Consider the following 288,358-nt stretch of genomic DNA (forward strand, 5'->3'; position numbering starts at 1 on the left):
CATCAGTTAGCAATCAAGAAAGCGCCTCATAGGCCAATCTGATGGAAGCAATTCCTTGGCTGAGATTTCTGCTTTCCAGATATGTATACGTTGGGTCAAGCTGAAGAATGCTAACAGTGACTGCCCTCCATCACCCACTCATTCCCGCCATCACCCACTCATTCCCACCATAACACACTAATTCCCACCATCACCCACTCATTCCCGCCGTCACCCGCTCAGACCCGCTGTCATGCACTCAGACCCGCTATCACCTATTCACCTTTAACCCTTGATTCCACATAGCTCGTTAATGGAGGTGTGTTTCTTCCCTTTACTTCTCCTACCTCTTCTATTCCATGGGTTTCATCCCATATTCTGAAGGTCCCTTTCCCATCCCAAATTCCACATGTCATCAGGCCTTTGTTACAGTGCTCCTATTGACCAGACAGCATTGCTGCCCAGCTGCCTGGAAATCCACGAGTGGTCTCCTTGGCCCACCCCCACCAGCTTCCAGATGGCACCGCTCTTCCAGACAGCAAATCTAATATGTGGAAAGCAGGAGCAGGCCACAGTACTCTTGGCCTACAGAGGAGAGGACCTCCAGGGTGAACCTCATTATATAGCCATATGACAGACCTCTCCCTTGACATATGGGTTGGGAATTGGGATGGCTGTCGCCTCACTTAATTTCTAAATTGCTACAGGGCAAAAGAGCATTTCTTTGGACCAGGTGAAACCTCACAGTGGCTAGCACAGTGCTTTTCTCCTATTAAGTATGCATTGCAGAGGTAGCGATAGACGTTAGAAATTAGGGACTAAGAAGAGAAGGCATTGTCTTGGTTGGTTGTCTAGAATCATTGCCATCAAATAATGGGCATAGTAGAAATGTGGCCCTCTGTGCTCAGGAGGCACTATTTTGACATGTGCAATAAATGTAAAGAAAGACACAAACATAATGAGTGTGTATACACAGGGGGATCTCAACGACTTTTTATCTAAATGACTTCACGCTCTTTTCTTTTCATGTACAATATGAACCAAATTGTCACAGGAAAAAAAAGTGTTCATCTGTCTTTGTTACTTGCATTTTATTTTTATACTAATGAGACAGTGATTTTCTAGAATTAAAAATGAGACACGGACTTCCCAGAAGCAATTTCTAATCTCACAATTTTCAAATTAATTTAAGTGCAATCAAGTATCTTGTGTACTTATTTTTCAACTGGAAAAAAATGATGAGCACATTTCCACATTACCTGGCAAGATCCAAACAAAACATCAACAACAAAACCACGGAACACAATAGCACAAGCAGATCAGAGTCTTTGACTTTAGGAAGACTAAGAAACTGGATGCTCGCTGAGCTATCCCCGTGCTAACAGCCCCAGCCACAGCATCGCGATTCTCTAGCTGTTGCAGACTCGACATTGCCTGCTGGTTTCCTTTCTTCAGTCGTTATAGTTTATCTGTATGCCTTTCTTATCAAGCTGTCAGTAATGGTGGGAAAGATGCCGGCCATGTCCCCTCTTTCCATCCCAGGCCCGCTCTGTATGATCACAGCTCCACTTCACCCCAGTCCCTACATTTACCCTGCATCTGCCTGGCCCCCAGCTCCTCAGGCAAGAACTTCCAGTCTCTAAACTCACACCAGGAGTCCTGGTCCTGGTGGAGCTGGGGGTGCTACAGTGAGAAAAGCAATGAGCACGTCACTAACTGCTAACGGAAGCATGTTTTGTTTCCATGGGAAATCACAGGCAAGGTATAAATGCGACAGATAAAGGTTTGGCTTATGAAGCGCTATCCTTGCTGGGGACTGCTTCGTCAAAGTGGGGACAAACACTTTTGAGATCCCAGAGTTGTAACCTGTAAGAAATACAATGATGATGAGCACAAACAAAGAAACCAACTCACCGCTAAGTCCAGAGTTGGGAGATGTAGCAGTTGGGAGTCCTGGAGAAAGATCCATCAGCAATATCTCCCCTCCTCTTTTTCCACTCTACCCAGCAAAATGTGCACTGCCTTGAGAGTGTGTACCTTCTCCCTTCTTCTTTAGTAAGTGAAGCTCAGCTGAAAGGCAAGGACATGATTAATGGGCTGTGAGTTAAGTGCAAAATTTCACATTTCCTTACACAGGTCAAGCCACACGCCCCGGACTTCTTCCGTCATATATGGGGTCAGAGTGTGGAATGGTGAGGAGCCATCTTCAGGCAAAGGGCACGGCCTTCAAAATTTCAGACATGGAGTGGAGAGGTGCACCAGCCCAGCACAACTGAGACGTGTGACATCCTGGGTGTCGAGAGACAATGCAAGGAGAATATAGATTTCTACTTTCTTTAAGCCATTGTATTTTAGATCTGCCGTTAAAACAAACTAGATTATAACTTAACACTCAATTATTGAAAAAAAATAAAAGTGAAGATTTCCAGAGAGTAGAAAGTTTTCCCCGTATATGATTTATCAATGATAAATGGATTTATGTTTTTAAGTCAGTGTTCTTGATTGAAGCAACACAAGAAAGATGGGTAGCCCTGTGGAGAAATGAATGAGTTGTTTGTTAAGATCCCACAAGAGCATATCTACAGAGACAACAGGCATATGCAAAGGTACTCACCCTCATTATCGGACCAAAGTATTCCACCCCAAAGCTTCCAGAAAGTCTAGATTTAAAACCATTGACACACAAATTGTTGGTGGCAATGCATAGCCCCTGAAAATTTTCTGTGCTGCTTGCTACTGGGAAAGAAGAATGTCCCAGTGGTGTTTTCAAATCTCTACTGGCAGGCACTGACATTTGCATATTTTGTAGGCCATGGTGGTGCATGCCTTTAACCCCCAGCACTCGGGAAGCAGAGGCAGGTGAATCTCTGTGAGTTTGAGGCCAGCCTGGTCTACAGACAAGTTCCAGCACAAGCTCCAAGGCATCAGAGAAACCCTGTCTTGAAAAACCATAAAAAAAGGAGAAGGAGGAGGAGGAAGAGGAGGAGGAGGAGGAGGAGGAGGAGGAGGAGGAGGAGGAGGAGGAGGAGGAGAAGGAGAAGAAGAAGAAGAAGAAGAAGAAGAAGAAGAAGAAGAAGAAGAAGAAGAAGAAGAAGAAGAGAAAAAAAGAAATGTGCATACTTTGAGTCTCAAAGCATAAATTACTTTTGTTGCGGTGATAAAATATTATGGACCAAAGACAACTTTTGAAAGAAAGATTAATTGGAAGAATGGCAACAACCAACCAAGGCAGGAACCTGAGGGATCACATTTTTAATAACCCACAAAAAGTAGAGAATGCCCCACCAGAAGTGGGATGAATCTATACAATCTCAAAGCCCACTCCCATTGACATTCTTTCCCCAGGTTCTAGCTCCTAAAAATTCCATCTCATTTCCCAAAAAGTACCAGTGTTCAAATATGTGAACTGACAGGGATCATTTTGCATCTAACTCAGCACAGTCCACTGCAGTCCCCACAGGCCCATAGCCATGTCATGATGAAAAATACATTTAGTCCAACTTCAAAAGTCCCAAGCTTTAGCAGTCTCAACACTGTGCAAACCCAAAACCTAAAGTCTCTTTTCAGTCTCAAGGCATGACATTCTGAAAAAAAAAATCTGGGAAACTATTGTTATCTAAAACAGCTTAGGTGAGCATCTAAAACCTAATGAAGAACTAACAAAGCTAGCCACGGGGCATAGAGGGAATTCCTTACCTTCACACCAAGCAGCCTTCCCAGCTGTAATCTAGATTCTAGTGAATTCTGACCCCTAGCTTCCTTACGGCTTGATCCCTTTATGACATCAACACAATGAAGACATTCAACATTTACACATACTTTCTCCTAATCTAGTTTAACCAAGTGAAGCAGAAGCAAAGACTAATTGACAAGTTGTCATAAGACTTCACAACACATTCTTCAGAATGCTCTGTTTCCACTGCTGTAACAAAGTCCCGAGGAAGTATTTACTTTGGCTCAGGTTTCAAGGATTTGGTGCCTGGTCACTCTGCTCCATTGTTTGCAGACGGGTGGGGAAGCAGAGCCTCATGGTAGAGCCTGGCTAGGAGACCAGGGCCACCTCCGTCCTAGCAGCTGGAAAGCAGAGGTTCTGTGAAACAGGAAGACGCCAAGGACAAGGAGAAGGTCTCTAGGACGTGCCTTCAAGAACCCACCTCTTTCAAGTTCATCCCAACCCCTCAATGTCTATGCATCTCATCTTGATAGCCTATCAGATGACAAACTTATCCGTGCATTAATCCGTTAGTGAAGTCGGAGCCCTGTGATCCATTCGTTTTCACAGTGCCCCATTTCTGAAGATTGCTCCATTGCAAAGGAAGCTTTCAGTATATGAACCTTGGGTGGGTGGCAATTTGAGTTGCAAAACGTAAGGGAACACAACATAAGGAGTTTCAGAAAATGAATGCAGAGAAAATGGGTTTCCAGTGTCCGGGTGCATGGCTGGGGCTTGGGCTGCGGCTGTGATGAATTCAGGGATGCGACTCTTTGAGAAAAGAGGCTCTGGGACAGGAAGGTGCAGGCTGGAAGCCTCACAAAGCTAGGTCATTTTAAATCATCTGGCCCTGCACCAGCAAGAAACCTTGCCTAGAAAATGACGCTCAGGAGATAGACGGCTCTGCATTCTGATCAGGGCGCTACAATTTACTATTTGCATGACCACAGGCAAATGACATTAGCCTTTCTGAGCCCCTATCTGCTGAATGGGAGGGGAGGGTGGCTGTTTTTATCTTGCAGCAATTTCGTGAGGAGTAAATGAGGCAAAAGAGTATCTGGCATCCAGATAGTAGTCAGTAAATTTAAGCAGTAATCATTTCTATAATTACTACTAATTTTATTATTGTCACTATTATATGCACAGCTTTGCAGGAATGTTGCCATTAAGCTTTGTGATTCATTCTAATTCGCTTCCTGTGATATAGGCAACGCCTATGGACTGCTAAATCTGCAGAAGAGATTTCGCCTTCAGAGTTATTGACTGGGGCTTCAGTGTTCTCCTAACACTTTTAATAAATTACCTTGCAGCGGTCCTGATGGCACTTGGGTGATACGTGTCCATTAGAGGCAAATATATGTGAAAGCAAACAGCAAAACGCTATTTGGCCAGACTATATCCCTGAACTTCCTCTTTCTGTGTGACTGTGTGTGGCACGGACCAACCGAGAAGGAAAACAGTGACAAGTGAACAGATACCTCAAAAAGCAAGCAACTAGTTCAAAACAAAGACCCTGGAAAACTCAGTGTTCTAGTTTATGCAAGGAGGCTCAGCATGGCGCCGCTCAACTTTACAATTTCTTACCGCTGAGCCACTTTTTTCATGCCCCTAATTCTAGTTTTACTTGCTTTTAAAAGGCAATATTTAGCGTTTTATATAAACACGCCTCTGAAGTATAAAAACGTCGTTTCTAGACAGGGGCTTTATACAGAAATACCTAGGGTAACACTATCAAAGGTCATCAGCCACAGAAATGCTCTGGTTTGCTCATAATTGGGATTTAATCCTACCCCTTAAAGGTATATGCCCCCTCTTTTCTTTTTTTTTTATTACAGCCTGGATTTGTATACTATTTTGAATGCTCACATTTCTACAGTCATTTGCAGAGCACAGAAAACATATTACATAACAAGTCAGTCAAGCTAAATTATAGGTAGTTCTTTTCAATCAGGCCACTGCGGTTCTGTGTTGCACACTTCAGCTCCCTGTCTCCCACTGCTCAAATGTTGCCATGGTGACCAATTTTTGTCATGTACATTCCCAGGTCCCATGTGGCCCCCTTATTCATAGCTCTTTGCCATTGCTACAGCGACCGCTGGCTGTTATCTCATTTTCTAATCTCCCCTTAGCAACACGTATCACCTTTAAAGTTACCTGGGTGAGTTCTCGAAACCTGAATATCGATGCCATGCTGCATAAGCAAGCAAATAATTGCGTGGTAAATAAAATGATGATGGTAATAGCAGAGCACCAAGGCTACTTGCGCCATCCTTAAGCAGGTGCTGTTCTGCCAGTTTGCTTCCTGTACAATATCTGCGTCACTGTCGGGCGGCTGGAGAAATCGAGTGTTTTGAGACAAATGGAACAACAAGATGGCAAAACCCGAGAGCCGTGTTGGATCAGCCACGTTGCCATCTATCCGACTGTGGAATAGCAACTAAAAACCACAGCCGCTCAGATCCTGGAAGGAGAAGCTGAGCCATGTAAAGACGGTCTCGTTTATCCATATGCCTCAAAACACAATGTCATATGGGTAAAGTAAATGTCACCTTGTTTTCCTCTTTAAATATTGTGGGGTGAATGTATTTGGAATAAAAACACAACCTCCAAAAAAAAAAAAAAGAAATCACAAGAAACCAGATCAAAGATGTAAATAGAACAAAATATGCACAAGAGATCTCATCCAAGATCAAAGACGTGAAGGCAATTGCCACAAGAAGTGCAGAACTCACCAGAACAGAATGTCTTCAGTGTGGAAAGAATGCTACCCAAAAAATAAGAAGAAGAAAAGGAGGGTGGCAAGGATTCTGGGAAATCAAACCCTCCACAAAGCCAGTAAAATGTCTTTATTTTCTCCTTTGCACTAAGCAAAAATGTCTATGCCATTCCGTAGACATGACCAAATGTGGGGCCAGGTTCACCAGGACTAAAGGACAGAAACACACCAGAACAGCGCGTCTTCTTCGGCTTTGCCTTTCTCACCAGAATTAACCCTGAAGTCATTCATCTTTGACAGTGTTTCTCTGTAGTTCAGTGTAGTTGCAGAGAGTTGACCAAAGTGTGAAATAATTAAGGTTGCGTTTAAGAGAGGAGCTTTGCTTATTAAAATGAAGTAATTAATTTAATGCATAGGGGAAAAAAAGAAAGGAGGCTGTAGGGGGAGTTCCCTTTGTTAAATATTTATCACTTGAGTCCGGAGTGGATATCACTCAGAGAAGCCGGCGAGAGATAGGGCACTGTCTGAAGAGAATAATAAGAGCACTCTACTAAATAGGGAGGGCTGATTTTTTTTTTTGGCGGGGGGTGGGGGAGATAGTTCTTGGTCCTCTTAGACATTGTCTTTTATACTGCCTTGTTGACTGTGCTCGGTTTGAAGTAATTCAGTCTTTATTTCCGAAGCGCCCTGTCTCGAGCCCTAAGGGACCGTCATCTCATCTGAGAGAGTGAAGTCAGCTCTTCGCTCTCCTCTCTGTGGTAAGGAGGTTCGAGAGAGGAGAGAGAGGGACAGAGAACACCACAGACAGAAACATTTGAAAGCGGGGATCAGAAACACAGGTTCACATCTGTAGAAAGGAGAGACTTGGGAATGGAAGGTCCCACAATTCCATTCAGCCTCCTAAGAGTAGGCAACTTAGACTCCATGATAAAGTTTGATCAAATGGTAGCATAAAAATGAATTTTATTAAATTGATTCTTGAGAGAGAGAGAGAGAGAGAGAGAGAGAGAGAGAGAGAGAGAGAGAGAGAGAACAGCCTTTTGGGACATCTAAATAATGTTTTCCTACTAGTATTTAAGCTTTAATATGTTTGTTCACATATTACCCTATGTTACTTTTAGAACAGAGATATTTTAATTTCAAATACTTAAGAATGGCACAAACTGAGGGCAATCTGTTTCTAGGAAGCCAATGCACCCAGCAAATATACATCTGTTCATTTTGAAGCTATTCCCTATATTTTGGTTTTGTCATATGCTGGAGCCACATTTCCATACTATTGTAGAACCTCATTATTGACTGGCTTTTGGTTTGACCCAGGGTCCCTACACATTTAATAGAATTCCTGGACTGATTTTACCTGAAAGTCAAATGCAGACGCATGGATTCAAAGACACAGGATTCCTTACTGGGATGTTTCTGCTACAGTGTGAAATCAATGGAGGACCACTGCTGCATCTGGAGGAAAATGCCAGGCAAGAGGGGGAAGGATGACGGAGGACATGGGTGACAAGCCTAGATAGAACACTGACAGCTCTGAGGGATTCTGGGGCTTTTTAGTCCTTAGCTCTAATTTCCATGGGATTTGTCGGGAGTAAAGAAATCGCCTCCCAGTACGTCATTCAGCTGATCGCTGGAAGAATACGTGCGGACCGATGAAGAGCTGAGTCCACTTCCATCAACTTCTGGGGAAAAGAAGAAGAAAGAAAAGGAAGTGGAGAGGAGGGGAGGGAGGGGAGGAAAACGGGGTTAGGATCAGCAAACAACGGCCATGGTCCTGCCCTGAAGCGAAGAGTTGACCACTCATGCGGCCTGCTGCACCTTCAAGGCCCCCTTTCTTTTGTGACAAGCTGGCACATACTGGGGCTAGTTAAATGGAATTTTGTTTCTTTGGCTGAAATATTAAAATAGTACTTTCCAACCACAGGCAATGTTCCCTCCCCAACCAGGGAACAACAACGGGGAGGAGGGAGTGGGGGGGGGCGGTTGCCCCTGGCAGCTAGCCTGTAAATTGCAGGGATGACACTCACACCCTGAAAAACACAAATTCCCACTCCCACCTCCAGGAAAGAATTCCTACCCCCAATGGAAAGATGGCCAAAGTAAAGAAGCTACCAAGATTCTAAAGTGCCCCAAATTCTCTCTACTCAACCTATAGTCTTTATGGGAACATTTTAACCCAAAGACGTTTACTCAAAAATAATCAGATCACATGATCCGTATTTTCATGATAACAATGCTTAGGACACACCTCCCAGTCACGTACTAACCTCTCCCCCCCGAAGTTTTAGTTCTCAGTTTCCCTTGGGTACCGATAATTTGGTAGACAAGCTTAAGCCCAAACCTTTCGTGGGAATAAAATAATTCTTCACAGTACTGTCTCTCACTTTTATAAGCTCTTTGGGGTCTGGTGCCCAGAAATGACTTGGCCCTTCTACAGACTACACTCCTCCACTTTCATGGTGTGGGGACTTTCCAAAAACAAACTATAAATAGCTTTCACTTGGGAAATCATTTGATTTTCACAAATCACAGCCTTTACAAGGAAGAAAAGTCATTTTTTTTCAACCGTGTTCTACTGGGGCGCAGAGGTAGTTAGACAGCTGTTCTTCTCGGAAGCCTTGAATGGATTTTGTTTGTTTGTTTGTTTTACATAAGAGACTTGCAATACAGGGCTGTTCCACACAAAAAAACAATGTCCTCTTTCCCAGCCTTTTCGACTCAGGTACTTGAAAATTCACAGAACTCTGCATGGATTATAGTTGATGAGGATCCTGCTGAGTTTGCACACTATTTTAGAGAATGCAATGTGTTCTTTTGGATGTTTCAAAGTTCATTGAAAGAAATAAAGGGGACCCCTATCATGTCCTCAGTCGGAGACCAGCCTTGGACCACACTTCCTGGTAAAATCCATTGAGCAATGTTGTAAAGTCACTTAGTAAGGTGCAGTGTATTAGTTACTAGTTATTTATCTCCAAGAGTTTAAAATTTAAAAGGCCAGGCATGTCTTTCCTTGAAAATTCCCTTTGTCTGTTATTAAACTACTTTGAAATTTTAGGATAGCTTTTCTATGTAAGATTCTCTAGCCCAAGATTCTCATGTAAATATTTAAAAATATGTACTACATATCTGTTGCCTAATTTGCATGAAATACAATTTGCTTTACTGTCCTTTAAACATGGAAGTATGTCCTATAAGTATAAACACACATACACACACCAGAAAGCTCTTTATCCTTCTCTGCAGAGTTCCCAAATGTCCAAAACTAAGTATTATCTAGGTTTCAAGAAAGAATAAGTTTTGCGTAGCCTAATCAAGACTTCTCTGGAAGGGGCCTGAGGATTTATATTTTAAGATAATGTCCAGGGATTCACATAATCTGATCATCTGAGATGCTTTGAGAGAATAAGCACATGGCAGAAGAACGGAGCAGACATTTTAAACTATTAATTCATTGGGCACTCACCTCTCAAAAACCCTACATATTCTGAAGACCCAGAGAAGCACGCGGCAGAGTCTGCCCAGCGAGTGTTGGCAGCTTCACTTGCACACTTGAAGCAGATACTGTTACCTTACCTGTCAAACTCCATCACACCTTGTCCAGCAAGGGCCGGAGCCTGTGTTTATGGCGTCTGCCACCATTGGCTCCTTTGTAATCTTACGCAGGTGCATCTTCAGGTTCTTGCCCCAGGTCACTGTCTTATCTTTTCTGTTATCTCAGTGTCCCTCCTGCTGCTGACTTTCCTGCAAGAGTCTTTTCTCTCTTTATCTGTGTGTCCGAGTTTCCCTTCCTGAGACTTCTAACATTCCAAGGAGAGCCATCAAAGTGGATGACTGGATCCTACCTGCTAAGCCCAGTTTATCTGTGAGTGATTCTTTGAAACTGATCTAATCTTTGCAGGTATTTGTATGCTCCCCAATCCCCTGACCAGTGTGGACTCCACCCAGGTTTACATTTTGGCTTAGAAGGTCCTGCTTGAGTAGTCACTGACTCCCACCTGTCGCAGGGCTTGAGCGACATCCTTTCAACCTTGGAAGACCCAGATGGCATCTTGTTTTTTTCTATAACTTAGAAAACAAACCCCATGCTTCATCGTACCTATTGCTTCTTTAAAAAAAGAACAAAAACAAAAACAAAAACAGAATCCATGCAATAAAGTGTTTAAACAGAAACAGAAAAGGCAGTGTATAACTAACCTGTTTCTTGCCTATTACTCTCTATTGTAGCTTTCCCCGAGTGAAAAATTGGACTTCACAGTTCAGACCTGTAAAATCTATGCCACTGGGCTAAAGCCATAGAGAAAGAAGCTGTAACTTTGGCCAACTGTTATCAATCATGTATGTTTAATCTCTGTACTTTTTGAGAATTATGATGTCATAAACCACATTTGCAGTTGAGAGGGGTTTTTTTGTATGTGTGTGTTTTTCCTAGGAATCCATGTACTCACCTGATTTTATTCACCAGGAGAATTGTTTTTCCTTACAGAAAATAATGTAATCAAAGTGGGAAAAGGAAACAATTGCCTTTGTTTTGCCTGGCGATTCACATCCTTTCAGATGTGAACCAAGTGAAATCTATCTGGGGCACCCCAGGAAATTCCCAAATGGCCAGTGTAGCTCCCATTAGTCTGTTGAAAGAGGTTAAACTGCCCAAAGCCATAATTTCAAGTCTTAATTGAATGCTAGCAATTCAACCATGAGCCGAATCTCTGAAGAATGGTAGACTCCGCTGTCGCCGTTGCACAATGGGAATGCGTGGGTTGGTGCCATCTGCAGCCCAGGGGTACAAGGACAAAAAGACATTTGAGGAAGAGGGAATTTCTTACAGATATGATATAATGGGAAGATCTGAGAGCCATCCATCATGGTGCTGACACGCATCACAGCCAACAACAGCCAAACGCCACAAGATGTCACGGACCGCCTGCAGCGTGTCAGACCTTCTGGCATAAGCACTTTTGTGTATCCGGCCACTTTGTCTTTGTTACCCACTCTGCGACCCTGTATGGTGAAGCGCCCCAACCCCAACATTTGCTTATGCCAGCTTTATTATCATCCCCACTAACAGGCACCCAGGACGCATTCATCCGGTAACATGGAGAGGCAACCGGAGCTGGATGAAGATCCCAAACCACCAGATGTTGCTGGGGCTCATAAGTCGGGTTAACTGACACAACTGCTCGGAGAGGCCAGAACAATACGGGGCCCCTCCAGGGCACTTGGCAGCTCAGAAACTCTTATGGAGACAGCTGCTAGGGGAGACAGAGAACCAAGACCTTCATCCACTACCCTTTGGTTTTCTTTCCTTCAAGAAAGATAGAAAGAGACATACAGACTGACAGACAGACAGAGACAGACAGACTGACAGAGAAACATGCAGAGATAGAGAAAGAGAAAAGGGAACAAAGAGAGACAGAAAGAGATGTGACAGAGAAAGATTGGTTAATATGAGCAAGAAAAAAAGATACACTGGGTTTTTAACATCACTGTGCAATACTAACCTGCCATTTATATCCAAGTGTGTTCCCATTGATTTCAAAGTACCACCTGGCTTATTGTACACACAGACTCAGGGAACATTAGCAAAAGTTATAGTTGGACTTGCATTATATTTTGTTGCTTTAACCCTACATGCTATTTGTTTCTTTACTCATCTGTCAAAATCACAAGACCTTCATGCTCAGCCCCCATGAGCACTGACTCTTCTTTGGCCCTTAGGGGACTCAGCAAAACGTTAATCACTTATTAGACTTCTGATACCTCTTAAGTTTGTCTTTGTTCAATATTTTTAAAGGCCTTATAGGAAAACTGAAGACAATTTAGAGACAGCCAAGGATAGATATTGTTGACTTAGACAATATTAGAGAAACATAACAATATTGTAAAAACAAAGAGTTGGCCTTTTGTGGAGTTGAAGACACAAATAGCCTAGGGTTTTTTATGTTTTCAGAACAATTTTCCAGGTTACTATACCAAATGTCATGCCAATACTTCATGTCCCAGGCTTCTTTGTAACTGTAGAACAAACAGCCCACTAAAAGGAGCAGCTGGGTATGTTAATTACACACTTATAAGAATCCAGAAAAATCTATGAAGAAGATACACTTCTCCATAGAAAAGACTGAGTGATAAAAACTTAAATTCCTTCTGACTAAATACATTATAGTGTTTGGAAATCACACAAAAATGCCAGCTATGTCTTGAAGCTAACTCTTTGAGATTATCTGGAGAAGGTCATATTATCTGGGCACTAAGCTATTTTTAAGTCATTCCATCATCTCCTGTATTTGACCCTGTTAGTTGTTTCTTGCTGCATAGGTCTTAAATGATCTTCTTTCTTCTAGCATTTTGTGGATCTTAAACCCACACGTAACATGAAGTGTTTATATCACCAGAAAGTAAGTGTGTCCTTTCCTGAGTGCTATTCTGTTTGAGCTGTTTGCAACACTCTTAATATTTGTTTAATCTTGAAAATAGCCTCTATTTGGAGCACTGGCTTCACATTTATCTTGTCTGCAAAGGGCAGAGATGATGGAACTGCAGTCCTTTCTCTTTTTGATGACAAGTTCACAGTTGGCTCTCACAAACGGTGGGCCAACATGTGAATTGGGAAAGAAAGCATGACAAAGCATAGACTCTATGATCATTTGTAATGATTAAGAACAAGTCTGATGTTAAGCTCCTTTAAAAAAACATCTCTACCCCCAATTCATTTTTTAAATAGACTTATTTATTTTACATCCCAGCAGCAGTTTCTGCTCCCTCTTTTCCTCCCAGTCCCTTTCCCCACCCTCCCCTCTGTCCCCTGCCAGTCCACTCCTCCTCCATTTCTCTTTAGGGAATGGCAGGTCTCCCATGAGCATCAACAAAACAATCTAATACCATAATTCTTAAATTCTAAATCCAACAAGATATATTAACTTACAAATAACAAGAATTGGTTCAGTGTGCCTTTCCGATAAGCAAGTTGATGTCTTAGAATTAAATTATAATTTAATTAGCTAGAGAAAAGACTAGGGAGAGGTTTTGTTGAAAATATTAATTTGTGTTTATTAGTACAAATCTATTCCTTTTTAATCCAACACTTGAAGATACATACCTTAAATTACATAAGTTTAGGGGAGCATTTTATTTTTCTTGTGTGTGTATGTGTGTGTGTGATACATGTGAGTGTACAGATGTTTCTGTGTGTGTACATGTATGTGCCTTTGCATAGAGGCCAGAGGTTGTTGTCCAGTGATTTCCTCAATTGTTCTCCACCTCAATTTTTGAGGCACTGTCTCTCATTGAACCTGGAGCTCATTGATTAAAGCCAAACTGGCAGCCAGTGGTCTTTAGAGATTCTCCTGTCTCCCCTTCCCTAACAGTGGGATTATAAGCATTTGGCAACCTATGCCTGGCTGCTGGGAAATCCAAACTCGGGTTCTCATGTTTGCATGCTTGCATAGCAAGTACTTTACCAAATACATTTCCCAGCCTTAAAGTATTAACTCAACACAGAAACGTGTGATGAGAAAACTTACCTAACACATACATAAGCAGTGAGGACACACGGAAGAATATATTCCAGCCAAGCATGAACCATCTCATCCTAAAAGCCTTCTCTAGTATCCCACCCCAGAGGCAGCAATGACACTCCCATGTGTTCCAGTACACAATTTATTCATTTGTTTGACTGGTCCTCACCCACACTGGAGTTTGCCTTTAGAAGGACAGAGATTTTGCTGCCTTAGACCCGGTTGCATTTTTCACCCTCGGCACAGGACATGACACCCAAAATGTGAGTGTGTGTATTTGTGTGTGTGTGTGTAAATGTATGAATATAAATGACTGCACCTATTCTTTTGCAGATGGAAGAAACATCACAAGAAAGCTCTCTACACTTATAAAAGTTAATAGCTTATAATATCAATTATAGTGACAACTATTTCATTCAAGTTCAATGCTTCACACCAAGTGTCTTAGAATTCTTTGCATGAATTGTGACTTTTGGCAGACTGCTTTCAGGAAATACTTTTCCATAGGGCAGCTCAAAGACAAATGTGAAAGAAGGTTATAGCTAAAGATTCTTAAAATCTTATGATTAAAATATCTGAAATATTTAAGGGATCATTCCACAACTGAAGAAACAAAGGCTGATAAAAATCAGTTTAACGAACCCCAGGATAAGCACGCTGTATTTATCATGGCTTTTTTGACTCTCATACCAAGTTTCCTGGCTCATAAGGATATGTTATTTATGCAGACATTACATTTGCCAATGACAGCCAAGTGCAGGGATGAATGGCAAGATCTCCTTGATTGGAGACAGTGGGGTTCTAGATGCCATTTAAAAGTCCCAGTGATGCTGTCATCTCAGCACGGTTTATAACGAAGTCACAACAACCTGAAACTTGGATATGACAAGCAACTCTGATGCTAGTGGGTTTCAAAGGCCCAGGCAGAACCTGTTGTCAAAAGCAGAAATCGGTTCCACAATGAGGGGCTTTGGCGGCTGCGATGTCTTTCCTCTGCAATGGTGTAGGATTACGCTTTGGACAAACTAAAGAAAGTAGATGATTTCATAGCCTTACGATCTCCTTCGCTCGCCGACTGTCTACATTATCCCCCTTCAGCTGCACTTACTTATGATGGCTACAGCCCTCCGGCTTCGACGTGTAAACAACTGACTCAGAGAACTGGCGGGAGACCAGGTTCATACAGTCTCACACCCACAGACGATGTGCTTAGGAACTGTGCGCGTCGTGGCTCTAGCGTTCTGTCTTTGAGGGAATTCCAAAAATGTGCCTTTCAATCTCCAGCTCACGCCTCCCTTTAACAAGACTACGTCTTTGAAGCTTTTGGGGGGGGGGGGTACAATTCCATGAGTTAACCATCAAAAAATGCTAAATGGGGCTAGAGAGATGGCTCAGTGGTTAAGAGCACTGGCTGCTCTTCCAGAGGATAGAAGTTCGAATCCCAGCACCCACATTCCAGCCCACGGTCATCTGTAACTCTAGTTTCAGGGAATTAAATGTCCTTTTGTGACTTCCGTGGTCATGCACCAGGCACGTACATGGTACACAGATACACACACACAGGGAAGATACCCATTCACATTCATTAAATAAACAAATAGTTTTTAAATATTATATATGTATATAAATGTTTTGCACATATATATTAAAAGTGCGGAGTGAAAAGCCTTCTTTCTCGTAGTTTTTCCTGAGTTCATTGCCCAGTTTCGTGGGGAAGGAAGTTAATCCCAGGTTCTATTTTCTGTTCTGTCTTGCTTTTGGAAGTTTCTAAAAGGGAGTCTGCAAAGCAAGGCTTATCTCCGGCATGAGATATCAAATCAGGACACTGGACCCTCCCTGGGCCACCACTTGTTGACACGGAAATTTTAAATGTCTCCTTTCCTTCTAGACCACAAAGAGCATCTCCACTGTTGTGGTTGCTCAGCCCCCTTCCACCTGTAAGCTTCCAGCTTTGGAGTGAAGACAGGGCCAACCCAGTTCCTGTCTCTCTCCTCTGCTCTCATTTGAGTTACGTGTATCCTAGAGTTCTAGGTTTTAGCTTTTGGTCCTAACCTAACCCCTCCTACCTCCACCCTAATTCTAATGTCTCATCTTCAATATTCCACTCTTCTCAGGCAGCTCTGATGTCTCCATCTGGAATTCCCGTGATACACTGCTGTAGCCTTCCACAGTTTATTACCTGGTTGCCCCATTGCTTCCTTAGTCTGTTAAACGTATACTTCCTTAAACTGCTGCTTGTCAGTGTGGATTCTGCTGCTCTCACTCCCCCACCCACTCTCAGCCCTGAGGACAGAGGGTGATCTCTGGAGCCATTGTCACATTGGAAGGGGATGCTGCTGGTTCCCAGCTGGTGAAAGTCCTGGCCATCTTTCCTGCACACCAGGCACCAGGCAGCTCCCACAGCAGCTATCCTAGCTCCAAATGCCAGTGGCATCCAGGCTAAAACTCTGTCCTATCCAACTAGCGCAGAAGCTTCCCCGTTCATGTCCTCTGCTCTATTCAGCAGAGACTTTGGCCATGCTGCCTATATTTTCTGTTTCATTCTTTTCTCCTATGCCAGACGCTCCACTGAGTCTGTGACTTGGAAAATTCTGTGCATCGATTATCTTCTTCAGACAGCGTTCTGCCATAGTACAGGCATCTGCTTGATTGAGAGATTGCACTTAGCAGATCCCTCTGCCTCCTGTGCTTCCCAATTGAAGTGTTGACTTCAAGTTCCTCACATCAAAACCTTCCAGTGGCACTTTTCTGGGTTCGTCGACACCTTATGAACACCTTTTAAATCCCCTACCTGAATTTTCATTCCAGCCAGATTGGTCCACTCAATAGTCTACAATTTGTCCTACATATGATTGCCATATTATATACTGCCATTATATTAGTAGTCCCACCAGACAGCAAAGGATTTGGCTACCACCAACAAAGGTGGGTTGATCTCCATGAAGCTCTCTCTCTCCTTGATATCTCAGAATACATATCTAAAGATGTTGGAGTCAAGCTATCTGGAATCGTTCTTAACTCTGCCACTTCCTCCCTTGGGCAAGTCATTTTATTTCTCCACCTGGAACATGATCTTATGATAAAGCTTCCCTCCCTGGGTTGCTGTGTAACTGAGAACCATCCCAGTACAAAGCAAGCAAGATAATTAGGCTGCTATTACCAAGAAGAGTGGAAAATTGTTTCCTTTATACACTTGTATTTGAAGGCCATATACTGATATTCAATGTTCATAAAACTGGGACTCGAAATGATTGATGTATGTATGCCCTACTGTTTGAATTGATTGTATGTATGTATGTATGTATGTATGTATGTATGTATTCACTTTGGAGGTCCTAGAGTATGAATTCAGGACCTCATGAATGCTAGACAAGTGGTCCCCACATCTTCAGTCATTTATTTAATTTTATTTGAGACAGGGTCTTTTCTACATTGCCCAAGCTAGCTTCAACTTGTAATCCTCCTGCCTCGAAAGTACCAGAGATTACAAGCATAGGCCACCATGCCCAAATATTAAATGAATAACTTCTGCATGTATCATCAGCTATTTGTTGTTTATGCATATTAATTTTTCTTCTTCTTGAGGGACTCCACAGGTTCTGGAAACCTGAAACTCCCTACCAGCTACATCCCTCCCGCATACTCCATCTCTTCCCCTACCCCTTTGCCCAGGGTTATCAAGTTTCTGCAATTCTGTATTCAACTCGGTGGCTGTTAATTACAATTTGACTGTGGTCTACTTGGGGAAAACTCCAGAAAGCAATTAAGAGTGAGGCAAAAGCAGAAGTAAAAGACAGGCTTTCTCCTTTTTATCTTTTCTCCGAGTTTTCCCAGAGTTTCACTGTAGCTCCCCATGGGTGAGTTGGGAGCTGCAGCAATTCATAAGTAATTTATTTTGAGGCGGGAGGGGGAGGGACAGGGATGCCCATGGCTCCCAATCTCCACTTTCTCTCTCTGCAGTCCCTTTCCCTTTTTCTGCTGACTGATCGCTCTCACTGAGTGATGACAGGAGCAGAAAAGACCAAGTAGATAGGGCAATCTATGGATCTACTTGACTTTATTGCCTGTTGTATAAGCTCCAGATAACCATTTTATTTTGTAACTAAAATTCTTTGCTTCTGCAGTCTCCTCTGAGAGGTATCAACCGCTCCCCAACTCCTCTCCCAGCCACCACCCTCTTAACTAGTAGAACAAGTGAGGATCTGCCTGTAATTACTGCTTAATTCATTTGCATGTGGATGTTCTCATTAGAATGTCATTAGCATGGGGAGGGAGTCTGGTTGCCGGAGCAACCAGGAGTGGGGCAGGTGCAGTTCAGCCTCTACTGGAGTCTCTGCTCTCTTTGGTCAAATTCCACCTGCCTTCCTGGCTGCTCTTACTCCAGTGTCTGCCAGCAGAAAAGCATTCCATGGTGGCTTTTCTTTATAGTGGCTCAGTCTCCAGAATTTCTTGGTAACCTGTGTGGCTCAGCCTGATTTTCCTAATGTTTCCTTTTGTTTTAACTCTCCATGTTTGGGGACACAAGCTTCTAGTCTGTGCCATCCAGAATGGTAGCCACTTACCACATCCAGCTACTGAACACTTCAAATAGGATTAGCCTGCATTGAGATGTGTTTTACGGGTGATGTAGGCAAATGATTTCAAAGACTTCATGGAAAACGAAGATTGTAAAGCATCTTGTTAGAAATTTTCGTCGCTGTAAGACTGTGTTGAAATGCTATTGTCTCAGGCATATCGAGCTAAATAAAGTATATTCCTAAATCTACGGTTGTCATTCATTTGTAGAATACTTTCCTACCATGAAGCAGGCCTTGCGTATAATTTTCAACTCACATAGACACATGCATACATTTAGACAGACACATATAAATGCACACATATACACACACATTAATACATATATAAACACAATACATACATAAATATATAGACATACATACACATACATATATACGTGCATAATACGTGCACACATACATAAATACATATACATATATCTTCACAAATATTTACCTATATACAGACATAAGTACATATGCATATACATACATAGGTACAAACATATATAAAAATCATCTAGTGTATTTTTCTAGTTAGATATGATTACTTAGCCATTATATCTAGGGGTTCCATGTATATTCCACCAGCTGCACAGCCTTAGACAATGGTTATCTCCCCCAAATCTCTAATCAGTGCTAACTATTTCCTTCTTTGTGACAATTCCAGTATTCTTCTAGGATTGCCCAGCAAGTTGCAATTTCAGCCATCACTTCATAAATACTTATAGAGGTTAAGAAATTCCGTTTTTCCATCAACACAGTAATTCCTTGCTGTGGACATGTTGGTAGGTGGCCCTCCAGGTCCTGCCAGGGGGCCACCGTGTAGAAGAAGGACAGATACAGAATAACTCTAACTCTGTGACAAGCGCTTCTTCTATTGACAGGAAACCCACTTCCTCAGGAAGCTTTTTACTGATCAGAGTTCTGCCCTCAGAGCAAAAGAGCAAAGGATAGTGTCTGCTCCTCCCCACTGACTCACTGAAGAGGGATCTCAGGGTCTGCTCAGTTCAGCATCTTTTCGTTAAAAAAAAAGAGTCCATTTCCTCCTGAAGACGTGCCCTCGAGGCTCAGTGTCACTGGTGCCTTCCCTCAGAGTTTTGTCATTTGTCAATGTCCCTGTAAAAATGTGGCCTCCAGTAGGGAACACCTACTCCAGATGAAATAGAGTGCAGTCTGCAGAAAACAAGGTGACTACTCTTTTCCTTCGGGGGAAAAGTAGAATTTGATAGATTTAATCTAAATCTACGTTCATTTTGCAATCTTCTCTACCCAATTCTCGGCACATGAGATATTCAATACAATAGACCTAACATCTTGCAGGACAGTGGTGGCCCATGCCTTTAATCCCTGCACTCAGGAGGCAGAGGCAGGCAGATCTCTGAGTTCAAGGGCAGCCTGGCCTACAGAGGGAGTCCAGGACAGTCAGAGAAAAACCTTGTCTCAAAAACCAAAACTAACCACCACCACCACCAAAAAAGACATTCATATGTCGAGGTAGAGTTATAACTCCTTTATTATAGACTTACATAATTGATGAGTAAAAGTTAAAGCCAGCACCTTCTCCTTTCTGTGGAACTGCAGCTCAGGCTTTTATTTCATTGTGCCAGTGGAGCAAAGTTTCAAATCCAGGTCTTGCTACATGGTTGACCAACGAACAAAACGAATAATGGTATGTCAAGCTGTTTACCAAAGACAGAAGAAAGTTGTTTTCCATGGCAGCTTCCTCAGAGGGAACACTTCTGCATTGCTGGTGGGAGTGCAAGCTGGTACAACACCTTTGGATGTCAGTGTGGCGATTTCTCAGAAAATTAGGAAACAATCTTCCTCAAAACTCAGCAGTATCACTTTTGGGTATATATTCAAAGGATGCTCAATCATGCCACAAGGACATGTGCTCAACTATGATCATAGCAGCTTTGTTTGTATAGCCAGAACCTGGAAACAATGTAAATGCCCCTCAACCAAAGAATGGATAAGGAAAATGAGGTACATTTACAAAACGGAGTACTACACAGCAGAAAACAATAACAACATCTTGAATTTTGTAGGAAAATGCATGGAGATAGAAAACATTATTTTGAGTGAGGTAATCCAGACACAGAAAGACAATTTTCACATGTACTCACTCATAGGTGATTTTTAAACATAAAGCAAAGAAAACCAGCTACAAACCACAATCCCGGAGAACTTAGACAACAATGAGGACACTAAGAGAGACTTACATAGATCTAATCTACATGGGAAGTAGGAAGTAGAAAAAGACAAGATCTCCTGAGTAAATTGGGAGCATGAGGACCTTGGGGGAGGGTTGGAGGGGGAGGGGACAGACAGGGAGGGGAGCAGAGAAAAATGTAGAGCTCAATAAAAATCAATACAAAAAAAACTTTTGAGGGCTGAAGAGATGGCTCAGAGGTTAAAAACATTGGCTGTTCTTCCAGAGGTCCTGAGTTCAATTCCCAGCAACCACGTGGTGGCTCAGAACCATCTGTAATGAGATCTGATGCCCTCTTCTGGCATCCAATCATACATGCAGACAGAAAACTTTTGAGAAAACTTTTGAGAAAAAAAGAAATGTACTGAACTAGACATAGCCATATTGTCCATTAAGATATGATCTTACTTTATCTCTTTAGATTTAAGACACACTATAGAGTTACATAATTTAAAAATTTTTGTAGAAATAATACCAGTTAACTACTCCACTCTTGGTGTCTGTAGCGCCAGAAATCGACTCTGAACCCTGACCTGACTTGAACCATGGAGAACAGTTTTGGTGCCTGATATCCCCCCACCCCCTTCTTCCTTACTTGTTCCCAAACGGTCCTGTCACGACCTGTGGGACTCTGATGGCCACTCATCTCCTTGCCTGATTGTTTCTGTAGTCTACACCTTATCCTTTTTAAAAAGGAGGATGCCATTCACCCCTTGCCAATGGTTTACTATTACTCTTTTGTCCTCAGGTGAGGTGAGGAGGGCCAGCGCTGATTTCATGGCCACACCTGGAAGTTGTTTGGTTTTTCTGAAAGGGATGGGCTGTGTTGAAGCGCACCACCGTAGCATGGAGCCTCTTCTGGATCCTGACTGGTGAGTACTTAAATTTTCAACCTTTTTCCTCCCTTTCCTTTGAATAAAAAAGTCTAGTTTGAAAATCTGTCTGTTCATCTCAGTGAAAACAGAAAAAAAATCCCACTTTTTGACATGGCTCTTTTGTTGTTAATATTTTGTGCTTTCTTAGTTGTAGAGAAAACACTTTCCTCATCAATTTTAAGTGTTTAAATTATTTATTATTTATGTGTGTGTGTGTGTGTGTGTATGGCTGTACATACATGTGCACAGCATACTTGTAAAGGTCAGAGGACAACTTAAGTTGGTTCTCTCCTTCCAACACAGAGGTCATCAGGCTTGATGGCAAGCACCCCTCCCCCACTGGGCCATCTTGAAGGCCCCCTCATGAATTTTCTGAGATAAAAAGTGTATTCAACTTTATACACACGAGAGAGTGAGAACAAATTAAAAGAAGGAAGGAGGGGAGAGAGAGAGGAGAGAGAGAGGAAGGATAAATAGGTGTGTGTGTGTGTGTGTGTGTGTGTGTGTGTGTGTGTGTGTGTGAAGAAACAAGAGTCCAGGTGTTTCTTTTGTTTTCTATACCTGAGTTGTTGATTTGGGAATGTTTTGTTCCCTCTTCTAGTCTGTGCTTCTAACTTACTAAATATATAAAAAGAAAATTTATGTAAAAAGAAAATTTATACAAGCCATCATCAGATTCACTTAAAAGTCAATCATTGAATTTCCATTTCAGCGCCCATGTTTTCAGTTTTGCAGTTTCTGCAGAAGTGTGCAATATTTTGACATTAGCAAATTTTGTTAAGTTGGCTAAAATACTATAAAAATTATCATTGCATGCAACTCCTCACTCCATGGTTGTGTTATTATTGAGCAGTATATATCGGTGTGGGCCGCAATAACTGATGAGAGATGCGCAATCATGGCTCACTGTCCTGCCTCGAAATCTCTTGTGCAGACATGCTTCAGGTCTCGGAGGCAAAGCTCCAAGCTGGTGCCTTAAAGAAGCGGTAAACCGTCACTGCCGATGTTGCCAAAGGTAAGTGATTATGGATAGGTGGGCGAATGCCGTAAGGTACTGCAAACTGTGAGCTTCGCGGTCCACATCTCCAAATGTTCCATCCATGCTTAGGTTGTATCTGTTCGTGTAATGAGAAGGCAAACTATGAAAGAGTAATTTGACTATTCATTCAAAATTATCATATCAATCATTTAGATATTTGAAAGGAAAGTTTTAAGTGCCTGAATTATGGCAATAATTACCTCATTTTTCCTTCTACTCTGTGTGTGAACGGATAATCTGATAGACTATTTTATTCTTTTTAAAAAGAGAGTCGTTTAAATTCGGGACCCTCCCAGCATAATCTCTGAAAACCTTCAGTCATGTTGCATCTGGCTTCCTTTGATAAATATTATCCTCTCATTTTTGTAGTAATTTCTCCAAAACAAAGAACATCTTTTTCTAAAGTTATTTGTCAGTATAATGCAAATTAAGAGCAGAAGCATAATATTGTAGAATATCTCTGAACAGCGTTGCAGCAACAACCCCGAGTTGAATGGGATCTCGTCAGCTTACTAACTCAGTTAGAATGATAAACATGAAAGAAGCCGGGGACTGATGGCAATTCTATTCATGCCTCAGATTTACAATAACCTCAAATTATTTTGCATGATTTGTTTTTCCACCAATAATTTAGCTTAATTTATCACTATACAAGCTCTGAATAGGTTATCAAAGTATTAAAATTTATAATTCTTTTCATGAAACCTGTGATTCTGAGGTTTTACTTTTGTTTTTTAACCCAGTGAAAGATTTTGTTGTAACCTGCAAGTGTATTTTCTAACCCAAAGATGGCAATGGATTGACTGATTAAAAATGCGTCCATCTGTTGGTTGATGTGTTGCTTTGCTATTTGGAAGATGCAAAACTAAGGGGGCTGGGTTTTTCTTTTCTATGAAGACCCTCTAACTGTGACATGAGTTATGAAATCTTCTGCTTACATTCACACACGCGGTAAAGGTTAATATTATAACTAGCATTCACACACAGAGTGCTTTCTGTATTTCTTTAGTAGGTTTGAGGTTTTATAGACAAGAACTTTTGGAAAACAGACTCTCCTATAAGATGCAAAGTAAAAAACCATCTATTCTCCTTAGAAAACACTTGTAGAATTCTTCCTCTAAAGAGCTTGCCCACAAAGCATCAAGTTGCCTACAAACCGTTTGCTTTTTCCTTCATGCGCAGTAGATGATTATTTTGAAATGACTGGTGGTGAATATTTTCTCTCAAGGGCAAAGTGTAGAACGTGCTAGGACTCAGATTGTGTTATTTTTGAGTCTGAGGAACCATTGGATGCTGTGTTGGAGGCTGGGGCATAAGGAGATTGTCTAATGCCAAACAATTCAGAACTGAAGGCTTCTAGTATGATATTCCTTTTGTTGTTTGGTATGTTTCCACAGCTCCCCCACATTAAACTGCTTGAGGCCCATGCTCTGCTTTGTTACGTTACAGGCAGAACACTCCTTCTGCCCATTGAGATTTGCATCAGCTATACTTAGAGGGAGCCATTTTACAGACACCTGAGTTTAACATGAGTGCCAGGTATGGGAAAGAAATTGAGATTATACCCTGCAGGTAGATCGATATACATGTGCACACACACACACACACACTGCAGTAGCTAAAAGTCAATATTTACCTCTCTAGGTATAAAGGTTGGTGAAGGCTGGAGAAATGGCTCAGGAGTTAGGAGCATGTGCTGTTCATCCCGATTACAGCTTGGCTTGCAGCACCCAGAGCAGGGAGCTCATCACAGCCTGTTACTCCAGCTTCCTCCCGAGATGCAGTGTCCTCTGACCTCTGTGGTCATCTGCGCACATGTGCACATGCCTCCACAGACACACATGCATTTGCTCATGGGAAGAAGCATCCCCACAAATCAACAGCACATTTGTCCTTAATCAAGTCTAACACCTGTGCCAACGTGAAGACAAGAAAATGCTTGCACACTGGCATAGAACTGAGAGTTACTATAGCCATTATATATGAATGGAGGTCTCTTAGAAACCAAAACAAAAGCCAATGAACCAACCAAACAAACAAAATCCTATCCGTGATCCTACGTATGGGTATTTATCCCCGAGTTATTAAATCAGCTTGTTAAAAGATGTGTCTGCAATTCTATTAGCAACAGACAAGGCATATCAACATAGTTATGTATCCAGATAAAATGATGTGTGCATGCTGTGTGTGTGTGTGTGTGTGTAGAGGAATACTATTAAGTCTTTTAAAACTACATAACTTCTGTCATTTGCATCAATATGGATAGGATCTAAGCAAAGCTGACTCACAGGAACAGAAAGGCGAACATTGGTTCGAGAGGCTAGGAGTGTGATGTGTCTGTACAAGAGTACAAGGCACAAAATCTTAGAAAGGAAGAGTGAGTATTGGGAGGGATCTAGTGCATTCTTGTGAACATATAGTCAGTGTAGGGTGTTGAACATTTCTAAATTGCTGAGAAGGTAAATACCATGCCTGTAATCTCAGGGCTGTGTGGTAGAAAGAGGAGAATCCCCAAAACTTGCTGTCCACCGGTCTAGCTCCGGGGTCAGGAAAAGACCCTGCCTCCAAGGAACAAGGCTGAGAAGGACAGAGGAGGACAGTCAGCGTTCTCCTCCACCCTTCAGATAGACAATGGCATGGTCACCTACCATGTACAGGAACATACATCACATGTGTGTATCATACAAGTCCTCACATTCTCAAATACTAAGGAAACAAGCGATTTACCACAGTTGTCTGGGACCTCATCCATTCAAGGCACTGCAATCTTAAGAGAAAGCTCTTATGTGTGTCAGCCACTCTGTGGTGGCTGGATACAAATACAAGGTGTGTCACTCCTGAGATCATCCTGAGGTCGCCCATAGTTATGAGCTCAATTTAACAAGCGAAGGCATGGACGTTCTCACTCAGGCATCCACTTTCCTCAGAATGTGAAACCCACGAGGAGAGCTACGTCATGTGTTTCAGGATGAGGGCAGGGCGCAGCCTGGCTCAGCTGAGCCTCAGCTTAGCTCAGTGTTAGTCTTGCAATGACTCCTCTGCTTTAGCCGAAAGCACGTGATTCAAACGGGGGGAACAAAACCGCCGAGATTAAATCTGTACATGCATGTACTATGCTACACTCAAGAAGAAGCAAGTTTTGCATGTTGTCTAATTACTGCAGCACTTGAGAAAGGTCAGGCATGGGGAAGCAAGAGGGTAAAAACTAAAAAGCACTCCCTTCCCTAGGCTTCATTGTAACCACCAATTTGAATCTTCTAAGCTGTTAAACTTTTTAGCCAGCCAGCTGTAACCGGCTAAGATGTCCGTGTGCGTTGGAAGTTTAAGCTCTTTCTTCTGTTTGCTGGGGTAAAACAAACAGTGAGAAGAAGAAACAAATGTCTGCGGTTTGAGGGGACAGTGGTCAAGCTCCCCGAATGGCAAGTTTGCTGCAGAGACGAGGGGAAATGAGAAAGTGTGTTTACAGAAGTGGGCACATTTGTCCAAGCTGGCACGACACGCGGCCATTCGTTTGGTGTAGCAGACAGAAAGCCACCGTGTGAAAGTTTACATCTATTTCCCAAACGACTTAGTGAATAGACTCAAAAGGCAGTGCAATGTGAATCCTGTGCAATCTAGAGCTTCCCACAGATGGGAGAAACTATATTCTCTATACCTGTAACAATCAAAAAAAGGAATATCCAACATACACACAGTAGGGAACTCTACATATACACAGTAGGGACTTGTCTCCCAGAGTAGGAACCCCACCCCCAACACACACAGTAAGGACACACACACACCTCCTGAAACTTATTTTTTATGGTTATTTCCCACGATATATTACTAAATGGACATGGGAAAATGTATGTTTCTCATAATGAAGAAAGAGTCAAAGAGAAAAATCAGCATGGTAGAATGGAAAGAAAAAAAATCAATACTCATACTGAGATATGAGGCCATTTCTTTACAGGTGCTGATTCTCAAAGAGTTGATTTTTTTCCCCCTCTAACAATTAACCATCCGTCTCCCTCCTACATGAAAACTGTGTTTATTCTGGCTCAGACTGCTACAGATGTTACATGGAAGGTATATTCTTTGTAGCTGATGAAGCCCCCGCTGCTGACAACTGTATTTCAGGGTTGATGGGAACTCAGTGCCTGTGTGTACACACATGGGTATAAGGTTTGTACAAATATTCTCTGGGTTCACTTGGCATTGGAATACACCAAACCAAAGCAAACTGAAATTGGAACAACCATTCTTTTCCTGAGAAGGTGCTCTCCTAAAAGCCTGCTTCTCCCCAGAACTGACTGTAAATTATTGGGGGGGGGGTTCCCAGAGCTTTGAGATATTCATTCTGAGCACTACTCAGTTTGCTCCCTCCAGTTTTGGAGGGATTTTTGAAAAGTAATCAACTGTCAAAAAAAAGTTGAACCCTGAGTGATAGTCAATTTCAATTATACATGCGTGTTATATCAGAACATGAAGAGCAAAGCACTACAGAATAATAAACAGGTAAATTATCCTTGGAGAGTCTGTGCAGTGGGTCTTCAATTTTAAAAATTTAAAGCTTTTGCTGTCTGCCGGTCTTCTATCATGTATATGAGCACATATGGTTTTCCAGAATCTATTGCACTTTTTTCCTATTTTTATACTGTTGTTTTTTTTTTTTTTAAAAAGCACTATTTTTGAAGAACAACTATGCTGAGGAAAAAAAAAGTCCCCAAATTATTGTGACTTGGTAATTATTAGCTTTGCACTCAACAAGTTTTAGAGCCGCGGTGGAGCAAACATTTGCCAAACATTCCCCATGGATTTGCCCAGCATCTGTGTTAACATCCCAAGCAAGCTCCGGGTTGTAAAGTTGTTTGCTCAGGCTTATTGGTTACACTGTTGCTTCTGAGTCATGGCTGCCTGCCTTTTGCCTGGTCCGATGAGAGACCCAGTTGTGATGAGAGACAGTTAATATTCCTAGACACACAGTAACACAGAGGATTCTTACTAGAGACAAACGATAATATTCAAATAGCTATCTCTCACAGCTGTATCCTTTTACTTCCTGATCTGGGGTAAAAGCAAAACAAAATAGGAAAAACAAAAACCTTGAATACAGCTAGTGGAAACAGTTGGTTTTATTATATTATTGGGTCAAATTATAATTATTTTAGGATATATACCTTCATGTTACCTTGAATTCGAAGCAAATATAATTCATATCCAAGTAGGTAAAAATCCACTTATTGTTAGAAAAATGTTAGGATTTCTGGTAATTTTATGGTAAATTTAGGATTTTGGAGAAAATCCTGAGCTTCAGTTGACTGGAAATATGAGGTCAAGTTTATAAGACCACAATTCAGCTAGGTGAGGTGACCATACATGTAATCTCAGCACTCAGGAGACAGAGGCAAGAGGATGGACCACCAGTTGGAAGTCAGCCTGGTTTTACATAGTGAGCTTCAGGCAAACCAGGGCTACATGGTGTGATCCTGCAAACAGAATGAACTCTAATGGGAATGGCATTGAACTAAAAAGAAAAGTAATTTGAATAAAGTCAGTGTCTCAATTCAGGCTAGCAACCTAGCCACCCAAGTCCAACTGACTGGAGTTTTCATTTCCGAAGCTGTAAGACTGACGTCATCTGCCATCCAAATAGAGACATCTCAGTAATGTGGCGTCTTGTCACCACATGCAACCTCCTCCCAGTATTAAGACATCGAATCTCAGAGGATGAAATCCGTACAAAATCAAAAGCAGAACCATCCTCAGGCAATTCCAGCTATCCAAACCAAACGCTCTGGAGTAAGTGTAGAAAGAGACATTACCAGTACTTACAGGCCAGCTAAGTAGCAGAGAGTCCAAGGAAAAGAGAGGCACCTCTATCACCCAAACTAGGAGAGAAGCTAGGGCTCGTCTCCAGCATGGAGCTCTGCTAAGGGACACAAGGGAGTTTTATCCTTTGCCTCCACCGGCCCTGGAATGCTTGGCTTTCCAGGGAGATTTTACATTACATTGTGGCTGGGCTGCAGATGTTGGGGGCTGGTATACATGCTTGAATTTTCTGGTGTGTTTGAGAAAGTTGTTTCTGTAGGCGCTTTGCACCAAAGCCCCCCCACCAGTCATCTACCCACACACACACCCCCTCCCTCAACCCCTGGCCTTGGAAGAATCGCTCGTGTTCCCTCCCCCACCCCCTTCCCTTTCCATCTAAATATGGTGCCGGGCCTCAGGAGGCCTTGGCACACAAAGCTTCTATCCGTGTCTGTCACTTGACTGACAGCAGAAAGGTTGGACAGCTGTGTGTAGGTGGGCACGGCAAAGACAGAGCTGAGCAGATTAAAGCGAGAGAAGGCAAGCAGGGGAAGCTTCTAAATCGCGGGCCTTTCCAAAGCTCCAGAGCCGAACCTCTGTGATCATTAACCACATGGAGGACATATGGGAGAGAATTTTAAAGCTGGCCCATCTTAAGTCAGGTCTTTCGAATAAGAAGAACTCCGGTCTAGAAATAGATAGCTGTCAAACGCACAAACGCATCCTGTAAAGAGAGGTGGAAAGAGCATCACTAAAGAAAGCTGTATGTGGGAAAACACAATGCAGGCCCAATTTTCTTATCCCCTCGGCTCTTTCTACCTGGGCTGTAAGGTCTGGAGTAACGTAACCAATGGGGGGTGGGGGGGCGGGAGGGCGGGGAGGAGGGAGACAGCTTACAGCTAGACGCTTACCAATGCATTTTCAGTTGCAAAAATCCGAGTGAAAACCGTAGGCGATTCGGGTGAGATCCTAATGAGACATCCAGAGGAAATGAGGCCCGCTTTCCTGAGCTGCAGTAAACTGACCATTTAGTCGGATGGACCTGATTAATTCCTGCCAGTGTACAATTGCCTCTGATAGGTGTCTCCCATAATATAAATAGGCAGATGCAGATGGCAGTCATCAGACCTTGCTCTTAAGGGGAACGTACTTCAGAATCTTACTCTCAACTGTGTGTGCTTGTTCAAGTCCTTGTAATTTAGAGCTCCAAGAGATGACAGTGACAGACACTGGGAGTAGTTACTTGTCTACTACTCCACCTACTAACTATAAACACAGCAGTGAGGATTAAGTCGCATGCAGTAAACTCTACATCCATTAGAACAGATAAATCCTCTCTGCAGAGCAAAGATTAATCCCACACAGGTCAAACAGCCTTCAATAAACTTAGAGGCAGCTAAGGGGTTGCTTTCTAAACTTATTAATCATAAAGTTCACAAGGATACCATTCTTCAAATTTTCAAGCTTAATTTTTCACATCTTCATCGTCTAGAAAGAGGAGAGCCTGGGGTGAATGCCTATGAGGAGTTAAATACAAAGAAGAAAGAACAAGGGGCTGGAGAGATGGCTCAGTGGTTAAGAGCACTGACTGCTCTTCCAGAGGATCCTGGGTTCAATTCCCAGCACCCACATGGCAGCTCACAACTGTCTGAAGATCCAGTTGCAGGGGATCTGACACCTTCACACCAATGCACATAAAATAAAGTTAAATAGACCATAACAATATTTTTTAAAAAACAGAAGAAAGAACAAAACTTGATATATTTCAAATGTCAGTTAGAGTCCACTGGTCCATTTCTAGCTGTTTCTTTTTACTCCTTACTTCAGATCCATTGCCTGAATTAAGCCAGTTTATTTATGCAGACATACACATCATCATGTGGGATTCTAGGTACCTATGGGCAAAAGGGTTCCTGGGAGCAGTTTAAAGTGGTCGAACACGTGCTTGTCACAAAGCTTCTGAGTTAGACTTCTAGGAACTCTCCATTGCTTTTAAACATGTGTCAAGCAAGCCTCTAAACAATGCCAGTTCCAAGCACTCCAATGCTGATAATTTGCATTTCTGTATTACCTCCAGAGGAGAAACGATTTGGTCTGGCTTTAAAAGGCCTTCATTAGTTTTCCATTGGAGTTTAAGTGGTATATAATTCAGAAAAACAAGGAGCCCTACGCCATGCTTCTTGGAGTCGTAGCTACATATCTTTAGTGATGTTTGACAAGATGGTCCAGAAGCCCCATCTTTTTGTTTGTTTGTTTATTCCTGGCTGTCCTGGGGAACTCACTTTGTAAACCAGAGATCACCTGCCTCTTCCGAGAAGCACAATCATTGTAGGGAAAAAGCCAGCATACACGGTTGGGCTGAAGAAATAAAGACAGAAAGAAATACAGCCCTGAAAGCAGCATTTCCTCCAGAACTAAACTCATTCCAGGAGCTAAAGAAACCTTCAAAGTCTTTATCTGATGCGTAACAAAACAGAGAGCCTGGCCTTTTCAACATTTTTGGAACAGCCAGAGATTGCGGGGAAAGTGGGAAATAAATGTTCGGTACATGCTTTAAGCTGGTGGGGGAGGGGAAGTTAGGTCTCTAAACTTAAATCCTCATCATGCAGAAACATGGTCATGTTCAATACTACTTTCTTCTAGAATTTCTTTGCCATTGGGCACCATTTTTCCAAAAAAAGGAAAGGGGAGAATGGGGAGGGACCGCAGTGGTAAGCTTATGAACTTATGTATTCCAAGCAGATAATTATTTCTCTCTTAAAGTGGTTTTTGTAAATTGTACAAACTCCATTTCCTCACACACACGACTGTTAGTTTATTATCAAAAAATAATGACGATCTCCAATTAGTAATTCTGCCCCGGCGATTATAGTATTAAAATAGGGGAGTTGGAGAGACGGTTCAGCAGTTAAGGGCATCAGCTGCTTATCCAGAGGTCCTGAGTTCAGTTCCCAACAACCCCATGGTGACTCACAGCCATCTATAACAGGATCTGATCCCTTCTACTGTGTGATACCCTCTTCCATGATTCGGGCATTCATGCAAATAGAGCACTCATAAACATAAAATACACACATAAATATGTTCCAAAAGACTGTCAATAACTGTGCCACGCAGGTTGGCTTTCACAATTTGCATGAAAATGAGGGAACCTGTATCATAGATATTGTATGGAAAGATGCAGAGTAAAGATTGTTTTACACTCCATTAGGGCATGTTAAAAAAAAATACAGTAACTCTTATGTTAAGCTGGAATTTACCATGCAGTCCAAGACAGATACAAAATGTCTGATCTGAATTCTGACCCCCCCTAGCCCCACCTCCCCTACACCTCTACCTCACCCATCCCTGGTATCTGAAAATTGGGTGAAAGGCTCTCTAGATCTGGGGCAGGGTTGTCCAGAGGGTTCCTGTCTGTGCCCTTGCTCTCTTGCACCATCTTTTGGGGCGGCAGGAGGAGAGTCTTGTGACCATTTCTCTGGTCTCTCACATGACAACATGAGAGGTGACATGACATCACAAGCCATAGAAGGAGCCTGTGACACCTTCCATACAAGGTGTTTGGTACCCTGGAATTGCTACCTCAGAACTCACAAGAGATCTGCTGGTCTCTGCCTGTGGAGTGCTGGAATTAAAAGTGTGCGCCACATCCCGTGAGGTATTCCATTTTCCAGGCAAGTGACCTGGGTAATAGTTGCAACTGTAGCACTTTCCTATGTCTGTGGGACTCTCCTGGCTTCCTATAAACAGGAGCGCACCTGAAAACCCCTCGGTCTTAGAGTATACATTACACTGGCCAGCACAAGAGAAAACTTGGTTGGAAGGAAGTGGGGAGAATCCAAACATTTAGCCTCTGGGATACTCTAGCCAGCCCTTGCCTATTTGGTGCTCCAAAAGGTCTCTTGCTGTGGCTACTCTCTCCCCTTCCTGATCCACCCAAATCTGGGCTCTGCCGCCATCTTTCTCAGGTGTAAAGGGTTGATAAGAGGCCTGCTTCTCATTTGCATAAAACACCATGCCACAGCCTGGACTTCAAAGAATGAAATCTCTAACTGGGACCCCCCAGGAAGCCCACCAAATGTGGTATTTGGGAACACAAAGGTTTTCCTGGAGAAGGTGGGAGCTATCAGTGACCTTTAAGCACCCTTTCTTCTTGTTTTACTAGGTTGTTTTCGCATCTATTGTGTTTGGAGAAACAATCCTGGCCTCAAATCCTGGTGAATCATCCAGGAATCTGAGAGAGAAGGTCAGCTGTCATCAGTCAACAGTGAGGGAAGGGAAGAAACTCAAAATCATTTTCCACCCTTTCCCATTCCAGGAATTTGTCAACTCAGGCCCCTCGTTCTCACATAGCATCCGGAAGGTGGAACATTCAAGTTTTTGTTTGTTTGTTTGTTTGTTTTGTTGTTGTTGTTGTTTTTCAAGACAGGGTTTCTCTGTAGCTTTGGAGTCTGTCCTGGAACTAGCTCTTGTAGACCAGGCTGGTCTAGAACTCAGAGAGCTCCGCCTGCCTCTGCCTCCTGAGTGTTGGGATTAAAGGCGTGCGCCACTGCCCTGCACATTTAAGTTCTTAATGGTTTCTCAATGTCATCATTTCTACAGTTATTATTTTATCCATATACAGACTGTTGTGGAGGCAGAACAGGCGCCTCATGGGTTAAGCACACCTGCTGCACTTCCATAGAACCAGAGTTTGGTTCCCAACCTCCCCCAATTCCCAGGCCCTCACAGGTCAAGTGGCTTACAACCACCTGTAATTCCAATATCAGGGCATCTGAAGCCCTTTCTGAACTCTGCAGGTACCTTCAAATATATGGTCCACACATACACACATTTTTAATGTTAAAAAACAAAATATTTTTTTAAAACCTTGCCTTAATTCAACTCAGCATTTTCAGTTTAATTTGTAGCTCAAGACTTAGTGGTAGGCAACATACCAAAGGGACAAAAGCTTACCTAAATTATCCTTTTCAGTATGCTTATTAGCACATATATTTTGACATGTATCTTAGCAGTCCCAAACTATACCTGAATTCTTATGAGTGGGGTCCTTTCCCTTAAATAAATCCAGTAATTTAATTTTATATATATTTTATGTATGTATGTATGTATGTAACGAGACATGATCTTACCGTATAGTCCTGGGTAGAATTCACTATGTAGACCAGGCTACCCTGGAACTCACAAGAGATCTGCTTGTCTCTGCCTCTGGAGTGCTGGGACTAAAGGTGTATGTCATACCCCATGAGGTATTTTATGTGAGAGGCGAGTGATTTGGGTGGTAGCTGCAACCATAGCATTTTCTTGTGTTGATGTGACTCTCCTGGCTTGCTATAAATAGGCACACTTAAAGCCCCAGGGTGTTAGAGTGTACACCGACTACTGGGCAGTTCTGAATTGGTGGCCAACAGGGCCGATACTAAGCTTTCATCTCTGCACTATTTTAAGAAAGAATCGTATTTGTCAGGTTACGTTGTCCCAATGGACAGGAGAGCTGTCCCTTCAGCGGTCACTAACAATGAGGGCGGCCCAGCGGTTTCACCAGTGCGCTTTCCCCCAGTTAGCTATAGTTTCTGGGTTCTCCTAGCAGCTGGGTTGCTGTGGATTCCTACAAAAAAAAGTAAGAAAGGGAATTGGGGAAAGAGAGAACTGTGTCCTTGCTTAAGATGGCTTGCTTTTTCAGGCATCTGCAGAGGGAAGAGACCGTTAATATGCAGTGAGCACATAGGGTGGGATGCGTGTTCTGGAAATGTTATTGCTTTCAGCGAGACAGGCAGGTAGTTTTCTATTTCAACTATAGATAATATATAGTACTCGCTCTCCTGCCGAGACACAACCAGCATCTATTGTTTAAAAATGTTTTCTAAGAATTTGAGTTGCTCTTTTCCTTTTTGAATCTGTCTGCCAAATGGCAAGAACCTATTTATTTGTTTATTTATTTCTGTAAGACCCAGAAAGACACATGAAAGAATCGAGATTTTCTTAGGGGAATTTAGCGCGGTTATTTTAATAATTCATACACACATATATTCCCGTGTGCATAGTTTCCCCGCCCCCGCTTCACTGATGTGAAATCAGTAGTTACAACAACGGAAAGCCACTTCCCCGTTGGGTGAAATTCCAATAGGTTTTTCGCTGCAGAGGCCAAATGCCAGGAGCCTTATGCCCTGTCCCTTGGGGCCACCAGCTCAGTTACTGCCCATTGCCTCTCCAAGCGCTCTCACCTTCTGTAAAAGTAAAAGTTGTAATTACCCGGGTCTGAGTTTGCAAGCACAGGTCTTGAGTCCTGGAAGGTTCTCCACGACAATAACCAGGAAGTTCCTGAAGCCACGCTTGATTTGCTCTCGGCTCCACACCTTGCCATGCCCTTAGGATTTTTACTTCAGACTTCCATTTGAGGGACAAGCTACTCAAGCAATCCGTCGAATGTCGAGTGCGAAATTTCTCCACGAAACGTCTTTCGAGTCCATCTTTCGTGGTCTAGGCGGAGGGAGATGCGACAGGACTTCCCACACCGTAGTGTGGCAGGACCTGGGCAAGTGGATAAATAAATTACTAGCCGAATTTGGACCAGCTGTCTGGCCGGCTCGGCGTCTTTGTCCGTTCTGCCTTGCTCCGGGCCCGCGCGCTCCTGCATCTGGCCGGCAGGTGGCGCGGTTGGTTCACGTAGAGCTTCTGTCCCCGCGGTTTGCAAGGTTCCTCCACCTCCTGGCATCACTTTTGGGCTGAGACCCAGACTTGCAGGAGGAAAACCCGGCCCGGAAGGGAGCCAAAGGAGGGGCGGCTTGAGGGGAGCAAGGGAGGCGCGCCTTTTGGAATCCCAACCCTCAAAACGCCTGGGGACCAGCCACCCAGTTGCATCCGGGGCTCGTCACCAGGTAGCTCGCTGAGCTGCTGTCTCCGGTTGGCGCTCAAGTGGCTTCTCCCGTGGACTGAGCATCTGAGGACCGACCGCGGTCGGAGGGTGCCTGCGTCCCTAAGAGGTTGACGGTTGGCACCCAGGACAACCCGGGGTTGTGGGGCAAGTTTCTGCGTGAAGGGCCTTTCCCCTTAGTCTCCTGGGAGACTGTCCCCATTGCACCGGGAGACGTCGGAGCTCAGCCGTGGTGACTGCTCAGGCAGCTTGCGACCCTCCTCAGTCTGCCCGTCTGTGCAGCAGGTGTCCGCACTCTTACACCCTTCCCGTCTACACCTAGGTGTCCCAGAATGGCTAGACCTGGTTCCAGGGACTCTCCTGGAAACTGCACAGTGGGTTACTGGGCCGTCGCGGGGTGATTTTAGTCTGCATAGTCCGGTTCTGGGCTTGGTCTATGTGAACACCCGAATCCGGACAGGAGGCACTTTCCGACGACAGAAAGACTGGGGACAGTGGCTGCGCCTTGCTGCTGGAGAAACACTGGAGACGACTAGGCTTCTTTGGCTGGGTAACTAAGAAAGAAACGAGTAAATGGGCTACGAAAGACCCCCTACCCCAAAGCGTTTCCCAGGGAGGAGCACCGTAAAGACACAAAACCGGGGATTGAGGCAGAGGGTAACTGTGGCGGCGTGCGACAGAGAGCGCCCGAACTGAGCTGGGGCGGGCGGGACGGCGACCCGACGACCTCAGCAAGAGACAAGAGCCGAGGTGCAGGTCAACTTCAGACTTATTTCATCTCAACGGGAGGCTTTTCAACCCCTCACACCGCCTAACTAGTGGGGGAAGGCTACCAACATTTTCTGGCCTTCCCCACCGTCAGCTCAGTCTCTCGAAGTTCCCTCTGTCGTCCAGGGGCTCGAGCCCCGAGGCGTCGGAGGACAAGGCCCACGGACTCCCACCAGGGCAGAGACCCTCCGCTGCTGCGGTTCCAGCCTCCGGAGACCTTGCGCCCTGCGGAGGCTGGAGGGGGCGGGACCCGGGGCGGGCTCTGCGCGGTGGGGGCGGGGCCGAGGCGCCTTCTTTGCACTACCATTGGTCGCCGGCTCCGGACTGGCGGGCGTACGTCACAGCCCGGGCCCACCCTCTTGGCAATGTCTTCAGACTGCTGCACTCCTAACTTAAGCATTTATTCCACTGGGATAGAAGCGGCAGGAGCAGCGTTGGCATCGGCGAACCATGGCTGGGATTTTCTATTTCGTCCTCTTTTCGTTTCTCTTTGGGATTTCCGACGCTGTCACCGGTTCTAGGGTATACCCCGCGAATGAAGGTAAGAGCCCGGCATCCTTTCTGAGGTCGGGCACCCGGAGCGGGTGATTAGCTGATGAATGGTCTTCGGGAGCTCTGAGCCAGTTAGCATGGGGGGCTTGGGGGGGGGGGGGAGAAGAGCGCGGCGTGAGCCTTGCGTCCCCACTCCGGAGAAAGGTGTAGGTCAGAGGGGATCTCGAAGGGGAAACGGAGGACGGTCAGGCAACCTGAACTGAGTGGGTGACTGATGTAAGCTGCCGCTCTACCCAAGTTTGTAGCGAAAGGCCAAAGTTTATCTGCATTCGCCTGCAGGGCCGGCTCCAGGACCCCCGAGGGGATACACGGGGCTAACACCAGGATTTGAAAACAAAACAAAACAAAAAAAACCCGAGTGCGGCGAGTCCTCCCTATCAGCAGCCCAGGCTTGGAGGGGAAACGCAGTTGTGGAGCGCAGTGAAGGCTTAGCGCTCCCGGTCTCTTGTCCAAGCCTTGCGAGCCCGGGATTCTGCAAAGTTTTCCCAGCGCTGCGCTTCCCGGGACCCGGCTGCCTGGTCTCTGCAGCGCAGTGGTGGTGGCGCCGCTTGTCGGGCGCCGGTGACCTGATTTCCAGCACTGGGCCTCAGACACCTTTTTCTCCACCGGGCCGCTCACCCTGGATGTTGCAATCTCAGGCCTACCTCTCCCCTACCCCTGATCCTTAGATCATCCTGTAAATCTAGGGGACCAGCCAGCGAGTTAAACACGGCCCACTTTAAGCTTCTCTCTCTGGAATGGTGCACTGGACAAGTCTAGAAAGGACATGCACGACCGACGGGACCCTTTTGGGTGCTGTTTTCTGTTTGTCTATTGGGGAGTGCTGGAGGGATTGTTAGTCTCTTTTTCTGTCCGAGGTGAGAGAGAGGTAGTGACCATTAGTTTCTGATGGGCACAGAGGGAGGAGAGGACTCTCTCTGTCTCTGTCTGTCTGTCTCTCTCCTCTCTCTCTCTCTCTCTCTCTCTCTCTCTCTCTCTCTCTCTCTCTCTCTCTCTCGTGTGTGTGTGTGTGTGTGTGTGTGTGCAAATGTGTACCTGGCGCGGATGCCTGCATAGACCTGGACGTTTTGTGCCGGGTACCGCGAGTGCACCAGTGTGTGAACGTGGGCTCCGGCCTATGTTCGTGCCCAAATCTGTGTACATTAGCTGTACGTCCGCCTCATCGATTCTTCCCACTCCCTACAAACATCTATCCATCTATCCATCCACCCATCTATCCATCCTCCGTCTCCCCAGGCATCTGTCCATCTTTCTATTCCTGTGCAATCCACTATCATTTTTTCTGTTCCGAAGGAGGGAGCCAAAAACCAACTTAGGCTTGGCTACTAGTCAGAGGGTACCCGGAGCTCTCCCGGCGGAGGCTTGGAGACTGTCATACACCTGCCCACAGACACTGCTTGGGCGGAGGAGGGGGCGGTGGGGGTAGGAGGGTCATCTTTCCCGTCTCCATCCCCCTCCTTGGTTTGTGGCTTCGCATTAGCAACTCGGCAGCGGCCGCTCAGTCCCTGGGGCTTTTCATCTGAGCGGAACCGCGTTCGTTCCTCGTGTTCTTCTGGCCACTTACTTCACACACTTGTTAAGTGTCCCCTGACACTCTAGCCTCAGACGGAAGGATAGTTAGGGTTAGGGTTCATTTTCCCTTTATCCCCCCCCCCCTTTGTTTTTCCTTTGGGAAGCAAGACTGGCCACCCTAGACAAAACGTGCTAGATGGAACCGTAGGCTATGTTGAAAAGAAGTAGAGGAGAGCTGCACCCCCTTGCCCCTCCTTCCCTTAAAAATTAATTCATTTTGTTGCTTTTTATTCCCGTCACGTTTTCTTTTCTCCCTTTTACCCTCCCTTTCTACTCCCTCCCTTTTTTTGTAAATTGGGTCTTATTGTTCCCTTTGTGTCCCTAATCCACCTTACATAAATCCAAGTGGATATAGCGGCCTTTTCTCTAGGGATCGGGAACAGAGGAGGGAGCACAACTCCAGCCCGGAGCGACCCGGGAAAGGCTCTACATGTTAAAATAATTAATAGACACCAGGAATACAGGACCTTTCGGAGAGCTAGGGCGAAGGAGCTGGTTCGAACTTCCTAGATTTGAGGGGTAAAATGAGGGGAGGTGGGCAGAATTCCACGTCCTAGGGGTGAGACTGAGAGTTGGGGTACTGGGCCGCAAGGACATAGGCCTCTCATTCCCACCCCTCCCCCAGCCTGAGGAGCCAGCCTCCCTGATCAAATTAATAACCCAAGGGTCCCTTTTAGACGGGCCTTTCGACCCCAGGCCTGAAGAGCTTGGTGGGAAAGGCAACGTGGATAGGTCTTGAATTCATTGCCTCTTTTTCAATGTCGTCGGCACCCAGAGCCTTATCCCACCCCGAGAAGGGTATCACAGCTCTGGAGGCGTCTTCTCCCTTCCCCCTAGCTTGGAGGCCCGCTTTTAGGTGTAGCGCAAGCATACTAAATCCATTAGGCAGAACTCCATACCTAAAATTCAAACCAGCCATTTCCTGGGGGCGGAGGGCTCCTCTCGATTGTCCTCCAAAGGACCTAGGAAAAAAGAGGACATTTCCACACGTTTGCATTTGAACCCCACCCGCCCGGCATTCCCTCTTTCTGGAACTTTGATATTTAAAAAAGCAGCGGATGCTATATCTAGGGCCTATTGAGTTGATGGGGGAGGGGGATTGGGAGAGAGTGGGGAGGAGAGCCTTTTCCATGACCCTTTGGGTCCTCTGATAGCATTCACTTGTGGGTCTGTCACCACCGCTGGTGAGTTATGTGGTCATCTGAGGCTTGCAAAAACAAATACATCTAGCAGATAGCAGACAAAGATGTATGCAGAACCTGCTCTCTGGTGTTGCTGTCCTACATTGATAGATTTATTTTGTTTGAATTGTGCTTGAGATGCCCTATTCATCCTTTCTAGAAAAAAAAATGAATCAGTCGGGTCCTGGGATGGAATTTTAAATGCTAAGCAAGTTAAATAAATAAGAACCTGCAGATTTGAAGAGAGGAGAAGACCACTGAGGAGTGATTATTTACATAAGTGAGACCGAGTTTGAGTTTTGATCAGCTTGGATATGTGCACCCTCAACACATATGGAAACGCTCAGGCAAATGGTTTTTGTATTATTGGCTTTTTTTGCAATTGGAAATTAATCTATTTTCCTTTGTGTTTTTTTATGCTTTTTTTTTCTTACAGTTACCTTATTGGATTCCAGATCTGTTCAGGGAGAGCTTGGGTGGATAGCAAGCCCTCTGGAAGGAGGGGTAAGTTCTGAGGCCCTCTCTGGTCAAGAGGGGGAAAAGGAGTGATTAGCCACTTTCTGAGAGGCTAATGGCTTGATTCTGGGTGATTGTGGTGAGGGGGTCAGATTTCCGCTGTGGCCTATGAAGTGAATTACGCTTTGTTGGAGAAATCCAATACTCCCTTCGGATAGCTCTGTCATGGAAGAGCTAGAAACCAAAAGGGCAGAAAGGGGCTTCAAAATTAGGAGATTGGTGGAGGTATAGCCTTCGATGCCTATTTAAAACTGAAATACCAACAAGAAATACGATCTGGGGACCAAATTAGAATTTATGCCTATTACTCTGGTGGTCATGGAGTCCTGGCGGGGTTAATTTTAGAGCAATTGTTCCGCTTCCAGATGAAGAGGGAGAGTAAGAAAGACAGCAGAAAGAAAACATCTCCAATTCAACCCACCCAAGCAGTGGGGAGGCTGGTTTCCTTACCTTATGGTCATAACCTTAAGTCCGCTGCTGGTTGAGGAAGCTTGAGCCAGAGGCCTTGTAAATCCAAGAGGCCTTCCAGGCTTTTGGGCATTAAATCGGAAAAGCTTAAGCATTTGGAATCTGGCTCACTGCAACCCGGAGATTCTTGATTATAAAATACAAGAGTGCATTCCTCCTTTTAGTTCGGGAGGGTGCAGAACTCCTTGTGACCATCTCCAGAATAAGATTTACTGGCTTCAGCAGCCACATCCTCCCATCCCCCTGAGTAGCAAATGAATCCGTTATGGGAACAAGTCTGACTGGGGCCAAACTGAAATAGCTTTACATCCTTTAGAACTTAAGCAAGCCACCCGGCCCTGACGTGCATGATAGTTTATGAGTCAATTGATCAAAAACAACGAGAAGCAAAGATTAGAAGTCTTTGCAAGGCATACGTTTTGATCCCAGCCAGGACCCGAGAGTTGAATAAAGAACTGGCAAACAAAGAACCAAGAGGATTCATAGATACTATCAAACAATATGTATTTCAAAACTAAGAGTGGGCAATTAAATGGTCATTCATAGGAAAAGCAGAATCAAAGCAGGCCCTATACATAAAATGGAGACAACTTGCTTTCCCGTTTTTCTTTCTGAATTTGACTGTCTGCTGTAGACTTAGTCTTTGATGAAAAATTCCATTCTGTCTCCCAAACTATGAAAAAAAAAATCTAGGAGAGAAAGTGATTGGCAGGCCTCTGGTAGTGTAGACAGGCTATAGTCAGTGCTGATTGCAGGCAATGGCCCTCATCCTCTGAATGGGAAGAAAGGTATAACTTTATCTTGCTGGGATTCAGACTCAGTGTTACTCCTAGACTCTGCGCTGGTCATTGGTCAGGGGAAGTTTTCCTGGGCTTCCCCTGGAGTTTCACAGCCTGGATTCTAGTGTGTATGGCAACTGCTTGCCAACAAAACCGAGGATGAACAAGGGTCTGTGTTTGCTAAAATGTGTAAGGAGCCTCTTTTCTCTTTCTCCCTGCCCCAAGCGTGGAGAGAGATCACAGCTAAGGTCTTTTGGAGCCTAACTGGTCTCACTAAATACACACTTGGCCTATATAAAACCAAGGAGTGATACATTTGAAAGTCTAGTCTATGTTCTGTCTGCTTTCTAGGAAACTTTCATTGCAATTTAGTATGCAGACATCTTGTTTCTCCGCGTCCTCTGTAGGATTTCTGAAAGAGTACTTGCTCACGTATTTTAGACTCTGACTTCTTTTAGATGTTTTGAAGTTTGTTTTTTTTTTTTAAAAAAAAAATGCACAACCCAGAACTTTCTGTGGACTTGAGTAGGTAGCTTTTTCTCCATTATTATGAGCTGAATAACATTTCAGCTGTTATCATAAGAGGTCAGACATGAAATTTTGCTAACGTACATCAAAATTAGCCATTCTGCAGGAACAAGAGAGGGAAATTGTGAGGAAGAAAGGCAAAATGTCTTGTGTTTTCTTTCATGTGCAGAATATAGGTTTAGCTACCTGTAGACATGTGTATATGTTTGTGACATGAAAGCATATTGGGCAAAAAGAAAGATCAGCCAAGAGCAAAGAGAGGGGCACCAGGAGTTGAAAAGGAGCAAGGGATAGTGATACATATGTATATGCATGTCAGAATAAAACCCTTTATTTTATACACTAACTAAAAACTTAACTTACAAGTCATCCGAAGACATGGCTGCCATTGAGAAAACTGTCGAAGTTTTAAGTCCAATTGAATAGTTTTGTCGTTTAGAATGAAAGTAAAGTCTGGGTATCCATTAATGGATGTCTTGGGAAAGTCCTTCCAAGCTGAGGGTAAAAACATGGCGTTCCCTTGCTTGCTCAGGACTCTCCTTGTCCACAGAGTGTTTTCCCATCTCTGTTGGAAACAGGAGTGTTGTCTAATAATGGCATTTACTTGCAACATATTATTTTAAAAACAAAAGAAACCCGACTTCCCAGTACCACCATCACCTCTCAAAGTAACAGGGATGGAGTCAGAGATGCCTCCCTGTCCCAGAGGAGGAACAGGTGACAGGTGAGGGCTGGCTCCGACTGGCAGCCGGGCTCTCCTTTCTTTCTGATTGCTCCCATTTAAAGGGGTGTGCTGAGCTGCTGATGCTGGTGATTACGAAACAGGCAACTAAGAGAGGATTCAGGTCTGCCATGGGGCAGGGATCAGTGTCTTCCAGAGAGGATTCAGGTCTGCTATGGGGCAGGGATCAGTGTCTTCCAATACTGCAGTTCAGGATAGACATTCCCCTGACCTGAATTACCCTCTGGGGGCTCTAAAGAGACCATTGCTTTCATTTATATTAATAAACAGGCTTTTCCAGTTTATCTTTGTTATGAGATGAGGAACTTACTGAGTAGGTGTTTTTGCTGGAGAATCTAATTTTTAGATTTACATGAATTTCCCTCAAATAAGTAAATGCTTGCTTATAGATTAAAAATTAATTGCCACAGAGTACTTAGGTCTTCAGTTCCAACTTTTACAGTGGGAATAGAGGAATCGGATCCATAATTTTGTGCATTATGGCCCTTCATGAAGCAGCATTTCCGTCCGCTAATAATTTTCAGTGCAAGGTGGGAACCTGTTGAAAGAACAGTTAAGATTCTGTGGATCTCCTCAGACTGAGTGAACGTGCTGTTGCAAAATACAAAGTTTTCAAAACTCTCTTTTCCCCTCTAACTATATTCCTGTTAGGTACTTAAGCTGACTTATGCCAGATCTAGATCAATCCTGCATTTTAAATGTTAATGAAGAATTGTAGACTGTCTAGCAGTCGAGAAGGAGCCAGGGGTCAGGTGTGACCCAAACTGTCTTTCCCATTTTAGGATTAGCTTTTAAAACTGCAGGAGGGGCGAGATTATCACTCTACTCAAAATGAATCTTTCTGGATGGCAACTGGCCACCAGTAAGATCCATGTGTTAGGAAGCAGAGGGCAAAGCAAACAGCCTGGTCCCCCTTTAAATTTTTTTTCTTGTTTGGGCCTTCAGTCATAAATATCTCTTACTATTTTAATTTTGCCTGACTGTGACTAACTGGAAGTGAAGCCCTCGTTCATTCATTCTTGCTTCCTTGTGTGTCTCTGTTTTAAAAATAAGGACATGTACACACACATTGTAACTCAATGCCGGCTCTCAATAGTTTTCTATTTCTGTGATAGTGTGTCTCTGAGAGTCAGCCAGGAAACATACTGTCTCCTAAGGCTGCTGAAACAAGGTAGGATATTCTTTTTTTCCTTTAAAGACTAGGCATGATGAGAGAGAGAGAGAGAGAGAGAGAGAGAGAGAGAGAGAGAGAGAGAGAGAGAGAACCATTTTTTTTTTTTTAAAAAAAAGTGTTAGAAAGCAAAGTTCTGACAGGAACACGGCTAATTAACTGCAGTCTTCCTTTGGCAAGCTCAAGGCTGCCTGCCCTTAATTTGCAGGTTTCTGTTTAGTGGTTGAAACAAATACACATGCCGGTTTGTTTCATTCAGGAGTAAATGTGAGCCGTTGCCACCTGAAGTCGTAGCTCTTGTAATAGGTGACTTTGAGGTTGCTGGACCACCACGAGAACTGCTGAGAACACACAAGCGCTATGTCTACTCTTGCCTTTTGATTTTAGGTGGAAAAGGGAAACCGTGTGTGGGGATGGGGGGAGGTTGCAGCAAGGTGGAGGGATTTTTCCCGCAAGAAAATAGCAAGAGAGCCCGTAATAGCCCATAAGATCCTTTTTTCTGGGGGGGGGGGGTACTGTTACATCGTCATTTTCTTCATGATTGGAAGGAGAGCTGTGATAGACTGGATGAGCCGTTGTCTGATGAAACTTTCTCACTGATACGTTTTCTTTGGATCTTTGCAGTGGGAAGAAGTGAGCATTATGGATGAGAAAAACACGCCCATCCGAACCTACCAGGTGTGCAATGTGATGGAAGCCAGCCAGAATAACTGGCTGCGAACTGATTGGATCACCCGAGAAGGGGCGCAGAGGGTGTACATTGAGATTAAGTTCACTCTGAGGGACTGCAACAGTCTTCCGGGCGTCATGGGGACTTGCAAGGAGACGTTTAACCTGTACTACTACGAGTCAGACAACGACAAGGAGCGCTTCATCCGAGAGAGCCAGTTTGGCAAGATTGATACCATCGCAGCTGATGAGAGCTTCACGCAGGTGGACATTGGTGACCGAATCATGAAGCTCAACACTGAGATCCGGGATGTAGGGCCACTGAGCAAGAAGGGCTTTTACCTGGCCTTTCAGGATGTGGGGGCTTGCATTGCCCTGGTCTCTGTCCGTGTGTTCTACAAGAAGTGTCCACTGACTGTTCGAAACCTAGCGCAGTTTCCTGATACCATCACGGGGGCTGATACCTCCTCCCTGGTGGAAGTTCGAGGCTCCTGTGTCAACAACTCCGAAGAGAAGGATGTGCCAAAAATGTACTGCGGGGCAGATGGCGAATGGCTGGTACCCATTGGCAACTGTCTGTGCAATGCTGGGCATGAGGAGCAGAATGGTGAATGCCAAGGTAAGAACAGCCATACTGTACTTTTCATTAGGGCTTAGCGCACGTAATTAAATCAGAGATGAGACTGAATGGAGTAAAGCCAGTAATTAGCAGCCCCCGTGGGATGTGCTGGGACAGAGGGATCTAATGAATCAGTGCTGCAGCTCCAGGTGGCAAGGCTAAGACATTTCTAATACTGAGAAAACAGAGGATGCTGCTGTAGTCAGCAGAAGGCCAGGCACATTTTGCTAACAGGCCCTTAGATCCCAGCCGGCTTGAGGCCCCTTCTGAAATGTAAATGAATGAGCTGAAGAACCGGGCTTGACTGAGCCTTGCTTAAAGAGGGCAGACACACTTTTGAGCCTTAGTTTGCTGACTTGGTTGGTAAAAGTGATAGAGTGTGTACTAGCAGGAAGGAGTTAAACGGGAGAGGGACATTGACTCACCCTGTGCCCTCCCACTGGCTACTATAGATAGAGAGTCCTTTCATTCCTTCCTGCCCCATGGACCCTTGGAGAAGTCCAACAAGTGAAGAAGGAGATGCTTCAAGTGCCTCTGTTCCACCTAACACCCCTTGAAGGGTTCCTAAGCAAAATTAATCTTGACAAAAGACCTCTTCATTTCTTTGAGGAGATCATAATACAGTTAGAAAGAGTCTCTTTATTTGATCTGTGGTCAGGGGCAATAAGAGTAAATTGCAATCCGTTCTGGTTATTGGGCTTTTGAAAAAGGATATTTTTATTGCGATTAATTTTTATCATATCACTAAGGTGATTTTTTTTTTTTTAAACCTGTCTCACCGAAGTTCAGAGTCTGCGTTCCGTTCTTGACTTCCTCTGTCTGTCAGAGCAGTCTGGCTTCCCAGCGACTTTGCAGTGGAGTTGAGGATGAGAAGAGCCCACATTTACAGGGCTTTCTTATACCGTGTGTGGATTAAGGTGTCAAAACAAGCCAGTCATCCCAAGTCTTCTGTTTTGCTTGGCACCAACTGTTAATGGTCATCCACAGTCTGCTGCTGCCCTCTCTGTCAGGGCCATTGCTACACGGTGGGCAGTGTCACTGTGTCTCCGGGTTGCAGCTATAGGACAGATCAGAGGAGCCTTTTCTACCAGTCACAGCGTCAGGTTCATCTGACTTGGTGATTAAAGAGCCCGAAGTAAATGACTGCCAAACAATTTGTCTGGCATCTCAAGCATCCTAATGACAGGGTGGGATCAAGTGTAAGGCATTCCACTTGCCAGATCAGGAGTCTGTGGTCGTCACCTCCAGAAAAGTACATTGCTGGCCATTCCGGTGTCCTCGGGTTATATGCGTCCCCTTTCTGGGGTTTTTATACTTTCCCCCAGGGGCCTTCACTGCTTTGCCATAGTTTTATTTCTAGGAGTGGCTGTCCATGGATGTCAGTAAAACAAGATAAAGATGGGTTAGCTTATTTTTCGAGCTAAAGCGTTGACTTGAAATTTTGCAAATTAAGAGTGGAAAGTTTTCTGAAAAGATGAGCCTCATGCTGTTTGGTTTGCTTTGGACTTGGGAACTACGTGGTAAGCTGACTGAGTAGAAACTCTGAAGGGTATCCTGGTACCATTTGCATGAGGAAAGAAGTGTGTGCTGTATTCCAGGGGAACGAACGACAGCCATAGCGGACAGCCAATGCACAGGACAGTGATACAGTATGGCTTTCTAGAAAAGATGCTTCTGCCCTTTTGAGTTTGGTAAAATAGGACTTTGCATCTTGCAGAGGTCCGTGTGTGTGGTTGTTACTGTATTCTCCCTCTATCCCCTGCTAGCGTGTTCCCTCTGCTAGTCTTTTCTCATCTCTGTGTGCCTGAAGCTATTGACCTTCAGTTGTCATAGATTCTGATAGCTCATACATTGCTCTGCCTGCTACGCCTTGACACCTTCACGGTCCAAATTGGGGGGGGGGGGAGAGAAAAAAAGATGGGATAAAGAGAATGGAAAGGCAATTGAACGTTTTCGTGGTTTGTTTTATGGAACTGGTGGCTTCGTCACGTGATTCCTCGAAGGGGAGGAGCTAGACTTTGGTCCTGTCCTTCTCTGTGCAAACTGTACAAAGGCAGTTTTAAATTTAATGAAAAGGGGTGGTTGTTTGTTTGTTTGTTTGTTTTGGAGTGTGGGTGTGTGGGTGTGTTGTGACAAAGCCAGAGAAGGACTTACTGTCACCACCCCCATCTATTGAGACGTCTTGAGGAACTGGAAGCCAAGGCCAGCCAATCCTAGATATCCTCCTGTCTCCACCCACCGCAGGGCTTGGTTAACAGGCCTGTGTTGCTGCACCTGGCTTTCCTGTGTGAATCCTGAGGATTTCTCAATAGCTCCTGTTTTGGGTCACTTGAGAACTGGGTCTCAGACAAATCAGAGGCTGGCTTCAGATTTACTATGTAACCAAGAATGGCATTGAACTCAGATCATCTTGCCTCCACTTCCCAAATGTTTAGACTTTTGTGCGTGTAGCACCACCCAGCAGCTGAGTTATTTTTGAGAACGTGTTTTCATACAAGCCGGGGAGAGGGGCTGTGTGTGTTAAATTTGATTTTTATGTTTGTTTTGTTTTTTTTGTTTCCACTAAGTGGGTAACTCCCAAGGAGATTCTTCAAGCACAAAACTCTGTTTCTTTGTTTGTTTGTTTTGTTTCTGACAAGCAAGAGTCTCTGGTAAATTTAGGAACTTAGGAAAAGCTTGAACAAGGGATTTCTTAAATTCCAAACTTGAGTGCGAACTCTAAAGAATGGCTGTAAAAACTCCCAGGAGAAAGTTGACCTTACTAAACCCACCGCACACAAGATAGGGCAGGGAGCACCTCAGTGTGATGGTTGGCCATGCGACCTTGGGCGCATTTCCTAAACCCTCCAAATCTTGTTCATCTGCAGGACGGGGTGGGAGTGGTAGGGGCTATGGTGAGCTCACCAGCTTGCCAAAGGGTTGCATGCATGCAGTAAGAGGCACCTTGCAGACCACAAACACTACATTGGTCTTCCTGTTTAATGTCTTTATCACTTGCTCTTCCCAAGGTCAGAGCTTTTGACTTGGCTTGGAAGAATTAAAGATCTGTCTCTTGGCCACTGTCTGCAGTCAAAGCTAAGGATGGAAGGCTCCTTATCTCCTCAATTACACTCCCTTTTCACAGCTTATATTGACAATCTTCTGTGAAGAGTGTCCCTCACCTCTTCCCCCCACTCCCTCCCCCCATCTCTATAGCAAAGAACTTTTCTCTGAATGAAAGACCAGTGGTTTGGGGGTGGAACAAGAAGGGAAATGTAAAGAGAGCTTAAGGAGATGCATAAAGGAGACTGAGGCAGCTCTTCACTGCTGTGGCAGCAGGGTTCTCCTCATTGTCTTTTCAATGAGTCCACTGTAGCAGGACAAATAGGAGGACAGGTGAAAGGTCACCTACTTCCTCATCCATCTTCCTTGAGGTCTGAGAGGTCAGAGCGAAGATTGATTAAGATTTTAAATGTTTGACAAAGGCTCCTTGGGTGAAAATGGCCAGGGTGGGTGGGGGCCTGGGGTGGACTGTTGTCTTGAGTGTAACCCTGGTCATCCTCTAGAGTCCCCAAGGGACCTTGGTGACAGTGCTACACTTCCTCTTGCGGTTCTTAGAGCCAGCAGTCTATGCTGACGTGAGAGGATGCAGCCTGCCTGGAAGATGTCAAGAGTCCTGCTAGCTTTAGGCTGGCCAGTGCAGCTCTGAACCACACTAGCACATTCTAAAGCGATTTGGTTTGGTTTCACTAGGACAATGAAGAGTGTCAGCCTCAAGGAGACTGACTGTGACCCAATCAACCCAGGCTGAGGGATTCGATGTATAGGATAACGAAAGTCGCCCAGTTGGTTTCCCAGGGTTAGAACTGCAAAGAAAAATCAAAATATAATGTGGTCTCTGTTTCAGTGTCTGAGTGTATACATGTATACACGTACCTGATGGTTAGGGTGCAGTTCCCATTCGCTCAGACAACTGAGCAGAGTAAAAGACTTAAAATGTTTTCAGAATCTTAATTTAAAGCTGAAAATGAAAAGAGGGACCCAGATTTTCTCTTCAGGGGGTGCTAATAAACAGTGTTTTCAAAAAGTACGTGTAAAAAGAATCCTTGGTAAAAACGAAAGATTCTTTTAAAGGCAACGAGTCATAGCAGTGATAATTAAGTCAGGAAGGAATTAGGCAGAAATCAACAATACCTTTGTTTTACCGGTCTGGGACTATATATAGCTCAGGATAGAGCAATTGCGCAGGGCACAGGAGACCCTGGGTTTCAACCCTAGCGATAAAAGCAAACCAACACGCTAACAAACCAGTATGCAAACCAATGTGAAAACCAACCATAAACTGAAGGATTGTCTGAGAACTATACTAAATCATATCACACCTCTGTTCGTGTCAGCCTAAGGTCTTTGAAGACACCGTCCCTGTCAAACTCTTTCACGAATGATAGAGAAAGGACATGGTGGCTATGAAATTGAAATACTACAGATTTATCCTCTGCAAAGGAGAGCTATATCAAAAAAGAAAGATGACTGTGTTTGTCTGATATGTGATGGGACTGTCACAGAAAGAAGCGGCGGGGGGGGGGGGGGACACAGAAGGGTTTCAAATAGAGCTCAGAGAGCCGCCCCTCCGTACCCTTTCATTTTTGAAATTTTTCTTTTTACCTTTGAATCGTGTGTGTAAGAATCAATTGCCTGACTCTCGGAGCTGCTTTTATCTGCAGCTCTGAAGCATGTCTGATCACTCGCAGACCTAATTCTTTATCTCAGAGGAGCAAGGTTTAATTATTGTCCCTTCGATACTCTTTAAAAAAATGTGTGTGTGTGTGTGTGTGTGTCCCCGCTTCTTTGTGTGACCAGGCTTCTTTTGTGAGCAGGCGGTTGTGTGCTGCTCTCTATTTTGGGTTCAGCAAAGCGTCACCTGGGAATTATCGCAGTCAGGGATTTTTGAACTACGTTATTTGAGATTTGATGACTTATTTTATTCTAACTGAGCTTCCTTCTGCCTCTCAAAGGTGAATTAAGACGTCATTATTTTTATTAATACTTGAGCTGTGAGGGAAAGGGATGATTAAGTGGTTCTGGGGTTGCCAGTGTGCAGAGCAAAGGTGGCCCCGGTGACAACTCTCCGCTCTCACATCCCTGAACCTCGCCACTTACTTTTTTCTCTCTTTTGCTTTTAGCTGATGAATTTAATGTGAGCAAAGAATTGCACGCCTGTCAGAAAAGTTCCCAGTGCAGGGTCGGGGAAAGTAAAACCGAGAAGGCTTTCACCCTCCACACACACAGAGGCACTTAGGTCTCAGACTCACTCCAGCTCTGTGGGTTACCGTCTTCACTCTCTGGCAGGCCCCTTTATTTGTGCATTGAACAAATAGCAGCATCCCTTCCACTGTCCTCTTGTTTATTATAAAATGTGACAATCAGCTGGGTGTGGTGGCGCGGGCCTTTAATCCCAGCACCCTGAGTTCAAGATCAGCCTATTCTAGCCAGGGCTACACAGAGAAGCCCTGTCTTGAAAAAGCAGAAAAACAAAAAAACAAAAACCAAAAAACAGAAACAAACCAAAAAGAAAAAGTGACTATCATAAATATTATTTCATGTTAGGAATGTAACTTTCTTCCATTATGTTAAATAAGATATTCATACTACAGTCTAGAGTCTCAGATACTACTTTGTGAGACAAGGTGGCTAACCCTAGCTGGCTTGGGACTCTATGTAGACCAGGCTAGCCCCAAACTCATAAAAATCTGTGTGCCTCTTGCCTCCTGAGTACTGGTTCTAAGTATGTGCGCCACCATGCCATGCTAATATTCTTAGGCTGACACTTTAACTTGTAAGTTATTCTTGCAGGTTTCATTTACAAACAGTTGTGAACTGGGTTTTATTAGTTTTCTGGTTTCCACTTGAACAGGGAAACTGAGAAAACCTCCTTGAGGGATCGTAAGTGGATGATGGGGCTCAGTCTATCCAAGCCACTGCCATGGTGACGACCAATGGCATACAGGACGTCTCATTAAATGTTCATTGACCGGATGAATAAGTAAACAAATGAGTAAGGAATTCTGGCCCATGTCATATTCAATAATTTATCTGGGGGAATTACATTTCATGGAGTCATCACCATATGCCAAAATCTTGCCATGTGAATTAATGCATCAGTAAGTTCCTAGTATATGTGTTATTATCTCAGTAACACCCTCTTTCTTTTCTAAAAATGAGACACATTTTCCATTTGCTTACAGTTGAGGCTATCTTTGATGCCACCCACGGCCTTAACCGCCGTACTAACCACTCTGCACCATTTGCCCCCCACCCCCCGCCATTATTTTCACACAAGTCTATCCATTGCCCAAGTGGTTGTCATCAGCCTTAATTGGGTTGATTTGGTGCTCAGCACAAAGGGCCTCCATCACAGATACTCTGCATACCTAGAGGCTCATCATAATTAAATACAGGCACGCAAAGATGGGTGGAGCGCTGGTCTAAGACTTTGGAAGCTTCATGAATTCCCTGTGCTAGGCCGTCCTGGATGAGGTTGATCTTCAGCACCTCCTGTAAGGCAGTGTCAATATCTACCACACATTCAGTGCCTTCCCCAGCCGTGCAGAGGGTGACGGATGACCCTGAGCCACCACCTCTGTGAGGCTCTGCAGTGGCGTGGGGGAAAGTTAGGTCTTAACTCTTTATTATTAATATCTCACGAGAACATTGCACGCAGCTCATGAAGTTAATGGACCAATCATAATAAAGTAATTCAGAACTACTTCTAGAGTTGGAGAGTTGGGTAGAATTTTTCATTTTTGCCACTTAACCAGAGATGTGATAAATTCAACTTCTCTACCCTCAAGGTCGCATGTGTAAATTAGTGATTCTCAACCATATGCCACTTAGTATGATACATACATGGGAGCATTATGTATGTAGGGCTTAGCACCAATCATTGCATGGAAATGCTTTTTAAAAATACATTGTGGTTTTTATTCATGTGTGTGTGTGTGTGTGTGTGTGTGTGTGTGTGTGTGCATATGCATGCACTATGTGTACGGGTGCCCAAGGAAGCCAGAAGAGTGCTTGACTCTCTTAGAGGTAGAGTTACAGGTGGCCATGAACTGTTCAACATGGGTGCAGGGAACCTGAACTCATGTTCCCTGAAAGAACAAGAAGTGCTCTTAACTACTAATGTCTCCAATGTGTGGAAACCTTTACTTTTATTTTTCTGGTGCCAGGGTTGATATGGTGACAGTATGCTGCGCTTGGCCAGCTTCTGGCCAACAATAGCATGCCTGTAGGTCTCAACATAGAGATTTGTTTGTTTGTTTGTTTTTGAAAGGTTAGTGGCTACTTGTTCAGGAAAGGCATAGATCTTAGAGGCTACTATTACTGTGATAAGACACCATGCCCAAAGCAACTTGGGGAAGAAAGCGTTCATCGTTGAAAAAAGTCAGGGCAGGAATGCAAGCAGGGCAAAAACTTGGATGCAGAGGCCATGGAGGATGCTGCTTACTGGCTTGCTCCCATGGTTTGCTCAGCCTGTTTTCTTATAGAGCCCACGACCACCAGTCCAGGGATGATACCACCCACAATGAATGGGCTGGGACCTCTCCCATTGATCACTAATTAAGAAAATTCCTTACAGCCAGATCTTAGGGAGTTATTCTCAGCTGAGGCTCCCTCCTCTCTGATGACTCTAGCTGGGTCAAGTTTACGTAAAATTAGACAGCAAGTAGAGCAGTAAAAGTTTTACTTTTTAATATTTAATGTATATGAATTGTTTTGTATGTATATGTATGTGCACCATGAGAATACTTGGTGCCTGAGGAGGCACCTAACTTCAGTTAGGCAGTTGTGAGTCGTGTGTTTTGGTGCTAGGAATCGAATTTGGATCCTCTGGAAGAAAATTGCTGTTCTTACCCCCGAGCCACCTCTCTGGCTCCAAGACACGTCTTACCTCCATCGATCACACCCTCTGTTTTTCAAAATCACTGCCTCAGAACAGTGATTTTGAAATGTGATCCAGATGGACTCCTCTGTGAGACCCTTTCATGTGGTCTGCAAGGTCAAAACTTTGATTCTAGGATATTGTTTGCCCTGCCACCCACCCTCTCAGAAATGCTGTGGAGTTTTCCAGAAGCTGTCTGACATCATAATCTCATTGAATTAGTTACAGAGCCAAATATAAAAACCCAGGTGTCCAGTACTAAGCCAGGCCTTTAAGGAGATGCAGAAGAGAACAACAGATTAGAACATGTATGCCCTTTCTCAGTAATCTTTTTCTTTGAGACACACAGATTTCCCTGGTTTGGTTTTGTTTTCGTTACAACATGTATGCTGTTTGTGTTAACCTGAAATGGGCTTATTGCTTTTTTTTTTTTTTTTTTTTTTTTTTACTTCTGAGACAGGGGCTCAGTATGCAGCCTTGGCTGTCCTTGAACTCACAAAGCAAGCCTTGAATTTATGAGCCTTCTTCCCTTGCCTTTCGAGGGCTGAGATTAGATGCACCTACCACCAAGTGCCGCTTGTTATTTTTCAATGACCAAAATTATAACAAGAGACTGGGACTTTGAGAAGGTACTTGCTGCTGGGCCTGATGCCCTAAGTTCAATTCCCAGGACACAGGGGCTGGAAGGAGAGAACTGGCTCTCCCAGAATTGTCCTCCGACCCCCACAAGGCATGGCCACCCCTGCGTCCATATAAATAAGCAAATTTAATCGAAAACACGCTTCCCAAATTTCTGTTGTAGAAACCGGACAGCTGTAACTCATCAGTTGAAGTGTCTTGGCATCCTTGATAGCTTTGGAGAGAGAGGATTTCAAGGCCAAGAAGTTGGAGAAGCAGTGCCAGAGTTCATCAGTCTTTTATGGTTTGGGCAGTCAGAACTCCTGGAGGGCCCTTCTGTCGCCTGGTGGGCCACTGAGGCACATTACTAGTTAAAATGGAGTTGGGAAGGTCTGGGGGAGAGAATCTTTTCCATAATCTGCGAGATTGTGATAGTTTGGGAGAGTAGCGGTTCAGTCAACCTTGTATTTGCTTCTGCAACATCAGACGGCAATTTGTAGCCGTTGGTTTCCTAAAGACTGGTTGTCTGTGACCAATAATAGGGCTCAGTGTTCTCCTTAGGCTGACTGGGCAGGAATATGCCTGAAGAAGCCCCAGAGAGCCTGGATCTTTCCCCCTCGGACTTTCACGCCCCTCTAGGCTTGTCCTTTTGACAGCAGGTCCCTCTGAACTGGCTGGGAAAGGAAGGCAGGTGAGGTCATTTGGTTCTGTGGTCTGGAGGGTAATTAATAGGCCCATAACTAAACGGACATCCTATGAATATTCAGGTTCTATTTTGCCTTCCTGGGAAACAGGCATGTTGGAATGGCTTTCAACTCCCCTCAGAGACACCCAGCTTTTTCGGGGTGAAAGCGGGTTGTCAGCTGTCTGCCGGCCCTTGCCTTTCCAGGCTGCACATTACCCCATTTGCATATTCTGTACGTGCCTTCATGCAAAACAGCACACCCATTTCCCCCTTCCACAAAGGCAGCTAGGGCTTCCCTTTGGAAACGGCAGCCAGAATCCCCGTCTGTTTATGCAGAGCCCAATGAGTTCGACACCATGCAAATTAATTCGGCTTCCATTTGATTTGAATGCTTCCAGAGCTTGGGGGTTGGAGGCCAGAGTGGACTGTTTGCGCTGGGCACTTTTTGTAGAAAACCCTTCCCCCAGCCCCCAGTGTGACTGGTTGTCACTCTCCAGCCCCCCCTGCCACATGCCAAACAACCCAAGCCCCCGCTGCTCATTTCATTTTGACCTCTGGAAAAGGACCCCCGGCTCTGGTGACTTCTTACACTTGTGACAGCTCCCGTTGGAATCTTGCTGTTCTTTCTGAGGTGGGAGGAGATGGCGTTATTCAGATTATTCGAGGAATGTTTAGAAGGGTTCCTACAAAGCGCTTCAAAACTCTCGGAAGGGAAAGATAAAACTTCTTGACAAGAGTTGTCAGGTCTCAGGAAGTTCCAAAAATAAGTTTTGGGTCACTCACCGCTGGGCTCATTCAGCAAACAGATATTGAAAGTGTCTCAGGGACAGAAGGCGCAGGGTTCTTTCATCTGTACTTTGCCTTTCTTTTTAATTTTTTTTTTGAGACAGGGTTTCTCATTGTAACAGCCCTGGCTGTCCTGGAACTCACTGTGTAAACCAGGCTGGTCTGGAACTCACAGAGATCCACCTGCCTCTGCTTCCCAAGTGCTGGAATTAAAGGCGTGCACCACCACCTCCAGGCTGCAGTTGGCATTTATATATCGATGAGCGAACACACCAGTCCTCATGTCTAGAGACAATTTGACTCCCTTATTTCCCTGATGCTATTCTTCTGCAGAAGTATAATCATGGTGCTGTATATTCTATGCACTCTCGGTTGAACGGTGCCTTTGCATTTCACTCCCCTCCTTATTTACCCCAAATTTTCCAAGGGGCCCAAGTTTTACCTTATTCCTTGCTAAAACAGGAACAACCACCTGCTTGTTTTACCCTATAATCATCACACATGATTATAAACTAGAAGAGGATTTTTCATGAAGTGATTTCTGAAGTTCAATGAGTCTTGAGTTCAGTTCATTTCACAGGACTGGAAACCAGGCCCAGACAGATTTGGTAGCCTCATTAAAGTGGAGGCAAGGTCAGAAAATAAGATCTGAATACTGGAAAGAGCTTTGGGCGGGGATGCTCCTCCGTGGTCTGACAGAGTTGGATAATGCGGGGCAAAGTCCATTTGGGGTGGATTATTAAAATGAAAGCCCAGCAATGTGCTGTGCACTTGGTGTGCTCTCCTGTGTCAGGACTGGCTGAGAAAGTTCAGCTTCTGGTCTGGCAAGCATGGATTGCAACAGGCCGTCCTTTCTCAAAGGTGATCCTCCTAACCTCTCCATAATAAGTTACAGAGCTCAAATTGTCCATGATCCTTAAAATACCATTTGATGCCAGTTGATTGATAACGATCATTTCCCGCGCAAGTGCAGATATTTCCCACACCAGTACAAAGCCATGGTACAGTTTCCTAATTACCCTGATAATCCTGTTTGCTTGTATTTTTTAAACTATGAAGTGCTGGGTAATTATTCAATTCTTAATAGAAGGCAAATGGCAGTGTAAACAATAATTAGGATGTTAGACAGACTAATGCGCTTCAAAGCAAATTGGATTTTTTTTCCATAGTGTTCAGCATGAAGTCCCATAAAGCTAACAATTTAGAATCCAGACAAAATAGGTTCTGTTCTGTTCATATTTTATGGTGGTATCTCTTCATGGCTTGTTTCTGTGAATAGCAGTTTGCCCCAATGAGGCTGGCTGTGCCCAGGCCGATCTCACAATTGCTTCCCTGCTGTTTGACATTTGGCTACTTTTGCCCAGGGCTCCAGCTTGGGCTTTTGTCTGCCTGGGATCCAAGGGTCAGAGGTTAACAGAATACTGATTTTCTCCCATAATACCATGGCAGGTAAATATGGCCCAGCCTCATGATTCGGGAAGTCCCGGCCAGCTAGGAATGCTTTTCTCTGAAGCCTTTGTCCCTCAGAGCGTTTGTGATTTAAGATGCCCAGTTTCCCACTGTTGCTTCCTTAGCAGACCCCTCTGTTCTCCCTTAATTCCCATTCACAGCAAAACCCTTGAAGAATTTAACTTTTACAACTTTAATAATGCACTACTACTTTATAGTCTTTAGACAGTTATGTGTTGTGGTCTTTTCTGTACTGGGATTCAATAGTCATGTGTTTAACCAAAGCAGGAGACAAATATTTTAATAATGTGTTAATTTTCCAATCTTTTTTTTTTTTTTTTGTCTAGCCTTCTCAATGTGTGACCACTTACAGGTGCAGTTAACATAAACAATTGGTTTTATTTTGCTTCCTGTCTCCCTCCTCTAGGGAGATAGTCAACGGTTTATCATTATCAGTGCTACTAATGTTTTACATCACCATAATCTTATCCACCCCAATTTTTCTCCCCAAGATGAATGAAATTTACTGTTACATCCTCTTTGGCTCTGCTGCATAGGAGTCTTGATAAGTTTAAAATGTTTCAAACTTTCGACTTTTTGTTATTGTTGTTGTTACTATCTTTTCTTTTTCTTTCTTCCCCTCCCCCCCTTCTAAGAAGTTGCCTTTTCTGTTTGGCCAACCTCTTGCACACTGCACTGTGAACTTGAGACTTGGATTCATTTGTTTTCAGTTTGAGTGTTTGAAAAAGACATCCCCAGTTTGAAAAACAGTTTCCTTTTGAAGTGTCCATCCTGGCAGTGACTGAAGCAGCCTCGGGCAAATTAGCATGTTAAAAGAATGGATCAATGTTGGCTCAGGCTCCTCCACCCTTCTTGCTCCCTTCCAAGGGAGAAGAGTTTTGGAGAACCCTAGGAGGCCCTTGACAGATGTGCCAAGAGGACCATCGATAGCCAAGTGGGGGGTGGGGGTGGGGGGGGAGCATTGACAGCTTGATCTAGTGCCCAGCCCACGTTCCGCTGGCCATTTGAAAATGAATGCAAGAGGAATTGACAGCTTCAGAAAGCTCTTGCAGTTTATGTAATTACAGAGAGGATAAGAAGGAAAGTGTTGGGAGAGAGACCAGATCAATAGCTGGCACTCACCTTCATCACTCCGTTTTGTTACGTTTAGTCTGGGCTTTGTGCAGAATATTTTACAGGTTGGTTTTCCTTAAGGGGTGTGTGTAAGCCTGTGCATTAAAAATGTAGATAGCCCAGCCAGCAGCCCCTGGGATTGGAGAGCAGGCTGGAAGTTACTTTTAACAGAACAGTCCTTTTAAAATCTGGAGGTGCTGATTAACTATTGGGAGGAATTGAGAGCACATTGCTCTGTGTTCTTTTGCAAGCTGCCAGCAAAGAAGTCAGGTTCTAAAATCCAGTGGTTCTCAACCTTCCTACCGCTCAAGACAGTTCCTTATGATGTTTGCTCCCAACCATAAAATTATTTCATTGCTACTTCATAACTGTCATTTTCCTACTGTTTTGAATTGTAATGTAGATATCTGATACGCATTCGAGCCCCGAAAGGATCAAGACCCACAGGCTATGAACCATTGTTTTAAACCCTTTTTGAAAATTGAACTGTCTTTGCTTGTATCCTAGAGTATAAAAATTAGCATTATTGCAGTAGTATACTAAAATGATGTGAGGGCCTGAGGCATTTTCAGACAGAAGGAGCTCAGGGAAGCAACAAGGTGGACATTGTCTTCTCCTAAAGGCAGGAATAGCGTTTTAAGTGGCTTGAATGGAAGAGGATGGTCAATGAGCGAAACTCCCCATAGGACAAACACAGTGACTGTGCTAACTGAAACAAGCCTAAGGTCCTAATTTATTGTCTTTATAAAGAATTCTAAGACCCATTTTGATAAAATTTTGTTGCTATAACTACTTTGGTAGTTTTTAAGTGGTCGCCATATATAGTGAGATTTGTGTAACCAGACTTTGGCATTTGGATGAAAACTGTAACGTGTGTTAGAGAGCTTGGTTTTCCTGCCTCCTGGAGAGACAAAGGTCATATTTTACCTTCTAAGAATTGGAAGTTGTGGGTGCTGGAGAGCTGGCTCAGAGGTTAAGAGCATCGATTGTCCTTCCAGGGAAGCTGAGCTTCTCTTCCCAGAATCCATGTGGTGTCTTACAACTGTCTGTAACTTCGGTTCCAGGGGACCCACTGCCCTCTTCAGTCTCCTCAGCCACCAGACACATGTGTGGTGCATAGACATACATGCTGGCAAAACACCCATGTGCATAGAAAGAATATCATGTTTAGAAAGATACGCTGGAGAGCCCCTCTGCTCCGAAAAGGATTAATGGTGTCTGCTGCAGATAATGAAGGAGGAACACAAGCCCACTGAGTTTTTCCAGTATTTTCAATTTTATCTTCTAGCTGGTTATCATCGATCTACAGGAAAGCTATCGATTTTTGTAAGTTTATCTTACATCCAATCTCTTTATTGAACTCATGTGAATACTAATAGGTTCTCGGTTAATACCCCAGGGTTTTCTAGAGACCAGATCATTTTTATTGCAGGTGACTATATTTATATTTCCTCCCCATCCCCCCCCCAGAATTAGACCTTATTTTTATCTTAAAATGTTGGTCAGAATTGCTGGACTATTAATCAACAATTATAAGGACCAAGAACATTTTTATTTTATGCTTAGGCTTGATGGGCATACTTAAACTATCAAATTATATTTCTATTTCTAGTTTTTTGTTTTTGTTTGCTTCTATGTGTTTTCTTGAGACAGAGCTGTATTCTATAACCCAAACTAGCCTAGAACTTACTATGTAGTTCAGGCTAGCCAAAACCTCACAGCAATTCTCACCCCCCCCCCCCCTTTCCCAATGTTGGAGTCTCAATCATGGGCTCTTTTCATTCTCGGCTTCATTTTTGCAGTGTTTAAACGCATCATTGAATGAATGAATCAATGTTAAATTTTCTTTGCTTATTTTTCGTTTAATTGTTCTCATAAGATTTACCTCATCAGTAATTCTGTTTTCTGATAATATGTCCCAAATGATATATTTGTAGGGGGGCAACAGTGCTTTGAGGGGGTCAGTAAATTTTGAAGATTTGCTCATTCAAAATGGTAATGGGGGGGTGGAGGGGCCACATCTTTGGAATAAAAACGACCTGAAGTGTAATCTCATCTTGGCCACCCAGTGCCTGTACTGGTTAGGGTTTGTATAGGTGCCATGAAACACCATGACCAAAAAGCAAGCTGGGGAGGAAAGGGTTTGTCTGACTTCCACTTCCACATTGTCGTCCATCCTTGAAGGAAGTCAGGACAGGAACTCAAGTAGGACAGGAACCTAGAGGCAGGAGCTGATACAGAGGCCCTTTCCCATAAATCACTAATTAAGAAAATGATCTCCAGGCTTCTCCCATAGCTCAATCTTAAAGGGCATTTTCTGAATCGAGACTCCCTCCCTTTTGATGACTATAGTTTGTGTCAAGTCGACAAATCTAGAGAGCACCAGACTATTAACTGCTTATTTAACTTTAGTGCTTTGCCCCACCCCCAAACAGTGGGACTGACAGCGCCTCCCCTGTGGGCGCACTGCCCTAAATACCACAACCCAGGAAATGAGATCTTAGTATTCAGCAAATGTAGACATCTTTATTGTTTTTTTTTTTCTTAATTTTTCAATAAATATCCACACCGGGGTTAGTCAACACATGACTCTTGCCTTTCCTCTTTGTAGATGTGTGACTTTTTCTTACATTTTCTCAGCATGTTAGGATACTAGAGTCAACTCAGGAACTTAAGATAGATTCCACTTTAAAGTTAACACCATTACAGGACATTATCATGCACGCAAACTTTTCCTGCAGGGTCAAAAGATTCTAGTGCTAGCCTTCGTTCAAAAGTGGGCCTGGGATTTAGACTCTTTGCTAGATGTTTGTAAAAACACAAGAGCAACGGAACTAACCCTGGGACCTACCATGATCTTGGGAGTCATACAAGTGGATTCTCTAGCCCAACACAGTAGTCTTTTGCTAGCGCTCTGCTTTGACCATTCTCGGCCTCTGTTTCCCTTTGAGAAAAAGCAAAAGTGCCTCTTCTCATGCATCCTCTCCTCATGGATGCCTCTCGTTACCTGAACAGATCTTTAACGTTGTAAATGGAAGATAATGGGACTCTTAAACCCAGGGGTGGATCATAGGCATGGTTGAACTAGTAGGAGCCAGAAATGTGTTGATAGGAATGTACTTGGAAAAATATTTAATATCCCCACAGTGGACACGACATGGGTACAGCCCCTCTGAACTTGGGAGAACATGGAGTGACACGAAGTGACTATAGACACCCCTGGTGCTCCTTCAAGCGGTAGTTTTGACAAAATAATTTGTGGATTTTGAAGACTTGAAGGTTTGTCTTTTCACTTAACTAAACAAATTATTCTGTAGGCCTCAGTGAGTGGAAAGACCCCAGAATATAGAGTTCTCTTCAACATAAAGAAGGATTGAGGATTCATTGAATCTAGGACTTCGCATGATAGGGGAGTCATCTACCATTGGAGTATATCTCCATCCCATTTTAACCATTTATTTCTAGTCATGGCCTAGTTACTAAGTTACCCAGAATGACCTTAGACTCACTCTGCTGTCTAGGTAAGCTTTGGCTGTGTGATCAGGTCCCCACTGTGCCACCACCGCCTGGCCAGTATTTCTAGTTATCCAATAGAGCAGCTCAACCTCAGCGCACTGGCTAGATGACCCCGGACAACAAACAGTTTCTATGAGTCAAAGGCTTGAGGTCCCTGTTTCTCAGCACTGATGTATGTGGCAGGATCCACTTCATTAAGCCCCGCTGAGGATTATAGATCTGCTCTGTGGACATCTAGCAGTCACTGAGAGCTAAGGGTGTCACTCCCTAGTTACTAGTCACGATAATAACAGGCCAACACCTCCCCTCACAGTTCCAAGTTCCCAGGAATGCATATTCATCTCAGGTCTACCCTGGGGGACCCAAAGTCTAGAGGATCCTTTGTAAATCTAAGATTCTAAGATGAGACTTTGAGGCATCTGGTTTGAAATATTTCGTGTTTCTCAGAGCAGGTAACTTGGTTCAGGTTCTCACTCACAGAGAAGGAAGACTCTCTTCTACAGACACCAGCAAGCAAGCTGTTAACAGAAAACATCTTTGGAAGAAATTACTACGCTGTGATCTTCCAGTCACTTTAACTTCCAAAACACCCTTAGGTGACAGGTACTCTTTGTATCCCCATGATAAAAAGCAGAGGAACAGAAAGGTCCCGAGGCCAGGAAGATTCTTCTAGAGGGTTTACAGAAAGGGCCAGCCCAATCACTGTGCTCTAAGCTCTCCAGCTGCCCACCATGCTCCCTCTGGGTAACAGCTGCTATTATCTCTTCCTCCCCTCCATCCATCTCTGTATGTGTGTGTATGTGAGGTGTGTGTTGGATGCACATGTAGGTGCATGCCCCTGTGTGTACAGTGACCAGAGGAGGGTGTTGAGTGTCTGGCTTCCAAGTTCTGCCTTATTGCTCTGAAACAGAGTCTCTCACTGAACCTAGAGCTAGGCCAGAGGCCAGCAAACCCCAATCGTCTTCTTCTTACCTTAGCGTCTCATAGCACCGGGGTTACCGGTGTGTGTGTCCGCACCCAGCTTTTTATGTGGATCCTTGAATCCAAATACAGTTCCATATGTTTACACAGCCAGCCACTAAGACATTTCTCCTAACCCCAGGGGAAATTATTCTTATCTTGACATTGTATCACAACATAAAGGTTTCTGTTGAACTCATTGGGAATTTATGTACATGGATCTGAAAGGGGTACATTGTCTCAGCTCGAGGAAGGATGGCCTACAGAAATGAGTATCTTTCTTTCTCCTTCATCATTGATTGCGAACTCTGAGCATAACCCAAGTAAAAACCCTTTCCTCCCCCAAGTTGTTTTTAATCAGAATGTTTTATTATAGCAATAACAAACCAACTAGGATGTGTTTCCGCATACTGTGTCTCTCCACATTCCTGGGCTTCAGCGGTTTTCATACCCTTCTTCACGCCTACACCAGCCGTCAGGTTCCCATGCCTTACCTTGCACTGTCCCTTTAAGAAAGTTAATGGTCAAAGTGTCCCAACTTTGTGATGAGTGAAATAAGCTTAACTTTCTGAGTCTGTCCGAGGATAAGTTGTGAAGAAGGGTTTTCAGGAAATTAAATGAAGACTTGAACAGTGGTTGATTGCAACGATAAACATTTGTTAAGCTTCTGCCCCTGTCCAGGCAGGGGGAGGAGGAAATGCGTGTGTGGGCCTTCAAGTGTAAGACATCAGTGGCAAACAAGAGCTTGGTGGGGAGCAGTATATGTACACAACTATGGAAAGTGTGTGTGTGTGTGTGTGTGTGTGTGTGTATCAGAGTGTGTATGTATAAAGAGTGGGTGTATACACATGCGGAGTGGGTGTGCATGCATGATTCGTAGGCTGTGTGTGTTGGAGAAGATCCCACAGATGAACACAGTGACCAGTTGCCTTTTGGGACTGAATGGGAGTTTTGGTAATTTCTCTATCGAAGGCTGGCAGCAGGAAATGCTATCAAAAGTTATTGTTAAATGATGGTGGTTTGGCAGGCTCAGTTGATTTGAATGTGCCAATGTAATATTTTGTCTGGAGGCAAATCTACCATAATCAAACTTACAGTTTAAAATGAGTGACTGAGCCAGAGTAGAAGAATACACAGCAAGTGCTTGATAGTCGTTCATTTGTAGACGGACAGCAGTCTTCTGTATATAGATGGATAGCAGATAAAACATCTAATTACATGCTCTAAACATCCTGCAGAAATATGCTCGAGAAAGCCTTTAAGTCAGCCAGGTGGAGTTTACCGTAGGGAGAGGCTTGGGCAAAACAGAGAGTCCCCGTGGGCAAGGCATCACGCAGAAGAGCTAATAGCAAGAGACAGAGATGATAATGCCAGATCCGCCACTCACTATATCCATCAGAAGCAAACTCGGAAAGTTGAGGCAGTCAGCTGGAGTTCGGCTGGGATTTCTTTCCATGGATGACCTCCCTATAGATGAACTTCCAGTTCTTCTTTCCCACTGTAGGCATTTTTATATTATGGGATAACAGTAGTGACTTTTGAAATGGGTCATTTTATAGCTGTTCTCAATGCACGGTGGCTCTCTGTCTTTGTCTCTGTCTGCATCTCTCTCCTTCCCTCCTCTCGCTGTGACAAGGTCCCCTGCAGCCTTTTCCCCTCATGTTGGACTCCTAGATAGTCAAAGATTATATTGACCTTCACATCCTCCTGCCTTTATCTCCTAAAAGCTGGGAACACAGACACGTATCACACGTAGTTTCTGGGTATTTAACCCAGTACTTTGTACATGTTAGGTAAGTGTGGTGGTTTGACTTAAATAACCTCCCTAACCTCAGGCATTTGGTCCCCAGTTGGTGGCACTGTTTGGAGGTGTGGTCTTGTTGAAGGAAGTGCATTAACTATATATAGTTAATATATGTTCCTTATGACTTTAAAGACTCAGGCCTTGCCGCATGGTGCACGCCTTTAATCCCAGCACTTGGGAGGCAGAGGCAAGTGGATTTCTGTGAGTTCAAGGCCAGCCTGGTCTACAAGAGCTTGTTTCCAGGACAGGCTACAAAGCTATAGAGAAACTCTGTCTCAGAAATTTTTAAAAAAAGAAGACGACGACTCAGGCCTTTTCTAGTTTGCTCTTTTTTTGCTTTTTGGCTCCTCAGTTTCCTGGTTGAATAAATCACTTCTTTCTTTTAGGAGTAGACTAGGTCATGGTGTTGTGTCACAGCAATAGAAAGGTAACTTAGACATTCTATGTGTCTTGTAGAAATTGTTCCATCTCTTGTGTTCCTTATGTGGGAAATGAAAAAGTATGTATGTATGTACATGTGTATGTATGTGCAGCCTTACATACTTCACATACACATGTATTATTACACGTACTTAAGTCATTGAAAAGAATGTCTTAGTGTTCATCTATCAATCAATGATCTAACTCTTTCACTGATTAATGGTTAACTAGACTATAACAGGTTTAATTATACTCCCGTTTTATTGTGTTAGCATAGCATGGAAAACTTGCCTGTCTAAATATGGCTTAAAGCCATGTTCAAGGGAGCATATGAATCACGCGGTGATTGAAAACAAATCACAAATTCCTGTGGTTTGTTAAAACGTCAAACACAGACAAGTGTAAAAATGGCAAAGTCATCAGCACTCTTAGCAGGGTGAGGACCGAGAATGTCTCTTGGTTTCTGGGCTTGCACATTTTGCGTACATGCATGCTCACACATAGCACATGTGTACTATAAATATTTTCATATGGTAATGATCATAAAGTCTTTCCACGTCAAGAAACGTAACTGTTAAGTAGTATTTTGTGTCAGTTTTCTGTAATTTGGGCATACTTAAGACTGATCTCTCCCACTCCCTTTTTTTGTATTTTTTAACTTTAAAATTTTTTTAGTGTGTGTGTGTGATGTTTCTCCATGTGTACATGTGTGTACATGTGTGTGTGTGGAGGCCAAGGATTTATGCTGGATGTCTTCCTCAGTCTTCAACACCCTATTTTTTTTATTGATTTTTATTGAGCTCTACATTTTTCTCTGCTCTCCTCCCTGCCTCTCCCCTCTCCTTCAACCCTCTCCCATGGTCCACATGTTCCCAATTTACTCAGGAGATCTTGTCTTTTTCTACTTCCCATGTAGATTAGATCCATGCATGTCTCTCTTAGGCTCCTCATTGTTGTCTAGGTTCTCTGGGATTGTGGTTTGTAGGCTGGTTTTCTTTGCTTTATGTTTAAAACTCACTTATGTGATAATTGTCTTTATGGGTCTGGGTTACCTCCCTCAATATGATGTTATCTAGCTCCATCCATTTGTCTGAAAATTTTAAGATGCCTTTATTTTTTTTCTCTGCTGTATAGTACTCCACTGTGTAAATGTACCACATATTCCTTATCCATTCTTCAGTCGAGGGGTATTTAGGTTGTTTCCAGGTTCTGGCTATAACAAACAATGCTGCTATGAACACAGTTGAGCACTTGTCCTTGTGGCACGATTGAGCATCCTTTGGATATATACCCAAAAGTGGTATTGCTGGGTCTTGAGGAAGGTTGTTTCCTAATTTTCTGAGAAATCGCCAAACTGATATCTTGGCCATTCTTACAGGTGAGAGATGGAATCTCAGAGTTGTTTTGATTTGCATTTCTCTGAGACTAAGGATATTGAGCATTTCCTTAAGTGGTCTTTTCAGCATTTTAGATTCCTCTGTTAAGAGTCCTTCTTAGGTCTGTACTCCATTTTTTTTATTGGATTATTTGTTCTTTAGATGATCAATTTCTGGAGTTCTTTGTATATTTTGGAGATCAACCTTCTGTCTGATGTGGGGTTGGTGAAGATCTTTTCCCCTTCTGTAGGCTGTCATTTTGTCTTGTTGACCGTGTCCTTTGCTTTACAGAAGCTTTTCAGTTTCAGGAGGTCCCATTTATTGTTTCTCCCAGTGTCTGCACCCCTCTATTTTGAGGTAGTGTCTCTTACTGAGCCTGGAGCTCACTGATTGAGCAAAGAGTAGTCATCCAATCAGCTTCCAGCATTCTCTTATCCCCACTTCTCAATGCCTGTTTTTTTCATGGGTGCTGGGGATGTGAACTCTGATCTCAGCATGCTCGTCGAGCAAGACTTTACCAACTGAGCCGTCGCCCTAGTCCCACCAGCCTTATTTTTATCTAGCTACCAAGTTTTTTTTTTCACTTTGAGGCTTTTAGCCACATTGCCTTGAGCAAAACCTTGAGTTAAGTTTTACTATTTTCACATACTCTAAAACATTCTATTTAAACATGCTTATTGTAAAGGCTTCCATCTAGGCAAAAAAAGATAATTCCATTTCGAGGTGCATGCTGATCTTGGCTTGAGACAAATGGGATGCAAAATGGCGTAAATACTGGGTCATTGTATGTTAATTTGCATGCGCTGCTTATTAATGAAGGGAACTCCAGAGTGATGTGGGTTTTTTCTTACTCATTAGCGCTTGTTTATGAGAAAAGCTCTTCTAAGACAACGTTCTCAAGCCTCTTCCCGTCAAAGACTTTATTCCTTTTCTAAAAATAAAAAAAAAAAAAAATCAATTAATTTCTTAGCTTGTTTAAAGCAAATGTAGGAGTCCTCGTCTTCCTGTGACAGTTGTTGGCAGGTACCTTTTAATATAATGGATTATACATGTTTTAAGATGCCTGGTGAAAATCGTTGCCTCTGCCTCTTTGGAGCTCTTCCGGAAGCCAAGATGCTCGGGAAGTACAGAAAAGTCCTCCTTTCTCAAAGCCATTGTTCTCCAGAGATGAAGCTGGATGTTTTTATAAAATCGTTTGGGTGCTGTCGCCTCACAGTTCTACAAAATGCCCTCAAGGGTTTCACCAGCTAGAAAGGAAAATGACTTAATGGCTTTAGTATGAACTTAAAAATACCCACACCGTAGAAAATAGGACTTCCGCTCCCTCTAGGCTTGGTTGTCTCTCCTTCGTGAGTGAGTTCAGCGTGTTTGCTTACGTTGTTATCAGCTGTTTTTGTGACCTCAGAATTCACCGCCCGGAAGCTGGGTCATCCGTGTGTCCATACGATTGCACGCACCGGTCCCAGCTCCCCACAGAAGGCTAGAGTCAGGCAAGTCTTGCATCTCCCCTTGCTTCATGTCCTTTGAGCTTCTCACAAGTTATTTTCCAGTTGTGAAAACCAAATGAAGAGAAACACGTTGCTTTCTCCCACCATCCTTGACTCTTGAGACCTGAGGCTCTCATCTGGAAGCCCTTGCCTTTTAGAGATCAAGAGAGCTTTGCCTTCACAGGCATTTCCTCCTACTGGCAACTTTTATTTATCCTCTGCATTCTAGCCCCTCTTAGTCATGATAGAAGCGCATATTGTGTTTTGTTTTTAACTACCAAACTCATTAACAAGTTTTGTCAGTGAAGTGACTAGTGTTGTTCATCAATCGCAGAGAAAGAAGCACACCCCAACACACAGAGTAAATCTGAAGTCCCATTTGATGGTGCCATGGGTGGAAGGCTCCGGTCCCCTGTTGTTAGAGCCTCGGTATGATTGGGTGGTGACGTGTCTTTTCCTCCGATGGCCCTAAAGACAGTGGCCTCAGCATCACCCATCATGAGCCATGAATTCATTTCATTACTGTGGATTGCACTTCTGTTTTGCTTGGGATAAGCCGGGGCCTGTACCTGCAAGTGGAGTCCCAGCTTCCCACACACTGATAATGCAACCCCTCTGTCTCTTTGTGAGTCAACATTCCAGTTCCCCACTGGGTCCGGAACTTCTAACTGTAACCTTGAAATCCACCATTAGAAAGCTCTCAGCCCCACAGTTGCTCTGAAGCACAGGAAATGAGCACGTGGCTCGCCTGTCCATCCCCTGGCTGAAAGTCTCATGAGTCTCAAGAAGACCCACAGGGTGGTGGTGACGTGGACCTGTCATCCCAACAAAGAGGCAGAGGCAGGCAGATCCCTGAGTTCTAGGCTAGCCTGGGCAGACTACAGAGTGAGTTCCAGGATGGCAAGGGCTACCCAGAGAATTACCTTGTCTGAAAACAAAACAAGAGCTCCAAAAAAAAAAAAAAAAAAAAAACCCCAAATAACAAGAACAACAAAAGAGTTTGAAGACCCAAAGCAAGCTTTCCAACATTTGCATTCTTCCCTCCGTGTCTTTAGGTGTTGCCCTCCCAATTCCAAATCTCCATCTGCTGTCAGGAAGGTTTCTGAATAGCCAGCCCACCAAAGGGGAGGACTAAGCCATGGGGAACATGTAGGCAGATATTAGAAGGGAGTCTTAGCAAAGGGACACTTTAGTCAGGGCCCTTTTCTGCATAGAGCATGGGACAACTGTCCTGCGCCCTTATCCCTCAGACGTCATTGTCATTCGGTAGTTACCCACCTTCTCAGAAGAGTCAATAAAGAACCTTGCTTGCTGTATTCTCAGCTCTGAATTCTCAGCCCTGGAAGAATGAGCAGAAGCCCCAAAGCTCTTGTTGCACACTGGTGGCATGTAAATTCAACCATTATAAAGGTCACATCAATACAGAAAGAAAAAAGGCTGATCAAAACTGGCATGTTTGATCATTTAAATAGCATCGACCGGATTATTCAAATTGCATATTGATCTGTTACTTCCTTCCCTCCACCCATTTTCCCCCCTTAAGAAAGTCTCTCTTTGTAGACTAGAAACTAGACTTTCAACTCACTGGCTCAAGCTGTCTTTGAACTTAATATCCTCCTACCTCAGTGCTTGGATTACTGGCGTGCTCCAGGATGCTAGGTTTGTTCCTGTTGCTTTAGTCAGATGGTATAGTTGAAAAGATAACTAGTTAGCACTGTGTTTGTTTTTATTTATGTATAGAAATGAGGAACCACAAGGAGCAGCCCCTAGATGGAGAGAAGAAAGCTGTGGTCTTATAGAAACGTACAACAGCTTATTAAGTAAAGCTGGAGGTGTTAGGATAGGAAGTGCTTGCTATCCAGTTTTCACTGTTTAAATGCCATGCCTCCCTTCACACATGGGCACACACACGCACCTCCCTTCCTGAACACACTCAATACACATGCACAACACACACACACATCTCCCTGTGCTCATGCACATGCACCTCCTTGTACATATACAAACCTCCTTATTTGAACACACACAAAATGCACACACACCTCCTTGCACTCACGCGTCTCTTTCCATAAACACACTTAGCATACCTACCCATCCCCATCCCACATGCCCACACACCCATGCACGCACGCAGAGGCGAGAATGAAAGCGTTAATTATCCGGTCACTTCTGCACAGAAAGCTCCATAGCGTAGCACAGGGCCGTGCCAAGGAAGGGCTGCCTCGGCATCTCTTCTCTCCTTCGATGTTCTCAGATTCCCAGGCTGTACCTGTCTTCCTCCCATCCAGTGTTAAATGCCTTTCCGCCTACCAGGGCTGCAGAGTGCCACTCCCTTCTCCCTCAAGTATCTTTTGATTGCATTCCTTAATGTCACCTAAACTTCCCTAATAACATTTTATCTCACTTTTCAAAGCCCACAGTGTTACTTATAGAGTAAGTGTTCTCCATCTATTAGCTGTTGGAGTTCAGGCAAGTCAGTGAATTTCCCTGTGCCTCCCTTACTCACGTAGGAATAGGACAGACTCCATCAGAAGAGTGTGCAGAACAGGTGGGGCACCAGCAGCCTGTGCCTGAGACAGACACCATTCAGTACATACCAGCTCGTCCTGGTCTCCCACCACTGCTGGCCTGTTGCGGCTCTGTGCCTTAACTTGAGCAGAGAAATTAGGCCACCACTTTCGTCTCTCTTTCGCCTTCAGCTGGACATCCGGTGAACAGCCTGTGCTGTAGGTGACAGTTCCCACTCAGAGTCCACCCTCTTCTCGAGCTGTCTGATTCTTATTTTTCTTTGCCTCTACTTAAGTGATTAAAACTACGGTACACAGAGTTCTGTGCCATCCTGGTACTCCCCCGTGATCGCTGACGTGAAGGGATCTCAGTATGGTTTTGTTTATTTGTAGGCGTCTGATTGCTTTTTATAACATACTCAAGAGCCGGGCACATCGTGTGCGCGTGTTACCATCTTGCTACGATACTGAATGTGTAATAAATTTACGGAGTAATTGAGGCTGAATTTTCTGGGGGTTTATTTACCAGATCAAAGACTGACTTTGACATTCAGCGTTTATTTTATCTGCCAAATGAAAACTTTCAGGTTTAGTCGATTGCCAAGAAAGGAAAATCATCTAAATTATATGGATTCCGGCCAGTTGCTCTTTCTTTTAGGGCATGACAGAGATGGCTCTTGGTTTTCATCTTCCTTCAGCAACTCCAACTGATCATAATCATCAGAATAAAACTCTAGTAATTAATCCAGGCTCCCCACGCTGCGATTTATTCCAGAGAAGTGACATTACCCAGAATATACTGCTTACCTTTATTGAATGTCATTGATAAATAATTCAATTGATTTTCGCACTTTTTATGTTCTGATATGAAATATACTTTTTGTCATGTCACTAGATTGGAATTCTTTGACAATACATTAACATGCCAAAAATAATATTGCACGAAAGAATAATGTCGAAATAAATTACAGGTAGGGCTGTATCCCTAAGGAGATTTTCATTTGTGTCTCAGGACAGAAGACTTACGACCCGGCTCACACGCGTCTGCTTCATCCCCGTGTGTTTGAGGCTCTTAGTTCAATCCAGTAAATCACTCATTTTGTGCTTGCTGCATACCCGTTCTCTGTCAACTTTCCAGACAACACAGTTATACAAAGGAGTCTATGTACAGGATTTTTTTCCTTTAAAAAAATGCCAAGACTTTTCTTGCAAATAAATCTTTAAGAAGGATAGTTTGAAGCATATGGTTATAATGCTGGTGCTGCTTTCTTATAACTTGTTTGGAACTGTCTTCAAATTATCTGCAGCTTGTCTTTTTCTCTTTTTTCTTTTTTGCCAGGTGGTAATGGTTCATGCCTGGTCTTCCAGCACTCAGAGGCGGGTGACCTCTGAGCTCGAGGCCAACCTGGTCTATAGAATGAGTTCAGTGCAGCTAGGGCTACAGAGAGAGAGAGAGAGAGAGAGAGAGAGAGAGAGAGAGAGAGAGAGAGAGAGAGAGAGAGAGAGAGAGAGCCTGCCTTGGGTATCTACAGCTTTTCATTTTATAGGTTTTAAATAAATTATTTTATTTATCTAATTTAATTAAGTAATTTTTTGAGACAGGGTCTCATTATGTAGCCCTGGTTGACCTGGATCTCGTCTGTTGACTAGGTTGGCTTCAATCTCATAGAGCTCTATCTGCCTCTGCCTCTCAAGTGCTGGAACTAAAGGTGTGTGCCACCATGCCTGGCCTATTTTATTTTTGATTATACTTAAGTATGTGTTCGTATTTGTATCTTCAGTGCTTGAGAGTTATATAGAAGGTTGTAAACCACCAGATGTTGGTGCTGGGAACTGAACTCGGATTCTCTGCAAGCCCAGCACATGGTGTAACCTGAACCATTTCTGTGACCCCAGCTTTCTTTTGAAAATGATTCAGTCCAGAGAGATTTTGTCCTCAAAGGAGATGGATTCAACCTTTGGAAATTAAATAATTCCTAGATCACACTATTGATAAATGAGATTATTCATGTTCTATAATGTCTATTTTTTTTTCGTAAAAACTCACTGTCTTTGGCCTTTCACATGATTCTTTTTTTAAAGGTTTATTTTTGATTTACATGTATGTGTGCCTACTTGTTTGCATACCACAGGCAGGCAGGTTCCCTCAGAGACCAGGCAAGTGTATCACAGTCCCTGGAACTGGAGTTACAGGTGGCTGTAAGGCACGATGTGGGTGCTGGGAACTGCGAGCAGGAAAGAACCACCTGTGCACCATCCGCACCATCTCTCCGACTCTGTCTTAATCATGATTCTTAACTTGCCTTAGGTGTGGTTTCAGAAGTACCTCGATGCAGTGGGAAGATCCTATAGACCCGAAAAGGTGCATGAAAGTCATGTCCTATGCCTAGAAATCTGGAGCTTTCCTGAACGGCTGTTGAAATCAGTTAATGAATGGTTCATGACCTGCAAGCACACATGTTCATGAGTTCACTGATGCTCTCAAAGGTCCATAGCAGAAATGGTGCTATGTCTCCCTCTTTCCTGGCATTTATTTAAGTCATTTGTGCTGAAATTTTTCTGTACTTCTCTGATACAAGCTTCCCTGTATTCTACCTCTAGAATCTCACTCTGGTAGCGCCCCAACTATGTAACCCAGGCTGGCTGCAAACTTCCAATAATCCTGCGTTGGCCTTCTGAGTGTTGGCAGTGTAAGTGTGAACCATCACCACCCTTGCCAATAAGCGGTGCTGTTTACTTGCTTCCTTATTTATTTTTCTTTAAAAATTTATTCTTCAGTGCTGGGGAATCAAACCCTGAGGCTTGGGTGTTCTGGGCAAGTGGGTTCTCTGCCGCTGAGCTAACCTGGAAATTGATGAGCCTGTGTGTGAAGCTCTGCTAGAGTTGGCTGCCTAGGGTCTCAGAAGCCCTAGTTGGGATGTGCTCCTCTCTCCACATGCCTCCAGTCTATTTCAGAGAAAATTATTTTGTCATCCAAAACTCAAGTTCCCTAGAGGCCTCTGATCCTCTGTGAGATTTTTCCACATCTCTGATCCACAAGCTACTTGCTATATGCCCTTGGGCAAGTTTCTCCTAACTCAAAGCCCAGTCAAACACTGAGCAGAGTAGGCCCTCTGCCAATGCCTTATAGCGCTAAAGGTATGGTAAGATCCTTGTGTAAATTGTGCGGTAAGATGTACAGATATCAGAATTCTCTGTAGACTGCCCTTATCTGCACAGACTCCCAAGGGGAAGAATATTTGATAGAATGCAGATAAATGCCTAAGGTAACAGGGGAACTGGAGTTGCCTGCCCCACCCTGGACTCTGTCCGGAAGGACTTTGAAGAACAAGGAGAACAACTTTGGTCTCTTTCCCGTAGTCAACTTATCAGATATTCCGTGGTTGCTTTCTCTGTCTTCAAGCCACCAAGAGCCATTGATCCTAGGAGATTCTTTCTGTACCATAGTCAGCAGTGGTAGATTTTTTTTTTTTTAAACTCAACCAAAGAGAATGCACCACTGATATGAGGATTTGTGATGTTTACCAGTATCTTTGTTCTGGTACTTTGGGCATGCCAAGGAAAGATAAGGGAACACTCAGAGCAAAGTTGACTTGAGAGTTAAATTTAAAGGATGTTTGACTTTATTTAAACAAAAGGAGAAAATAACAAACCAGTGTTTGAAGAGAAGAAAGGTTTGCGTGATTGATGCTTTATTGCCTTGTAGATGACTCCTCAGGCCAGTGGGTGTGAGGGTGATGTTTGCTGAGACTTGGAGTCTGAAACCGTGGTATAAAGTCAGTGTGTACTTGCTACCTTCTACCTTCTTTGTGTGAAAAGCACAAGCTAAGTTAGTAGAAGGTGAGTAGTAGGCACTGCCTTTTTTTTTTTTTTTTTTTTTTTTTTTTTTTTTTTACAATGAGTGGGGTTCCAGAAAAAAGTTTGAGCATTAGAGCCAGTTCAGATGCTTGTTACAAATACGTGTGGTTTGTTTGTCTGGTGCAGGGAGTTGAACCTAGGATTCTTGCATGCCACTCATGGGTCTTTCATTGAGTTATCCCTAGCACCTGCCCTCCTAGAAATATATACTTTTAAGGTCACTCATCAAAAGAGTTTTTAAAGTTTGAAGTTCATGTTTGAGTTGGTTTTTTTTTTTTGTTGTTGTTGTTCATATGTCTGTTTTTGTTATTATTTTCTGTGTATGGGTCTTTTGTCTGCATTCATCCAGAACCTGTGGAGGCCAGACAAGGGCATCACATCCCCTAGTAGTTATGAGCACCCATGTGGGTGATGGAAATTGAACCCAGGTCTGCTTGCTGGGAAAGTAGCTAATGTTCTTTTGTTTGCTTTTTTCTAATGTCTTGAAATTTCTTATGATTTATTTAACTTTATGTACGTTGGTGTGACCGTGTCAGATCCCCTGGAATTGGCTCTTCAGACCGTTGTGAGCTGCCATGTGGGTGCTGGGAACTGAACCCAGGTCCTCAGGAAGGGCAGCCAGTGCTCTTACCTGCTGAGCCATCTCTCCAGCCCTGTAGCTAATGTTCTTAATTGACGAGACATTTCTCCAGCCCCAGTGATCTTAATTTTTAACCAGCTTGCAGTTTGTTCTGATGAATTCAGGCTAGAGAATAGCATTTGGAAACTATTGCTGAACTCTTATTGCCCCCCACCTCTCAGGCTCACTCTGGGTGTCAGAGCTGACCGAGATTTGTGAGCCTTGCTGCTGTGTAGATCTGAGACAGATAGGTGCCTGGTGTTCCTTTTAACCTGGTATTAACTGAAAGGTCTGTGGATCCAAGGGCCATAGAAAACGAACAGCATTTACATCCTCATCCCCACTAGCAATCTCTGCCAGGGTAGAATTTGCCAGTCTCGAGTGTGTTTACATTAGGTGTTCTGTCTGGTCAGGAAGAAGGTTAGGTATAGTTGAGGCTTTCTTATAAATGTACTCTTGGTGTGCATGAGATCCTGAGTCCACACTCCAGTCCTGGAAGAAAGGAGGAGGGGCAGTAACTGACAGTGCACACCTTAATAAAGGATCGATCTTTGCTGGGGAGGGAGACGTACAGGCTACTTACCTCTTTTCTACTTCCGATTTCTTGAGGAGCAGATTACTGAAAGTATATTTATTACACAGATAAGAAAGGCTGCTTGGGTTGATTATAGCTATAAAGTGAAACCATCAGGTAAATGTGGAGCTACTGGAGGAACAGGAGGTAGGGACCGCTGAGATTTTCTGATTGCGTTAGCACCTTTGCTGGGGCAATGACAACCTCCATAGAGCTGTTTGATTCTTTGTCACAGGTGAGGAAATCACACACACACAACCTCAGGCACTGAGCCAGAGCAGAGCAAAAGTGGCCTGTCTGTCATTCCCTGCAGCATGTGTAATTTCCCCTGAGGAGGAAGACTTCCCCCCAGGAGCTTCTAGAGTCAGCAAGGTCTTCCATGTAGGATGCAAACTTACTTAGAGCTAGGCTGGGCATGGATTAGCTATGAAGACTAAGAGAAGCCATCAGCATGTTTAGGAGCCAAGGCAGACAACTTAGCCAAACCAAAACCATTCTGGACAGTCAGATTGCCCACCATTTAATAACTGCTGGTGAGCTTTTGTACAAATCTGTTGTGTACTCCAGCCATTCTCTTAGGCACCCTAATGGCTCGATGGCCTGACACCTAGGTGACAGAGATTGGATTGCCTGCTACAGTTGAATCTCTGTTTTACCCAGGCTGGACAGAACAGATGAGAACCTCCTGCCAAGGTGCCTGCTTAAATATGAATTTCACTCACTCAGGTGTGAGCCACAGGGCATGCCACAAAGAAACTGGGAAAATGTGATCTCACCCACTGGCTCTTCTCCTCTCGTGCCCTTCTGGTATAGTTATGCTGGATCTTACCCTGTGGTCCCCACCTCCCCCAGGAGACCCAAGTCTACCTATCTACATAGGAGTAACCATGGCCCTGCTAAAGGTTGCCCTGACATTTTGTAAGTGAAGGAGAAAAAAAAAAACCCCTTTCTAACCTCTATTATCCAAATCTTCCCCTTGAGGTTATTTGTTTTGTTTTGTTTTAATAGAGTAATCCAAAGGATGGAAGCATGTTATTTGAACTCAGGTTGATTTCCTTGTCAAGGGTCAGGCCTCCTGTTACATCCTTACTCTATATGGTAAAACTCTACAAACTGGAATCCACTCGGTGTGCCCTGCTCTGGCGTGTCTAGAGGCTGTGTTGACTTTAGGAGTCACAGGTGGATGAAGCCCAGAGGTTCGGCACTTCTGTCCCTAGACACACCTTTGAGTTTTTGCTTTGAAGAATTTCCTCCTCAGTCACCGGTGCACATCTGTGCCCTTCATTGTTACCCACAGAGGGAGGGAGGGTAGTTATTGCCACTGCCTCCATTCCCTCATTCACACATCACCAAAAGGCCAGGGCGGTGACAGAAAAGCCGAGGCAGAGGATGCCATCCATGCTTATGAGAGGCTGTAACAGATTTTGAAACAGGACATAAGGGAGAGGGCGTTTGTGGAGATGTGGAGTTGCAGGCTAAACACTCGTCCCTGCTTTGTTAGCTGTGACAGGCCCATATTTTAAGTGCCAAGGTCATTTAGGGGCTCCTGTACAGTGGAATAGGCAGTTGGTTTTGTTGTTATTGTCGTTCAGGTGGTGGCTTGCTCTTGATTTCTCTTCTGTGCTCCTACCTATTGGTTCCAAGTCTCAAAAATCAGTAATTATACACTAAGAGCTCAAGGCAACTAGCCCCAGAGAAGCAGGGTCCTTCCGCACTGGTCAAAGCTCAGACACACCGGCAGTAAAAGTGGTTGTAGATTAGAGATGATAAGAGCACCCCAATGCCCTTCACATACATCTATGAAGAGAACAGGTAACGGTGTGAAACCCGCCCTAAGTTAGAAGGCAAGCGTGCCTGTTTGGACAGGAAGTAGCTCTGTATATTTGCTCTAGGAGGGCCTGTGTCCCAAGTGCTGTGACATACCCTGCAGAAATGCTCCCATCACCTGGGGTCTGAGACCTGGGTACCATGGACTGACCTCTTTGGGAGCTCAAGTGTAAGGTTTCAAATGTCGATAATGTGCTTAGAAAGCAGCGCTGGGCCTGGGCCCTGCAAGGGTTGTAGGTCTGTAGGAGGTCATTTTGACTTGATTTTCTTCTGGAAGTTCACACAGGAACACCAGGGTGGTTCCCTGAGCAGGGACTAGCAGCTGATTGCTTGCCCTTAAACCGACTAGGAATTTGCTAATTAATTGGTGCCTACCCAGCAAGTTAAAGTGGCCAGTGGGCAGATCTTCAGTGGATAAACCTAAATACTAAACACCCCATTTGTTAGGCTTGCTGTGGATTCTCTTGCCAGGGAGCTCTGCTGCTCCCCTGGTAAAGGAAAGTTGCCAACAAAATATGTACTTTACCCCTGATGTCAACTGAGAAGTCTCAGCCGTCCTTGAGTACAGCCAACATTGTTGTTCCATGACCGCTTGTCTGCAAAGAAAACCAAATGGAGGTCTTTGTACCAACAGCGTTCTGTTGGCTCTGATAGCTATAAAGATTAAAACTGACATCTATATGTCTGATATAGGTAGGTAGACAGAATTTTTAGCCCATTTAAAGTGGCATATTTTTTAAAAAAGTTTTTACATACATCAGGGAACAAGCATGACAGTCTTTGAAAGCTAGCCCTATATTGGAAGGTGACTGTGTCCTGTGTGTCTAGCGGATGGACTTGCTTGACTTCTCTTCCCTTGTTGAGTCAGCCTTGAATTAGAATACCCTTTGGTTTTCTACTTGCATTTAGAATGACTATGAAACTCTTGCCTGAGTGAATGCTAAAACTTTGGCAGAAAGTTAAAAGATACAAAAGTTCTTTGGAAATAGATATTGCGTCGGTGTGCCAACTCTTCCCTCAAGAAGGCAGACAGGGCTTTCTCAAGCAGAAACAGGCCTAAATGTTTTGAAGGATGAAAAAAAAGTCAATCAGAGGTATATGCGGCTTGGATAATCTATTATATCTTGCAGAACTATAAACCCACAGGTATAAAGAGCTTTTCTGACTAGAGTATAGAGTTCTGCACATAGCAGGGCTTTTCCACTTTCAGTGCTGCCTATGGGTAGACAAGACTCTTCCCACAATGATTCTCATTTTGCCTTGTGTTTTTTGAGGGTTTTGCCGCAATTAGGCCCTCTGATTCTTTTCTGAACTCAATGGTCATGGGGTACAGTGGGCTGATCCTGCACCTCTCATAATGACCCATTGTAGCCTGTTCTTAAACTAACTATCTTTAGCTGCTCCTAGCTATTAATTTCCTGAGTACTTAAAGTGGGGGAGGGGGGAGGCAGACGGACAGACAGACGGAACAGGACTCAAAGCATCACACTCCATAAATTTAATACTGTTTGGGGTGGTTTTCTTTTCTTTTCTTTCTTTTTTTTTTTGAGGGCTGGAATGTTATTGTTTTAGAGCTCTGACTGCCCCACACAGCTCACTATGTTGACTAAGTTGGCCTTGAACTCACAGAGATCCTCCTGCCATTGCTTCCCAAGGACTAGAATTAAAACCATGGGGCACCACATCTGCTGTATGTACACTTTTGACATATTACATGAGTACGTAAAAGTCAAAAATGTAAGTGACTTAAAAGTAACAACAACCCAAATAATTCTATGTGCCCTCAGCACAGTGGAGAGTTGGAATCTGGGTGTCTGGTTTGGGGATTCAGGAAAGCACTGCAAACCACATGGGCTGCTATAATTCTTCCTTTTAGCTGAAGCAGAAAACAGATCGGCCAGTGGAGTTACAGAACAGACTTTCTTCCCCGTGTTCCTAATTTCCCGGATCGTACACACACAAACCCTGTGGCCCTCAGTTAGCAGTTTCCCGGAAGTTCTGACTCAGAATGAATCTTAGCGTTGCAAGTCCCACCTGTGTGATGGGTGATTGCGCACCCGTGAACCCCGCAGCTCCACGTCCCCTCCACATCCCGAGGGTATTGATGCTCATCGGCCCTAGAATTTGTTTTGCTGCTTGCCACACGCAAATGTTTCGCGTTACGGGATGTTGACTGCCGCCTCTTCTGGAATGGGTGACGCTGAACAGGACCGTCGATGAAAGTAACAGCGCGCTCCTCGCAAAGTTTTCGCTTCCTGTTCCCAGGCGTGAGTCAGTCTCTCCTGGGCTTCATGTTTATGCAGAGCCTTGCTAACAAACACCAGCTGATTGCGGCCTGCACAGACATGTTCAAAAAGGAACGAGCTGCAGAGGAAGAGGATCAGGCCTCGTAGCAGATAAGTTTTGAGAGAGAGACTATTAGGATCATGTCTAATCAGTCTGTGTGCAACAGTTCCCTCTTCATAACGTCTGGAAGTCCGCTCACCATGGGCACCATGGTTTATTACCTACCCCTCCCAGTCGATTTCCTTTATATATTTACTATTTTGAGGTTTAGTTAACACAACACTTGGAACAATTCTGCGTTCTGAGTTGGATTTTTCTCTTATCGTGAGTGTAGAGTCAGATTTTCTGGTATGAGGAAAGTGTCTACATTCAAATACCATTTCGATTGTTTTGGAAGCCTTCACACGAAGAGAAAAGGTTGGTGTGTGTCTGGATGTCCATGATGTGGCACTAGAAGGTTCTGCAGCATTGGGGCTGGTGTTTATATCCTGTGCCGTGTTCTAAGGCTAGTGGGGGCATTCCCAAAAAGCTGCTAAAAGCCAGTGGTTATGAACTCCCACATCACTTACAATTTTGATTTTAAGCCCAGACTTCCTGTGTGAGGTCCTCTCCTGAGCTGGAGTGAGAGTCCCTGTTGTGGGAGCTCCTTCTGCTCCTTCAGCCAATAGCCGCTGAGAGACCACGCCCTAGCAGAAGGAGCTCCGCAACAACTCCCTACCCACAAAGCCTTGGCTATGCTAATTAGGACTGGCTGTGGTAATTGCCGCCCCCTCTGCCCAGATCCAACCAAGCCTTGAACCTGGTATTCTCCATAGTATCAGTGTGCATGTTCGGTGAGGGAAGGGTAGTTACCCCTCTATGGTGGCGGTTTTTCAGGAGGGCACAGTTCCTCCAGGAGAGGAAGCCATCTATCTGCTCAGTGCCCCACCAGCATGCCCCCTCTGCAGCCCTCCTCAGGACCCTCCCCGTAGGGTCCCTCCCTCTCCCTTCTTCCCTGAGGGACATGACATTTTCCGGAGCCTTCATTGCTTAGCAGTTTTTCAAATCATTTTTCCCACTGATGCCAAACAGTGTAATATATGTTAATTATAGATATTTAGGAAGTATTGAGTGTTGCTGCGAAGGAAATCACATGCAACCCTACTTTCAGAAAGAACCACTATATATATATATATATATATATATATATATATATATATATTACTATGTTATATATATTGCTAGAGGTAATTTCTTTCTTTTTGAAGTGGGGGTGTTGTGGCATGCGGACAGATTATTCTGTTAGGGACACATGCTCTTAATTGTTCTGAGCCTCCAAATACTAATTTGCTTTTTTATCTGCTTGTATCAGAGGGCGTAGTGGATAGAGGCATCAGTATCATTATTTCTGTGGGCATTTGGAAAATATTTAAATTCTGAGATGTAGGCTATTTGGTGATGGACCCGGAACTCAAAAGGGCAGGGAAGTCATAGCAATGAGGGGGCATGGAGAACCAGGGCTGCACTATTACCTCCCGCCTTTAGTAACCTACCTGAAACTCAGTTTCTCCATTCGGGGGGAAATGGGAGAACTCCTACTCTCTTGGGGATTTTGGTGAGTTATTAGCTGAGGGCTGTTTAGAAAATGCTTGCAAGCAAGCTGTGTAGGAATAGATAATACCCCGATGGAGAAGGTGAAAAGTGTGTCCAGACGGGGCTGGGCCTCCTGCCTTATTTAAAAGGATCCAGGATAGACTGGCAAGGGTAGCTAGGAGTTCCATGTGGGTGAGCAGAGAAAAAGTTGAAGTGGTTGGTGGGATTTTTTTTATCCTTTCTGTCTGGTTAATATATACTGTGTTATCCAGCCTGGAACTAGGATTGTTTGTGCAGGAGACTTTCTGCTACAGAGGCAGATTATTTTTTTGAATCTGGTTGCCCTTTCTTCTCTCTATCTGTGTATTTTTAACTCTGCAAGTACATTCTTCTGTAAAGCTAATATGTTTGCTCTCTTACCTGAGAGACTCTTATCAGAGCTTTACTGTGGATTACCTGCCTCCTATCAGGAATCTCCAAGTTTACAAAGGAGGGAACTGGGCATAGCTGTGTTTTAAACAACAGATAAGGTTCACCTGCTATAGGTGCAGGGAGGGGAAGTGGGAACACTTGGGAGTGTCTAGGCCTGGGAAAGATATATAAACATCTTTAGTACTTGAAAGAAAGTCTTTGTCTCTGCTGGACTCTTCAGGAATTGGGGAAATACAAGGGAGGTGCCTGCAGGGCATTATCAGGACACTAGGGCCTGATCACTTGAGTCTGAGCTGTACTGTTGGCCAGTGAGGGTTAAGGTCCCAAATCGTTTTGCATCTGCTTCCTCTTCAAAACTGGAAGTAATAGTAATATCAGTGTTACGTCAGAGAAAGTGTGGGATCGATATAAGCCACTAGTAGCATGGAGACAGATTCTTGCCAACTTCTGTGATAAGTCCTTTAAAGGATTTGAGAAGATATCGCAAGAGGTCATGGATAGCTCACCTCAAGTGCTGCCAATTCTGAATACAGGTGCATCTCCGTTGCTGAGGGTGGGTATTGTAAGAGGACCACTTAAGTGTTGGTCCCTGGCTGCTCAGCCCCAAAATAAACACACAAAACTATATTACTTAAAACACTGCTTGGCCTCTTAGCTTCTATCGGCTAGCTCTTACATTTTAATTTAACCCGTTTCTAGAAATCTGTGTATCACCACGTGGCTGTGGCTTGCTGGATAAAGTTCCGTCTGGCTCCAGCAGGGCTCAATGGCTTCTCTCTGCCTCTGCCGTTCTTTCTCACAGTAGTCAGTTTTCCTCACCTAGCTCTGTTTCCCTGTAGCTCTGTTATAGGCCCAAAGCAGTTCCTTCATTAATCAATGATGTTCACAACATACAGAGGGGAATGCCATATCAGGTGGGAGCCTTTACACCCAGCTGTAGAGATGAGAATGAGCTCTTAGGTTATGGCATCTCCTGCGGGACTAAATTATTGTCCTAAATCAGGAAATTATGACATTCTGTGAAGTATGTGTCTGTCTTTTAGCTACCCCTAACCGTGGTCCCAATCTTATATCTCCTCTTGTCCCTCACTCGTACTGCTTTCTAGTGACAGGCTGGCAGGTAGATCTATGCCCGCAGATGTTAGTGAGAGGAATGGGCAGGTGGGCACATGTTTGTGTCTGTTAACCACAGGGACACGCCACTCGAAGGAAGAAGAACAGGAGTGGAAAGGTGTGGGAAATTTGGACGTAATTAGCTTGCACATTGTGTTTTCTTCTCTCATGCCATTCTAAAGACACAGACCCTCTTTCTCGGGACTTTTAAGCATGTGCAGGATTGTTTTTTTCTTGGTCATCGGCTCTATTAGGTTCTGAGCTCGTAGGAGCGAGGAAGGAACTCTGGAGGCTTGCATGTAGCATGCACTGCGTCTGCCCCAGAACAATTCACGTGCTGAGCTTGCTACACCTTTGCCATGTACAATCAGGCATTTGGTTAACTCACACCTACCTGCCTCAGTTTCCTTAATTTAAGCTGGATGTGATACTTTTTTTCTTACTCATAGAGTTGCTAGTAATTGCCATCATGTATGCAAAGAGCTACGCCATAAAAATAACCCTTCTCTAAACATTAGTAATACGTATTTTTGGAATGTGCTAAACCTTAATCGGACTCCCATTTTGACTAGTTAACTACTTGGAATCTTTGCTGAACCTGTTTTCTTACCTAGACAAAGCCACGGGAAAAGGCTGGGTCTAATTCCAAGTTGCAAAAGGAGACCTACCACTGTGGAGACATAGCCCCAGCCCCTCAGGGGATCCAACTGATGCTTGGATTTTTTTTTCCTCATCCATGCTCTCTTTTCTTAATAACTTAGTAACTGGAAGACACATTCATTCTATATGGAAAAAGAAACAGGATCACGAAAGAGGAACCAGACACCCAGGGCCTAGTTTGAGTACATTGTAGCCAGTCTTTTTCTTTCTATTTTTCCTTGCATGAGCGAACCCCACTTCACTGATGAGGGTTGCATCTCACGTTCCGCTGCTCTGGAATGGCAGCACCTTTGCTCATTTCAGGTGTGTCTGTCCACTGAGCCTGTCTGTCTGTCTCTGCCGATGGAACACCGGAGTGGTGTGGCCAGGGGCCGGCTGCCGGAACTAACGAATTTAAATGAAAGACTTTCTTTCCTTCCTCATCTTATCTAACTGGAAAGCAATTAAGGAAGCATATGACAGCTCATTTTCCTCCTCATCTCTAATATGCAGATCCACGAGTCATAAAATGAACCTTTTAAATAGATTGTGTACCTTGCCCATTGAGCCCAGTGCAGGTTTTCATTCCCCATGAGATGAGAGTTATCTGTCTATGTGTTACTTTCATTGGTTAATAAAGAAACTGCCTTGGCCCTTTAATAGGACAGAAAATTAGGTAGGCGGAGTAGACAGAACAGAATTCTGGGAGAGAGAAGGCAGATGCTTCAGGCATTCACCATAGTCAGTCGCCATGCCGCTCCTCTCCAAGACAGACGCAGGTTAAGATCTCTCCTGGTAAGCCACACCTCGTGGTGCTACACAGATTACTAAATATGGGTTAAAGCAAGATGTGAGAATTAACTAATAAGAGGCTAAAACTAATGGGCCAGGCAGTGTTTAAATGAATACAGTTTGTGTGTTGTTATTTCAGGTGTAAAGCTAGCCGGGTGGTGGGACACAGCCAGCTGCTCCATCTACATTGTAACAATGGGATTTTAATATCTTTGAATATATTATACACATTCATATGTGTATAATGAATACATTATCCATAAACACGTAACTACATTATACCTGAAAATATCTTACTAGGCAAGGTAAAGGCCCAAGAGGTCGTGGCCGAGCCCCGAGAGCTCCAGTAACTAGTGGTCATTACTGTTCACTCTGTCCCGGGCATTTCTGTTACGCGTGGGAGGCTTACCCACAGTGCCGAGGTTTCTGAATTCACCACAGGATTTAATTAAAAATATTTTCACATGGGGCGGTGGTGGCACACACCTTTAATCCCAGCAGTCGGGAGGCAGAGGCAGGTGGATCTCTGTGAGTTCGAGCCCAGCCTGGTTCCAAAGCTACAGAGAAACCCTATCTTGAAAAACCAAAAATAAAAAAATTAAAAAAATTTTACTATGAGGATTATATTTGTGCAGTTTGTTTCATTTTATGCCCATCTTAAATATGATTTAGCACAGACCAGGAACACGATTAGATGGTTAAACTTAGGCGAATGGAACAGAGTGAACGAGGTGGATTCCTGGGTACACTAGTTGGATCAAAGAACCTGATTGACATTGGCCATCTTGAAAGTCTCTGACCCTTGCCTGCCTTTTTATCTCCTTGATGGTGTGAAGCTAGCCTGTCTTCACACTCCATGCTAGTTCTTCAGTGAATACAGTGGCAGTCTGCAGCGTTGGGTCTAAAATTCTTAGGAGATATGTCAGGAGGGTGGTGTGGTGGACAATGGCCATGTGAGAGAGACTGAGGGTTGGGGACACACTAAATGGACACTTGTTTCCTCCTGCCTCTGTGTTTCTCATCTAGCAAGATTTCTTAGCTGTTTTTCCCCCCTCCATTGCCTTAGAAATAGAGCTTGCAAGACCCTGAGACTCCTGAGCTTCTAACCAATGTTCCCCACGGTCTATGGGCATGCTGACCTCTGAATCCGTTCTGTATTCTCAGAATGGTTGTATCTTAACCATCTTGACTTCAGTATCTCGAGAGCCTGCATCTAACCTCATACCCTTCTTTTGGAAACCGGCTCTTAGAAACAGGGCTTGCAAGACTCTGAGGCTCCTGAGCTTTTTTTTTTTTTTTTGGTTTTTCGAGACAGGGTTTCTCTGTAGCTTTGGAGCCTGTCCTGGAACTAGCTCTTGTAGACCAGGCTGGCCTCGAACTCACAGAGATCCGCCTGCCTCTGCCTCCCGAGTGCTGGGATTAAAGGCGTGCGCCACCGCCGCCCGGCGCTCCTGAGCTTTTATGCAGTGTTCCCCCATGGTCTGTGAACACGCTGACCTCTAATGTCTCAAGAGCTTCCATCCAATCTTTTGAAAGCAGGTTCTGCTTCCCCTCTCCCAATCTGAGTTATATTATTCTTACAGTCTCTGACATTTGGTCTGGAAACCCTGAGACAAACCTGGGCCTACTTTTTAATAGCTTGTAACATCCTAACAGAAGAGATGTTCATAGGTCTTGGGTATCCCTTTCTCCCTGTCCTTAACACGAGCCTACGTTTGGAGTGAAGTTGACCGCTGGAAGTCACAGCCATAGGTAGGACAGCTCAGAATAGGGAAAGAGTTTGTATAAAATCTCTCTTGGCTAATGTTCCATGCACCGAGCATTGTTGTGCCTGAAATAATAAGTATTTCATAATCTCTCTCTGTCTTTTTAAGTAGCTTAACACAGTTTAAAAGAAAAACCATCAAAGGGTGGGATATAATAAAATAGGAGCCATAGGAAATTTCAAATGAATGCAGATGCTATTGAAGTTAATAAAATGCAAATATATTTTAAAGAGGCATTAAATGTGCCATGGTATACTTCTCAGAGAATGCATACTAAAAGTAGAGCTGTCAAGGGGGTTCATCAGAATGTTATCATGTCATTATAAAACATGAATTTTCAGGATGATTGATGGCTTTCTTTCATTTGTTCAGAACCATCAACTTATAGGGGGAAAAAGTCAGAGACTGCCCGAACTTTCAGAAATAAGCTTTGAGAAGCACAGGCTCAAAATTCTAGGGCTTCAAGGCTGAGGCAGGAGGATCATGAGTTTAAGGCTAGCTTGGACTATGCAGTGAGAAGTTGTCTTGGGGGGTGGGAATGGGTGAAAGAGAACAATTGGAACCCAACGGCTTCCTAAATAAGAAGACAGAGGGGGGTGAGACTCCCTATTCTCTAGGCCTCTCTGCTGGGTGCTGAGGAACAAAGGAAGTGGGTGGGGGTTCAGTACGTAGAGGCAGAAACGGTGCATAGACAAGCATAAATTTGAATTCTGACTCCTGAGTGCTGTGAGGTTTGATGGGTGAGGTGGTGCCTGCCTTTAGGCTTTGGAAAGGAGTTGAAACTTTAGTCATTTGCTGTTGTGAATGTGTGAAGATGACTCCAAATGAGCACAAATGGTGCCTAGTCTGCTTCTACTGAAGCTGTAGGGCATTAAGGGACAAATGGGGGTCGAATGCCAAATGGGAGCCTAGCTTCCTCTTTGAGTTGTGTGGCATAGAATGGGGGAGGGGAACAATAGGGACTGTGGCATAATCATCCATGATCGTTTTATTTATTACCCAGATGATTATTTAAAATCTTTAGATTTACCTAATGACCCATCAAGAGGAAGTGGGAAGAATATAGACTCTAGATTAAGGGGAAGGATTTTAGTTCCAGAGACCTGTTTGGGACCCTGCAGACTGTAGCAGAGGCAGACGGCTTTTGTTTATTTGGGATCTGCTATGACAGTATTCAGACCTGTATTTGAGTGTTTATTTTGGTTCTTCTAGAATAGGCTATGCATTGATCTTTACCACTCCACTTCCTTAATCCTGGGAGGGGCTCCCTCCCTGAGGTCAGCACTGATAGCATTGACACTGGAGCCCGATTGGAGTCCTCCTAGGTAGGAGGGTTTCTTTACAGCTAGAAAGAGAAAGGGGAAGGAAGAAAGGAAGACCTGAGAGCAGAAGGGAGAGCATGGGGTTTCATGATTCTGTCCCAGGTCCCCTCTTCTCCATCCCAACCTCTCTCCCCTTTCCTTGATTCCCGTGTTGGAATAACCTTCCGTTTTCCACTTCAAAGCAAATTGAGACTCTGTTGTCTCTGACCCCTTCCCAGAAAGTTCAGCGGGGGAAACTTGGCTTCTTCTGTGGCCACAGGAGTGTGGTATTCTCGCCTTTTAAATGATCATGATTGGGTTAATTAAAAAAAATTAAAATTACTTTGCGAGGCACCCTGGGTGTTGGACTGGACTTCCTACTGCTTGAAGCATGGAGCTACTTTGGCAGTGAGAGTTTGCCAAGTGGATTGTGTGTGGGAGGGTGTGACTAACCCAGCCCGAACCTTATCTCTAATCCTGTCTTCCAGGGCTCCCAAGCCAGCCTGGTATAGGGCTTTCCTCACTAACTCCGTGCTCTCCAAGATAATATGCCCCCCCCTCTCTCTCTCTCTCTCTCTCTCTCTCTCTCTCTCTCCCTCCCTCCCTCCCTCCCTCCCTCCCTCCCTCCCTCCTCTCTCTCTCTCTCTCTCTCTCTCTCTCTCTCTCTCTCTCTCTCTCTCTCTCTCTCTCTCTCTTCAGATCTAAGTAGTGTAACTTTTCAAAATGCTTCTGTTCTCCAAAAAGGGTCTCATTTCTTGGTGGGCGACCCGAGCCGCAGGCTCCTTACAACCCCTAGGTGATAAGTACTCCAGCCAGAGGCCATAGAAAGCCCTTTTCCTGGCCCCTCCCAGCCTGCAGGGATTACCAGCAATCCTTTTTCTGCCTGCCTGGGGTGGGATTGTCCCGGCTTCCCTTTTGGCAACATCCAACTGAGCCAGTGCTGTCGGGAGGCCATTTGAAGGGATATGCAAGTCACAAAGGCAATGGGACCGAGAAAAAGAACCCGAGAAAATCTCTGTGAAGCTTGTAGCTGGAGGGTGGGTAGAATTGCCTTTTATGTCCAGGTGCTAGGGGTGGCCGTCAACGCGTAGACGCTAAACACAGTGGGGGGGGGGGGGGGGGGGGGGGCACATCATTCATTGTAGTCAGTGAGCACGGGATAGTGCTGGTGAGAAGCTCCAGTTACAGAAGTCATTGGAAACACTAGCACTCAAACAGAGGATAGGCGGACTTGCTGCTGCTGCCGCCGCTATTGTTGGCCTTGGAGTGTCTTCTGCAGAGGAACATGCAACACCAGTTTCCAAAAGAATGTGATTTTTCGAATTACAGTTGTGAAGAACAGTACGGAGTGGCCCTCTCTGGGCATTAGTGGCACCACCTGGAATCTTGGTACTTGGGAAGTTCAGGCAGGAAGATCACAAGTTCTGGGCAAGCCTGGGCTACACAGCTGGAAAGAAAGAAGAAGAAGAAAGCAATGAAAAGAAGTAGGAGGGGAGGAAGTGGTCTGTAGAGGAGACTTCATTCCTACTTTCATCTAGCTTCGGGCATCTGGAAAAGGGTCTCGTTTCCTGTAAGTTTGAGATGAAGACTGAAGTCCCCAAATCCAGGACAATCAAGAAGAAGAGAAGGCCGGCAGAAGCAAATCTAAAGCGGACAACTTCATTCTCACAGTCAGGTCAGGTGGCCTGTCAGTGAGGGGACAAGAAAGGAATACCTCACCAGTAGCTACCTGATGCCATTCCCCAAACTTCTTTCAGCTCTGACACCCTGGCGGGTTTCATCAGCTGCATTTAATTCTCTGGGTTGAATCATACCCAGGAAGCTGGCCCCTTGTGGGCCCTGGGAGTCACGATAATGTCATGAAGCTGCTATCAAGGTGTGGCCCTCCTTAAGTGGTCAGGACCAGGCCTGATTCCAACCTCCTAAAGGCTACAGTAGAGGAGGCGTCTTGAGCCTAATTAGCCGTGGAAGTGATGGTCCCTCGCAGGTGGATCTAGACGTGACTCATGGCGGGAGACAGAGCCAAGGGGAAATAGAAATCTCTCCTGTGTCACTTGATTGGAATCTCAGGCCTACTTAAGGGAGCATTTTCTGAGGGTGAGGACGAACAAGGTTAGTCTCCTATGTCACCGATATGGAACTTGACTCCTGCCCCCATCTCCTCCACCCAAGTCTCTTGGCTACCTCAGGGGCCTCTTAGCAGACCCTCTGTTCTATCCCAGTAATAGTTCGGGAGGCCCTCATTCCAATAGCCAGTGGGAACCTTTCCTTTTCCAGGGTACATGTAAGGCAAGCACTCTGCCCCTGCCCCCACATCCGTAGCTCCAGATCCCATTGCCATTGTGAGGATGGCACCAGAGACTGCTCTGTACATCTGTCTGTCTTCTTGGGTTCTGGGCTTGGCATTTCTCTCAAAGCTCTGAACAGCAAGCCTTCCCTTTCTCCTCTGGCTTACACACTTAGTCCTCACTCCTTGCCTGCTTCCCCATGTACTCTTCCTCCCTCCTGCCCCTTTCTTAACTGACTTCCCAGCTCCACCCCCTCCCCATGCTAAATTCTATGTTTGCCTCCCTAGACTGTGTGCCCGGGAAAGCCCAGACCTTGTCTGTCATCCTCTCCCCATGCCGATCCTGGCACAGATATATTTAACCCTTCATGGCACCCATTGGGTGTGGAAGTTCTCATCCATAATCCCAACAGTCAGGAGAATTGTTGCAAATGTGAGAGCAATCTATTAGAGACTCTTGTACAGTTAGTTCTAGACCAGCCTCAGTCATATTGCGAGTGCAATCTCAAAACACCCCTATATGGGAGGTGGGAAGGCTAAACTTTTAAAAATTAAAAGTGCTTGAGCCTTGGAGATCCCAAAAGTTGAAGTTGAGTTTGAAGGGGGAGTTTATTGGTAAAACCACACTACTCAGTGGGGGAAGGAAGACTGGAATGCGAAGTAGCTAGCTTCTGAGTCAAGCTTACCACATCCTAGATTGGTTCAGAGCCACTGAGTTTACCTGTGGCAAGGGTATGGTTGCACCCACCTGTAATCCCAGCACAGAGACAGGTCCATGGAATTCAGGCCAACCAGATCTACACAGTGAGACTCGCTATATACAAACATACAAACTAAGTTAGTAAATGCTGAGGCTGAGATGGAGCATCAACAGCCTTTCCATTTTCTGTGTCCCATTTCCAGATTTCGTGATCGCTTCTGTTCCTACCTTTCATTCTCTTTTTTTGTTCTTCCCTTCCTTTTTCCTGTTCCTTAGCTGCCTCCCTCCTTTCCTCCTTCCCTCCCTTCCTTTTCCTGTCACTTTTCTTAGCTTTCTCCTTCCCTCCTTCTCTCTCTCCCTCCTTCCCTCCTTTCCTATTTTAGTGGGGGGGAAACAGATGTCAAAGCCTCTGTGTTCTTTACGTGGATGGACTCGGGTTTTATGAAAGACACCTCCCTATCCTTCTTCCTTCATGACCCCACATTTTGGGAACACCTTAGCATCATGCAATGTTTGTTAGCATTGGGTTGTCATCACAGTTCTTTGTTATGGGGACTATTAGTTGAGAATGAACAAATCTATAGGATCTGTGACTTGCTATTTCCCATACATTCCTGTTGGTGATTTATTATTTACATCTGGAAGTGATCGTCTGACCTCACTGATAATCCTCCTCAACAAAAGATAACCATGTTTTAAGTCATCAGTGTAAGTCAGATGTACTTGAAAGGGACAAAGAATTCACCTGCAAGCACTTTTGGCATCTTGCCCTTTCCCATGAATTCAATCTGATGACACAGGAGGCTGGGCTGCCAGGGGCTGCCACAGCTCTTGCTGCAGAACCTCCCAGGGCTCCCGAAGATGGGATCAGATCCACTTTGCCAGCCTGGTAAGGAGCAGCTAGAGATCAACTAACCCTTCCTTCTTTGCAAGAGGGGATTTGAATGTAAATCTCCTTGCAGCTCCTCTGGGGATGTGGACAGTCAAGAGCCCACAGGTCAATCTTGGGTAGGCTGCTAAGTCTCCTTGGCTAATAGATGAGCTCTCTGTTGCCAGACTTTTTGACTAGCAGCTTAGACTGACTTCTTGGGACAATATTCACCTCCAGCTAATGAGTTCTTAATGCACAAGATTGTGTGTGCGCGCGCACACACACACACACACACACACACACACACACACACACAGCTTTCAGGGGTATGACGAGGTGCTTGGAAGTGAGAGTCGTGGTTTGGCATTATCTGTGTATTAGCAAGAGCATCGGTGCCATCCCAGGTGTTTGGGCTGCTCGTCTTTGCAGCGACCCCTTGTTCTGCTCTGCATCAAACTGAAAGCAGACACGCCAGCGTCTCCATAAATTCACATGGTCTAGACGAGGTCTCTTCAGGGAAGTCCTGGAGGGGTTTTTATTTTCTTCTCCTCGGCAGGCATCAAGCAAGGCCGGAATAGCCCAGCACATATAACATTAAATGCTGGCAGATAGTTTTATAAAAGCTTTAATCCGATAACATGTAATACCAAAACCAGATGTTTAGCATGATCGTATCTGTTTAACATAAATCATGTTTTAAAACATCACAGAGACTCCGAACTTTAAAATTCTCTTTCAGAAGATTCACAGCACATGAAATGTTTGAAGCCCATGAAGGTGACAGTGAACCCAGGCGTCCACAGAGACCAGGAAGACACTGCTAAATATCAGCTGTGGGGAAATTGAATTCTTTTAAAAACCTCATTTTCCCCCCTTCCCCCTGAAATCCTCAGGCTCTATCAACATAACAAAAAGAAAGAAGCTCAGCCAGCAGTTATGACTCCAGTCATTTCAGAGGCATAAATCATGGCTGGTGACAACTCAGGCTATAAAGTCGTTTGGGTGACAATGACTAGCTATGCTGCCTGAGTTAATCAAATAATTATTTAACAGGTGTTTCTCTTGCTCCGGCCCCAGCTTTACAACATATTTCATTCCTTCCCTGTCTCTTTTGCAGCCTCTAGTTTTAAGTAAACAGAGAAATTAAGCAAGCGAGGATTCAGTAGAAAGTTAGGACCAGAAGCGAAGCCCTTTGCTGCCTCATGGTTCTTGTGCGAATCACCAGCTTGGCAGATGCCTTCAGTGCCCAGCCCACTGGTTTCCTTGACAATCAATAACTACCGTTTTAGCTTCTGCAGATGGAGCTAGCTTCCTGGAGAAGAAGCCTTCTCTCCAGCTGATTGATACACAAGGTCTTGCACTGTGTCAGATGGCTTTTCCCTTCTGTTACTTCTACAGGCTATCTCCCGGGCAAGGAGTAGAGGAAGAATGCCCCCTGAAAATCCGAAGTCCCCTCTACTACACATCACCCTTCAGATGTGAGAGGGAACTGTGATCTGCTCCCTGCATGGTGACAGCTTCCATAGTCCCAGCCTCTTATCTCTCAGATTAGGCTCAGTAAAGTCACACTCACGATTGTTAATGCGGTCTTTACACAGTCCTTATGGAAAGGATGAGTGAGTGCTTGTTGAAATATATGTTGTGAAAAAAATGTTGTGGATGGATATAGTTCTGTAGCTGCACTGGCTTGCGCATCTTATAAGAGGATGCAGTTCTTACACAATAACGCTAGTGCACACCAATCTTGGTATTAAATTCAGGTTGGAGGAGAGTGGTTAGTGACCTAGGGAGGAGCAGCTGCCGTGATCTGTGCCTTGTCACCAGCAGGTCTTTAATGAGCAAGGAGTCTTTATGCACCCCAAATAGCAATGGGGGAAGAATACAATAGAAACTGATCACAAAGGTCCACGCTTTGTAAAATGTCATGGGGGATCAAGGTTGCTGTTAGTGGATCCTGATTGGCCTGTCTGGCTATGACAGATGCGCCCTCGGTAAGGATGGATAGTTTAGATGGCAGCTTTTATTTAAGTCTTTCCAAAGTATCACGAGTTATTTTGAGTGATTTTGCATTTCAACTAAAGGTAAATGCTTGTTTAACAGTTTAGCATTTTTGCATTTAGGTCATCCTAAAATATTTGACTTTCTTCATATTTATTAACTTTTTGCAGTAGTGAATCTAGGACCGTGGGCACGTGAGACCAGTGCTCTGCCACCTAGTATATCCTAACCCTTCAATTTTCTCTTTCTTTTTTAAGGGTTACTTATATAATATTTATGAACATTTTGGCTCGGTGTATTTATATGTACCACATGCGTGCCGGGTGTCTGCCGAGACCAAGAGATGTTGGATCTCCTAGAATTAGAGTTGAGATGGTTGTGAGCCACCATGCGGGGCCTGGGAACTGAACCCAGGTCCTTTGCAAGAGCTGCAAATACTCTTAACTGCTGAGTCATTTCTCCAGCCCCAGCGTTGGCTTTTTTCTCTGCAGTGTTCTTTTAAATTTTAGTCCTTGCATAACACGAAACTTCAGTATACTGGGCAAACAAATGCTTCCATCTTTTCTTGACCTTGAATTTTTTTTATCGACATATTCATTCAAGTTCTGTTCATAAATCAATTGAGAAAATTTAGTTATTAGTTCCTTAATCTCATGTGAAAGTCATCATAAAAGGGGAGAAATACACAAAATTTGAAGAATTGTAGGCTTTAGGGAACTACTAGCATGATTATTGCTTTTCCAGTGGTATTCACATACCTGATTTGTATCTCCTCCTCCTCCTCCTCCTCCTCCTCCTCCTCCTCTTCCTCCTCCTCCTCCTCCTCCTCCTCCTCTTCCTCCTCTTCCTCCTCTTCCTCCTCCTCCTCCTCCTCCTCCTCTTCCTCCTCTTCCTCCTCCTCCTCCTCCTCTTCCTCCTCCTTCTTCTTCCTTCTTTTTTTTTGAGACAGAGTATGTCCTGAAACTGTAGTTCAGGCTGACCTGGAACTCTCAGAGATCCACCTGTCTCCACCCCTTGAGTGCTGGGATTAAAGGTGTGCACCACCTCTGCCCAGCCTGTATTTTTTTATATAACAAAATGTCAGTGCCCTAAGCAAGAAAATAAGCACAAGATTAGAGTAGGAGGGAAGGATCTTTATTTAGCAGAAAACATGTTTTAAAATTAGAATGAAAAGAACTCATTGTGACTATAGGTTGCTGCTGTTAGCTTCTGTTTTAAGATTGATTCCATTGTATCAGTTTGAAATAATTTTTCCATTTGTTTCTCTTTTTTTGTTTCGGTTTTAATTTTTTGTTTGTTTTTTTGAGACAGGGTTTCTCTGTAGTTTTCAGGCCTGTCCTGGGACTAGCTCTTGGAGATCAGGCTGGCCTCGAACTCACAGAGATCCACCTGCCTCTGCTCTGCCTCCTGAGTGCTGGGATTAAAGGCGTGCGCCACCACCGCCTGGCTGTCCGTTTGTTTCTATACCCATCCCAATTGTACATGACAGATTGCTCAGTTCTTAAAATGTTAAAATCCCCATCACTCGGGTACAAAGCCAGGCATGGATTCAAATCCGGGGTGGAAGGGGGGGGGAGTGGAGACAGGTAGATCTTTAGTGTGGGAAAGGGTTTCTTTCTGTCCCCTTTGCACGGATAGCACGTTAGATTGCACAGTTTAGATCCCCCACAATAAAATGAGACAATGTTACCATGTACATGAGTCATAAAAGACAGAAGCCATGATAGCCTGGGTGTGCTTGCTAGTTTGGTTCCGGTTTTTTGCAGAAAGAATTGCCTTGCTCAGCTTCTCCTTTGTGTGACATCAAGATTCTTTTTAATTTCTTTTCTAACACCAAGCCCACTGGCCGACTTAACCTGACCTATTAGTTCCAGTGTGAGAGAGACTACTAGAAAAACCAAGATGTGACTGAGCAGTGGCGGCACGCACCTTTAATCCCAGCACTCGGATGGCAGAGACAGGCGGATCTCTACAGGAGCTAGTTCCAGGACAGGCACCAAAGCTACAGAGAAATCTTGTCTTGAAAAAACAAAAACAAAAAAACCAAAAACAAAAAAAACAACAAAAAAAAAAACCTGGGTGTATTAAGTTTTTTCCAAAAACCACCATAGTGTTCTTCACTCTGCTCCCTTTGCTGGTGTGCAGTAACTTTTAGAGGTCTTTTAAAATGAGCACCTTCATCTGATTTTGCTTCTGTATTTACTGTACCTCACGTGAAAACAAACCACATCTGACCTTTTGGAACTACCCACCTATTTATGGGATTACACTGCCTTCTGTTCATGAAAGAGCAAGGCAGTTTTCAGCATAGTTTCTTTCTGCCACTGTCCCCTCTTGTCTGTCTTCCTGAAAGCTAAGCTGTAAAAAGAGGAAGCCATGCCAGGAAATAGGGAACCCGGATGGGTCTGGGCTTGTAGGAAGAGAGCGAGCGTACCACTGGGGGAAAGAAGAACCCACAAGAACCCGGCCCAGGGACATACCTAATTAGACATTTTTTTAAAATAAAAATTGCCTGCTACTTATTTTGCAGTTAGGTAAGTTATAGTTGCTATGAGCTTAATTCAATCTCGGTTGTTTTAATTTTTTTTATAAGGGTGGATTAAAATTATAATGGAAAAAACTTGTACTCAGTTCTAAAAAAAGAAAAAAACCTAAACTATTAGGAAAAAATTCAGTAAGGCTTATCCCTCTTTTTGCCCCATCTGGGAGGTATCTGAGTGAGCACGTCCCACACCACCTCATTCCTTTGGACATTGTCTTATCCAATCTCCATACGATGTTGGCAGGTGAGAATCAAAATGTCCATGTAGTTACAGTGTTTGTTTAAACTAACACATCCAATAAAGACTAGTGAAGCACACACATAGCAACTGCTTTTTCTAAAAGGCATTACTTTACTTGAGGTCCACCCTGGGGACAAGAAGCAAGATGGAAGCCCTCTCGCCTGCTGTCTCTCTGTCAGCCTGACTCCTGTGCTTCCACCACAGAGACTGGTCTTTGTCCCCGAGCCTTTGTTCTTAATCTGTCCTCCTGAGTCACCTTGGGTTCCAGGAATCCTGTGTTCTCAGATGTGGGAGGTTATCAATGAGGGAGGGCCGCACCCTGGAGCAGAAGTAGTTGTCTCCTAAGACTTGGCGACCTCCTCACCCACCCAGAATTGAGGGGGTGACACTGGCTGGGCCTGCCTGGTTATGCCTCTTACCCCACCTCTCTACTCTTTCTCTAAACCCAACATTCCTGTCAATATCTGGAGTGGACTTCACTGGGCCCCCTTTCCTGTTCCTCTTCCTATGTGATCACCTTGACCAGGTCTCCTTCTGGTTTTTTGTTTCGTTTTCTCATTATCCCTTGCCTCTGGGCACAAGGAGGCCAGCAACCAAGCCAAACATGTTGTTAGGGCTGTTGGAGCCTGGACATTAGTTTCTCAAACTCTAGCACTGGTGGGGCTATTTATTTATTTATTTATTTATTTATTTATTTATTTATTATGTATAGAATATTCTGTCTATATAGATGCCTGCAGGCCAGAAGAGGGCACTAGACCTCATTACAGATGGTTGTGAGCCACCATGTGGTTGCTGGGAATTGAACTCAGGACCTTTGGAAGAGCAGGCAATGCTCTTAACCGCTGAGCCATCTCTCCAGCCCAATTATAGTACATTTTAAAGCACAGCAGAAGTGGTAGAATCGTGGAGTGAGAGCATTTCTGTTGCCCATGTCATCCTTCACTACATTCTATCCGTTGATTTTTTTACAAAACATCTCAGTCCCAAAGAGCCTTTTTAAAGAAGGGATGGCCAGTCATCCCTTGGTGAAATCAAGATGTTTTGTGTCTCTGTCACCTCTCTGAGGGTTGGTGTGAAACTGCAGGGCCCAGATGATCTTTGAAACTCATGAGCTCGAGTCCTAGGGACTAGGGGCATTCACCCTGGTGCCTGGTCCTCTTTGAGCATTTGTCTATAAAGATGTTCTACTCTCAGTTCTGTCTTCTAAGCATTATAGGCAAGTTATTTGTGTGCAGAACAAAGTAAGCTTTATTATGAATTGTCTCTTCGGACATTACAAAATGGTCACATCGTGGGCATGCCTCTTCCTTCCCATCCGCAAAGCCTATTACTTGTCTTTTTCTTTTTTTTTTTTTTTTTTTTTTTTGGTTTTTCGAGACAGGGTTTCTCTGTGGCTTTGGAGCCTGTCCTGGAACTAGCTCTTGTAGACCAGGCTGGTCTCGAACTCACAGAGATCCGCCTGCCTCTGCCTCCCGAGTGCTGGGATTAAAGGCGTACGCCACCACCGCCCGGCCTATTACTTGTCTTTTTGAATTAAAAAAAAAATATTTGTTCCTGTAGTGTTTCTATATGGGGATAGGTGGGGGATGAAGTGTTTTGAACTTATATTTGCAATGAACTGTGCATTGACTTTTTAGTTAAATGACGAGTCTGGGGCTAAGAGGACTAACCATACAGGTGCCCACGTGAAAAGCCTAGTGTAACTGTGTGTGCACCTGTAACCCTAGTGGTATAGGGAGCAGGGATGGCAGGACCTCTGGGGGCTCGCTGCCTGCTAGCCCAGCTCCAACCTCAGTGAGAGAGCCTGTCTCAAAAGAAGAAGGCTGAGTGGTAGAGCTTGCGGGGCTCCTGAAGCCTGCCCCTGCTTTACAAGCACTGAGCACACACACAAATCACACTCCCACACAGACACACTGAGAGATGGATCTGTTCATCACTGGACAGTTCTCAGGGTGGCGTTTTCGTTAGCCTCAAATTTTTAAAGAAATGAGCTTTCTTCGGCCCCATCAGACAGTCATAAACACGGAGCCTGGCATTTGGGCTTTCATGAAATCCCTCTGCCATTTGGAGAAAGGAGAGCGAGTGGAAAACAGTAAGCTGAGGTTATAATTTACTGAGCCTTAGCATTCTAAGAACTTGGCCTCAGATGGTCTTCAGTTTCAGTTCTTGGACCACTAATGTCACTGGATCTTAGGAATCCACAGCAAAACCCAGGAGAATAACTCAAATCTTGCCAGGCTCTTTCTTAGCCCCTTCTCTCTGCCTGTCTGACTTGGAATTGAAATGGGCTCATCTCCACAGGCACAAGACAGAGAACATGTTTGTCCTTGAGAGTAACTGGTTGTACTGCTATGTTCTTAGTCACTCAAAAACCAAACACCAGTTTCATCATCGTTATCATTATAACTGCAAAGTTTCTGCACCCCATAAGCCTCTCTGCAAATGCAATAGTCCAAATCAGACCAAATCAAACCGAACTAGAAAAAGCCCAGGTTTAATGGATACCAACTCTCCTGGATGGCTTTCCAGCCCCCTCCCCCGCCCCCAGAGGAGATGGGAAAGAATGGAAAACCACGTGTTTGTTTTCTTGGGAGGGGGCTGTTTTAAATACACTGTGGGTGTGGTCTTGAGCATTCCTTGGGATGGGGTCATCTTTTGGTGGCTTCTGAGGGACTGAGGGACAGAGTCTAGACTGAAGCAACTCCCAGGGGAAGGCTTGGGGTGGAATCGCCACCTAAACATTCCAGACTCTTTGGATATATGGGTGCCAGAGGCTAGGGTGATGCTTCGATCTGAAGAATAGCTACAATTAAAAAATATTCAATGTGTATAAGTGTTTGGGCAGCATGTATGCCTGTGTACAGTGTGCATATTTGATGCTCACAGGGGCCAGAAGAGGACACTGGGTCCCTTGAATCTGAAATTAGGGATGGTTGTGATCTGACATGTGGGTGCCAAGAAATGAGCCCAGGTCCTGTTTGTTTCTGTGTAAGGATATGTGCATGCAAGTCTGATGCCTACTACAGCTGGAAGCATCAACCCTCCTGGAGATGGAGTTAAACGCAGTTGTAAACTGTCCTAAGTTGGTGATAGGTCTTGAACTCTGCAAAAATTTGAACTCACATCCTCTGCAAAAACAATGCATTCCTCTCTTAACAGCTGAGCTGTCTTTCCTGCCCATCATTCTCATTATCATCACCATCATTATTATTTAAACAGGATTATTCTAAGGATGTAATTCACTACTACAGAAGGTTAACCTTGAACTGCTTCCTCCTGGGGTGTTCAGAGATCTTCTGGTGTGTTACCGCACCTAGATTCCAGGTCTTTTATGATGTAGATGAGACATTTCAGTTCCGGGATGTTCATGAAAAGAAAGATGTGAATTTAGAAGCACCCTAGCTGCAGAAGTTTCTTCAAACTTCGAGCTTAGAAGACAGTGATCAGAAAACAGGGTAGCAATGTCCCCCGCCCAGGCCAGGCTGCATCATTTAATCAAGGAGAGAAAAATCAATTTAGAAGTGGTTTTACAACAACACGGAGTATATAACAGTAATCAGTGTTTCCAGTAAGATAAGCTGATAGGGAGTTTTCTATTTTGTAGTGACTGTTAGCACTGTTAGCGAGTGCTCTTTATTCAGACAAAGAGCAGAAAGGGCTGTATATTCCAGCCCTTTCTAGCATGCTCCAAAAAGGGATGAGCGTGGGCAAAGCATTCATTTTAGAGTGTCTATCTCCATCATTGGCTGACAGTAGAGCCCCCTGAGCCCAATCCAGCCTGCTACCAGTTTTTATGTGACCTAAAAGCTAGTAATGTTTTTATGGATGGCATTTGCAATTGATTCGGTAATAGAAAAAACACTTTCCTTGAAGACCAATTAAGAGAAATGTTATGTCTCCAATAAAGAATTCTGTTCTCATTAGTAAATATCTAATACAAAAAAGTAATTAACTATTACAGTGATTTCAAATCGAACGACTAACTGTTTTCTATTTTGTTACGTAGTTCTTCTAAGTTACTTACTATTTGGGTTTATAGAAGAGTTTGCTGACTCCGGTGGAAGACGATCTTTAAGGTCTTCTTAATGGTTCACTTTCATTTATTCTCTATCTAGCAACGTGATTTGAATAATATGTATTTGGCAGCATTTGGCCCTCTTCACTGACGAGCCCCGAACCAGAGCTTCCTTCCTGTAATGGCTGTCAGTCTTCATCACCCTGTAGCTTCTAGAAGTAGCGGAAGATGCTAGCAACATTAGATCATGCCGCTTAGATGAGAGAGCCAACCTCATTTGTGTTTAATCCTTAAATGTTTTCTTTTTGCCTCAGTTTCCCCACCTGTACTGCTAATGTTTGCAGCTTTCCCAGATGTTACTCGGGCTTGCATATTTTCATAAAATCTTAGGATCCACAATTTTTTATCATACAGGCTATTTTCCCCTCGTTTATGCTTACATTATGATATGTGAACAGTTCATTAAAAGAGTGATTTATTACACAGGTCAGTGAATGACGCTGGTGTTTAAACTTGTAAATACACAAAATATGCTGTGTCTTGTGTGTAGTGGGCAGCAAGTGCACACCTATCAAACAAAAAGGGAGAAGTGGAGGGCTTTGGGCCAAGAGCCCAATACTCCATGGGGACCAGTTTGCATAAATGGCTCATTTTCCTTAAGGGATTCCTATTGGAATCTCATCTCTGACCTCCTAGGGTTTCTATTTGAAGGACCAATCTGTTACATGGGAAGGTAACTTTTAACCCCCATTAGTTTGGAGTGTGACCAAATTAGGTTTTGCACACAGATTAGCTACCTGAAAGCTAAACTTGAGGACATTGATCATGCTCTTTGAGTTAGTTCTTCTGGGTGTGTTAATAAAGATCCTGGGTTCAGCTGATATAGCCCCATAACTTACAGTGCCTACTTCTGCTAGTGTCTTTGTGTGTGTGTGTGCACACGCGCAAGCCTGCAAGGCTTAATGCTACCATTTCCAGAGCAGTATTTATTGTTTGCTTATTTATTTATTTATTCATTCATTTTTTTTTTGAAACAGGGTTTCTCTGTAGCTTTGAAGCCTGTCCTGGAAACTAGCTCTTGTAGACCAGGCTGGCCTTGAAGTCACAGAGATCCTCCTGTCTCTGCCTCCTGAGTGCTGGAATTAAAAGCGTGCACCATCAATGCCTGGCCCAGAGAAATATTTATTATAAAAAAGAAATATAATGGAAAGCTGAAGAGCAAGTTTAAGGTGGTTAGTGGTCACACTGGAAAACAATCATATGTACATACATGTTTTCTGTATGTATATGTGCATTTGCAAGTGTGCCTGGAGACCAGAGGTCTATACTGACTGTGGGCATTATTTTTTGAAGCAGGTCTCTTTGAATCTGGAGCTGTCTGATTTGGCTACACTGGCTGGCCAGGGAGCTCCAGTATGGCCTGGGATTTACAAGTGCATGGCAAGCCTAATTTTCTTGTTGTTGTTGGGGATCCCCCCTTCAGACCCTCTTGCTGATGCAGCAAGCACTTTACTCATGGAGTGGTCTCCACAGGCCCTGAAAAATATCGTAAAAGGTGAAATGCAAGGTAACGACATTATTTATTCAAACTATTGGTGCATCCAATAGACAATGAAGGTGAAATTAAGAAGATGTGGGGGGCGGGGCTTGAGGTCCTGAGTGTATTTCACTCCTCTAGCTGGCCTCTGTAGACCAACCACATCCTCCAGTTCCCAGTAGGAAAGTGGCAGCCATGGAGGATCTTAGACCAGACAGTGGATCACAAATGACAGTATGGCTGTCAAAGGCAGCAGGGAGACAGGAACTGGGGCAGCGCAAGTTGAGTGACAGACACCTCCGCACAATCAGAATTTTGCAGAAGGCCCACCCTAAGGGCCGTGAGCTCTGGAGGTAGATGCTTGCATGACTTTGAAGATTATTCACAATCCTGGATTGCTGCAGCTGCTGAGCGCAGTTAGCGTTTCAAGCACATGGGTTATGATGGCAGTTAAATTAAATACTCTGCATAAATAAAATAAACGCTCAATGGATGCTTGACATTTGTCACCCAGATAGCCTTTTCTAGTTATTTACAAATTAGTTTAAGATGAACTGTGAGGACAACCAGGTACTGGGAATCTTTTTATAACTCCAGAAGAAAAGTGGCCAGGTTTTTTTTTTTTTTTTTTTTTTTCCTCTCTCTTTGGGTTGAACTCAGACTTCCAACTCAAGATCACCTGGTCCTCAGCCTTTCTCTCACATGCTCTCTCTGTGCAGGGTCTTTTTCAAAGAGTGGCTCCAGCCAGCTCGCTTCATCTATGATTAAAACAAAACAAAACAAAACAAAATTAACAATGATTTTAAAACTCAAATTTGTATTAGCTGTTTGTTCTGTTAGAGACAGGGTCTCAATTGTAAAGACCAGGCAGTTAGAAGTCATGGCTACCTTCCTATTTTGTATTCCTGTGGGCTGTGAGGTGTGGACTACTAAAAGCTACCTATTCTGCTGTCTTTAGCGAAGACTCTTACAGTGAACCTTGTTATGGTTGTAGGTAAACTGATGCAGGAAATCTCTTCTTTTCCTCCCCTTCTATCTCCCTTATTCCTTATCCTCCATCTCTCCCTTCCCCCCTCTATCTGCCTTTATTTCATGTTAGCATAAAGAAAAGACTAAGGCGAAGCTCAGGGGGTTTGGGTGGCAAGTTGGCTTTGCTGTTGTGGGTTATCTTTCCATGGGGGACCCTGTTCATTCAGAACCCCTTCACTGGGACAAATGCAGGCGAAAGATTCTCCTTGAGGAAACATTGGATTGCCTTATGAAGTCTTTTGCCTTCAAAAATATGGTTCTCAATCAGCCAAGAGAGAATGATTGGAAATAAGCGTATGTCAATGTGCATTGTACCATATGTGTCTTTCACAGGAATTATATTGAGAATAAAAGTAATAGCGGGCTTTTTAAGATGCTTAAGTATGCTGGTGAATAGATGTAGGATGCACTTCCGCATCTGTGGGCTACACTCTGAAAGGCTGAGCCACACAGAGCAAAGAAATGGACCAAACCATCAATTTAATAGGTCACTTTGAATGTAGGCAGCAAAATGGCTGCGTGTGTGAAAAGCCACTACTATATTTTGAAAGAGCCTTTCTAAGAATCCTGAAATATTAATAACATGGTCTTAATGCAGTTAAGGGTGGCAAGGGCTGCCGAGAATAGTACAATGACAATTATGTTTTTTTTTTTGGCTTGTGCTTGTAAAAGCAAGAAGTTAAGAGTGGAAATAGTCAATGTGTTGAAAAGTGGCTTTCAATTTTCTAAATTGGTATAGAGCTTTGTATTTCCCAAATAAATTCACATATATTTATCCTTAGTAAGGTGTTAATGTGAGCTTTGAAGAAAAGAGAAAAACTACACAAACTCAGAAATGCACCCCCTTTCCAACTCACTGAAATGCACCCCACCTCCCCATTCACTGAAAGGCTGGTGCAATCAATGCTAAGCTTTAACAAGTGAGAAGAAACACCTTCCAGTAGGATTGTTGTGAGTTCCCGATAAATTTTGCAACTAGAATTTATCTAATTAAAATGCCACGCCCTTCCCGCCCCCTCTCAGCTCTGAATGTGGTGTGTTCATATCCTACTGATTGGTCACTGACTAATTTCTATCAATTATCACCTTCTCCTTTCACTGTGCAACTTTAGATTTTAGATAAAAATGAAAGTGTGCATGAATTAGCTGGGAATGTACAGTATATATTCAAAGATGTTAAATTCGGTTGTGTCTTGTTGGTAGTTATACCACGAGTTGCCTCCAGTTGCTTGTGTCTTCTGCGACTCACTGAGTGACTGGGGACTCAGGGAGTTTGTGTCCATATTTAGCGTCTCTTCTTGTTTGATGTGGGACCATGCAGTTTTTTGATTTTCTGTTTCTTCCCAACGTCTGGGTTGCAGTTTTTTATGAAAACCCTCTGGCCATCTTAAACATGACCAAAAGCACCTTGCAAGCTGAACCTTATCTAATTATGGGATGCCTATGAACTTAGGAGACACATAAATCACAGTCACCGAAGCACTTTGTTGGTCTAAGGTGCTTCGGTCCAGTGGAAGACGGAAAGCAAATAAGGGAGAGGTTGATCTGGGAGCACTGTTATTGTCGGTGTTCCACACGCCATAAAGTTTTAGCTCATTGAGGGAAACTCCATAAACAAGTTTAGCTAATAAGAATGAAGTAAGTGTGTGTGCGCGCCTTCCTGAGCACCCACCGGAGGCCCTCTCCACTTGTCATTGTGGATGATGATGAAGAAAATGCTAGCAGGCCAGGCCAGAGGGTGAGGGGTGGGCTTTAATGGATGCTGTGTAGATGGAGGCTTCATGGATCAATGGAGCAGCTCTCTGTGGCCGCGGGTCTCTACAATACTATTGCCACAGAAAACCCAGCATGTGTGGATGCTCATACATCTGTGCCTTTCAGAGAGGTCCCTGAGTGGCCACTGTGGCTGATCTCGTGTATTTTAGGCTAGTGAAAGGCATGCAAGGGGATCCCTCATCCAGATGGGGCTTTGACAGTATTGACACGATCCGAGAACATGATAGATGAAGCCAGCATTGAGAAAATCATGCTGGGAAAATTGTGGGTAGCTCATTTTCTTTTCCATCCTCAGACGGTCTGGAATAACTTAATTATCATTGTCCTTATCTGTGACCTTAATACCTGATGGCTCTGGTCTGTTTATTTTAGGTTGAGATAGGCTTGGGGAGTAATCATGAAGAGTGGGGAGGAAAAGGAGGGGAAGGGAGCAAAGCCCTATTAATTAATTTTTATGATGAGGTTTTGCAGCATTATTGAATTTTTCCACATTACTGAAAGTGGTCCTCAGCGTCCGTGGGATGTTTGTAAAGATGAGATCATGGAAAGCGAGTCAGGTGCGTTGAAGGACTGTAGGAACCTGTGTTCTCTGTCCTCACCTCTTGCGGGGTGCTCATGGCAGGGAGAGGGTGTGGGCTAAAATTGGAGGCAGGGAAATACAGGAGGGCCTCTCATGCTTGAGAAGAAACACCACTTATTAACCTTTTTTTGGTTTTTCAAGACAGGGTTTCTCTGTGTGGCTTTGGGGCCTGTCCTGTCCTCTTATAGACCAGGCTAACCTCGAACTCACAGAGATCTGCCTGCTTCTGCCTCCCCAGTGCTGGGATTAAAGGCATGCGCCACCACCACCTGACTTATTAGCTGGTTTTTAAGTAAGCTGCTTATCTTATACCAGTCCAAAGTCTATCTTCAAGTTATCTTCTTTGTGTTGTCCTGAAAGCAAATGGCTCATGCCTTACAAGCTCTTGTCTTTTATGAAGGCCTTTGTTGGGTTTTCAATTTGATTCTCTGTAACCATAATTAGAAAATAGCCACCAACCAATTGTTTTGTTTTGTTTGGTAGTATTTTAACACATACATTTCCATCTGGTTGATTGAATAAAGGACACCTCCCAACACAAACACACACACACACACACACACACACTTTCAAATTCCAAAGTAAGTGACTGAAAATCCAGGTTCTGGGGAGCTGTACATGTAGCGGTCAAAGATGGTCCCTGAAACTTCACCAGGTCTAAGGTCTTAAAAGGACAATTACCTGGTGGAAGCTGGATTCTTCCTTTCAAAGGTGCCTCTAGTGCTTTGTAAGGGGGGTACAGTATGATTGATCAGGATAATGCCTCTAATGGCTGCTGCCTTCCAGAGAGAGACGCCAGTAAACTTTCATTGTACTGCACTTGATCACACTAGTTTTTAAAGCAGTTCCTTTAGAGGCTCCTTGACACATAACCAGAATTGCCAGTGAGCCTTAAAGAAAAGCTGTGATGCTGGGTGTGTGGCCGAGTTGCTAGAATGCTTACCCAGTAAGCAGAAAGCTCTGGGTTTGATCCCCGGCACTCTAGAGGGAGAGGCAGAAGAAGAAGACATTTAAGGCCACTCTCAGCTACCTAGAAAGCTTGGCTGGGGTTTACATGAGACCCTGTCAGTTCATATTTTGGGTTGTTTTGCTCTGCATTTCAAGCCGGGTAATCCCTGAGATGAACAACACCCCCCTCACCGCGCGCGCGCGCGCGCGCGCACACACACACACACACACACACACACACCTTTTCTGCCATCCAGGGAATGCTTGCCCATTTTGCTTTGATGTTCCTGCAGTGGTTCATGTTTGTTTGTTTTTTTTCTTTTTCCTCCTTCCCCGTAGCTTGCAAAATTGGATATTACAAAGCTCTCTCCACGGATGCCACCTGTGCCAAGTGTCCACCCCACAGCTACTCCGTCTGGGAAGGAGCCACCTCGTGCACCTGTGACCGAGGCTTCTTTAGAGCCGACAACGATGCTGCGTCTATGCCCTGCACCCGTAAGTGCTTTGCTTGTCTCCTGTCTCCTGCGATGCCAGCAGCTTTCATTACCACCTAGCAGGGTGCTGCCAGGACTTCTCCCAGGATAACCTTGCAGGGGGCAAATTAGATAGCAAGCGCGTATCCTCTTCCTATCATAGCAGGAAGCATGCTTAGGAAAAGAAAGGCTTTTTTTTTTTTTTTTGCCTTCACAATGCACAGCTGCCAACAGACTACTTTGTGGAGCAAAGATTGAGTGTTCAGGTTGTCTGACAGTGTAATTACAGCGGGGAATGGAATTTATAAATGGCTTTGCCATTGCGTCGAGGGCTGGGGGAGACTTGACAACCACAGGAGGAAGAGGTAGTGGACCAGGATTTGGGAACGTGTTTCAGTCCTGTACGAGGTTGTTCGGAGTGCTCTGAGGTCATTGCTTAGGTTTTCATTTTACCTCTTCCTGCTTTCGTCGCGGTTCTGTGTTCCTAACACTTAGGCCAGGGCCCTAATAAATGCTGATTTCGTATGAGGCATTTAATAAATGCTGGGCTAATGAATAGATGGTGTTGGCAAGCCGGGTGTGAAGCTGGACAGGGAAATCTCTTCTCACACTTTATTTGGACAATGTTCCCAAGGTGTTGCCACAGACCTTGCCATGGCTGTGACCTTGAGCAAGGTAGAAATGATAGGGAACTCCCTCCCCCGATATTTCCGTCATATTTTGCACTAGTACTGTCTTTCAGCGCACAGCCTGGTAATGTGGCGTACAGGACTTGCAGTTTAAAGTTTGTTTCTCAACAAACAAACTTTTTTTAAAGTTTGGTTTACTGGCAGAGTGGCTGCTTAACCTCTGATGTCTTAATTTTCCCCTCTGTCGAATGGCACTAGCCATAGCACGTGTTCTATATCTTCATTCAGAAAAGCTAACATTTAAAGATTTGGGGGATGCGTGTGTTATTTGCATATACACAGAGTTACTGTCTGGAATGAGTCCCAAGTCTAAATACGAAACTCATTTATATTCATACGTGTTATCCTCATAGCTTGATGGTAACTTCACACGCACTGTGTCTCTGTTTTCATGGAAGTCTTTCACATGAGGTCAGCTGTGGAATTTGTCCCCTTATCACGTCACTCTGCCCCAAAAGCATCGGGTTCTAGAGCACTTTGGAATTTGTGGGTTAGAAATGCTCCCTCTCTACCTCCTTCAGGACTGTTGTTATTAGACATTCTCATTGGTTGTGTGTAAAACAATTCTACTCTTAGGGTTATACTACTATTATTATGACTGTTATGATTTTGATCTTTTTAACTGCTGTAAATTACAGATGGACCAGCACGGGCTGGCATCACTGAATATAGATGCCACTCCTGGCTTTTGATCCGCCGAAACTTCAGGAAGCTTATTCTGTAGCATGATCGGGAACCACCCTTTGTAGGAGAAAAAAGAGAGGTTTTAGGTCCACCCCTCTCAATGGACTTTTATGACATGAGGACTCTCTCTATTTCTGGAAAAAGACATCATGACTGTAGACAGATGCTTGTTTCCTGCCCACCAGTTCCCAAATAACCAACTCAGAGACTTATATTAATTATAAATGTTTCGATGGTGGCTCAGGTTTCTTACTAGCAAGTTCTACATATAACTTAACCCATTTCTAATTATCTGTATGTTGCCACATGCCCCGTGGCTTACTGGCAATGCTCTGGCATCTTACTCCTCTGAAGGCTGCTGGTGTCTCCCCAACTCTGCCTTCTTTCTCCCTGTCTCTTTGCTTGGATTTCCAACCTCACACTATAATTTGCCCTGCCATAGGCCAAAGAAACTTCTTTACTAACCAATGATAATAAAACATATTTACAGTATACAGAGGGGCATCCCACATCATATGACCACAACAGCTCTTATAAAGGAAAACATTTAATTTTGGAGTGGAGGCTCCCTTACAGGTTCAGAGGTTTAGTCCATTACTATCATGGTGGGAAGCAAGGCAGCAGGCAGGCAGACATGGTGCTGGAGAAGGAGCTGAGAGTTCTACATCTTGACTCACAGGCAACAAACAGGAAGTGATCTGTCTCACTGGCCATGGCTTGAACATATATGAGAGCTCAAAGCCAGGCTCCACGTGACGTACTTCCTCCAACAAGGCCACATCTCCCTGTGGCCTCCCTTTAAGGAGCGTTTTCTTTCAAAACACCACAAGGGCCGACTGTTGGAGTGATGGAAGCACTAGACCTAGGTGATGTGCCCAGCACGTCCAACTTTCTCACATACATTGTAGAGACAGCTAATTAAGGTAGGTCTTCCTGGTTCTAAACCAGGTAGCTGCTAGCACCGATACGCCCCTGACCAGCACAGAGATGGAGCTGCACATACTGAAAACTTATAGTATGACCCCCTGGAAGGTTCTAGTACCTGGTCTCCCAGATCCAGCTTTAAACTTCCAGGATTAAGGAATGCAAAGGGAAACTTTACAGCTTCCATAACAGCTAGGATGTTTCTTTTACCACACTCTCTCTTTTTAATGCCTTCCTAGCTAAGTTCTTTCCCTGTCTGGTTCCCCCTTCCCCACAACACACACTCTTTTCTTATTTTAACCTGATCGAATCCTGAGTTTTTTAGTATTTTTCTTCTATGTTAAGCTCTTAAGAATGAGTTCCCTGCCCCCCATCTCCGCTCACTACCAAACAACAAGTCTTAAGTGCTGGGAACTGTGGGCACAAGAGCAAGTTGAAAAGGAAGTATTTCGGGCTGATGTTTACATAATGGCCCTTTATTCGTATGAGGGACCCCACCTACTCGCCACACAGAGACTCTTGCTTTCTGGGTAAGGTTTGCCTGGGCTGTGAATGTCAGGAAACAGCATGGGTGTTTTTTCTTCTCCTGATTCTGATGTGTTATCTAGCTTTCTAGAAGCCATGTGCCAATGTAGTGACTGCCACTTGGTGCTTGGGAGTGTAGCCCACTTCCAGAGATTGCCATGTGTGTGCTGGGTTGGGCTATTTGCCATAGGCATCACACCTATGTGAAATTTTATATTCTGGGAGGAATAAATTGTCAGCTTTATTCTGAAGAAGCCAATGAAAAACAAACTGGTTTTTAAACTCATGCATTGAAACCCAAATTTTAAAAGTTTGATATGACTTCCCTGCTTTTCTCCCCCCCCCCCCCCCCGAGTTGGTGTTCTCCAAGATTAAGGAGCAAGGGTCGCGAGCATTTTGAGTTGTGAGGAAAGGTCGCGAGGGGTTCCTTTCTCCCACCTTGAATTCCTCCTTTCTCCCACCTTGAATTCCTCCCTCTCCTCTGTGCTCTGAGGTCTCCTGCTTGGTACTTGTGGCCATCACTGTATCCTGCTGATGCTCCCAGGGCTTCTATGACATGCTCACAGACTTCGCAGCCAGTTAGAGCTTCCTCACAGCAAGTTTGTGACTAAGAGTGTTTAATGTCTCCAAGTCCCTTCTCTGTGAAGTAGATTCTCACTATCTACGCCTATGGCTGCTTTTAAAAGTAATTAAGACAATATTTGTGAAAGCCTGACACATGGTGGGAACCTGAGAAGTCTTTGTCCTTTTTTTTAAATCTTTCTTTGGTTACGTAAGTCCTTGGCCAACCCCATCACAGGAGGGGGCACTCCCCTTCACAAATGTCAGTGATTTGTGCCCTGACAACACAATTAAATTATTCAGTGGCTACCCTGAACCCCAGGTATGTCTGAAGACTCTGACTTTAATCCTGTTGCACAGCGAAGATGAATGTCACATCTCTACAGAGTTAATAGTTTTTAAAGCTTTATTTATAATGTAAACCTTGGGAGCCCTCCTTAGAGAAAGGGACCCTTGGAGGGGGTCTGTATTATTAGTTGAGACATTCTGTTGAAAGTGGAGTGGCAGCTTATTGTTTGATCTGCAGTCAGTAGGAGCATGGAAAGTTGTAAGCATTAAGCTTTCCATTCAGTTGCTTATTTGTGTCTTCCACATTGATAGAGCCGAGCAGCCACACGGGGCTGCTCCAGTCACTGTTAGATACCAGCATGAACATAGATGTTTCTCACTTTGCAGAAGGTTCCAGTCTACAGCCATTAGGTAGATGGTTCCGTAGAGGAAACAGTGGGAGTTTCTCAAAGAAGCCCTTGTTCAGATAACCCACAGAACCAATCCTCCCCATTCCTAGCTTTATCGGGATTCTCTTGACGAGATGTGGGGATGGAAGGGAACATAAACATCAGGGGACCCTTTCAAATGAATTCCAGCCCCTAATCAGTTCTTCCCAGTTGGTTAAGCCAGGTGACAAACCCAATTCCCCTGTGCTGACAGCCATGATAATCAGGCACCTTCTTTGTTCATTATGCTGTCTTTAACCCCAGCATTCTTATGCAGCCCCGCATTTAGTGATCGCTCACTGTGACTGCACACTAATGAAGAAATAAAACACACTCTCCGAGACGCATTCTTCTAGCCAAAGTGAGACTGCTCCAGTGGCTTGTAAAATCAGGTTTTTGTTCACCTGGGGGACAATTAGACCAGGTAAAGACAAGTCGCACCAACTAATTCAGAAGAAGACACCTAGAAGTTTGTACTGTCACCGCCACTGGGAAAAATGTGGAAAATTAATAATAATACACTTTGGTTTTGGAGGACTTTTGAGGGAACCTCTGGTTACCCTAAAGTGAGTAGATATGGCTCCAACAGACTGAGATGTAACAATCTGAATAATTAAGAAGTGTCTCATACCTGTTTCAAAGAAGGGAGCCTAGTGTTAAATGCTGATACTAGTATTTATTATTATTATTATTATTATTATTATTATTATTATTATTATTTCTCTTCTTTTCCCACTTCTGGGGATTGAACCCTGCCTGGGCCATGCATATGCTAAACATGAGCTCTCCAGTTGAGCCAGCCAGCCAGCTCTTTTTAGAAATAGAATTTTCTTAAATTATGTGGACTAGCCTCAGACTCATGATCCCTTTACTTGATACCCCCATCTTCAATAATTCAAGATCATAGGTGAATTGCCGCCATACCCAGCCATAGCAGTGTCTACTCTACACATCACGTGCAAGACATGAGAGCCATGTAGGCATTGGTGGGGCAGGTGTCAGGCCTGGAATTCTGCATTTCTGACAAGTTCACAGGTAACCCCACGGGACAGGTGGGTGCATCAGTGATTCCTGGGGTCTGAGTTCTCTGTCTGAAGGGCAGGAGCTCAGGGATTCTCTTTAATGTGTGTGGCTCTCATTTCAGCTTGTGGGACCTGGAAGGGCGCTTCAAGGATCCAGAACATTTGCCCTGAATGGAAATCAATTCGTTCATTTGTCTTTTTCTGAAAAAAACACCCAACCCAGCTGGAGGCCGTACAACCACTAGAGGCCTCACTCTATGCATGGTTTTGGCTTTGGCTTTTGTGGTCCTTTCAGATTCCCTGGAAATTGATGTCAGAGAGTGGAAATGTTAAATATTTCTCGCGCATTCCCTCACAGGTCCGCCCCATCAGAGGAGAAGGCACTGTGGTTTGCAGGTAATATTGTCTGTAGACAGAGACCCAAGAAAGCAGTGGACCTCAGGATTGAATTTAAGTTCATGCCCTCCCCAGCAGGATATATAATTTTTTTTGAGGCCCAGTGTCTTATAGCCCAGGCTGGCATTGAACTCTTCCTCTGTTGCCTGAGGATGACCTTGAATTCTTTCTTGATCCTCTACCTCCCACTTGCTGAGATGATAGCATGCCACACTCTGGAATGGCTATTTATTATTATTATTCTTATTAATAAAAGGCACATCTTATAACTAAGCTACCTAGTAACCTCTTCTCCCCTTGAATTTCCCTTTCCCTTCTGGAATGTAGTCTGGCTTTCTTCAATGCTGGGAAGGGCTGGGAAGGATCCCATGCAAGAACAGGAAGTCCTTTATGACCTTAGTGCTTAGCTGGTGTTCAGAGATTATAGTGAGGCGCTGAGCCAATATTATGTTTAAGGTAACTCTGCAACTTCTGATACACTTCAAAATATGTGAGCAACTACCTTACAGAGGGAGTCGTTAGTTTTGGGTATACACCCCCCCCCCCAATAAGCCCAACAACTGTTATTTTGCTACTTTGCCTAGCCCTGTTTGAAGAGTCCATTTCTGTGGCCTTTGGTTGAAAATTCATTCTTGTGCTTCTGTGTGTGCCACTTGTTTGGTAAAATTTATCAGTGTCGGAGATCATGGGCATTCTGCAGATGAGAGACTAGACTTTGCATTGCCAACCTGAATGGCCTCTCTGTTTGCATCTCCGAGTAAATGGCCTTCAGTATCTCCATCAGCTGTCCAAACAGACTGATTGACTTATACTTCGTGTCTTAAATATTCCCAGCACCGCAGCTTTTAAGACAATTTACACTGGAAAAAAAGCTTAAGGCTACATGAGCAGAAATTTACCTAGATCTAGGCTGAAGGGTCCTGATTTGAGAAAGCTTTCTGAAGGTTGAGGGTATCAAGAACTTGAACCGACCAAGTGAGCTCCAAGCAAGGGATGAATGGTACCGGCTTGTCTTCCTGCTCGCCTCCTCTAATTGAATTTAGCGTGCTGCTGTATTTCCTCGAGAAAGTTTTAGAAACCACCATTTCAGTTCTATTACTCAAAGCCCTCCCGTCTAATGCTGGCTGGCAGTTATCAACATAATGAAGCATAATGAAATGATGAGCAGTCTTCAGTGGAAACCCAGCGTCGGTCCCACTGGTGCCGTGTGACTGTGTTGTTAAAATCTGAATGCAAATTAAAATAACATCGTCCTTACTCGCTTCCAAGGTCAGAAGGAAACCTTTTTTTCCCTTCTTTTTTTTTTTTTCTTTCTGAAAAGTGGCCTATTTTGGAGAATGTTATCAATTTTCAAACAAGCTCTTGAAGGTGCCCCCAGATGCTCAGTTCAATTATTCCCCCACCCCGAAAGATTTATATATTTAGCAGTCTGGCTTAGGGATTTGGGGAGGTGTGTCTAAAGTAAGGCTTTGATGTCTAAACCGTAGAATAAAAGTCACCCTTCAGTTTCAAGTTTAGTACATCTTGTGTCCCCCTTCCCCCCCATCTGTATTTCTTTTTACTTTGGAGCTGCAAATAGCTAATATTGTAATGATGGGGAGCGGCCACTGTGTGAAAGTGGCCCAACTGTTAATGGCAGTTTCAGGAGGCCCATTGGGTAATCTTTAACTTTTTCTGTCCTCTGTGCATCAATCCCTTTTGTATGAAAACTCTTGAATTTTAAGATTTCCAGGGGGAATTTCTTCATCTCATATATCAGACTCATAGTATAATGATATAAGTTGTTGATCAGATGGATATCCAATTGAAACACTGCTCGCCGTGACGGTTGTGGTTTAGTTCAGAATGTATCCTCCCACTGCTTTTCCTCGCTCTGGCAATCTGGGCAAATGTGGCAAAGCAACATTGTGATGATCGATACAACTGTCCTCCTGTTCCATCTGTAGGCCACTTGCTCTAAAGCCCAAGGTCCCGGTTTCTTCCCCAGTAGCTGCCTCTTGGCGCTGTGAAGACGGAGCAAGTGAAGGGTTCTTCCATGAAGACAATTAGGGTTGAGGTAGTTGAGAGGGAGGCACGGGGAAGATGGCTCAGTGGCTAAGGCACTTGCCACTCGAGCTCTGAGGACCTGCGTTCTTTCTTCGAACCATATTTAAAAAGCCAGGGGTATGCCAGGCTGTGGTGGCGCATGCCTTGAATCCCAGCACTCGGGAGTCAGAGGCAGGCAGATCTCTGTGAGTTCGAGGCCAGCCTGTTCTACAGCGCTAGTTTCAGGGCAGGCTCCAAAACCACAGAGAAACCTTGTCTCAAAAAACCAAAAAAGAAAAAAAGCCAGAGGTCATGGCAGTGCATTTTGGAGGAGCTTAAAGGCTTATCTCTGCTCTTCACTGGCCAAGCTATCCAGCCTAGCCTCATCCGCGAGCCTTAGGCCACCCTCCAAATCAGGGCGCCTAACCGTCAAGGAGCTCTGCCTGAGGTTGACCTGACCTCGCACAAGGACTGAATGTTAGGTACTAGACAGGCTTCGGGCTGACTGTGCGCTGACTAGTTATTTGAAGACTTTGAAAGTGTCAGGCTATTCCATAAGATCGCTTACCACCGTATCACCGTATCGCCTCTTCCTCTCTGACCTCCTTTTCCATTGCGCAGGAACAAACACCATACTGCACACTCCAGGAGGAAATGCCTAGGTGGGAGGAGCGTTAATCTTTGCTCCCGCGAAAGGCTCGGATAATCTGCCGTTGCCATTTAGCCAGGTTATTACAGTTTTTCTACCGCCATGAATAATTAAGAGTGGCTTGCCGTCAAGCAAGCCTCATCATTTCTGGATGGCATCCCTGACACTCCCCACTGAAGCCATACAGCGGTTACGCACAGCATGCTTCTTTGAAACGGGGTCAATTATGCATTTTTCTGAGCTCCCCTGGGGTGTGAACCAAGGATCTTCTTTGCTACCAGCAGTGTGATTTTTCTCTTTTCCTGTACGGCTCCGCCTGCTACCTAGGGCCCAGGAAAGATGAGCTGAGGACAGAGCTCCATCTAGGAGATGGAACTGCTCTGCTTGCCCCCTCCTGTGATCTTCCACGAGGGAAGGAGCTTTTACCAGAAACTCCTAAGTACCCTGTGGTGTAGAGGTAGACAGCACACAGAGGGCAGAACAGTGAAGCCTAGAGCCCTGTCAGAAAAGTAATGCCAGCTAGCCATCTGCTTGAAGGGCACTGGACTTGGAGAAGTTGAACTCTGGGGTAAGCTGAGAGAATTAGAAGTGTTCCGATTTGTTCAAAAAAGGAATTCATAGCTAAGTGTCATTGTTTTCTGTCTCTTTGAGGTACTGAGGGGATCGATTTGCTTTGGGGTATGAATCTCTGATAAAGCTAGAACCAGCTTGCTCTGTTAATTTGGTTGAATTGCTTAGCTTGCCTGCCTCCCTCCCTTCCTCCTTCCTTCTTTTGTTCTCTCTCTCTCTGTGTGTGTGTGTGTGTGTGTGTGTGAGAGAGAGAGAGAGAGAGAGAGAGAGAGAGAGAGAGAGGAGGTCAAAGGTCAGCATGGGTATCTTCTGTCACTCTCCATGTTACTCTTTGCCACAAGGTGTCACTAAACCCAGAGTTCAGCATTCTGACTGGGCTGGATGACCAACGAGCCACTAGGTGACCCAATTTTTTCTACCTATAGCACTGTGTTACAGACAGGTATCACCACACCAGTCTTTTGTGTGGATGCTGAGGCTCCGAACTCAGGTCTCCGAAATCAGCACATTGTCACCTGAGCCATCTCCCCAGCCTGCTTAGCTTCTGTTCATACCGATTTTTGGTTATCCAATTGTCCTGATGCCTTTCTTAAAAAATTTTATTTGGGTGTTAGATTTAAGATAAAGTATGGAAAGATATTGCAAGAAACATACACCCATGCACAGCTCTGCTAATTCCTGAAGGAAATGGCAGTCAGACTTTCCTTGGTCCTGTCTATTTCCAGCACTCGTGTATACCTGAGAGTCTACAAAGTGCTTAACTATATACTCTAGTCATCTCATATAACAAAACAAAATATTTAGCCAATATTCCTGGAGAGGAGAGGGGCCAAATAGAAACAAGAGAAAGGCCTTGGCGGAATCCCAGCGTTGCCCTCTCTGAGAAGCTGAAACTGCTTCATGACAGCAACAAGTGATGGATGTGTCCAAGTGGTTTAGTCTTGAAATCGTGGACAGCTCTGCCTTGGCGTTTGTATTGTTCAAGCACATAAACCGCTGTGATAAAAGGTTCTGCCCCATTCATAAATCTCTGAAGCGGTATCCCTGGATAACAGTCTTTATGTAAACTAACCCAGCTGCCAGGGTCAAGAGAAAGCCATTAGTGGTGGCCACATATACAGCTATCATGGGGAAAAGTAGAGGCTTCATTTCAAAGTCCAAACCTTTACACCCCCCAACTGTTTATTCTGCCTTACAACCTGTCTTTCAGCCTGAGAGAGATTAACAACAAAAGCTTATCTGAAGGGTTGAAGGGCTTTCCAGCTAAGACAGTGAAGTATTATTGACAGCCCAAAGTTCCACATGCTCCTTGCAGCCTTAAGAGATGGAACTGGAGCCCCAAGGTGCCTCTTCCTCAGAAGATAATGTCTTGGAACTGGTCGCCTTGGCGTTTCATCGGGTGACAGTTGTGCTCAAAGAAATTGATCATGTTAGGAGTTACATTTTCTACCCAGGCTCCTGGGAAGTTCCTTGCTACTTCCAGAATTAATTTCATGGCTCAAGCCTTGAATTTTAAGATGGTAATTAGGAATCAGTTAAGTATTAAAAATCTGTCATGAGTCTGGATGCCGTGGTGCCCACAGGAGCCCTGGTACTGTGACATTCCTGTCAACTGACGGACTCCTTGTTATGGTTACAAGCTAGAACTTCCTTTTCTAATATTTTAATATAAAGTTGCCCCTAATTTATTTATTTATTTTCCTGTCAGCCTTTGTGATACCAGGCTATGGCAATGTTGTGCCTGACAAGGCCCTTGCACTATCCAGATAAAGGAGCCCCCCACTTACTTGGCAGTTTTGTATTAGACTGTTAAATACACCAGTGTGCAGTGTATAATGGGACTATAAAGAATAAACCGTGGACTGTGGAGAAAGCTGAGTAGGTAAAATACTTGTCTGTAGGTTCAATTCCCCAACCCCCCCCTTTTTTTCCTGGTTTATTGTTTTGTTTTGTTTTCATTCCAATATGGCGGCATGCTCTTGTAATCCCAGCCCTGTGGCTCAGTGGCCAGCCAAGCTAACCTTCTTGCTTAAATCCAGGCAAAAGAAAGGATCTTATCTAAAATTCAGAGTGGACAGCAGGAGAGGAAATGCTCCACGGTTTGCTCTGGCTTCCACATGCGCCAACATGCACGCCCCTCCACATACGTGAATATACCCCCAAATAGTAATAAACTGAGAACTAAGAATGGAAACTAATATTCTCACAGGAAGGAAATAAAAAGGTTATGTGATGGGTGCCTCGGGGTCTGTAATCCCTTTGATTCCAGTTGTCAGAAGAAATTGAATTTTCGGGTTTGCGTGGAACTTTGCACCACGTCTGTATGTGCCCTTTAAACTTGCATCCAAATGGAATCATCATAGCTGAAGTGTTAATATCTTCCTTAAGAATTAAGTCTGTTTCCAGTTCATAGGGGTTGGGTGGAGTGCACTAGATGTTGTATTGTGGCCTCTGCTTCCCATGGAATGAATTCACATGACGGTTGTACCTTACCCTGGACACGTTAAGGACCAGGTTCATGATGAACTGGTGGGTTTACATCATGTGTATATTTGTGTATATACAGGACGCATGCATGGTAGTGTCGTGCCAGAGTAGACCAGAAAGGAACTGGAGTCACAGGCAGTTGGGAGCCACCTGATGTGTGCTGGAAACTAAACCCAGGTCTTCCGCATGAGAAGTACCCACTCTTAACCTCTGAGTCATCTCCATTGTATCTGCTGCCCTTCCCCAGAGGAGAGGACACACACTTAGCAAAGGAGGAAGAAAATCTCTTTTGTGATATAACATGGTATTTTATGATACAACAGGATATGCTGTGATAACCCTTTGTATCTGCTATAATTTGGCTATAATTTCTTCGGGGCCTCTTACTGTCAAACCCTCATCAACTGGATGTGAGCTGACATTCCACAGGAAAACAGTAATTACCCGTGGTAACACCTCTCGCTAGTACCTGCTAGGTGATGTGAAAAGCATTTCACACCGCCGAAGGAAGTGATGTTCATTTAACTTCTCCACAGTGACGAGAAGTGCGGTGCCCATCTTCGGCAGAGCAGTGGGAAGTCATATTTCAGGCATTTCGTTCCATCCTCAGACAACGCATGGGGTGCGACTTCGACTTTAGAAACTGGTGTTGTTCTTGACCTCCTAGTTTGGAGCTTCCTATATTGACTTGTGTTGAGCTTAATGTCTAGAGAATTATGAGGGTACCCGTATTTACTATGCCATGGCAGAATCCTGACAAAAACAATGTATGGAAGTGGGGGGAAGATTTACTGTGGCTCATGGTTAAGGGGGTACAGGTCCATCAGGGTTGCAAGTCACAGGATTGGATCTTGGGGGTTGCAGCAGGAATAGGAGTTACATTGTTGCAGATGCCTGGAAGCAGGGGGCACAGTCAGGCTACAACTCAAAGCCTTTGCTCTGATGTCCTTTGTCCAGCAAGACTTTACCCATTTAAATGTTCCCCACACCTTCCCAAGTCACCAGCTGAAGACTTAAGTGTGCAAGTGTGTAAGTCTGTGGTGGTTCCACAGCACCAGAGACCCTCTTCTTCCTGGGAAGAAGCATCTAATTCAACAGTTCTCAACCTGTGGATCTTGACCCCTTGCGGTTGCCTAAGGCCACCGGAAAACATGGATATTTACAACACGATTTATAGATAGCAGTAGCAAAATTATAGCTATGACGTAGCAACCAAAATAATTTTATATATGATTGGGGGGGATCACCGCAACATGAGGAGCTGCATTATGAAGGTTAAAAGCCACTGCTAATTCCTCTAGGAATGATTGAGAAGCTATGGCCAATGACAACCTGTCTCGTTTTGCCAAGTTTTCTTGGGTACAGCTATACCCGATGGTGGAGATACTTGCTGTGGCTGCCGGGTGGTTGTCGCCAAGAGCATATGGCCCATAAAGGCTAAAATATTTACAACGCGGCTCTGCAATAAAACGTTCTCACAAAGAAAGAATGCTGACCCTGCTCGATTCATAAATTAAAGGTTCCTGCGTTTGCCTTTTGTTTCTGGTACTGTAGTTATTATCTGTGCCACTAAATTAAATCAAAAACAAGAAGGGCGTTCGAAATGTAAAACCTTGCAAAGAGTCTCACACGCCCGCCCCGTTCTTGGGGTGCAGAGACAGAATGTCGAGCCTGTCTGTGAATGCCATGGGGAGATTTGCAAACTCGATTCAAAATGAAACTGAGCAGTGTCTCTTCCCTTACGAGCACTTCAGCATTTGATTATTTCATATTTAAAAATGGCTTAATTTGGTGATAAAAATAAAGTTAGTTGGGGGGAGGGGAGCTCTATTAAAATTCTATTAAAGGCAAATGTGAGGCTTCCTTTAGAAACGTTAGAATCCATTTCTTCCAGAGAGATTTTCACTAGCTTGATAAATTATCACAGGAGAACAAAGCAGAAGAGAAAGTGGAGCCTTCAGCTCTGACTTGACAAAGCTTTAATTGACAGACCCCATTTTAAACTCCCAGGCGCTGTGGTTAGTCATGGAGTCCGTAGGAACAGGTCAGAGAGGAGTGGGTGCTTGCCCTGTAAATCCAATGCACACATACTTCATGTTTAGATTCCCTTAGCTGGTTTCCTCTACAAACCCTCTTCCTAGCAAGGCATCGACCACAGGTGCATTACCAAGGTGTTTTTTCCCCCCTCTCCTTTCCACCCAGCAGATGACAGAATGAGACACTCAAATATTTGTTAAATAAACAAGCACTCCACAGCCCCTCCAGCATTGGTAACCATTGATACTGGATACACAGCCTTCCCCAGCTTTCCCAGCCTGGTTAGTCTGTGGGAATGAGTTAATGCGAATGAACCTTCCGGGAGAAACTGAGCGGTGCATCCTTAACTTAAGGAAGCCCGTTTTCATCTGTGTGTTACAAGTTACACTCAAGGACTTTGCTGTCCATCCATCTACTCGCTCATCAAACATTGATTGAGCTTTCTCTGAACTAGATATTAGGAAATAATGGTAGACAGGGAAAATAATGAGAACATTCATCCCCTGGAGGATGACTTAGACAGAGGTGATAGATGGGGACAGATGTTCAGTGGCTCTGTCTGGTTAGTAAGAAACTGCCAGGCGTCGTAAGCGAACAGAGCCACGGAAACAAGGAACTGAAGCAGGCATGGTACCCCTCTTGCTGCCAGCCCTGTATTCAGACTAATAGTGATAGGTGTTCGAAGACGCTTTGCTCCTCACAGTGATCCTTGGTGATCAATGTGTGCCCAGTAAGAGTGGTACAGGCGAAAGGAGTAGGAAATTTGATCGCGTTCTGCAATAGCTTTTATTGATATAAAAGTCATGTAGTCCTCACTGTGTATACATCTGGGATTGGCTCTAGGACCTTCAGGGAAATTCAAGGATGATTTCCTTACATCTAACATGATATGAACAACACCATTTTCCCAGGTACTTTAAATATTCATCGGGGCACTTTTAACTAATACAGTATAATGCTGTCTACTGCTGTCTGCATAGTTACACGTACTGTATTCTTTTGGAATAATGAAAAACAAACAAGACAGCTAGCAGGCTGCTTAAGTTCACGAGAACACACTCTTTCTTGAATACTTACAACCGGTTGGTTGGACCTCTGAAAGTGGACTGCGTGGGTCTAGCGAGCCCTACTGCACTTAAATTGGAGACTTCACTTGCAGATGGGCTTAATCTCTGACTGGGAAGGAGGGGTGGTCACTGCTAGATACTCAGGTACAAAACTTATGAGAGAATGGGGCGTGATTATATACGGCCTGTTTATCGGCTGAGAGTTCATGTTTCCCAACACGCCTGGTTTCTCTGAGCCGTCCCTGCAAAGAGTCAGAGCGCTGATGATACATCTAACCAGAGACCTAGGTGATGATACATCTAACCAGAGACCTAGGTGATGATACATCTAACCAGAGACCTAGGTGGTGTTACATCTAACCAGAGACCTAGGTGATGTTACATCTAACCAGAGACCTAGGTGATGTTACATCTAACCAGAGACCTAGGTGATGATACATCTAACCAGAGACCTAGGTGATGATACATCTAACCAGAGACCTAGGTGTGTTACATCTAACCAGAGACCTAGGTGATGATACATCTAACCAGAGACCTAGGTGATGATACATCTAACCAGAGACCTAGGTGATGTTACATCTAACCAGAGACCTAGGTGATGATACATCTAACCAGAGACCTAGGTGATGATACATCTAACCAGAGACCTAGGTGTGTTACATCTAACCAGAGACCTAGGTGATGATACATCTAACCAGAGACCTAGGTGATGATACATCTAACCAGAGACCTAGGTGATGATACATCTAACCAGAGACCTAGGTGATGATACATCTAACCAGAGACCTAGGTGATGATACATCTAACCAGAGACCTAGGTGATGATACATCTAACCAGAGACCTAGGTGATGATACATCTAACCAGAGACCTAGGTGATGATACATCTAACCAGAGACCTAGGTGATGATACATCTAACCAGAGACCTAGGTGATGATACATCTAACCAGAGACCTAGGTGTGTTACATCTAACCAGAGACCTAGGTGGTGTTACATCTAACCAGAGACCTAGGTGGTGTTACATCTAACCAGAGACCTAGGTGTGTTACATCTAACCAGAGACCTAGGTGGTGATACATCTAACCAGAGACCTAGGTGATGTTACATCTAACCAGAGACCTAGGTGGTGATACATCTAACCAGAGACCTAGGTGTGTTACATCTAACCAGAGACCTAGGTGATGATACATCTAACCAGAGACCTAGGTGGTGTTACATCTAACCAGAGACCTAGGTGTGTTACATCTAACCAGAGACCTAGGTGGTGATACATCTAACCAGAGACCTAGGTGATGTTACATCTAACCAGAGACCTAGGTGGTGATACATCTAACCAGAGACCTAAGTGGTGTTACATCTAACCAGAGACCTAGGTGGTGTTACATCTAACCAGAGACCTAGGTGATGTTACATCTAACCAGAGACCTAGGTGATGTTACATCTAACCAGAGACCTAGATCGGCTTTGGCTGTCTTCAGGTCCACCAATTTTCTTTTCTTCATTGTCTTGAGAAGAGAATTTTTTCCCCTGAGGAAGCCGTGGCCCTTCGCTAGACAGGAGGAACACACCCATTACATGTTTTTCATCTTTTAATTGGCCAGAGTTATTAAAAGAAACCCCAAGGCCACAGACGAGACACAGCCATCATTACGATTTCAGCTGGTAAAGCACGCGTGCTCTTGCGGTTCCTCCGTGGACCAGTGCGCTAATCATACCGGGCAGGGATTTCCATGTTTCGCTTCCCCCTTTATCACGTGACCATCATTGTCCAAGTTGTGCCCTGCTACAGTGTTCTCATCATGTTCTAAGACAGCAAAACATGACGCACAGGCCGTGTGGTTCTTTAGACCGTTCCTGGAGGCGACATTGAGTTTAAACCTTGTTCTTACTCCTGCAGCATTTACCAAGGAGGCTGTTGGGGACCAGAGCCTGTTTTCATACACACCCCCCCTGAAGTCTTGCTGCATCTTGTATGGCTTTCCACACGGCAGTGCCACAGCTCCGGCTCCAGTGACCATTTAGTTTTCTGCTCCATTTCTTCACTGTTTAGACACCGCCGTGCCCCGTCCTCCATACTAATTGCTGACTTTTGCCTCTGCAGTGCTTGGCTTCATTGTGTCTCATTTTCCCATGTGAAAGTGGACGGGGAGCCTCGGGAAGGAGGTTAATGGATTTCAGAGTCACTCTTGGTCAGCCCTGGAAGCCACAGGAAAGTAAGAAACAGTGGCTGACCCGCTTCATAAACCAGACTCTAGCCAGCTCCACCTGCAGCCTGATGAGGGCTTTTACCGTGGTGACCACAAGTCACAGACTTTGAAGAGTAGAAAATGCACGCTCCTACTTCAAGCCAACGTTCTGCCCAGTGGAGCAGAGCTAACCTCACATTCTAGGGTACGGTACACTGAGACTTCAGTAAGCTCTGTTATGAATGATATTGTGTAGCCTGCACTATTACCTGTCTTCCTTCTGCATCTCAGTCCCCCCATCATTAGTATTTAGTATTGAAAATTAATACCATATTTGGCTCTTAAAAGTCTTATTTTTGCCAGGCATGGTAGCATACATATGCCTTTATTTAATCTCAGCACTTGGGAGGCAGAGGCATGAGAATCTTTGGGTTCGAGGCCAGCCTGGTCTACAAAACAAGTTCCAGGATAGCCAAAGACACATAGAGAAAGTCTGATATTTCAGTAACTCCGTCCATTCTGAAGCCATATGCTCATCCTCAGTCTCGTCTATCTGCTGTGTCAGGAGCATACATTCAGTCTTGAAACCTAAATAAGAGGACCTTTCTAATTTTGTTTCTGGGGAGTGTATGAAGTAGGCTTAGCTTTAACACAGCTTTTACAATAGTTTTGTTAAGGTTCCTCCGCCTTAAGATTTGAAAGTTGGGGGAGTGGATCTTACAGCTGAGAGAGGCCTCAGGTAATTAGTCTCGGGGGATGCAGTGAGAAGCTGCTTAGATTTTTTGAAATAACATCCTCAATTAAGCTGTAAGAGAGAGAAGGAAGGGAGATTTCCCACACAGAACACTTCCACCAAATCCACCGGCCCCATTCATCACCACAAGTCAAGTGACAAATATTGAATGTGACTCTATGCCCATAGGCAACCTGCCTCACTTCTGTCTCCATCACCGCTTTGGACCAGACTCAGGGTTCCATTGTAGCTGATGGGGAAAAGCATCAAATCCATGCAGGCCTCCAGTAAATATTCCTTCCCGAGACAAGAGCAGAATTACCTTCAATGCAGTTATTTACCCCCCCCCCAAACATGTGTGTATATACACATAAATACATACATGTGTATACACATGTACGTGTGGAGAAAGAATGGGTGTTCCATGAAAACTCAGTTTGGCTCTTTGCCTTGCTTCTGTTATTGTTTTGCTTTTTGTTTGTTTGCTTGCTTTCGTTTGGTTATTTTACGATAAAGACTGCTTTTAAATGTTTGAAACCGAGTTAGACCAAGAAAGCCCCTCCTGATGGGGGTCGCATACCTTTAATCCCAGCACTTGGGATGCAGAAGCAAGTGGATATCTGTAAATTCGAGGCTAGCCTGGTCTGCAGAGTGAGTTCCAGGACAGCCAGGGTTGTTAATAGAGAGAAAGCAAAAGTCACTCTTTCAGCTCTCAGTTTCAGACTTCTGCTTGGCAGCAGTTAGGACATAGCCTCTTGGCTAAGGGTTGATAGTCTTATCTTCTATTGTTTTCTACCCATGAGGCTTTGCCAACCAGTCCATCTAGGATGGCAGTCATCACCGTCCGTTCACATTTCAGAAACTTTTTGATGTCAGTGGGAATGGATGTGATTTTAGATAGCCGGCTGCAGCTCTACTCTATGGAGGAGTGAGAAGCAGGGATGTGGTGGACATGGACAGCCCGGGACTAGCTCTGAGATCTCTTCCCCATCTTTGCGGTCCTGTTAGACCAGTTCCTGCTAATGACCCACCAGTGGTTACACTTTCACTTGAATCTGCGCCTGCAGACTCCGATCTCTGTAGCTCGATCGTTTAATTTGCTATTGGTGATGTGTTCCACTGAGCAATCAGAACACATCTTCAAAAGCCGACTAATTTTTCCAGTCCCCCACAGCCCCGGGAATTGGAATCCCATTTGTGGAGCCGAATTTCAGAAGGTAAGATGGGGACCAGATAACGTATGCTGCCTCCCTGCCAACTGAGAGCAGGCTTGGGCTTCGAGCCCGCTCGCTGTGGAGTGGTTTCATGTCTCTAAGTGGCATGTTTATTTGCACTGGAAGTAGGATGACATCAACACGCACAACTTCTAGTGCATTGTTCTTTTGAAGGTTTCTTTTGGTTAGCTCTCTTTGCCTTTTGCTCGCTTTGCCAAGTGGACCTTACTTCGGCAGAGAGAATAATAGAAACTCTGAAGGAGTCCAACAGGGTCTCAGTTCTTGGGGTGACGGTCTGTTTCTCTCTCCTCAGGCCCACCATCTGCTCCCCTCAACTTGATTTCCAATGTCAACGAGACGTCGGTGAACTTGGAATGGAGCAGTCCTCAGAACACAGGGGGCCGTCAAGACATTTCTTACAATGTGGTCTGCAAGAAGTGTGGAGCCGGTGACCCCAGCAAGTGCCGGCCCTGTGGGAGCGGAGTGCACTACACGCCACAGCAGAACGGCCTCAAGACGACTAGAGTCTCCATCACTGACCTCTTAGCGCACACCAATTACACCTTTGAGATCTGGGCAGTGAACGGAGTATCTAAGTACAACCCCAGCCCGGACCAGTCAGTGTCTGTCACTGTGACAACCAACCAAGCAGGTAGGAATACTTCCTATTAAGTCGTGGGTGCGATAATCACAAATTGTATCACTGTGCTGAAAATCGAAACAAAGCCTGTTATAAACCCAGAAGTTGTGTTAAAATAAAGAAGATTTGGAGGAGGACAGTTATCAGTTTAGCAAATACTGTATTGCTTCAGACAGCAGCTGCATACTGTGCCTTATGCTGGGCAGCAGAAATAAAATGAAGAATCAGACAGCACAATTGAAAGACAATGACACATTAGTAAACCAAGTCACGTGGGTGCATTTCATACTTGATTTACTTCTTTTGTTTTTTAAGACTTAAGCATTTATGTGTTAGTGTATGTGCATGTGTGTATGCAGACAGAGGAGCCTCTGAACATGAAAGCACCAAGAGGCCAGAAGAGCCTACTGTCCTCCAATACACTCCGGCATTTCCTTTGAGGCAGAGTCTGCTCTAAACTCAGGGCTTGTGTTTTCTAGACCATGCTGGAAGCCAGCAAACCCTGGTAATCTTTTTGTCTCTGTCTCATTCTAGTAATGCTAAAAGTGTATGCTAGATGTCTGATTTGTTGCATGCTTACTGGTATCTGAACTCTGGTCCTCGTGATTGTTTAGCAAGCACTCTTAAATACAGTCACCTCTTCCCAGCACTCTCTGTGTTTGCTACTTAAGCCCCAAATCCATAATCTGTAGATGGGCAGCATTTACAGGTTATATGAGGTCCTAAAATTGATTTTTAGTAATGTGGGGTGTTATCCCGGTGTCTGTTGAATTATCCAACAAAAGCATTGGCAGCTGTAGTTTGGATCTTGTTCTTAAATGTAAAAGACTGTAAATAACACACAGGGCTTCATATTAGAACCAACTGTGTAAGCCTTACTTCTGTAGTTAACAAAACTTGCCTTAAGAAGCATGCTGGTCCTGTGTGGTAGACATACCTACATAATCCCAGGATTTAGGAAATTGAGGAAGATGGGTAGTTCAGGGTCAGCCTGGGCTATCTATGGCCTTTGTCAAACTCCAAAGAGGATGCATGCTAATTCTGTAGACCTTTGCCTAATTGGATCTGAGTGATCTGAGCCCCAGGAGGTAGCTAGCCCACCCCATTTCTTCTATAGCATACATCAATTAGAGCTGACTAGAAAACACTGTTCCTGAAGTGTTTGCATTCATTGCAACTCTGTCCCAATCTGAATATTTAGACAAACGTGAGTGTCAGGGTCCACATGTGGAGACCAGAGATCAGCTTCAGGAATGGGGCTCTTTTTCGGCCTTGGAAACCAAGCAGGGCATTTAGGTCAGGCTTTCCTGTAGGCAGTTTTACCTGGTGAGCTACCTTACTGGCCAGGTTCCCTGTTATTTTTGAAGAATTCCAGAGGAAAAGGGGGAAACTGGCTTATTTTGTAAGATTTTTATGGTGGAAAGAACGACCAGAAAAATATTGTAATTGCCCTCAGTCCTGTTGTCGCGTATTTCACTTTTCGGTATTTCAGGAGGTGACCTCCATCGTTAAGTAAAACATGCACATTAATTGATCCAGTAATGAAAGATATAATTCAAAGCCATTTTTTTTTTTACATTTTACTCCAAATTTCCTAGAATATATTATTTTTTTTTTTAAAAAAAGTACTGGGAAAGATTTTTTTACCATGAAAAGTCTTAAACTGTTCAAGAATCAACAGTCTCTTTACTTATAGTTATGATCCATGAATGTGAACTGGCAGGCTTTTATCTTTTTTTATATGTATGTTCACATGTATGCAGATGCATGTGTCTAGTTGTACATTCATGTGTGTACAAATGTATGGTAGAGATTAGAGGACAACTTTGTCACCCTAAGGTACAATCTCATTTGATTTACTATTATTGTTGTTGTTGTTGTTGTTGTTGTTGTTGTTATTATTATTATTATTATTATTATTATTATTATTATTATTAGTGAGGCAGGGTATCTCACTGGCCTGGAACTGGCCGTATATGTTATGTTTGTTGTCCGGTGAGTACAAAGGATCCACTCATCTCCACCTCCCCCATTATAAGAATCTGCCACCAAGCTTGCCTGTTCTTTTCTAGGCTTGCACTTTACTGACTGAGCTATGACCCCAGCCCCTGGACTTTGCCTTTTAAGTTTGTACTTTTAGATCATCTATGATGTTTGACATTTCATTTTTCTAGAAAGACTAGAATGATGTTAGAGTTTTAGAAGTATCACCAGAGTAATAGCAAGGAATGTTTGTGGTGTGTGTGTGTGTGTGTGTGCGAGTGTGCGCGTGCGTGTACACACACGTGCATGTTTAATACAGTGGACATATCACAGCCCCTTGCTGTACAACATTGGTACCTTTGTATAACAAGCAGCCAACCTGTGCAGAGTGCTCTCCACACTTAGAAGAATCTGGTTATGACCGGTCAGTCTTTCAATTCACTCCTTCCTGATCCTCACCCACCCACAGTGCTGGGGATTGGATCCAGGCCTTGTGCACACTAACAACCCCTCTTCCACAGGGCCACACCCTCAGTCCCTCTCTTTCATTTCACCTTTTCCATGATCCTCACACAAACACGAGCATTGTGTTCTTAACCAATTTACCACCAGGACTGGACCTTTCAAGGCCACATCTGTGCAGGGTCAAGTTTGAAGTCATTCTCTGGCAGAGAGGGCAGCCCTGGGGAGATGGGCTGAGGATAGTGTCTACCTCCACAGGGTTTAGGGAGAGACTTCCATGATTCTTCATCTACTTAAGGGCTCCAGCCAAAACATTATGTCAGCCCTTGCTATGCCAAAAGGCCCAAGAGCACAGGGAAGACATTCTGAAAATCTTCCACACGAGTAACACGTGCAACAACTTTATTAGAAAGGAAGGAAAGAGTCAAAACTCTTGTGAAAAATGTTGTTGTAATTATTTTAGATCTAGCAGAAAAGTGGACAGGTAATTCCTCTGGAACAATGAGGTGTCTTTTTTCCCTGTCATGTTGAGCAATCCTGCAGGGAGGCTTGCTTAATAGGACAAAATTCCATCTCTTTATTTTAATTTTCATGGAGGTGGAAGCTGGGAAGCTGTTCAAAATTAAAAATAAATCTTTCAATAAGGAGACCTCCTATGAGGTCGACCAGAAAGTGGTTTTGCTCAGTAGAGAATTACGTGTGTGTGCAGGGCTGCCTCTGAGTTCCACCACACTTTGAAATTCCCTGATTCACACTCACTGGGTAGTTTGTCTCTGCTTAACAAACCCTTTCTTCATAATGGTGAGAACTAATAATGGAGGCGGAATGCCTGGGTGAAGGCAGCAGTCCTCAGCTCTGTCAAATCTCCCCTAAGCATATTTACATATGCACAATTATATTCTAATTGCATTTGGTTCCATCATTCCATTAAATTAGATTCCTTAAGGACCTTTATAGGTAATGATGGCTTATTCTATAAGGAATATGGGGAATTAACAGATATTAGCAGTTAGTACCCAGAGTCCTCACAATCGTTCTGTACCTTTGTTGTGTTTTCATGGTTTGTTGTTGTTGTTGTTTTGTGTTGTTTTCCTCATAAGTAACATGATTTTTTTTTTTAAAGGAAGTACTAGATAACAAGGAGAAACTCTTAATTTAGACAGTCACCTTTCCTTAAGATTATTAGGAAATCAGTAGTATTCATGGATTCAGCTGGGCCTATTCCCATTGTGAAAAAAAAAGGTGAGAGGTTTGGATTTCGAGGGGCTTTGATGGAAGGCAGTGTGAGTGGGCTGTGTCCTCCCAAGAATGTGTGAACCATTTGAACCCAGATTGAGTAACAGCCTTTCCTCCCCTCCCAACACCCCCCCCCCTTCAAAAACAATTGACACAAAGGACAAAGGAAAGGGGTGTCTGGCACCTGATTATTGATAAGTTGATTGATGGGTGCCAGCTTTGTGACTGAGGCAAAGGGCTTAATGGAGTGACACCGGTCATCACCCAGTAGGCTGGCTGAGGGCTGATGGGTCCTGCAGGAAGGAAGCCCTGTTGAGGCTGAAGGGTGAGCCTTCTGCATGTGGTGTGAATGTTCTGCTGGGGTACCCGCGCTCTCCAAATGCTGAAGGAGATGTCTGGCTTGTTGAAGGTGGTGGGGGTGAGGTGGAGGTGGGGGGGGGATCACATTAAATAAAGCCGGCGCGGGGAAGCTTCTCCCAGACTTCCTGTTCTTCGGGGCAGGCAAAGGGAGTAAACTGAGGCTTTTGTCTTCCATCCTGTGGCCGCTGTTCTGCCTTTTGTTTGGGAAATTGTCTTGGTGTTTATGAAAAGTGGATATGCAAACCGCTGAGTGATTTGTTTTCTTGAAGGCTCTCTCTCAGTTTACTTTGACTTAAGTGGACCATCTCAGGCAAATGAATACAGGGTGTGTTCCTAAGAGAGAAATGCTGTGTAAATGAAGCAAGGTTTTCTGCCTAAGGAGCGGAATTGTGAGTTTTCCTTAGAATGCTGTGGGAGCGGCCAGCGTTAATGTTGTTGTTATTTACTGTGCTTTCCCAGACCTCCTCAGGCTCGGTTTGTCAGCTCCGAGACTACTGAAAAGGAAAGGTACTTGTTTGCCTTAAGTCATTATGAATCTGACCCTTGTGAGGAGTTTTCTCTACTAACACTGAATTGCATCCACTGACTGCAGTATCATTTTTTTAAAGAGTATCTTGTTTGTTTGTTTTATTGATTGATTGATTGATTGATTTTTCTAGGTAGGGTTTCTCTGTGTAGCCCTGGGCTGTCCTGGAACTTAGACCAGGCTGCCCTTGAACTCACAGGCCTGTCTCTGCCTCCCAAGTGCTGGGATTAAAGGTGTGTGCCACTACCGCCTAGCTATTTGTTTGTTTAAGTATGACATATCACCACATATATGTGGGTGAGTGTGCACGTGATGGCACATGTGTGGAGGTCCTTCCATCATGATATGGATGGCTATAACCCCTTTTACCTGCTAAGCCATCTCACCAGCCCCAATGTACATTTTGGGTTTTTATTTGCTTGTAACAGGGTGGGAAAGATCTGGCCACCCCTTTTCTGCCAGCAATGGCATCTCAAGGACAAACATATATACTACTCAGTCCAGAAACATTCAGATATTCTGTAGATTGTGTGATTATCTAAACCTGCCGGTCTCGGCCCTTTCTATGGGCTCCTATTAATTTGAATGTAGTTGAAAGCCAAGACTTTGGGGTCTGGACTCTCAAGGATAGCATTCAGAAGTGGGAGTTGAGAGCGATTCCAAGGTGGGAAGCAATTCTGAAGGGTTTCAAGCATAATTATCATCATAATTTTGCCACCGCGGTGTGAGTTTACAGTAATGTCCATCTCCTAAGGATTCATTGCCAGGTGGCATTGTTGTGCCCTGTAGTAGTAGTGCATGGACCAGGGACCCTGTTTCCCTGGTGGAACTGCTGTGGGCTGAGGATATAATTTAGTCTGTGCTGTTCTCAGGCAGTTTTGAGCCTGCAGGTGTCTCTCTGAAGACCTTGCTCAGGGTCTCCGCCGTCACATAACCGGTAGTGCTTGTTAGACTGGCATTGTTCTTTAGGATTGCACGGTTAAGGGAACTGCTAGAAGAACGCCACACCACCGTCCTACCGAATGTAGCAGTAGGTATTCAACATGCTTGTTGACCTAACTTTTATTTACAGTAAAAACAAGTGGGTTAACTCTGTCTAGCACTAATACAGTCAATAAACTCAAAATAATGGGAAAAGAAAAGAAAATAATTAAGTACAAGAGGCACACTGTCTGTTATTACTCAACTGGTAAGTTCCCATTCTCTCTTTCTCTGCCATCTTTTAATTAGACACATTATGTTATTTGAGTGGGATAATGGTGAACAGTGGGAATTCTCATCCCCACTGGGTATAATTGCTACCTGTCTTCTAGATAGCAGAAGGAAGCTTCAGGGGAGTGGTGGGAGAAGGAAAAGACTCTTGGGGCAATTGAGTGAGGTGATGTGCCCCAGGCACACAGGAGCCAGGCTTTCTGAGGTCTGAAGCCAAGATGGGCTTTGTGTGTTTAAGGGATGGAAGCAGGGCTCAGTAAAATTAAAAAACCAAAAAAAAAAAAACCCAAAACAAAACAGAGTTTGGGACCGGAATGGTTGTTCTTAGTTTTGCTGTGTCACATTGTGACAAGGTTAAAGGGAATACTATTGTCAGACAAGGAGACCATTGCAGTAGTGTGCTCAAGGCAAAAAAAGGAGCAGGAGAATTTGGCTTACTACAAAAGGTGCCGAAAGGCAAGGTCATAGCTCAGTATGAATATGGCCACTGCTCAAGTGTGAGAGGCAGAGGCCATGCTGGAGTCAGCCAGAAGGAGGCTGTGAGATCAAAGGACCAGCAGAAGGTACATTCCCATTGCTTTTAAGAATTATGGTGAAATTCAATGTTCAAATGAAGTGGCTCAGGACCAAGGTTTTCTTTAAGTTTGCAAAAGAAGAAAAAACAAATTAGTGATACTTGAAAAGCACAGATGTTAGCTGTTTCCAGTATCCTACTTCCCCTACCCTCGAACAACCTGTAAAGAATGACATTCGTATTTCTAAAGGGTCAAAGACAATCAAAAGATGAGGAATAGTTAGCTGTCATTCAGACTTGTAGGATTCAGATTCTGGCATCTATGAATAAAGTTTTATTGGAACACAAAGCCAGTCATTTTTTTTTCACATGTTGTGTAGGAGGGCTTTCTGACTGCTGAAGCATGGCTGGGTAGCTGGCAGAGCGAATGGCCGGCAGCGAAAATGCAATTAGCTCTCCGGCTTTACATTTATTTTTTTTGCACTGGTCTATGCTCTCGCATACTACATCAAGAAAGGGGAGTAGTCAGAACGGAGGGTAAGATGTTGAAATGGCCATGCCACTGTGGGAAACTGTGCTTCAGGGGAAGGATGTGGTGGCTTAGCACTCCAGTTAATCCATATGAAACAGTTTGCATTTGGCAAGACATGCTATTTGTAAGATGTTTTGATTGTGTTAAAAAAAATTAACCAAAGTAATTACGATTTCAAACATGCCTTTGCTTCCTTCCACCGCAAATCTTTCCCCTGCTGATAATCAGATTGAAATGTGTAGGAATGTGCTTCTCACAATGTTGGTGTGCATGGATTCTCTTCAACTTTTAAAATTGTTTTAAATATTTTTATTTTATTATTGTGTGTGCACGTGCATGCATGATATGTATGTGTGGGTCTCTCTCGTCATGTTGATGTGCACGGGTTCTCTTCAGCTTTTGAAATTATTTAAATTTTGTTGTTGTTGTTATTATTATTATTATTATTATTATTATTATTTGTGTGTGTATGTGTGGGCATATATGCCATGGTCAAAGGACAACTTTGTGGCGTCAGTGTTTTCTTCTAGCTGTATATGAGTTCCAGGTATCGAATCCCAGTCTTGGCCAGCAAGTGTCTTTCCTCTCTGAGCCATTGTGAGGGTTCCTGGTTCTCCTTAAAGTCTACATCCTTACCACTGCCTCATAGATAATCACACATTCTGGTTGTTAGGGTTATCCTCTCACTGAGATGATTTCCTGTTTGCTTTGATCTCCAGGAAATCGTGTTGTTTTTCCTTTACCCCTGCAAAAGTTGAGTGGAAAACAAACAACAGAATTAGCGAGATCTCCCAAGGAACTCCGGTGGTGAAGAAATCCCACTGAGTCCATGCTGTCTGCGCATCCTGCATCCTTCCTTGTTGCAGCTTAATGTTAGGAGTGCAAAAATGGTGACTACTTGAGAGACCTTTGCTTGCTTGGATAATTATAAGCTTGACCAAGCATACAATGGGCTTCAGAGAAGCCAGGTTGTGGTTTTCTCATTAACAGCTCTGCTGCAACCACAGACCCCTGGTTTAGTTCATAGTCCTTATGAAATGTGTTTTTGAAAAACACACAGTGCAATTTTTTTTTTTAAAGAAAAAATTTCTTGGTTCAAACTTAATACCAAAAACAATTTTATTTCCATAGACTATTGTTGCCTCCACTGTAATTAAGAAGCCCACACATTAATTTGTTATTATAATTCTAAAATCAAGTACATGAGCAATTATATAAAATATAGCTTTTTTGTTTGGGAAACCAGGATTTCTGGACTCGTATTCATAGTTGGTATCATAAGGCCTGGTGAGAGGAAAAAAAAAGAAAGCCTTCCAAGGGAATCTACTAAATTATCTAACTTCAAGGTTGACTAAGCGTCATGGACAAACGGTACCCCTACAGCGGCCAGTGGTAATTACTGTGTATAAGTGAAGGTTCTCACTGTTTAGAGAGGTAAAGATTTCATTCTTGGAAAATGGACGTTGGAAGTCTGCAGGGATTCATTGGAACCCTTGCCCATGTCTCTCCAAGATGAGTCATGGTATGGCTATTCAGGAAAACATTGTATGTGGTCTTCAGGTAGACCAGAAGATATTGTCTTAGGTTTGTAATTTGTTCAGAGAAGAAAGCCTTAGGGTCAGAACATCTCTTTCTTTTTCTTTTCGTTTGATTAGTCTTTCCATGGTGTCCACCTGGCTCTGATGCCCTCAATATATGAACCTTCTTTCTCCTTCTTGACTTGTGCCCAAAGTACAGCGACAGATTCCTCAGATGTACAGTACTGGCAAAAGAAAGAGAGTGCCACACATTTGTGGGCTTGCCTCATGAACGAGGTGGCTTTCATGGAGAAATGTCAGTGACACTTGCTCCGGCGTGTTGTTGTCTTGAAAGACACAATCTCTGTGTGCCCCAATCCAGGTCTGGTCACCCCGCCCTCAGTAAACCAACTAAAGAGACAAAGTAATAGTGCTAAGGAGAAAAAGGCAATTGATTCAACGTCTCTCTTTGAGAAGAGGGACAAAGAGTTCCAGCCAACTCCTCAGGGTTCTGAAGTTTCAACAGGGGGTCAATAAGCACCTCTAAGCAAGGGCAGTAAAGGTGGGGCCCCGCCCACCACTGACCCGCCATTGTTTGGCCTTCAGTCTCAAACTGGTCTGCTAAATTGTCAGGTCTGTGGGAAGTCTCTTTCCAGTTCACACTCTGGCTGGAGAATCTTTGTGTGGGTGTGGGGTGAGGGTGGGGGGTCCCATTTCTTTGAAACTAGTGAAATGGGGAGATCCCCTTAACTAAAGAGGAACATCTTCCTTTCCACTGAGAATCCGGATAAGCAGCCTGCAAACTGGTACTGTATAGACACAGAGCAGGCAAACCATTTCAACATAAAATCCTTTATCTGATGGATTAATTGCTAAGGCTTGCACTATAGTTCTCTACTGAGCCATCTTTTGCATTTTGTTATAGTGAAGCACAGGGGCCACTTACTAAACCATAACCTCTCAAAATATGTCATGGGGAAAGCTACAGTGCCTTGACACGGTTGTGCTATTTTGCTATCTCTCTCGAGTGGAAGATTTGAGTCAGAAAGAAAAGGAAGTGTGTAACAACTGTTTTTGTTCCACAATTCCCAAACGATACCATAGATGGAGAAATTTTTCTCGGGCAGTTTGAGGCACACTTTCAAAAAAACACCTTTTTGGATGAGAGCCGCAGAATTGATGTTTTCAAGAAGATCTCACAGGAATCTTTGGTCTGTGGCATATGCAACTGGCACTCGGGGATCTCAACTGAGAGCTAAATAAGGATTTGCCACCAGCAGGCTCCCAGTATGCACCACGCCTGTGTAAGACCCATCCAATAGAACAGACACTGTAAAGGGACAGCTCTCTGAGGCTCCTTGGAGAGTTTGTGTTTATCTAGATAACATACTGCAAGCAGTAAATCTGCAGCCTTCTGTTGGAATCAACTTTTTTTTTTTTTTAGTGTGGGAGGGGGCGGTGATTCCGTATTTGGGGCATAATAAAGTAAGGTAGTTGGAAATGCGGCTTCATTCTCCTTCCCTTACCAAAGCTAAGGGCTTAGAAATAAGCCAGGCTCTCAAGCCTGCTAGTAGCAGAAGGCTTACTCAGGCAGTCTCTGACCTCACTATCGTAGCCAAGGACTATTTTTGAGTTCTGAAAATTACTGATCCCCCAGGTGTTGCTGGTGTAGAATGCAGTCCGTGATTGTGCTGGAGCCCAGTGAACCCACCATGAGCTTATAGGGTTCTCAGGAGAACCAGGTTGGAGAGGGCTCCCTAAGAAGCGTTCTTCCAATGCTGGGTAAGGGTGGGGGTGCCGCTCCATCCACTCATTTCTTCGCAGGTGAAATGGACAGTTAGTTATCACTGTAGAATATGGCGAGTTCCTGATGCTTCATTTTTCACCAAAAACTGGGAGAACAGCAACAGAACCCTAGGCAGCGGATGTTAGGAGAAGGATGGCTTCTGGTTAGCAGAAAGAATGACGAAGAATTTTAAATTGAAACTTACTCCACCACAGAAAAATCAACTGAGTAAGAGCCCAAGACAATGCAGTTAGGAAGTCTTCACAGGATAGAAAAATTTGGAGAAGTGTAGAAGGAAGCGGCGGGGCTGCATCCCGCCACCCGGCCGCCAGCTAGCTTTACACCCGAAATAATTACACGGAAACTGTATTCTTTTAAAACACTGCCTGGCCCATAGTTTCAGCCTCTTATTGGCTAATTCTCACATCTTCCTTTAACCCATATTTAGTAATCCGTGTAGCACCACGAGGTGTGGCTTACCAGTAGAGATCTTAACCTGCGTCCATCTCAGAGAGGAGAATCATGGCAACTCACTATGGAGACTGCCTGAAGCGTCTCCCCAACTCTGCTTCCTTGTTCCCACAATTCTGTTCTGTCTACTCTGCCTACCTAATTTTCTGTCTCTTAAAGGGCCAAGGCAGTATCTTTATTAATAATGAAAGTAACACATAGACACTCCTACATCAGAGAAGTCCCTGAAATATTAGTGCTAATTTCTCAAAGTCTACCTGAACTGGAGTTCCTCTTTGCACAGTGTAATTTTCTCTTCCCCCTCTGACTCAGAACCCACACAAAATAACCCCCACAGCACACTGGAGCTGGGCCTTATGTGTTTCCTAGTGACCGAGCTGGGGGAGGATCTCTAGGTGAGACGTTGTTCTAAGGCCATTCTTCCAGCACTGAGGGATTCACTCCTGGGTGGAACTGGGGCTAGGAAACTTCATACTTCAGCAAATTGTGTTTCAAGAGAGGCTCCTGAGAGGTGTTGTGACCTTATTTTTTTTTAAAGTCCCAAACAGTTATGACTTTCCTAATGCATTCTTTGTTATATTTTATGACTACAGAAGTCATCTTGAATACTTAAGCACTGATCTAGTTGAAGACATCTATTGGCCTTAATAACATTTTAAATTTTAATGGCTCAGTTGTTTCCGCTCTGAGCTTATACTGCATGTAGGAGTTTAAACTATCTGGCACACATAATTCTGTTTCTGGCTGATACCCCAAAAATTAAAAAAAAATTCTGTGGTTGCCAATTCCCAAGCTTAAAATCCCCTCTCATAAATGACTCTTCTGTTGCTAACCTGTAATAGATCCTCTTAAGAGACTTGTCCAAAAGATAAAGTTTCAGATGTGAGGATCACTAAAAGATCATTTCATAGCCATGTTTTTTGAGAGCATCGCATATGGTGGCCATACAGAGGAACCATTTTCAAAAGGAGCTGTTTATAATCTAAACCAAAGGCTTCTGTCTTGGTCTCAGCCTACGGTGCCTTCACTGTTCCCTGTCTACCCCAGCAGGAGAGACAGTTGCATGTAAAGTGGAGGCCCCGTTCACAGCTTTTGCTGCATAAGTATTTGATCCCTTGCGTTTAGAACCTCCCTATAATTCCATAGTGCAGAATCAATGCGGGATTAAGATTAGACATCTCGCCGGGCAATCTCGTGGTGCACCCTTGGCAGGCAGAGGCAGGCAGATCTCTGTGAGTTCGAGGTCAATCTGGTCTACAAAGTGAGTTTCAGGACAGCCAGGACTACACAGAGAAACCCTGTCTGGAAAAACTAAAAATAAAATAAAATTAAATAAAAAGATTTGACATCTCAGAATGTTCATCAAGAGAATGAACCTGGTGTTCATTCTGTTGTTCTCCTTGTCCTCATTTCCACTTGTGACATTCCACTTTATTATCCAGAATCATCATTTTTTTCAACCCCATGGTTCTGTAAGCCAAGTGACATTTGGGACTGGAGAGCTTCCACATAGCAGAGAACATATCGATTTGGCAAGAAAAGACTCATCAGCATCTTTGCTAAGACAGTAGGGTGCTGTAATACTCTTTGTCCTATAATTTTCTGTTTTACTTTATTCTTCTCCAAATAGTGCTATCTGAAATTTGTGTCTTCAGACAATGTACTTCAACTGCAATGAGACAGATTTGTGTAAAAAAAAAATAGTTTAGAAGTTTAGGTAAAAGGACTCAAATTCTCAGTTTACAATAACCCTGACTTTTGTGAGTAGCCTGTGTGATCTCTTAACATGACCATTAGAAAGTAGGTTCCCCATGCCAGATATATACATCATGTATATATGATATAGATATATATGGGAATTGGATGGCCTCGAAGATGACTAATGGGACTCTGGACCTTTCTGCCTTTGGGTCACCTTTTTGAATGTGGATGACATCTTAAGTGATCCAAAGTGTGACCATTTGGCAGGCATGAGTGACTATGTTAATAGGATTGGTCTCAGTCCAGGTCTTTGCCGACAGGTGTTCACATCATAACTGACGCTAATTGACTTCCTAGTGTTTCTACTTGGAAGACAGTGGGCCATCTCTGAGACAGCTATAATGAAGTACATTCAGTCTCCCTTTAAAGTCAAAAGAATGAAAGTCCTGACTAGGCACCCCCCAGTATCTTGTAAACATTGCATCTGTCTCTCAAGGGCCCCATTAACCCAAGAGATAGGAAATAGGAATCTAATTTTCAAAATTTCCCTGGAACTCAGAATGGCTGATGCCTCTTGTCTTTGAGTTTCTCTTTTCGGTTTTCCTGTAAAGGTTGCATACCATTTATGAAAACTGGTACTTTGTTTATGGTTGATAACCAGCTATTTTATTTTTAACAATAGCTACAAGTGATGCTTGTTGATAAAGAATATAAGGTTGTATTCCTGCCTCTACAAAATGAAAACAGATATGAACAAAAGAGTATAAGGCCTCCTTATCAGCAGATTTCAAAGTATGACCTGGGTGTAGTGGTGTATACAGTAGGAGTCCCAGCACTGAGGAGCGGGAAGCAGGAATGTCAGGAATTCACAGTCATTTCTCTCAGAGCAAGCTCGAGGCTAGCCTGGTCTACAAGAGGCTTTATCTCAAACAAAAAACAAATAAATAGAATATCAAACCGATTCTCCTGTTACAAGTACTTGAATCCAGAATGAAACATCATTAGCAGCTTTTGTTCAGGCATTGGCCTAAGAATATTACTATTAACAAGACTGTCCCTGGAGGTTTTCTGATTTATCTATATCTACTATCTTCTTCTTCTTCTTCTTCTTCTTCTTCTTCTTCTTCTTCTTCTTCTTCTTCTTCTTCTTCTTCTTCTTCTTCTTCTTCCTCTTCCTCTTCCTCTTCCTCCTCCTTCTCCTCCTTCTCCTCCTTCTTTTTCAAAGATAACTCTAATATCCCTATAGCAAATGGCAAAACCACAACTCTTTCTGAATTATTTATCACACCTTAAAAAAAATGAGAAAGACAACAGTAGCCTATCTATTTATTGAAACTGATAGGCTCTTTTGGCAAATGTTAGATACCGTACCTCTATGGAAAGGTTTACAGAGGTGAGAAATAGAGAGTAATGCACAGGAATGAGTGAGCAGGACTCTCTTGGTCAGTTTCTGGAGCAGGCTTTCAAGTTTTCTGTATGTATAAATGTGGAAATTTGAGTGTGGGAAGCGGGAGACAGGAGCGAAGATTTACTGGGTACATCTATCATGTTGGCGTTTAGAGGTTCGGTGATTAAAACCTGTTTAATTGAGGACCAGTCGAGACCGCTCAGGATGTCAGAAAGCTAAATGTTGCGGCATTGTCAGGACGATTAGCAGCTGTCTGGGAAACAAAGCAAACCCACAGCCCAAGGCCTAGCTTTTCATTTTGCAGCCCTAGGAGGCACAGAGCTCCCTCTCCTGTGGGCTGACAGCTGAAGGGATAGCTCCTTGGTGAGTAGCAGCTGATTCTTCCCTCGCTTGGCTGCTCAGTACAAGAAGTTTTCCTTACGTATTCCAAATAAATTTTATTGGAGAGCATCGTGGGTCACAGATTACCTGGCTTTGATAAGAGGGTCTCTATCCAAATCATAAACAGAACAGTTGAAATTCTCAGTAATTTTTTAATCTATGGAAGCTCAACATCAACGTCCATCTCACTCAAAGCATCTAGACGAGGGGAAATGATGCTGTTTGACTGTGGCCAGATTTACTGTGTCCTTATCTTAATACCGTTGTCTTGCTCAGGCCAATTCCTATAAATGAGCCCCAAGGGAGAAGGCCTGTCTTCCTCTTGCCTCAAGCTGGCATTCTGACTTAGCGGGAAGTCCATGCATGGAGTCCTGTGGTATTTCTGTTGGCAAGTGTTGCTCTATACCCGTCAGAATGCACCAAGAGATCGCTTAAGAAACATACAGAAAGTAAAAACATCAGCAGACATGCTCAGTGCATGCATAAGGATCCTGGAGCAGAGCAAAGTGCAGGCGACCTCCCAAGCGTGTTTCCCTGTGAACTGTCATGGGCGATCCTAGGGCCAGCCCCATGGTGGGACTTTAAAATAGAGTCTTGTTAAAAGGGAAATGATAATGCCATTTTCTTCATCACCAAGAGCAGGGATCCAGGTACAGTTTGGACCACATCATGTTATTATAGCCACTGAAGCTCTACTCTGCAAAAATCTGCCTCTTTCTTGACACATTTGATTTTTTTCCCAACCCTGGGAAGTTTACTAAGGATTTTGGATGAGTCTTTCCATCAATGATGGCAGTAATTCACTATTTGTACACTTTGAAAACCTGAATATTTGTTTTATAATCTCTTTGTCATGAAAACTATATACATAAATATAGAAAAGCAGGCAGTACTCTTAACATATAGCCATTGAATTGTTTCAAAGCAAACACCTGTTTGACCATCACCTGGACCAAGCACGGAACAATAGAACATTGTAAATCTTTCAAAAGCTTCCCGTGTTCCTCTTACCCCTCTTAACTCCAGATGCTATTATTTCTATATTTTATTTGATTTTCCATTGTATTGTGATTTTATTTGTTTTACTTTTATCTCAGTTTTTTTGTGTGTTTGTTCTCTGTGAGGGGATTGAGCATCAGAAACTTTGGGATTTGAGTGTGAGCAGAGGCCATATCTGATGACTTTGGGGGATTCGGGCACCCTGCATAGGGAGTCCTGTATCTGATGCGCAGTGACGCTGGGAAGACTGACTTCATGGTGGTTGCTGCTGTTACTATGGAAGGGAAAGTTAGCGAAAGCTAAGTGTACAGTTTCTGTCCTGTGAATGGGCATGGTAGGACAGGCCTTTACCCACAGCATTCGGGAGGCAGGGGCAGGTGGATCCCCAAGTTTGAGGTCAGCCTGGTCTGCAGAGAGAGAGAATTCCAGGACAACCAGATCGACCTTCAAGACCTGACCCCAGAAACCCACTTTTGACAGGTTGGCCTCAGTAACAAAGTTTCTATATCTTTCTCAAATTGTACCACCATTGGGGAGCAAATGTTCCCCATGAGTGGGTGGAGGGCATTTTTTCCCCATTCAAACCCTAATGGAAAGGAAATGCAAAGCTTTCCATAGCTTGGTGGGTGTTAGTGCGTGGCTTTGAAATTCACCAGTTACAGCGTTATCCTGAGGCAAGTTAAACTCTGTGTGCTATATTCTCCTCCTCTATAAGATAGGATAATAGCAGTGCCTGTTTCGTGAGGTTGGTATGAATTAATTCATACCAGACATTTAGACTAAAGCTGGGCCCGTCACTGTTGCCTTATGTGGGTTCATTGTGTGTGTCACTGCAGACGTGGTGTGGAGGGAGGATCCTCTGCTTTTAGTCAAGTGGCCTTGGGTTTTAACCCGTTTTATAGCTTCGGTTAAATTCTTTCATTTCTCCTTGCTGGAGTTCCTGAATCTGAAATACAAGAGCGATATACTATAACTACTTTAAGGGGTAGTTAAGGGTAGAAAGATGAGTGTGTGTGTGTGTGTGTGTGTGTGTGTGTGTGTGTGTGTGTGTGTGACAGTGTGTGTATGTGTGTATATGTGTATGTGTGTGTGTATATGTGTGTATGTGTATTTGTGTATGTGTGTATGTGTGTGTATGTGTGTGTATGTGTGTATATGTGTGTGTATGTGTGTGTGTGTGTATGTGTGTGTGTATGTGTATATGTGTGTGTGTGTATGTGTATTTGTGTATGTGTGTGTATGTGTGTGTGTATATGTGTATGTGTGTGTATATGTGTGTGTGTATGTGTATTTGTGTATGTGTGTGTATGTGTGTGTGTATATGTGTATGTGTGTGTGTGTGTGTGTATGTGTATTTGTGTATGTGTGTGTATGTGTATGTGTGTATGTGTGTGTATGTGTGTGTATGTGTATGTGTATGTGTATGTGTATATGTGTGTGTATGTGTGTGTATGTGTGTGTATGTGTGTGTGTATGTGTGTGTGTGTGTGTGTGTGTGTGTGTGTGTGTGTGTGTAAGTGGCCTGCAGCGAAGGCAGACAGCACCCTTTCACTTACATCTCTGCCCGGCTCTTACCCACATGGGCCCAGCACTTCAGCTGTGTAAGCTGTTAATTGTGCTATGGAGACTAAATTACTTCTTTTCTAAAGAGAAAAGCGCATCTAAGGCTGCTGTGTTTCCCATTTCACATGAATAGAAGCTCAGCCGAATCCCTTGGCCCAGTATTTTGTCATTTTGCTGAGCTCACTGGAAGAAGCCACATGGCTGTGACTTGGGCCCCTGCAGAGCCTCACAGCCTCTGGCCCTGCCTCACCTCAGGGTAGCATGCTCCAGGTCCTCACAAATGATTGGGGATCTGCCATCATCCATAGCCAGGAACTAGAGGGAACCTGGACACCATTCTGGCAGCTTCAGACCACAGATCAATCTTCTATTGGCCACAGTATACCACACTTCATTTGAGTTCATTGTTATGAAAATGCCTTTTGGGCTAAATGACCCCACTTCACTCCAGTGGGCACCTGCTCGAACCCTCAGTGTCCACAAGTGGGTTATTGCAATAAAACCTAATTTCTTACTGAAGTCACATTCAGTTGGGATGATGGGGGGAGAGTTGGCATGGGGCCTCCAGGATAGGCCGGGGTTGGCATCAGCCCCCCAGCTGGCAGATTACAGATGAGAGAGAATGGAAAGTCACAAGGGAGATATTCATGAGTGAGTCTAGAAAATAAGTAATTACTTCAGCCAAATTCCATAGCCTCAGACTCGGTCATATGATCATGCTTGGATACAAAGAAGTCTAGGAATGCGGTTTCGGCTGAGCAGCTCCATCTTTGAAACAGCTCTTTGGGTAAAGGGAACTCACATCTCTGGTCAGTAACTGAAGGGAGTGCCTCTCTACACTTCCCACTGCGGCACACAAGCACTGTATGTGAAAGTTAAGAGCATCACGTCCCGTGACTTAGAACTTTATCCGTGGCTCTCTGTAAAGAGTCGGTTGGAAATAATTTGCTGCCCACCTCTTGGGGCTAGGAAGTCTTGATTCCACAGTAAGCCGAAAATACTGTCCGAATGCTCGCAACGTCTGATGACTTCCATCGAAGTATTATAGTGTTCTAAAAGTCAGATTTCTCACAGTCCTTGGAAGCCGTGGCTCAGTCGTGTTCTTCAGTCAACATTCGCGTGCGGCGCTTGCGCTCGAGTGTTTGTTGAAAATACGTGCTGCCCTAGAAATATCACTGTCTGGAAAACAGGCAGCCTTCCAATACTGCAAAGTTTAAAATTGATCCATATGGATCCATCCATATTTAAATCTAAATAAATGTCATTTCATTCAGACTCACCTGAAGATTTTGACTGAAATTTTAGCTGTATTTTTTTTTTTGTCAAAATGATACAGCTTTTGTTTTTTCTGTACCTTTTGCGTAGTTGTCGTTAATTTTTTTTTAAATTTTGGATGGTTGTTGTGGTCTTTTGTTTTTGAGATAAGAACTCACGCTATAACTCAGTCTAATCTGATCTGAAACTATTAAGCTCAGGATGGCCTTGAACTCCGGGGCAGTCTTCCTGCCTCGACTCTCCCCACCATCCTTTCCCACTCCCCCATGCCTCCAGACTACATATGAGTACCCCCAAGCCCAGCTGCTTAGTTTCAAAACTATAATGTTCTCACGTGCAGTAGGAACTTGACAAGTTCAAAGCTTTGGGGAGCAGGGTAGGGCTCTTACACAGTGGATCCTGAGGTGACTGACTTTTCTAATGATTTTACTGGGGAGCAAAGCAGCAAAGGTAATCCAACTGATTGAATACAATAAACATCACACGTGTGGGAAGCTTTTGGTATTATTAAACACTATAAAAATACTAGTACGAAAAAACCGAGTCTATAGGAACTGCTTGGTGGTGAGTTCCTGAAGCCATAGATATTGCCAAGCCCATGGCAAGAAATGCTTTTCTCTCCTTGAACGTGGGAGAAAGCAATTAATATTAGCTCTAGAGTCCTTAGCATCTCTGAGATGCAAACCCCTTAATCACAAGGATATCATTAGTGCTCGGGAGCATTTAATTTTGATGCTTGACAGCATTTTAAAATGCACAAACCTTTGATGAGGAGCAAATCAGAGCCGTGGTGTGGAATTAAAAAAGAGAAGAATGAACAAAAACCACCTTAAGCTCTAAGTAATTAAAGATAAATATGCTGTTTGAATAAAGCAGGGATATTTATAAACTGTGGGTTTATCTTTCCTATCAGGAAAAGACCCTTTGGGTAAACATCGTCTATTTAAAGCTGGATTCTAGGGTGGGAGAAAGGTAGCCTTGCTGTGGCCAAGCTGCCTCCCTTCCAAACAATGGCCAGTGTAGCATCACATCCACCCATTCAGGCCTCCAGACTTTGAGGGGCTGTTTTCATTCTTTGTTACCCACATGCAGGAGACTTTTTATTGTGTCTGTTTGTTTCCTGCCCTATCCACCACCACCACCATCCTGCCCCAAAATCTAATTTGAATGAAAAGCAATTGGGTCGTTTTAGCGTTTTCCCATATAGCTTTTCATTTGTAGCCCACGATGCTGACCGGACTCAAGAAAACAATGCTACAGCCCAGGAGTTGAGCCCATCTTTCCCTGTGTCTATTCTCCTTGTCTCCTTTTCTCTTCCCCATCCCATTTGGGTGTCACCAGCACCAAACTGCAGCAGTAAAATGAGTTGTAGGTGTTTAGTGGCAAGTCATTGAGGAAGCGGATAAAAGAAAATTGCGGTAGTCACATCAGTGGGAAGCAAGGAGAACCGCTGGGCTTTGAACCAAAGAAAGTTAAATTTTACCATGTTCTTAAAGGGAACCACCTCTGTGTGACATCAAGGCACCACCTTTAAATTCCTCCTCCTGGTGAAAGGCGCCACTGTTAGAGTCACGATGAAACCCTCTAACCTGTGCAGTTTCTGTTTATCCAAAACACACACACGGAGATAAAGCCACATGTGCCCTCTGAGTGCTTTGTGCTCTACACGCAAACCGTTGCATTCACAGGCATAGCAAATGGAGAGTCTAAATTCTCCTTTTCTCGGAGATGTGTGGAATTTTGGATGCAGAATAATGTACGTGTGTGTGTGTGTGTGTGTGTGTGTGTGTGTGTGTGTGTGTGTGTGTGTGTGTGTGATCATCTTGGTTTTCTATTAGGAAGTTCAATTCATTCAATTTCCAAACTTGGGTGAATTTTTCCCTTTTCTTGAGGGTTTTGCTCTAATTTACAGCAATTTTACTTTTTTCCATCAGTGCGTGGAAAGATAGTCGGTTCCAACTGTTCAATCTTGGCTCTCCTAGTCTGACTGCAGAGGCCTCTTGATCCCTCTTATGCCTCAGCAGCCTGGTAGATGTGTGTGTGTGTGTGTGTGTGTATATATATATATATATAGTGATGACTTCCGCTCCAGCTGCCTGTCTGTAGTGGTCCATGTAGCCTTACATAACAAAGCAAATTGCTGGAGACCTTCTGGATTTTGGGAGGTGACCTGAGAATGTCATCTGTGTCCTGACAATTAAGTCAAGAAAAGTATTTGCACACATCCCAGAGGTACAGATGAGAAACGCTGAACAAATTGTCAACACCTTTGTCAGCCTGCAGAGTGGTCCTCTCAAAATGTCTGGAGCAGGGTGTAATGACGCCTGGCTTTTCCGGTAGCTTACATTCGAATGACATTTTACAGCCCGAGTGTTTGAAAAGTGTTCGGAACCGTCACGGGGCCCTCCACAACAGAGGTCCCGTTCGTAATTAGAATTGTCATTTGCCTCCAATTGTCAATGTCTTGGTTAAACTAAATACAGAACTGAAGTCACAGGAGGACATAAGAGGGAGGACCAGACGGAGCGTTTGAAGGGCGACTCATGAGTAGCCCTTAATATTCAGGACTCGCTTCACTGTCCATAGATAACGTGGATCAGTTTTAACATTTGGTTCATGATTATCCGTTCAAATGTATTGACCACCCACGGCACGTGCTAGCCTTCCTGAATCACGAGGACGGAGTGACAGCCAAGCAAGGCCCACGCCTAAAGCAAGCGTCCCAGCATCTTCAGCTTGCTTCAGGAAGCATAGAGCCAAGAACAGGCCAGGGACTTGCCCAAGATGGAAACTAACACATTTTAGAATACACAATTTTGCTTTGTTTTTCTCAAAGATTTTTTTTTTCAAATCAGTAAAGCCTCTTAACCATTTATGTAAAAAAAAAAATATGCCTTAAGTGATGTGGATTGAAATGATTTTTTTTTTCCATCTTTTCCTTATTTTTCCTGCCTTGGAGGTCTTCCTCCACGAACTCGGAGGCTAAGGGTTGCTTGTTTGCTTGCAGCAGACCCACTCTTTAAACCTCCTCCCAACACAGGTCCATCTCTCTCAAGAGAGGAGAGATCTCTGATAGAAGAGAAGAACAGATGAGAGATGCGAAAATAACCCTCAGGCTAAAGATCTCTACGCTCTCTCTCTTCTATATCCCTCTATCCCTCTATCTCACCTCTCCCTCTCCCTCTCTCTCTCTCTCTCTCTCTCTCTCTCTCTCTCTCTTTTTCTTTTTTCTCTTTCTGAAAAAGGGTTTCATGCGGCCTAAGCTGGTTCCTGAATTTATTTACGAAGCAGCAAAGTTTCACCTGAATTTCTAATTCTCCTGCATCCCCCTCTCCAATGCTAGGATTATAGGTGCGCTCCACCATTCCCAAAGTAAAATGCCAGAAAAAAAACTTCAGAGCCCTCAGAAAGTTCTTCTCTCATGGAAGAACACTGTCTCCAAAGGTGATGGGAAGGAGATCCACCAATCAAATCAAACCTACAGGCAACTGTCAGTTCTTTTTCTATATGATCTTCTTATATTGACTAACATTCCTATAATGATTAGATTTACCATGTTTTGAGCTAAATGTTGTCTTGTTTTGTTTTCAGTTCCAGTTGGGGCCTTAGTATTATTTATGTAGTCACCTTGTTTTGTTGACAGGGTGATAGAGCCTTGGCGTGTTAGAACACAAGATCTACGACATTTCTGGAGGGGCCAGGCAGGCTGGCACATGCCTTTAATTCCAGCACTCTCTGAATTTGAAGCCAACCTGGTCTACAGATTAAGTTTCAGGACAGCCAGTGCTACACAGAGAAACTGTCTTGAAAACCAAAAATAAATAAAATAAAATAAAAACCCACGAATAAAGAAAAGAAAAAATTGCATTTCTAGATAGACTGGGGATAGACATTGTGGGTGGATACCAGAGGTGGCATTGAAGGTCGTCCTAGGGTAGGATCATTGGGTTGCTACAAAAGAAGGAATTGCTCTGTGTGTAAAGTTGGTTTTTTTTTTTTTCTCAACATCCTCTGAGTAATTCTGAGTATGCCAAGGTCAGGATCTCAAGTCGGTGACTGAGTAGCCTCAATGTTTTTTTTAATGCTGGCGAATCTCACATTGTAAGGAAGCTTGGGAAGGCAATTATGCCTAGTGAAGACTGATAACGTGGTTTCACTAACATTTGATATTTTTATGGTTATCTGTCATTAATTGGAAGTAATAATAGTGTTTAGCTTGTTAATGGGAAGTTTTCTTCCGAGATAACAGTTTTAAGTAAATAGTGTGTGTATTTAAGAAGATCGCTTATTCATGATACAGCTCGGAGCGGGTGGTCAGCCACTGGGTGGTTCGAGAAGACCAACGCTTGGGAACCACGGGGCTAAGAGGAGGACTGGGGCATTCCATTGCCAAATAGCTCATCTAGGGAACGAGCTGCAGGCAGGCACACGTGGCAAGCTGATGGCTTCCAGATGTAGAGTTTTGAGGCTGCGTTGGAAATAGGGTAGATAAAGGGAAGGGGTGAGCCCGTATGCGGCTTATGAAGTGGAGGGCATCCAAGCTGCCTCTTGTCCAGAGTGGCAGTGTGGCAGAGCTGACATTTTCTCAGGCCTCCGTCCTTCCCTAGGGAAGGGCAAAGGAAGCTCTTCCGAGAGGACGTGGTGTGGAGGCCTGACCTAGGTGTCTTTCCCAGAGTCACAGATTGCCTTTGTCACCGTGCCCATTCCAACACCCCTCTCGAGAACAGCTGGTCAAGAATGAAGTCAGATATGGCAGTCCAATCACGGGGTACATTTTGTGAATTAGAGATGTTTAGCCCGTGCTTCTGTAGGATGACACCAGAGGCATGCATCAACTCTGAGCTCCTCTGACCGCCTTCATTCCGTCATTTTCATCTTCTTCCGTACCCATTGCGTGTCTCATCCACTTCTCTCCTGCGTTTTATGACACCTCAGACAAGATCCACTCTGTCCATTTTATTTCACGTCGGCACACATCCATTTTCCAAGTAGGTGTGCATTAAGGATTAGCAAACAGGGTCATATTGTGTTGTCGATTCCCTGCTCGAGAGTTCCAAACACCCGAGCTGAGCTCCGATTCCCTCTGAATGGCTCTAGGAAGGCTGCTGCTCAACACGAACTGAAATGGATTCATTTCCCCGTGGCACGATGTCCTGACGACCTAGCCAGAGAGAAACCGCTTGCGTTCAGCGGCGGCACTCTCTGAGGGCAGGCAGGCAATTGTTGCCCAAGGAGTCTGTCGATTTTTCAGAATCTAACTCGAGACTGTTTCGGAGAGAAAGTTCATTTGATAATTTTCTGATTTGTTCCTCTCCTGCCTTTTCCTCTAATGGCTTCGCTTTTCGATTTCATTTCCCAGTCTTGAACATTGGACTTTAAAGAGGCCCCCTTTATGGAGTGTATGCTAAAGTGCTCTGTTAGGCACTCACAGTCAGGCAGCCTTCTCAGCCCGGTTACCTCTCTACCTCTGTAGAGGATATAAAAGTTCTATGCCAGCCTATGCCAGTCAGTAAAGAAAAAAGCGTGGTGTGTGTGTGTGTGTGTGTGTGTGTGTGTGGTGTGTGTGTGTGAATACAACTAACGAGCACATTTCCGTTTCTCATTTTCCTCAGATGTTCCGCGGCTTCCATATGTCTGTTGCATGCGGCTTTGTTCAACCAGTTGGGTATTACTAACCTTGGCCTTGCCTTTGATGGAGACCATGTGTCTGAACTGTATCTTTCACTGGTGTTTATGCCTGAGTTCCAATCTGGGGTAGCGGAGAGAGAGAAAGAGGGGCGAGGAAGAGAGAGAGGAGCATTGGGAGGGGTGTCTGAAGCTATGTCTCCATCTTCCAGCATCTCTGACAGAGATGTCAGGCTGTCGGTATCTGTATAGGAGACAACCTTTGCTAGATTGGCTCTGTCATGGAGACTTGCTTTTTATGACTGGCCTGTCCTCTTCACTCCGCCACTAGGATGCGCATCCCGTGTGGTCAGCTGGTTCTGACGCTTTCCATATTCTGGTTCCGGTGCTAATTTGTTTTACTTACTATTTCCTGCGTTGAGAATTGCCAGTCCCGTGGGTACTGGGGGTGGGTGGGCGAGTGGGAGAGGATAACACTCATTTGTTGGAAGCCCATTTTCACATATTCCCACAGTATGGGGAGTGACTATGCTTTCAATTTAACAGTCCCCCTAATCTCTGGTCCTTCAGGCCAGCTTTGTGAGATAAGATGAAGGATTTCATGAAAGTTTCCTCTTCTCTCTGGGGATTGGACGTTGGCACCGGTCCACGTCTGTCACAGCAGAGCTGCTAACAGCTGGCTGGAGATGACAGAACCGCAGAGGAGAGATGCAAGCATTGGGCAGCCTGATTTCATACATCTCAAGTATGCATACACATACCCCCCCTGCCCCCCCCCCCCCGCTTCAAGAACATAACCAAAAAGACTGCTTTCATGTCTTTCTCAGTGGAAAGGAAGGTTTGCCTCTCAGCAGGCACAGGGACAATTTCAACTCTTATCCAATGGTTGCATAATGTCATTTATGTCCAGAGAGACTATTGTGGTTTTGTTTGTGTTCTTCATTATTTCCATGGCCGTGTTCAGACGGAAAAGTCTTGCTGTAATTAAGCAGTACCTTTATTTATATTGGAAAGTGGATAAATCCTTTGCCTTCCAGCCTTCCCCACAGTAGCTGTGGAAGGATGCGGAGGCTCCCCTGCTTGTCACTAAGATGCATCAGTACTTGGGTAGACCTTGAAGGCAAGTTGGTCTGGAGGCAACTACGGCTTGAAAAAAAAAAAAAATAAAGAAACAAACACCTCAGGCAGCATGCCCCGTACCCACAGGCCAATAGAAAGAGTGTTTTTAGGTACCAGGGAAATGGCCCTGTGGACTTTGCTTCACGTGTGTGTGTGTGTGTGTGTGTGTGTGTGTGTGTGTGTGCGTGCGTGTGCTCCATGGGCACGTGCAGAGGCCACTGGACCTATGAAAGGATACCCAGTGTCCTCCTCTATCACTTATTCTCCATTCACCTCCACAGTTCCAAGGTCACAGATTAGTGCCAATTACACCCAGCTTTTTTTGTGCGAGCTGGGGATTCAAACTCACTCAGGTCCTCATGATTGCTGAGCAAGTGCTACACCCAATGAGCCATGTCCTAGGTTCTCCTCATAGATGGTCTTTTAAATAAAAATCGTATGCAAAGCAAAGTCTGGAGAGGATGGTAATGGAAAATGCTGAGCTGGTCTGGAGAAAGGCAACGTGGCCAGGAGGAAGATGATGCCGTTGAACTTGCTGAAGTAAATGAAGCTGTTGAGTGATGGTTCTTAAGATGCGGTTCTTTCTAAAGGAAGATCCTTTCTTTTTTTCCCCTCTCTCTCTCCCCCTGGTAGCACCATCATCCATTGCTTTGGTCCAGGCTAAAGAAGTCACAAGATACAGTGTGGCTCTGGCTTGGTTGGAACCAGATCGGCCAAATGGAGTAATCTTAGAATACGAAGTCAAGTATTACGAAAAGGTATTTCTTCCCTTTACTCCTTCCCTCACTTCCTCCTTCAACCTCTTTTTCTCCTTCCTTCTTTCCATTCCTTTCCCTCCCTTCCTCAAGTACTAAACATTTCTACATCATGAGACAGCAATCAATACCAAAATCAAATGCATCTTGACTCCCAACAAAATCTGATTATGAAATGTAATATTTGGCTTGTTACCTTGGAAAATACACATTATGTTCTAATATAATTACATTTTCTTTCTAATAAAAGAAATCGAGACCTAATCTATATACCGTCTATTATGGAGAATGACTCATAGCTGCTAAAATAATGATATGTTTAAGCAGATCACTGCTGTTCAAAATGAAGGTGTGGGTTTTGATGACTTTTAAAAGAAAATTGGGTGAGGAAAATTATGTTCTTTAGCCCCTTATAGAAAGACATTAATTTTGTAAGTAAATTGTCTCTGAAAGGACAGAGTTCTAAAGAGACCTATTTGCATCCAAGCTTGTTCTGAAAATGAACAATCTTTCTGTTTTGTAAGGTTAATTTGTTATGTATAGTTATGTATTCTGTCTGCACGTACGCCTGCAGGCCAGAAGAGGGTGCCAGATCTCATTAGAGATGGTTGTAAGCTACCATGTGGCTGCTGGGAATTGAACTAAGGACCTCTGAAAGAGCAGCCAGTGCTCTTAACCACTGAGCCATCTCTCTAGTCCCTTGTTTTTATTTTTGAAGACAAGGTTTTTTTCTGTGCAGCTCTAGCTGTCCTGGAACCCACTCTGTAGACCAGGCTGGCCTTGAACTCAGAGATCCTCCTGCCTCTGCCTCCCAAGTGCTGGGATTAAAGACATTGCTTATGGACTTCCTTAGTAGAAGCAGAAAGATGGCTGAATTGTTTAATTAATATAAGATTACAATACTTTTGCCACTTTCCAGACAGAAACGAACCTTGTTAAAGGGAGGCAGTATATCAAGTAGAAGGAATAAAAGTGGGTATATTGGTTTCTGATGCACAGTTGTGTCTTGGTCCACACTGAGGAGGGCTGGGAGGATATACACGAGGGATGAGACTCTGAAATGAAGATCAGGATGCTGATTTCAGGTTTTTTATAATCTTAGGGTATAGTGAAATCATCAACCATCATTTGATATTCTTTACAAAATCAGATTGTTTCATCCTCAATATCCCCAAGAATTAGAAATAAAAATAATGACCAACGTCAGCAATGACCTGGAACTCTGTCCTTTTCTTGAGTCTGTAAGAAATGACACCACAAGCCTGCAGAGCATTTCAGAGAGCATGGGGCTTGGAGAACGCACCCAGTATCGGGTCACTCGCTTCCGCCTCCTACCTAGAGTCAGAGGACACATCTTGCCACCTCACCAACTTTGCTTTCCTGCAATGTTGTAGGATCAGAATGAACGAAGCTATCGCATAGTTCGGACGGCTGCCAGGAACACGGATATCAAAGGCCTGAACCCTCTGACTTCCTATGTGTTCCACGTGCGAGCCAGGACTGCCGCTGGCTATGGAGACTTCAGTGAGCCCTTGGAGGTCACTACCAATACAGGTAAAGAGACCACCCAGACACCACCTGTCCCCAGAGGCTTTTACTTATAGGTTGAGCCCTACCTACTCTGCCGAGATTTAAAGAGCTGTGCATAATTTTTGGCTAGGTAAGCATTTGACTGCTTTGGACATTTGCATGAAACAAGATAACCAGTGTCTACTTATTAGAAAGGCTCACGCCGTTTAGAGAACATTTTTCGCAGTGGCGCCTTATCTGTCTTCCCGAGCCTTCTATTCAACCATGAATAATGGGTAGACTAACCTGACTAATTGAGGGTTCTGTAGCCACCCCACATTAAGAAAAGTTTTCTTCCTGAGAAGATTAAAGAACGCACCAAAATTACCCATTTTTTCCCTACTTATTTCTAGGAATCTGTTTAAATCGTGTCATTAGGGTACATGCATGTTTTTACGTCCTTTGTACACCATTAGGGTCTTGCTCCCTGGAGAGCTTGGAATGGCTAACTGAACAAAGGTTTTCTAGATGAGCGATGCCTCCTCCTTAATTTTCGAACCCAAGCTGAGCCTACTTGATAAGAAGATGGTGGGACTGAATTTTCAGCATCTGTTACAGATGCTGAAGTTATTAAACAAGGATGAAGAAGACAGATGAGAAAGTTGAGATGACTCTAAAGGACACATATCCTTGATGTTATGCAGAAAAGCTTAAAGGAAAGGAGGAGGCTTTGAGCCCACCTTTAATAGGTTGGATTTTAATAGCTGTGTACAGAAGTAGACTGTTCGGAATCATTTGTCCCTTCTAAACTTTCCAAATGTCTCTTCACCAAGGAATGTATTTTTGTTTTTCATTATGTAAGACTTTTGACAAAGAGGATATGAAGGCATCAAAGCACGTATTTTTAGGTTCATCAAAGAACGCTTTAAAAGTATGTGTGTAGGGGTGTTTGCTTAGGAGATGCTGTTGCATTGATAGCTTCAGAAAGCTGAATATGCTAACAAGTTTCATCTCTTAGGACACCCCCCCCCCATGTGACCTTCATGTAATTGTTATTCCAGTGCCTTCCCGGATCATTGGAGACGGCGCCAACTCCACTGTCCTGCTGGTCTCCGTCTCTGGCAGTGTGGTGCTTGTGGTCATTCTCATCGCGGCATTTGTCATCAGTCGTAGGTAAGCACAGGAGATTTCCTGCTCAGTTTTCTGCAGGAGACTTTTGCCCTCGCCACACAAAGCCACAGGCTTTTGCATGCCAGGGGTTCTCTGCACTCTGGCCATTTCACATTCCTCCAGGATTTTATGGCAGGAATTGGGTGGCAGCCCTTCTTTCCGTTGAGAGTCCTGGGAAATTTCAGCCGGCTGCAGGAAGCCAGTGAGCGATGTCTAGTGCATTAAGCTGTGAGTTGTTACATTTCTCCCTCTGGCACGCCTGGACTCTGCTCCCAAATGTTGAGCGCAGCCATTTGGCAGCTGGATTTCTTTTCTTGTATGAGATAGCTGTGGTTATTGCCTGCCTCTAAGGGATAGTGGCAAGAAACTTGGATAGACACCGTAGGAGCCAAACAACACAGTAGGTGCTTTGGCATATTATTGGTTAACAAGAATGGTAAGGAGTAAGAGCACTGTGCTACCTCGTCCCTCAGAAAATGCCATAAGCATCTTCAACTTCCGGTTGGGCAGAGTGTTTATGCCCTGTGCACTGAAGGAATACCTTGATGCTTGCAAGGGAGGGAGCCTGTGATGGCTTGGTTGTGTGGTCTTTGGAGCAATCTTCCTTCTCTCACTCTGTCCAGTGGTTCACACTGATAAGTTGCGTCATGGGGTACAGCTGCTCATCATCAACCGTGCCCCACATTCAAGCTTTCCCCACCGCGTACCACATCCCCAGTTTCCCAAGGTGGGACTGTTGTTTTAAGTATGACCTTCTTCAATATGAAGCTCTTCATGTGAACGAGGATGAAAGGGACATAAAGAGACAGGGCTTGCCTAGCGTCATCTCACTGCGATGATTGTGGTTAGAGCTCTGCTTGGTCCCCCAGCTGCCACGCTTGGCTCTCAGACCACTGGCGCTCCTGTTGTCCCATCCGCCTATTGATGATCTCACCCATGTCAAACCAGTGTCTTTGACTGTGGCCATCACATTTGCTAGCCCCAACGCCTCTGCCATGCACACTGATATTCATTGATGTTAGGGTGATGGAGGGATGTGAGAGTTCACCCGAGAGACCCACTAGTCACACGCGTTTCCTAATACCGTGACCACACTCTCGCTTTCCAGAGTGGCCCGTATACCGAGATCCATTTGTTCACTCCAATAATAACACCTTATGGAATAATGTGCTGCTCTGTATGGTGTCTCTGTGTTTATCATTGATGCCATTCTTTTTGACAAAGTCTGTAAGTCGCTGTGTTTGTCTAGAGCGGTGAGTTAAGTCTCCAAGAAGTAAATATTTGAAAGGCAATCAAGACTTTTTCTTATTTGCTGCCATGAGAGTCTGTTTGTGTACATGTGTCATATATGATACATTCTAAGATGCCTAGGAGGTGATTATTCCTACTCCTCCAATCACATGGAAGAACAGCGGAGATTACGTGAACATTTGTTTGAATTAGTGCATATTTCAGTGTTTCAACTAAAAGCACAGGGAGTACAGAAATGAGGGGAAATGAAAGAATAGCATGTGTGACCTTTCTACCTTGGGAACAGTAGCTAGAGATCTGGCGACTGTGTGATGTTTAGCTGCGCATGGGCGTTCCCAACACTTGACATGTGCACTGACTGGGGTCATTCTGCAGTTGGAGTAGAGCTTTTCTGTGGATGTCCTTCCTTCCCTCCCTCCCTCCCTCCCTCCCTCCCTCCCTCCCTCCCACCCTCCCTCCTTCCCTCCCTCCCTCCCTTCTCTTTCATATCTTTTGTTTTAAGTGTCACCAAACACAGCAGTCAGACTAAACAATTAGAGATAAGTCACTCCCTTTGGATGTTCCGCTTCAAAGATCAGCTTTGATGAGAAGAAAGAAAACCCACGGCACTCTAATGCAGGGAGACAGAATTATTAAAAGTGGGGGCTGTGGGACACAGCAGCCTCAAGTCTAAGGACTTAATTCCCTTTGTGATTTTATTGATCACTGTCTTACATAAGAGAAGTATGGCAATGGAATGCATGGGACTTCCAATTATGAGGCCACACCCCTCCTTAGAGAATTGAGTCTGTCGGGTCACCCAGTGATGATTTCTGCCCCCTCTTCCCCCATTAAAAAATAATGTCACTTCCCAAGGCTGATAAACACTGCTTGGTGATTGGTCCTCAATGGATCACTTTTTAGAAAATGAAATGTCAGCCCCTTGCCCTCATATTGATTCTTCCTCAGTGCTGGCCGTAAAGCTGTCAGGGGAAGTGCTGGCTGGAGCCAGGTAGTTGACAGGCCCGAGGTGGAGAATGCTCACTCAGCCGATTCTCTTCCGCACGCAGGTCGTCTGCTCTGTTATCTGGGACAGCTACATGTGTTAAACTAGGACAACAACAGGTGAGCAGAGAGGAGACAGGGACCGCAGACCAAAGAGTCAGGCCCGGGGTTTTAGCTAGAGTACAAATGACAGGGAGAAAGTCACACCCCAAAATAGTCTCGGCCAGCAATGTGAGAAAGTCCCAGACTGAGCATCTGAGCCCATGCAGGTCCTTTGCCTGTCACTCTCTGCCGCTTGCGTCCTAAAGCCACAGAACACTGATGTCAGAAAAAAAATCATTCTAGAAACTGGGCATGGTGTCCGTCACTGGGGAAGCTGAGGCAAGAGGTGTGAGCTAGCTTGTGTCCATAGTGAAGTAGAGGTGTGAGCTAGACTGTGTCCTTAGTGAAGTAGCGGTGTGAGCTAGCCCGTGTCCATAGTGAAGTAGAGGTGTGAGCTAGCCCGTGTCCTTAGTGAAGTAGAGGCCCTGTGCGCTGAGCGGAATCGCACAGGCGCTGTGTTGTTGGTGTGTGAGTGTGAGGTCTCTATCTCTAAAGATGTAGACGGAAAAGGACTCACGGAGGGAGACAAAGACCTGAGAGCTTCTGATGTCACCAAGAGAAAACCTGTTTCTTGCTAATTTGTTATTCAAGGAGAAACTGCCTTGGGCTCACAATTGGCATATCGCTAGACTTTAAAATAGTGGTAGTGTTTATTTATTTTATTGTATCCACTTAATTTATGCTGATAAGTCTGAACTTGAGGTAAGTAGGATCAGCTCCAGCTTCTATCAGAAGGGTGTTTTCTTCCTTCCTTCTTCCCTTCCGCCATCCTTACTTCCCTCCTTCCCCTTTTCCTTCCTCCCTCCTGCCTTTCTCTCTTTGCCAACTTGAATGTGTAAGCATTTAGAAATTTCTGTCAATGAGTGAAATTACTGCATTTATAGATTTTATTTAAGTATTCAACATGTGGTCAACATTAAACGCTGTTCTTCCGGGCAAAGGATATTGACTGAGATATATTTTTACAACCCACATAATGTCAAGTAAATAAATTAATTTTTTAATTTTCTTTTTATTTATTTATTTTTGAGGCAGGGTTTCTCTGTAGCTTTGGATCCTGTCCTGGAGCTAGCTCTTGTAGACCAGGCTGGTCTTGAACTCACAGAGATCCATCTGCCTCTGCCTCCCAAGTGCTGGGATTAAAGACATGCACCACCACTGCCCAGCAAATAAATTAATTGACTTTTATTTTAATTTTAAATTTTATTTTAATTTTTATTTAGCGTGTAAGTTTATGTGTGTAAAGGTCAGAGGACAAGTTGCAGAAGTCTGTTGTCTTCTCCCATGTAGGTTCTGGAGATCAAACTCAGGTGATCGGGCTTGGCAGCAGATGCCTTTACCCATTACCCTGGCTGGACAGCCTCTAACTTACACTTTATGGCATTGGAGATCTGTGCTTGGGTTGTCATTTCGGGAGAGTATCTGTTTTCCGGAGCACCTGACCGTCTTGCTTTGCTATAAATGTGACACCAGAATACTGTCCTGAGAACTTTATCCCAAGTTATACACGTGCATTTTCTGAAAACCAAAGCACCAATGTTTGTGTTTTTAATGGTCCCTAGTTTAACCACTTTCTTTACTGCTTTTTAAGCTTCTCTTTCAAATGACCGTTCATAGTTGTATCATTAAATGCAATTTGAAACCCAGGACCTCCCAGAGTAATGATGGGCTCTGTATTACATTTCTCTGACAACCTCTTCCCCTGAGATAACAACGATTTTCTCAGTTCACCTTCGAAATCACCCACACTGAATGAATTCAGATTGTTTTAGACTTCTTTTTTCTCTGACATTTATTTATTCTTTAGTATGTGTGTATGTATTTATGTATGTATGTGTGTATGTATGTATGTATGTATGTGCACATGTATGCCACAGCACTTATGAGCAGGTCAAAGGATAACTTGCAAGAATTATCTTATTCTCCTACCACAAAAGTATCAAGGATCAAACTCAGATCCCCAGGCTTGGTAGCAAGCGCCCTTACCCACTGAGTCATCGTGCTGGCCCTCAATAATATTTTATTGTTCAAATGTGTGAAACAATATTAAGAGAGTGACTAAAATATGCGACAAGTTCTTGGCTGCAAAGACTCTTTGGTTAAGACACAGCATGACTTGATGACCAAATGCTTGTTCTTCTCAGGATGCCCTAATATTCACGGCCAGTGCTACTGGGTTTCCGTTCCTGTGAGCATTATAAAATGGCCCTTTAACCAGATTACAAAGAACCAAATCGATTTTAAAGAAAACAATTTAGCATCGGCTGAAAGATGTTTGGTCTGTTTATCAGGTTCTGTGAATCAACCTGTGATCTTTGAATACATGACATTGAGTGCACGAACCAAGTTCAGAGTGAGTTTGTCTTCTACCCAAGGTTAACATGGTCCACTTTGAGAGCTATACATGTGTCTGCCTTTCCTTGAGCCTACATGCACTTCTCCAGAATGTTATGCTCCCACAGAAATGAATACACTTCAGTGTTTGCCCAAATAGGCTGCGATGACGTCATGTATAGTCCCACAATTCGCAGGCAAATGATTCCCCGAGGAACATTTCTAAGCAACGTGCAAGCAATCCCACTGGTTCAATTCCAGCTCTATCAAAATGCTGCTGGGGAGGGGCCATCAAGCATCTCTTGATGTGGGAACAGTGGCAGCCTGAGGATGGGGAAGAAGGATGCTGGCTAGGAGTCTCTGGCAAGGGTCTCTACAGGAGCCGTGCTCCTCATTGCTGCTTCATCTCTAATCTGCACTTGAGTGAATAAATTACCTACCTTTTACTAATTAACTTTGGAACAGTGAACCACATCCATCAAACCTGTCCACTTGATGGGGAAAGTTAGTATTTTGATAAAAGCGAGGTTTATGGGAGGCCCCTGCCACACTCCTGTCCTCTTATTTATTTTATTGAGTACCCAGGGTACATCGGCGGGGCCGGTTCCTGCTGTTCCCTCTGGGGATGGTTAATGCCCTTATTAGCCAGTCCCCGGGACTGCAGGGAGGATTGCATTCACTCAAAGCTTCACCTGCAGCGTGGGGCCCTTTGCCAGGACGCCTTCCGTGGCAAGGTTCCATGTTTCCTTCTGGACCATTCTAAGAAACCACTCTTCTACTTCCCCCTTGCTAATCGCCTTTTCCACATCTTTGTAATTAGAAAATCTCTCACAAAGCCTTGCTTCTGCCATTCAGGTGATCTGTCTGGGATGTCAATTTAGACTTAGCCCCTCAGGAGGGCTCACCAAAAGTAAGCTTCAATGGTCTTTCTTTCCTGGGCTAATAATGAGCCACATTGTCCTACTCTGAGCCAAGGGGAAAGGGTCAGAGGTGACTGAGGTAGGACAGAACTTAGGCATTTTTGTTTTCAAGGTATTATTAGAGCGTTAATAGGCTGCAATTAGCCTTTGAACAGTAATCCTCGTGTTTCTTTCTCAATATCCCCTGTACCCTTGTAGGGTCCTCTACTCCAAATGACACACCACGTTAGAAAGATCTTTAAATGCGCACCTTCGCGCTCATTTAATGGCAAGTCTGAGGAAGGAATGGGAGGGCCCGCCTTATCACTAATGACCTCTGCCATTTTGTATTTCCTCTGGCTTTGTCCACTTTTAATGAATGTGCTTGATGTGAACACAGTCATGCTTCACGGTTGTTTGAGGCCACCGGTTTCTGTCATAGGTGTCCATTTTTTTTAAGCCAACTCTTTAATTTCAAATGGATGCCTAGAGCTCGAGGGTATGACTCAATGGCAGAATGTGTTTCTAGCATGCACTAGATTCCGTGTTGGGCCTCCAGAAGGTAAATAAAGGAGGGCCTGTACTTACTAAAGCTTTCTTCTGTGTATTTTCCCCCCTTAATTTTGCTATTGGAGTTCTAAAATGATCTAAAAGTTGGTCAGATAAGGCCTTTAGAGCTCTGATAAGATAGCCTATCGGACCCCAGGGACTTAATCCTGGTGATTTCTTGACTCAAAATATTGTTTTTGTAGTCTCTACCCTAAAGGCCTTCTGCCAGTTTTAAAAGGGGGACAAAGGACAGGGGAGGGGGCAGGATAGAAGGTGCTCCATGTTCCACAGAAAGTTCTTCCTGTTCAGCTTGTTGAATCTATTTGTTACGCTTTTTGATGAAGCCGTAGCTTTCTAAGAGCAGTTGGATGTGGTTTGTGGATTTACGGATACAGTACGCACCATTAGGGCTGGAGAGAGAGCTCCGTCAGTCAGTCAGCTGCTTACTTTGTAAGCACAAGGACCCTCGTTCAACACCTAGAACCCAAGTAGCACCAAATGAAAGCCAGCATGGCACTATGTATGCTGGTAATCCAGTTTGAGTTGGCAGGGACAAGGTAGACAGGTAGTAAGCCCCAGACCATAGAAAGAGACTTTATCTCAAAAAGTAGATAGTGATGAAGAACAATACCTAAGGTTGTAGTCTGCCATCAACACGAATTTGTGCATGCACATGCACACGCACACACACACACACACACACACACAATCAATCAATCAATCACTACCTTTAAATGTACTATTAAGTCTAGTCATTTATCTTGTAACTTCATCTCCTCTAGGAGAGGCACTGTGCAGGTCTGGGCTAGACCATGGCACCTATCAAATCCTGCACTTGCCAAGAGGGAATGTGAGTGATTTACTCGATGCCCCTGGTTCTGAGTCCCCCTCTGTACCAGGTCCTGATCTGTACAATGGAGCTGAACATGTGGTTTCCACCTGATTCCTTTCATAGGCTTGTTGTGAACAAGCAATTAAGTAATAGACCCTTTGAAGGCCCTTTGGAAAGCTAAGTGCAAAGGAAAACACAGGCTGTTATTTGGTACCGAAATATGCACTTTGCAGTTAGCGGCGGTAACTAGGGTCTCTGTTTTGTTAAGCTGGCTTGTGCTTTGCAAACAGTTAGGGGAGGAGATAATGTATGTAATGAGACGACTTTGAAAACTTAAATGCAATGTAAGAGCACAAGGTATCATTATTTGCGAGGGAATTATCCACGTAGAGGAACATCTGTGGGCTCCGAGGGTCTGATTGCTGAGCTGGTGCCTGCGGAGCTGACAAATGAGAGGCTGTGGGAGGAAACTTTGCGCATGTGCCCAGGGCTCTGCTGCCGGAGGTGGGCTGTCTGCCCGCTTGCCCTGCTTAGCGCCTTTAGTTTCTCTGTATTTTCTCTTCTGTGGGGTTAGCCTGCCTTTCTGCCTGTTGGAACACAAACACGGTGGCTTTAGTGAGCCTTACCTCGCCTTTGAAACTCAAAGCAAGGATGAATTTCGTTGGAAGTTTTACATTATGACAGTCATACATCAACACGTTTTATTTCCAAAGTGAAGAGATCTGTAATAATTAAATGAGTTGGTTTTCTAATTATTTTATTTTAAGTGATATAACATTCTCATTCAACATAATATATATTTAAAGGCCAGGAATGTAGTTCAGTGTAGAATGCTGGCCCAGGATGTGCAAGGCCATGGGTTCCATTCCCAGAACCACACACACAGCCACAAAATTACATATACATATATTTGTGTGTATGTATTTGTTTATATATTTAAGATGTTTTAGTTTTCAAGTCTTGAGTTGATATTCCAGTTTGTATAAGTAATTCATATTTTCCTGACTCAAGTTTTATATGTATTAAAGATTTATATTTCCTAAAGCTTTATAAAAACAAAAACAGTAACAAATCTTAACTCCAACAGGACATGGGCAGACAGTATGCAAACTCTGAGACCAGGTACCTCCTATTAGAAGAGAATTATACAAACATAGTGGTCTACAAAATCTATTGAAATGTAGTTAGGTACAAAGCAAACATTTGCTTCCTAGAATGTCATTTGTATCTTGGGTATATTAGTATGCTATAGAGTGTATCCCCTCCTCCTAATCCCCAGATGTGGACCTAACCTAGGGCCTTGCTCTTGGTAAGAGCTTTACCTCTGAGCTAAATCCCCCAACCACTGAAACTTAATGTGATAATGAGGTGTTACGATATTATCATGATTATAGCAACAGGATGTGTTGTTGATTACCTATCACACACTAAACATTACTGCCATTTCACTGACGAGACTTAATTAAGAATAATATGTATGCAGGGCCAGCAAGGTGGCTCGGAATGAAAAGGCATCTTGAGTTCTATCCCTAAAACCCACAAGCCACGGGAAGGTGGAATAAAGGAACCAGCTCTCCAATATCCTTGGACACCTATGCTCGCAGGTTCCCCCACCTGTGTGTGTTCATGTTCGCACATACACACAGAGGTCATAGATAGATAGATAGATAGATAGATAGATAGATAGATAGATAGATAGATAGATGGATGGGTTATATAGAAAAAGTAGCCAAACAGCTATTCTGGGCTCTGGTGGCTTAAGCTTGTAACTCCGACTCAACATGAGGCAACATTATTCTCGTATTTTGCCTCTTCCAGGCCTCTGTTTTTCTATGTATGAAGTGTGCACTGCCTATCCACCCGACTTTTGTCGTGGTCTGGAAGAATTTGCTTACAGCTTTTTTGTTGCAAGTTTCATTTTGGAAATGATTTTCTTTTTTTTTAAATTTTTAATAGACGGAGTAAGTACAGCAAAGCGAAACAAGAAGCAGACGAAGAGAAACATTTGAATCAAGGTATAGAATTGGTTCCAAAAGTAATATCATTTTTTTAGAGCATGCTTTGTGTCGTCTAATTTAGAAATGTTGGTTAATGTGTCTATTAATATTTGTGTAATGTATGCCTTATCCAAATAACATTCTTCAGGGATGTCAAAGTGTAATTGATGATTCTAGACTATGCCAAGTGAGGTTAAAGGCAGGAAGTTCTTTAGTGTCTGCTTATTGTATCCACTGCTCTGCAAAAGTGTTCGTCTAGCTGGCTCATTTTTGTAGCTGGGCAGCAAGAAGTAATGGATAGTTATTTTTTTATTTTTTTGTTTGTTTGTTTGTTTTTTTGAGACAGGGTTTCTCTTGTAGCCTTGGCTGTCCTGGAACTAGCTCTGTAGACCAGGCTGGCCTTGAATTTACAGAGATCCACCTGCTGGGATTAAAGGTGTGCACCACCATCAATGACCACGCTAGGTCATTATTTTCATAACCCAAAAATTTGGGTGTGGGAATGATAAAAGAATAAGATGTTATGTAATGGTAGTGATGTGATGCTGGGATGACAGCCATCAAAAATGTGTTAGTGGACTCTAGATGTTGCTGTTACAGATGGGCTCAAAGGAGTCAGTTCAAAGAAATTGATTTAAGTAGTTGAAAACACTTAAAAGAAGCCCGATGACCCAGCATTATTTTTTGAGATGACAAGATAGTGCCATGGGAAAACAACCCCAACCTATTCAGTTATTTGTAAAGACCAAGGAAGAGAAAAGGAGAAAGATGGACAAGTTAGGAATGTCACGGAGATTTGGTCAGCTGGCATCGCACATAAAGTCCCCAGTGCAAAGGTAGGTAGAAAACTGTTGGTAATGCATGTCACCAGCTGCCTCTGAGCTCACATCTCAACTTGTTTGCGAGAGCAACAGGTGGGTGCTTATATTCAGAGAAGTCACACATTCGGCTAGAAGATAGCATTATCTCCCGCTGAACCTCCTCTCCCAAACGGAATGCAAATAGAGGTCCATTTAGAGTCCTTGCTCTTAAGTCAGCCAGTGACCTGTATTCCTCCTGTGTACACTAATCTAGTTTTCATGTTAGCCTGTTCAGTTTTGGTCATGTATTTATTTGGTCTAGATATGGGGGAGAAGTGACACCCTATAGACAGGGCCTGTGGAACTGGAGAGCACCTATTGTCTTCAGTAAAGGACAGTACTTGAAACGAGGGGTAAGACTTTAGTGTTAGGACAATTGGAGCTAGGAGCAAGAAAGGATTCAGCCAACTCATTCCGAATTTCCTGATGAGAGATTCGCTTTTCCTCCAGGGATGAGTTGTTTTTAAACTCTTAGCCTTGAAGTGTGAGTCCATTCCAGGAAGTCAGTAGAACTGCATGCATGCAGTGTCTTAAGCAGCTAGCAAATTCTTTGTTTACCCACTAATGGAAACCAGAGCAAGAATTTAAACATTTTCATATGTCAACGGCCATATAGCTAACCCAACCATTCCAGTCTGAAGGGCTGGTTGTTTTGTTTTTGTTTTTAAATAGACCTCGCCCATTTATGTTTATTCGTGTTTCCTGGGATCTGTCCAGTCACCTTATCCCTTCTTCATTCTGTAGGTGTTAGAACTTACGTGGATCCCTTTACATATGAAGACCCCAACCAGGCAGTTCGAGAATTTGCCAAAGAAATCGATGCATCCTGCATTAAAATCGAAAAAGTCATAGGAGTTGGTAAGTATCTGAGTGTCTCGCCAATAAGTCAGCTTCCTTTGTGAATGTTAAATAGTTATGTAAATTACGCAATTACATTCACATGTATGAGTGAGTGTATTGCGCGTCCGTCTATATATGTAAATATTATGCACTGAGATTTCCTCACTCAGAATATGAACGTGATGGTCTGTAAGGAACTCTGGTACAAATCTGTACTTATTTTCATGAAAATGAGCATGGGCATAAACTAAGTGAACATGTAAGATCTATAGTCAGATTAGTTGGACCCAGAATGTTCTAAGTCTCACTAGGTGAAGGACTTTAGTAAGGTTTACCTTAAGCTTGAGTTTCCTATTATAAAATGCAGTCTCTAAGAATAGTGCCTACTGCAAGACTGTGTGTGTGTGTGTGTGTGGTGGGGGGTTTACTAAATAAAATAATCATTGGGGTTCACTAGCTAAGTACCTGATACAATGAAGGTTTTTTTTCTTCCATCTCGAATGCGTTTCTTTCTGGCGCATCTGGGATTCTTCTCCCACAGGTGAATTTGGAGAAGTCTGCAGTGGGCGTCTCAAGGTGCCGGGCAAGAGAGAGATCTGTGTGGCTATCAAGACCCTGAAAGCTGGGTATACTGACAAGCAAAGGAGGGACTTCCTGAGCGAGGCCAGCATCATGGGCCAGTTTGACCACCCAAACATAATCCACCTGGAAGGCGTTGTCACCAAATGTACGTGGGTCATCCCCCTCTACAAAGCTAAGTCGAGAGTTAAAGGGAAATTAAACACACATTTTCTTTCTAGGGAAATGACAGATGGCACAGGCCCACTGATTACTAATAGGAGGAAATCGGTGCAGTGCAGGACCAGTCATTAATCTTTCAGTCAGCTCTAAATGGCTCTGTGACTGCAGCTGATGCCCCGTCTCCAAGGCAGCTTGCGTGAGATTTGGGGGAAATTAATGCCGCAGAGTTTTGGATACGTTGTGCCATCTTTTAAGTCTTCGCTAGACCAAACTGATCATCGCAGGGTAGGCACAAGCAGATGGTAAACGAAATGAATTTTATATAAAGCAAAACAAAAGCTCGCCACACACACCTTGTATTGGAAGCTTGGGTTCCAGTTGCAGGGAGCGAAACTCGGGAATCTTTATTTTTTCGGGGGCGGGGGGATTCGCTCGTCTGCTCGGCCTGATTGATGGCTGTGGCCGTTCAGCGCCTCTTCACAGTAACACCTGGTTGGACCCGCCCTAGTTTAGCCCATTAGCGTTCATTGAGCTTGGGAACCACGCTTCAGTTCAAGTTCGACACAGCTCAACAGATGCGTTTTGTGAAGCAGGCCCTGTGTACATCTGCACGGCTGGCTAGGACTGGCTTATAAAGTCTCGCGCGCGGAGAGAGCACCGAAGCAGCGTGTGTTTAAGATGGCTCTGCTCCAGGAGCCCCGGTACCTAGCTCCAGTTTGTACAAGTCAAGGTTCTTGTAAGCCTGGGGCTCTGTCTGTGAGGCCAAGGTGTCTCTTCGTTGATTTAAGATGCCTGCGAAAAGCTTGTCAATCAACAAGTGGCAAGGATCCGGATAGCTGCTTCAGTGAGTGAGAAACCGGTAGGGGGTTAGAGTGGGCTACCTTGGAAAATGGAAACATTTACAGTAAGCCACAAAATACAGTCTTTGGGAGGGAGAACCAGAAGGTTACTTTGGTTTTTTTTTTTTTTTTTTAAATGAAAGCAAGCACCTCAAATCATCTTGGGGAGCAAGATGATGGTTTAGGAGCTTGTAAACTTGCTTGCTGCCAACCCTGTGGCCTGAGTTCCATCTCAGGAAGCCACATGGCTGGAGGAGAGAGCTTGACTCCTGAAGATTGCCCTCTGACCTTAGGAGAAATTCTCCATGACCCCGCCCCACCCCATGACCCTAAACAAATAAATGTAATTAAATGTTTTCTACTAGTTTTTAAGCATAGTTTCCTGGGACTCCTCTGAAGAAGTTTGAATGGGCAGGAGTGAGGGTTAGGGAAGAACCATCTAAGTTTTCATTTCTAAAGGACTAGGTGAAGGTGATATACCCGTAGCACGTGTGCAGGACCCATGTTGAGAATAACTGACCTGAAGATGAAGCGTTTGCTCGCACCCCTATGAGAATTCTGCTGGTGGCAGCTTCGGTGGGTTGGTCAGTCTTCTGTTTTGCTCTCCTCGAACATAAAAACGGAGATAAAGAAAACTTGCCTTGCACGTTTATTTGGGGAGAAAATAAAATATTTTAGAGTGGTTTGCACAGTGGCAAATGAAACACACACACCTCTTTTAAGTGTTCACGGGTGCTCTCATGGCTGAAGGAGCACATCGTCTCTCACATTGAGAATCCTTCAAAAAAGGAAATTTGATCCTGAGGACGTATAATTTTCTTCCTCAGGTGAAGGCTGTAATTAGCATAGAATAGTTCTATTTGCTTTTTAAGATTGGTTTTACAGACAGGATATTTTTTCTGTTGCCTGTGGCCTTCGAAGCTGCCCAAGCCCCTCGCTACTTTAATTAAAAGATAACATTCCCGTTAAATACTTCTGCAGGTCCCTTCTCTAGAAAGGGGCCTCTGTTCAACTCGGGTGTTTTTCCTGCCGCAGACAGTGATTTTCATAGCACCTCTGCCGAAGAGAGAAGAAACAGGGGATCTTTGTGTTAAAGTCCCACCGCGCCTTTAAAAACCCGCAGCTATTACAGCTGTAACTGTTACAAACGGCTGGGTTCATTTGCATAATGCATTTGTCGCTGAATTAGAATGATTTAAAAATTTCCACCAGAGAAGTTGTTGGGGTCCCCTTCCTTTCTGCTATCTCTCCCTCCCACATCCCTGTCTGTTGTAGGGAAGCAGCCATCTCCATCCCTGAGCCCACCCCGGCTCAATTTAGAAGCCCTTCCGTGGAGGAAGGTATTCTCTTAAAGGTTCTGACGAATGGACACTTTTAATAAACGGACAGGAGAATACTGGAGTTTGAGAAAGTAGTGAGAAGGGTCGAACTAGGTGAGAGGGCCTAATCAGAATGGGCTTTCATAACCAACTAGTTCCCAGAGAAACTATCTAGATTGAGGGGATCATAAATTCTCCCCCACTCCGCTCTCTCGGATCTTGTCCGAGAACTCCAGGGAACTAGGGAAATGGAATTAGGTGTTAATAGTTGGCTGGGACAGCCGACTTTTCCTCGTTAGCTGACAAAGTATCTTTTGATTGAGCAGGATGATTAATACATAGGTGATTTTGTTGTGTCCAAGGACTTGCAGAGGGCAAATTTCCACTGCAAAGCCCTCACCTCCTTCACACGACCTGAGAAAGTCGCTCCTGAGGACCCTTTCCAGCAAGACCAGAAGCATTCTTAGGGACCATTCCTTACTGGAAATCTGAATGTGGTCATTCTCTAGTTTAAAGTACTTGCCTCTGAAATATGCCTTAGACATGACAGTAAACACACATGCACGTGTACACGCATGCACACACACATACAAAGCCAACGGAGTAAATTGGACTTCATTGAAATTAAAACCTTTGAAAGTTTTGCCTCGGAAGTGAGACCATCCGGTGCTCGCCCCTCCCGCCCCAAACACTGCGTCTTTTGAGTTGAGTATATACCGGTATAGAATAAGGAGGCTTTTTTTTTTTGGTAGTGAGATATCCCAGCCTATTTTCTGACTAATGCGCTAAAGTTTAGCCAGCAAGAACAATAAAAGTAAATATTTTCATCAGAGGGGATCTTTTGCTCTGTAATGCTCCACATGTTCTCTTAGTGGAAAAAAAATAACAGGGTTACTGCATTTGCTGACACTCTGCCCCCCACACCCCTGCCAGCAGAGGACCCCTTACAAAGAAGGAATTTCAGACCTGATTCATTGCCTGTGACTAAGAAAGTAAGGAAAAATTACTTCCTAAGGTCCCCGGGAGAAATAAAGCAGGACAAAAAGGTTGGCCCTCTGAGTCCCCATAGACCTTCCAACAATTTTCACCCAATACTCTGAATTCGATCTCCTGTCTCAGATGAAATTATTTGGAGATTTTATTTGTTTATAATTAATTTATTTTTATTAAGAATTTTATACAATACATTTTGACTATATTTGTTTTCCTCCTCCAACTCCTTCCAGATCCTCTCTACCTCCCTACCCAGTCACCTTCATGTTCATTCTTTCTCTAGGAAGAAACCAAAAAGCTTGAGAATCAAAACTAACTTTGAAAAAAGGACTTGTTTATTTGTTAAGATAACTTGTTAAAGGAAGCAAAAACATGGGATGAGAAAGGACAGAGCCAAGGACGGGAGCAAGAGAAGGGGGCAGAGTTCTAGATGGTGTGTTTCAGGTTGAACGTTTGAATAATGAAGTATTCAATGTTACCACATCCCTACAAAACTTAATTTTTCTAAATAAAGAAGAAGCTTTCTCTGTCCATAGACTTCAGCATGAGACAAGCTGCCCTTCTAGGGATAAAATCAATGAATTATTCTAAAGACTCTCTTGCTCTCTCTCTCTCTCTCTCTCTCTCTCTCTCTCTCTCTCTCTCTCTCTCTCTCTCTCTCCCACACACACACACACACACACATATTCCAACATGCCTGCCCATTTATCCTTTTCATCTGTTGTTTAAGAGAGCAATTATCCATCCATGTGATCCCTGGGTACCAGAGGCCACTTTTGTTAAGGACCCTGTCAACAAGCCATCCGAAGGGTTAACCTTCCAGATGGAATCTAAGCCTACTTGTCCTTTGAATATTTCATCCCTCGCTTCCCACAGCTGAGGCATAAGCTTGGCTTGTTCTAATTAAATTAGATCGCACAAGACAGGTGTCTTGGCAGTAAAATTTTTGCACAGCCCATTTTTATCTCATTAACTGCGTGGCTCATCAAGGGCTTTTGTTTTTCTTTTGGAAACTCTAGGTAAACCAGTCATGATCATAACGGAGTACATGGAGAACGGCTCCCTGGATGCGTTTCTCAGGGTACGTATCTACTTTCCACTGAACCCAGGAATACTAGTCTCCTGCAACTCACAGATCCCCTGTGTACATTCCGTTTGCTTGCATTGGTGGGATTTTTCAGTAGGGTTCAGGAAGGGAAGAAATGGAATATGATGTGATTCTTAAGGCTATTGAATAATCCATGGGCAGTGAGGGTAGTCTTTGATTTATTCTCACACCGTGGAGCTCTTTGAGCCATAGATTCATTAAACTTGGACAATTTCCATCTATCACGGGAAGTCAACCCAGCTCGGCTCGTGAATTAGTGACTTTGTTCAGAAAGGCCCGGAAATAATGCCGAGTTTCATTGCGTGCCGGATACAGATATTCAAAGAGAATGCAGTAATAAATGCTTGGTGATAATTGATTTGGCCTGATGCTAATGGGGTTGTTCCCTCTCTCTCTTCCTATGCAGAAGAACGACGGCCGATTTACAGTCATTCAGCTGGTGGGCATGCTCCGTGGCATTGGGTCTGGAATGAAGTATTTATCTGATATGAGCTACGTGCATCGAGACCTGGCTGCCAGGAACATCCTAGTAAACAGCAACTTGGTCTGCAAGGTGTCTGATTTTGGCATGTCCAGGGTGCTGGAGGATGATCCCGAAGCGGCCTATACTACCAGGGTAAGCACCATTTGCCACCTCTGGCATGGCATCTGTGCAGATGATCTCCCTTCCTTACCATTGCGATGTTGTTGGAAGTCTTTCCAATTACTGTTTTCTTCTTCAAGTTTGCTTATCCTTTAGGCCTCTCCGTATTTCTGTATGCATTTTTAAACCTCCTTTAAAACAGGAGGCCATCTGAAGCCCACTCTAGTACAAAGCTATTTTGTAGAGCCCCAAGTTACGAGCAAAATGAATTCTCTTTCTCCTAAATCTTCTTGGGCGCAAAGTGTTTATGAACAACGAGAGGGTGTCTTTAAAACTGAGCCAAATCAGAAACCACTATCAAGGGCAATTTACTCAACAAATGATAAATTATTATGAAAATCAGCAGGTTGAATGACTTACTGTGTATGTATGCATATATATACCGTATGCCAAATATATATCCCTGTAATGCTAAAGTTTATATTTTTCTTGCTTTTTTTTTCTTCTGTACTCCTTTTCCTGCCTGAACTTTGCTACTTGGTTCTTTTCTGCTCTTCAGAAGTTTCTTGCCTCTAGATAAGCCATAGCAATATTTCTACTTGTTGACTAATGAATTTGGGAATGGATGTACAGAATTTATAGAGCATGTCCCAATATCGAATAGCTTTCAGTTTAGTATCAATAGAAAATCAGGGATTAGGACCCATGAGGCATGCTCAGGGTAGGGTCAGGATGTGTGCTACCTAAGCCTCACGATCAGAAGCTAACATTCTGCAGGAATAAGCGCACAGTCCTCAAATACTTCCGACATTCATGCAGATCCTCTTCTGGCTTCCGATAACATCTTTGGTGAGCTCAGGAGATCTGCTATTGTTGTCTTCAATCTTGGAAGAGAAGAAAAGTTATAGAGGCTTCTAGAAGGATATATGTACATAGATGGATCCCTCAGCAAAATGTTTAAGGAAAGCATTCGTGTCCATCTCTAGATAAGGTGTACGAACGCAGTATATGGGGTTTGCACAGTGACCCACACAGCAGGAAAGCGATGCAGGCAAATTTATTATCTGATGAGGAAGCCCTAATAAAGCCGAGACAGTCTTAAATAATGGTTGCTGCAGCCACATGTGGATCTATGTCCAAGTTCCTTCCTCCAGGTAGAACCTCAGGAAGTTTGAAACTCAACTAAAAGTGTATATATATATTTGGAAAACGTCTTATCTTTTTCTGGTTTGTTAATTTGATTTTTTTTTCATTTTAACTAATTTAATTAAATAATAGTCTTCCCTTCGTGGAGAAAAAATACTGACTTTTTTGAAGGTCCTACTGCCTTTTCTATGTATTGAGTGTGTTTGTCACGCTACAGAAGACTAGGGAGGGAGTGTGGTAGGTAGAAATGCCCAAACTTGGTTTCCTTTGTTCATTGTTTCTGATGCAGTGTTAAGCACTCCCTTTACAAGGGTGAAGGGGAGAATGCAGGAAGAAGGCAAACCAAACGTAAGCCGCATATCCTTTGATAGGCTCCAAATAACATATGTATTTATGTAAAACCTGAGATTTCCTTTCTATAATATTGCCCTAAGCAACGCTCAGAGAATAATTAGACAGATCACTCGTTCACTTCCCTGTGGTTAACGAACACACATGAGAATTGCCTCGACCTGGAAGACTTGACTCAAACAAGTCTGTTATTCCCGAGAGCACCTCCGGAACGCTGTTGTTTCGCTTGTTTGAGTCGCTGCACTCAGAAACAAAAGTGGCTGGCACATCGCTGGGAAAGTTAGGAAATAACCCATAGCTGGTATCTTCGCAGGGTGGCAAGATTCCTATCCGGTGGACTGCACCAGAAGCAATTGCCTATCGTAAATTCACGTCAGCCAGTGACGTATGGAGCTACGGAATCGTTATGTGGGAAGTGATGTCGTATGGAGAGAGACCATACTGGGATATGTCCAATCAAGATGTAAGTTTTACCCTGAGATTCAGGAAGTTCTATATTACCATGTTATTAAGTAAGCATTGGGTTTGAAATGATATCATTAAAGTCAACATTCTTAATATAAATAAACATACCTTGTGACCTCGTTCCACATTTTAACCAACAGTAACTTGATTTCAAGACCAAAATTAAATTGTTTCCATGGCTTAGTGGAGGGGAAGAAAGAGATCCGTGGATTTGTAGATAAACAAAGCAAAGAGTGTGAGGAAACACGTTTCACATGTGGTAAAATTGACACAAAAGTTTTGTTGAGAGAAAAATCTAGAGAATATTTTAAAGCTGGCAGAGTTGTAATTAGACTGTGGCCCTCAAGGACTCTTAAATAAAGCTTCGCTAAGTGACCCTCTGTAAATTATGCACGTCCCTTTAAATGTACCATCTGGACTAGTTCGTAAGGGAGTATCTACGATGCATGCAATTTCAGAGACACATTCAATAATGACACTAATAAGATTCCAGGCTAATAGAATTTAATTACAGACATCTCCAGTGAGAAAGGAAAAAATAAATGCAAAACACAGAGAGCCCCAGATCAGGGATTTTCTAGAACATGTTTTAGTTAATTCCAGAAAAATTGGGGGGATTGGAAGTGAAGTGTCCCCTGCACCCGTATCTTCCCAACTTTTCTAATACTTACTCATGGTAGGACACTATAGAAGAGTGTTTACAATATAGTGCTTGGTCAATCAATTACAATGATACTTTGGGAGTGTCATGCTCTGAGCTAGCTGAGCACTTTAAATTCCATTTTGGAAAGCTTTCCTTGTAAATCTTGATTTTGATGTGAGATGCTGCCTGCCCCTGATGCCTCAACTACCTAACTCAACAGGAAACCAGAAATCCCTGACAGATATACCCAAATAGAACGCAGCTTCCTAAGAACGCAAGAGTGGTTGGAGCAATGGGGAAGCCATGTGTTCACATCTAAATGCGTCTGTGGGTTGGGGGTGGGGCGTGGTTTTCCTCAGTGTGTCTAATCCGTTTAAAGAAGAATTGCGCCATTCATAAGAGAAGAGCCACAGTGGACGGGATGAGAGACAACAGCTAGCATGAGTGATAACCAATTGCAAGATGAACAGGGTTGGAGGTGAGGGCCGTATAGTCCATTGTTGGAAGGGATGAACGCTTTTAGATTTCTTCAAGTATTCTCTTTGAGCAATGTTTGGTTTCAGTCCCTCAGAGAGACAGAGGTACCCTTCTCAATGAGCAGGGCATGCATGCACTCACACACTGAGCAATTTGACATTAAGCTTCCTTGATAAACAAGAGAGTCCCAGGTAAATGAGCGTCTACTAAAGAGAACAATATTCCTGCCCTACCTATTCTCACACTTAATTGTTTTGACAGTTTCTGTATTTCTGAAAAGCAATTTGACTGGTCTATGCTTTTTATTTGGGTGATTTTGAAGCCATTTCTTGCTCACAAATAATATTGTTATATCATTCATATGTGTTTGTCTATCTGGATTTCGGGCCAGTAGGAATCATCAGGAAATGTAAGTGATGTCATTGGGCGCATGGCAAATGGAGTGGCGATGCTGGGGAAAATATACCAAAATTAGTAATATTTTTTAAAAAGTTTTTTTTTTTGCTCCCAAAAGACTCAGTAGAGAGCCGAAGAACTTGCTTTATTAACCTAAGAGCTGTCTTTCTAGCTGGTCAGGGTAGCGAGCCTTCGAGAGTATTCATCACTGAGTTCTCTAGACAGCGGCCCAGTGCTGTTTGCCTTCTCATCAATGGAGAAGGCTTTCATCAACTCCAAAGTCAATATCATGTACTTGGAAAGATAAAAGAAATAAAAGGTTCAGACTGACCTAATATGCTTGGCAAAATTAAATGCAATGAAGGCACACAAGACAGCGTCCTCTACCTTAGAAGAAACAGATAATTCTGATGCAAGGAGATATAGAAAATCGCTTGGGAGGTGCTTTTCCATCAAAGGATGCCTGCTCGATTAAAGCAGTGTTCTGGGTAAGAAGACAGCAGTTAAATTTGTGCCGAGAATCTAGGTCTACTCGAATTGACTATTTCCGGCTGCGGGCCAGTTTCTCAGCAGTCAGTAGTAGCCCCTTGTGGGATAAACCCAACGTGGGTACGAGATGGCTGTGGCACTTTGTCTTTCTGGCAGGAGTCATTTGGATAGAGGCAAAGAAAAACCAACAAATAAAAGGCTCAAAATACCAAACAAATAAAAGTGCTTCCAATATGTAGGAAACAGTATTAAGTAGTTCTGATCTTTAAATTTGTCAGGATTCACATCACAATGGGAAGGGATTTAGAGGAAGGCCAAAGAGACTGAGCCAAATGTGGTGGCTGAGGCAGGAGAATGGAGAGTGGGAGGCTAGCCAACTGAACTATATTGTTAGATCCTGTCCCTAAAAACGGGGGGTGGGGGACAAAAGAGAGAGTCGTGTGTGGTCTGGGCTGGCGCATTAGAAGGGTCACACTAACACGAACTTGTGTGATTGCTGTGTCTAATTCAGCAGGCAGACAAACCACTCCAGATAATCTTGAGCAATATGAAAATAGGCAACAACCATTGAAACTTTCTTTTATATATAAGGATTCCCCCCACTTAAAATATGAAATGTATTAGCTGGGCGGCGGTAGCACACACCTTCATCCCAGCACTGAAACAGAAGCAGGCAGATCTCAGAGTTCAAAGTTAGTCTGGTCTACATGGTGACCCCCCCAAGAAAGTCAGGGCTACACAGAGACCCTGCCTCAAAAAAGAAAAAACCCAAAGAGCATTAATTAATTAATTAATTATTTAATTTTTCAGAAGAATTGCCTTACTAGCACTTTGAATAGAGTTAAGTCAGCCTCAGACTGTGGCCATGACAGAGACTGAGATGACATCTAAGGGTGTCGCGGTCTCCTAAGGGAAAATGGCTAGCGATCTGGAAGTGGGCACTGATGCTGATAGAGTAGCTACTAAATGAGGGTACACAGTGATGCCTGGGGAATTCCAGTTTGGAATGACTTCCTAAAGAATGCCTGCAGTGGCCCCGGGTGGATCTCCCTGGGGTGTGTAGGTGTGCTGGTGCTGAAGAGCAGAGTACAGGCAGAACTCTGAGATGCCAGGGGGGCTGTTGCCAAAGCCCTGACGCCACGCTGTGATCTAATCGGGCTCAAACTACTTTGGAATATCAATGCGTCTTTAGTTCAAGTCTCAGATTGGCATCACGTTCCGTTGAACAGCTGGCTTTTCTCTCCCCCGTCGCCAGCAATACCTGGCGTTGGCTTCTGTGAAGGAGTTGGAGCTTCGCCCATGCTTAAGCCTCTGGCAGCTTACCACACCATCCTGTTGTCTTCTCTAGGTGATTAAAGCCATCGAGGAAGGCTACCGGCTGCCCCCACCAATGGACTGCCCCATTGCCCTCCATCAGTTAATGCTGGACTGCTGGCAGAAAGAGAGGAGCGACAGGCCTAAATTCGGGCAGATTGTCAACATGCTGGACAAACTCATCCGCAATCCCAACAGCTTGAAGAGGACCGGGCCAGAGAGCTCCAGGTTTGCCGTGCTTACTAATAGTGATGTATGAGGGACTCCATTCTATGTGGCAGGCGAGTCGGGTGTGTCCTAATTCCTGCCTTCGCTAATTCAGAAGCCACTTCCAAGCTCTGCAGCCTGGATTGCGCCTTCCTCAGTCACTTTGAGTCTGAAGAGCCCGTGGGTCCATGAAAAATATGAAGGTCCCAAGGCCATTGTTCACCAGCAGGTTTCCTTGAGAGAAAAAGTTTTCCTGTCAACGGGTTCAGTAGTAGACGCCAGACTCATCCGCTTTAGATAGAAACGCTTATTGGTTAGACTGTTGAGTCAAAGACTCGGGCCTGCCTGCATCAGGTGAGGCACGCAGTCGGCTCCAAATCTGAGCTCCTTAAAGATGTCTCTTTTCTTGTGACCCTGACTTAAAAATAGAGCATCCCTTCCATGCTAGTGTGTCCTAGGCCTTTCAGCTTTTCAGACTTTTGAAGTGCTCTTCAAAGCAGTCCTAAGGTCCTGGAAGGGAAGGAATATATTTGCTATCCCAATACTGGACAAAGGGACCCTGGAGCAGATAAGAGGAAACCTTCTAGTCTCGGGGCTTCTAAATGCCTCCCCCTGGCCACATTGGACAAAAAGGGGGATCATCAAACTCTTAAAATAACACTATACATGGGTAAAATTCACTTCTTATTTGAGCAGGGACCGTGTATAACTTTACTAACTGAAGAAAGACATTTACTGCCATGTGAGGTTTCCCCCCTATTCTTGGGTTCAAATGACTCCCAAGCCTCCTTTTGAGATCTAGTCAGTTTCTTCAAATCCCAGGGTGAATTTTCTCTACCTGGTTAATTTTCAACTGTGTTCTGATTGGAGGGGAGAGATGCTTGTTTAATGCCATTCTTTAGTGTTTGGGACTTCTCTTAGCATTTAGTAGCCCTTGATAGCTCTCCAGCCACTAATATGGGGTAATGCCTGTTTCGCATCAAAGCCTAGAGCAGACTGAGTTACAGTATAGAGTTCTCAGTTCTGAACTTTTTCTTGATAATAGTACTTAAATAATACTTGCCACTATTGCCAATGATAGAATATGGTACACAATTTAGCACAAAATTAGGCAAATGTGGTATTCTACAACGAGAATGAAGACTGCAGAGCAAGTCTGGCAATGACCTTGGGAACCAACTGACCCCGAGTGACCATCTTTGCACCCTGGGGTTGGTTCATCAGATCTTGTCTGCCCTGTCGTGAGCTTAGCCCAAAAATACAAGTAAATGCAAACAATAATAAACACAAAACATTAGTATGTTACTAACGTGGTAATGTTATTAACGCAAAATTGGGAGGATTCGATCTTCATTATTTTTACTGTAAACAAATGCTGCATTTTACTAGAAAGAATTAGACAACTGAAATAACAGACAAAGGGAAGGTCAGAAAGGCAAGTGTTTGAACACAAAGCTGAGTTCAGAAAAGGAGTTTTCTGCTAAAATATTTATGTGAAAGAGAAATAATGCAAATCAAATAATTTTGGTAAAAATGAAAAAAACTTTCAAGGAATGGATTAATTCTGTATAAAGAAGTCTAGGCATTACAATAACTTCCTTTTTTATAATAAGATTTCTTTTCTTGTCCCAATCGAGGACATTATACCAACTTAAATGTTGGTGCACAATCACCGTTTCAGGCTAAAATGCTAAACTCAGACACAGACTTTGTAGGATTTTGAGGTGAAAGAGAAGTGGAAGAAAGCTGTGTTTCTATGTAGGAAATTACAGTAGAGGGGTTATGAAATGCCCCTCCAAAGGGCTAGCCTGTGGTCTTTAAGTATTCTGGAGATAACTGTAAGTCTCCTAAAATCTTGCATGGATTAGAGGTCCCTTGTGCATCTCTATCGGGAGGAAAGGCAGAATGCCTGCAACCAGTCAGTCTTGACTATTGATCTAATAGTAAACACCTGACTTGCGAATGAATAAATTAATAACTAAATAAGAAGAGCTTTGACATTATTGGAATGACTATTGACAGAGGAATCTGAGGAGCACACGCCCCGATCCTAAGAGCAATCAAAGCGCCGTTCTTTCTGCTGGCCTTGGCACACGTGCTCGTCAGGCACGGGTTGATGAGAAGAGCACATTAACTCCAGCTGTCCCGGGATGGTGGGAAGGCACTGCGCATGTCTCCAGACCTCGCTGAGAGCATGCCGGATCTGAACTCTTCTGCTTCCATCAAGCCTGGCAGCTTGCAAGCTCCCAGTTTTCCTCCCTCGTGCGTCACTGTTTCCACAGCTCCTGAACTAAAGTCTGTGGTATTTGGCCCTGAGGGAAAGTGGATTCTTTTCCAAAGACTGCACAGGTTTAAATCCCAAGGGCTCCCGCATCCTCTACCGAGTTAGGATGGTCAGAGATCTGCTATGAAATTCAATGTCCAGCGCAGTCCACCTAAGATGAATGCCAAAGGGGAAAAAAAAAAAAAGAGAAAAAAAGCGCACGTTAATTTCAAATGACAGTTGTCCCATTTACACCTCTTTGTTTTGGCCCTGTGTTTCCCTGGTCTGCCGTATGCAATCTCACCTCTTTCCGTTTATATCTTCTCGTTCCACTTTCAGACCCAACACAGCGTTGCTGGATCCCAGCTCCCCTGAATTCTCGGCTGTAGTATCAGTGGGCGACTGGCTGCAAGCCATCAAAATGGACCGGTATAAGGATAACTTCACAGCCGCGGGGTACACCACGCTAGAAGCTGTGGTTCACATGAACCAGGAGTAAGTACTCAGCGATGTAACACCAAAGGGTAAATCTAGATTTCATAGTATTTTCCTGTTTCGCCTTGAGTTTCATAATCATTCCCTACTCATCCAAAAAAAAAAAAAAAAAAAAAAATTGAAAGCTGGAATGCCTCTCATTTTGATAGAATATAATTTTACACGACCCCAATTGTACCTGCATTGTTATATTGGATTGCTTAATGGAACATTCGTACACCTTTCTTGTACTGTATTGATTGTGGCTGATTCAAATGTGTGTCTGCATGAAGCCTTGAAAAAGAGGGTCCCGGCACCCCTGTGACTTTTTTTTTTCCCTCTGTCTTTGCCCCACCTGCAGCGACCTGGCAAGAATTGGCATCACCACCCTCACACACCAGAATAAGATTTTAAGCAGCGTCCAGGCGATGAGAACCCAAATGCAGCAGATACACGGCAGGATGGTCCCTGTCTGAGCCAGTACTGAATAGACTCAGAACTCTTGAAATTAGTTTACCTCATCCATGCACTTTAATTGAAGAACTGCACTTTTTTTACTTCGTCTTCGCCCTCTGAAATTAAAGGAAAAAAAAATTACCTGCAGCGTTGCTTGGTGTATGAGATTGTTGAAACCGTGGGCTTACGTGGATGGCCTAGATCATCAGATTTAAACCTGGAGCCAGTAATTTCTCAGAAGTACTCTTGTCCGTCGCTGGTGTATAAAATACATGTACTTATATAGATAAAACTCTGCCTCCGAGTTCGACGCCCTTCTACCCCCCCCCCCCCCCCCGGTCAGATGCTGAGTTTTCGAAGTCACCTTAATCCTTTCTGTTTGGAATTTCAACCGAAGGATTTTGTCTGTGGCGTCAGCCTTTGTCATCACTCCTCGCTGGGGCCCAGGAGCGTTGCGGAAGGACTCAAAGGTGGCCATCGGGGCTTGGTTCATACCACAGAATAAAATCCAGGTGAAAGCCTCGTGACCCACCCGTGTTGCCTCTTCAGTGCCCAGGACACTTGGTGGATTTCTATGACATGGGGGGCTAGAAAGAAAAGAAAGGAAAGTGGATTTTTTTTTTTAAAATGCAAACTCCCAAGCCCTGTTACCCCTAACTGGACAAATGAGGTCTCCTCGGGCCTGAGGCTGTGCCATATAACGTCTTCTTTGGGAATGCTACAAACCTTCTGGATAGTGGGCTGTGACAATCCTGAATGGGGAATTTTCATATTCCCCCCTGCTTTGAAGAGGCAACTCCCAGGTTTACAAGGTAAGTTAAAAGAATGAGCATTGGCTCTCTAGTAAAAATCTCTCTCCTTCTCTCTCTCTCTAACTTGATTCCATTTGAAACACTGGAAAGCCTGCCTGTCAGGCGCTGGGTTGTGAGAGATTTCAGTTCTCTTTTGATAAATGAAGATACTGAAGCCAATGTGGCTGCCCTGTTGTTAGGGATGGTAATAAGGAAGTCACAGCTGTTCCCGCCTCTCTCACCACTGACATTTTGGTGAATCCCCTTGAGCAGCTAAGTCAGTGGTATGGGGGTTACTGGGTAGGACAGAAAAATGCTTCCTTATTTAAGTGGCTCCTACCAGATGTCAGCAAGGCTCCTGACACTACATCTAATATCCAGACATTGACAAACTTGCTTGGCCTCTCAGTGAATGGCAGCAAACTGCAAGGGAACTGTTCATGAGGGAAACCCAGCCCCTCTATGTTAAGTTCTAGAGCTTTCTTCATGAGAGCAGTATATTATGTGGCTAGATTGTTCATTCATAGATGCAAAAGGCCTAACTTTGTGCTAGGCGTTTTAACTATTCCAGTTTTATCACTTTTTACTGAGAATTTGGCCGAGTTTAATAACCTTTCCCCCGCCCCCATTTCATTTTTTGCTCCTGAAAGCCATTTCTCAAGGCCTAGAGTAAGGAATGCTGAATTTGGTGCTGTCAAATGCTGACAGTTTGGTAAAGACTTGACTTACAACGTTAGTTGTTAAAACCTTTTCTCTTCCTAAGGAATATGATTTTTTTAAAGTACTCCAGCAATTTTTGCTTTATTATTGTTTTTTGCTAAAGTCTGGGCTTTCTTGATTTTCCTGCTTAAAGTTGACAAATGTGGGTAGGGTTCTACTTTTTTTTTTTTTTTTTTCTCTTTGACTTGCTTTGTTTTACAAATAGAATTTTGTTGAAGAAAAGCTCTGGAAATCTGGGAGCAGTGTTGATTTTGTTTGTTGCTGGGTTTTTTTTTTTTTTTTTGGTATTTCGAGACAGGGTTTCTCTATAGCTTTGGAGCCTGTCCTGGAACTAGCTCTTGTAGCCCAGGTTGGCCTCGAACTCACAGAGATCCGCCTGCCTCTGCCTCCCGAGTGCTGGGATTAAAGGCGTGCGCCACCGCCGCCCGGCTGTTGCTGCTTTTATTATGTGCGTGCATGCATGTGTGTGGCCTGTGTCTGGAGCTTAGAGGACAACACACACAAGTCGGTTCTCTGTATGTGGGTATGAAGGATCGAGCTGAGGTCAGCAGGCTTGGCAACAGGCGCTCTTATTCACCGAGCCATCTCACTGGTCCACGTGCATTGTTCTTGATCTCCACCATCCTAGTCCAATACGAAAACAAGCATGTTGGCATTCTGCATGAAGTGAAAACAGAATAGTACCTTACAGCCAGTACTGAATGATTAAAAGGTTTCCTTTCTTTAAAAAGTCACCAACTGGAAGCTTGACATGCTTCTCTAAACATGGAATGTGTTCAAAGCATAACTTCACTAAGGTACCCTAACAAGTGAACAATATTTGTAGTGTTGAAGTCCTTGTTATTCCTTAGCAGGGATCTCTGTCTATGAAATAATATGGAAGGTTACATCATTCAAAAGCCGCCTTCTGAGTCGTAGTTTGTGTTAGAGACAGGGCCAGTGGAACAGCCAAAAAGGGATGTTCCAAGTGTCTGCAATAATACCCCAGGAGCAGTAAAAGTGTTTACTGCCTCCAGAAGTCTTAGCATGAGAGCCATGAGAACAATAAGAGAGCCGTACTGTTTCCCAGGGTGCTGTGCCAGACTCTGGCATCCCGACAGCTATGGAGTCTAAAGCCAACCGAAACGGTGACACTGGAAACTCGCCCTGCTTTGCTTCCTAACTCAGTTCCTCCACCTGTGAATTAGAGAGATAATGATACCTTGGTAATAACAGCTTTCCCGACATGGTGGTGTGCCTTTAGCAGAGAGAGAAAGAGAGCTCCCCAGGGGAGGAGGTGCTTTCTCATCCAGGTGACCTGCATTCACTAAACGGTTCTGGTCAGGTGCAGAGGACCAGCGTAGTAATGCCCTTCACTTTGCTTTATAGGAGGCTGGGATGAAATATGGATCAGCACGGACGGCGACACCTGTAGAGATATTTACATGCCCTGTAACTGACTCCAAAGAGAAGCAGTTTTGTGTATTGAGCACATTGTGTTCTATTTGGTGTCTTAAAACCCTTCATAGCCGGGTGGTGGTGGCGCACGCCTTTAACCCCAGCACTCAGGAGGCAGAGGCAGGTGGATCTCTGAGTTCGAGGCCAGCCTGGTCTACAAGAGCTAGTTCCCGGACAGGCTCTAGAAACTACAGGGAAACCCTGTCTCGAAAAACCAAAAAAAAAAAAAAAAAAAAAAACAAAAAAAAACTAAACAAACAAACAAAAAAAAAAACCCTTCATATGCTACATGCCTTCCATTCTAAAATTCCCTTTAATGAAGGAACTGCCTGGGCACTTGCTCTGGGCACTTGCTCTGATGTTAGCTAGATGTCAGCTTTCACAGTCCCCTCTCACCTTGGCTAGCCTCTTCACCTGAGCAGGTCCCCACAGTGTCTGCTCTGTATTGTGAATATAATTACATAACAGGTCGATGTATTGCCACAATAAGTAAAGAAGTGGGTTAGTGGACAGACGGTGACAGACGTAGCAGAAGAGTCTTCCCAGCAGAACTGTGCCCGTGCATGGAGATTTAAAGTCAAGTTTATATTCTCATTGTCCTTCATATGAGTATATGTGGACCTGATACAATCTGTGTATGGTCAGATTCCAAAACCTATGTTTGATAGGCTTATTGCTTCCTGGAAAGGAGGGGTTAGAAAAAAATGCCAGTTCCTGTTTCTTTCTTTTAATTTTCACCTTGTCATTGTTTATGAGACAGGGTCTCACCACATAGGCTGCCCTGGCCTGGATCTTCCTAACAGACCAGGTTAGCCTCAGATTCATAGAGATCACCTGCCTCTGCCTCCTGAATGCTGGGATTAAAAGTTTGTGCGACTATGTCCAGCTTGCTTATTCTCTCTCTCTCTCTCTCTCTCTCTCTCTCTCTCTCTCTCTCTCTCTCTCTCTCTCTCTCTCTAACATTTTTCTCTCTCTCTCAAAATAATAGTTTGAATAGACTCATGTGGTTGTGCATGCCTCTAATGCAAGCACTCAGGTGGATCTAAGTTCAAGGCCAGCCAGGGTTACATAGTGAGACCCTGTTTCAAATAATAACAGCATTAGAGTTTGGATAATTATAAACAGTTTGTGTATTGGCAAGTGAGTTGTTCCTATTAGCCCATGTACATATTAATGTACATATTAATGATACCCAGCACGCACTGAGCCTTGTCATTTTCTGTGAATCCAAAATACTGTGTGTTCTGCTTCAGTTTGATATAAGTTGGTTGACTGCTGGCTGGTAACTCTTGCTGACATTTTTGTCACTTTTCTCTACAGGGAATAGATTATGCTATCTCAGCCTCACAGCCCTTCCTGTTGATTACAAAGGCCTTGGAAAAGAAAAAAAAAGAACACACCCTCCTTGGTTCTTCTGAACGTTTTTTTTCCTCCTTTGGCGTCTCTTCTGCCCGTGTTGAGGCAAAGACTCTTGATGAAACAAACACCTGTAGCTGGAAAACGGAAGAAATGATTCAAGTCCCCTTCGCCCAGGAAAGCAGCAACACCAAGCTTTGGCATCTGTTCTCCAGCTGTGTGGAGGAGTGCGCTGTCTCAAGGCATCAGCCCTGCAGAGCCCTTCCAAACCCCTTGTGGTTTTATTTATACGTATTTCCATAATTCATTCCTGTACGTCACTGCTGCGTCGGAGTGGCAGCGAGTGACCAAATGTTACAGGTTTTGCTATGGACGCCAGGTCAGGCGCCACCGCGCAGAACAAAGCCAGTCCCGTAAGCTGCCTACGGTATGCATTGCTGAAGTGACATTTTACCCAGGGTGTGCCATTGCAGTGATATAAATATATTTTTTTCCTAGACTAAAATATGACCTGAATATCTCTTTTGATGTGTGTACATAGGTGCGTGTGTGCGTGCGTGCGTGTGCATGTGTATGTGTATGTGTGTGTATGTGTGCGTGTGTGTGTGTGTGTGTGTCCGCGCGTGTGTAACCTCATGCTTCGAACTGCCTGTAAATGTTGTGGAATGCTACACCTGGAGAGTTCTGGTTTATCACCAGTTCAAAGATAAAAGAGTCACACGATATACACGGCCTGGAGACCACGGCCGTCCCCTTGGGAAGACAGCTTGCAAATGTTACATGGTCTGTATCTGTAAGAGTAACGTAGCTGTCACACTCGCCATAAGAAGCAATTCTATAGCTTTGGACAAATGTGTTTTCACCTCCGCAATGGAATGATTGTTGGATAGAAACCCACCCAAGGTGACAAGCCCGTCACCCAAATCACAGATTCTGATGGGACTCGTCTGACTCTCCAGTTCCACAATGGAGAGAGAAGGGGATGGAATCCATGGATCGACCCCAGATGGAGTACAAGTCGCCTTTGTTTCCCTGCAAAAATGAACTTGATGAATGCGAACAAATATATGCAATTCATATACTTTTGGAGATGAACTTAACGATGTGTGTCAGCCTTGAAATCATGTGTCTGGAGTAATACTTTGTGTCCCGGTGTCACAGGAAAATACATACATGCCAGTGGCTCTTGAGGTTAGTGTAGTTGGGATGACATGGCCTCTAGCAATTCCGGATTCCCCAATTACATGTAGAAAGTTCTTCGGTAATTCATATGCAGCTAACTCCTTTTGCCCTCGAAAGTACATCAGTCTTCTAGAATCTGAGTTTTGGTGTATATAGAAGACTCAATATCAACAGGATATGGATACCAAACTCCAGCCAGCATACTGCCATTTTATCTAACCTGAGTGGCTGCCTTGCTTATTCTGAGCTGTGGTTGCCAAAACTGTGGCCATTTATATAAGCTATAACATCAAAATCAGGGAAAAACGGGGGAAAAAAAAGATTCTGAACCATATATTGTTGAATAAGTAGAGAAAAATCACCAATAAATATTTATTGCATTCTGACAGGGTGTGTGGCATTGTATTCTCATAACTATGCCAGAGTGACAAAGTCAATTCGCCCCTTTTGGGGGGACCTTAATATATTTTTAAAGGGATGTGCCTATGCATTGATGCCTGAAAAATATGTGTAAAAATAAAAAATGAGGTAGAATCTCTGAGTGGATCATCTTTCCCAGAGGTCGGGTGGAAGGAGAATTTCCGGGTCTATGTCCAGCCCAGGAACCAGCCCTGGTCTGCTGAGCTGGAAGGCTAAAGTCTATTCGGATCTACTAAGCAGCTTCACGCTGCTCCCTGCACCAAATCAAGTCATTTCACCACGTGTCTGCAGGCTCCCATTATTTTGGCAATCTTATAAACGAACTGTACTTGTGTATCTGAAAGAGTGGAAGAAAGGTTGTGTTCACAACACAACTGATGTGTGCTCTGAGACCTCTCGTATTCATCTGTGAAGGGTCCGTGTATTAATCCATTCACTCCTATAGCCTCAATTACTTGTCTGAAGACACAAATTTCGACCAGTAAAGGAAAGTTCTAGAAGCAATATTTTCACTCCTTTAGCATTGTCCAAGTAACATCAGGTATAGATACATGCTGAAGAGTGCATTTATTTTGTATTACTCCAAGTTTGTTGGAATATGCAAGGACTGTGGTTATAATTAGAATGTATAAGGCATATTATAATTTAGTTCATTCATCCTGAAAAGGAAGTTAACTGAACATCTTCTTGGTTCATACATGTTCCAAATTTTGAGCAACCTTTTGAGTTAGCCATAGATTTTTCTATTTTGTTTCCATTTGTCAAGGTATTTTTCTTCCCTTCATGAACTTTAGGTACACATAACTTATGTCATTTATTTATGGTCTTTTATACCTAGTTTGTAAAGTTGTAAAATAGCAAACTAAATGCAAAGAGTTTGCATTTGAAAGTAATAAAGTAGTTGCCGTATACAAACCCAAAATCTGGTTGTCTTTATTATTTTATTTGTTACTGTATTTAGTGTTGGGGATGTATCCTAGGAATGAGCTAGACCCATCCTTTCTTTACTTTGAGACAGTCTTACTAAGTTGGCCAGCCAGGTCTGACATTCACCTCATAGCCCAGGCTGACCTCAAACTTGAAATCCTCAGACTGCCCACTCCCAAGTAGCTGGGATTACAACCTTATACCATACCGTTCTGCTTTTATTGGGTTTGGCTGTATCTTTTCATTATTTTTCATTTGAATGATATTTCTAAATTATTGTTTCTCATTGGGTTAAGCACAAAATCTTAACTCCTAATTGAACAAACTTATTTGGAGGATTTAAAGTATTTGATTATTTAATAAAACATCTTTGTTGTTGTTGTTTGAGAAAGTGTCTCACCATGTGTGTAACCCAGACTGGCCTCAAAGTCTCAGCTTCCTGAGTACAGGATAACAGGCATGTGCTGCCGTGACCAATGTACTAATTACTATTTGAAGGGTCCGTGTTTCTTAAGAACAGTGTGATAATTTGATACATGTCTACGATGTGTGAAAAAGTGCTTTATATCCTTGCCATTGAAATCCATGCATCAAAATATCTGATTTTGGGATCCTATATTCTGTTTTAAGGCTGTAGACTTTGGAGCCCAGGTAAAGCCCCTGCCTAGGAACTACACAGATCTGCCACAGTGCGCAGGACCTACAGGGGCTGTTCTGGAGCGCCAACTTCATCAGGCCTCCACTTTGTTACAGATCCAAGGTGCCAAGCAGCCGTTCTTGTGCTGGGCTTTTAACCCAAGATCCATGCATCCTGGCTCACCAAGGCTCAAGACAGGCCCCCCTCCCCCAACTACGTAATTGCTACTTTTTGCATGTTTTGTAAATGTTTTAATAGAGGAGCTTCATAAATGTCCTCAGACTCTAAGGTGGTTTGGAGACACCGATTCAAGCTAGTGCAGGTAAATGCTATCTTTGTGACAGTATTTCATTAAAAAAATATCAGTTGGTAAAAGTGCCTGTTCACTGAAAACCAGGCTCAAAGCCTTAGGGTCTATATAGGAAGGGCTGATTCCAAAGAGCAGGGGCCATGTAGCATATTATATAGCCTGATGCAAAGGATCCCCATGGCAGTCCTTCCAAGCACTGAGTGAAGGACCCGTCCAGTCCCTTCTTGCTGATGCCATGCTTGATATGTAAGTGAAGATAACCACAAAAGGGGAAGTGACCATGGATGATCATGTTCAGAGATCCATAGCGGATCCTGAAGGACAACTCATTTGCTTTCTGCTTTCTCATCAGCCAGAACTCAACCACATGTTCCAAATGCAAGTGCTGGGACATTGGGAAGTCTACCCCTCCCCCGCCCCCTTCCCCCTCCCCCTGCCCCCTCCCCCTCCCCCAAGACAAGGTCTCACTGTGTAACAGCCTTGACTTGGAGCTCTCTTTGTAGACCAGGCTGGCCTGGAATTCACAGAGATACACCTACCTCTTCCTCCAGAGTGCTGGGATTAGCGGCATGCACCACCAGTTCACAGCTGGGAAATCTACATTTCTCTTTTTTCTTGTTTTTATTGCACTATACATTTTTCTCCCTTCCTCCCCTGTCCCCTTCTACCCTCTCCCATGACTCCCAAAGCTCCCAATTTACTCAAGAGATCTTGTCCTTTTCTCTTTCCTATGTAGATCCATGTATGTCTCTCTTAGGGTCTGCTTTGCTATCTAGGTTCTCTGGTTTTGTAGGTTGTAGGCTGGTTTTTCTTTGCCTTATGTCTGAAAGCCACTTATGAGTGAGTCATATTATATTTGTCTTTCTGGGTCTGGGTTACCTCACTCAATATGTTTTTTTTTCTAGATCCATCCATTTGCCTGCAGATTTCAAGATGTCATTTTTTTAAACCACTGAGTACTATTCCATTGTGTAAATATACCACATTTTCTTTATCCATTCTTTGGTTGAGGGGCATCTAGGTTGTTTCCAGGTTGCTATGACAAATAATGCTGCTATGTACATAGTTGAGCACATGTCCTTGTGGTATGACTGAGCATCCTTTGGTTATATCAAAAGTGGTATTGCCTATGCACAAAACGAAAGTCCAAATGGATCAAAAACCTCAAGGGAAAACCAACCACACTGAACCTCATATAAGAAAGTACACTTGAATACATTGGCACAGATTACTTCCTAAATATAACCCCATCAGCACAGACACTGAGAAGCTGGAACTTGAGGAATGGAACAGTCTGCCATAGCCCAGAAGGGTGATGTATCTGGAAGCCCTTGGGGGAAACATCCTTTAGGAGTTAGCACATAAGCTTCACCTTTACCCAAAGAAACTTGTAAAGTTTATTTCTCAAAGATTCAGGGAAGCTGAGGCCAGCTCAGCTTGGCTAGACCGTTCACATTCTCCTCCTTGCTTGTCATGTGTTGCTGGATGCTGTGGAATAATCCTTTTCTACACTATGAATGGGCTAATAAAAGCTGATTGGCCAATAGCCGAGCAAATCATATAGGCAGGGTGATCAAACTGAGGATACAAGGAGAATGAAGGGTGGAGTCAGAGAGAGTCGCCAGGAGCTGCAGAGAAAGCAGGGCATGCCAAAGGACAGGTAAAGCCACGTGGCAGAATGTAGGTTAATAGAAATGGGTTAATTTAAAAGGTGAGAGTTAGTTAGTAATAAGCCTGAGCTATTGACCAAGCATTTATAATTAGTTAATATAAGCCTCTGTGTGGTAATTTGGGAAGTGGCTCCGGGGATGGGGAAACTCCACCTACAACTGGGTCTCCTGCAGAATAGATGTCTATAAGTCTCCAGCCACAACCCTCTTCACAAAGTGCCTGCCTTGTAGCCTTGTATGGTCTTAACCATTCCAACTCCCTAGGAGGAAGGAGGAGGGAGGGTAGGGAGTTCACAATTAAACCCTAGTTTCTGGCAAAAGATTTGAAGAGTATTCTCTTAAAAATAAGATACAACTAGAGTATGAAAAATCATACCAACCTGGATCCTGCACTTTCTGATGGGTAAGGCCTTAAAGCCTTATTCTACGACCCCAGAAACATTGATTCGGAGCACATTATTCAGGCTTTCGTTTATTTGAGTATTTCGGAGCACAAACTACTTGTCAGATGTGGTACTCGGCTCTGTGTCTATAATTCTCACCTTAGTCCCCCAAAGTAAAACAAGTGAAGAAGGGATTTTTTTTTTTTTACCTCCATTGACAAGTGTGAATACTAGATGTGATGGTTAGATTAATTAGTCCAAGGCCACCTTGCTGATAAGTATTTACTGGAAAATTAGACACAAGCAAAGAGCCTCTAAAACACTGGTTCTTAACCTGTGGGTCGCAACCCGTTGGGTGTGTGTCAAAAGACCCGTTCACAAGGGTCACTTTAGACCATGGGAAAACACAGTTATTTACATTACGATTCATAAAAGTTGCAAAATTATAGTTGGGGGTCACCACAGCAGGAGGAACTGCATTAAAGGGGCACCGAGAACCACTGCTCTAAAACTTTCACATTGGCATTTCACCACCCTGACATAGTATATGAAGGACCTACGTTGCTCCACCCAGTCTCTTTACTCTGACGGATGAATACGTTCCGGTGTGCACACAAGAGTCATAAACCCCCACTGCTAGCAGAGTGTGCTCCATCCACTGCACTGTTCCGGCTATTCTGGCTATTCTGCTGTTCTGTCTGTTGTCAGGTAGGCTATTTTGAATGGATTTGTCATTCTCCCTCTCCCCCTCCCACTCCCCTCCCCTCCCTCTCTCTCTCCCCCCCTCTCTCTGCTTTCATTGGACAAATGATAATTTGAGTATAATATTTACCTAACAGAGTGTTTTGTAAGAATTTATCTCTGTATTCTACTTTTTGCTAAAAGTATAATCTAGCAGAGCTAAGATAATATCATCTGATACGGAGTCAGGGTAGGGTGGGAAAAGGTGGCGATTTCCTTTAATTACCATTTTTGTGTTCTGAGCATAAAAGCCACAGGCAACACATCTCAAATACCATTCTTCACTTTGATGGCCTGTGACACAGGCAGGCTAGTCATTATCCAAACAGAAACACGAGATGGGTCCCATGACAACAGGAAAATTAACTGAGGCATAAAGTGGAACATCATCTAATAAAAGATTTTATATGAACACCCTCTCTCAGCCACTTTCTAGTTTTGTGACCTTAAATAGATCCCTTCACCTCCCTGATAGTCACTTTCCCTATCTTTAAATGAGAGCGAACTTCCCTGGTATTGCCCATTTGGTGTGAAAGATCAGAAGTCGATGAAAAAAAAAAAAGATCAGTTCCATGGAAAACTGCTGTGCCAAACCGATGTCTACACAGGCCAGTCAGATGCCATGGATGCCAAACAGATGTCTTCACAAGCCAATCAGATGCCACGGATGCCAGACAGATGTCTTCACAAGCCAATCAGATGCCATGGATGCCAGACAGCTTAGCAGAGATGCAGGTAAGCACGCAAGCAGGCGCTGAGTGGAAATGTTGGGTTGCTCAGATGCTCAGGGGTATTATAGAGGGTGGTGTGTGTGTCTGTGTGGGTTGGAATGCATAGGATTCTGGGACCCAATAAGAACAAGAGAATTAGACAACAATGCGGGCACTAAGAGAGACTTACATAGATCTAATCTACATGGGAAGTAGGAGGTAGAAAAAGACAAGATCTCCTGAGAAAATTAGGAGTTTGGGGACCTTGGGGGAGGATTGAAGAGGAGAGTGGAGAGGGAGGGAGGGGAGCCGAGAAAAATGTAGAGCTCAATAAATATCAAAAAAAAAAAAAAAAAAAAAAGAAAGAAAGAATGGGTGTGATGTATCCTACAACCCTCCTTGGATTTATTTGATTAACAAACCCATTGGTTTATTAAAGGTTCTGAGAAGTGGGTGGTGGTGGCACACGCCTTTAATCCCAGCACTCGGGAGACAGAGGCTGGCAGGTCTCTGTGAGTTCAAGGCCAGCCTGATCATCAGAAAGATCTTCCAGGACAGCAAGGACTGCGTAGTGAGACTCTAGCTCAAAACAAAACAAAAACAAACAAACCAAACAAAAATAACAACAACCATCAAAAGGCCTCTCTTAAACCAGTTTTGACATCTTAATCTGGAATTTTGAAACTTGAAGCTTTTTAATGTCTCTGGAAAGTGAGGCTATTTTCAAACATTTTTTTTTTTGGATATCTGTTCTCTGGAGTCTCATATACAAAAACAGAGAAGCAAGCAGAGGTGTAAGGACTTAAAAACACTGTAGATCTGAGCTCTCTAGTGTCAGCGCAAGAGCATGCTGGCTGAATTGCTGTCCCCTAGGTTCCCTTGCCACACCTCAAGGCATGTCCAAGTTTTGCTTCCAGTTTGCAGCTGATTGAAAATTGCCCTTTCTACCTTGGTGGTCAAGCAAGCAACTATAATGCCGGTAGGGTACAGAGCATGTGAGATTCCTGGTGAGGCTCAGAGAGATCGCGATGCCGCAGGATGGGATGGCTGAAGATTGAATCTCAGGGTTCACTGCGATGTTGTAAACCATGAAAATTTACCCTGTGCCCCAAAGTCAAGACTTGGACTAAGACGTGTGCGTTCCTTCAGGCAACCGAATGGATTTTGGCAATGGAAAAACTGCACCACCCACTTAAATCAACAACCCAATTAAGACCCATTGCTGAGTTGAGGGGCTGAGCCCTCAGTTATTTTACCCTTTCCCTCTGGAGGAAGTGCCCTGAGCCACTGCCGGCTCCCAGTTGAATAGGTAATGGGCCACCGACATATCTGGTTTCTGGCAATCACCCTGGATATGTTTTTTTTTTTTTTTTTTGTTTACAGTGCTTGCTGGAGAAAAGTTGATGAATACTTGGGAGAAAATAGAATTAGGACCTACGAACACAGCTGAAATCAACTTAGCAGAAGACAGACCCGGCTTTGTGTCGAGCTGGGAAAGATAGGCATGCGAGAAAGTGGCTTGAACATAGACCCAGAGAAACTATCTATTACACACATAATATGTAAGAGGCAATTATTGCCTCCTGCACTAATCTGCAGGGCCTCCCTACCTAGTAATCAGATTGACATATTCTAATGAGACCCATGTTGTTTGTAATCAGACCAGCATTGCTTATTCATACCTCTATCCCATAAGATGCACTTTGAAATGGCTCGGATTGCACCAGATGCTACAAGAAATGACTTTCCATTTCATTCTATTACCGGCATTTTTCCTTCTCCCAATTAGCATAATTTAAAATCAGCCAGAGGCAAATGTGAGGGGCTGAAAAGTTGCAAAGAAGTTTAAGAAATCCTTGATAGGAAGAGTCAAGAAGCCATTCTTGAGCTACATTTTCGTGAAGCAGCATGAGCAGGCGAACGTGGCAATTGGTAGTTTTCTTCTTGTTCCAGTTGCTTGGGATTCACCTCCGTGACTTATTGAAATATTAGAGCCTCTGTCAGGAGGCTAATTACCCTGTAGGTTTTCTTGCTTTTGCATTATCTCGTGAATGACATAATAGAACTGCTACGTCATTTACCATTCTGTTAAGGTTTAATTGAGTTCATCCTCTCTCTCTCTCCCTCTCTCTCTAAATGGTGAGGAGATTATAGAATCAAAGCAATTTCTCAGGGACTGAAGGGATGGCTCCTCAGCTAAGAGCCCTTGCTGCTCTTGCAGAGGCTCGGAATTGGGCTCCCAGCACCCATATCAGGTGACTCAGCTGTAATTTCAGCTCTGGGATCTGATGCTCTTTTAACCTCTGTAGGCACCTGCAGCTACGTGGCATTCTCTCTCTCTCTCTCTCTCTCTCTCTCTCTCTCTCTCTCTCCCTCCCTCCATCCCTCCCTCTCTCTCTTTCTCTCTTTCTCTCTCTCTCTCTCTCTCTCTCTCTCTCACACACACACACACACACACATGTTAAAATAGATCTTTGAAAAATGAATTCTCACTTGTAAGAATAAGAAAACACTTGCAAAATGCCTCTTTATAAGTCGGGTTCCAGTTGTTTATAAAATTTTTGAACTTGCAACCTGAAATACTGTAATAACGTGTTGCTCCCTGACACAGAACACTGTGAGACTGATCCAGATGGACAGCTAGCATGGGGAGACTAATTTTCCAATGATTTACTGCCCCAGAACTTTGAATATGAACTCTTTTTTTGATCGTGTCTTGAGTTCCTGTGAGTAACATATCCAACATTCATGGCCCCTTGGGTCACTTTCATCTTTAAGGCTTTTAGTATCATAAATTAATTATATATAATAACAGGTTTCATTGTGACATTTTTATACATTATTTTGATTGTATCCCCTCACAGTTAATCTCTCATCCCCTCATTCTCTCTAACGAGACCCCCTGCTTTTATAAATTTTCTTCTTCTGACCCAGTAAGCTTACTTGAGTTGCTTACAGGAGCCCGGTTGAGGGATCAGTTGCAGAAGAAGCACCAGCAGTTATACAACTGAAGGACATATCTCTCCCTCTCCAAATCTGTGCTTGTTAGTTTTATATCCACTTGGCCCAGGCTAAAGTTATCCCAGAAGAGGAAAACTCAATTGAGAAAATGCCTCAATCAGATGATGCACACAGGCAAGTGTATGGGTGGGGGGACAAATTTTTGTTATTACTGCTTGATGTAGGGGTGTTGAGGTGTTGAGGCCACTGCAGGTGGTACCACCCTTAGGTTGGTGGTCCTGGGTTGTATAAGAAAACAGGTTAAGTGAGCCAGGGGGAGCATGCCAGGAACCATGACTCCTCTGTTTACTTCCTGACCGACTCCAGGTTCCTGCCTTGAGTCCCTACCCAATGCCTCTCCAATGATAGATTATGATCCGGTCATATATCCCAAACCCTTTCCCCTCCACGTTGCTTTCTTCCTGTCCCAAGTGTTCCTTTCTTCCTTTTTTGGCACATGCTTGTTAAACACTGACCAGCTCTCTGGCTGAGCTCTGCCTGAAGTCTGGCTTCCTTTCCCTTCCATATTAAAAGTGAGTTACTTCGCGTTGATTTTCTGTTACTGTGAGCTCAAAGCACATTGACTAGGGGCTTCTCTTTACTAACAAGAGTTACAAATCACAGAGCCTTGTCCAAGGTTAAGAAGTACCCAACGCACTAGCGTGCTTTAGCTCACACAGCCGTTTACCTCTGCATAGAAGAAATGTTTGTAATTCCTAGCTCATAAAGAAACTAAGCCTTGGGATGCCAATGGCACTTAGCTAAGCATCATAGAGACTTTCTTATAGTTCTCAAAATTCTCAGTGCTTTAAATGCTCAGGCCTCCTTCCTTTCCCAGGCTCTTACATTTCTTCTTGGCCATGCCCACTCATGTCATTGGCCATGCCCACTCATGTCATTGGCCATGTCCCCACTCATTCACAGGATACTGAGTCTTTATTTAATGCAGCGTTTCCATCATCATCTTAGTCCGAACTAGGTGGCCACCCAAGCCATACTATACTAACTTGTTTTTAGCAATGCAGATTACATAATTGATTTTCTTGCCATTGCCTCCCCACCACTACCACCACCATTAGACACCAAGATCAACAGAAGAAGGACTTTTACCCTTTTCTTGTCTGTATCTTTATTAAGCTCACGGCTGACCGATGGCAGCTGCTCAGTCAATGCTGATTAAGTCGCCGCAATGAATGAAGGAACTCTTGGGATTTGTTTTTCATTGCAGTTTGTTCTTTGACAATTTCATACATAGACGCAATGCATTCTAACTGTTCTCCATTCCACCCTCTGTGATCTCCCCCCCCCCCCACCTTCCTAAAACTCCCTTTCTCAAATTCACGTCTTTTTGTTTTGTTTTGTGACACACTGGGTCTAATCAGGGCAATCAGTGAGACCATGGGTTTGAGACTGCCCATCAGAGGTTGGTGGAGTACACAACTAAGTGGTACCCAACTAAGGACAGTCAGTTGTCGCTGTCAGAGCTGTTCCCTTCTCCCAGAATTTATTGTACTCAGTAATCCAGCAAGGCAGAGAGGGGTTCCCTGAGCTCCGCCTCAATTCGTGGTGTCCAGTCTGGTTAAGCACATAGTCTTATGAGTACAAATCATCACGAAACTATCAAAATTCCTTGTCTTCCTTCATTCTCTCCACATCATCAACAGCATCATCACCATCTCCAAAGTCACCAGGTAGCCAGCCGATGGAAGAATATGTTGAGAGTGATATGTTGAAGATCTACATACTGAATATAATATATTGAAGATTACTGACTTTCATGCCCAATAGATTGTCTGTGAGCTCTGGTTGCATGATTTACTGGCTATGTCATCTCAAGACTAATTGTTTCATTTCCTCATATATAAACTGGAGATCAGTTTTAACATACAAGCTTGCCTCTGGAAACTCAATAGTTGGTAATTGGCCAACAATATAGTGTAAGAATTTTAAGATGCCCCTTTATATCTTTATCAGGCACACTGTCCTCTGCGGACACCGTCCACCCGAAAACTTCCCACCCTGGCCTCTAAAGAACGGTCACCATGGATCTGATCTTCATTTACTTAGTTTGGATGTTACAAATTACTTCAGTTGCATCCTACCAATCCTAACAATGGTAAAAAATAAACAGCAAAAGCTGCAGTGTTTACTATGAACCACAGGAGATTGAGGTCAGCGAGACGTCTTAAACAGAATCCCTGGCTTGTGTTTGGAGGTTTTTGGCTGGGGGGACTGGATTATTATTTCTTTCTGATCCTTTTCATATTTTCATTTAGACCTTGTGCATGCACGGTCAGTGCATGGGTGTTTGTGTGGATGCATGCAGATGCATGTGGAACTGTGTATCCACATGTGTGCATCCCATGTGCTCAAAGGAAAGAAGGGGAAGGGGAGAGTGAGCTTCTGCATACAGGTGGTCAGAACATGAAACCAAAACAAAAGTAGTGGATTCTTTGTTGTACTTTTGCATTTCCTGCTAGCAGGGGGAGAAAAGCTGAAAGGAAGGGAAAGGGGGTAGATCTCAGGGACTTGGACTAAGCCACCCTTGTTATACACAAGGTATTAAGACAAAATAAGAGATTTTGGAAACACCTTTTGATGCCTGTGCATGCCATGTTCAGGTCAGCATATCCATCTATACCTGATGGTCGATGATTTTGTCCTGAATGAAAGATTAATCTCTGTCAATCACCCAAGAGGTGGGAGGTTCCAGGGTTAGACCTTACATGACTTTTGTGTTATTGGATAGAAGGATATATATATATATATATATATATATATATATATATATATCCCCAGGTAAAGACATGGAGTCGTTCTGAAGATATAAATTATGGCACAGGGCTGCTCAGGTTGCTTTAGCAGTGAGTTTGTGGCCATTGCTCAGCAGAAAGCTTGGATATGGGCAGGGCAGTGACCTTGCAGGCAGAGTTCTGTTCACAAGAAGGGTACGAGTTGTAAAATTACTATTGGAGCCTGTAAACACCAGCTAAGTTGGGGCTAGACCACATCTTCCCTAATCCTGCCCCAGTTTCAATGTAGGACATTGGGTTGAGCAGAAAGCTGGAGTTTCGGGGGGCCTGGACATGAAATCTAGCTACCTGGATAAGCAGCTGGGGTGGGTATTATCTCTAGTTCAGGAGAGACAGAGAGATTTGCTTTGGACCACCTGGGAGGCTGGGAAACTTGGTGCGGGAACTGGTTGGCAGCAGTTGGCTAGAGATAGTGAAGACATGAGGAAAAAATGTGACATCACTTTGTAGCCAAAGCAGAAGCTGACTCATGAACTGCATATAGGCTTGTTAGTTTGTTTTTTACAGAATTAATTTTCTTTGTTTTCCCCATATAAAAACCCTACATGGTGGCCACAGCTGGAGCCTGGATCATCTACTCAAAGACTCTGATGTTTGAGTTTTCTGTCTTCTTTCCTTTTAAATTGAAATTATTTTAGGTTAGTTTTTGCATGTATTATTTATTTATTTTATTCATGGGTGAGTTTATGCCATGGTACACCAGGAAGTCAGGAGGCCACTTGTGGAAATGTGTCCTCTCCTTCTGTTCTGTGGGTCCTGGGAATTGAACTCAGATCATCAGGCTTGGCAGGAAGTACCTGTATCTGTGAGTCATCTCCCTGACCCTGGTGTGGGCTTTCCTAAGGTGCTCAATGAATTCCTGCTTGGGAGACTTGGTGAACACTGTCTCTTTCCAGAGATTGTGGGTCTTCCACAGGTACTTGTAGGTCTTAGAGATGGTATCAAAGACGGCCTTGGCACATTTACCCAGGGTGCCAGTGTAGCCCCTGACTGGCTTCTTGCTCAGAGGAGCAGAGACAATGCCAATGCCTCTGAGGTCAGAGATGAGGAGAAAGAGCACAAAACTACAGTGACCTGTCAGCTTATCTACCCTGTTTCCTCCGTAGTGGCTTTGCACAGAGATTATGGGAAGCTAGGCTGCTTGACAGCCCCTCAGATGGCAGTGGCTACCTCCTAACAGCAGGTAGCATCCTGTACTAGTGTGTTTCTCTGTTTCTATGACAAAACACTAACCAAAAGCAACCTGGGAGAAGCAAGGGTTTATGTTAATACAGTCCATCATCAAGATATGCTAAGGCAGGAACTCAAGGCAGGAGCCTAGAGGTAAGAACTAAAGCAGTGACTATAGAGAATAGGGCTTACTGGCTTGCCCCCTCTCTACTCTTTCTTTCTTTCTTTCTTTTTCTTTCTTTCTTCCTTCCTTTCTTTCTTTCTTTCTTTCTTTCTTTCTCTCTCTCTCTCTCTCTCTCTCTCTCTCTTTCCTTCCTTCCTTCCTTTCTTTTCTCCCTTTTTTCTTTTTTCTTTCTTTGTCTTCCTCTCTCTGTCTCTGTCTGTCTGTCTCTGTCTCTGTCTCTTTCTCTCTTATACAGCCTAGGATCACCTGCCCATGGGTGACACCACCCATAGTGGACTAGGTCCTTCCACGAGTTGGAATTCCCTCCTACACTAGCCCACAGGCAAATCAGATAGAGGCATCTCTACAACTGAGTTCCCTTCTTCACAGATAATTCTGGATTCTAGCTTGGGTCTAGTTGACAGAAAAACTAACCAGCACACACCAAGACCAGCATGACCATTGTCTCCAATGATGATAAATGCTTTCAGCTTGATTGGATGAGTACCCAATTCTATTATGCACTGACACAGTCTTTAAAATCTCTCCCATAAGGGATGTTCCCAGGAAATCCTCATATCCTCATAGACCTTGATGGGTGGAGAGAATAGGTGGATTTCCTTCAGGGACTTGTCTGTCTGTTGGTCTCTCTCTCTCTCTCTCTCTCTCTCTCTCTCTCTCTCTCTCTCTCTCTCTCTCATCTGTATGTCTGTCTGTCTATTTATTGACAAGATCTCTCTGTACTCCCAGCTATCCTGGAATTCACTATGTAGACCAGAATGGCCTTGAACTCACAGAGCTCTACCTGCCTCTGTTTCTCAGAGTATTGGAATCAAAGGCGTGTACCACTCTGCCCAGACAGGTACTTGATCTTCATGACCTGAACCATGTGGCCCAATTTGGTGACAGGGGCCCACTTCTTATTCTCATCTTTACCTCCACAAGTACAGTGGCCTCTTCCCTGTCCAAGATCATGACTCTGGAGACCAGTGCTAAATTGTCAGAAGTCTCCTTAGCTTTCCAAATTTGGGTCCCCAGGTCCTCGAGGTCCTCCAGGCCCTCTCTCTGCTCAATGTCATTTTCTAGTTGGTGAATGTAAGTTTCTTATCCTACTGTTATCTTATGTTCACTTGTGTGTTCATGTACATGTGTATGTGTGTTGTACATGCGTGTAGATCTCCATGTGTGTTGCTCATGTGTGAAAGAGGAGTATATGGGCATGACAAAACATATGTCTAAAGGTCAAAGGGCAATTTCTCAATTCTCAACAACCAGGAGAGAGTATTATCACTTCTTTTTCCCCACTGCAGAAAATAGGAATCGGATGGGGTCCTCTCTGGCCCAAGCTGTAATTACTTGTGGGATGATGACAGTGAGGCCTGTCTGGAATCTGTCAGTTCCAAACAGAATGGAGGCTTCTCACCCAGGATTCCTCTGCCCAAACACAGACCAGGAGAAGGATGGATCTTCTCCTTCATTTCCTATACCTTTTCCAGAAAGTGGACCTGGGGATGTATATTTGAGCAGGGAGTTCCATATACATTGTCATTCTTGCTATCTGTCCAGATGCCTGGATGGAGGAGAGACGTGTGCTTTTGTGAGAGCCAACATTTCACATCTTAGAATTTTTAATTTTCCCCTAAGTGTAGACCAGAATGATAGAACACCTACGTAGTGTAATGGGCCCTTTGATTCATACCCTTGGGAAAAAAAACAAAAATAAACAAAAATAAGAGAATATACAGTTTAGAAGACAGCCTGAACTTAGCTAACAGAGTTTGGTGAGCAAGATACTGTCACGTAGTTTGTATTCCAACAGCCAGGACTTGGCCTTTACTGTCTATAGCTCCTTCCTTCTTTACTGTGTGTGTGTGTGTGTCTCTGTGTGTGTGTGTCTGTGTGTGTCTGTGCGTGCGCACGTGCGTGTTCTCAGGTGTAAGAGTTGTATGTACGGGCATGATAGGATACGTGTACGTGTTCAGAGGTCAGAGGACAGCGTCAGGTGTCTGCTCTCATTTTTGTCTTTGGTGGAGGCAATCCGTTTGTTTTACTCTACTGCATGTGGTAGACCAGTTGGCTGAGCTTCTGGGGTTCTTCTGTCTGCTCCCTGTCTCACCTTAGGAGACTGGGAATTACAGGCCCCTTACACGTGCCCAACTTTAAGTGTGCTCTGGGGATTTGAGTTCTCATTCTCACGCATGCACGACAAGTACTTTAGCTAGTGAGCCAACTCCTTAGCCCTGTATCACCTTCAACTCAGAAATTCTATATGTTCTGTAAATTCCCAGGTCTGAGTTCCTAAATACAGGAATGCATAGACAAGGACAGAGAATAGAAACAGGAGGTCACACATGGTCCTGTGCAACAGATGCATGTTGGAGCTGCTGGAGCAGTGGCCACAATGTGTTAAGTCTTCCATGGCAGTTGGTAAATAGCCACTGTCCTACAGCATCCTCAGTGGGCCTTGAGCCGGTTGCACTATCCACTCCCCAGCTGCAGCTGCTAAGTTAAGGCATTTCATAGAGGATTTTTAGTTTCGTTCGTTTGTTTAAGGTTTAAAGAAGTTTTGCCATATTTACAGTAACTATAATCCTGAATAGACATAAGAGAGGGAACAAGGTGAGAGAGGAAGCAAGTGAGCAAATGTGAGGGGAGAGAAATCGGGGCAGGGAAGCAATCAGTATGTACCTGTCACAGGAAAGAAATAAGAAAAACTTAAGCCACACTATGTATGGGCAGTCTCTCTTCCTGCATCCCCGTGTCTTCTCTTTTCTGTCTCTCCCCCTTTCTTCCTCTTGTCCTTCAAGAATTAAAGGCAGGAAATTTCTGTTTTCAGATTTCCTTGTCAATCAGTTATTTTCAACAAAATAGAGTAATATATATATATATATATATATATATATATATATATATATAAATACTGGTCATTAAAAATTACATTTCCCCCCTAGACAAAGAACTCTAGGAAACCAGCAATACTGAGAATGGGAAAAATTATCTTCCTCAGGGAAGAGTTCCTCAGTTAGCTATCCAAAATCAAGTGGTCAGTCCTAAAATCATATACATAATAGTAACATATAGATTGAGCAGATTATTTGAAAAAAGAAAGGCCAGAGATTATGAATTTGAGAGGGCAGGGTGAGGCATGGGAGGGTAAGATAGACTATATTTTAATCAAAAAAGTTAAAATTTAAAAAGAAAATTTAAAGAAGAAAAAAAAATACATTTCCAGGGCCGGGGAGATGACCCAGTAGTAAAAATGGTTGCCAAACCTCTCAACATAAGTTCAACATGGAGAAGCAGCGTGGTGAAAGGAGACATGTGAGCCCTGGAAGTGGTCCTCTGACCTCCTCACCTATGCCCTGGAAGTGGTCCTCTGACCTCCTCACCTATGCCCTGGAAGTGGTCCTCTGACCTCCTCACCTATGCCCTGGAAGAAGTGGTCCTCTGACCTCCTCACCTATGCCCCAACATGCGCACACCCATGATAAACTAATTAAATAAAATACAAAGGCTGGGCAAAATGTCAGTCATCTGTAACCCCAGCATTCTCTGGGGCATATAGAAAAAGGAAACAGGGGAATTGTTCAGAAACTTGAAGGTCAGTTAACTTAGAGCACACACAGTAGTATCACAGAGCCTCCATGTTTTCCCAAAGCTGTCCTCGGACATCCATGAACTCTGCGATATGGAGCTCTCCCCTCCCCCACAACATCCATGAACACTGCAGTATGCAAGCTCTTCCCTCCCCCACAGCATACAATAAAATTATCGAAACAGACAAAAAGTATCTCTCTCAGTGTTTGTGGAGTGGAAACACACAGAAAGGAAGTGTTTCTAGTGTTAGTATAAGAACTCACAGATTCATCTGTTAGCCTCATTATAGAACATTTGTTCTGTGTTCCTTTGGGTAGGGGATGGGGGTAACCACCAATCTCTTCGCTGATCTATAGACCATGTTCCTTGCCAAGGTAGTCCAGTAACCCCCTGTGGTGGTTTGAGTGAGAATAGCTCCCACATGTTCATGTATTTGAGTGCTTGGTTCCACCTCCCCCTTCCCTGTTAGTGGAACTGTTTGGGAAGGATTAGGAGGTGTGGCCTTAGGAAGTGTATCACTGGGGGTGAACTTGGTGGTTCCAAAAGTCCATGCCAGGCGCACTCTCTCTCTCTCTCTCTCTCTCTCTCTCTCTCTCTCTCTCTCTCTCTCTCTCTCTCTCCCTCCCTGCTGTGTGTGAATCAGGATGTTAAACTTTCAAACACTACTCTGGTGCCATGTCTGTCTACTTCCTGCCATGATGATCATGGACTCACCAATCCCCTAAAACTGTAAGTGAACTCCAATTAAATATGCTTTCTTTTTATAAGAGTTGCATTGGTCACGATGTCTCTTCACAGCAATAGAACAATAATTAAGACATTCCCCACTCAATTTAAGGCCCATAGGAGCTTATGAATTTCTAAACATTTTAAATGATTTACCCAGTGACCCTTTAAGCCCTTCTGGGCCTGGCATTCCTAGCCCTCCCGCCTCACATGAGTATTTTAGGAGGCCCTGAAGTTGAATGAGATGCTGTATGTTCAGATGTGTGTCCGTATGTGTGTGTGCCACTGTGTTTGTTTCCCTTTTCTTTCAAGCCTCCTTGTCTATGAAGGTGCCCCCAAATGATGAGCTTGGGGCTGCTCTTCTCTGATTGATGCCCCTAACTTTCAGCCAGCTTCCCAAACATCTCTGAGACACTATTGCTATTCTTGACAGTTGCGCAGCTGATTACTCTGAAGCCCACTTATCTTCCTCAGCTGATTGGAGATGTAGCTGATGTGCTTTTTTTAAATTAGTTTGTGGAGTGGGTGGAGCTGGAGGGAAGTCAGTTCGGTCCTGCTCAAATCTAATCAATGCTAGTTAGCTAAATGACTTTCGTTTATTTAGTTGATTGACCTCAGGCTTCTTCAGAAGTTATTTGCTCTTATTTTCAATTTTGATGATTTGAAAAATGACATAATTGCAAAAGTCACTTCTGTGTTTCTTAATATGTTTGCAGGAAATGACTTCAGTTTTCCATTGATGTGTAACTCACGAAGCACACAAGACGACTCAATAGTGTTTGTTATAATCCTATTTTTTTTCTTTTGACTTTTTCATTTCTTTAGCTGCACAGGCAAGTATGTTGAGAATGAAAAGATTGCCCAAACTTTTGTAGAAATATTTACCGTGTGCTCTATTTTGTTTCCCTTTGCTTTGGGTCCTTGTGATTGGGTCGTTTGCAAATCCTTTTCCTGGTTAAATTTTCCTCATTGAAGTAATGAATAGCAAAATGGTGCTTTCCATTTATTTGAAGTAGAACGATTGTGGCCGCCTGCCTGGGCATCCAGCTAATGCTTACAGAACCATTTCAAATCCCAAACAGCCACCAACCAAATTCCGTTTCTGTCAAAATAATAAAAATAAATGATTCCAGGCAGAAACTCCGCTGGTAAACGTTTTCATCAGAATCAAGTGTGGTGGCTATTAAAATTTATCCAAATTAAATGTTTATTTCAGAAACAAATGCCTTCTTTGTAAAATATTTGCCAGCAAAGATACCAGTCGCCCTGAGGGGCCAGCTGACTTATGTGAAGGATCTATGATTCATGAGAGCCTAATTAAATAGAGAAAAATTGAGTCAACCTTTCCTTAACAGGAAATGTTGAGTCTACAGATTTAAGGTAGAAATGAAGATCTTTTCTGAAACTTTATCTCCAAATGCCTTCTCTTTCCTTCTCTCGCCTCTCTCCTCTCTCTCCTCTCTCTCCTCTCTCTCTCTCTCTCTCTCTCTCTCTCTCTCTCTCTCTCTCTCTCTCTCTCTCTCTCTCTGTCTCTCTCTGTCTGTGTCTCTCTCTGTGTCTCTCTCTGTCTCTCTCTCTGTCTCTCTCTCTGTCTCTCTGTCTGTGTCTCTCTCTGTGTCTCTCTCTGTCTCTCTCTCTGTCTCTCTGTCTGTGTCTCTCTCTGTATCTCTCTCTGTCTCTCTCTCTGTCTCTGTCTCTCTCTCTCTCTTTCTCCCTCTCTCTCCCTCCCGAGTGCTAAAGGCATGTGCCACCACCACCTGGCTCACTCTTTGCCATTTTAAACAATGCTGCAGTTGACTCATGGGTAGCTCAGGCTGAAGGTTCTTAATCAGATGTGTCAAGCTATCTTTAACTAAGTTTCCAAACTGGACTCAGGCTTGCTTTGGTGGAGCATCTGAAGAAGGCAATGAGGAGGGAAAGCATTGAAATTATATGAAGGTCTAACCCCTGGCTTCACCTGGATTTTAACGTTAGAAAAGGATATATCAACAGTTGCCATGTAAAAGTGGCGTTGGGTTTCAACCTGTGGGTCACTCAAAGGACTTCCCCACAGGGGTCTCATGTCAGATATCCACACTGCGGTTCATAACAATAGCAAAATTACAGTTACAAAGTCGCAACGAAATAATTTTATGGTTGGGATCACCATAACATGAGGAGCTGAATTAAAGGGCTGCAGCATTAGAAAGGTTGATAACCACTGCTCTAGTGAACACACAGCATTGGCTTCTTCCTCGTATCCCTGATGCTTCACTGGGGTTCTGCTTATCTAGGATTGACTGGCTTAGCTCTGCAGTGGGGATCCAGGTATGTATGGCATATCTCTTCCTTTTCCTGGCCATGTGCTATATGAGACCTTCTCACAGCAATGTCAGGAGAGCAATGGACCAGGATGAGCATTGCATGCACAGGCTCAGCTCCTGCACATATCCTATAATCTGATGTCCTATTGGCTACCACAAACCAGTGGTATATACAAATGGGGGTAAAAGCTCTCTAAAAGCGCGAACCAACAATAAAAATAACAATGCAGAAACCGCTGGCAATAAATGCTGTGTTTTTGCCAGCCAATCCCCAAAGCAGCAGGGCTTTCTTGTGGAAAGAGGCGATGATCCTATGTGCTTTTCTATCAGGCAGCCTTTCCTGCTAATGACAGTTATGCACGTTTTCACAGCACACACAGTTGCTACACTCGTGAGCAGGGAATTTGTAGAAACTACTAACTTCTCACCATCTTCCTTCTCTTTTTTGGGTTCAATCATTAATCCTCCTGTCTTAGTATCCAAAGTGCTGTGGTTATGGGTGTGAGTCCTGAAGCCTCATGTTTCTGTTTCTTCTTAAACACCCATGAGACTTCATTTCCCAGCATTCCTTATTGGTAATTGAGACCATGAGATGAGTTCGAGCCAATGGAATTTGATCAGAAATAATGTTGTGTTACTTCTTAGACTATCTGAGAAAATCTGGGCCTGGTGGTACAGGCCTGAAATTTCAGCTACTGGAGATTCAGAGGCAGGAGGATTATTAGTTAAAGGCACATCTAGGCTACAGAGTGAGTTTCAGGGTAGTTTGAGCAACTTAGTATGAACCTGTATCAACATTTAAAAAGCAAACAAGTAAAAAGCAAGTTGGCATCCCTTCATGATAAAGGTCTTGGAGATCAGGGATACAAGGAACATGCCTAAACATAATTAAAGCAATATACATCAAGCCAACAGCCAATATCAAACTAAATGGAGAGAAACTCCCAGCGATCCCACTGAAATCAGGAACAAGACAGGTTGTCTACTCTCTCCATATCTATTCAATATAGTTCTTGAGGTTCTAACTAGAGCAATAAGATAGCAAAAGGAGATCAAGGGGATACAAATCAGAAAAGAAGAAGTCAAATTTTCACTATTTGCTGGTGATATGATAGTTTACATAAGTGACCCCAAAAATTCTACCAAGGAACTTCTACAACTCATAAACACTTTCAGTAATGTAGCAGGATACAAGATTAACTCAAAAAAATCAGTACCACTCCTTTACACAGATGATAAATGGGCCAAGAAAAAAAATCAGAGAAACATCACCCTTCACAATAGCCACAAATAGCATAAAATATCTCAGAGTAACTCTAAGCAAACAAGTAGAAGACTTGTATGCCAAGAACTTTAAATCTTTGAAGAAAGAAATTGAAGAAGACACCAGAAAGTGGAAAGATCTCCCATGCTCTTTGGTAGTCAGAATTAACATAGAAAATGGCAATCTTACCAAAAGCAATATACAGATTTAATGCAATGCCCATCAAAATCCCAGAAAAATTCTTCACAGACCTTGAAAGAATGGTACTCAACTTCATATGGAAAAGTAAAAAACCCAGGATAGCCAAAACAATCCTGTACAATAAAAGAACTTCTGGAGACATCACAATCCCTGACTTCAAACTCTACTTTAGATCTACGTTATTGAAAATAACCTGGTATTGGCATAAAAACAGGCAAAAGGGCCAATGGAAACAAATTGAAGATCTGGATATTAATCCACACACCTTTGAACACCTGATTTTTGACAAAGAAGCAAGAGATATCAAATGAAAAAAAGAAAGCATTTTTAACAAATGGTGCTGGCATAACTTGATATCAATATGTAGAAGAATGAAAATAGATCCATATCTATCACCATGCACAAAAATCAAGTCCAAATGGATCAAAGACCTCAACATAATGCCAGCCACACTGAACCTCATAGAAGAGAAAATGGGAAGTAAACTTGAACATATTGGCATAGGAGACCACTTCCTAAATATAACCCCAGTAGCACAGACACTGGGAAAAACAATTAATAAATGGGACCTTCTGAAACTGAAAAGCTTTTGTAAAGCAAAGGACATGGTCAACAAGACAAAACAGCAGCCTACAGAATGGGAAAATATCTTCACCAACCCCACATCAGAGGGCTGATCTCCAAAATATACAAAGAACTCAGGAAATTGGTCATTAAAAGAACAAATAATCCAATAAAAAATGGAGTACAGATCTAAGCAAAGAACTCTCAACAGAGGAATCTAAAATGGTTGAAAGACACTTAAGAAAATGTTCAACATCATTAGTCATCAGAGAAATACAATTCAAAATAACTTTGAGATTCCATCATAAACCTGTAAGAATGGTGAAGAGCAAAACCACTGATGACAACTTATGCTGGAGAGGTTGTGGGGTAAAGGGAACACTCCTCCATTGCTGGTAGAAGTGCAAGCTGGTATAGCCCCTTTGGATATCAGTATGGCGATTTCTCAGAAAATTAGGAAACAACCTTCCTCAGGACCCAGCAATACCACTTGGGCATATATGCAAAGGATGCTCAATCGTGCCACAAGGACAAGTGCTCAACTATGTTCATAGCAGCATTGTTTGTAATAGCCAGGACCTGGAAACAACCTAAATGCCCCTCGACCAAAGAATGGATAAGGAAAATGTGGTACATTTACACAATGGAGTACTACACAGCAGAAAAAAATAATGACATCTTGAAATTTGCAGGCAAAGGGATGGAGCTAGAAAACATCATTTGAGTGAGGTAACCCAGATTCAGAAAGACACATATCATATGTACTCACTCATAAATGGTTTTTAAATATAAAGCAAAGAAAACCAGCCTACAAATCACAATCCCAGAGAACCTAGACAACAATGAGGACCCTAAGAGAGATTTACAAAATCTAATATACATGGAAGTAGAAAAAGACAGTAAGTCCTGAGTAAATTGGGAGCATGGGGATCATGGAAGAGGGTAGAAGCGGAGGGGAGAGAAAGAGAGAGGAACAGATAAAAATGTAGAGCTCAGTAAAATCAATAATAATAATAGTAATAGTAATAATAATAATAAGAAGAAGAAGCAGGTTGGCATTGTAACTCTGGTAGAACACTTGCCGACCATTCGTGGAGCCCTAGGTTCAATCCCCAAAACTTCATAAAGATGAAAGAGGGTCCAATAAAAGCCTGCAGTGCTTTGTTCTCTATACTATTTTCTTTTCCAAGGCTTGATGTAGACAAAAATGTCACCTTGGAAGTTTTATAGGAATGATGGCAGGGCCGTGGCAGAGAGGCACAGTGCGTTCCTGAGCTCCCACCTGGAGAGGAACACAGTGATGAACACCTTATATAAGCAAGAAACACACGTGTTATTGAGCCCGTGTGCACACCTATTTCTTCATCTGCAAGATGCTACAGTGGTTCTGAAATGTATACACAGTGCGTGGCATTCTTCCTTCTAAACGGTCCTGCTGAAGTTCCCTTCTCTTGATGACACGCTGGGTTTGGCAGCTCGCCTTCAAACACACAATGTCCTTGTGCTTCACTTAATGATGGGGTGATGCCGACAGAGGTGTCATCAGGTGATTTCATCATTGCACAAAAACACAGTGCATTATATTCAGACAGAGTAAGAGGAGTATGACATCACTAGGAGAATGCATTCATTCGGGACGCCATTCTCTGTGCCGCCTGTCCCTGATGGGCACCCTCTCATTCAGTGCACAATTATACGGGAGAAGTGCCAGTGTGTGGCCTATGAGATTAGGTCTTGAAATGACATTGCCGTGTCTTGCTCTTGTTCTTGGTTGTCGGCTCTGGGTGGACTACACTGTCATTTTGCAAAGACACTCAGACTACATCATGGAGGTGTTCATAGAGTGTGGAAATGAAGTCTCCTGCTACCAGCCGAATTAGTGTATCCTGCTGAAAAAAAAGCCTCTAATCCCAGTCAAGACTTCAGCTGGTTATAGCCCTCAGTGACATACCGATTGCCACTGCAGGAGCCGCGTACCGGGAAAATCCAGCATCTCTCCAGGTCCTGAGCTCCCACATCTGTGTCACTCTTGGAATCTAGGTTGAGCAAAAGGGGCCTGAGGACACCAGAGAGATGGAGAGACGTGAATGTCAAAGTTCAAAGGACAAGCAAAGACTTGCTGCAAGGGGAGGGGTGCTAGAAGAGTGAGCTGGAAGGGCAGAGCTAATACTCAGACAGAGCAGCACCCAAACCCATGGTCACAGAAATGATACTGTTATGCACGGTTATGGGGGTCTCAGCTGCTAAGACCAGGAAGACCAACGACTAAGATGAAATGGAGGGAAGGTTGTTAGACGCAATAGGCTAACATGCTAACCAAGAGTTAAAATAATGACAAGATACATTTTGACAGAGTTTAGGATCTAGTATTTTCAATGGTTGGGGAGGCTTGACTGGACCACACAACAGAAGGGTGGGGGGGGGGGATAATGGAGGCTGTTGCCTGAGGCAAATGCTTCCAGGGTATGGCTACGGAAGGAACGAGAAATCTTGTGGAGATGGCAAGTGAAGCAAGGGCGATGATGGTTCATATTCAGGCTCCAGGATGTGTGGGGATCATAGCAAAGCTGTGGGGGCTGATGGGAATTTATGCTGTCCGATCATGGCTAGCTAGCGGTCAAGGTGTCTTGTTTCAGACATACCTGGAGAAAATAGTGACGCTCAAGAGTTTGGCTAAGACTGAATTCTAGATGGGCAAGTGGAAGGGCTGGGGATGATAGGAGTGTGGAGCGAAATTGGGAGACTATAAGGCCACATTAGGAGTTTACAGAGCCGTGCAAGGATAAACGCCCATGAAACAATGGGAATCTAGATGTCCTCAAACGGTATGGAAGTGGCTGAGGTAAGCACAGGACATCATGATCTCAAGAGTGACAGGTCATAGGAAGTCATCTACAGCCTCTTTTTTGGGGTTGCCCTAGGACAGCCTGGAGGTAGGGTTAGGAGATGATGGTACAAGGTGGGATGGGCACAAAATGCATCATGGCCTCCTTGAAGTTCAGTGTGGCTTCCGTCATAGGGCGTTTGGAGGCAAGGGGTGATGTCACTGCTCAAGTTTTAGAGGGGCCTCTACTGTGGAAATCTATAGTAATTGCTATTTAAAAAGTAACAGCTTCCTGTTCTATTGATAGGTTCCAGTACCACGTATCCTCAGGGTTCCAAAAGCAGGATAATTTGGTTCAAGACTCAGCCTTTTAGGTTTAACCCCCTCCACTCTTCCTTTGCTTACCTCAAATAACTTTCAAAAGGCTAAAGTCGTTTTCCTGAAGGGCTTCACATATATTAAAGGATGAGTGAGTAGATTCAGGCCTTTGATGGCACCGGAAGCCAGAAGGAGAGCAAGTTCTCTTTTACCTCTGCAAAACGGGTGCTGAAAGGACTGTGGGAATCTGAGCACCACAGTGGAAACTGAGGCAGGGCATTCTCAGCCCTACTGAAGGGCTCTAAGGTTTGGTGAAGAACATACTTCTGAGGATGCACAAACTCGCCATAGGGCCTTGAAGACTAAACTAAGACTTGTAAAGCGTGAAACATAAAGTGGTACAGCAGAACAAACACAACGAAATCATCAGACCCTGGGAAGTCTTGGAAACACACACACACACACACGCACGCACTCGCGTGCACAGGGGAGTGGGCAGAGATTGGTGTTCTGACCTGGAAGGTTAAGCAGTAGGAAAAGGAGCCCTACATATCCCTGATTTACACCGCTTTGACTTCTTTGCTCTGCCCCTGATACCCACTGCCTTTCCTTCCTCATCTAGCCCAGAGTAAAACGGAGCATACAGAACACCACCCTATCACTGTGGCTTGATTTATGCGTTTCACTGTTAGTCCGCTTGGCACTTGCTGTATACCTGCGCTGTTACATGTGTTCAGTCTTTGACCCAGCTCACAAACTTGGAATGGTCGTGTGCCCAGTGTCTGGGGATGTGTATATAGTGGGGGGAGGGCAAGGGGTAGGTAGGGTTAGCTCCTTAGGAACCTTTGTCCAGAGACTGAGAGGCCTTGGGAATGGAGGGAGATGAGGAGCAGAATGAACTTGACCGAGACACAGGGATTTTTTTCTCTTTCAGTTTTGGTTTAGGTCATACTATTTAATTGGTCGCTGGTGGATTAGCAAGCCTGGAGCCTTTGAGCTCCCCCAGGCAAGCCCAGAGGATGGATATCCCAGCGGAAGAAGAACCAGAGTTGGTCCTCCTTCCTCCTTGGGTTCTATCTGAGTCCTCAGCAGACTGAACCGGGGCCACCCTCTGTCTTTCCTCTCTGTGCTGATTCAAATGCCAGACTCCTCTAGAGTACTGTCACAGACACACCCTGAAATTATGTCTTACCAGCCATCTGCTGTCCTTATTATCCTGGCAAGTTGACACATAAAATTAATCATCGCAAACAGTGCTTTTAGTATCTGTGTGATCTTTCTGAATCTGTAAGACACTGTGGCCCAAAGAGTAAGTGCAGCTTGTCCTGGCTTTCATAACACATGTGACAACCCTAACAGGACTACTTTATACTGCTTTCCTTCCCTCCCCCTCAAGATGATTTCAGAGATAATTATGAAGTAATAGTAACCACTGCCTCCTTGATTCTTTCTCTTTCAAAAAGAACATAGAAACAGCACACTTCAACATCATATCATTATTAAAATTCAGTTAGGAATTTAAGATAGGGACTCAGATGTGCACTTAACGGATCAACTCAAAGCTCGCACTATGCCTTGTTGTTTATAAATATCTGATACCAGAGTCCCAAGGACAAGACAGAAGAACAGAGCTAAAGGAGTAGGGTTTGCCTTTCATTTCTTCAATCAGCTTGTTCTTATTTCTAATCTACTGTTTACATATGCAGGATTCCGGGGCTGACCCTGTAAGCATACACTGTATGCGAAGGAACTGGACTGACTGAAGAACGTTCCTTACTCCTCAAAGCATATTCTGTAGCCGTACCAGTTTGGAGGCCAACAGCAGACAGGAGAGTTTTCTGAATAACACCTATGTAGGAGATTATGTATATTAAAGGACAGACAATAGAATGTGATCATTTGAAGCTAATATTAAATTTACAATTTTTGTTGATTTTGCTGTGATTAGAAATTGAATAAGTGCAGCAGTTGTTAAGAACTTAGGGATAGGGGGCTGGAGTGATGGCTCAGTGGTTAAGAGCACTGACTGCCCTTCTGAAGGAGCCTAGTTGTGCAGGGTTCAATTCCCAGCACCCACGATAATAATTCATAGCTCTCTGTAACTCCAGTTCAGACATTCTCATACATGCAAGCAAAAACACCAGTGCACAGAAGAAGTGCCTGAATGGAGATTATAGTGATGCCCATAATGGTGAGAGAGGCAAGTGTGTTCCAGAAGCCTGACAGGCAGCTGATGCACTCAGAGGTTTGCCAGAAAGATTTGCCGGTAGAGAAGCTTTGCCGGTAGAGAAGCTTTGCCGATGTGCACTTAGGCCCTAGGCCAGCAGGCGTGGATGAGAAACAGCACTCCCAGAAGGCTGAAGGGGCCTCTGCCTTCTGAGAGCATACAGCCTAAGCAGGGCAGCAGTCAAAAAAAAGCAAACCGAGCATGAGTATCGGCTTGAATAGTTTGCATAATTTGGTAAACGCTATATTAGATGTACAGGTACAGGACATCTTGAGAGATGGGACACTGTGGCAGAAACTATTTAAAAATGTGTGTGTGTGTGTGTGTGTGTGTGAGTGTGAGCACGTGTGTGCTGTGCCACACATGTGGAAGTCCAACAACTTCAATTGTGAGTCCTTGCCTTCTACTATATTCGAAGCAGGCGCTCTAACTTACCATTGTGTGTACTGGGCTAGCTGGACGTTTCCAGGGATCTTCCTGTCTCCACCCTGCATGCATCTTGTAGTAAGAGCCTGGGATTATCTATGTGTGCTGTGCTGTGCTCTGCATGGTTTCAGGTATGTGTGTGTTTGTGTGCATGTGTGTGTGCACATGTGTGTGTGCGTGTGCGTGTGTATGTAGTTCTTCATGTGCACAGCACACTTTTCCACTGACCTGTTCCACCAGCCCTTTAAACCATTCTTCAGAGAGGAATAGAATTTGCTATTCTATTCTAGTACGGAACGTGTTCCATTGTGGATTTAAGTATAAATATTCGAGGTAGAGGCTATTACCAAAAGACCTTGCAAATTAAACAATATCATGAAAGTTTAGATTATTTAATGATTTTTTTTAAATTTATGAGTGCCTGTGTATATTTATGTGTACCATATGCAGGCCGAGTGCTCATAGCGGGAGTTTGATTCCCTAGAACTTTCATTTACAGATAATTGTGAGCTCCTAAGTTGCCAGCTACCTGGGAACCAAGTCCGGGTCAGTGCTCTTAACTCCTGAGTCATCTCTCTAGCAACAAAGTTTCTCTTTTGAAAATCTTTTGTGGGGTGAATCTGGTTCTCATGTTGCTGAATTATAGTAATTTTACAAAATTTTCTCCTCACTGTTGTCCTATGGGGTAGACACCCCATCTTTCTCAACATGTAAAGGAGGCGCTGAAGCTTTGTGTTACCGCCGGAACTACTACAAAGTTCATGAACTGCAAAGTGTCAGGGATGGGTTTGAGGGCAAGCTGTCATGATTTGAAGTAGCTCACCGGCCGTGGTTCTCAACCTGGGGGTCGCGATCCCTTGATGTGGAATGCCCCTTTCACAGGGGTCGCCTAAGAGCATCAGAAAACACAGACATTTATATGACTATTTATAATGGTAGCAAAATTACAGTTATGAAGTAGTAACAAAAATAATTTTACAGTTGGGGGTCACCGCAACATGAGGCACAAAACCATAAAGGGTGGCAGCACTAGGAAGGTTGAGAATCAACTGCCCTTGTGAGTTCACGTTCTGAAGTTGCCAGCTAAAAGCACTTTGGGGAAGTAATTGGCTCATGAGGGCTGTGACTTGGGTGGATTCATCTGTCAATGGGGTCCTAATTGATGGCATTATTGGGCAGTGATGGAGACTTGGAGGTGGGGATATTTGGAGGAAGCAGGTCGCTTTGTCCTTTCTCCTTTTCTCTCACGATCTGCTTCCCAGTTGCCGGCCACTGCCTCCCAATTGCGAACTTTGCTCTGCAGTAGGCTCCCCACCAGGGTGGTCTGCCTCACTGCAGACCCAGAAACATGACCGCAGACAGACACCTGTGAAGCCAGGAGCCTATCTGCTTCCTTGAAACAATGTCTCAGCTAGTTGCCACCCAATGGAAAACAGGCCCATTGTCTGACCAGAAGTTAGGACTGAATCTTTCAATCGTCTTCTGATGAACCCAGATTTTTAAGCTCTAGTCAGTATGAACCGGCTCCTCTCACTTCCAAACTGCATGTAAGACCCCCATAGCTGTGCTGTGAAAAGTCATTCTGCAGGGGCTTGCCTGAGCCATGCTTCAGAGGACAGGAATTATTATTACCAGCAAACATCTCAAGAAAATTCAGGTCAAGGGATAAACTGTCCTACAACCACTTACTGACAATATGCCCTTCGCTAAGTCATTCATACTTTATTTTTTTTAAATGCACCTATGCATGTGTGTGTGTGTGTGTGTAAGTATATTACAGCATGCTTGTGGTGATCAGAAAAGAACTGGCAGAAGCTGGTTTGTCCTTGCACTGTAAGGGTCCTGGGGCTCAAACTCTGGTCATCTGACATGGCAGCAAGCATCCGTATCTTCTGAGTCATCTCATAGGCCTCTTGCCTACCCTTCCTGATCTCTTCTTCTTCATCCATCTCATGGTGTTACTACTATGTAAGCCTCAGAATTTTGTAAGAGTAAATGCAAGTAGGTACATGCCCACCCGGCACCTAGTAGGTGCTTCTTCAGGCAATGGCTCGGACCTATGCACACTCTCAATAAGCGGATCTCATCTCTGAGGAAAACTTAGCTGGCATTCAACTCAGCCCTTCCACACAGACATATTTTGAATCCTAAGTAAAAGACCCCAGGATTGCTATTTATTTTAAACAACAAACACCTGTCATTGCTCAGATTAGAAACACTCGTCGAACCTCGCTGCAAAATATTTATAAATTCACAAATGTGTTTTAATTGCCGCTAAGCAAAACGAATTCCGCTGTAGTTTTTCACTTTGTGAGGAATTTGCCTTCATTGCTTTCTCCCTGTCCTAATTATAGCTGATGAATATTGAACTCATGCAGCCAATTGTACCGTATTTGTGCTAACAGGAAACTCGGAGCTGCAAGGAGAGGAAGTAGCCTTGGAGGGAGATGGCTTACGGGGAATGGGGGAAATGAAGCACTTCGAATTTCAATCGAAAATTAGGCCAAGACCATATCTCAATTTGGCCTCGTAGCTCCTTACCCACAGTGGGAAATTCTTTTATCTAATTTGTGCGCTACATTTTCCTTTTAATTTGATAGGGTAAGTCTGAAGGTACCTCTCGTTCCTCTCCGTTCTGTTTCTTGCTAGATTCCAGGGGAAATTAACAGCATTTTATCTAACAGAATAAGTAAATGGCGGTGAACTTTCACTGGCTACGACTTATTTGAATTACATCCTTGACCCTGTTTCCCAGCAGAGTTTAGACATTAGGTGTCTAAGTGTGAGCCGCCTGTAATTTAGCATAATTTCTTTGTGGGAGATTTATAAAGCAGGAACACTCAGCCTAAATCTAATCTACATACATGTTTTGATTGCTGTTTCAAACCGTCACGTGAATGTTTTCTGTCCTGTAGTTTTTTAAAATAGGAAGCAGTTTTAAAGGTTTTTAATGCTTCCCATTTTAACAGATGTGGGGTGTTATCTCACCATGCTTTCATTTCCCTGATCACTAGCGATGGAAATGGAACATCTTTTTGTTTGCCTGTTACCATTTGTGCAAGGGATTAGTGCACAAGAGCCCTGAGGGAGCTCCAGCACCCTCCTTCAGCCACGTGAGGATGCAGCAGGATATCAACAGTCTGTCTGTCTGTCTGTCTGTCACAGGGAAGTAGGCTCTCACCTGAACTTGCCTCTGACCCTGCTAGCTCCCTGATCTTAGACCACCAGCCTCAGGACCTATAGGAAAGGTCCGCTGTTTATAGGTCGTCGTGTGACGAGTACTTTAGCCACTCACACTGAATCAAGCAGTTCTCAGAGTTCTTCAAAGAGTCTGGATTGTTATGGTTTTAAAATAGAAACTGGATAGGTGTATGGCTGCCAGTGTCACTCTAGCAGGAGGGAGGCAGAGGCAGGAGGATAACAAATTTAAGATCAGCCCGGGATACATAGCAACATTCTGTCTCAAAAAGAAAAAGAAAGAAAACTTACAAATAACATTTAAATGAAAAAAAAAAAAGAACTTCAGATGAAGCTCTGGATAGCCAACTATGAACAAGAAAAGTTTGAAGATTAGTGTGTTTCTGTCGTCATTGAAGATACAATAAAATAACACTCAAAAGGGAAATACATGTAAATCACCCTAGGAATGGAGACTCCTGACTGAATGAGAGGGGAGTCAGGAGGATCAAGAGTTTAAGGTGAGCCTTGGCTACTATCAGGAGAGCTCAAGATCAGTCTGGACAATATGAGACCCTGTCTAGACAGACAGACAGACAGACAGACAGACAGACAGACAGATATTTGCACACCAAATAAGCCCTGGGATATTCTGTAAGCCAATTTGTTTTCTTAATGTCCTGAAAGTTAAAAAATTGAGAAGCTGTTCCAGAATGAGGACTATCAAAGAGAAACGAGAACTTGAAATAACACCGAACCCTTGACCAGATCCTGTGCAGAGACCAAAGTACAAAGTAAATATGGGGGTTGTTATTCCTCTCCGCAAAAGGCTGCCAGGAGCAGGCCTGTTGACCATTAATGAAGGGGGACAGTGGGGGGCCAGTTAACCCTCACCACAGGTTCCTGCTGCTCTTCCTTGCCATGTGTGTGCAATTCTGCCCTAATTGCACATGGCCTCTGTGGGCCCCAGGGGCAGTGGTGTGAGTGTATAGGCTGCGGAGGTTAACTGAATGGGCACCATCTACGTGGCTGTGGGGAAACCAATGCCATACAGGTGTGAAGACGGCTGTGGGTTTCTCTGGGGGTCACCCATGCTCTGTGCGGAAGCCTAAGAAACTCCCTGGGTCCTTGGGATGAGCTCTGGTGGCAGTGAACTTCTTGGGTTTGTCAGTGGGACCTGCTCTGAGGGATGCAGCGTAAAAGCTTTTATGTTTTTACATTCCCCTAGGGAAGGGATTCTTCCAATGGGACAATCTGGGAAGTTTTTAAAAGTATGGATTTGATATCACACAATGTTACTGACTTGTGACGGTGTTACTGAAGTTATCGTGACAGTAGTGGCGTAGGAGAATGTTCCTTCTCTGAGGACATGCAGGAATTTTATTTTTTACTTTTACTTTTTTTTTAAATGGACGTTATGTTTTGCAAATGGTTAAGTGGAGGAGGGGGAGCACTAACAGAGCCAAATGTCGATAACTTGAAGAATTGACCAAAAGGGTGTACAAGTGTTTATTTTGTTATTTCAACTTGTCTGAAGTTTTTAGAATAAAAAAAATGAGGAAAATAGATGGCAGGGCACAGGGAGCCTTCTGGGAGACTTTGTCACGACCTGCTTCCAAATGTGAGTGAGTGACAAGGGGTCTCCAGCTTGCATGCCTCACCCAGGCACACGTGTCCCGTTCCGTGCACACACTGCTTGTCAATCAGAATGCATAAAAACTGTGCTGGGGTGATTTATGGTTAGGCCCCAGCAGGACCAGATGCCAGGTTTCCACGCTTGCGCTCGCTGAGTAGCAGGATTTTACCAGGTAATCAGACCCTGGCTCTTGCCTCTCATTTGTTTTGCACATCAGATTCCGAATTCCACGTTTAAAATGTGATGGGAAGCTGCAGGGAAGAGGAGCGGAGACATGAATGAGCAAGCCCAGGGGAAATAACTTGCTAAGGGGCTGATCCTGGTGTTGGGTGGCTTAGAGTTCACGCTGGACTGGACTGAGGGCTTTTTTTTTTTTTTTTAATTGTTATTTTAAAGGGAAACCATCTAAAACCAGGTTTGGAAGTCAATATTGATTTAGGTGGAATCCAGAAAGACGATGCTCAGAAATGTATCACTGTCTTGGTGAGAAATCTGTTTGGACAAACTTCGGCTCTTCTGACTTGGATTTTGTTGTATTCTAGACAACACAGGCTTTACCAGATTCTTGTTGCTCCTTCCAAGTGCCTTCTGGGAATGGCACTTCTTAAATGTTTCTATTAGGACCAAACCCTGTTTGTTTCTAAACAATGTTGCAAAGGGGACGGCCATCTCTCAGTACTAGTTTTATAGAGGAGTAAGGCAAGAACATAACTTGTTCCAATTTAAAAGTAACTACCAAGAAGTCACATGTGGCCAAGACTGTAAACAGCTTGTGAGAGACCCCATGGGTTCTTGAGCGTTCTTAATGGCCTTCAGGGATAGGAGAGGTGACAGTTTCTATCTTCCAACTGACAGCTAGCTTTCCCCCTAGTTTACCCAGAGTAAAGCCTGAGTTGGGGATTAAACTCAGGAGGGTTTGTTCCCCAGGCTCAAGATCTCACCGTGGCACTCAACAGCACCCACCAACTGGAGTTCTTTGGCTCATGGAGATGGGCTGTCCAAACTATCGCTAAAGACTAGAGATCTGGGGCCTGTTTTTCATGCCTCTAATAGGGAGATGAAATACCAGAGAGCTGAATTTTAGAAACAAGATTGTGTAAAGAGGAGAATTAGCTTCTCCTCATGTTCCAGTCCAGGCTTTCCAACGAGGTCAATCCTTCCCACTTCACCCCTGTCGCCTCTCCAGATCCTCAAAGTGGATGTGGGAAAACTGATATGGCAGTAGGGTGGGGGCTGGGAATGTAGCTTGGTTGGTAGAATGCTTCCTGGGAGGCACAAGCCTTGTGTTAAACCTCAGTACCTCAGAAAACCATGTATACTGATTGCACGAGGGAGGTAGAAGCAGGAACATCAAAAGTTCAAGGATACCCTCGGCTACATAGTGGATTAAGAGCCAGCCTGGGCTATATGGGACTCTGCCTCAACAAAGAGAGAGAGAGAGAGAAAGAGAGAGAGAGAGACAGAGAGAGAGAGAGAGAGAGAGAGAGAGAGAGACCTTTTTAAAAGATAAATTGTATAAAATATATCTGGCTTATTGACATTTTAAACTTCAAATTTCATACTGATGTCACTACATTACTACAATTTTCTGGTTTCTTTCCTAAATTGTTTTCCTCTTGCACAAGTCAGTTAAGTTTGCTAAGATGGAATAACAACAGTATCAGGTAGCATAAGGATCTAGGCTTGATTTTCAGAGACACCCACCTTGCTCCATTTTAAGGTATTTTTTTTTTTTTTATGAAACCCTGTTCAATGAAGACCAAGCTCTCTTTCTTTTTAAGAAACTGGCCAACACAAGTAAATAAACCTCAATAAAGGAACTCACCCAGGGTCAGATGTCTTTCTGTTAAAAAAAAATCACATGGAAAATTACGCACTCTTCCTGCTTTGTGTACACTGCAAATCAGCATCAATCATGCTGTCTTGATTTGGTCTCAAGCCCTAGCGATGTGACTGGCAAAGCTTACACGGGCTTCAGCCTGGCTAACAGCAATCACCGGTGGATAAAAAACAGCCAATCTTTTGAAGGCCGGCATCTGAGAGCACTTGGTAAAACCAGGCGGCCCTCAGTTCATGTTAGACTTTTCTTTCCGGCACGGAGGGCCTCTGCCTTCATTCAGTGACATTGTCCATGGACCAGAGGTCTGCAGTACACAAAACAGATATGTTTTCCTTATAGGTCTGGCCAGCGAGTCTTGTCTTTCATTATAAAGACAAGTTTATTGATACTGAGACAAGCCAAGTTCCCAGTTCCACTTGTGTTTGAATTCCTGGGCTGCAGCTGAGGCCGTCTGCAAGGATGAAGGGAACCACTACCAACGGGCTGCTGGTTCAGACACAATGCGGGGAGGGAAAACTTCCTTTTAAATAGCTCAGGCAGAACAAATAGAGAGCCCCTCGGGTTTTGCAAGAGCGCTTTTTCTAATCATGAGGGTCATGGGTAGAAAGGGCTGCTCAGTCATCAACTAGCCCAGATAAAAACTAAACAAAGAAACAAGCATGGCCTGCGACTTAGAAATACATGCATGCTTTTCTGTAACAACCAGGGGTTCTCTCTGAATCCTCTGGTCTCCACCCACCTTGAGGCTTGGATGGTTTAGGTTTTTGCATGATGCCCATTTTGTTATGCTAGGATTTGAACTCCTGTCCTCATGATTGTACAGCAAATACTTTTGACGGCTGATCCATCTCTGCAGCCCAGGACTGAAGCTTCGTGAAGGCTGGCTTTCCACATATCTGTTGGAGGACACCTTCTTGATTAGTTGCTTACTAGGACACTAAACAAGACCCTCCTTCTCCTGATGCAGACAAATCCTTCCACTCAGCACCTCCCAGGCCTCCCAGGGGTTCCTTGAGAAGGGTGTGCCCTCACCCTACTGAAACCTCTTTTTATAGGTTTGCCTGTAGTTTCCTTTTAGCTTTGCAAATGCTTGGGCGGAAATGAGAAGGTAAAAGTTGGGCCCAATTTTAATACTCACTCATTGTACCTGAGAGTAAAAGAACTCCATAAATATTTTATCTTTCTGAACAGCTGTTGCAATGCCAGTGGCTGTTAACAAAAGAAGCCACTCAAATTCATACTGAATTTAGTCAAAGTCATGGTCTGACTGTGTATGAACTTCTGGTGTCTTTATTTCTCACAAAAGCAGATGTTATTCAGTAAAAATGTGTCCAATGCAACAACATAAAGAAAAACACCCTTTATTTTGGTTGAACCTTTGTCATGGTGACCAGTTAGAGATGTAGATAAAGTTGAAATCCAGAAGACAGGCATTAAACCAGAGGAGACCGCAGCTTACAAATAACGGTGGCTAATAGCCCCCATCATGGATCCTGAACCCTGTGTGATTTAGCACAGGTCGCCTGACTGTTCTTGAGGTTATGGGATGGATGTGGAGGGGAAGAGAAGGGATGCATTCCACAGCTTCAAAGAACTAAGCATGGGGTTTAGGAAGTCGTTTTATGGTTGAGAAACTATGCAGAGACCCTCGGATCCAGAGCGCCGAGTGGCAGAACGGGGCCATGAAACTGTCTTGAACAGTTTGATAAATATGTAAATATTTGGCGAGTTACGCAGCATGTGGAGGCTACTGTGGCTGGGAGAAGCTCTGCTGATAACCCAGCAGAAGCATCGGAACTTCACACAAGCAAGCTGAGTTAAGTGTGTCCATAACCAGAGACACACAGATTAGAAGTCTTCGCAAAAGTGCTGTTGTCTTAGCGGCCCTCGGGGTAGGTTTCATAATTTTTTTGTCGCAGAGTTATAGAAATATATGTAATTAAGTGAGACCAATGGGATAAAGAAAAGACTTGGTATCATCCTGGGGAAGTGTTCTGAACTTTTAAACCCAGTTTCCAACAGAGGAAGCATAATGAGAAACAATGCAATTTTCTTTAAAGAAGCTTTTATTTGTTTTGGTTTTTGGTTTTTTCCAATCTTACAGGTACAACAGAGAAGAAGGTAGAGCTTAAAAGATGCAACCAATTAAAAGTATAGTCTCTCATAAGTAAAAAAACGAATCCTGACCAGCGTGAGTAGGTATAGTTGAGGTGGTCTGGATTGTGGAATTTTGTATATAAGAACTGCCTGACATATCTACTTGAGATAGTGAAATAGATACGTGTGTGTGTGTGTGTGTGTGTGTGTGTGTGTGTGTGTAACACTTTCCCTCTATGGCAGCTCACGTTTATCAGACATTTTATCTTAACAGGGGCGAGGAGAGTGAAGCCTGCAATTCTACCTCCAAAATAATGATGTTCGTTAACACACCAGCTTGACACATTTCTTACCACATACTAAAACAACAATTTTGGTTTGTTGGGTTTTAATCAATTACACGGGGTCAAACAATTCAGATAATGTAGAAGAGCTGAATTATTGATTGATGAGGTCATTGAGTGGGTGAGGTGGGTGCTTCCTAGCCATGCTGAAAAAAATAGCTTTCATCCTATCTGGTTTGGGGAGAGGGTTAAAAAATTAAGTAGATGTAATTAAGCAAGGCTTAATTAAGGTAAGGTCATCCCAAGATGTGTCCCCTACTGTTTCTTTTCTGTTTTATTTTTGGTTAATCAACAATAGAAAACAGGTGGATGGAAAAAGCCATGGTAACTAATCAGAAGATTTTTGTTGCAAAATGTCCCTCTGAACTTTAAATAAATGTAGATTTGACTATGTGTCAACCAACACACCTCCTGCTGAAGTTTATGTGTGTACCTGCTAAGCACTGTGCCGCCATATGCATCCCCCCCCCCAAGCAAGACTTCTATAGCATTTCTATGTCTAATTCCACAGTAGTTTCCTTCTTCAGAAACCTAATTATTCAACATGACTTGTTTTTATAAGTAAGGAAGAAGGAGGAGCCAGAAAAAGCAAAGTTAATCAAATAAGATGGTAAGACTGAATCCAATCAAAACAGGACTATATACATAGGAGGAAAAAAAAAAAACCTACTCTGAAGACCGAGGGGATGGACCCGTGAGTAAAGTTCTAGCTACATAAGTATGAAGACCTGAGTTTGAACTCTAGAACCCAGCAAAAACAACTGAGCGTGGTGGAAGAGACAGGTGCGGTCCTGGGGCCCCCTGGACGGTAAGCCTGATTGATGAGCTTCAGACCCAAGGGGGTGGATGACTTTCATTTGGATGGAATCCAAGGCTGTCCTCTGACCTACACACACACACACACACACACACACACACACACACAGAGAGAGAGAGAGAGAGAGAGAGAGAGAGAGAGAGAGAGAGAGAGAAACACATAGACACACATACACAGAGACACACTATAAATAAATAAATAAATAATCTCTTATATGTGGCCCTATGTAAATTCATGAGACTAAAATGTGTTCGTTTTTATCAATTATGTTCACATATTTATTGGGGATGTTTAGTTTGTGACAACTTCCTGTTTTCAAAAATGTTAAGAGGAAAGTAGATCGGAGAAAGGTACCTGGTCCATCCGCATGAATTTGGGCACCTGTTGGGCTATATCCTGACCTGAGTAACTGCCTCTCATCTTTCTGTGGAAAATAACCATGTATCAAAGAGTACTTTCACTGAAGATGTCTTTGAGAAAACAGCTCCTGTCTTTTACTATCTATATGTTAGTCTGATAGATGTTATCTAGATAATTTTATAAACCCTTCTCCAGGAATGTAGGGAAATCAATGAGTTTGGAACCAGTTGTAACCCAACGATGAAGCATTAGGGTGCAAGATGAGGTGGGAATGATGAGCCTATACAAGAAGAAACCAGAGGAGTTAGGGGTTGGCAGCATGGGACAGAGGGAGGCGGTACTCCAAGACTGTCTCAAGAGTCCCCATCTAGTTCTTTCTGCTCGGTCCTGGGTTATCCTGCACAAGTGCAGTAGATTATCCCCTTTAAAAACTATATTTGTCTGGGATGCAGTGGAAGAGTGTTTGCCTAGCATTCCTGCAGCCCTGGGCTTAATTCCTCTCCCAGGGCATCATGGTCCACACTTGTCAGATGCAAGATCATCTTCAGCTACAAAGGAGAGTCCCAGGCTAGCTTGAGTTAGATGATACCCAATCTCTACAAAAGCGAAATGAAAACTCTGTTTTGTTTTTATATCACTTCTAGCCTTGAAACCCTCTAGTGAAGACAACATAACTTTCAGTATGCCATGTCTCTCCTCTTGGCACCGCTTTCCCATCATGCTCATCTCCAAACCTGTGCAAAACTCATCTTCCTCTTGTTTCTTCTCTCCATTCCTGGGGGACCTCAGTCCCACTGTGAGAGAAAGGAGAAGAATTGAGAAGGGGTGACTGGATTCAGGGAGATTCAGTTATTTCCTGGGTGGTTCCTCAGCATAGTCTCTATCTGTCTCTCTCTCTCTTCTTCCCTCTCTCTATCTATCTTATGCCTTGAAAATTTCCAGAAGAAATACTTGCACCGCGATCCCCAACTATACCCTGTCTTAGGGTTTCTACTGCTGTGCTAAAACACCATGACAACCCAACTAGGGGAGAAAATGATTTATTTTGGCTTATATGTCCACAGAAAATCAGAGCAGAAACTTGAGGAAGGGAACGAAAAGGTCACCGAGGAGGGCTTCTTATTGACTTGCTCTCCCTGTTTTGTTCAACTGCTTTCTTCTGTCATCCAGGACTACCTGGTAAGGGATGGCACAACACACATCAATCAATAATCAAGAAAATATCTCCCAAGCTTGCTAACAGACCAACCTAGTGGAGTCATTTTCTCAACTGAGATTCCCCTTTCCCAAATGAGTGTAGCTTATGTTTAGTTGGCCTAAAACTAGCTAACACATACCCTCCTCTGACCACTGTGAATTAGCTCATGGAAACTTCAGCTCAAGAATTAGGTACGCAGATGCAAGCTTGGCTTCAGTTTTAACTACTTGTGTGCCATCACTATAGTATAGACCTTCAACACACATTCTCACACGCAGTATTTGTTATAAATCTCTGTTAGACAGCAAGCCTAGGGATGTCCTACCATTTGTAGATGTATTGCCTTGCTGACATCCTCCAGACCTCCTCTTTAAAGAACAATACACATCCCTAAATCAACATGGCTGATCCCTGATGAAAGGAGGTATTGCTCCCACCTGAGCAGTCTCCATCAACAAATTACAGTGCAGCAGACTAGGGTGCTGCCTCTGCCATGGCAATTGGGTCCCCAGGGGCTACCAAGAATGAAAGAAGAAAGAGGCGGAGGGAGGAAGTGTCATCTTCCCCAGGGACTAGAGTAAGAGGTGCACTTTGTAGTAAAAGTGTGAAGTAGAGACCTGGAAAGAGAAGATGAAAAAAATCCATCATTGTAGGGGCAAGGAGGAGCAGATACCATTGCACACCAACTAGAATAAGTCAAGAAAAATGCTGGCAATAATAGACACAGCTGAGGTTTTTAAAAACCAAAGCTCTCACACCTTTTTTTTTTTTTTTTTTTTTTTTTTTTTTTTGTAGATGGAGCCGCGGGGCTGCGTCCCGCCACCCAGCTAGCTTTACCCCAAACAATTACACGGAAACTATATTCATTTAAACACTGCCTGGCCCATTAGTTTCAGACTCTTATTGGCTAATTCTCACATCTTAGCTTAACCCATATTTAGTAATCTGTGTAGCACCACGAGGTGGTCGCTTACCAGGAGAGATCTTAACATGAGTCTTAACATCTCAGAGAGAAGAGGCATGGCGACTGCCTGAAGTGTCTGCCTGACTCCCTTTCTTTCTCCCACAATTCTGTTCTGTCTACTCCGCCTACCTAATTTTCTGTCCTATTAAAGGGCCAAGGCAGTTTCTTTATTAACCAATGAAAGTAACACATAGACAGATGACCATCCTCCATCACTTTTTGGAATAGTATAGGTACTCTCAAAGACTCTTTTGCTGCTTCTTAAAAGACTTAAATATAATAACACTTGGCTGATGGTGTGTGGCATCCTATTCATAGTCCACGAGAACTGGAAATGCGTGTTCTATATAGAACCTGTAAAACAATGCATACAGTTGTTCTATTTATCATTACCCTAAACTGGAGAAAATTCAATCTCTTTCAGTGGTTACAAACAACCAATCAACCAAGTGTGAGATTATCCAGTAATGAAAAGGATGGGGTGTTGGTACTTGGAAAACTGAGGCTGCATTTCAAATATTGTACTGAGTGAAAGGAAGTGGTTTGGAAGGTTAGGTTTTGGTAGGCTTCTGTCTAAACAAAATGTGTGAGGAGATAAAACTATAGTGAGAGAGGGCAGATCGGGGTACCAGGAGTCAGAGGTGAGCCAGGTGGGCTATGAAGTACAAATGAAGGATGCTTTGGGGACAGGAGGTCTGTTTCTCCGAGCCTGCTTCCCACTGTAATGATTACTGAATCTATGTGTGCACTAACTGAGCTGTCCATCAATAAATGACATTTTATATTTTACTGTATATGAACTTTCAAATTCCCTTTTTGAAACATAAGAAATTATGAGGAGAAAAGAATACATCACATAAGTTGCTGTTTCTAGCTTTAAAGTTTTAACCTTATATCCATGGGCGTTTGTTTGGATTGTGTCTGTGTGCCATGTGTGTGCCTCATGACCGAAAGAGGCCGGAAGAGGGTGTCAAGTCCAGGGTAACTGGAGTGACACATATGCTGCGATACACCAGTGGGTGCTGGGAACTCAACACCGAGCCTTTGTAAGAGCAGTCAGTGCTCTGTAACTCCTCGAGCCATCTCCCCAACCCCAAGTTGCTCCTTCAAAATTTAAACTAATGAAAAGAAAAAAAGTAGAGGTGAACAGTAAAATACGCAAATGGTCCTGAAGGAGTTTTTTTTTCTTTTATAATTTCTTAAAACACGTCTTGGTGTGTAGCCCTGGCTGGACTGGAATTTCCAGCATAGAGCAGTCTCAGACTCTCTGTGGGGGCTCAGACTGGTTTTCAGGGGTCTTCCTCCAATGGTGAAATTACAGGAGGCGAGCCACCAAGCTTCACTCCAAAGGGAGTTCTTCCTGATTGTTTAAGTTTCAGATGAGTGGCTAGGAATTTATTGGCTTGTTTTTTCGAGTTCAGAAGAAGCTAATTTTCTTATATTCAAAACGGAGAATGATATGAAGAGCCACACCTCCAGCATGATAGCAACTCCAGAAAAGCAACATGTTCCCAGCATGTATTTGTTTAGACAAAGTCTTGACTAAAATGTGAGCCCATAAAAAACATTTCCTGAGGAAAGTTTAAAGTTTAAATCAACGTATTGTCTTTGGACATGATATTTGCTAATAAGAAGCCAGCGGCTTAAGTCAGGAAGTTTTCTTTCCCGATTTTACGGCTTTGAAGGCAGAAGCCACAGCGAAGTGGAGCAAAGTCTGTTTGGTTTGCTTTTTCTTTTGTCATTGTCTCCTTGTGCCTGTCAGCCCCCGAATTTATGGTTTAATCAGCAATTGGGAGCTGCATCTTGGCCTCCAACTTGGGGATGTGCGGCTTCATGTAGTTCTGAGTTTCAGATTCTCAGCAGGGCCCAGCGTAAGGACATTTCTTTATTGTATGTGTCCACTTTCCACGGTGCGCATGCACACACACACATACACATGGGTATTTATAATTTATCATAGCTTTATTTTTAAGTGTCTGATGCTAACACTTTAACTCTGAAAGTTTTTTGTTTTGCTTTGCTTTGTTTTCCTTTTTTGAGATCTTTAATGCTCAGAAAAGTTTTATCTATTTTTAAAATTAAGACTTTCTTATAAAAAAACTTACAAATAAAAGAACATCGTGCAGTGAAATTACCAGACCCAAAGTCTATACACATCTCAAAAAGAAAATACATTGGGATGGCTTTTTAAATTACTATTATTTATTCATTCATGTGCCTGTGGAGGTCAGAGGACAACTTGGGGGAGCTGATGGTCTGTCTCCTTCCACCCTGTGAGTCCTGGACATTGAACTAAGGTGGTGAGTCTTGGCACAGATTCCCTTACCTACTGAGGTTACTTAGTTTGGTTTGGTTTTTTTGTTTGAGAAAGGGACTCCTGCAGTCTAGGCTGGCCTGGAACTTGCTGTGTATTCAAAGCTCTCTACAAACATAGAGTACGGATTACAGGCATGTGCTGCCACTCCTGGCCCTCTTGCCCCAAAGGTTTGACTGTCTACTGAAATCATTTATATTTGCTTGTTTACTTAGTGACCCAAGTCCTGCCCCGCAGAACAAGCAGTTTCCAGTTCTAATGGCTGTACTCCAATATTCTGAAATTTATCTTTTTTCTCTGTTCACACAGCACCTGTCAGTTCAAAGAGTCACCACTGTGAAAACCGCAAGAGAGCCGAATCACCTGGCACACGACCTCAGGCCCTAGAACATGGCAGCACCAATGAGAACCTATGGCCCATCAGCCCGATTCTGTTAATGGAGTTCATGTAGCATCGCCATGCCCCTTTGCATCTGTGTTTTCATGTCTATCTTCAGACCAATGCAGCAGAATGATGTTGTTGTTTTGGCCAGACATTGCATAGACACAGAAGCAAAAATACGTCAACCTCTGCTTCCTTGGCTGAGAAAACATGCCAATCCTTGGTAAGAATATAAACCTCAGCCAGGGCTTCCTTTTTGATAGAGAAAACTTTATCTCAACCTTGAAGCTGATTTAAATGAAATCTCGGTTCATTCTGGCGGAGAAAACCTTGCTACATGTTAAGTGGCATTTGCGGTTAGGCACTGGACACAACCTATAGGGATGCTGCCTTACGGAAGCTGGGATGTGGAAAGGCCAGGGCAGGGTCTCCACGATGAAACCCACATGTAATATTTCATAGCCATTAAATATCAAAGCCCTCTGCTCTTCCTCACCGTTTGGAAGGGGCAAGAAAGAAAAACATAACCCCGAACAGGCCCTTGGTAATAAGGACAGTCTGCCAGGTGACATTGGATCTGGGAAAGATATATGATTTTTTTTTTTAAAAATACTAATCCCACAGAGCTTAAAAAATTTATCCCAGAGGCAGGCATGACCTGGAGACTATCAACAAAACAAGTTGACATTCGAGGTCACTCAGAGCGGGTGATGTCTTCCCAGTTGAATGGTTTGTGTAAAAACTAGCAAGGAAAAAACAATGCAGGTGGCATTGTCTGTCTTTTATTTGGGGATATGAATGAGTTATACTAACTTGATATCAATTTTCACAAGCTGCAACACCTCTCCTGATTATATAGGAGTCACATTCTGAGTCTCTGTTTCTCTAACATTTCTGAGCTCCCCCGGGTTTGTTTCCAGAATCTGTACATTAATGCTGGGTTAGCTGTCCTGGAAGGCACAATATCCACTGCTAATTCCTTGTAGTGTGACCTTTGAGGCAGGACTTGCCTCTGGTTGCCTTGAGGCAGTGGAGTGGTTAGTTTTCATTCTCTGGGCCCCTGGCAGCCCTAAGCAAGCCTGGCTCAGCTACCGTGTTAAAACACAACAGAGAAAGCAGAAAAGAAAATTTATTCCATGTTCTTCCCCCATTAGGATGAGGAACAAAGAGGTCCAGGTCTCCCTGCACCGTGGTCTGTCTTCAGCCATCCTGAAATGACATTTAGATCCAATATAGAACAACGGTATGCAGAAGGAAGCAGGTCCTAGCCAAGGTGTGGCCCCACCCATCGCCATTGTCTCGGTTCTAGTCTAGGGCCGGCAAGGTGGTCTGACGAGCTGTCAGAACTGCATGTAATCTCATCTTGGAGACGTGCTTCCTCTCTGGCTGGTAAGAGGCCCCAGCTTTTTCCTTTTCCCAGCATAGGGCTCTAGGGGGAAACTTTGATTCCTTGGGGGCTATTGTCTCAACAGTCAAATAGCTGAAGGAGGGGCCCAGCATCCTCCATAGACTCCTATCTCCAGTGGGAGATAAAGCTGTTCATAGCAGAGGGAATTGTTTGGTATGTCCTCTTCCTAACAGCTGCCACAGCTGTGCCAGCCAGGATGGTAGCCAATTCCACACTGTACCGGGAGCGTTTTCTGTTCTCATCCTGCTGCTCTCCTTAGATGTTGCTGTTAGGTGGCTAGTGTTCAATTGTGCAGTCTTATGTGAGGTCACCCCTGGGCTTACTCTAGTCCTTCCAGCCGCTGTCAATTGTTTTTTGTCCAAGACAGGGTTTCTCTACATATCCCTGGTTGTCCTGGAACTTAGACGAGGCTGACCCCAAACGCACAGAGATCCGCCTTGCATCTGCTTCACAAGTGCTTCTGGGATCAAGGGCATGTGCCATCACATCCTGCATCAAATTTTTAGTGTAAAAGAAATAATAAACAAACAAAGAAATAAGTAAATAGCCAAGGGGTTTCTCATGGGAATGGAACATAGTCTTGTTTTCCCCCAGCAGACTCTTTTGTACCTGTGTCAGAACTAATCAGATTTTTGGAAGGAGAGAGCCAATCGACTCTTTTGTCGTCCTTAAAGAGAACTTCAAACGTCAATGGTTTCTTTGAAGGAGGTGCTGCTATCCAGGCCTTTGACAGCCACCTTTAAGCCCCTTAGCTTCTTTTAGGAAAAATAGCTGGAATAATCAGAAAAATCTGATTTTTGAAGTTCATATGTGAATGTCACAAATATCAAAACCATGGACTATTCAGAAATGTAGTCATAGAAAAGCCTATAGAAGCCGGGCGGTGGTGGCGCACGCCTTTAATCCCAGCACTCGGGAGACAGAGGCAGGCGGATCTCTGTGAGTCGAGGCCAGCCTGGTCTACAAGAGCTAGTTCCAGGGCAGCTCTAAAAAAAGCTGCAGAGAAACCCTGTCTCGAAAAAACCAAAAAAAAAAAAAAAAAAAAAAAAAAAATCAAAAAAAAAAAAGCCTATAGAAAAAGTCATCTAGACATTCTAAAAATACCAGTTTGCTTCCATGTTCCTCAATAACTCAAGCTGGGAATCCATGAAAGAATAAGTTTAATATTAAAAAGATCACATATCAAACACTATTCACAATTCTATACACATGGGGGTGTTTGTTAGAACTTTGCATATAGCCAGTCCTATAAGACAAGCCCAGCTCTTTTCAATTAATTATTAATTGGCTATACATTGTGTTCTCCAGCATTCCTTCAGTGTGTACACTAAAAGCGGAGTATTTTTAATTGAAGCCCAGTATCACATATATCAACAAACACCTGGATCTTTTTAATAATACCTCCAACAAATACATTCTTCAAATTTCCACTAATAGATGCTCTATAGAGACTCTGTAGGGGCCATCACCCATACAGAAAGATTTGTGAAAAAAACAAAACAAAACAAAACAAAGCAAAACAAACAAAACAAAGCAGGCAAAGGCTTCAGATCCACCCCCTAGGATGAGCAGGGATCTGGACCGAGGGAAGGTTCAGCTACAGCCGGCCGGTTTACACCACTGCCCTTCTGCTTGTTTGTTTTGTTTACTTGTTTAGGGGCCAGTGGATTTTTTTTAAATCTCTTAAAAGCAAGAAGCGCTGGGGATTAAAGAGGCCATTGAGAGTGTTTCCCTTGCTGAACGAAAGCTGTGGACTTAAGATCTATTGACCACACACTCAGAGTCATTTCCTAAAAGTTCATCTTCTCCAGTGGTGTCTACACACACACACACACACACACACACACCACACACACACACACACGGGCAGACACAGAAATTAAATTTTAGATGTCTGTGGTGCCTGTTATTAAACTGTGAGGGAAACACAATACACAAAACATCAAACTGTCCTTTATCGGTCTTAATTTTTGTTTTGTTTTGTTTTGTTTTTGTTTTCCCAAGATAAGGTTTCTATTAGTTTTAGAGCCTTGTCCTGGAAAGCGCTCTATAGACGAGGCTGGCTTTGAACTCACAGAGTTCCACCTGCCTCTGCCTCCCGAGTGCTGGGATTAAAGGAGTGCACCACCACCACTTGACTTCTAATGGGTTTTTGTAGTAGTTAATTTTCTCGTGGCTGTGACAAAATGCCTAACAAAAGCAACTTAAAGAAAGAAGGGTTTGTTTTGGCTCACAGTTTGTGGGTGCACAGCTTGAGGTTCACACTCTGCGGATACAGTCCATCCTGCCCAGGACGTTGTGTTGGTTAGGGCTTGAGCAGCTAGGCACATTGCACCCATATCCAGGAGCCAGCAAGAGACGGGTGCTGATGTGCAGCCTACTTTCTCCTTCTCCATTACGTCTAGGATCCCAGCCCTATAGAACAGTGCCCAACCCAGATTTAGGCAGTGGCCTTTCTACCTCAATTAATCTAATTTTGAAATCCCCCACAGGTATGTCCAGAGATATGTCCCTAGGTGAGTCTAGACCCTGTCAAGTTGATAACCAATAATAACCGTACCAATTATTAATTTAGTAGACAGAAAAGTGATCAGTCTCTCTCATCAAAAAAATGTTTATCATCCCAGCAGTATCTACATTTTCAGTATTTATTTGATGCACTCCTCCCCCACCAAAGAGCAGCTTTCCCTGTGGCCTGCCTGGCTACGCCGTTCTTCTTGCTTCAGAATCATGGTTCTTCGTTGTGCTGATGCCTCCTTTTCCCTGCTCCTCATTCCCAGCTCACCCTCTCCCCCCCTTGCCTTTCTGTCTCCCTGGCTCCGGCAGCCCTACCTCTCCTCCTTTAGCCTCGTTTGATCACTCTTCCATAGCTCTGTGTCTGAAACTAGGTCATGAGCCTGTCAAGATGTCAGCTTCAAATTTAGTTCTCAAGTCTCTGTCTTTTAAGCAACTTTTTACTTGGAGAATGATTTGTTCTTCCCTGTGGTTAGATGGAACAGTCCGAATAACTCTTTTATATTGTACGTGAGTTTTCTTTGTATGCATCTTCCTAAATGGTTTCTTATAGGCATCTCTTCATCAGTGTTCACACATGACAGGACTGGGGTTAGCTTCAGAACCTTAAGGTCTTTATAAATTGACAAAAAGGGGGTAGGAGGGGAGGGAAGCACCTTGCAAAAGGAACATGTAGTTAATTTTTGTCACTACATTTAGAAAATGGTTTCCAGTCACTAACACAGCCGACTTTTTACAATGTAATTATGGCTATGCCTCACTGAAGGAAAGTTTTAAATATTAAAAATAAAATGAGCCACAGAAAACTCAATACCCTCCCTCCTAGGAACAAATAGTAAAATCTGGTATTCATTAAAATACTTGAATGCTAATGGAAGAGAAAAATGTAAGCCCTGTGTGTCTATTTCTTTGGACAAGACAGTGTGGTTTCTCAGTTTTCTCAAGTCCTGCCAACTTAAGATCTGGTGAGACTTTTGGAGACAGGAAATGTGAGGTTGATGTAAAATACAAGTGAGTGAAATGGTTTGGGGCTGCCTTGTGCTGCATTTTGTCGCTGACTTCCTGTGGAGAAGCATTTTCAGATACAAGAAGCCCATTCCCTGTCTTCTGCCCAACCTCCATGGTGGCTATGGACATGGAGGAAGGGGGTCTTGAAGAGGCAGAACACATATAAGTATTAAGGTTATGGACAAAAAAGAAGCTGTGGAAATCAAAGCACTATTAAAGATGATGACCTTCTCCTGTACCCTGGGTCCCCACATACCCATCTTCACGTAGCCACCTCCTGGTAGACCAGTTGGCAGAGCAGGAGTGACCTCAGGATTGTCTTCATTTCAATTGGTCATATTATTAACACTCTATGCACAAAAGTCACTTCAGTAGGAAATTTCCCTCCCCCTTTTAACTTAATCTTATTTCATTAGTCTTGAATCAACTCCAGAAAGGTAAAAAAACAAAACAAAACAAAAAACCTGTCAGGTATCAATGCTTCAGAGAAAAATGCTTCAAAGAAAAGTTGACTCTTCTTGTCTTCCCCATAATTCCTAGTTACCAGCACTTTAAAAAAGGAAATAAGACTTCTTGTGGTCGAAAGAAATGGCACTTCTTGATGAGAACTTGGGCAGAAGGAGTGGGGTGGGGGCAAAGGAAGTTTATGAGCGGCAACCCGAGGCTGGAGGTAGCTTGCTGGTTCTGCTGAGCAGAGAGGTGGAAATACAGCAGAAAGACAGGTGGGAAGCTGTCAGAATTAATAGGCAATTGTTTTACATTTGCCCCTGGCCATGAAAGACAGGAAAGCTCTGGGCCCTGTGGCGTCCAGGAGAACTGTAGCAGCTATAGGCAAGGCAGGCGGCAGCCAGCTTTCTGACTTCTCAATTAGGTGAAAGGCCATGATAACTTCATTACGTGTTCATTGAAATATTTCTTGCTGGTTCTCTGCTTTTCTCAACTGATGTCTGAATGTGACAGAGTCCAGCACACAGTGTGTACTAAATGAACCTCAGCCGTCTTTAGCATCAGTATGCATTTTACAAAAGACATAAATGGCACCGTGAATGAAATTCAACTAATTCATTTCTTAAATAGCTAACATAGAAAGACAATGGTCAAACTTGACTCTTTTATAGAAACAGAAAAAAAAAAGTAGGTTGTTAATGTAAAACACTTGGGCCAAAAGGGAATCATCCTGTACTTTTATTTTCCATTACTCTTTTCTTTTTTTACTAAATACATAATAGTTACAGTTCAATGTCAGCAAATAGGGCCATATCATTTTTAATGGCTGAAAATCATTCTAAGCTGTAAAGTCACATATCTTAACAGTCAATTATTGATATACCCTTAGGCTATTCTTAGTTTTATTAAAAGAAATACCATTCTGTGGGCTGGAACAATGGCTTGGCAGGTAACATGCGTATTGCACAAGCCTACTGGCCTTAGTTTGATCCCCAGACCACACATAAAAATCTGGATTGTATGGCACACATCTGTAATCCCAGAACTCCTACAACAAGATAGGAGACAGAGATAAGTAAACCATCTGGAAACTCCAAGGCCAGTTAGCCTAGAATATTGTGCAATAGCAGAAATAACAAGAGATCCTACCTCACAACAATGCGGGAGGCGAGACCCTACTCCTTAAAGTTACCCTCTGACCTCCACACATATACTGTGGTACACACATGCCTACACACACACACACACACACACACACACACACACACACACACGCATACACACAAGACAAATTCCAACATACACAATACTGCAACAAGATTTTCGTTGGCTATATTTGTCCTAAAATCTCAGGAATGGGAAAGAACTTTCTGAACACTGTTACCAAAGGTCAAATTAAAAGAAAAGCAGTTCAATAGTGTCTATGAGACAGAAAAGAATAGCACATAGAAAAGATAAATCCAGTTCTCCTGGAATTTTTAAAGATAGAAAACACACTCTGCAATATACACAGAAATGTTTCCCTACCTTTTAACTATAAAGGACACTCAAAATTAATTTTAGATGATACTATTTTAATGGAACTGTAGCGATGGGCTCGACACAGGCAGGTCATATAAAATCAAGTCTCTATTAGTGGTGCACATTTGTTGGCGAATATCAGGTCTGTGTGATAATCACTACCTTGTGGGATTTTTAGGGTCATTAAGGGAACGAGGATAGGAGAGGAAACTTAATACATTAACATGTTTTCTTTTCCCACGGTTTCTATATGATTGCACCTAGTATCATCTTGAAATAACACGAACACTGATACTGAGTAATTATACTGTATCTTTTTTGGGGGAGCTTCAGGCTCACACACACTTGGGTCTTTCTGTGTCACTCACTGACAAATACCTAAAAACTCAGGTACCCAAGTAATTCTTAGTTTTTCTCTCAGCTCTGGACTTTTTTCTTGGACTTTGATTAGCTCAGAGTCCATATTTTAGAGTGGAATTTTCCATGCAACCTCCTGTATTCCTTCACACACCTAGTATTTCCCTCTGCCCATGACATCAGCAAAATCTCCAAATATCCCCTCCGTTCTTCTCTTTCTCCCCCATTCATGAAGACCACACAAGTTTCAGTTGTCTTTGCTCATTGCTGAACTACAGTACTAGTGTCCTATTTGGTCCTCTCAACTCCACTTTGGCCACTGGCCCTCAGAATAACATTTTTTTTTTTTTGGTTTTTCGAGACAGAGTTTCTCTGTGGCTTTGGAGCCTGTCCTGGAACTAGCTCTTGTAGACCATAACATTTTTAAAATGTAAAGAGATCGTACTTTAAGCTTCTTCATCACTTGAAGTTCTTCAATGGCTTTTCATTACTCTTTATTAAATTCAAACATTTGGTGCCTGGAGGAACACATAGCAAGCACTGATGAATATGCATTAGAAGATTATTATCAAGCCTTTGGTGATCTGCCACTGCCTACCAAAGGAGCTTCACCTCAAGGTTGTTCTCAGCCCCATTTCCTTCCCCTTTTCCCCCTCCCGTCCATCTTCTTCCCTGTCTTTAAGAATGCCATGTACTTGCTGGGTCAGGATATGTGAATCGGCTCTTCTGTTTCCATGGAGAGCTCTTAACCTCACTGATCCCAGGGTTCAGGATGCACTCACTATACAGCGGCTACTTTCTCTGTGTGACCTTCCCTCCCTTGCCAAAGAAGAATGCCCATGTGACTCTAACCCTGTGAATTTTATTCCTGTGCCTTATCTCCTAACAAATAGCATGCATTATTATTTACATCGCATATTGGAGCTTCTTACTCTCCGGTTTTGTAACTGGTGAGCCATCCTTCCAGCCCCGCTTCTAGTTTCTTATAGGAGTTCAAATCATAAGCCATAAAAGAAAGAGAAAAAGACAAAAACCATACCATTCAGTTACTAGTAAGTTAGGAAAGCTCTTTCTATGTCTGGCACTCTGCCTTGAAAGAGATGACAGGAAACCTATGTGCAAGGAGAGCACCTGATGCTTGCTCTACTGAGACCTCAAGGCCAATGGTGTCTCATTTAGATGTAAGAAAAGTGGGACTCAGAGGGGTTACTTAAGCGCCAGAATATAGTTTATCTGACCACATAAGCATCCTCTGTTACCATCTCTGTGTGTAGCATTACAGTATTAGTAGAGGAACCTTAGTCTTTCTGGGCCTGAACTTGACCTCAAATGCTACCCAACTGGAGCGGGATTTACTGTCATGGCTCCAGACTGCTCCATTGGATGGAGATGTAAACACAGGCAATTCAGGGAGAGAAGTGCTAAACGGAAGCCCCTCTTCTATCTCCTCTCTGGAAATCGTCCATAATTAAGATGGCCCACTCTGCTCCACTGTCCCGGTTGGCTTCACAGATGTAGCGGGAATCGTGAATATGAAGTGTCCCTGTCCATGCAGTAAGCCCCAGAGTCACCCTGTCCATCATGATCCGGGATGGCCGATAGCTGCTCGGCACTCCTCCATGCTTTGCTTTCCGTTTGCTCATTGTCCCTATTTGCTCCTGACTCCCTCAGAGGGAAGCCGACTTTTAGTAGCTTCCGGATTCTATACCCTCCTAATCCACCTTCAAGCAGGGTAATTGCCTAGTGAGGTGCCTGGACTTGGGGTTTCGGGGATCTTGCGCCTGGCCCGGACTGCATACTGCTGGCATTTGGCCAACACTCCACATACAGCAAGCTTCCTTATAGTTCCCAGAGGCCACTGTAGGCCTGCTCATCTTTCGTCTGAGTTCTTCCACCATTGGCTAATCCCAAAGACGCTTCAGAGACTTTGGGAAGAGCAAATATACTCTTCCTTCCCTGGCCCTCCCATGCTGTGCTGTGCCTTCAGCGGGGCTCATTTGTTCCTCCCTGTCAGGCTCTCAAGAGAAGGACATGTCTCCTAGTGCTCTCATCCTGCTTCCTATGTTTCTGGTTCAAACCCTGGTCAGTTTTTGAAATGATAATAAGCAGATGCCTTTCTCCTCTGGTTTGTCATTTGTATCCCAGTGACCGCTTCTGCTCTTGATTCATCATGGGAGTGGGGGTGGGTGGGGGATGTCACATGCGGTAGCTACCTAGCATTTGCCTGCCTGCCTCCTCGGTCTATTGATAGATAGATGAGCTGCTAAACACAGGCTAGCCTGGATGTATTCTTCACTGGTGACCAGGCAATGGATACCGCATCAGGATGTCAGTTTGGTGCAGTTGACGGTGAATTTCTTCTTCTTACAGTGACATGAAAGTTCAGAGGGGCGGGGTGGGGGGGGAGCAGCCAGGTGGAGACCTCTTGCTGGCTGGTATTTTTCTGGAAACGAGCTTTCAGGGGAAAGCCAGGAGCTGTAGGACTGATTGGATGTTGTCACCCTACTGTCATGGGGGCGGGGCCGGGCTGATTGCATTATTTAGGGACACGTTTGATTTTCTTGCTTGTTTTTTTCTCAAAAAGGAGAGCCGAAGGCAGCTGCCTTGGAACAGCAGCCCACTTGTCTTATGATCTAAGCTGAACTAACTTCACTTTTACCTACTCTTCCATGTCCGATTGCACCCGTTCCCAATGCCAGTCCTGAGGTTTGCCCGGACTGTCGGCCAGGCTCTGTGGTTGTGGAGGTTGGCCACATCTGCATGAAGGAAGCGCTAGATGCCAGGCCAGAAATGGGTTTTAGCTAGTACTCCATGGAAAGAAGAGGTTTTCAGCAGTTCCGTAGAGGAGGATGGGAAATATCTTTGGACTCTCTGATGTTTAACTTTCTTGGCTCGTCCAGTTCCTTGTTATTTTTTGATTGCTAATCAGACCTGCCAGTGTAACAGTTCCCCCAACCTCGAGTTAACTAAAGTATAAAAGGAGTTCAAACCTTCCAAACTCAAACATAATTTGCTGAGGAGAAACATTTCCAGCTACAGAGGGCTGGTGTTTCCGTGGGAGGTGATGTGCAATGCTTAGGGATGGTCATAGGGGGGAGAAGAAAGATAGTTTTAAAAAGTAACTTTTGTAAATACAGGTTCAGCATCCCTTACCCCCAACAACCCGGAATTTAAAATGCTCTAGTTCTGAAGCTTGCTGGGCACCGATGAGATGTCCCGATGGAATATTCCATGCCACGTGGTGCTGTTTCCGCATGCAGGCTCTTAAAATATTATATACAATTTTAATTGTGGGCAACATGTGAAACATGTATATGACACATATGTTTGTAAATATTCTAAACCAAAACAATATGTCTCTGGCATAGCTGTGAGTTTAAGTTTCTTGGGAGAGGACAAGCAACCTGCAGAGCTGATCTAGGGATTCACAGGTCTGGAACTGGAACCCTTTTCTTGCATGGTGCTGAGCTCCATTAATTTGCAATCTTAGTTTCCCTGTATTTCATAAGAACTCAGGAGACAGAAATTGGTAAAGGAAGACAGATTTACACATAGTTTGGCTCAAATGTGTGTACATCTATATGTGTTTGTAGTTATGTGTAGATTCTTCCCCATTCTGCCTGTGGCTGTTTTACAGTTTATAGAAGGCCAGGAGACAAAGGTTAGAATATATGCAAATTTAGCCGTAAGATGGGTCAATCAATCTTTTCCTGGGAGAAAGGGATTTCAGGCCCTAGGTTTCCATCAGATCTCTGGTGGAGGGTAATTCTTCTGAAATTTAAATCTAGACCAAGAAAATTGGAGTGATAAAGAACTCCCTTTTTTGAGACAAGGGTTTAGTGTAGACTGGCAACTTACCATGTAGACCAGACTAGCTTCTAACCCACAGATCTCTGCCTACTTCTGCCTCGTGAGCTGGGATTTAAGATGTGCTTCATTACGCTGGCCAAGGACCCTCAGTTTTGAAAGAGAAAAGAATCAGGTTTGGTGAGATAGATAAGGTCCTCCCAGGCTAGGCCTGGAAGAATTGTTCATCTAGAGGTGCATGCCTTTGAGAAATAGAGGAAAGAACGGTTAGGCGTCTTTTCGTTGGACTCAGCTTCCATTTTGATTCCTGTGTGGCCATTAGACACACTGATTCTCTGAGTGAGACAAAGCAATAGTCCGGTAGTCCCTTCTCCTCTCACCACATGGCTTTAGCTGAAGGTCATGGTTCTACTGTGGTGCCATAAACAGCAGGGTCCCCTCTTCTGTCACAGTATCTTGCAGAGTGTTTGCCAGCACAGTGCACTCTGTGGAGGGAAGTGACTATGTCGTGGTCCTGTAGCCCCAATAGACAGAGGGCAGGCCAACTGCGACAGGCAGTATAAACAAGGAAAGAAATAAGGTAGGACCCAGGCTTTCTTTCCTGCTCTTCTATCCCCATGCCCCGAACTTGGAAGTCACCCACTGAAAGCCTCTGGGGTCCAGGCAGAGAGTTCATACTGTGGCATATGGATGAGGAAGGGCCACTGGAGGTGTGCATGCTCCGGGTTCTTCTGCTGAGCTCTCCACGATGGACCAGCGCGCATAAAGAAGGCTCTTGAGTGTTTGGCCTTTATGTAAAACTCCTTAGGAAAGGCGTCTTTTTATATTTCATTCTGAATGTCATCCTCTAGAAGTTTTGTAGATTGTGGTTCTCCTAGCCAAACAGCTGCCATATTCATCCGATTAGCCATGCTTGCTTGCAGGGAGTCTATGGCCACTGAGTTTACTTACTATCTGATGACATTCTCTCATAGAAGGAGGGACCTTAGATTCCAGCTGCTCATCCCAGGCCTCTCTACTCAGTTCTGCTCTAATTGCCCATTCTTGGGGTCCTGGGAGATGCTAGAATATATAAGCAACTGGAGGTTAACTGAAGAGGAACTCCATCTATAAGGCTATACATAGGGAAGACATCATTACTACTGGCTGAAGCCTTTCCAGTAGGACTGTGTTGAGGTCAGCCACCCTCCTGTAGGCTACCCCTCCCCCATACTCTGTAAGTGAGCCCAATAAACGAACTGCTTCCCTACGTTGAACTCTGGTGGAATCCTACTTCCGTTTGTTGTTGAGGCCTTATAAGGAGTGGGGAGATGTTGTTTCTGCCTCCTCAGGGAGGATTCTTGCAACACTCAGGGATGTGGATGTGGATGGCTTTTCTGCTTGGTTGAAATCCAAGGTAACCTCCAAACCTAACGAAGAAATGTTTACCTTACTTTGCCATCCACAGCTTGTCTCTCCTCGCTGCCCAAATTTATTACGTTATTTTTAGAATGTTTATTTAGTGTGTAGAGCTGACCGAGGAGAATCTGAGGCTTTTATTAGGGCATAACTGTGTCTTCTATCTCTGGACTCCACCGGCAGAGACTAAGAACAGTCCAGCAAGCCCCTCTCTCCACTAGAAAATGGAGGGTATGTTAAGAGGAGAAAGAGAAACAGTCCCTCTTCATCCCTCCTGAGTTCCCTCTGAAACCAAACACAGCTACGCCTTGCTGTAGGTGACCTTCATTCCCTGGAACTCCATGGATACCAGCGTCCCAAGATGCCGAGGTCCTCTACATCCGAGCGACGATTTGCACGTAACTGACACCCAATCTCCCACCCTTTAAAGCCTCTCAGTCACAATTTCTAATACAATGTGTATACCATGGCCAACGTTGCCCCTACTACACTGTTGGGGGAATAATGAGGAGGAAAATGTCACTATGTATATTAAAAAATAATTGTGCGGTTATAGAACCTGTAACTTCTACAGGTCAGCTCTGAAGATTTGTCATGGAAATAAGTTTTTTAATATTTGTCCTGAAAGGAGGGCTGTGATCACCTGGCAGCTCCCATCTGGGGCTGTAACACCAATGCTGACAATGGCTTCTTCTTTCTCTCGTTGTTTTTCTTCCTTCCTTCCTTCCTTCCTTCCTTCCTTCCTTCCTTCCTTCCTTCTTTCCTTTCTTTCTTTCTTTCTTTCTTTCTTTCTTTCTTTCTTTCTTTCTTTCTTTCTTTCTTTCTTAGAAATTGTTTTATTACAAATACTTGTGTGTGTGTGTGTGTGTGTGTGTGTGTTTGTGCGTGATGTTTGTATATTTGGGAACAAGTGTGATTCAGCACATGTAAAGGTCAGAGGATGATTTTCAGAAGTTCATTCTCTCCTATGGTGAGCCCCAGGGATTGAAATCACATTGTCGGGTTGGGCAGCAAACCCCCTTACCTGCTGCTTTCGTCTGTGTTCTATTGCTGTGAAGAGACACCAGAACCTTGTCTACAGACAAGCATTTAACTGGGGCTTGTGTACAGTTCAGAGGGTTAGTCCATTGTCGTTATGGCAGGGAGCATGGTGGCATGCAGGCAAACACAGTTCTGGAGAAATAGCTGAGAGTTCTACTTCTGGACCTGCATGCAGCGGGGAGAGAGAGTGCTACTGGCCCTGGCTTGGGCTTTTGAAAACCTAGCGCCCACCCCCATGAGTCACTTTCTCCAGCAAGGCCACACCTCCTAACCCTTTCAAACAGTGCTTCTCCCTGGGGATGAAGCATTCAAATCTATGGGCCCCTGGGGTTCTTACTCAAGCTACCACACTGGCCCAGCCATGTTGTCATATTGTAAGCCTAACAGTTTTCTGTTCAGACCTCAGCTTCCTTCCTCTATTGGCAGGGCAGGGTGGGGGTGTTCCTGTGTCTGGCGCATCCGGTGTTCCTATCACCGCTTATGAACTTCTAGCTGCAGACTGAGCTGGTTGTGGTTCTGAAGCTCCCTGCTGTCTGCCCCACTTTGCCTACTGCTAAAATGCCTCTCTTCTTCCTACCCATCTTTCCTGGAGCAAAACCTCACCCCACTAGAGAGGGCTCTTCCGGATCTCACAGCAACTTCCGCTTCGGCAGCCTTAGAGGTCCTCACGGTCCACACCAGCCTGATCTTGGGGATGCTTAGCTATCACAATAGACCTTTGTGGGCATCTTTGTATGGATACAAGCTTTATTTCCCGAGTACCTTAAACATTTCTGGGGTAATTAACAGTAGCTTCATGCTCTGTACCAACCGCAGGTGATAAATAGTGAACACTGAGTTAATGCCTGCAGACTGACTGGGATGCTGGCTCTACCCCACAGTAAGAGTTGAGTATATTCACGGCTTTTACTGGGACCATTAAACCCCAGGTTTGGGATTTCTGAGGGATTGTTGTGTTTGGTTTGATTTTTGAGACAGGTTTTTATATAAAATGAGATGACCTGAAACTTATAGAGAGTGAGCTTTTCTGTCTCCGGCTCCCAAGCACTGGACTTAGAGACACGAGTCACCTCACTTGGTTTCTCCAGAAGTTTTCTTGTAATGTGTGACAGTCCCTGCTCCCTCTAAAGGCTGGCAGGTGGAGATGGTTGATGCTCTGAGGAGAAATCTTACATTGGAGAGAGAGAGAGAGAGAGGAGAGAGAGAGAGGAGAGAGAGAGAGAGAGAGAGAGAGAGAGAGAGAAATTTCTTTGTACAAAGACCTTACTGACCCATGGAATCCTTGAACATATTAACAATACAGAGAAATCATACACTAAACAAAGCTTTGTTATTTTGTTAAACATAACATTTTCCAAATTTGTTTTTACCCTGTCCCTGATGCAATAGCTTGAACCTTCTAGAAACCTAGGATCCTGGTAGCCATACTTTGAGAAGGGTTTTCCCACACAGCCTTTCTCTAAGTTACGATTTCAGTGGGTCAGACTGGCTATGACAGGGATGAGAGTCCTTGGGAAACTGGACTCCAGCATGTCTCAAACATCTGTTATTTCCTCCATTTTGCATGATGGAAACACTCTTCCTGTTTCTTCCTCTCTGCTTCGCATCCTTTCAGCTAAGTCCAGATGAGGCAAGCTCATCTGTTCTGATGACGTGCACAGACACTGGAGCGAGGTCATTAGACATTTTTGAGTGCCTCTGCTCCTTGCTAGTCTGTAAATGTTTCCCAGAGTTTCTGCTCCAAATGGATCTTTGTTTTACATGTCTTCAGAAAGCACTTGGAAACCAAGTAATGTCCTCACAACGTGGGGTGAACTTAACTAGTCTGATGGCTTTGGGGCAAGCAGGCTTCCTCGTAAACTTTTTAGATGTCTCCTGATTTAGTTTCCAATGTTTAATTTTTTTTTCTTTAAATCCCTTTAAGTCAACTGAGACTTTCACAAGCAGAAGAAAAATGTTGTATTTCTTGACTTCTCTAGATTATGCACAACCAGGCTCTTAAGTTCTTCCTTGCACACACTATGGTTTTCATTTGTCTCTGTTCTGGCCACCCGCCTCTGAAAATAGGGCTGGTCAGAGTCCAGTGCAGTCTTCCAATGTGGTCTGACCTCCAGGTAATGGAGGGGAATCCTTCTGTCCTCTTAGTGCAGACTTTTTTAATTTATTTTTATTTTTATTTTATTTTCTGAGACAGTAGCATTAAGTTTTTCCGTGGCCCAGGCATCCTTTAGGTCACGCCCGTGTCTGTATCTGACCTAGGCACACTCCCTCCATCTGAGGTTTAAGTCCTCCTCCCCCAAACAGGCGACAGTTAATTCAGGTCCTCTCTCGTTACATGCTAAGCTTTTATCCTTTGGCCAGAAAAACCTGCCTGGCATTTCCCTGCACCTGTCTCTGCTTCACTTTCTTCTTTCCCTGACCTCTGACCTCCTGTCAAATGCCCTTCCTCTTTTCTGTATGTTGAATGACAGCTCCCCTTGAGTTGTGTAGTTCTTTGTCTGAAGTTTTATCGTCTCTGCAAAAACAGCCTAGACCAGGCTCCCCCAATTCCCACCCTTCCTCAAAGCTGTAGCGGATTCACCATTGTCTCTCTAAATCATCAACCCTTGGGGAATGTTCTTCATATGTTCATCCTACGTTCTTGTGATCGTTGATGCAGGGTTTCTTCCTCTCACTTCTGCTAGTTATATTTCCCACGGCAGCAGAGACTCAGTGGTGAGCATTCCTGCAGATCTGACACATCTTAAAGACTACACCGAGTCCACTGACTCTGCTCTGCCTCTCCTTGCACAGAGATAGGCAAATTCCTGGATCTGTCTCATTTTCAGATGAGAACAGTGGGCCTTGAGGAGATGCACCAGATCAGCCCGCGGTCTAGTTCAGTGTCATCAGGGTCACCAACTCTGCTCTCCAGAAGTCATGTAACTTCAAACTTCCCATGGCTGACAAGACAGTTTGCTAATGGGGACCTTGGAAAAGGGTTGAAAAGGAAGGGAGAGGCATGGAGGGCAGCAGAGAAAAATGTAGAGCTCAATAAAAATCAATAACATTTTTTAAAAAAGATAGTTTGCTAAGGGTAGAGAGCATGATCACAACCCCCTGATCTTACGCTGCACGCTTTGGTTTTGACAATTTTTTTCCGACGCTTGGTGCTCCACCTTGCTGGTTCTGCATACGAAGGAGTTGTGTCTTCCAGAAAGAGTCGGGTTTGAATCTTCATCTCATTTTCTCCTGCTTGGCACTCTTTGTGGCCACCGTTTCTACTTGACTAGGAGATTCATGTTGTCTCAGGCATGGCTTGAAAATCGTTCTCGAAGCACATGATAGAAATGAGCGCATTCTCTATCACGTGCTTCCTAACGTTGCCACACACTGAACAGAGAGAGCTAAGACTGGGCCAGTGTATGCTAAGGTAGGATAAAGTACCGTGTGTACAACAGAAAGAGCTGATTAAAGGCATTTGGTGAAAATGAACTATTCTATGGACCAGAGAGAAAGGAATGAGCAGTACAGACAAGACTCTTGATCTGATAAGCTTCATATTTTTAATGAGAAGACAGGCTGTAACAAACGCATATGCAAATGAGATATTTCTGATGGCCATATGCAGAGAGAAGAGCGCTTCGGAAGATGTGTGGGGTGCAGCCTGAGAGCCGGTGTGCTTGGTGTGGCGTGCGAGTAGAGATTCGATTTGATTTGTGCATACATGACGTATGCTTGTGTGAGTGTCGGGGTGTGTGGTTGTTATTGTGTACATGTGTGTGTCTGTAAGTACAGAGTCGAAAAGTTAATGCTGGGAGTCTTTGTCAATCACTTCCTACCTTTTTTTAAAAAAAAATCTTTTGTAATTTGTGTTTGTGTGTGGGTACTTTAGCATGTGTGGGAACATGAGCGCGGAAGTGACCAAGAAGGCCAGAAGCATTGATCTCCTGAAACTGGAGCTATACGCGGTTGTGAGTTACCTGATGAGGTGTTGAGAACTGAGCTCAGGTCATCTGAAGGAGCAGTGTGTGCTCTTAACTTCTGAGCCATTTCAACAGTCCCCACACCTTTTTTTGGTTTCATATTATGTTATCGGAAAAAATGATCTCTCACTGACTCTGGAGTTCATTGCCTTGGCTAGGCTGGCTGGCTGGCCAATGAGCTCCCAGGATCCACTCATCTCTACCTCCCAAGTGATGGTTTTAGAGACACCTGCCCCTGTACCCAGCTCTGCATGAGTGCTGGGGACCTGAAATCGGGATTTCTTGTCTGTGCAGCAGGCACTTTATCCATTGAGCCATGTCCCCAGCCTCGTAGTTGACACTTAAATGGTAAGATCTAGGCAGCCGCGTCAACATGGAGGGGGCAGTTCCTTTTCTACGAAAGAACAAATAGACACGGGAAGGAGGGACGTCTGAGGGTTAGTAAGAGGGTCCAGAAGGCTGGTGTGTTCTGAAGGAAGGTGACAAGAACAGGAAGAGGGAAGCTGACATGAGGTCTCAGAGATCAAGAGAGCCACTGGAGGGTTTAATGAGGCTAGAGGGAGTAATGCTATTGGATCTGTGTTTTCGAATCATCACGCTGGGTTTCTCTGTGAATCAAGGGATGACAGGGAGGCAGAAAGAAAGAGTGCATATTCTACTAACATTAACTCAGGTGAGAAAAGGTGATAGGCAGTGCCAGACTTCATGAGGGATAAGAGAAACAGGGCGATTGCAGGTGTGTTTTGGAATCAAGTGGCACAAGAGGATCGCTGAGTCAATACGGAAGTGGGGGAAGAGTGAAATCATGATCCCAGTTGCTTGCTGAAATGGACGCTTTTGCTCCCTGTGAGGGAGTTAGGCGGAGTCTGAAGTGGACACAAGGTCACTGCTGCAGTGTGCCTCATCCAAGAGCGTCTACAGCATCTCTGCGGCTTACCTCTAGGAATGCGGATGTCTCGGGCATGAGAAGAAAACATCATACACACTTTTCTTCCTGTGTCATTTCCTCGCAAGTCCTAAGCCAGGTGCAATCTAGAGGCTCAGGACTTTTTTTTTAGCTTAAAAGCAGAAACGCATTACAATGACCCAAATACATAAAATGAGTTAAGAACACAACCCAGGTCTAACACGGGCCAGAAGGAGATCTTCCAAGGGTCTTTTATGAGTTGTTGGAAGAGAATCAGTTAGTTGGTAGTGTGGCTGTGGTAGTTTGAATGTAATTGACCCCCGTAACCTCATAGGGAGTGGCACTGCTAGGAGGTGTGGCTTTTTTGGAGTAGAAATGGTCTTGTTGGAGGAAGTGTGTCACTGTGGAGGCAAGCTTTGAAGTCTCATATGTGTTCAAGCCACATCTAATGACTCAGCTCACTTCCTGATGACTCTGGGTCAAGATGTATGACTCTCGGCTACCTTTCCAGCACCATATCTGTCTGCACACTGTCATGTTGCACCAGGGTGATAATGGACTAAAGCTCTGAAACTGTAAGCCACTCCATTAAATATTTTCCTTTATAGGGGTTGCCATGGTCATGGTGTCTCTTCACAGCAATAGAAACCTTAACTAAGACAATGGCCTAGAATATGTAATAAAAGGGACAGCATGGGCGCGAGCTTAGTCAGGAGAGTTCTTGCTGTACAAGCATGGTGACCTGAGTTCAGATCCCTAGTTCCCTTCTGAAAGCCTGTATGTGGTGATACACTTCTGTCATTCTAGTTCAGGGTAGATAATGACAGGAGAATTCATGGGACCTTCTATACAGCCAATCTAGCAGAATTGGTGAGCTCCAGGTCCAATGGGGGGGGGAGCCTGTACCAAAAACTAAGCTGGATGAGTGATTGAAAAAGACACTGCATCATCTTCTGGCCTCCACATGCATGTACACTAGTGCATGCACATCTGTACCTACACACATGGAAGCGCGCGCACACACACACACACACACACACACACACAACATAACAAAAGAAAAACAAAGGGAATACCGTTTTTCCCTGCTTGCCATATTCAGTCTCAATTTGGCTTTCTCCAAGCTTGTCCTGGTTTTGCTGTTTTCCAAAGGAGGAGGTACTTGTCTCATTTTGCTTGTCTGTATGAGCCAGTCAGTCAGGTCCTTACAAGAAATGGACAGGCCATGGAAGTGAGAGTTTGGAAACTTTTGTAAAGGGGCTTTCTGAATGGTCCGGGAGTATGAGGGGAACTCTGAGCACTTGCGAGGAAACCCCAAGAAAACAACCCAAGCGTCTTGTGACCTTAGTTTCTTCAAGACAAGGGGTTTTCTTGGAATGTGTTTTCATGTTCCTCTCAGGTGCAGCGGAGAGGTGAGTTTACTTTAGGTTGCTCATTGGTGCTTACTGTTGCTATTCAATTATCCTTTATATGTCTCTATGGAAAAACAGGTTTTTATCATTGTCCTTGTGATTGCACAGAGTGAACTCGTGAGAACTTTGCTCAGGTGACTCTTCTCACTCCTCAAGTTATATATTGTCTGAGACTCCGAATAAAGTTAGAAAAGCTGGCCGGGTGGCGGGAAGCAGCCCACTGCTCCCATCACTACAAAAGTAGGCCAAATTCCACCACCTCCAGAGAGAGGATAGCGGCTATCGAGAGAGGGCCAACTATTGGCACTAAGTACCCCAAGACTTGCAGAAGTGGTAAGACCTGAGAAGTCCACACAACCATGGGGTGAGGAAAGTACTACTGAACTAGAAAGGTGGCCAGAGTCACGGGAGAAAGTCTTGAGAAGACAGTCTAGTGCCCATAGCTTCCTCCCGAAGTGCAGCCCAGCAGGAAATAAGCAGAGAAAGGATCCTGCCACATTTCCCCATCCAGGCTCAGAACAGCAGCTGAGGTCTCCCAAAGAAACCCAGAGTGTCACAGACCCTGGCCTAACTTGTAGGTGAGGGCAGAAGATGGGTTTTAGGGGTGAAATTGAATGGCTTTTTATCACTCAAAGCTCACGTCAATTACGTGATAAAATATCCTGAGAAAAGCAACTTAGGGGAGAAAGGGTCTATTTTGTCTTACTGTTAAGAAGCACAGAGTCCATTATGGCAGGGAGGACATGGACCTAGGTGCAAGAAGTTCATTCGAGCACACCATGTCAAAACACAAGAAACAGAGTGGATAGGAAGTGGGGCCAGTCTGTCCGACATCAAAGCCTACCTTCAGTGCTGGCCTTCCTCTCTTCCTCCAGCGAGTTTCCACTCCACTGAGGTTCCACAAACCTTCCCAAACAGTGTCGTTAGTTGGGGACAAAGTGTTCAGACACATAAGCCTGTTGAGGGCATTTCTTATTTGAACCAAAAAATAAAAAAAATTCAAGAAGAGGCAAATTCAGTTGCAAACCATATTGTCAGAGCATGAACATCCCGTGAGAGGATTCTTAAAGACAGTCATGGGGGCCACTGGTGTTTCTCATGCCTCGTCTAGCTCTTTGATGCTAGAGAAATGTTTTAGGGATTAGATCATAAAGGACTTCATGCCAGTGAGGAACTGGAGTGTAAGAAGCTTGGCCTAACTTGAGAAACAAGAATTGTACGTTGTATTATTGCTTAATCTCCATCCCTGCTTGGCTACGAGGTACAACATCCATCCCTGGCTTCTTCCTTCTTATCTGAACTGAACGGTGATTATGAAACAACTCATGGATCTATTCCCCATCTTCTCTGATCTTTTGTGACTGCACAAAATAAGGCTTAATGAAGGTGGCATGCCTCAGAATGACTTAGAGCTGAGACTAGGACTACATCAAAAGTCTTTCGATGGCAAAATTTTAATGGCTGAATAATATGCTGGAACAGAGGAGTAATTTCCTCTCGAATGCTAGGATGAATTATTTATGCTTTGACAACATTATGTGTCTCTAAAGCAGCTTTTAGTTATTCGCCACTTCTGGGCTACAGCTGATCCCGCTGCCCATTCTTGTAATTACATTAACCTCTTGACTTTACATGACAAGCTTTTCCTGCTCACTGCGATCAATAGCCCATAACTATACCTCTTTAATAGGGCCGTAGTTACACTTCAGTTCAGATACAATTAACTTTTGTCCCCCTTTTCTTTTTGGTAGGACATGGAATAAAATTTCTTATTTTAACATCTGGAACAAAAGAGAATCACCGTGAAGAGGGAAAACACACACACACATATACACACAGATATGAGGATCATATGAAAAGCAGGGATTGCACTGATAAATAGGCCAGGTGAAAATCTAGTTCTGCGAGCACCTGGGATTAGAAACACTGAGCGGCTCGGTGGATATCAAAGCCCTAGATTTGTGTGGTGGCCTTGAAAACTCTGCTGTAATAGGCTTTGCTGGTTCAGGAGGATTAAAGGCACAGTGGACTGCCTCGTTTATTAGCCAGCCTATACCAACTAATTATTGAATGTAAACATAAATAAAGGATCCCGTTAACTGTTAAAACATCTCTCAGGTTCTTCAAACACTCCTTTGTCAGAAGTCCTTTAGGAATGGGATAGCAAAGCCAGGTCCTGCTGGCTCAGTCAGGCTGTCTGTGCGGGTTCTATCATGTCAGTAACGTGAAGCAGCTGTGGGGATTACTTGAACCACAAAAATAGCAGCTAATGCTGTTAGTGTCTGACCCCCCCCAAGAAAAAAAACACACATTTTCATGCATACCACTGTATGTATGCGTGTATGCATGTACAGCACACACATGCACCGCTGTGCGCTTTGTTCTGCAGACATTTGGCCTATATTTCAGACAGAAAGTAACCTTACAGGGCTTTCTGAGCATTTCTGTGATTCTGTTGTAACGCTTTGTGTATGTTAAGGTATGCAAGCATAGACACGCACACTCACCATAGCTCTTCATCGCTTGAATGGACTTGCATGTAAGTTAGACTTCAGCTGCCTAGAATTCTGCAAACCCATGGAGCACTTGGAGAAACTCAACAGAAATCCACGGAAGTGAAATTAATTCATTTTTTGCGGTAATTCTGTAATATGAAAAGGAACAAAGCCCTTTTCTTCCTACCATGCTATATCATCGTAGCCATATATCTTAAAACTAATAAAATAAAACTACCTATTACTAATAGCAATAATTTAGGACCCATCCAGTGGTCCTCATAGATAATGCATCTCATTTAATATCACCTTAAGAAATAAGCCGTGTCTGTTTAAGTCTATTGTCAGAGTGCTCTAATTTTCTTTTATGATACTGTCAGATTGCTATATTGCAGGAAAGTGATCTGTATCATATAAAGTGTGGTGCCTATGCATATTACATGATCAGAAAATTAAACGTGAAACAACTGTATCGAGTGGGTATGGAATCAGTGGGGAAGAATGAGCGCGTGTTACTACCAGGAAAGAAACTAGACTGGAGAATCTCCCACAGCCCAAGGCTCGAGCAGTCCGGGTTCATACGGGGATAGGGCCATGTTTTCCTGACTTTTCTTGTTGATGGAACAAATACAGGACAGACTCTGCTTGCTGGAAGAAGATTTAATTCTGCCTCAGGGTTTCAAGGGTATCATTGGCTTCTAGCAGAGAAGGTATGAAGCTAACCCCAGCTTTAATGCAGTTTTGAATACACATATAATTCTCTACCACAGTTATGAGCATTAGCCAAGGTAGTCACTTTCCATTAATAATGCTATTTGCCTTAAAGCAATGTCATGGCTTTATTCGAATAGACACAATGGTAATCATTATTTACCTAACGATCCAACTGGATCATCGTATGGTATTCATATGCCAATGATACAAGTGGATTATTGTATAGTATTCTTATAAAGGGGAGAGGCAGCTTTGAGTGCAAAGCTTTGGAAGTATCAGAAGAATCAAGCTAGCAAATGAGATTCGTTTACCCCGATGGAAGTTATTATAGCCCATTTGCTCTGGACCAGATAATTCAGAGAAGCAGACAGTGAATATGGAGCTGTTTCTTAGAACATCTACAATTCAAAGCATGGAGAAGGTGGGTTTTAATAGCCAAGAACTCCAAATAAGCACAATGCCCTTCCATCGATAGTGTTTAAGAACTGGGTGGTACTAACAAGAACGATTAGAGAATTCGCTTCTCTCTGGGGCTGTAAAAGTGTTGGGTCTTTTATGGCTTGCAGTTGATGGAAGCATAACCTGCTCCGAAGGTATGAAGGATGATGCGATAGGTCACTCCGTGGTGTCTTTCTTATTCATCTACGTTTCTTCTCGTTTAGTTCAACAGGGAAAGACAATTTTTTCGAGGATATACTATCTAATAAAGCAGTTAAAGTTTACACTGTGCATTAAGCCCTGGGGATGGTCATTTTTCTTTCCCTTTTATGGGTGGTCTGTAGGAGCCAGGAGAGTAACAGTCTCCAGACCCATCTGAATGGAACATGCGCATTACAAAACAGTTTGCCTCTCCATTGGGTCTAAATCACGGGGAAACAAGATCTGGACCCTTTCATGTAGATGAGGCTAAAGGGTTTGGTATCAGCCTACAAAATAGCACTTTGCCAAGAGGATTCAGATTCTTTCAGGTCCAATACAGATTCTCCTAAAACATCTGGGTCCATTTCCAGAGGGGAAAAAAAATAATCAGCGTAAGCTAATGAAATTGCCAGATGTGACTACTTGCCAAAATATTGTGATGCTTTTGCTGGCTGCTACATTAGAGATGTACCTGATGGGGTGGAATTTCCATTCTGATCTTCTCCCTAGCAACAAAATGACTGCCCCCCAACTACCCCCTACCCTCAGCTTTACAAACACATAACACCATTGGAACTATTCATTGCCCCAAAGATTTCCCTGCTTTGTGGGTACATAACATCCTTTAAGAATTCATTATTCTCAGCATTCTCCCGCAGTTATTTATGCCCCTCCCACATTCTTGTGATCATTAATGTACCAGTCAATAGAAAGATCAGCTCTGGATATCTGAAATCAGAGATGCCCAGTTTTGTTTCTGTCCTCTGCCTTAGATTCAATGGGAACAGTGTGAAACAGTCTCTCTGCTCTTTAGAGGCAAATATTTCCTTCCGGAAGGGTGAATCACTCAGAGAATAATAAAGCCCTGCTCTGAAACTCTTGTTTTATGTTACAATTCCTTCCCTAACGGGGACACATGACCCCTGTAACCTCCTCTTCCCATTCCAAAGGTACAACCTCAAATCCAAATAAATAACTTCCCCGGCAAAGAACTCGGAAACTAAACACACTTGAAACAAAACAAAACAAGAACAGTGGTGACTCCGCCTTAAGGCTTACTGTACCAAATAACCTTAACAGGTCTTCTCCGGACCCCAAACAAGATGGTAAGATCCGGATGGAAAGGAATTAGTAGCCACGGAGACAAACTTAAAACTCTCAAAACAGCACCGCCTCAAAGATCCAAACATCGTCCTGAACAATGAACGGGGTTTCAAGGAACTGGGAAATTCCTCATTCTGGTCTAAAGAAGAGTAGTAGCAGACATGACCCATGAGCTGAGATGAGGGGAACCCACGACCTTGCTACAACCCCGTCTGCTGCAAGATGCAAGCTTGCCTGTCTAGGAGCTAGCGCCTACTTCTCTGCCGGAGGGAGAAAGCCTCTCTTCCAGATCGCACCGGGGAGGCTGACTCTGCCTTTGAAGCAAGGGAGTATAAACTGTCTCTCCAGGTCATTGAGTCCGCACTGTCTGAGAAACAAGGCTCCCTTCTTTCCGGAAGGAGACTGCGACATCAAACACAACCAAGACAACCAGAAAAGGACTGTAACTCTGGGAAGAAGCCTTGAGGCGGGGCAGAGCATGGTACTCCTGACACGGGGACCAGGATGATTTGTGGTTGTCAGTGCAGTCTAGTTTTTATGAAGGTTTAGCTGGAATAATGGCGTGTTTGATGGTGAGAGAGTAAAAAAAAATTTTTTTTTAAAACCTGTGCTCAGTAATTCGAGCTGCAATTTCCCCGAATTAAAAGTGTCATGTTGGTTTGGTTTTTTTTAAAATTTAATTTAAATTTACTTCTTTAACTTTATATTCTATTTATCTTTTTAAATCCTGTGGGCAGGTGGGGTATCCTATTTCCATCAGTTCCTCCTCCCTCCCTCCCTTCTTTCCCTTCCTCCCCCTTTTGTCTCATTTCACGCTTTCTTCCTATATGTTGTTGTTGTGTTCGTGGTAATCTGAATTGGAGACTCTGAATAAAAGTTTATCTTTAAAGTGAATTGCAATGCCATTTTTTTTTTTTTTTACTTGTTATATTGTCGTACGGTTTCCCAGCATTGAAAGGATGGTAGCTGAATTCCAGAATGGTAGTTTTCCAGAATGGAAGAAAATCTTGATATGATCTGTCACTTGCCAAAGTCTCTACTTTGTGGTGTTTAATCATTAATTACAGCTCAAACCGAAGATCCAAATGTTTCTTCACTCCTTCATCTAGTACTCGACTGATGCTACATTATCTTCTTACACGGCTCTTTCTAGAGCTAAAACAATTGGGGGATTTTAGGTAAAAAGTATTCAAGATTCAATACCTTGCTCTTTCTCCCTTATGTCAGGTGAAAGCAAGGCATCTTCTGTCTCCTTCGCAATCCTGTCTTGCCTGGATACTCTTAGAGTTTAAACGTTGAACATTCACTCTTATTGCAAGCTCAGTGTTCCCCGATGGGCTCACATAGAGAACAAGCTGCCTTTTCTTTAGAAATCAGGCTACTCATTTTCTCTTCAGGCCTTACTGTTGAATACCTTGTATGCCAAAGGAATAACATTTCTGTTAAAATAAATGAGCCAAGACACTTCATAAAGCAGAAAGCCTCAGCCAGCTTGGGAGTCTGCAGGGCTCTCCAGCACCCCAACTGGAGTAGATGCCAGTGAAGTCACAATGCTAGTTAAACATTTTTCCTCACTCCCCTTTTTAAAGTAAGTTTTTTGAAGAAGATGCTAGGTGGTACATGGTTCCCAGGAAGTCATTGTGGTTTCCTCTTTACCCCGGGTAAAGTATGCAGTTGATAAATCTATAAGCCTGAGGTATAGTTTAGGTCTTGGAGGTCATAGGATCCCAGTAAACAAATTGCGTCAGCTAATCTAAGGGGTTTGTTGGGATCGCACTCCCAAGGCTAGAGTTTTTCCTGGGTTATAGATATGTGAGGAAAATCCTGGTGCGTCCAGAAGCAACCCATGCAAGGTCTCTGTTCTTGTGATGAGGCTGTTTTACTGAGGAGCATCACCCTCTATGGATTTACGGGTACTAGTGGAAAGCCAGACACTGTAAATTTTGAAAGCTGCTTATTAGAATCCAAGGGCGTTTGACAGTACACGTAATTAATGATCCCTTGCTAAAAGTATTTTGGGGGGATTTTTATTCAAACAAAGTAAGAAAGAAACACGTTAAATATTAGTTCAGTTATATATTACAGGACATTATATCCATTTGTGCGCCCATAAATCATTTAGCTATGAATACTTAAGAAGAGCAAGAAAGTGATATCCTCTCTACACTCTGAGATAATATTGTCTTAGTATTTGATTACAGTCACCGGGTCCTTAATGGACAGATTCATGCTCCGTATCCAGTGTCCGGTTGGAGCTGGGACACCAGGCATTGGTAACTGAAGGATATTAGACTGGGATCAACCAGAGTTCAGCGGTGTGAAATTGGTGATGAAATAAGACTGGACATGTCAGAGGTCCTCTGGCTCTTTTATTGTATTGCTTCCATTCATTTCGTTGCTCTGAGTACGTGTGTGTGTGTGTGTGTGTGTGTGTGTGGTGAGAGAGACAGAGAGAGAGGGGGGAGCAGGGAAGAAGAGAAGGAGGAGGGGAAGGAGGGATGAAATGAATAGAGGGAATGGGTACTTTTTCTTGAGAGGCAAGCTTAATATTACAGGAAGTACTAAAAATGTCCCTCCTCGTTCAAGGGTTTTTTTGTTGTTGCCTTCTTTTTTTCTTCTTTCCTTCCTTCCTTCCTTCCTTCCTTCCTTCCTTCCTTCCTTCCTTCCTTTCTTTGCATTACAAGACAGGTTTTCTCTCTGTATCCTTGGTTGTCCTAGAATTCTCTCTGTAGACCAGGCTGGCCTCAAACTCAGAGATCCCCCTGCCTCTGCCTCCTGAGTGCTGGGATTAAAGTCATGTGCCACCACAGCCTGCCTTTAAGGATCTTTTTATTAGACCGTTGGACCAAAGGAAGCAAGAAGGGCAGTAGCTGCTTTGTGGGAGTTTGATGAACAAACCTGACTTTTAAACCAGACAGAAAATGTATTCTTTTAAGATAGCTATAAAAATACATGTCACTGTGATTTGAGTGAAGCCTGAGCCAAAGCTTTGTCTCCCTGCACTGGGCATAGTAAAAAGTTTAAAGAAGAAAACAAAACAACACTAAACAAATAAAGGAAGGAAGGAAAACAGGAAGAAATCCTTCCCAGGACTGGAGACACACCGTGTACTCAGGATTTTGAAGAGTGATCCTAAAGAGTCCAGGGCAGAAAATGTGAGGAAGGGTTGTGGTGTGTGTGTGTGTGTGTGTGTGTGTGTGTGCTAACTGAACTTTCTGGCCTCAGTATATACTTCTAAATAATGAATGAAAATCAATCGATGATAAAACATTCCTCACTGCAAGTATTTATGAATCCAAATTGACATTTTCAGAAAACACACGAGCATCAAAAACAAACAAACAAACAAAAAACGAACAGTGGCTTTCATGCAGATGATGCATGTAATTGTTTCCTGTCTCTGCTTCAGTAGACACAGGGCCACTGTGTCTGACCATCACCATGTGCAAAGTCTGAGCTTTTATTGCCTGCCTGGAGAGGAAAGAGGGATTAAATGAAAATCACTGAAGATCACAAGCAAGTTATAGGAAACCTTTAAAAAATTCTCTTACACGTTGAACTGAGGGCAGATTTTGTAAGTTTGGCTGAAGAAAGGAAAGGATTTCAGATATTTATTAAGACAGATCAGCGAATAAAACCTTGGCGAGTAGACTGTGTATGTGTATGTATTTGTGTGGTGTATGTATGTATATGTGTTATTGTATGGTATGTGTGAGAGGTGTATATCTGTTTGTGTGTGTGGTATATGTATGTGTGTGCATGCATACATATGGTTTTTGTTAGTGTGTGTGTGTGTGTGTGTGATATGTATATATATATATATGTGTGTGTGTGTGTGTGTGGTATGTGGTCTTGTGTATCTGTGTCTGTGTGTCACAGCTTTAGGGAGGTTGAGAACCACTGATTTATGTGAAAGAGTTGACTTGTCTAGAAAATGGCACCCTTGAAACAGATACTCTTTCAACACAACTAAGCTCAGCCAAATGGAAGAAAAAAATACATTGGCCAATCCTCTTCGGTATTTTGTGCTTCCAGACATACTTCAGTGTTGGAGTGGGGCAACTGGGCATTTGTGTGTGTTTCAGAAGCTGGCAGATGAACCACCGGCTGAGCGCTTTCTCCTCCAGGGTGATATTATGGGGTTGGTCTCCCCTTGAACCTGCACACAAGCCAAGGAAAAGATGAAAAACAATCACAGTGGGCTTTAAATAATGCAGCCCACACCACTGTGTGCAAGGCAGTGAGAGATTTATAAAAGAACACAGCCAGAGAGTTCTCTGCTGTGGTAGTGGGGAAAGAGCAGCCGTCCAGCCTCGTAGGGCAATGTCCGTCTCTTGGACATGAAGGGAGGAAACCAAGAAGGAAGCTGCTGTGTGAGAGAGGAAAGACAGCAGCTCTGTCTGCCTGGGGAGCTGGTGTGTATCGATTTGGCAGGCTCATCTCTGTGCGTTTCTCAGGGCCTGAGGATTCAGAATAAAAAATTTTCCAGGATTTCGGATTGCAATTGAGTCGGTACAGTGATTGGCTTGTAGGCACGAAGTCCTAGACTCCATCCTCAGCACCAAGCAAATCAGACATGCTGGCACAGAGGTCATCTCAGAGGGATGGAGGTTGAGGCAGGAGGATCAGAGTTAAAGGTCATCATGCTAGATAGATATGAGGCTAGCTTAGGATACATGAGACCTGGTTTCCAAAATTAAAATCATAAGATTGAGATGAATCAAGTATTGGGTTTCAAACCCCTATCAGCTTACTTTTTTGGGTTTTTTGTTTTTGTTTTGCTTTTATGGTTTTTTCAAGACAGGGTTTCTCTGTAGCTTTGGTGCCTGTCTTGGAACTAGCTCTTGTAGACCAGGATGGCCTCGAACTCGTAGAGATCCACCTGCCTCTGCCTCCCAAGTGCTGGCATTAAAGGCATGTGCCACCACTGCCCAGCTTGTTTGTTTTTAATTGAATTAAAATATATTTTTTGAGACAGTGCCTCTTTATATAGCCCTGGCTGGCCTAGACCTTACTGTATAGACCAGGCTGGCCTCACACTTACAGGGATCCCCCTGCCTCTGCCTTCTGAATACTGGGACTAAAGGCACATGCCATGACACCTGGCTCCTAGCACCTTACTTTCTGGTGATGAGAGTTTCTCGGAGGCCCAACAGCATCCTTAGGATATGTGGGTAATATTTCCTCTCCTCGGGGTTGGTTTGAGCATCCTGTCATGTAGACTGACAAGAGGCTGGCTTCTCGTTAGTAGGGACTGACACCCACATTTCATCAAACCTCAGTGGACAGACGTGCTCTTCTGGGAATGTTTCCTGGAAGCCAAGTTCCATCTGTTCTTTCAGATCTCCGTATTACCCCCGGGTCAAGCCAAGCCTCAGGAGATCTGTGTGCCTGCACCATGTCAATCAGAAGCAGCCCACCAGGATGTTTACACTCCATTCTTGGGAAAGACAGGGTGAGTTTTGGTGAGGAGTGCACTGCTCACCAGTCCCAGGAAGCCTCCGTGTGCTCCGGGACGGCCTTCTCAGGCTTGTGTTTCTTCGCAAGTTCTTCGATAGCCCCCGTGGGAGATTCTGCTGGCTGGTCTTATCATAGATGAGTGTGCTTCTTTTGAATGGCTTCTTCGAGTTTCTCTTCTCAACATTGAAATGTTCTCACGATTGGGACCCTTCCTTTTGGCACAGACATGGAGAGATTTGAGAGCCAGGATGAGAGTCTTCTCAGAGTAACTGTATGGGTTTGTGCTATGAAACTTTGCCTTAGTTTTCTTCTGAAACCCATTTTAGGACTGGAATTTTGGTCCCCTGATCAACTTCCACTTCTTTTAAATCGGTTTCATGTTGCTGTATCTTTTTTAACATATTCTCATTAAGCCATTTTAAGTTCTTTGGTAGAACAAGTGAAGCAAGTGGCATATAAATAAATCAAGAAGAAACGCATACACAACAGTCATAAATAGTGATATTAATGATGACAATAGAACCCACAGCTAGGAAGAGAAGGATGAATGGAGTAAATCTTCCTAAATAAGGTGACTGACATCGCAACAAGACTGAGCATTCATAAATGGCCAAAAATAACTTATATGTTGTGTTCCTCCCAAAGGGTATTTTTTAAAATGTGGATTTATGCCAAGTTGGACTACAGAGTAGCACTAGACAGGCTCTAGTCCATAGTACCTGCAGTCCACCTTGCAGAGAAAATTGGTTTTAGAAACAGCAATTTAGAAACAGATCTGACTAAGGGATCATGGGTGTGAAAAAATAAAATAAATTTGGCTGACAATGGGAGGAACAGAGACTAAAAAGGAAGAATAGAGCTGGTCTAGGTAGGCTGGCTCATGGGTGCTTGAAATGAGTCAGACTGCAGGGGGCCGAGAAGCTTGACTAAGAACGGTGTCTCTGAAACAGTTCTGGAAAAAGAGTTGAGAGGAGAGCCACAACATTTTGGAGACTCTTCCCAGAATGGAGAACATCCTTACGCTTATTTGGTCTTTACCCCTAGACACAAGAGGCCAATGCAAGTTCACCGTGTCCCTTCCTGGGTACCTATATCCAGGTCCATAATCCTGTGAGGCAGCTGGCGCTATTTCTGTCCATATCAAAAATGAGGACAGTGAGGTCCAAGAAACTGAGTGAGTTATCTGTGGTGGCATTGACACTCTGTGACTCAGTCAGTGTGACCTCTGGGCAGTTACACTAGTTACCGGAAAGAAGCCTCATCAACGCCGGGCATAGGACAGTGTCTCTGCCTTCAGTGGCAGAGAAGGTACGCTGGTAGGTACTTTTGTATTAATGGAATAGTTAATGAATATGTGTATGGATTTGTTTTATGGAAACACGAGTTTTACAGTGGTAGGAGATATATATATATATATATGTATGTATATATATATATATATATATATATATAAAAAAGAAAAGGAGGATTTGTTCCTGAAGCGAGCTAGAAAGATCTTGCTCTTCATAGTAAAACAATGAGGACTTAGAAGAACAAAGCAGTTGCTGTTTCTAAAGTCTGCTGAGTTAGCCTTTGTGGACAGAAATATAATGAGAATGATCCCAGGGGCTCTCTGGACCATGAGGCATTGAGCCCTCGTGACATCCACTGTATTGGCCGGTAACAAGTGTTCAGAGAATGTCACAAATATAGGAGGCCCAGACTCTCTGGTGACTCCCATCAACTGCCGGAACACAGTGTCCTAACTGATGGACTACTTACTACTCAGTTTTTACAGCAGAAGTGCAGGGTGTCCCTGTGAACCAGGGAAACCCAAGGCAGCATGTAAGCGATGAGGAACTGTGAGCGAAACCAAGCCACCTCCTGAAGCAGCGGAATGCATGGCTTGGCCATTCCCGAGCAGACAAGCCTGTCCACGGGCTGTGCATGTCACAAGGGTCGGGGAAGGGTGGAACAGGGATGAGATGCTGGAGCTGTGTCATAGGAAGCTGTGGATCCACTATAAAGTTCAAGATAGGGACCTCTGAAATATCAAAGAGCAAGGGCTCTCTCTGCCTCAGAGAACCAGTCAGATGGCTCCGGGAGCCCCCAACAAAACCCTGAATGAAAACAGAAACAAACAACAACTATAAAATTTAAAACACCAAGGGCAGAGTCCACCCAGGAAAGAGATGTCCAGAGATGAACAGGAAACAGATTGACTTTGAATGAATTGGTCAGACCTAAAGGTGCTCAGTATGTGATTGCTGTAAATCCTCTGGCTGGTTTCCTCGAGCTGGGAGCATAGTCTTAAAGGGGGGAAGCCCACCAGCACAGACGAACCACAAATGACTCAGTTGGAATTCCTTTGCTCTGTCCGTTCTCTCCTCCCAGATGCCAGAGGACCTTCAGGAACACTCCAACAGTGAGAACTGCCAAATAGTTAAGAATAGATTAGAACAGACTTGACTAGAATACACAGACGAATCCTCAAAGCGTATAAAATATTAAACTGTCCTCAGAGGGATTTCAAACAGGGTCTGTGGCTAATGCCAAATGGTATACGACATTAGGGAAGGAAACTTATTTAATTGATAAATATTTATTGAGTACCTAGTGCACACCAGGCCCTGCACTTGACATTTTGTACAACAAGGAATAGAGCAGACAGAATCCTTCGTTAACAGAGCTTGCCGTCTAGAGGAGTTCATACATTAAATGAACTCATTAAATTATAATAAATGTTATAAAAGAAAACTCAGGATATTTTGAGAAGAACAGGCACATAAATTAGATTGGGGTGATGTAAGAGGTAATCTTAGCAACAGACACTTGAGAACTCCAGAGAGATTATGTGTGGAGGGGAGGGGGGTATACAAGTTAAGAAAAGACATTTTGAGGCTGGAGAGACAGCTCCACGAGGGCCACAGTTGCCGAACAAGCAAAAGGACTGGCTTGTCACTCACTCCTCACACAAAGCCAGCTGGCTTAGTCCCCTACTGTGAGATGGGAAGTGGAGACAGGAGAATTCCTGGAAGACTGGGCAGGCTAACCTCAACAACACAGCAGCGAGCAGCTCCAATAAGATGGAAGTCCAGGATGGATGTCCAAGGTTGTCCTCTGACCTCCGTATGTGGGTTGTAGCATGCATGCATTTAGACTCACGGACTGGAAGACGAACTAAAAACAAAGAAGGAAAGACAGTCTGAGAATAGGAGCAAAGACAGAACTCTCTGTCCTTCCAGCCCCCGGTGACTTGTTTCTAGCAGATGGAATTTGACAAAAGCAGTCAGGCCCTTTCTGAGATTAGGCTTCACGAGGACCAAGGCTGTTGTCTCAAGCGTTCTTTCTTGTGTGCTTTGAGAGAAGCCAGCAGCTTTGCTATGGAATGTCCCATGGAGAAGGTGGCAAGGTATTAAATATGGTTTCCTGGTCTTCAGCCAACAAGACATTGGAGTCCTTATTCTGACAGGGGACTGTCAACAGCCTTCTGGGGAGAACTTGTAGCATATCCCTACTTTGCAAGATGAGGACTGGACTTCAGCCAAAAGTTTGACCCACTCTCTTGAGAGACCTCAAGCTCTTAATTTATGACCTGGAAGAAATGGAAGATAAGAAATATTTCTGTTTTATTCTATTAAAGCTCTAGTAATGAATTATTAAGCAATAAAAAATAATATATTTGGCCCATTCTGAGGATGGTTTTCCAGCTTTTACGGAAGCAGGCAATGATGCACAAGCATTTAAGTTCATTGTTTGTCTTTTTCAAGCCAGTATCTCTTTTTCTTACACCTTCTACCACTTGAAAAGGCTGATGTGTAGTTTCATACGTTTGCTGATTGAGTGAAAAAAAATACTGGTTTGATGCTGTGAATTGCTCCTTCTCCTACCTACCCACAGTAGATGACTAGTCTTTGACTTGGGACGAGAGTAGCTGTCAAAAATCTCAAAGACTGTAACAGCCAGAGGCAATGGATGAACGCAAGGAACGAGCCCTTCAGACAGCACTCATGGGAATGCGCAGTGAATGTGAGAACATGTGAATACCTGTCCAAACTCAAGCCAGACCAAATATCAGCATGGACAGGAGAGGCCCACCCATAGCCAAGAAGCCACCGGCAACCGAGAGCTGCTGAGAGACAGGCAGATTTCTTAAAAAGTCTATCCTGCTGCGTGGTAGTGGTGCACGTCTTTAATCGCAGCACTTGGGAGGGAGGCAGAGGCAGATGGATCTCTGTAAATTCAAGGCCAACTTGGACTACACAGAGAGTTCCAGGACAGCCAGAGATACACAGAGAAACCCTGACTCTAAACAAACAATCCCTCCCCACCCCCCGCAGCAAAGAAGTATATTTTTTGGTCAGTCTCCAGTGGGTAACTGTGCATCTAAGAATGTACTGATTGACACAATGCACGAATTGGTTTTGACAGGCAAAGGAAGAAAAGGACACAAAGATGGATAGGTAGAGAGACTGTGGATCAAGAAGGAGTTTTAAGAGGGGGTAAATATGACCAAATCACATGGTCTGAAATTCTCAAAGAGTTAATAAAGAAATCTCTGGAACAAAAATAAATTAGGAAAACCCATGGAAAGACATTTAAAGTAAATGCCACATGTAGCTTTGCATCTTCCTCCCTCTGAAGAAGCATGTATCTGGTTGGTTTGTATTGTTCCAGGTGTGTTGTTGGCCATAGACACACTGAGCGGGAAATACATATCTTTAACTCAAGCTCATTAGATCCAAGTGAGAGGTTTGAAATTGTTACTCTGTAAGCCAGTCTCCTTGTGTTTCTCTCACCCTTCAATGTGACTATGATTGGGGCCCAGGATAGACTAAGTGCCACAAGGCCCGGGATGAGTAGACATTCAAACAAAATCCAAGAGATAAAAGAGTGTTTATGATTCTCCCTGAGGAAAACAAGCAGGCCTCCTCTGATGAGATCAGGACCATAAACACGGAGCCTAACAACACTGGTCTGAATCACTGAAAATTAGCTCCCTACTCCCAACACTCTAGAGACAGCACAATTACCATAGCTGGCATCATAAAAATAACATTTCAAACAAAGGCACACACAATGCTTTTGTTACGAACCCTCTTGGCATCTTAACGAAACTCCCCGAGCTGCTTGCTGTGTTGTGAATATAAGCATCCCTTTGGAATACTCCCTTCCAGCCCTGTATAGACGTGAGGGCTCAGAAACTTAGAAAAATCCTGGAAAAATATGGACTGGAGGTCCCCAGGGATCCAGAAACCATTCTGAGGGAGAAATAAATAAAACCCAACAATTTAAGACCTATCATCATGAAACTAGAAAATTATTTATATAAAATAATCAAATTGATTGAAAAAATAGTTGGATAGGTATGACGAGTATGCTAATTCAAGAGAGAGGGGTTATCAGGAATTTTCTGAAACCACACAGCACAACAAAATTAAGTCTCAGGCAGCCGAAGGAAAAAGTTGGAAAATTCACTCTAGAGATTGGAGGAGATGAAAAAAACTCATGGATTTTTGTTGTTATTATTGTCCACTGACAGTTCCGAGTACTGAAAAATATTGTTTCGGTATATACCGGAACATTCCTGGGCAGTTATGTCTTAGCTTACTCTAGGTTTCTAGGCTAGACAGACTTCTCTCTCTTATTGAAACCGTGTTCTTCCATCAGTCCCCTTCCCAAGAGCGAATGTGACCAGTGAACTCTCACCTCCTTCTCTGCTGCCCATAGACTTCAGTGAGCATCCTCTGTCCGAGTTCAAAGCTTCCTTCGTGGTAGTGGACTCAGCTGCATAGTGAGTTTACCATTGGGAAAGCTGTGTATGTTTCTTCGTTGTGTCTTGGTTCTGAATTACTTCATAAGCTTCCCCAAAGACAGGTCGTGTGGTACTTTCTGTGCCTAATTTTCCCATGGAACTACCCAAATCCCTTGGACATAGCTTCACCCTGACTGATGATTTTGGTCATCACTGATGGGTGTTGATAACATTCCCCAAGCAAAAGAGGTAAATTGAGAGAGAATCCTGATGCCTAAGTTGCAGGAGAAGATGAATATGGCTGATGTTAGTGGTTTGATTCGAAAAGAAAAAGCAAACACAGCACTCCTTTGACTTCGAAGGACTCGGATGTTGTCCTTACGAGCCAGAGTTGTGGCAGGGAATGGTGAATGCCTAAGAGATTGTACCTCGGATGTAATCCTGTAAAAAGATCAAAGTTCTGATTCGATAAGCATTGTCTTTTCACTGTATCCCAGCTACCACCACGTTTTCGCCTCAGCCGCGTCTCATCACAGTGCTTTGAGCTTTAAATCACACATGAATTAGACGTGCCAGAGAGTAAGCAGCAGACAGCAGGAGTCTTGACTTCATCTCCCTCTTGAAGACTCATTTTACCAACAGTGACGATGTTTCTATGCTGTCAAATAGTAGCAAATAAAAGTGGCTTACATCACAAATAATTATTTCCCATGTTATCACATGCTGTGTGATCAATAAAATCCAAATACTGGAAAATAAGTACTATTATGTTTAAAACTAGCAAACAAGAACCAGGCTTGAATGTTCAGGAAGTACAGAAAACCTGGTTCATTTCTCTGTGTTCTCAGTCAAATAAACAAATGCCTAAGATCTTTTTATGGCTAATAAACCCAAAGGTACTTGTTGGGGAGCTTTTTATTTTGTTTTGGTGTTCAACAAAGAGAATGCAATAACCCCTTTCTTAGGTGGGTGAGTCTCACTGGTGTGAGTCTCAATTGAGAGGTCAGGTCGGTACTTTAACACACAATCTAAACTTTCCCTGTTTCCAAGAAGGCAGATGAAAGAGAAGACAAGTGACCTGGACCTCACAATCCAGTCCTCTGATGGTGACTTTGAACACTGAGGAAAGGACAGGCCTGCAGAAGGTGACGTGATGGGCTTCACTGAGTTTATGGTTAGTGTAACAGCCGCACAGTGCAGCAGGGATTAAGTTCTTTTTTCTCCTTCCTTGCCCGCTTCCTGTTTTCCAATCTCAATTTTTGAAGATTTCTTCATTTGGTTGTTTATTAGTGATTCCTCAGAGCCACTAGAGCTTAAATCAGCCAATGTGTTCATGTCTGATTGCAACCGGCAGCTTCCTCACGTGATAGTCCAACAGGGTAAACGTACCAGACAGGCCATGGGACTAGTTAAGTTACTTGTTACATCTCTGAAGTTTACCAAGGCCACAGGGATGATTTTCAAAACACAGTGATTCATAACCCAAACAGATTCCTTTACACATTCAGAGTTAATGACCGATGTCAAAATGGATGAAGCATTTGATGTCTGGACCAGTGTTTAGCCTGGAGATGTTGGCTGTTTCCCAGGGAAGGGAATGTCAACACAAGGGGCATGGAACTGTGAGGCAGGGAGGTGTCACGGAAAAGGCACAAGCTTTGAAGTCACTTCTGTGCTGACAGCTGCGAGACCCTACAATAACTTAGCTTCTCTAAGTTTTAGTATCCTCATGTGTTCAGTGGGAGTAAGTGGACCCTTACTTCGAGTCATAATTAGAATTCATGTGTCTCGGGTACTGGATGAGAGTGAGTGCATGCTGATTTCCATATGCTATGGAACCTGTGGTCCATACACAGGGGACAAGGAGGACATCAATGATCCAAGTTGTTTTCTACCAACCCCTCCTCTCCCTGGGGGAGGAACGCATGGCTGTGTGTGGCTGCTGGGACTCAAGACCTAATATTTATAATTCCGAGTATCTAAGAGTTCCATGGGGGGGGGAATCGATATTTTGATAAAGTATATGTACAATTTCTCTCTTTTTTTCTTTTTTCATTATAAAGAGGGAACTTTGAGGCTGGTTACTTTGGGAGGAAATAGTTATATTTAGTTTTCAAGACTCGAAGTCCGGAATTGGAAATTATTGATTTGGCATTTCACAGTGGCATGGTGGGCGCACGCAGGACAGCGCACTCATATCCCTAGGCAGGGAGGCTGGGAAAGATCAGGTCCATTTATAAAGACTATCTCTGGAGAGTTAACTAGGTGCTGTGAGAACTGTCCTAACTCCCCACCACCACCACCAGCCTGAGACTCTGACTCAGTGCCATAAACATCTCCCAGTAGGTGCACTTACGATGTCACCACACTGAGAACCTAGTCGCCAGCACACGAACCCTTAGATGACACACTCAGCCCGTCCCAGTGCCTGAACACTAGGACCCACCTCGTGTGGCTCACAAAGCCGAATGAGGATTTCCTGAGGTGATCATATTTCCAGCTCTTCTGTGGAAAAGAAACTCGAAAGTGGAGTAAAGGGGTGTGTAGAGATGCACGACAAACAGAAGCTTGTATTTAAAGAAAAGAAGAGTTATCATGGGCTGGAGAGAGGGATGCAAAGCCAACCCTTAGCTGCTGTGGAAAAGGACCCAGGTTCCATTCCTAGTACACACATGGCAACTCACAATCATCTCTAAGTCCAGTTCCTGGGGAACCAGCGTCCTCTTCCAGCTTCTACAGGTGCCAGACATGCATGCAGTGCACGTATGTCTATGGAAACAAAAGCCTCACACACATAGAATAAAATACATCTGAGAAGAAGAGCCATCTTAGGAAGTTGAAGCTGACCTCAGCTATGGCCCAGCATCATCATGGCTGAAGTTCAACATATTTTTTTTTTTTTTTATGTAGGAGTAAGACACAAGGCTCCATGAAAATACTTTAGAGCTTATTTGATTTAGGGGCAAACTTTTCTCTCTGGGGAGGAAGCAACCCAGCTCTTTGCTTCCACCTTGTCTGGGAGGCAGGATCCATCTTGTGCCTGCTACTGCAGCGTGTGCTCCAGGCTAGCTGGCCTGCAAGCTCAAAGGTGATGCTCCTGTCTCCAACACTTCTCTCCCTAGGAATGCTGGGATTACACACTGTACCACCTCGCTTGCTATTTATTTATTTGTTTGTTTGTTTATTTATTTATTTAAAGGCATGGGTTTTGAGGATCCATCTCAGGTCATCAATAAGGCAGGTATAGCTAATGCTTTTATAGGCTGACCCATCTCATGGGCCCCAAGAATAGACCTTATGGGAATTGCCAAAGTGAAGAGTCAGAGAGCTCTCCAAATGGTCAGTCTAATTGTATTATCTGATCATTTAAAAGTAACATTCATACTGTTTAAAATACAATTTTTTTAATCTCATTGTTTTATTTCTGTTTAAGGGTGTCTTTTCTGCACATATATCTAAAGAATAAGTGTGTGCAGGGCCTGTGGGGGCCAGAAGGGGACAGTGAGATCCCTGGAACAGGAGTTACGGAGAGTCATGAATGTCATGTACATGCTGGGACTCAAACCTGAGCCCTCCGGATGAGCAAGCAGTGCTCTTAACTGCTGAGCCATCTCTCAAGTCCAGTCCCAGAGACTTTTACAAACACAAGCAATCAGCTATTACAAGATCAGCAAACTATTATACAAACAGATGCAATCAGTTGTTACAAGAACAGCAAACTATTATACAAACTATGAGTTTAGGAGAGATAAGAAAGATGTGGACCAAATTATGACTTAAGGATATTTTTCAATATTTGTGTATATGGTGAACTGGTACAGGAATTAGGAGTATGTAAAAGAACCTTTTCACAATTGGGGCCTTAGAAATACAAAGCAAGGCTTGATGGAAAAATAAAGCAAGAAGAAACTTGAAGACTGACAGGAAAATATCTATAACTCTTATATTTTTGGTTTTGAGCCTAGCCTTTAATGGCTGAACCATTCCTCCTACCTCAAGACCCAGCGATACCACTCTTGAGCATATACCAAAAGGATGAATACTCATAGTACAAGGACTTTTGCTCAACAGTGCCCATAGCAGCATTATTAATAATAGCCAGAACCTAGAAACAATGTAGATGCCCTTCAACGAAAGAATGGATAAAAAAAATGTAGTATATTTACACAATGGAGTACTACTCAGAGGTTAAAAAAACAACAACACATTAAAATTTGCAGTTGGATCTAGGGTTGGGGAACAGCCCGAGTGATGTAACCCAGACCCAGAAAGACAAACAGTATATATTCACTCATAAATGGATATTAGACATAAAGCAAAGGATAAGTAAGCTTAAGTCCACATCCCCAGAGAAGCCAAGAAACAAGGAGGACCTTAAGAGAGACATACACGGATCCCCCTGAGAAGGGAAAATAGACAAGATCTCCTGAGTAAATTAAAAGGGGGGGAGGAGGAGGAAGTGAGAAGTGGAGGAGGGGAAGGGGAAGAAGAACATGAAGGATCAGAAAGGTTGAGTTGGGGGAAGATCAGAGAGGGAAAGCAAGGAAAGAGATAGCTTGATAGAGGGAGTCATTATGGGGTTAGTGAGAACCCTGGCACTAGGGAAGTTCCCAGGAATCCATAAGGATGGCCCAGCTAAGAATCTAAGCAATAGTGGAGAGAGTGCCTTAATTGCTCTTCCCCTGTAATCAGATTGATGACTACCTTAATTGTCATCATAGAGCCTTCATCCAGTAACTGATGATGCAGAGCTAAGCACTGGACTGAGCTCCTGGAGTCCAGAGAGGGAGGAGCAATAATATGAGCAAAGTGATCAAAACCATGATGGGGATACCCACAGAAACAGCTGACCGGAGCAAGTGGGAGCTCACTGACTCTGGACTGATAGCTAAGGAACCTGCATAAGGCTGAACTAGGCCCTCTGAATACGGGTGACAGTTGTGTGGCTTGGGCAGTTTGTGGAGCCATTGGCAATGGAACCAGTAAATATCCCTAGTGCATGAATGCATGAACTGGCTTTTTGGAGCCCAATCCCTATGGAGGGATACCTTGCTCAGCCTAGATGCAGGGGCCAGTGACTTGGTCCTGCCTCAAGTGAGGTGACAGAATTTGATGACTTCCTATGAGAGGACTCACCCTCTCTGACGAGTGGATGGGGGTGGTGTAGGGAGAAAGTGGGGAGGGAGCGGGAGGAGAGGGGAGAGGGAACTGGGATTGGTATGTAAAATAAAAAAGACTTTTTTAAAAAATAAAATAGATATCTGTAACTCTTTAAGTTACCACATTTCAACTTGAAGTGATCAGAACTGATGGAATTATAGCTTCAATAAAGCATGGGGGTTTGTGTGCAGTCATGGTTTACAGAATTGTCACCATGCCACTGTCTTTGTTGTTGTGTCTCTTTTGTTTTTTGTTTTTGTTTTTGTTGGTTTTCCCCCAACCCCCGCCCCAGAGCTGAGAACCGAATCCAAGGCCTTGCACTTGCTAAGCAATCACTAGACCACTGAGCTAAATCCCCAACCCCGTTTCTTTTCTGAAACAGGATCTAGAATTGTGACCAGGTCACTAGGCTATTGTTTGTTTTGTTTTATTGAGACAGGGTTTCTCTGTGTAGCCTTGACTTTCCTGGAACTCACTATGCAGACCAGGCTGGCCTCGAACTCACAGAGATCCATCTGCCTCTGCCTGCTGAGTGCTGGGATTAAAGGCGTGTGCCACCAACAGTCTCATTGTTTCCTCCAAATTCTCTGCAATTAACTTTATTGTGCTTGATTTCCTCTTTCTGAAGGACACATTATTTTTTCAAGGTTATTTATTGTCCGAGCAGGTCCTCTCTCTGATACCTCCCCTCGGAAGGGGTGACATACAGCCATACAGGAAAACTCGGTAGCAAAGAAAATAATAGTGTCATTAACCTCTTTAACACTGGTGATAAATTAACTCTAATCAGTTATTTACCAGGGTAACGATTGACTTAACAGCAAAAATCCACCAACCCAATGAGCTGGTAGATGGTGTCACTCATATGTATAAAGTGGCATGGAAACCTCTTCTTCCCCCACCCTTCTTTAAGATCAAGGTGCACTGCTCTGAAAGAAAGCCTAGCTGCTCCAGGGTTCCCCTCACCCACAGATGATGTCCTTGAGGATGGAAACTGGCACCACCGCGCTTCATTAAAGTCGTCACAGAACAATCCACCCCCCACCTCATTTTCTAGAGGAATATCATGAGAGCTTTGTGGTAGATACTCAGACCTAGACTGGAAGGTGCTTCGCCTCATGGGAAGACATTTTATCCAGATGAAATGAGTTAGCACAAGGGGAGATAGGTCAGAGTAGGTGTTTCAGAGAAGCCAAACAGGGCAGGAGAAAAACAACAAGCTCACAATTTAAGAAAAAGACGCTGTTAATTTAGAGGTCCCCAGGTCACCTTTGGCCAGCCATGAAATGCGTTTTATGTTTTCATTTGTTAATTGAACACTAAATGAAAATGGCACTAATTAATATTTTTACTGCCTATTAATTAGGAAATCATATCGTGGCTACGCTACCTGGGAGGATGAGCTTTGAGGCATGACCGAACTGGGGTGCCGCTGGGCATTGGTTGAGGTCTCCCACCTGCCAAGGTAAATCTGCTCATCACTTTGCCTTGTTATTAGAGGGATTTTTAGTAAATTTACAGTTCTGGTTGTTTCGCTGAGTTCAGTGGACCATAGTCACACATAAGGGGACAGGAGGAGGGAGTTGACTTGACTAGACCCTTTATCCTATTGCCAGCAGACTGAGACAGTATTCTATTCCAGACTCATAGAGACGGTCCCTCTCTTCCCGAAGGGTCCTTGCCTGTAGCATGTGGGGATTTTTAGGTCTGTACCGTCATCCAGTTGCCAAAACATCTGGTTCAGATGTTTTCGGGGAAATATTTGTCGTTATTTTTCCATCCGGATTTAATTACTGCCACTGAACATTAATGGGTGCCCTGCTGGCCTAATAGATTTTATCTGCATGCCCTCATATCTATGAGGTGTAACTGACAGTCTAGGGCTCTGCCGCCACGACCTCCATAAAACATACACAGCCCAAAGATCCAAGGATGGATGGAATTCAGAAGATGAGCCGAAAGCAGATTTGTGGGACCAGGATTTCAGTTGGCAGAGACCAGCTTTGCAGTTTAAATAACCGATTGCACATTGAGAAGTCACAAGCTAACTGCATTTGTCAATGCCCTAAATAAAACATATTAACATAAGCTATGGATGTGTTCATTTCTGCGTTTAAGCCATTGTAACCTCCGATTTGTTTTAAAGGGAGTTTTCGTGGTGTTTTCTGGTCTTTCAAACAGCAGGTTAGGCTGCAAGGAAATAAAGAAGCCAGGGTTGCTGTTTATCACCATCTGTATACCAGGTTGTTCCCTAGCTAGGTAAAGTATAAACTGAGGTTTATCCATTCTAGTAACAGGCAACAAGTATTAGGATGGTCTGCTGTTGACAAGGTCATTCGTGTCCAGTAAGATAATGTACCAAGCTCACACATTGAATAAGAGGAGTGAAAATCCCAACAGTATGGTCTCTTATAAAAGGTTTGAACAATGTCAACACTAGTTGACATGCCAACAGGATGGGGGACATCTCACAAGTCCTCACCCTTGGAGGATGAGCTATAGACCATTGGTGACTGAGAGGAGAGTCCCCTGCCCAGCTATGAAGCCTTCTCAGCACATGTACATACCAGCAACACAAAAATAGACTCAATAGGTTATAATACTGGTAATTATAGAAAATGGGAAAAGAAAGGAAAAAAGCAGAATGGATTTTGAACACAAATATGTGTGACTTTGTTTCCATTCTTGAAATTCTATGCTAACAACCTGAATGGGTACGAAGAAGCATTTGTTAACCACCCACTTCCAGGCAAGATGCTCATTGCTGGAGACACTAAAGGAGATTAAAAATGGATGGCGAGACCAGCCGAGCTTCTGTGTGGCTTTATACTAAGGCTCTCTGGCATGGTTTGAGCCCACCAGTCTTTCCACCAGCTTGGCAGTGTACCATAAAGAAGGGTTAACCCTTTTCCTTGGTCTCTAGAAATATTAACAAAGTGAATGGAGCAGATCTTTATAAAATCTAAGAAAGCAGTGATTTCGTAACACTCAATATTTGATAGCCAGGCCACGTGTCACAGCGGCTCAGCTCCTCTATTGTGGAGCCCGGAGCTCTTGCCTCTGAGTCTTGGTCACACTATCAGGAAAGTCTTGCAGTTACTGTCTGTAGGATGAGGTAGCACTATTTCCCCAGCATTGGATTTTGTTATTCACTTATTGTGGGATAACGTTTCTGTGTTTGAGTGTTCATGCGTGTGAAGGCCAGACATGGATAGAGATTATTATCCTAAATCCCTCTCCACCTTATTTATGTCTTTGGAGAAATGATCTCTCACTGGGGCTTCTGACTTGACTGGTTGACTAGGAACTCCAGATCCTCAGCTTTGGGCTTATAGACACATGTTTTTTAAAATTTTTTTTATTATTAAAAATTTCCACCTCCTCCCCACCTCCCATTTTCCTTCCCCTCCCTTAACTCCCCTCCCCCTCCCTTGCCAGTACAAGGAGTAGTCAGGGTTCCCTGCCCTGCGGGAAGTCCAAGGTTCAACCTACTCCATCTGGGTCAAGGAAGGTGCGCATCTAAACAGACTAGGCTCCCCAAAAGCCAGTATATGAGGTAGGATCAAAACCCAGTGCCATTGTTCTTGGCTTCTCAGTCAGCCTTCATTGTCTGACACCTTCAGAGAATCGGGTTTGATCCCATGTTTTTTCAGTCCAGGTCGTGCTGGCCTTGGTTAGCTCCCATTAGACCAGCCCCGCAGTCTCAGTGGGTGGGCGCACTCCTCGAGGTCCTTACTTCCTTGCTCATGTTCTCCCTCCTTCAGCTTCTCATTTGGGCCGTGGTAGCTCAGTCTTGCGCTCCAGTGTGGGTCTCTGTCTCTATCTCCCTCCATTGTCAGATGAAGCTTCTATGGTGATAAGCAAGATATTCATCAGTATGGCTATAGGAAAGGGCCATTTCAGGCTCTCTCTCCTCAGCTGCCCAAGGAACTAGCTGGGGACATCTTCATGGATACCTGGGACCCCCCTCTAGAGTGAAGTCTCTTGCTAACCCTAAAATGGCTTCCTTAATTAAGATATCTTCCTCCCTGCACCCCTATCCACCCTTCCTCCATCCCAACCATCCCATTCCCCCAGGGTCTCCCCATCCTCCCCTCCTCACTTTTCTATCCACATCTCCCCATCACCCCTTACCGCCACCCCACCCCCACCCCCAAGATCCCAATTTTTGTTATAGGCACATATTATGTCTGGCTTTTTGCACATGTTATATGTTGGGGATTAGAACTCCGGTCCTAACGCACACATGGCAAGTACTTTACCAACTAAACCATCTCCCTACTCTCCCTGAGTTGTTTTCATCTTGACCACATTCTGCTCCCAAGGTAACTTGGGCCTGCTGCTACTTATGATCTGAAATAACAAGACGCAGGCCATGTTTGTTTGGAGCAGGGGCATGTTTAGCACACTGACAAGTTGTCATTTGACTGTATTACCAACAGAACAGCGGCGGAGAGAATGCTAATTTTTGGAGAAGAGCTGTACCTTGCAGGAAAAAAATCTTTTCAGTTCATGTACCAACATAAAAGATGATGAACAAAAAAACACTTCAAGGTTATGTCTCTAGAGCGTTCCCGCAGAGTTGAAGAAAAATATCACACGATGAAAAGAGCGCACACGTTGGTATGTAAGGGGTTAGAGTTTAAAACCCAGGTCTCACAAGAATTAGGCATGGAAGCCTGAGGAAGCCACATTCTCTGAGGTTTGTTTTATTCACTGGATGAGGGTTTGATTATAAAGCCTGCCCCGGGTTGTTGAGAAGATTAAACAAAATAACTCAAAGTGGTTGCTCCACTTCCCAGTGTGCACTAGCCATGGTTATTCCCGCACATTCTTTCTCACACAGTAGCCGTGTGCATGGGCGGAGGCCAGAGATAAGGAAGAAGAAAGTTTGGGACTCTGTTCGAATGGCTTCACTTTGTTTTGCCAGAAAAGATTGATGAGGTCAATAGCACGCATGGAATGGTGGTTTATGGAAGGGCTTAATGGGGGCTGCTCTTAGCCAGTACTCCCGTGCTATGCAGGGAGTTTATCTGTGTTTAATTAACAGATTTTATTACTTAGAGGTATCACCGAGTTTTGAAAAATTGACCAAAAAGTTCTCATTAAGAATGGCTTGGTTGCAACTAAGCAATACAGGGCAAGCCTAGCACTAAGAGGCTGAGACGAGAGGACTGTGAATTCAGGGTCCACTAGTTGCAGTGATTTCGAGTACAGCCTGAGCTACACATGCTGTCTCTCTCTCTCTCTCTCTCTCTCTCTCTCTCTCTCTCTCTCTCTCTCTCTCTCTCCTCTTGTCACATACACATGACTTGACAGTGTATTTCTTTTGCTTAAAGAGTCATATTTAGGTGTTATTTCAAATTATCCCATTACTTACTGAAAAACACGGTGGCTCTTTCTAAGTCTTCTCCGTGAAGCCCAACACTATGCTATGAGTGTTTTTGCACACATGTTTTGCACTCACATATGCTTTTTCACTTAGGAGTGCAATAAGCTCCCTAAGAAACCACTACCTTGTTGGTCTGGGGGTGCAGCTCAGTAGGCAGGTGATCCCTCTAGCATGCAAAAAGACTTGGCTTGGATCCTCTGCGCTGCATAAACCAGGCTTTGTGGTGCACACCCGCAAGCCCAGTGAAGGAGTAGGGGAGGAAGAATCAGAAGTTCAAGGCCATCTTCAACTCAATAGCTAGCCTGAGACTATCCTGAGGGCGCAATGAGACCCTGCCTTAACTAATCCAAAGAATTTTTTTCCTTCCTGCATAGCTGTCTTGTGTTGCAATGTCACCAGTAATAATAAAGTTCTCAGGAGGATCCACATCCTTCTCAACAGTGTGTGATCAGTGTTTGGTTTCTTAGTCCTTCTAACAGATAGAAGATTTTATTGGTCTGTTTTGGGGTTTCCAAGACATACCATGTGGATTCTCTCTTTGGACTTATCTTCTACTTGAATATCTTCTCTGGTGGTATTTTGATGCTTTCAACTTGACACAACTTCATATTGTCCAGTTTTAGCTCCGTGTGCATCTTCAATGTCTGCTCCTCACTAAATGTGTATTCATCGTCCCACAATTCATATCTTTTCTTTATATTCATCTACTAGTGGGTCATTCTAAGTTTGGAGCTTAGTCAGATCCAACTTGTCCATTTTGCTTCCTGTGGTTGTCCTAGCTGCTTTTCTATTATGGTAACAAAGCACCATGACCAAGACAACTTATAAAAGGAAGCATTTAATTTGGAGCTTATGATTTTAGGGGTCAGAGGATTGGAGTCTATAATGAGAGAAGTGATGGTGGCAAAAGATGAGAGTTTACATTTTGATCCACATAATGGAGGCAGAGAGAGAGAGAGAGAGAGAGAGAGAGAGAGAGAGAGAGAGAGAGAGAGAGAGAGAGAGAGAGCAACACTGGGAAAGGCTTGGATCTTTTAGGATTTCAAAGCCCTACCATATCCCAATAACACACATTCTCCAACAAGGCCACCTCCCTAATCCTTCCCAAACACGTCCACAACCTGGGAACCAAGTATTGAAACATATGAGACTATGGGGTCATTCTCATTCAAACCACCACAATGGTGTCTGATGTTGTAACTGCAATACACAAAGTCATTGTATAGTTCAAGGCTACTCAGATTGTCTCTTATAAGACTTTTTAAAAAGTCTTATAGTTTCTGTTTTATGGGTTAAAATGAGTAAATCCATTATCCATTACCAATTTTAACTAAGTTTTTTTTTTTTTTTGTTTGTGTGTGTGTGTGTGTGGTCTGGGAATTGAACCCAGAGCTTCACACATGCTAGGGAAGTGATGTACCACTGAGTTACACCCCAGGCCAATATGGCTTTTATTTTGTTTTCTCGTTGTTTTAACAATTGAAATTATAGTGTAATTTTAGTGTTGAAAAGTTTTAAGAATCACAGAGGGCAAGAGAAGTGTAGGTATTCCAAAAACTGGTGTGTTTTTGGAATTCCAGGCTTTTAAGTTCCTATTTTTCCTCCTTGTCTGTGAAGCTATATTTCTAATGTAAGTTGACATCTTTTTATTGTGTCCACAATGATTTTGGAAGAGCAGACTGCACACGTATAATTGACTTGCTGTATAATGCAAATCCCTTCTGATGGTCAGTGAAGGAAGGGTGCTTCAGTTTTTGCTTGGGTCTTCCGAATTCAGCAGTATCGTCATGCAGTACCGTCATGCAGTACCGTCTGTAATCACCGGTGCGATCAGGAAATCATCCAGGATCTCCTCGTTTCTGTGAGTTATCCAGGCAGTCAGATACACAGAGTGACTGCTGAGTGGTTTTGAAGGGGAAGAATCTTGATGTAATTCTCTTCTCATCTTCCACGGCTCCGGCTCCCAGCAGTGGTTCCCTCGTGTCTAAGAGCTTGCAGCCTCAAGGTCAATAGGGACTTTGGAAGCATAGCGCTGATTATGTGGTACAGAGGAGGCAGTGGTAAATTTTCAGGATTCAGCAGAAGTCAGAATTACTAGTTTTGCTTATTTATTAACCGACAGTGAGCTTTCTGCACAGCGCAATGTGTATTTGAGTGCACTTAATGTGTAGCAGGGTCTATGGAGGAGGTCAGTTAAAATGGAGATTCTGTTTCTGTAACTATGAGGTGGTGGCAAAGGTTCTGTGTTCTTGTATAGCAATTTCCTCACTTTATTTATTTTTACTTTAAAACTTTTTCTTTTTCCTCTTTTCTTTTCTCCTGCCTTCCTTCCTTTCTTTCTTTTCCTTCCTTCCTTCCTTCCTTCCTTCCTTCCTTCCTTCTTTCTTTCTTTCTTTCTTTCTTTTTTTTTCTCATTTTTTTATTAAAGATTTCCATCTCCTCCCCTCCTCCTCCCCCTTCCTTCCCCTCCCTTCCACCCATACCCCCACTCCGCCCCTCTCAAAGACAAAGAGCCATCAGGGTTCCCTTCACTATGTTAAGTCCAAGGTCCTCCCAGCTCCCCCTAAGTCCAGGAAGGTGAGCAACCAAACTGACAAGGCTCACAGTGAGCCCGTCCATGCTGTAGAGTTCATGTTCATCGCCATTGTCCTTGGTTTCTCAGTCCTCCTCCACCGTCAGCCACATTCAGAGAGTCCGCTTGAGACGGTGGGACAGCTCTTTCTTTTTTTTGAGATAAGGTCATATGTAACCCAGGCAAGCCTTGAGATCTCTGCATAGTAAGAGGAGACCTTGACCGCCTGATCCTCTTATTTCAACCACTCCAGCCCTGGGACTATATGCATGCACCATCATACCTGACTGTTTTTGACTCAGAAGTAAATACTTAAGTTAAAGAGAATGTTTTAATAATACATATATATATATATATATATATATATTGAATCACTAAATGTAATCTTCATTTTTTTCCACCAAAGAAGGGACCCATGAAGGAAAAGGTGTCTGTGGCCCACAGAAGCCATAATGATTTTCCTTTCTAAATAGCAGTCATGGGAAACCACTGCTGCTCCAGGGAACCACGCTTCAGATAGCAAAGTTTCATCAGGGTCTCTCTGATAGGGAATGAGGGAGGACCACCTTAGATCACATAGAATTTATGGGATTCTCTATGTGTTGAGTAACGTTTTACACATGAACCTTTCGGTGTCTAAGAGGATCCTATTGGTTGTCCTGGCACCTTATCATGAAGGTTGGCATGTTTTCGCTTCCGGATGAACCCCCTCCACAATCATTTGGCCCACCGCGTGTAGGCAATCAACCAACTCTTTTGACTGGTATTGTTGGATTTGGTCAGTTTCTCTTCATGCGGGTTATTATATATCATGGGAGCCATGTTCAAAGCAGTTTTTGAAACCTCTGCTCTTTACTCAGGGTTTCTTCCTTCTCTAGACTAACTGTGTGCTCCTCTTCAGTTCCCTGTCGATTCTACCATGACTTAAGTTAATATTTGTCTAGGATTTTCTCTAAATGTCTCATGGTTCCTGCCTTCAAGTTACATTTCTAACTTTCTTTTGCTCGAGCCTACAAACTTCCAAGTTAAGGGGGAAAGAGCCCACATCACAACAGTACAGGAACACCTCCTGGAAGAGCAGTCAGGCAAGCCAACTGAGAAATCTCAGCGGAAGGCAAAGTCTTAGCTGGATCAATTTTCCATTCTCTATGACAGTGGCTCTGAAGTATAGCCCCCAGGTCAGCAGTGATGAATGGGAAACTGATGGAAAACACAACTCTGGGGTCCACCCCAGATCTCCTGACTTGAGTTTGAGTGCCACGGCAGCTGGGTTTAATGGGGGCATCTGCGGAGGGTGAGAGTTTGAAAGCCACTGCTCTAATCTGTTGGTTCTTAATCCAATTGTAATCATAAACACAATCACCTGGAGTACATTAAAAAAAAATTGTAGATGCCTGGGATCCCTCCAGACAGCCTGATGCCATTAATCCACACTGGGGCCTGAGCTTGAGTGCTTCGAAGGAACCTTCCAGATGATTCTGCTGTGTAGCGTGCCCTGGTGAGACTCACTAATTCACATGTGCCAAAAATGTATGTGACAGTGACTTCATGCAAATGTGTAAGCAAGTCCCAAGTCTTTTCTGAAGTAGACCAATGCCATCACATAGGTTACTTTCGAACATGCAGATGATTCTAATAAGTAAACAAATGCTATACATTTACTCCATAAATTACGTTCTCGGCAGTGGTTAGCCAACTGTGAGACACAGACCAAGTCCAGCCCACAGATACTTTTCCTGCAGCCTGCAAGCTAACGGAAATTTTACAATTTCCAAGTTTTTTTTTCTTTTGAGCTAAACTAAGGCTATGCAGCAGAGACCGTCTGTGACCCACAAAATCTAAATATTTGTGATTTGATCCTTTGCAGAAAACTCTGCTGACCTTGCTGGAGGTGCAGCAGGGACATTTGTTGGAGGAACAGCTTGCAAATGCGTTTCCAAAGCAAGAGTAGCACGGGGAACAGCTATGGCACACACAAAAAAAATCTGGGCCTTGGATGATTCAACCCAGGCAGAAAATGTCACAGAAAGCGGAAAGTCGGAAGCGCTTTGGAAATTATATGAGCATTCCAGCAGGAAACTTCAGATAAGAAAATGCATTTCCCGTAAGACCTTGGGCAAGGTCATGTTGAGTTAGGAAGCTCAACCTGAACTATTTCTATGAAGGGAGAGCCCAGGGTGGCTGACATTATTGCATTTCTAGAACACTTGGAAAGTTCTGCCAATGGGATCCCCTTCACTTGGACCAGGCTTTGTCCTCCACTGACACATAGTTCTAGACCTTGGCAGCTGGGGTTACACATTGGTTTTGAAGAGGTGTCAGGTCTATTCATTTGTTTTCAAGTAGGTGAGGTAGGAAATCCACCCCAAAGTCTGTTTGATGGCAGAGGATTAAAGACCTCCTCAGGGAGGTTTTTTTTTCAGGTCAACTTTTGTCCTACTGACCAGTGCGCTTTCCTCCTTTCCACGTGGTTTCTAGTGTGGTCATGCATTGAACACCACCTTGAAATGGCTTGTGTGTATTATTATTGCCTGTTACCCCTTGTTGGAACATCAACCTGTGAGGACTGCAACGTTGCTGGTCTTATACAATTCCATAATGCCGACTTGGAGCTGGCCTGAGTATACTATTGCCATTACAAATGCTGTTTCAAGACTGATACTTGAGAGTGACTACTTCTAAAACATTCAGCAAAGATAAACAACTGGATTCTAAGTTGAATATACTTGGAGACTGAGTGACCTTCAGAGAGGCACAATCCTTAGTACCAGTTTGTAGCATGATAGAGGAATGTATGTGTTCTCCAGGCGGGGTTTCCTGATGTGTATACCTGACTGTATCAGACTTAGGTATTGTAGGGCAGAACTGTAGATGGAGGTTGGTAAGAAAAGGGACCCCACAACCCCCCATCAAATCCTGAAGCTGAATGTTTACAGAACCTTCTATGATATTCTTCCCTCTGACATCCCTGCGGCTCCAAGTTGATTGTGCATAATATAATCATCAAGATTTGCTACCATCACAGTTCCGAGAATATTTTTACATTGCTGAAAAGGAGATAGCATCAAATTGTCTCCTAAAAATAAGTTAGGCCTTCCTAAGAGCCTGGTTTAGAGAGTCAATCTTCAGCTGAGGGAGAGAGTAAAACACAAACACAATAAGCCACGGTAGTCGGGGAGCCATGGCCTCTCTCCTGAGTGCTTCCGAGAGCTTTCCGGTTTCAGTTCATCTAGAGAAAGCCACTCACCCGACACAATCCTAGAGTCACTCAGCTAAACACCATTGTTCTCACTTGATTCCTTCCACCGTTCTTATTTTTGAAATTTGGGGTTCTTAGGGGAAATTCCATCCAGTTGAACATCTACCCTGTTGCCCAATAAAGATGGGTAGTTATGATTACACCCAAAGTATGTTTGATTGAAAATCTTAAGCCCCATGTGAAGCTCAGTGGATCTAGTCTGTTCTTGGCAGCTGAGAAGGGGCAACCAGACCCCAGTGCAGGTCAAGACATCCCAGCATTTTAATTTTCAACTACTGTCCCTCAACCCTGACTGGGGGCGACGGGTCTTCCATTCCTTCTCCTCCCTCCCCTTCCTCTTCTTCTTCTCCTCCCCCTTTCTCCCCACATTCCCTTCCCTCTTTTCACCCCCTTTTCCTTTATTCTATATTCCTCTCTTCTTTCCTTACTTCCTCCAAGTAAAATCAGACTTATTATATAAACTGTTGGGGGCAGTGAGCTTGGCAGTAAGGAGAACACAAACTCTAGGCTCTATTTCTTTTTGTTAATATACCAGCATTATTTCCAGTTTCTATTATTTCCCCGCCCCTTGCCTCCTATAGATCTACAGACTTATGATTGAATACAGAGGAAAAAAATAAAACAAAAAACCACCAGAGACTATAGAACCCTCGGCAGTGAGACATACAGATGGTACAGCGTGGTATGTGGGAAGCGAAGTATTTTCAGCAGGTGATCTCGAATTACTGGAGTTCTCAGAGGGCTTCTGAAATGTTGAATCCTTCGCTGAACTGAAAGTTGAGCTTAGTCAATGGCCCCATTATGATAAATGCTAGCAAGAATCCACTCCCCCAAATAGTCTTATCAGGATGCAAAACTGAGCAGTTTTTCTTTGCTTAAAGGGAAGCGGAGACACGTGAGTCACTCCACACGCCCCTTTGTCTTACCCTGCTTCAGGGGGTTAATGTATTACAGAAGCTGGAGGGATGGATTGATTTGCTTAGGTGTTACTTTTGCTTTCATGTGTGATAGACAGATGCAGCTGACGTTGGGGAAGACAGGGCAACCTCATCTGTCTCCCACGGAGCCTTGGAACTCATTTCACAACTCATTCATTAGAAAACCAAGCTCTTTTCCAAATATGCCAACGGGAGTATTCCAGTGCCGGGGAGAGCAACATTGTATCCCTAGAGGCAGATAAAATGCAACCTCTGAACCTCAAAGGAAACTTTTGTGCTTGTCAGGGGCAAATTTACTACAGTTGGCAAAGCGCAGAGGCCGTAGGCATTGGAAGGAGGGAGGTTATGGGAATATTGTCTTTTTGTTGGTGGCGACGGACTCATTCTTGTCTTCTTTCTCTTTTGAAGTGGTACTAAAAGCAAGTCTGTAGTGTGTCCACATCCTGAACTAACATCCAGAATATTCGAAAAAGCACTGTCACAGTTTCATGTCCCTGGTAGGGCTCCCTCCACCCCGAAGTGAAAATAGAACTACCCCAGTAACTCAGTAAATGGTCTGAGCTTAAGCCCAAATTCATAGTTGACAGCCCATGCTGATTCCCTGAAAGATGGGGAAACCTTTATAATCCAGACCACATCTCTAGAAGAACGGCTTCAGGCCTCTGTGTGGACACAGCACACCTCTTGGTTGAGGAGATTACAAGTATCCAATTAGCCATACCCTGAGATTATAATCCAGGCTTGTATGGCCACAAAAATATACAACCTGAGCCAGCTGTCCCCTAGAGGTAACAGGCTGATTAGAAAACTCCTGTGTGCTGTTACTCAAAGAACAGCTAGGCAAAGAGAGGCCAAGCTCTTTGCGAGACTTGACAAGGATTGCCTACTGGGGAAAACAAACCTGTGATATCCAGAGACCATGTTTATCTGAGAAACTAACTCGACAACATCACTTCATCTACATTTTGAGCAGAAAATTCTTGCATCATCTATGGGTCTCTGAACAGTGCCCCTGCAACCTTCAAGAAGCCCTGATTTTATATGGACCTCACCTCTTCCAAAAGCCCCTGCTCCAACATTAAAAGCCTGTTCACATTTCATTTATATCTCAGAATCCATGCTACCGCCACCACAGTAAGTATTTATGATAAACAGGATATATTTTATAATTATAAGTAAAAAGACCAAAACCCATTTGCCTGTGACCTCTTTCTCACCTTGTGGAAGTCCTGAAAAGACTGAAAAATTCAGGAACTGTAATGTGTGAACTCCGCACACCAAATAAATACCACAGGAAAAGCTTTATTCCGAGTGCAATCCAAGGGTGTCAAGCCTGGGGCCAGGGTTTTTATGACCATCAGAACAAGGCTCACATAGTTAAAGGGGGCAGGTGCTTGCCTGGCACAGCATGCTCGATGCCAACTTTCAAAGTTAAAAACCTGTTTGCTGCTCACTCACTGTTGCCCTGGCGACTGATGGTTCTGAGATGACCCATGTCCAACGAACGTTCTCATTTCCAGAGGCAAACCCCAGCACCAAGAAATTCCAAGAAGTTCAGGACTTGGGGCTGGAGAGATGGTTCAGTGATTAAGATTGGGCTCCGCTCTTACAAAGACCCCCTCTTCCCCGACTCCAGACCAGAAAGCACAGAGTTTCCTTAAACTCCAGCTCCGGGGAGTCTGAAACTTCTAGCTTCCAAGATCACCAGAGCTCAGGTTAATACACCTCTTCCCAAACATACCTAATTAAACACCATAAAATAAATATATTTTTTTTAAGTTCAGCACTCAAGATGTGGACAAAGCTTGCCTAGCCAAAGGTCCATGAAAGAGAGGAAACTGAACATTTGTAGAGTTGAGAGAAGCAGGTCCATCAAGACTCATATGAAAATGAGTCTCCCCGAAAGGCTGGTGTTTCATAGTCCGAGCCAGAGAAGTCACAAAACCAGGCCTTTAACTGAGAACTGTTAAGAGTCAAAAAACTCTCAGAAAACAAGGCAGTAACATCAAAGATAGCATCAGCTGAATGAGAAATGGCTCTTCCAGATGCTACACATTTGCCTCTGCATGTGTGTGTGTGTGTGTGTGTGTGAAATCTTCCAGGCATGCAGCTAGCATGATTTAGGGCAAAGAACATGTGGCTTGGAGTTTGCCTGGCTTTAGTATTTATTGCCCCATTAGAGCATTCTTCAGTAGTGCTTGATAGCATTCTCTCTGGTTTTCATAATCACATTCCTTGCGAGGGATTGTTGCACACACACACACACACACACACACACACACACACACACAGGAGTCTCGGAGATGTCAAGTAACATCTCCAAAATCATATCATTCAAACATGTATTTGAGTCAATCAGTAATCAATGGAGCTTTAAATTGGGAAAGAGCGGGGGAAAGGGAATTACAAAATGTGCTGACCTATGAAGAGGCAGCCATGTCCAAGCAATACGAAGGCAATAAATGGGCCAAGGAGGTGGCAAAGTGCCTGCTGTACAAGTAGGAGGCTCTAAGTTCAGTTCCCATCCCAACAAGAGTCAGGCATGATGACGCATGCTTGTGACCACAAATGATAGGGAAGTGGAGCCAGGGGTATCTCTGGGAGCTCACTGCCTGACCAAGATAGTCAGATCCTTGAACTTCAATCCCAGTAAGAGTCCCTGTCTCCAAACAAACAAACAAACAAACAACAAGGTAGTAGGCTGGCCAGATGGCTGAGTGGGGAAAGGCACTTGCTACCAAGCCTGAAGACCTGAGTTCGAACCCTGAAGAGAGAGCTGATTCCCAAAAGTTATCCTCTGAATCCCACATGTATGACATTGCTGCATGTGCATCACAGCCCCACCCATGAGTGTGCACATGCGCACACACACAGTGCACAGCATAATACTTATCTCAGGGGCTCACTCTTCTTCTTAAGCCTATGTTACTGCATTGGAGTTAAGATTCCTTCCCATGTCAGGGGGACAGACTTTATCTTCAGAGAAGACAAACAATCCCTGTGGGCTCTGACTGACCGAGAAGTAATGTGAGAAATCTAGACCTGCAACACCCAGGACATGGTCTCCCATAGTCTTCAGCTTTTGCACCAACTGCACAATTGAAGTTGAGTGAGAGTTTGCATTTATATTTTAATATTTTTAATATGAGTTTTTTAAAAAAGTATAGGAACATGTTGTATTTGTGAGTCCATTATAATCCTATTGTCTTGCATTAGTGTTTCCCTAGGCTTGTATTAATCCCTGTTTCCTTTGAAGATCCCATATTACTGTTGATCTTACATCAATCTTTCTTTCTCTCCTCTCTATGCTTAGGAACTTTTAATTTACTACATGTATGCATATGTGGTATTTTATGCATATACATGTATCTATGTATCCACATTATATGTGTATGTATCAATATTTCACAAATATTCAGGAGCAAGAAATGGCAGCTTCATTTATTTAGTTGGGTGAGGGCATTGACTGGTTTAGACAGCTTTTTATGTTCCAGAAACCCTGACCAACTCTTCATATTTACAGCTTTCTTAATTATCTCAACAACAAGACAAGAATGTAATTATTGCCGTATAAGTAAAAAGCTTGTGGCTCATGAAGCCCACAGCCTTGCCTAGACTGGGACAGTAGGTACGAAGGTGATGTTGGGATTTACTCCTAGATCTGTTGCAATACAAGGCCATGTTCTCCTCTGTAAGTCAACAAAAGTACATGACGTTTCGAGGCATGGATGAATGATCACAATGCCTAGATAAAATGGCATCATCTCTCTGCCCTTCAACTTCTTCATCTATGACACAGAGATGATAATAACATCATTATCCTGAGGGAACCGATGGGAGTATAAAAATGACGGAAGGCGGTGTGTCGCATGCTTGCTTGGTCTTCAATCCATAGCAAGCACTCAATAAATTAGAGCAATTATTAATTCACTCAACAATGCATATTTCAAGCAATATCTCCACAGGACAATGAATGAGTCCCATCTGAAGGCCCTGCCAACTTCCACCCCAGGGCTTTGAATCACAGCTTTGCTTGATGAGCTTCCAATATGCTCGTCTGGTTCTTACACACAGCAGCTGCTTTGGCCCCTGCCTCCCTATTGCTTATGCGCCCTTGTCTTGGAATGGCCCAGGCACAATCTTTAGTAAATCTAGCTTGAAAATGCGTGGTCTTGGAATATTTTACCAACCCTCTCCACTCTCCAACTAACTGCTCTAATGAAGAGAAAAATGGTAATTGAAACGAGACTAATTAGATTGTCAATTACCTGCCTCCTCACATAGGTAATTGAAATCTCCCTAATTACAGGGTCTGTGTGTCTTGGTGCTTTGTACTGAGGGATTATTAATGGGAAGCAGCTTTAGATGAAGTAACAGGAAATCTTGAAAAATGATTTAGGAAAAATTTGTACTAGAGTGTTTTTTTTTTTTTAAAGCAAAGATGTTTTATATTCAATCCAGCAATGAAGTCATCAACTAAGAAAGAAAATCAGTCCAATATTTTGCCTCGACTATAAAGTTCAGGCATATGAGTGCAGACAAGGGTTCCAGTGCTTGGCCTTGACAGTGATTTTTTATCCACTCTTTATCCTTGTATTTGTATGGGCCCCTTTGGACCCATGTATCTTTTTTCTTGGAAGGAAGGAATGGCCATCAGCAGGCCCTGGGAGGATCTCAAGATAAATATAGAAAGTGGGATTTGCAGATGAGGCGCAAAAATGTACAAGAAATTAAATATATACATCAAACAAATGACTTCCTCTGAGTGCCCACTAGGAAGACCTTTTATTGAAGTGGCTTCAAGGGTGAATGGGGAGGGCAGTTTTGATTCTGGAAAACGAAGTTCTAATGATGAAACCCTTACAGACTCACCATAGGAAGGTAGTTTCTAACTCTAAGCAAAGTGCCTTCTCTGATATACAGTAACTTCTCAGTGGAAGAGATTCTTCAGGGAAACATCTAGAAACAGTGAGGTCACATTGATGATCCTGTTATATTTGGGTGTGGATGATCCTTAGTACTTTTCGCATTCAAACAATAGCTGGTCTCTCACTGTCTTGTAAGAAATTTCAAATTGGGAACAAAAAATATGAATGATGTTTGTTTATCTGATACAGGCAGACCTGGCCATAGGGAAAGATGCTCCGATTTGTCCAAAGTGACCCAACATGAGAGGAGCCAGTCTAGCATCTTAGTCCTGCCCTACTTAGCTTTCATTAGCAAAGTGACCCAGAGAGCTTGGTTTGACGATGCATTATTTTTTTCTTTGTGTGTGAGTGTGTGTGTGCATGAATACACATGCGTGCGTTGGTGCACATAAACATGTATGCAAATGGGCATGGAGGCCAGAGGTTAGTGCTAGGTATCTTTCTCGATCACTCCCCCACCTCGTTGTTTGAGATGTTTCTCATCTAATCTGGAGCTTTCTGACTTGAATAGACTAGCTGAGCACCAAGACCCAGGGATCCTCCTGAATCTGTTCCCTAGTACTAGGTTTACAGGCATGCTTCAACACACCTAGCTTTTTAGTGGGTGTTGGGTATCTGAAATTAGGTCCCCATTGCTACAGCAAGCACTTTACTGACTCAAGCCATCTCCTCTGTCATGAGTTTTCTTATTTTATACTACCGAAATTGCAGTATAAAATGTGATTGTCTCTTTTTCAGAGATGAGACTATAAATAGGCAGATCAACAAACATTTTTTGAGATTTGAACAATCTCCTTTCATTATGTGTATTCCAGGAACATTAGCATTCATGGGTGATCCAATATTATTCTGGTTTGACAGCCATCATGAAAGGGCCTCTATCTGCATCCCAGTGAGCAGGAACTGATTATGAAGGAACGATGAGCATGAGATATGGATTTAGTCCTTATCTCAGAGGGACTGTAGGATTTTGCCCATTTCATGAATAAGGTGAGACTTTCAGGGTGGTACTTTCCCCCCAGCCTTGCTCAGTTCCTGTACACAACTAAATGTCCACATTGTAGGGACAGTATGGTTAAGGAGAGCAGCGCTATGACTGGCACATCTTCTAGAAAGTGGTAGGTGATGACCTTGCAGTCGTCACTGAGATAGTGTGTTTGTTGTCAATAACAATGCCAAATGGCAGCACCCCCTAAATGACAAAACCTTTATCCCCCAAGTGAAATGGGTCATGCAGTGAAATTATTTTAATAGTTTGGAATCAACATATTTTGCAATTAAATAGTATTTAATTGAAGACATCAAAGTGCAAAGCAAACTTAATTAACTTCTGGCTACAAGTTGTCTTAATAAATGCTGAAAATCTCTCATATGTAGCAGGTATCAGAGGCAGTACTGAGCCTTTTGGACTGAATGAGCTATACCCAATTTGTGGTTATCTATGTAGTGAGAGGGACCTCTAAGGGAGACAGTAGATTTACAAGGCTGGGAGCATTGTTGACCGTGTAAGTTTGAGGCAAAGAGAAAGAAGCATTTGTTTTTGTGTCCCCGCATGGAGAACTGGGTTAGACAGATTACAGTGACAGTTACATAGATTTGTGTGAGGACTTCCTAGAACTACAAGTGGCTTACATGATCACATCTTAATGCATAAAAATCTCTAGTTTTTTAATCTTTGTGATGTCTCAATCAATGAGGTGGGAAAATGGAATTAATAATTTTCCTTCCTCCATCTGTTCACATTCTCTGCATGACAAAGACCCAATTAAGCAAATTTCTATATAGTTAGGCAAAAGAAAAAAGAACTGAGAATTAAAAACTCAGACTCCTCATAGAATCTTTTAGTATTTGTGGGCGGGGAAGGGAAAGGGGAGGAGGTTGTCTGCATAATGTTTTCTCAAGCTTTCTGGAAGTTGTTAAATGGCTGTGCAGTATAACTGAGGAAATCAATTTGAATTTCACCAAGAAGGAGACCCAGGGACAGAACACGTGTTTTCAGTTGTTAACATTTGTCTTCTACTTTGCTGTTGCTGTAGGCAAGAGGTGATTGCGATGACACGGAAAACTGGTTATGTTGTGTTTTAGGGTTTCTATTGCTGTGAAGAGACACCATAACTATGGCAACTTTATTTAATTGTGACTAGCTTGCAGTGTCAGAGATTTAGTCTATTATCTTCATGGTGCGAATCATGGCAGCACAAGGAATGACATGGTGCTGGAGAGGTAACTCAGAGTTCTACATCTTGATCCACAAGCCACAGGAAGTGAACTGAGTATCACACTGGGCATAGCTTGAGCGTAGCAGACCTCAAAACCTGCCCCCATGGTGACACACTTCCTGCAACAAGGCCATACCTACTCCAGCAAGGACAGACCTTCTAATAGTGCCACTCCCTTTGGGGGGGGCATTGTCTTTCAAACCACCACATGTTGCCAAGAAATTTGTCAAAGCACCTTTTCTTCTTCCTGCCGTTTCTGATTCCCTCTCATTAGTATTGTCAGTCTTCAGTCCGTTTACTCCCATCCCAGACCCTGTTCCTCTCGGGCACATGGGTAGTTCTTTTACAGTTCCTGGATCCATTCATCTCTCCAATCACGGATATATAACTTATTAACCACCCCTTTGTTCTGAGAAGACAAGGAGGAAATTAGAACCATTCTTTTTAAAACTTCTATTCTTTTTAAGTACCTCTAGCCACTTTCTCTTCACTGTAAGGAGCCTATGGCAGATGGTGTGAATTTGCTGTCCCAACAGTTCTCAATGGCTTTCTCATTTTTCCTTCCTTCTCCCACTGTATGTACATTTTCCAGATATTCAGAAGTGATCATGTGCCATTGGTCTGGTCAATGATATAGAAGAAAACTTCAAAGGGGGCCAGAGAACTTGCTTATTCTGCAAAAAAGAGTAAAAGTAGTTGGTTCTTTCCCTAATCTTTTTTCTTTTTTTCCCTATCTTGAACAAAATACCTGGGCTCAAGGGAAGCCATTGTGGGATCATGAAGTAGGCATCAACAAGAAAGAAAGACAAAGGCCAAGAGAATTGCAGAGATACAGGCTGTCTGAAGTAACACCATCATCAGCCACTCCCAGGCTTTCTGCTGTCAACTTTAGGTCTATAAACAAGGTGAAGTTCAATGGACTGTGTCTCATAGTTTACCTGACTATGGAGTGACAGGCTTCCCATCTCCATCTTACAGCTCCGCATGTCACCAGTCCTCCAGCAGGTTATCAGGTCAGAGCCATCTGTAGGCTACCAGGAGACCTGGATCTGCCGTACTTCTTTTGGTACAATTTCTTTTATCCCGTTTCTGACTATTTAAAATGGTTTCATCAGCAAAGATGAAAAGAACACACATTAGACTTTGTTGCTGTGGAATGTGATTCAACTGCAATAAGGAGATAGTGTATAATAACTCCCTAGCATATAAAACATACTCCAAGCAACCTGGCGTCCTTGCGTGACTTCTATCAGGGAAGCCAATGTTCTTCTTTTTAGTCAGCTGAGGCCCAGTTATGGGATTGCGTAAGGTTCAGGTTATGAGACAAAAGCATCCATTAACTTTTATGAATTTAGCCTAAAAAACATTTTCAAAGCTTTCCCTTGTCAGTTGAAGAGCCTCTTTCTTCTCCCACACACCTTCTTGTGTCTTAGAAAGATGCATGGCTTGAATTAAGAGAACTGCCTTACTCTCTGGCCAGCTGTTAGTTCCCAGCGTAAACCTGAAGAGGTCATACCATCTTCACAGCCTCATCAGACCCTCTTGAAGGCTGAGAGACGGATTCTACCAACAAACAGCTTCAGTGTTTTCAGAGTAGAACTATTTCAGAGACTATTTTTTATATGCAACTGGAAATTCTTGAATTGGTGATTTACAAGGTCTCCTGTGGCTTCTAAACGTGCTGTGTGTATCTTACCTCCTGGGTCTAGGAATGAATGTTGCCTCTAGAGTTATCAAGCAAGAATGCAAAGGAGAAGCAAAGAAAGTCTCTGTGTTGATGGAGCTGAACATAGCAATAATTTCTGCATCTCTTCTCCAGTTGCTGGGATTTTATTACAGCGGAATGAGATATGCCTGATTTCATTATCTTCCATGAATAAAACTTTATTAAATACTTAAAGTATCATTATGCCTCACTGCAATCATCGCTATATACGATGAGGGAGATGCTTTGAATATAAATGACTTATAAACTGAAAAGGAAGATGGCTCCCTCTAATGCCAAGTCCAAGGGGTCCTAGTTAGGAGAACACTAGAAGTTCTTTGATCAGCTGAGGAAGCCCTGATACCCTGTAAGTTCTACAGTTGATGAGGAAAGGAGCAAGGGGTGTAATTCTCAGTAGGGATGTCTGTTCTGTCTGATCCGCAAGGTCTAGTGCTATGCACAATACACACTAGGTACTTGGTGAATGCTCCAGTGTCCTTCTTTTGCTGTGACAAATGTCATAACCAAAATGGACTTAGAGGATGACAGGGGTTATTTCCTCATACAGGTTACAGTTCATCGCTGAGGAAAGTCAGGGCAGGAACTCACACAGGAACCTGAAGCCAAAACCATAGAGGGACTGTGCTTGCTGGCTTACTTTCAATGCCATGCTTAGCATGCTTTCTCATAGAGCCCAGGACCGTTTGCCCAGGGAATGGTGTTGCCCACAGTGGGCTACTGAGCCTCCCTTCTTCAATTAACAATCACGACAATAGAGACAGGCCCACAGGCCAATTTGATCTGCGAAATTCTTTAATTGAGA

At 43.7% G+C, this 288,358-nt stretch overlaps 1 protein-coding gene across 1 annotated transcript; it reads left to right on the plus strand.

Annotated features, from left to right (window-relative positions):
• Positions 1–36,477: 36,477 nt before the first annotated feature.
• Epha4 (EPH receptor A4) lies at positions 36,478–177,610 on the plus strand. Its single transcript, XM_038339013.1, has 17 exons — positions 36,478–36,582; positions 39,783–39,850; positions 44,175–44,838; positions 105,147–105,302; positions 124,080–124,418; positions 149,710–149,834; positions 151,226–151,385; positions 152,402–152,513; positions 161,418–161,476; positions 163,063–163,176; positions 163,700–163,885; positions 168,070–168,131; positions 168,565–168,774; positions 170,552–170,701; positions 174,057–174,250; positions 176,832–176,987; positions 177,328–177,610. The coding sequence occupies exons 1-17, from the start codon at positions 36,492–36,494 to the stop codon at positions 177,440–177,442; spliced, it is 2,961 nt and encodes a 986-aa protein (XP_038194941.1). The 5' UTR covers positions 36,478–36,491; the 3' UTR covers positions 177,443–177,610.
• Positions 177,611–288,358: the final 110,748 nt, after the last annotated feature.

This window comes from Arvicola amphibius, chromosome 8, assembly GCF_903992535.2.
Source record: "Arvicola amphibius chromosome 8, mArvAmp1.2, whole genome shotgun sequence".
NCBI lineage: Eukaryota > Metazoa > Chordata > Mammalia > Rodentia > Cricetidae > Arvicola > Arvicola amphibius.

Bases quoted from the DNA above. Each gene is read 5' to 3' on its own strand.
- Epha4 (XM_038339013.1), top strand. From the start codon at position 36,492: ATGGCTGGGATTTTCTATTTCGTCCTCTTTTCGTTTCTCTTTGGGATT. The intron at 39,851-44,174 runs GTAAGTTCTGAG...GGATCTTTGCAG, and splicing joins CAAGCCCTCTGGAAGGAGGG to TGGGAAGAAGTGAGCATTAT. The intron at 152,514-161,417 runs GTAAGCACAGGA...AATTTTTAATAG, and splicing joins GCATTTGTCATCAGTCGTAG to ACGGAGTAAGTACAGCAAAG.